This window comes from Labrus bergylta, chromosome 7, assembly GCF_963930695.1.
Source record: "Labrus bergylta chromosome 7, fLabBer1.1, whole genome shotgun sequence".
In the NCBI taxonomy this organism is placed as follows: domain Eukaryota; kingdom Metazoa; phylum Chordata; class Actinopteri; order Labriformes; family Labridae; genus Labrus; species Labrus bergylta.
The window spans coordinates 4678454-4966811 of NC_089201.1; the positions used below are offsets into that span (position 1 = coordinate 4678454).

Here is a 288358-nt window from a genome sequence, read left to right on the forward strand (position 1 = left end):
TGAGCACGTTTCTGCTCGTGGAGCTTATTAGAAACATGCAGAGGCTTTTTAGGTCGGGTACAATCACTTCTATCTGAACCACTTCTCTTGACCGCTTCCATCACTACAACACCTGTTGACCTGATAACTGCTCTCATATCTGACAAACTGAGGGGTGTCCAAAACAGCAATGTGGGGGTGTCTTAAAACCGCCTACCTTCTCTGGTCCAAACAAATCCAGAGCATTCAGGAGCAGAATCTAAAGTTAGAAGGAGGACATACTGGCTGCTGCATTGTTGTCAGAGAAGCCAGCACTTCAACATAGCATGTTTCCTTAATGTCTGATCATATAGTAAGGTCACTTTATCATTTAATACACTAGATATCTTACTGATTGGACCTGTGACCCAGTTGTGTATACCTTTACTTTATGTGTCAAATCGCAATCTGAAATGCATCACATTTAAGTACAGTTATAATTGTATTTCTCTACACATGTCTATAGTTACATAAATAACAGATGATTTTATACTCATTATCAAGGAAGCGATTGATCCATTTGGTGTCCATTAACTAAATTACATGAAGCTAGGTCTTTACCAGTCTCTAAATGGTAAATAGACTTGAGCTTGTATATTTCTTTTCTATTCTTCTGACTATTCAAATGATGATGGTAGAGGCTGCTGTGTAGTGAGACCATAGGAAGTAACTAATCCCATTTGAAGCAGCGGGAGCAATTCTGGGTTAAGTGTTTTGCCCAAGGACACATCGAACAAGTTGCTGCAGGAGCTGGGGATTGAACCCTCGACCTTCTGCTTGAGATATGACGACTCTACCAACTGAGACACAGCCGCCCCATTTACAAATGTCCGAATCTGTTAATCCAGACATGAATTTTCTGGACTTTACTACATGTGTAAAAGTGTAATGTCAAGACCTGACTCTCTGGAAATGTTCTGGAGATATGAAAAAAACATCTGAATCCTCGGTTAGCAGTAAAAGCTCAAAGCATCACATAAAGACCAGAGCCTAAAAAACATTTTAAAAGTCCTTTCTTCAAACGTTAACAAATGTGAAATCTAAAATACAGCAACACAAAAAGAGTAGTGTCTTCTTTTCACATTTTCTAACCAAAGAATAGATCAGGTGTCTGTAAATTGCTCTTGCTGTCAGGTTTTAACACTCCATTCATAAATGTTGGCTTGAACACACAATAATCTGCCACATTGGTATTGAAATCAGTTGACAGCACAGCGCTGTTTTGCTTTACAGTGACTATTTCATTTTGAAATGTTTGAATGCTCCAAGCACAGAACATAATTCTAGTTTAATTCAGGCAATCCAGCATCATTAGCGTGCATAAAACCACATTAGGTCTTCCATCGAGAAACACAGTTTAAGTTGTTCACCATTTATAAATAAATATTCCGGGACTTCATGGACATTTAAAGACCATTTAATCATCCGAGCATTAAATTAAAGTCCATAGAGAGACTGAAAGGAGCATCCTAGTTGATTACTGCCAAGAAATAGAAAAAATTTCCTTTTCTGATGGGTGCACACACACACACACACACACACACACACACACACACACACACACACACACACACACACACACACGCACACACACACTGGACGCTGTAACCCCCCCTCACCTCCATGGTCAGCAGGGTGATGGGTGCAGCAGAGAGGAGGTTATTACAGAGCAGCTGTAGAGGTGATGTACTTCATTTATGACAGGAGCTTCACAGCTATCTGCACTCAGGGGCTTATCACCCACAGATCCTCGACTGATGACACATGGTCAACACCAGCAGACTCTTACAGGAGTGTAACAAGGAGGCTGGTTATCTATTTGACGTGAATATGGGTGATAAGACTTGCTTATGTCTTATTTTAGAGCTTCAGTACATCATCATATATTCCACTTATTCAGGGTGTATCATTAAAGTCAGATATGTGAAGTACCGATCAAAAACCGGTGTTTGTTCCTGATGGAATTAAGTAGTATGTCGGAGCTGATGTAGTTTAATCACAGACTGTATAAAACATGGACATAGTCTTTGTGACAGGATTGGTTACTGGGGGTGAAATTTGAAGCCCAATAGTGGCAGTCGCCATATTGAAAAAGGTATTTCTTTCTTTTATTTATTTAAAAAAAGGCACAGTGCAAATGAATGAACATAAACATGTTGATATGCCAGATCGTAGCTATAGGCTTATATCTCAACCTACTGTAAAACCTGGAATATAAATCGCACTCTGTTTAGTTTGAAGGTTTGCCGCTCATAGACAGTGATTGTTCACTGTGCAGCATATGGCCTTTTTATGTCCGTACATCGATTTGTATACTTCTCACAGTATCATAGATCGCAGGGAAGAAAGGTTAACAAAAAATAACAAATAAACATGTTTTATAATTACCTTTAAGATCTATTTTCGCTGTCCAACTCCGTGGATTAAAGCCCAGATAGATTTCTGAATAGGCAGGTTAAGAGTCCACAAGACCTGGAGGCATCAAAAAGTGCAAAAAACTTTCAAATAAAACGTCCTGACCTGCGTTTATATAGTAGATTAAATAAGAGTCAGGCTGTCGTACAATTTTGCCAGAATAGAGACTTATTAAAAAAAATATTGATTTGAGTTGACATGTTACAGTTTAGATCCATGTTGGAAAACGACGACATGACAGAAAATGTTTTGAGCGGTTCAGGATCACCTCGCCGCTCACCTCTGTGTGAAGAGCACCAGAAAACTAAAGCAGCTAAATCAATTAAAATCCCATTAAAGTCAGCACCATTATTGAGGTCATTACCGAGGGGGCGAGACGCCTGATGATGACGGTGGATCAAACAAAATCTAATTAATTCATTTATTCATTAACACGCAGCTCTAATGCAGGCATGGTAAGAGAAATTCAGCAAATCCACAGAAACATCAAAACTTGACATGAGACGGAAACTATGAATATGAGACGTGAACATTACATCAAAGGCGAGTTATTGGCTGCTTTTCAAAGGACGCTGAAACACATGGACACTTCCTGGCTGCACAAAGGACTGCTGCTTTCCTCTAACATGCACACTAGGTGTCAGACTGGCTGCAGAGAAAGGCGAGGAGTGAAAATAAGCAGAACAAGAGGCTGAAAGAGGGTGAGAGAGGGTGAGCATCACAGTCTGTTTCTCTGCTCCATCTCCCACCAGTGGAGCCCCGATAAGAGAGCAGCAGACATTAATGTTTGGTATTGATCCCCTCTCGAATGGCTTGGGGACCAGAGGCCAAGGAAATGACAGAATCATGTGGCCTCCTCAGCCTGGAGATGTGAAGAGGTGTGTGAGTTTCAGTTTTTAGAGGGCAAAAGAGAGACAAAAGGGTTTTAAAAAATGAGGCAGAAAGAGTTGTGTCAGCTGTGTCGTTTGCTTATTTGCGTGCAGAAGACAAAAACTGAAAGAAATGTACACATCTCTAACCTCAAAGCACTTGCTGTATTCTCTTTTTATTCCACGTTTGAGCACTAAACTCTGCATGAATCCAAATATGATGGATGAAATGAAAGATGAGCTCTTTACATTGAGGGGAACATAATTATTATTATTTTTATTATTTCACGGGCTGCAGACGTGTCCCTAACAGGAGGACTCTTATCTCTCTTATTTGCTATTAAACAATTCCTTGACATCAAGCAGGATTTGATTTGAAGTTAGGCTGAGCTGTAGGGGTTTGGGTCACAGGCCGAGGCAGACAGAGACCCAGGTTAGATGAAGAAGAACAGGCGAACTGATTGGACGTGACAGGAGCAGTGTCTTCCTCCTCTGCAACACAGAGAGACTCCCAAATGAAAATTTATACGGCATGGCGCCAGAGGCAGACCTTCACAGGCTGGAGACGGCCGCTGGTCAGTCAGACTTTGGTGAGCCTCGGTGCACATGTGCACACATTAAGACACATAAGCATACACACAGATTAAAGGTAAATAGAATCCAGCCTCAGCTGTTGAAAAATTAAGCCAATACGGAGGTGCAAAAAGCTGCTGTTCCTCGATTGTCCACTTGAGGCAGGCTGAAAAAGTAAAAGAATTCACATCAGGTCGTATATAAAAACAAGAACAAAGAAATTAGCTATAAAGACCTTTTGTTTGTACAAGGCTGTAAACATGTTTATTTCAACTATTCATATATTTGCATGATTGGGGGCGGGGCTGAGTTGATTGACAGGTGTTTGCATTGTAGCTGTTTGCCAAAAGGTTTAAGTTCCACATCAACTCCACCCCTTAGCTGGTTCCTAGATTGAAAAAATACATTTTCCAATATGGGGGCCGCCATCGTTGGGCTTACTTATACTATATGTTGTAACTTCAATCCATCCATCCATCCTTTTTTTCTTACGCTTATCCAGGTACAGGTTGCTGTGGCAGCAGGCTAAGCGAGTTGCCCCAGACTTCCCTCTCCGCAGCATCATTTCCCAGCTCCTCCTGGAGGATCCCAAGGCGTTCCCAGGCCAGATGGGAAATGAAATCACTCCACTGAGCCCTGGGTCTACCTCTGGGTCTCCTCCCAGTTGGACGTGCCTGGAAAACCTCCAGGAGGCATCCTGATCAGCTGCCTGAACCCTCCCTCCAGATGTCCTATGCTCCTCAGCCTTTCTCTAATTTTTTAACTTTCAAAATGGTTTAACAACAAAAGAATGAACCTTTTAAAGCTGCCTTTTCGGTTTTTGTTGGCATGTAGAAGCCACATTATCACCTTACCATCAGTTTCTGCCGCTGCTGTTGCTAGGCAGAAAAGGCTTTACTTCCAACTCTGTGATTGGTGGTCCTGTAAAAAAAAGAAAACACAGGGCACGTTAATACTAATTAAAAAATGACCAATAACAACAACCCTTACAAAGTGGGCTTAAAGCAAACTGTGCTTGAGGTTAAACTAGCTAGCTTTTTCTCACAATGCCACGGGTAAAGTTACGGTTTATGTTATTGTTATGCCGTTAACAACCTGAACACTAGTGCTAGATTGCACTGGTGCTAATATACCCCACAGTAAATATTTTTGGTTAGATACCCTTACCACTTATTGTTCTTGAGGTGTTTAATGGGAGCTTATAGGTCCCCTCTCCTCTAAAACAAACAGATCTGGTAATTTAACAAACAGAAAAACACTGAACAAAGCAGCCTGATGGTGAAAGTCTGTGTCTCTCCCAAAGGAATGAAGCAAACACAGCAGAGAGAAAAAAGTCAAACAAATCTTCTCCATGTTCATGTATTTATTTATGATCTTTCTCAGTCTCTACACGACGTATGCATTTACAGCTTTTCTCATTCATCCTCTTAGTTTGTGATGGGATGGAATAAAAGATGAAACAGTCTTCTTTCTTTTGAGAGATGAACTTTGAATGTATACTGTCTCCTTTATGAGACAGGCGTTCATTTATTCAAACCTGCAGCAAGGACCTGCTAGTAAAAGGGACTCGGTTAAATTGTAATCGGCTCCTATTTGATGCTTCACAGTAACTGAAATTTGGACAGACTGTGGATCAGAGTTGTTACAAAAAGGCAGGCTTCATATTTCTGTTCAATTTTGCTTTTGTGGTAATTTTGTGGCTTGTGTGGTAATAATATAAATATATATTTTAATCGAGTCACAGCACAGAATATTTAGCTTTGGTCGTGTGGCGGGACACATAAAGCTAATATGTGTGTCAACACACTATGTTGTGTACAATGGAGCTGCAAACAGTCCGCACCACTGTCCGCTCCACAGCACACCACAAATACAGCAAGCAGGCATGACGCAGTAAACAGATCTGCACAAGCAGCGAACATATTGTCAGTCAAATATGTTTCTTTGGTCGGGTGGGTAAGCTCAATTCAAGCTGCTTTTTTATGATTTATTTTTAGGCTTTTTGGGGCCTTTAATGTAGAGATAGGACAGTAGAAAGAGTCAGAAATCAGGAAGAGAGAGAGTGGGGAAGGAAGCCACAGGTTAGATTCAAACCCTGGTCGCCCGCTTGGAGGACAACAGCCTCTGTACATGGGACGTGCGCTCGACACTACCAGTGCCCTAATTTTAACTGGCTTTTAAAAAGCTGCTGCAGATCGCTGCCAGTGAAATCCCTCTCCCATGTTGAAACTTGGACCAGTGTTATGTTTGCAGAGAAAGGCTCAGGGTGTGATGTCACTGGACAGGGTGTACAGTGAATGAAGATAATGCAATCCTGTTTACAGCATAGCAGTACCAGCCACACACACACACACACACACACACACACACACCACCGACCACTAACATCCTTCCCAGGAAAAAAACATGTTTATGCAAAGAGGAAATGTAATATCCCTAATGCAAATCTGAATCAGTAAATAGTGATTAACTGGTATTGAACCGACCACAGTCCTGGTGTTGTGCAGAGCTCCCAGCAGGCCTTGTTTTTCTTTATGGGTTATTTTTTGCCTGGCATGAATCACAGGTACATTTCTCAACCAAAACCACACACACACACACACACACACACACACACACACACACACACACACACACACACACACACACACACACACACACACGTACACACACGTACACACAGCTAAGTCCTGAATGTGGAAAATGGAAGAGTGTTTGGTTGATTTGTCGTAAACAGATTTGACGTAAAGTACACTCCATTCACCAAGTAGTGTTTGATTAACGACTGGCAAGAGAGAAGGAAGCAGCCAAGGAAAGAGTGCACACTGAGGAATAAGAAAAAAAATGGATGGTAGGAGGAGGAGAATGAGCTAAATGAGAGGAAATGGGTATGATGTTTGACGGGCGCTGCAGTGAGAGAGAGGACGTGGAGAGGGTGGAGGAGTATGCCAGAGAGACGAGTTTATGTGCTGGATGTTGAAAATTGACTTTGAGTGGCACTACTAGTGTTGGGGAAGCTACTTGTAAAATGTAGTGAGCTAAGCTTCCAGTTACTCTGAGCGTCACTACACTGAAGATACCTCCCGAGAAATATAGCAGGCTGAGCCACAGAAACAGGGACAATTAGCTTAAGCCATTTTACATTTAAATTGAGACACAGTTATTTATAATACACCTACATACATTTGAAGCCTTTTACAGAAATGTAACATTTAATCTAGAAACATGCTTTTATTTTGAAAGGGAAAATTAACTTTCAGCTGTTCAAACGTTATGACTGTGACTTTTTAGTGGAAAAAAGACATAACGGATTTGCAAGTGAAACATTTAAGAGTGGGTTGTGTCATTTGGACGACTTTGTAAAACACATTGCTGATAATTATTTCCTACAGAGCAATTTACAGATAACTGCACGGAGACTTGCAGACTGAGTGTGTGTGTGTCTGTGTGTGGAGAAGAGAACTAAATTAGGTTTACTCCCACCTTATCATCTCTACTCCAATCAGACTTTAAAACCAGAAACAGGCTCAGAAAGCTCCGCCCTGTTTATGACTCAGCACACACCAACCAGGAAACAGACTCAGTCTTTTTCTCCGTGGATCCAAACACAGTGGCACCCAAGGACAGAAGATAATCCGAGAAATAAACAATACAGCCTCCACAGACTGAGAGGACAGCTTCTGGAGGGAATACTGGGACTACTGGAATACTGAAACTTCACCTGTTACTGACGGCACACGGTACAAAGCTTTAGAAAACACAAGTGTCAAAGTGAAAGTAAGTTTCAGAAAGCTCGGAGAAGGAGGGAGTGAAACCTGAGCTGTCTGACCAGTTTGAGCCGGCTGCCTGTCCAGAGTTTTACTTCACTTAGAGGAAAATGGCGTCTTTTCCCGAGGAGGATCTGTGCTGTTCTGTCTGCCATGACGTCTTCAAAGAACCAGTGATTCTGTCATGCAGCCACAGCTTCTGTAAAGCCTGTCTGCAGAGCTGGTGGAGAGAGAAGCCGACCCAGCAGTGTCCAGTCTGTAAGAGAAGATCTTCAAAGATTGAACCACCTTGTAACTTGGTATTAAGGAACCTTTGTGAGGCCTTCTTAATAGAGAGAGATCAGAGAGCTTCATCAGACTCTGAGGCTCTCTGCAGTCTGCACTCTGAGAAACTCAGACTGTTCTGTCTGGATCATCAGCAGCCAGCGTGTCTTGTCTGCAGAGACTCTAAAAAACACACCAACCACACATTCAGACCCATCGATGAAGCTGCACAAGATCTCAGGGAAGAGCTCCAGGAATCACTGAGGCCCTTAAAAGACAAACTGGGGCATCTTTTGGATGCCAAGGAAAATTGGGATGAAACAGGTAAACACATCAAGGCTCAGGCTGCAAACACAGAGACGCAGATACAGAAGCAGTTTGAAAAGCTTCACCAGTTTCTAGAAGAGGAAGAGGAGGCCAGACTCTCTGCACTGAGGGAGGAAGAGAGGCAGAAGAGTCACTGGATAAAGGAGGATTTGAAGGCTCTGAGCAGAGAGATAGCAGCTCTGTCAGAAACGGTTAAAGCCACAGAGGACGAGCTGAGAGCTGAAGACGCCTCATTCCTGAAGAACTACAAGGCTACAGTGGAAAGAATTCAGCAGAGCCCCCTGCTGGAGGATCCACAGCTGCCCTCAGGAGCTCTGATAGATGTGGCCAAACACCTGGGCAACCTGAGCTTCAGAATCTGGAACAAGATGATGAACATGGTCTCCTACAGTCCTGTGATTCTGGACCCAAACACCGCTGGTGCAGACCTCAGTCTGTCTGAAGATCTGACCTGTGTGAGACGAGGAGAGAGGCAGAATGTTCCTGATAATCCAGAGAGGATTAAAAATTGGTCTGTCCTGAGCTCTGAGGGCCTCAATGCAGGGACTCACAGCTGGGATGTCGAGGTTGGACAGAACACATGGTGGGACGTGGCCGTGTGTGAGGAGCCTGCAAACAGAGTAGAAGACATAGACTCTGGATTATGGAGAATATCCTTTGATGGTGATCAGTACAGAGCATGCAACCCGTCACTTCATCGCGTAGATCTGTCAGTGAGAGGACGACCTCAGAGGATCAGAGTGTATCTGGACTGGGACAAAGGAAAGCTGTCGTTCTCTGATCCTGACACCAACACACACATACACACCTTCACACACACTTTCACTCAAAAGCTGTTTCCATACCTTTGGACTTTTGAATCACATCCTCTGGAGATATTACCAGTGAAGCTCTGTGTAACGCGCCAGAGGTAGGGGTGCTGCAGCGACCCCCAAAATCATGTTCCACTAATCCCATCAGCTTTAAAAACAATTAAAAAACTACAGTTTTTCATGATATGTCGACATATAGTAGTCGACACTGACTGGTGTGATCGCTTTTTTAGCAGTCTGTATGTTGTTTATAACGCCTCACACACCTCACACATTGAAGTGTTTAGAAGAGGTTTTAAATGCAGTCATAGCCATCAAATCAGTTTGATTATGCTGTCATACTAGGCAGATTAACTAGATGCTACCCTATATTTTAAAGTTAACTTGACTATTCTTTTAAAAGCTTTAGAACAACTTCTGATGTTGCCAAAATCCAATTTACCTAAAGATGCACCACTCAGCTCTGCTGCTCACTTTTGTCTTGAATTGAGGAGTTGCACTGCATAAGGTTTATTTACTAAACATGAGATATGTCTTGCATATAGAGAGTATGTACATGACGTCATGTTAGGCGACTGCACTTAGAGCCAGTCGGTGGCAGAAAGTTCGTACTGCTGTCAGGAATCAATAAGAAGAGAGCGAAAATGGATTTAATTCAGCTGAAAAGTTCAGTCTTTTCTGTAAATGAGTCTCTTGATGATCTTCTCTGTGGGCAATAAATCCTCAGCTGATGTAAAGTTTTTATAAAAAGGATTCACAAGGTTGCGTTGATGAAGTCACAGGAGGAAGCCATGCGGTTACAGGATCACATACTGTAAACAGTCCATGCATATACATCACATCATGGAGCTTGCATTCTAACCTACACATGATTGATTGATAATATAATCAGAACACCCCCTACTGATATCTTGTGTTGACGTTTTTATCAATCTGCCCTCTTCTCAAATCAATGAAGGTTAAGGACATTTTATTCTGCTAGCTGTATGATGTTTGATTTGCTTGTTGTGATCAGTTTCTTTGCTAAAGGGGACATATTATGAAAAAAACACTTTTACAGTGTTTTTGAACATAAATTTGGGTAACCTGAGTGTCTACAGACACACAAAATGTGAAATAAACCCATCCTGTCCTTTGTTTGTGGTCTGCTTAAGTCTTACAACACAGAGAAAAATGCTCCATTTCTAATTTGCTCTCCTTGTGACATCACAGTGGGATTCTGGTAAAAAATAATATCCCCTCTCCTGATATCTTCACCCATGGACTCCACCCCCAACCTAGAACAAAACTTTTGAGCAGGTCCACCATTTTTATTCTCGCTAGTGAAGGAGTGATGTCTACTGGGAAAACTCAGGGGGCTCATTGCATTTAAAGAGACACACACACCAAAACAGAGCGTTCTGAGAGAGCTGGTTTATACAGAGTCACAAACCTCCTCTGGTGCTTGATTCATGTTATAGCATCAAAGTTTCATTTAGACCACAGGGGACTGTTTGAAAAGCTGGAGAAGTGGAATAATATGTCCTCTTTAAATACCATGTAAACAGCTCGTGTGTGGTGAATTCATTGAATGGATTTTTTTAGCTGTGTGAAGAAACAGAACATTTCTGGCAATCATTGAAGTCACGATGACAACGTGTAATAAAAGGCAGAGATTATGTTGGTGTGTGTGTTATCTATTTAAAGGTGTTTTAGGGAAAAAGTGTTTTTTATGTAAGATACATTGACCTTATTGTATTTAAAAATTTATAATTTGTACAATTAATATAATATTATAAATGTGTAACCTTCATGCTGAGAATGTTTACCTTATGGTGACTTTTTAGAAACTCCATATTTGACATAATGTTGGGCCTCATTCAACAACCGTCCTGAAGAAATAATGTTTTCTTAAATCCTACTTACAAACTTTTATAAAAGGTTCTGGGATTCATCGTTTTCTTATGTGGAATTTCTTCTTAGGTAAGAACACAATTTATGAACACTCAAGATAAACTCTGACGCACATCTGAGTCCTGACCGGCTCGTGCTAAATGACCGATTATTGCATTTTAGTAAAATCAATAAAATACACATGACACTTCAATTCAAATTCACACACATTAATTATGTTTATTGCATCCCATGCATCTTTTTTTGTAACCATTCCTCACACTGCTGAATGTTTTGATTTTCTAGTTTGACCCATGTCCAATCTGTTAACATGGAGGCATGTGCTATACTGCAGCCTGGCAGTAAGTGGAGCTCCAAACGTTTTAGCTTCACTCTTAGGAAGCTCTCATGTCTTCCATTTTTTATACAGATCATGGACTTTGAAAAATACAAAGGTAAATCTACTGTTACTCTGATTTAGAAAACAGATGCACTACCAGCAAGCTACTGAAAATATATTCAAACTGCTAACTGAGTCATGCTGTTAACGCTCCACAGTACTGTGAGTCTCCTACTCTACTCCTACTTTGTTACACACACACACACGCACTCACTCACACACACACACACACACACACTTACAGAGACGCACTCACCCACACACACTCTCACTCTCCATTGGTCAGGCCGAGACCAAAGGTGGCTGAGGTTGCCATGGCGACATCCCACCAGAACGGTAATTACAATTAGCATCCCATCTAAATGACCACCTCTCCCTCCTCTCCTCCTGTGTCTCATGGGTAATTACAGACTTCAGCTCAGCTCAGGCGAGCACTGCAGTTGGCCTCTTTTTTTATTTCACAGCTAAATAATCCAGTCTGGAAACAATGGAGGTAAAAAAAGAAAGAAAGAATGATTTTCTTCAAGGCCAAGAGGCTCTTTGCTGTTTTACATCATGTTAATGTTCCCGTGTTTTCATCAGCTTTATAATCAATATGCGGCGCACATTTGTGCAGTGAACTGATCACCAAAACAACTTCCTTATTCATGCATTCACTACTCAGGCCCGCTGAAAGAATCATACATAGTGTTTTGATGATACATTTTATTAACATGAGCTCCTGCCGCATAGACGCTGTCTAGGAGGGACTCTGTGTGGTGGCTGCAAAATGAAAGAGCAGGTAGAATTCCAGGTTACAAAGGTGTGTGGTGTCTTTACTTGTCTGTTATCGCAGGAGAGGAGGAAGAGAAGAAGAGAGGAGGGAAGACTGAGACCCTCTCTGTATGTTCAGGCTGAAAAAGAGGATCATGTCGCAGCATGTGCAGCGGTCAAGGAGTCAGAGGAACTGAGAGTGATACAGTGATAAGGAGAGTGAGTGAGACACAGCAGAGTGGCAGAGGGGGTCAATGCATTTTGGTCGCAGGAATTAGAAAAATGAAGGAGGAGTGAGGATATGCAAAAATGGGAGGATGACTCCAAAGCATGTTTAACTCCTCTGAAGCTGACTGTTTCAATACGTCATGTTGGAGCTTGTTTCTGAAGAGAAGAGTTTCACTTGATCGATGACGTCTCAAGCTTCATTAAACAGTTAGACAGTTCAGAAAGTTTGGATGATTAGTAGAACTTAATCATATCTACTTGATTAGTAATCTCTATATACAGATTCTACATTTCAACTCTAGAATCTGAACTCAGGGGTCTGGACTTCAGTCAGGAAAGTGTTCTGGTTTCTGTTTATAGTTTGTAGTTCAAGTAGTATTGACCAATCACATATCAGTAGGATTTGGTGTATGCAAGTCAAAGAGTCCGTGGAGAGCAATAGCTGGCGTGTTGAATCCACCATAATGAAGTCCCGGCTCCCATTGGCAGGAAATGACGAGAATTTATTAATCTCTAACCAGATATCTGCATGAAAGTTCAGTTAACAGTTTGTGTTGGATCAGAAATTTTAAGTTGACTGAACAATCTGCTTGATGGTGTGTCAGTGTTTCCCAACTTCCTAGAATGCAACCTCCATTCAGCAGTCAATTTAAAACTAGCTTTCTTCTCCTCTTGAGGAAAGACCTGACAATGCATCATGATGTTTTAAATCAGCAAACTTAAGACCTGTTAGTAGCAAGTAACTCGCAGAAAATCCTGTTTCCTTTTGGGTTCATGCAGCTGCAGTAAACCGGTGAAAAAATATTCAAAGCTTTATGGCCACCATTATGCGAACACAGGGACATCTGATTTCTTGTAAAACTCACTGTGTAACTTACTATTTACAGTTAAACTGAGACTCACCAGAAACACATGAACGGGTGCTCCTCCAGGGAAACCAAGAAATGAATGCGTTTATTTATATATAAAGATATGAATTAGAACCCACCATAATTAACACCATTAAGCGTAAGCTGCGGTAAAACGGTGTCCTACATTTTTGTGTTAGCATGCTAATGTTAGCGCTCTTCAGTTAGCTCGTAGCTTCATATAGAACATAAAGTGCTATAAGACACTTAAGTGACATCCAAATAAGCAGTGTGTATGTTATTCTTCTTTTCTCCAGTCTTTGACGAAAACAGCTTCATACAAAAGGCCGTCCCGTCCAAGTAACCAAACCCATGACAACAACACATCCAGCGGGACTCGAGCTTCTCATTCACTGTAGACAGTCATGACTCAGATAGACATTTACAAGATGGATAGACTTGATTTCTGCTGTATTTGTGTGTAAAATATCGCACATTCTGCCTTTAAATATGCGTCTAAAACAATAACCATCAGTGAGCTGTGTTTGTGTGTCAGAGGGTCATGGAGGTCTGCTTTGAGTTTTACAAGAAATCAGATGTCCCTGTGTTCGCATAATGGTGGCCATAAAGCTTTGAATATTTTCCTGCACGAATAGAAAGAGAGCTTGGAAGGGCTTCAGTCACCCGTCAGTACAAAACATTTCATTTTGTGGCATTTTCACAACCTTTATATCTACTCTGCATACGTATTTTTACTTTTTCTTTTTTGACAGATTTACATCAAGAACGGAGTGTGCTGATACTCAGGTATTGGCTCCAAGATGGAGCATGTGTATCATCACACTAAAGGCCTGCCGGGAATATGTTATGAGAGATTGTTCCACCTGTTTGAAAAGCAGCAGCGATGCAGATCCAGAACCAGAGACCAGGGACAGAAGACTTGCAATGACCTCTGCACAGAAACACGTCTGAATTCAGAGTGAAGAAGCACATGGAATACAATCGACCCATGAAGGGTGCAGAGAAACAGTTGCTGAGGATGTAAATGGACATAAAAGATGAGCAAGTGAATGTGGACATGCATATAAGAATCACATTATTAAAATAAACACTGCGTGGATGAATATTTATGGGTGTCAGAGCCGGAGCAGATGAAAAGAAATGAATACAGAGGATTTAGTGGTGGCTGTCAGGAGAGTGAAGGAGATGAGACAAAGAGAAGGCAGGCAAGAAATAAAAGGTATGAGTGAGAGAGACGACATTAGGAGAAAGAACAGAAGGAGATGACGGGAAAGGTGATATTGGGGTGTAAAAAAAATACGAGCATCGGTAGGTGAGGAAGGCAGACGCCACTCTCCTCCTTTTCCCTGGATAACAGGACAAAGCTGCTCCAAGACACTCCTCCTCTTCCTTTTAGTGTCCACATAACACGAGGGAATCAGGTGCCTCAGAAATACCAAAAAACACCATCCTGTCTACACCTCCACCCACCAATCACACCTCTGCTGCCCCCTCCGTCACCCCAATCCTCCAGCTGTCATCCTTCAGGTCATTATTCCATTCAGCGGGCCCAGCACCCCAGACGGTCAAATCACCTCCACAAAAGACGGAGGAGTCGCAGAGTCTGTCCTGTTGTAATATTCCTGTCCAGTCCAGCGGGTTTGATCATGGCTAAGTCCTCAATCTCTCCATCCCGGGGCCTCTGGGACAGAAATACTTCAGGAGGTAGAGCTCTGGAGGAATACAAACTGAGCTGTTTAAAGCCTGACAGCCTTCACAAGCTGCTGATGTTTCCTCGAGACGCTGATCCATGGAATATGGTTAGTGTGTTAACATGCTCACTCAAATCCTGAGGCCTTCATTAAGAAATAACATCAATCTATCCAGATATCATTTTGTTATGTGGCATTATTAAGGCTTACAAACCAATATGCTCACACAGCTTTGTTTATCAGCTCTGTAAGTCAACCCAGGGTTCGCTGATATAGCCATGAGCGTGTCCACCTTAAAGGGGCGGAGTTTGCATCATGTAACCTTTTGCAAACATTGACTACTTTACTGTCAGCAGGTCAGGGTGTTTTTATAAATATATCCCAAACTATGGTATTATATACATTTTAAGATAATAATTATTAAGGATGTCAAGCAATTTCATTTTCTAAATTGTAATTTTCGCTGAATTTTAAAATTGAATCGCAATTTATCACATTTCTCATGAATAACCAAGCAGCAAGCCGATGAGGAAGTGCAAAATTCTGCAGTTCGTCGAGCGTCCACTTGAGGCTGGCTGCAGAAGCACAGGAAGTCACATACACAACCATTCAAAAAAGCTGGTTTTACAGCAGAAAATAACATGTTTACAGCCTGGTACAGTTATTGTTCTCATCGGCACACACTCTACGGGGGGTACATTTTTTAATAAAACATCCGTTTTGATTTTATGAACTATATGTGTTATCCATAGTTAGGTGCACAGCTGACCTGATTGACAGGTGGGTGTGATGTAACGGTTCGTTAAGAGGTTTAAAACCCGCCTCAGCTCTCGGCCTGTCGTTAGGTTGACTGAAAGTTAGACTGAGACAGGATTTCCAGCATGGAAACCTCCATCGATGGGACTCCATAGTCCCCTGCAGGAACAGATGGGTGATGCCACTCAGGCTTCATCCATGAACATTTACGGTCTGTGGCTGGACAGGAGTTGACAAAAAAAAACCTTTCGAAACAGCGTTGTTCTTTTTACATCATGTCCAGCCTCCTGAGGCCCCTCGCAGTCCGACGGGAAAAGTCTCCCACTGTTGGGGTCAGCCTGTTTGAAATTGTCTTAAAATTTTTCAGGAGTAAGTTTGTGAAAACGAGCAAAGTCTGCGATGCGTTACAGGCCTGAGGTTAAACAGATCACTGGCAGTCAGTGCGCCTGCTTTTTAATCGTGGCTGTCGGTTTATCTCACTTTCAATCAACATTATTATCCCTGCTCCTTTAAAGAGCCTGGTCAGTTATGATACTCCGGGATAAAAATAGATAATTACACATTCTAGCAGAATCCTTCGAAGTAAAACAGGAAACGTTTGACTTTCTATCTTCGTGTCTACACAGCAGTCATAATCAAAGGAGGCTCTGTAAGAACTTTTCTGAGAAACACAGATTTAACAGACAGGAGAGGCTGTCCTCTGCACGATATCAAATAAAACTGTGTCAGCTACATTCTCCAGCCATGTAGCTCAACTTCAATCTGACAGCTGCAGAAGTAAAGCACAGAACAGGCGCATTTTATTCCTACAGTATAAAGTGAATTCACTCACTTGACTTAACTAAATCAATGTTATTTGACTCAGAGTGCCCGTGTGCACAGCAGTCTGCTGGGAGTTGAACATTTTTGTAATTCAACAGACTCTTTATGGGTGTGTTAATGCTGCTGTCTGATTCAATCACTGCAGAGAGAAACTGCAACACACTACCGTAGCAATACTGGCTAAAAGCAACATCAACTGTACGATATATAAAACATGCAATCCAGCATGACACTTTAGTGAAGAGACGATCTTAAATCTTAAACGCCAAAGACGCCAAAGAGAGATTTTTTTGTGCACTTTATGAGGGAATGCAGGCAGATGCCTCCTGCAGACGTGGCTAGAAGCACAGCTCACACTGATTAATTTCAGGTAAAATGTCAAAACAGGTCTGCTTCATGCTTTTGTGTGTGTGTGTGTGTGTGTGTGTGTGTGTGTGTGTGTGTGTGTGTGTGTGTGTGTGTGTGTGTGTGTGTGTGTGTGTGTCTGAGCGTGTGTGTGCAAGCTGAAAACAAAGCGCAGCAGCAGAGCAGTGTTTCCAAAGAGCATTGATTTTTCCTCCAGCCAGCTTCCACCCTCTCTGACATTTCACATACACTGTATGACCCAAAGCCAATATACCAGATGATGAAAGCCAGGGACGCTGTGTGACCTTTGACCCCTGTCTGATGCATGTCTCAGCCTAGCATTAGCTGTGACTGCGGCATCCTGGGATACTGTTATATTCTGATAGATCCGGATCTCGTCTTTCCTTTTGCATGTTAGCAACAGCTGTATTCGTTCTGCTTCAACGTTTTCTTTTCAGTGTTTGCCTCTTTTTCTTTTTCTATTCTGTTCTGCTCCACTCACACTCTCCTTTTTCCTCCACCCTGCTCTCTCCTCCATCCCGCTTTGCTCCTTCACGCTCCGTTCCCTGCCCTCCGTACATCGCTCCCCTGTATCAGGTTCAGCTGTGGGATCTGAGGATGAGGACACCAAAGCCCCAAAGACTGTTCTGAAATCACAGAGCGTAAACTTGTGCAGAAAACACACATCATCCTTTCACAATACAGGGTCACACACAAACACATGCACACACACACAAACACAGGCCATCTCCCCAGGCTCTGATGGAATAAGTTGGAGAGGGTTTAATTTTGGATTGTAAGAGAAAATACGGCTGTGACTTTTTTCTTTTCAAGGCTTTTGGATAAAATTCATTAGTTACTGTGTAAAATAGGATATTTCTTTATGGTTCAAAAGTGGTTTTTGTTTGGAAATACTCCTCTTGTAGGTTTGTTTTAACCTCTGATTGTTTTAGTGCTTTAAATCGATTAGAGACTGTGATCATTCAGAGTCGATTACATTTTAGAAATTCTGTCAACAGAGCTCGGCTCACGTTCGTCGGTCCTTAATTTTTATTTTTAATTTGAAAAAAACATGATTCTGATAAATTTGGTTTCTGTTAAGGTCCAGACCTCGCTTGTACATGGTCAGATGGATCTCTGAAACCAAAGCACCTCCTGCACTTCAGAGAGCTTGTTCAGGGGGGGTTGTTGCAGAGGGAATTTTTGTAGATGTTTTTTCTGGGCCAGAAGGACTTTGTGGCGTCAGAGTAACTGGAAAGAGGGGTGGAGAGGTCCTCTGTAATCCGGGTGGAAGGGGTGAGAGGGGGTGAGAGGGGTCCTCTGTGATCAAGTATGAAAATGGAGGTTAAGATGAATACATGTCTGTCTTTACTCCGAGGGACCTTTTAAATGGGAATCAATTTCACAGTGCAGAGTAAGAAAACATGAAGTGTAATTTAAACCTTTGTATGGCTTAAGTGATAATTGGATATAAAATCCATTTGAGGTAAAAATTAACTCAGCCTGAAGGTGTTCAAACGCTTCATTTTCATAGCTGAGATGTGCAGCCCAGAAACCCTGATAACTGCTCAAGAGGTTCGAGGAAAATTATCAGAAATTATTTCATCACAAAATAAAAAATGCAACTTCTCGTGCAGAAATTACATCTATGTTTTAAGATGGAATTCCGCTTTTCTTGTAAATGGCCTTAAAGGTCATGAAACGGACCACCTTGTTCCTGCAGAGGTGCCAGTTCACTCCCTGAGAACTGCTGAGGTACCCTCGAGCAAGGCCCTGAACACCCAACAGCTCCTTCATCCTGGTTAAATTCACCCAGGATTGACCGGGCTTTTTAAGATTCCTGATTTTAAACACATAAAATCATTAAAGATGGCTCCTGCGATTTTGCAGCCAGTTTTTACAAAGCCCAGAAAACAAACCTGTTTCTGTTTTTTCTTAATAACACACCAGATGATTTTATTCCGAATTTGCACAATTTTAACAATCGACAACAACTACTTGCTTTCAACAATCGGTTGAAAGCGTCCCCATGTCTGGGGTCTCGATTTTTTTAAACATCGGTTAAGATGTGAAAATCGTCTAGTGTGTGTAGACAGCCTTAGCAGCATGACATTTTGGCACGGGTACAATAAAAGAGTCTTTCCACAGATGAGGAACCCTGAGAAGATGAAGAGAAATGTTAAACATTTGGCAAAAAAAAAAACCTCAGCTGTACAGCACATCTCAAGAACACGACCTCGAACAGCGCCAGAGCCTGGATGCTTCGAGGTCGTGTTTGTCTATTAATCTCAGAGATTAATAAGCATATCTTCTTCTAAAGCAATATGCCACCATTTTGCTTACAAGTATCATATCATATGAACCTTATTGCTTTATTGTGGTGGTACAGACATACACCTATGTAATGTAATTGCAGCGAGAAATCAGGGATCGAACCCCATTTTCAACTTTTGGACCTTTTTTTGGATAGGACAGTCGAAGAGAGAGGAAACGTTGAGTGGAGATAGGAGGGGGATGACATGCAGCAAAGGGACTGAGGTCGGATGTCAGGCTATCAGCACCCCGACATTTTCCACATTTAAGACCAACCTCAAACAATGGCTAAAGGCGGCAGTTTTGACTGAAAAAATGCACAGTGTATTTTTTTTAAATATCTGTATTCAGACAGAGTCTTTTTAATGCTCCTTGTGTCTGTTACCCGACTCATTACTTAAGATGTAAATTAGCATTCTTGCAAACACCGACATGTTTAGATCTTATTTTTCAAGTAAACAAACAAAGAAAAAGAGAGCTTTATCCCTGACTGACACAGCAGGCAACAACTGATGGTGTGAATATCAAATCCACTTCCTCCTCATCACTCTAAAAAGATGAATCCTTCAAAAAGGAAAAACAAACTTTTTAAAAAGAGTTGTTAAAACTCTGAATGCTTCTCGCTCATGACTGATACTGTGCACAGCAGAAGTTCAATAAAGACGCCACGAGCTCCTCTTCTCTCGCTGCGAGAAGAAAAAGAAACACTCAGTGAAGTGGTGGATTATGCTCACTCACTGAGAGCTGTAGTAATTTCTTTTGGCATATATCCCTGAATTCTGACTTAGTCCATCCGGTCTTGGCATCACATCCAGCCATGGCAAACTCAATTTGCTGCGCTTATTCCTCCAACCTTGCTTTCTTTCTTGTTTTCTGTCTTCAGCCTGCAGACGGAGGGAAGTGAGCCGGCCTGAACGCTTTGATGTCGTCTTAAGAAAGAAATCTGCCTTTCATAAGCGCCCCGTGTTTTTTTTCAACCCAAACTGATCAGGATAAGTATCGCAGAGTGTGCCGCTTTAATACTTCTGTCCCCGCAGGGAGGGTCTCATAGCAGGGTGCTACTCTCGATCCACTCTGATACCTGACATGTTTTTTAATGCAAACTAAAGAGGGCACGCATTCAACATTTAGAAGTAAATGTCCCCTGACATCACCAATGAAATCAAAGAACACAAGTCTTCTCCAGAGTGTTTGTTGAGTGAATCTTTATACTAACAGTTTCCTATGATTGCATACAGATTAACCTCATCCTAGGCCGTGAAAGAAGCAAAATCAATCTTTAATAAAACAACGTTTGGCAGGAGATCATCTGATTTGTAATGTGCAGAGATCTAATTAATATATGCACAAACACTTTGTCTAAACAACAGTATTCATAGGAATTGAAAAGACCTCTTTAATGCAGTCAGAAAAATAAAATTAAAAGCAGAAGATCAAACAGGAACAGAATGAGAACTGTGAGCCAGACTTTAAGTAAGAATGATGTAATTTCCTCAGAAGACAGATCCTGTTGTATGAATGTGAAATACAGAGCAGGAAATAAAGTGACAGGCGGATTTATCTGCATTAAAATGTCTTTGTAACTGCAGGACATTTAACTTGTTTCTATAGGAGCTGCATGTCACAGTCTGCAGACAGCAAAATATATCAAATCTGTACTGACACTCAAACTGTTAGCTCATATCAAACCTGAAAACACACAGAGGAAAGAAACCACTGGAAACTATAGTGGGCTCCTGATCGTTTAGTGACTTTTTGCACATCATTTGTTCGGCACATTTGGTTTCGGATAACAACATCATATTGTCACTTTGTTTGAGAATGTGCAATTCTATCACAACATAAACAGGATATCAGCCAGGGGGATGTATCAAGAAGTGACGGTATAGAGGGTAAGCCAGGTCTGTTGATCCTAAAGTCAGAGTTTCCTGACCTGAAGGTTTTCTGTGTCTCTTCTCTAAACTTATCTAAACTCATAAGCTGGGTATTTAAGCTGCTGTTACCATATCTGTTGGGGAATCTGTTTTTGGTTTCAGGAGCGTGTCACCAGCGCCACTACGCTACATGTTCTTTGCAAGAGTTTCTCTTAACTCCCGCGTGATCTTGTAGTTCTCATGTGATGTGTGTACAGTTGATCATATCTGTGCTAACGTTCCAGAAACAGATCCAGTGGGGTAGAGCAAAACCGTGGCGCTGACGGACCGCGGCGCGCACAGTGTGTGTGGGGATTGGGGGGCTACTACTTTCCCAGATTTTGTTGAACCTACATCTCCTGTCCTAAGTCCTAGTTTCCATCATATTCCTCCACAAAGGGAATCCCTGTTACGTGGGTCTTTAGCCCTATTCGGACTGCCGTTTCAAGCCGCGATATTCATGACGTTTCACCTTCAATCTGAAAGCTGTGGAGGCGTAAAGGGGGGACGAACTGTTCCCACCTCTGTACTGTCTTTGGCGGTAGTAACAGAGGCGTGACAGTGTCAGCAGGGGAACGCAGCACAGTGTGTGTGTGTGTGTGTGTGTGTGTGTGTGTGTGTGTGTGTGTGTGTGTGTGTGTGTGTGTGTGTGTGTGTGCTATCTGACTGTGTGTGTATGTGAAGCCCCTGCTGTGCCACTCTTCTGCAACACTGAACACAATGTGGACTCACAGACTGGGACACTAACTAAATATGAATGTACAAAGACGTTATTATGGCTGTTAGTTTCCCTCTGCTGTTTGTCCCTTCTCCCCTTCCTGAGCTCAGCTCTGCCCAGGTGAAACTACTGATTACCTAACGAGGTACACCTGCCCTCAGTGCTTAAAAGGCCAGTGCTGGTTTCAGGAGAGGAGAGGCTTTTTTGAGTTGGGACTGCCCAGTCAGGGAATGTCTGTTGTATTTTGTCATACGAGTTTCTCAGTTGATCTTTGTTAACATTAAGATTGTGTCATAGTAATAAATCCCTTCTTTTTGACTTTGTTAAGGTGTTTAGTGTGGTTTACTGCGTTAAGCTGTGGATTGTTGTTAGCCCCATAGGACCGCCTTATGGTGGGGCGTAACAACGTGATGACAGCTGAGCTTATGGCACTTTTTGTGAAAAAGGGGCTTTTGTTTTCTTCCACTTGGTTGTAACATAGGCAACAAGGATGGTGACGGGTTGTTGAGTTCTTGACCCAATGTGTCTGTTGATTGATTGACAGTTGACACAGGCAATGATGTGAGCCTGTTGTTACTTTCTACACAGTCATTGGCAGTGGTGTTTCTAGAGTCTGTTGGGACCCTTGGCAAAAATTCTCTGGGGGCCCCTCCAACCAGCTTTCATCACTATTATTTCTGCCAGTCAATGCTTACTCTTTACGTTATCCTTCAAAAACTTTCATTAGCAAACTTTGGTTTTCATGCAACACTTAGCAGGGCTGACAGATGGGGCCCCCTTAGGGAGGTTTCCTACTGTCATTGCAAAATTTGCACATATTGAGCCCTTGCCTGCTTACAAGTAGCGCCTCTGGTTATTTGATAAAATTCAGGTTTTTGCATTTTGTAAAACAATAGCCAATTAAATGCGGGACATCGTCTCAGGTTACAGGAAGCGGGACAAGTGAAGAAAATGCTGTACCATCCCAGACATAGCGGGACACCTGGTCACCCTATGTGCACCTTTTCAAATGTCTCTTGAGGGAGTACTTTTAACACTGCTTGCTTTTTGTTTTAGTCTCTAAATGCACGGAACAAATGTGTTGTTTCATTTTCGTATTACAGTTTCGCAGCAGCCTCCACAAGTGAAAGAAAAACTAAATGATAAAGATTTAGAAAAGCTGCTGAAGATAAAAGAAGATTTGATCTGCTCAGGGGACTCTCATTCTTTAGCTCGATGAAACAAACGGAACAATTACACCTTTCCAACGTGTTCATTAAAAAATAAATCAGCTTAATCTCACGGGTCACATGTCTCTAATTAATGCTTTAATCCACTGAGTAAATTGTTTTCTTCTGATTTCTCTGGAAGTAATGATTTAAATTGCACGATGGCAAACTGAAAACACTGAGTTAGTCAGCTAAAGAAAGGTCAATCAACATGTTTTCAATTAGTGAAAATATTTGTAAAAAAAAACGTCACAGGTCCCCTCACTGTAAGAAACGGTTCCAGCACAAGAGTTTTAATCAACTAGAATTCAAAGTTAAAATGCTGCAGCACAGTGCTACTCAGGCTGATAGAACATAAAGATCTTTTATCAGTGATTCTGGTGAGTGTAAGAACCTACAGAGCATTTATCTACGTGAGATCAATTTGGATAAAATCAGATATAATTGGACAAAAGCTGTTTGTCCATCTACAGATTGGACACGTGCAGCGCTCTGCAGGGCGATAAAGGCGTGTTGGCGATGGCAAACGCTTGTGAAGTGTTGGCTCTGTTACAGCAGAGCTGCCAGTGAATTGATGGCCTAATGAAATATACAGCAGAGAGACAGCCAGCCAGCCAGCCAGCCAATCAACTACCTGCAAATCAGCAGCTTATCAATCAGCCTCCCAGTCAATCAGTCACTGTAAAAAAGTAGGAAAACAGGCAGCCAGTCGTCCCTGTTGATACGCACGCAGTCAATAAGTCTGCAGACTGGCCAACCACCACAAAGCCGGTCCGTCATCATCGACGCCGCCAGCCAGCAACTCAAGGTCAGCCAGCCAGCAGCCTGGAGGAGCCAGCAGGTCCAAATTTAATAATCCCGCCTGCTCTCATCACAGATCACGGTGAGCTCTCTGCAGAATACATCAGGCCTGACCTCTGTACTGCTGCTCTGAGTGGTGTGTGTCTCTCTCTGTGTGTATTTGTGTGTGTGTGTGTGTGAGAGAGAGAGAGAGAGAGCTAGAGAGTGTGTGTGTGTGTGTGTGTGTGTGTGTGTGTGTGTGTGTGTGTGTGTGTGCACAGTGCATCACATAATCTCTCTTTACAGAACTGCAATGCATACATAAGACTTATCACGACAGATAATATTAATTTGTGTGCATTTTCATTCCACATTAATGATAGAAAAGCACGACTGTCCAGGCGGAGGATCTTAAATCACAAACTGAAGTCGCACTCCGCCATCAGCTTTACATCCCCCCATCAAAAAAAGGCTTCATTGTAAGTGATTAATTCTATCTCTGGCCACTAGAGGTCAGTGTGAAGTTGACTGTGTTAAAGACATACTTCAGCGCTTCTGCTTTGACCTTCTCACCGATAAGAGCAGATCTTTAACTGTGGCTGCAAACGCTCAGCATCTTGTTTAATCAGATTTTTGTCCTGATAACATTAAGAAATCTAATTACCTGTTGTGTGTTTTTTTTTTTTTTTAAGATTTGACAACCTGAAGCAGAAAGCTCAACACACATGAGCCAAGAGAATAATGTCAGGACAGGACTCTTAATTATGATTCTCTCCTGCATTTTCACAAAGAAAACAGACCGCTACAGCTCTCTTTTAGCGGACCAGAAGCATTTACGTGTGCAAAAACCTAGTACATGTCACAAGGAGGAGACGCAAGAGAGGAGCTCCTCGGGCTCCGGCGGCCCCAGCTGAATAGACTCCCCCGGCTCACAAAGGAGGGCTTGTCTGCTAAGGTGCTTAGAAAGTGTTCAGGTCGTTGATATGCAAGGCGACAGGGCAGCCCGCAGCTCGCCTGCTTTAGACTTAATTAAGCTGCAGACCCAGTTGGCAGGATGCCCCCCCTCACACACACACACACACACACACACACACACACACACTTATTCGCCCCCGGTGTCCTCCTGCTCTGCACTGCTGGGCTCTGACACCGAAATTCCTCCAGACTGAACCCCTCAAACATCTCAACCCTAATTCTTAAGGCTGAACCTTCTAACTAAAGTTGTTTTCACCCATACTCTTTTGAAAACTTCTGGAATTTTTTAGCTTGTTAACACAGCATGAAGTTTTCACTATCAAGGAAGGGGAAAATACTCGGGGCCTGGCAGGAAAAAGTTTGACAGTTTTGCATGCACACATGCAGCTCACCCAGAAAATATCTGGAAATTTCCACAAGTTTTCTGTATTTAAAAGAAGTGTTGGACGAAGCAAAAGAGTCTGCTATATGATGCTATGAAGAGAATATTTGCCTTTGTATCAATGCAATGTGTGATTCTCTGTTCTGGATAGAGTCTGAGTGTGAAAATGCACATATGTGGTTCACCCTGAAAAATTCAGGATTTTTTCTGGAATTTTGTGCAAGTGTGAACGAGGCTTAATGCTCACACAAAGCCTCATATTATAACGAAATAATTCTTTACATTTCTCCTCTGTAAATTTCTCTACCTTCTTCTCAAAGTCTTAGTCTTTTGCTGATTCCCAAGAGTCGTGCACCCAGCACCCAAACCCCTTCACACTTTGGCTCTACATCACCCACCAGGAATGTCTCCTTTCTCTCTCTCTCTCTTTGTTGTTCGACCTCGTCCTTGTCTGTAACGTCAGCGAGCATCTCTGCTATCTCTCGCCTCAATCTTCATTTATTCTTCTTTCTCTCCACACGAGAAGCAGCATCCTGTCTGCCACACACACACACACACACACACACACACACACACACACACACACACACACATGCAGCTCTGTGCGTCCTGCTTAATGCTTCATCCACATACTGTAGCTGTGAAGGCAAAGAGGGCAGGCTCAATCAAACAGAGGACAGACTCCCCCGCGGCCTGCCATGCCTCTAATTGTGGATTCATCACAGACAGAGCAGATCGATATGGCACTCTTGACTCCGCGCAACGCAGAATGATCTGAAGTTTGTCCTATTGGAATTTCTTTTACCGAGGGGGATTAGACACTTCCATCTGTGTTTGAGGACGGACGAGACCTCGCTTTCTGCCACATTTAGTTGAGAGAGAGAGAGATCGTGAGAGAGCTGCAGGGAGGAAACCTCACCCTTCTTTTGCTTTTTCCCTGCTAATGACTCTCCTCTGCCTTTGTAGTCGCACATGCACAAACAGAAACACACACAGAGGCTGTTGTGCCCTCTGTTTTATTGTGACCTTGGTGCTCCTGGAGAGAGCTGGCGATGGACCGGGCGAGGTGGTGGGAGAAGTCTGCCCCATTAAACCAGTGGGGGCTTGCTGTAACACTCAGGACTTGGAGCTGTGTAATAGTAGCTCTCTGGCTAATGTACTGCTGGGTATTGAGGGAACAGAGGGGGTGGTAGTGGGTTAGAGGCTGAGTGAACCCACACTACACAAAAAGTCCATCTTAACAAGTCATTTAGTCCTGTAATGAGTCTGAACGCCATTATTCTGCTTAATGTGGTTTCATGCTGTAAACTCTTGATCCTCATGTAGATTAGTCTAAAATGACATGAACAGTATCTCACTGTAGTGATCATGAATCCCACAGATCAGATCGTTTTTTTCAAACTGTGCATTTTAACTTTAAATCATCTCCATGAGTCTTTATAATGTATCACATCTTTACTATATTCAAATTCATAGACTCTAATCATTTTGCAAGCAGCTAAAGATAAACCTGAACTCCTTTTTATTCAGAAATTACTCATAAAATCTGAGAACAGACTGAAATAGAAAAAAATGGCATCATTTCAGGTTCTGTATTTTTTAACCCTGATAAAGTCGGTCAGCATCACAAACAGAACAAAGAAATCTTTCTGTGACTAACAAGGTTTCTGTAATTAGGAAAAACATTTTTTTAATCATGTGAGCGTTCGGGGACTATATCCCCTGTTCTTTTAGCGAACACAGCACTCTCTCTGTAACAGATACAGTTTGGCTCAGTTACAGCTACAGACTACTAAAGATAACCTAAGATAATTTTCTCGTTGATGTTCTACACAGCCACCGGCTGATGAAAAATATAGACAGGAGGAGATGAAACGGAGAAAAGTGGAGGCACCATTTGAAGCGGTATTCATACACACTGAAATATGAACACGTTCTGAACTGTTGCGTGCAAGTCCACAAAAATAATTCTCAAAATATATTTTAAAGGTCATATATTATGCAAAATACACTTTACAATGTTTTCCAAATGCTAAAATGTGGTCACTATCCTGTTTTAAAACCCCCAATCATAAGAAAAGTCCATCCTCTCCGTCTTCTGCCTGCTCCACTTTTCAGAAAATGTGTGCTCAAACAGGCCGTTTGGAGATTTTCTCTTTGTGACATCACAAAGGGCAGTAACCCCTCCCCCAGGTGGGTGACACTCCCACAGCTAGGTGTTTGTTCTGCCCTCTGAGTCTGCCTTCTCACCGTAAACAACAGGACATGGAGCGAGAAAGCCCATTTCAAACAAATGAAGGATCATCTGTGATCCGGTTCACCACTATCTCACTGTGCTTTAGAAAAATGAGAGTTTTCTGTCCTCTTATGATCTTATTTTGTTTGATTATTTTTTTATTGAGGAAGCCTGAGACAGTTCCTTCCTTTTAAAGCCCAGTTTAGACTTTATTTTTAAAGAGACTGGACACATTGAATCATCTTCCATAAAGGCCAGATGGATGGGTTATATTTTTTCTCTCCGAGTGATAGACTCAGAAATTGTGGAGGAGCCGCAGTAACACCTTCTCAGTCTGTCACAGCCACAGCTTTCCTCTGCCATCACGCACCGAGAGGGCTCCATTGCTGTTTCTGCCAACAGAACTCCTCCATTCATCGAGGCTTTCTTTTTTTTTTTACACGTTTGTTCTGTGCGCTCCCGGTCATCGCTTCTCATTCAGACTTTCTATTTGCATATGTCTGTGTAAGGGCATGTTGCAGAGACAAAAGCAAACAGCCTCCGTGTGAGTGCAGACACAGGGCTGTGATAGCGATGGAACCTGAATGGATATGAAGGAAACACTGAATCTCTTTATGTTGGGTTTATGCAACAGCTCATTAAAAGACATCAGGAAGACTAAAGGTTTTGTTTCGACAGAGTTTGACTTTTATGTGCGGCTTCATAAGCGATCATGCTGATGTTCATCCTAATTCTAACGTTCCTTTTCAAACACATAAAGACATAAACCCACAAGTACAAAGTGAGCAGACACATTATGAACTGGTTATCAAATCATAAAAAAACAAGTAAAAGAAAGAGGATGAAGAAATATTTAAATTGCATTAGGAAAGAGCGCTCTGGTGTCCTAAGGGTCAAAGAATGAGCCGCTACATCCTTGGTTCTAATGCTGAGTAAAATAGAGACATGAAAATACCTCGAAGTGCTCAAAAGAGAACGAGAAAATTATATTCATCAAGCAGAATGTGAAAGAGAAATGTGCACATATTGCTGTTTCACATCCACTAAAGTAGTGACACAGGATTGTGAAGGTTAAAGGTCAACTTTAGGAAGTTCAAGAGGCATTGAAGATTCAGTTGCAATGTCAGTAAATGTATTTGTGCATGAATTATTTTCTTTATTTACATCCCTCTCTTCGATCTCGTGAAAAAGGCCAAATTCTGAACTGACATGACACCCTGACAAATAAAAATGATCGGAGAATCTGCAGAAAGAAGGAAATGATTTCACTGAATATGAATGAAGACATGACATAAAGCAGCTCATTCATTTATATCATTTTCTTCTTTTTTTTTGTTCCTTTATTTAGAGATAGCACAGTGGCTAGAGTCAGAAATGAGAGAGATAGAGAGAGAGAGTTGGGAATGACATGAGGGAAATGAGCCAGAGGTTGGATTCAAACCCAAACCGCCCCACTTTGAGGACTTTAGCATCTGTACATTGGGCGTCTACGCTATCATATTGCCTTCTTGACAGTGCAGTAATCTACACCCGCTTAGTTTACAATAAGCATGCTAATATGCACTGAAACAGATGAATCTTCAGTGGAAATGTCAAATGGTTCTATACTATACCAAGCGGCAGCCTCTGATCTTGAAAAATGATGCCGGATAAGGAAGTGCAAAATCCTGCATTTCGGCGAGTGTCGGCTTGAGGCTGCAGGAACACCAGAAGTCACATACACATTGTGACAGGGTCCTCTTTCAAAACACCCAAAAATCATATAAACACAGGCATAGTCGAAGACTGCAACTGATGTGTTTTATTTTTAGCCGGCCTCCCAAGGTGCAGTGACAAATATTTACAAAAAAAAATGCAGGAAAACAGGAAAAAATTGTATTTAAACTATTTACAAAACAAAAGTCTCCCAAAAAAAAAATTCCACATGAGCGAGCAAACAAAACAGCACTTCAAAAAGAAGGTCTCCAACACGTTTCCTCCTCTGTAACCAGGACTAGACTGCCTGAAAGCAGCAAGCAGCCATCTTTTAAAGAAAGAAGCCCCTCCCACTGGGCGTTATGAATGACATAACATTTTAAACAAAACACACTTTCTCATGAATGAGCGATTTTTAACCTTTTACATTCATATGGCATACTCATCAATAAATTAAACATTTTAATCCATATTTTATTAACACCACAGCATTGTATTTGTGGTGATAGATTGTAAACAAACATTTAATTAAACAATCAATCACGTGATTACTATTGCGCGCCACATCCGCCTATTTAGAATGCAGAAATGGGCCGCCTCTGTTTGGCCCCAAACGGGACACAGCGGAGCACATATGCAACACCACAACGGTAAGAATGCTATAAATCAATATATATACATTTTTATATATATATATGTGTGTATATATGTATGAAAAACAAAAATAGAGCTGTCAAGTGTGCATCCTTTGTCCCGCTATGAAACGGAGAGGGAAAGGAAGATGATGGTGAGATTTTCTGTGAGATTATAGGCGCACTGGCAGAGGGACAAGTTTGGCGTATGTGTGTGTGTTGGTGTGTGTGCTGACTGCAGTCAATGGGAGCCGCTCTGTCACACACATGACTGACAAAGAAGCCTGTTTTTACAGCATAAATGAACATGTTTACAGCCTGGTACAAAAAACAAAATTATTATTTATTATCCTCATGGGCACACACTTTGATTTTGAAAACAATACGTGTTATCCATAGTTAGTCGTGTAGCTGACATGATTGAGAGGTGGGCATGATGTAACTGTTCGTCAAGAGGTTTAAAACCCGCCTCAGCTCCAGCTCTCAGCCTGTCGTTAGGTTGACTGAATGTTAGGCCAGGCTTTCCAGCTTCGCTGCTGCTGATGAGCCTCCGGGGCCCCCTGTAGGAACAGATGGCTGACGTCACTCAGGTTTCAGTCATTCATATTTACAGTTCTCAAAACTGAGAAACATTTTCTCTGTGTCCAGAAAAATACGTGAACTTTTTTTTCAGGGAGTTATGAACCAAGCAGCTCAGTTTGCACAATACTGCTGCAGGAAAAAAGAAAACAAGTGAATAAAATGAGAGTGAGGTGACAAATGAATGTGTGTCATCACCAAACAGGTAAAAAAAAGATCTGCAGGAAAGCTGCAAAACAACGTTAAAAACATATACAGAGATATATGTATAGGAGTGTAAATCCTTCATATCTGTTTATCTCGCTCTGATATTTCCTTCTTTCATGAGACGCCTGAATATTCATCAAGCAGAGACGTATATCTTCTGCACCCGAGCTGATAATCCTCGCTGTAAAATGCAGCGCTGAGATTGAAGCTGAAAAGAAATAAAACGTTATTAATTCAGCAGTATTAAACACGCCCACTCTCCTTTCCCACTTTTTACATATTCATCATAAAACTAATGCAATTATCAATACGGTAATCTATTCGTCGGTCACATGGTGCCAGAAAAAGTCATTACTTGTGAGCCTTCTTTAATGAACAAATCTAATGAAGTGCAGTAATATGTTTGAAGCAAGATTTCTCTCACCTTAGGGGGGTGATAGGCGTGTGTGTGTGTGTGTGTGTGTGTGTTTGAGTCAAGGACTTAAGTAGTTCTGACATGGGTGAGATGCTTTGCTAAAGACAAAGGGAAAGACAGCCAGAGGAAAGAGTCGAATGGAAATCTTGCAGCAGATTTGAGAGATTACATCAAACTTTCCGCGGTCTAATCCTTCCTGCTGAAACATGGATGTGCTGCAAAGGAAAAGGCGATGGATCTGGGTTATTTAATTCCATATGGAGGAGAGGAAGGCTGGAAACCTGTGAGGAAGAAGTGCAGAGGTGTCCTGATGAGTGATGCATAAAGGGAGAAGATAGTGCGTCTAATCTCCTGGATATACTACATAAGCATCTCCTCACATAAACACATAACAACGTGACACATGACGGATTTATTTGCTCAGGGGAATGTACCCCCCCAAGAAGACTCCTTAAACCTCCCCCATGCATTATTCATGTACATCGGCACACTTTCTGCTGACATGCAAGTCCTTGGGCGTGCACAGAGGACTTTGTGTGAGGGGCGATATGAGAGGTGGCAGGACAGGATTCAGTCATGTCCAACACCTCAATCTGCATCTATCTGATGATTCAACAGGGTTAAACACAAAACTAAAGGAACAAGAGAAGAGACAGAAAGTTAAAAAAAAAATGTAAAAGAAGTACGGGAGGAAAATTAGAGAAATAAAGGCAAGAGAAGTTTATAAAACGTTTCAGCTACAAGGCAATTCAAAGTGCTTCACACACAACGTCAAAAGCTTCCAGAGAGACAGAAAATAAATGTAAAAGTCTAAAACAAAACCAATCACAGAGAATAAATCTGAAAAAAAGTTACAAAATAAATACAGAAAATAAGATCCAAAAGAAATTCAGAATAAGCCCAACTCTCACTAATTACAACTCTGACTGCGGAGAATTAGTTATAGTCATTTATTAATATTAAATAAATTGAAATAAATGAATAAAAAGAGCAGATGAAGCAGAATCAAAAATATAAAAGAGTGATATACAAGTTACAGTGCAGAGTTATGGTTTAAAATCAAAATGGTTGAAAGACCGTTTTCTGAGAGCTTGTTCCAGATATAAGGAGCATAGAAACTGAACGCTGCTTCTTCTAAGTGTTTGGTTCTGACTCTGGACACAGAGAGCAGGTCAGTCCCAGACGACCTGAGTGGTCTCCTATCTTTCAAAGAAAAATAAGAGAGAAGAAGGAAAGGAAACTAAAAATAAATAAAGGAAAGCTTTCTCACATCAGTTCACTCGGACATTATGGGGACAAAATACTAGGGGAGAAAAGGATAAAGTCTGGGTGAAAATCCGAGTGAAAAATTTGGCTGTTTGTGTTCAAATATCTGGAGTTTTTCAGGAGTTTTCTGCAAGTGTGAAAGCCCTATCAGGGAAGACAAAAATAGAAAAACTATAGTGAAAGAAAGGAAGAAAGAGAAATAAAATAGACAAAATGATGGACACAAAGTAAAGAAAGAGACAGATGGAAAGAGAGAAAGAGAGAGTAAGAAGGCAGAGAGTGACAGAGACCGAAATAGAAAGAAAAGAGGATAGCAGACAGTTATTTTTATAGGTGGAGAGCAGCATTGATTGATGTCCTGACCGTTGAAAGGCCAGTTCCTGTCTGTGTTTCCTCTCCGTGTGCACAGATGACATTTACAGACAGCAAATAAAGCTGTTACACTGAAGATCACATAAAAGGCACTCCACACCCGATTATATTCATCAACAGGTCTTGTACAAGTGCACTTTCACATCTCACAGGTTACCAAAAAGCAGACGAAAAGAGAGAGACCAGCCCGCTGTGGAAATAAAACACTACATTAAATCTACTGCAGCATCAACCCCCCCCCCCCCCCCCGCCTCCTCTGAGCACTCTCTGATTCTCAAATCTAAAATAGCTTTTACTGTCACCACCAACCACTCCATCCCTTAATCTGCTCAAGGAGATCCATTACCATATTAATAATGAGACGTGAACCGGTCATAGATTAAACCCGGCAATAAAGACGCCTGCCAGCCACTCACACTGAGTCACTTTAATGACGGTGTGATAATTATAACTGCATGTGTCACAAGTGATGGACAGGGCTCCTGCATACATCAACACACACACACACACACACACACACACACACACACACACACACACACACACACGCTACTTCTTCAGCATGTTAAATTTAGGCTTTGGCCTCAAACAGCTTGTCTGCATTAAAAATGGACCTTAATGCGAACATATTGTGAAAAGTCTACTTCTACAGTGTTTTTGAACATATATTTGGGTAACCTGAGTGTCTACTGACCCATAAAAATGTGAAATAAACCCATCCAGTCCTGTGTTTGTGGTCTGCATAAGTCTTACAACACAGAGAAAAATGCTCCGTTTCAAATTTGCTCTCCTTGTGATGTCACAGTGGGATTCTGGTAAAAAAAATTCCCTCCCCTCCCCTGGTATCTCCACCCATAGACTCCACCCCGAGGCTAGAACAAAACTTTTGCGCAGGTCTGCCATTTTTATTCTCTCTACAGAGGAGTGATGTCTACTGGGAAAACTCAGGGGGCTCATTGCATTTAAAGAGACACACACACCAAAACGGAGCGTTCTGAGAGAGCTGGTTTATACAGGGTCACAAACCTCCTCTGGTGCTTGATTCATGTTATATTTTGACCAAAGCACAGCACAGATGTTTCATTTAGACCACAGGGGACTGTTTGAAAATGTGGAAAAGCAGGATAATATGTCCTATTTAATATGATACATTTGTATGATAAATGAAGGCCAAAACAAGTGGTGCTTTTCACAAAACTGGAAAGTTGAATGGACTATCTAAGTCGATATGCACCAATACATTTGATTTAACTCTGCCTCCCCCTGATTATGACTCAATTTCTGTTGTTTTGACTTATTTATCTCCTCACCTTGGGATTCCAACGCTAATTTTTCTTGAGGAAATTATTAATTTTCTTGAGATTTCGAGGAAATAAACTGAAATGATCTCTTTATTCCTGTAAAACAGAGTAAAATAAAATGCATTGATGCATGTCCACTGGGGGCTTCCATATGAATGCAAAGAAACAAAGAAACAGTTTCTAATAAAGCAACAACAGAAGAACTCTAAGTTTAAAAAATATTCATATCAACAAAAAGGGTAGTAACGGTAGCTGCTCATAGACTGTAGTTTGGTAACAGTTCTGGAACCAAGGTCTGCCGTCATTTTCGCCCTTGTACATTTCATCCTTCAAGGCGCAATATATCCCAGTGTGTGAATTCATATTGAGTATTGTGTTGCAGAACAATGAGAGGAGCGCGAGAGGCACTGTGTGCGAGCACAAAGCAAGAGCTCCACATGTTTGAACCCCACCGATTAATCAGCCGGCCGATATTAGCATATCTAGCAACCATCGGTATCGGCTAATTTTATCTCAGATATGCGAGATATTACTAGATTTATTTACCAGTGAAACCAGCTTTCCTTACAGCTCTAATTGGTGATCCTGCTATAAAATTATAGAGGGAAAATATCAGATACAGACATTCAAGACTCACGATTAACTTTATTGTCTAACAAAGTGAAAAATTTGTCTTGGTTCTTCACCCGTGACACGCATGAGGAATGTTCTTGCAGATGTTTTAGTTATTAGTTCAAGCAATTCAGGCCTTTTTTCTCACTTGTTATATCTTCAAATAAGATGTTTATCTGGGCTTGTCGGGTGAATGTGGCTCAAATGACGTGTAATGAGATATCTTGACTAGAAATTAGACAAACACAGTTGTTAAATCTGATCTTTTGCAGTGTCCAACTACCCTCCTCCTGTCTCTATATTTCAGCAACAGAGTAAACACATCCAAAGTGTGATATTTGTAATTCCTTCCTCACTTACATATACCCGAGATACCCGGAGTCGTAAATAACCCCAGAACCCAGGAGAGAGTAAACAAATGTAAAAAAGTAAATCAAGAGCAGAGAGTGGTGTTGATATAAACAGAATTCAGTGTGGGATCATCTCATCAGGAGGGCTCATTATTGAGCTGCATAAACACAGATGTAATATAACACACACACACACACACACACACACACAGCTGAATGCTGCTCTGTGTTCGACACTAAGCTGTTATTGTGTTCAATCGATTTTATTCTTCGGCTTCGAGTGACTCAGCATGATAGTGTGAGCGCCGCAGAACGGGTGAGAAATGACGTTTGTTGCACTTGTTGTCGTGGCAGAGCGGTCTTTGTGTGTGTGTGTGTGTGTGTGTGTGTGTGTGTGTGTGTGTGTGTGTGTGTGTGTGTGAGCAGAGACAGAGAAATTGCTGAGTGTATGTGTGTGTTATATAAGAGGGATGCTTTGTTTTCTTGATTTTCTGACTACTCAAAGCACTTTTAAACCACATGTCACACCTACACATTCGCACGCTGATGGTAGAGGCTGCTATGTAGTGAGACCATCAGTAATAACTAATCCATTCATACACATTCACACACAGCAGATGGAGCAGCGGGAGCAGTTTGGTGTCTTAAGTGTCTTACCCAAGGACACATCGGACATGTTGCTGCAGGAGCTGGGGATCAAACCCTCGACCTTCTGGTAAGAGACGACCGACTCCACAAACTGAGCCACAGCCGCCCCCACATGTAGGGACTTTGACTCTGCCATGTCCTCAATTTAAATGCACAAAAAAGCAAAACAAGAAACATGAAATCTTAAACTAACTAACTAACAGATATAATTATTTATCAAAAATATTTCTAATGGAGAGTTTTAATGTGTTCTCCCTCTCAGTTAAATATCCTTCAAAGAAGAGCATTCTTAAATGTTCTGAAAAATCTCAAAGTGGAATCAGCTTCCATGAGAGTAGAGTTCAATCAGGAGAGACCATTAAATGGTTCAAAATGAATGTGCTTTACAAAGATGTGATGTTGAAAATGGTCAGAGAATCTCTGGGGCTTGAACTCTACCAGGAGATATAGAGTGATTTTCGGATATCAGCCCCCCCGAGAGGCAGCTCAATCTCTCCCCCTGTGGAGCCCAGACTGTGGTGGTGGACGATGCTGTCTGAGGCGGATGAAAGGATGAAGCTGATGAAACTGCAAAGACAGGGCGGTGATGGGGAGGTGGCATGCACAATAAAACCAGCATTCAGAATATAGTCTTATCAACTTTATTGACAATACAGAATCTCACCTTGAAAATGGACATGGTTTGATCATGCAATTTATAATTCCTAAACGGCAATGGCTGCTGTTATTATTTCTAGGCTATTTACTTTTAAATGTGTTACATCATGAATTTTTGCAACTTGAATCATTTGCAGTTTTGCTGTATTAATGCACAAAGTTCGATCAGATTAAAGAGATACCTGTATCAGCTTGAATTCGCTTATTTTTACTCATTTGTGTATTGGAATTTTTTAATTTAACATGCATTTACTGACTATTTTAACATATTATACCCAACGATGTAGTCTAAGCATAATGATTTTAAATATATGTTTCTTGAATTCAATCTCTGCTGCTTATTTTTCCAGGAGAACATCAGCATAATTTGAATCTGAAAGTGGTAAAAAAATGAAAATAAAACTGATATAAACACAAATAAGAGTATTTAGTGATCAATTAGAGTGAGGACGCCTCATTTAATTGTAAAAGAGCAAAAGTATCATGTATCACCTCTACACTGAACAACATATGCAAAGACTAAATGGTGAAAATGTCCCGTTTGAACTTTAGAAATTAGAATTAGCTGCATCATTAACTTGTGTGTGCATGTGTTTGGTTTTGTGTGTGTGGAAGCGTGTGTTTATGCATCTGTACTTGAGCTTTTTATTTGGTTGAAATTTGTGAGTCATTGACAGACTCTGGGCTGTTTCTGTTGAACAGAGTCAGGAGGGAAGGTGAGGCTATCTGTGCTGCGTTCACATTCACCGCCTGTGGATGCACAGTGAGCGAGAGAAGGAAAGAGAGAGAGAGAGAGAGAGAGAGAGGGCAGGTGAAAGAAGAAATCTTGAGAATAAGAAAAGATGGTTTGTTTTCTTTGCGTTTGTGAGCCTGTGAGCGGAGGAACAACCTGTGAAGGAGCTCTGCAGGTTGATACATGTGTGTGTGCTTTTCTTACTGTGTGTACACTTTAAAATGTGTGTCAAAAACGTGCACAGTTCTGCAGTAATGTGTTTGTGTGTGAGAGTCCTATGTGCACGTTTACATCCCAGCCCATCTGCACATCTTTATGGAGGGGAGTAATTGAGTGGTGGAGGACAGGGCTCAGCACCGCAGGGAGCCCGCTGGAGTTATTGAGGGATGAGCAGTCGGCCTCTAAGGAGCCAGCATCTCTCGCTCTCTTTTTTTTTTCTCACTCTCTCTCTCTTTCTCTCTCCCTCAAAACAAGACAACAGGGATGGGGGGTGGAGAGAGAGGAAAATCAGGGTGGGGTGGGGGGGAGAGCGAGACAGACTATACTTTCCTGGTGAAGAGCGTGAGACAAGCAGCAAATCTCTCAGGAGGAAGCAGCGCCAGCACTCACAGAGGAGAGGAGAGAGGAGAGGAGAGGAGAGGAGAGGAGAGGAGAGGAGAGGAGAAGAAAGGAGAGGAGAGGAGAAGAGCACTCACACAGAGAGGAGAGGAGAGGAGAGGAGAGGAGAGGAGAGGAGAGGAGAGGAGAGAAGAGGAGAGGAGAGGAGAGAGTAAAGGGAGGGATGGATGGAGGAACAAGGTTGTGCTATACCCCTGGATGGGATGAGGAGGGGCGAGGTTAGTGGGATATCAGTGTATAAACTCAGGTTCAACACTATTTTTTTTACTCTAATTGTTGTTTTAATTATTTGAGAAATAACAATATTGAATATTTCACTTGAAAGTCCACACACACTCACATGCCCTGTTCATGCATCACAACAAGCTAAGCTAGCGTAGCTTCCTGCATGGCTGACGTTAAAAATGACCAGACACAAACACCACCAGCTTTGGAATCAACATGGTTAGATTTGATTGCTTGTTGTGGATCATCTGCACTCCCTTGGAGGAGGTTTGGCTTCAAATAGACGGATGTTGCTGTAAAGACCTGTAGGGACTTGGTTTGGGAACCGGAGGTAGGTTGGCCGTTTCAAGTACTGATGCGGACCAAAACATGGAAGTTGGTCTGGTAGCTGGAGAGGTGCCAGGACACTTCCTGAGTAATGCCTATGTGCTCTTGAGCAAGGTACCAAACCCCCAAAATTATGTGCGCAGGTAGCAGTGTGTAGCAGCCCCATTCTGAATGATGAATCCATCCATAGGTCCTGTTAGTGCACCTGTGTGTTTCAGGTATATGTGTGTGTGAGAAGCATGTCTCTCCCCAAAAAATCATAGTTTTCCATATTCACAGAGCTGTCACTTTTAATTTGAAATTAAATTCTACTTTGAGTGTGAAAAGAGATTAAAGTCCACTGAGTAATCAGGCTCCACCATTTGCGAGTCCTAATAACCAATTAGTAATCTGAGCTAATTAATGAAATGAAGGAGGACATGAAGAAACAGTAAAACAAGGCTGTAGTTCATTTCTTGTTTCCAACTCAAATATCTAAATTGACACATGTGGTCCTTTAATGTTCATGGTGTGGCCTATTTTTAAATGTATTTTCTGATAGCAGGACATCAAAGGAAATGATTAATTTCTGACAGACAGTTAATATCACGGCGTGATAAATACACAAAGATAGTGTGGAGGAGCAGACCAAGAATTGCCATAAAGGTGTAGCTTTAATAACAGAACCTAGAGGAGTTTAGAGGAATTTAGAAGTTTAAAGTCCACATAAGTGTTGAGTTGAACAAAATGTACTGAACATAAAGGTTACATGATTTAATTAAACCACTCCTGTCCTTTTTTTAAAAAGTACTACATCAGTGACAGGTGTAGGTGTGAGATGACACATAGGGAGTTGTGTGAAGTGATAAAAGGATCACGGAAGATTTTTTAGAGATACACGCATTATAAAGGAGAGGAGAGAAATAGGACAGATGTGTTAGAGGACAGCAGAGAGAGAGAGAGAGAGAGAGGAATGATGGAGTCAGCAGAGGAGGGAGAGAAAGATGAGGAGGTGTGGTTTCATGCTGAGTGAGAAGAGCCTGAGTGACGTCAATGGTTCATCCACCAGCGTCACACCTACACAAACGCACAACGAAACACACAAACATACGTCACAGATACTTAACGTCCCGCGTGGAATCAAGAACACTGTGTACAAACCATTCTTGGTTTATAAATGTCAAACTAAGAGTAAAGATAAAGAGACAGACGAGAGGAGTGATCTGGTCTCAGATCAGGTCTCAGATCAGGTCTCAGTTCAGGTCTCAGATCAGGTCTCAGATCAGTGCTCAGATCAGGTCTCAGATCAGGTCTCAGTCCAGGTCTCAGATCAGGTCTCAGTTCAGGTCTCAGATCAGGTCTCAGATCAGGTCTCAGTTCAGGTCTCAGATCAGTGCTCAGATCAGGTCTCAGTTCAGGTCTCAGATCAGGTCTCAGATCAGGTCTCAGTTCAGGTCTCAGTTCAGGTCTCAGTTCAGGTCTCAGTTCAGGTCTCAGATCAGGTCTCAGATCAGGTCTCAGTTCAGGTCTCAGATCAGGTCTCAGATCAGGTCTCAGTTCAGGTCTCAGATCAGGTCTCAGATCAGGTCTCAGTTCAGGTCTCAGTTCAGGTCTCAGATCAGGTCTCAGATCAGGTCTCAGTTCAGGTCTCAGATCAGGTCTCAGATCAGGTCTATAGGAAAATGTGAAAACATCCCAAAGTTCTTCCTAGACCTAAATAAGAGATTATTTTAATACTTTGCTCATGCACTTTCTGCTAACTTATTCAGCCTTTCGAAAGTTTTGGAGTAATTTGGAATTCTATAATCAAAAAGATTGTCATTGCATAAAGTGAGTCCTGTACAGAGCTAGTATATACAGTTTGATTTAGGAAGATGTGCATACATATCAGTAATCATGCAGTTGCTCTTTGAGGAGTGACTCTAGGATTCCAAGAGAACATTTGCACAGATGACTTAATTGTATTCTCGTTCATTTAAACAAGATATAGAAGACGGTAAAGAAGAGTTAATATTTTGTCAATAGATTTTCTTTATGTATATCTAGTCATATATACTATTATAGAAAAAGAAGAAAATGTTCTTTAATAAACCTTAAAAGTCACATATTATGTAAAATATACTAACATGTGTCCCTAATCTGTTTACAAACCCCCCAATGATGAGATAAGTCCATCCTCTCCGTCTTCTGCCTGCTCCAGTTTTCAGAAAATGTGTGCTCAAACAGGCCGTTTGGAGATTTTCCCTTCATGACATCACAAAGGGCAGTAACCCCTCCCCCAGGTGGGTAACACTCCCACAGCTAGGTGTTTGTCCTGCCCTCTGAGTCTGCCTTCTCACCGTAAACAATAGAACATGTAGCAAGAAAGCCTGAGCCACACCAAGCCCCTCCAGAGAGGGGGCGTGGTCAGACACAGCTCATTTACATATTTAAAGGTACTGACACAGAAACAGCCTGTTCTGAGCAGGGCTGAAATAGAGGGGTTTATAGACATGATCAAATACAGGATCAGAGTGGATTTAGAACAAGAAACTTCACAGATCTGTATAGGGGAGCTGTGAGACTTATTTAAACTGGTTGAAAAGGAAGAGAATATGTCACCTTTAAGGACAGATTTAGCTTTTAATTATTAGAATGTGCAACACACACAGGCTGAACGAATGGAGAAATGACAGAATGAGAAGGTAAGCGCCCTGAGCAGTTGGGGGTTCAGGGTCCTGCTCAAGGGCACCTCGGCTGTGCTCCGGGAGTGAACTGGCAAGTCTCCTGCAACCAGTCCTAATTTGGATACAATGGTTTTGTACCAGGAATTTAATCAGCATCCCTCTCAAGTCCCATACAGAGCCAGACTGAGCTACTGGTCCCCCAAATACTCATACTTTCGCTACAGATTTTACAAATTGCTACAGCTTTTACATATTTATCTTTACTCATGTATATCCTAGCACTCTTTATATTCATTTATATCACTTAGTCTCTGTTGTACAATTATGTCTTTGCAACCTCTTATTGCATATGCAATGTTGAGACAAAAAGCTGAGGATGACAAAAGCCACTGACACATTAGACTTCAATCATGTTCAGATAAATTGCCCCCAAAACAGAATCTGGGACTCAGTGATGAGGTTTTACACATTATTTCTAAATGTGAGCCCATAAATGAAATGTCATTCTTTGCAGGCCTCATTGAAGAAGTCCTCAGAGGTACTCTGCGTTGTTCCTTACAGACGACAAATTACATTGGATAACACAGGGTCCCTGGGGAGTGAGCTTCATCATCATTTAAACGTCCATGTTGTCAGAGGTTGGGTTTCTGACACACAAATACACTTGTCAGACACCAACTGTTTTCAAACAGAGTCGATGCTCACGCAGGTTGCCATGTAGTGGACACTGTAGCTTCAGTGTTTATCCAGCTCTGCATCGGTCTGTAAACCTTTCTGCGTTCTAACCTCTCTCCATTTTTCAAAAGCATCTCCAATATTGATCCTAGTTTGAATACGTTTCTGCTCGTGGAGCTTATTAGAAACATGCAGAGGCTTTTTAGGTCGGGTACAATCACTTCTATCTGAACCACTTCCTGAGCATTGGCGAGGTGCCCTTGAGCAAGGCGCTACACCCCCACAACAGCTCAAGAGCACTCGCTGTGGGTAGCCCCCTCACTCTGACATCTCTCCATTAGTGCATGTCCACAGGATCCTGTTTGTGCATGTGTGTTTGTTTCAGCCTGTGTGTAGCATGTTCAACAACAGACTGTAACACTGAATTTCCCCTCGGGGGATTAATAAAGTATATCCAAAAAAAGAAAGACAAATCTGTACCATATTTACATTTTTTGCTAAAACAAAAAAATGTGCAAATGCTTGATAAAAAACACACCTACACAATGTGTCAATCACAAAGTGAAGACTGGCAGCAAGCAGTGATGAAAACAGACGACCTCACAAACACAGTGGAAACAAAAGTTTGAATCAAACATGAAGTTTTGTTGACGACATGCGAGTATTGCATCTCAGTCGCCCACATAAGGCCGATCAGAGGTGTTGTATAATTACACTGAGTTCATGGTAATTCTCTGCAGTTTCACTTCATGAATAATCCGGCATTATGATCAGCGGGTAAGCAAGCTGTGGGAAAATCCACAAACAATATTATCAACCCACATGCAATCATGCAACCGCTGGGTTTTATAATATTAGAGCTGCTGTGATGGACTGTGAAGAGTGATATGTGACAATTTAGAAACACCTACACACCCATCGGCGTGCTGTAATGCACTCCAAGCTCCAGGGAGAAGCAAAGTCACTCTATTTATTAATGATATCACTTATCTCAATATCAGTTAAAAACCTGAAAAACGAGACGAGGTGACTCGGTACGAACGAGGAAAACTGTTCTATAAATCCTCCTCTCACTTCCTGGAAATGTTGTTGGTATCAAAGAGCTTTTTAAGACTGCAGGCGTGTCTGTAAATCACACAGAGAGGAGCAGGGCTGTTATAATTGCTTTGCAATGCCTGTGATGCCCCACCGCATTATCCATGTCATAGCTTATTGCTTTTTTATTGTTAAGTGCCTCATAAAAGCGGCATCGATACATGACCATTGATTTGTGCACGGACGGGTAAGCTCCCCCAGATGGTTCACATGCATGAAACGCAGGCACATACACATGCGCACACACACACACACACACACACACACACACACACACGAAAAGGAAATGTGCAGAGGGAGTCACATGGACAAGAGGATGCCAGCATCAGATCTCCCTGCCTCAGACCCCCACGCCGGCCTTCTGAGACACAGACTGAATAAATGGACGGGTCCAGATGGGCAGGAGAGGAGGAGAAGGACAGATTGAAAAAGGAGAATAGGAGGGGGTTGGAGGGAGAGAGGGACGAGCGACCATGCCGCTGGATGGAGCCGCCTGTGAAGGAAGAATATGTGTGTGTGTGTGTGCATGTGTTAGTGTTTGCACTGTAGAGCATTGTCTGTATTAGCTCAGCCCCAGCTCCCACATCCTGGCTGGTGGTCACACAGTTGCAGTGCCACACACAGACAGAAACGCACACAATATGCAGGCTTATCACAGAGAGCAGAACACTCGTCTGATTAATAAGCTATGGCACTGTGGAGTCACAAGCCAAAAGAATCTGCTCAGACCAAATCTGGTTAGCTCCGGGCTGCGATCCTTCTCACAAATGAACAAAAACGGAACAGAACATTGATCTCTTCTCCTCAGAAACCAGAGATGACTTTTGTCTTGGTAAGCTTTTTTTTTTTTTTGCAAAACCAAAACCAGATCAGAGGAGTTTTGGCCTATCCAGTCTGCAGACTTTTTCTCCCAAAATCAGCTCTCTATCTCTTATCAATGAATTCTACTGAGGCCTCAGCAAAATCTGAGCTCTTGTTCAATTTCCAGCCAAGTATTAATATTCATTATTTTGTCTCCAAGTCCCTCACCATAAAGGACTTAATGTTGTTCATAATGGTCACAGAGCTGTCTTTATTACAGAGACATGTTCTTACTGTTTGCTCAGATGCAGCAGTGTGTGTGTGTGTGTGTGTGTGTGTGTGTGTGTGTGTGTGTGTGTGCGCGTGCGTGCGTGCGTGCGTGTGTGTGTGTGTGTGTGTGTATGTGTGTGTGCGTGTGTGTGTGTGTGTGTGTGTGTGCTGGCTCAGTGGGGGTTTATTTCAGATGATAGCTCATACTGTAGTTCTACATGTCTGCCTCTCCTCTGTGTCACATCATTGGCCGTCTTGTGCAATCAATCAAGGGTGCCCATTGTGCCTCACAAAAAGCCAATGAGCTGCATCAATAACTGAGCCTGCACTCCCCACCCATGAATATTCCCCTAATGAAACAATCGCTTACCGCATCACAGGCCTGCAAGTCAGAGAACAAAAAAAAAGCCAAAGAGGCTGCACGGCGACAGGAATGCCTGCACTTTGTCTCCGTCCGTCTCTGAAATGTGTGCAATCACAGCGAAAGGAACAGAAGGAGAAAGAAAGGAGGATATTTGAAAAGGAGTACTTGTGCACAATAGTCAATGTGCTGCTTTTTGTCCTTTTGCATGTAAACTAACACTGTTAACAAAAGGGAACCGGATTACTGTAACCCATTCACTGTAATACCCCTCCCCCAAAGATGCAATGTGAGAAATAATGACCGCATTCACGTCTTCCAAACATCACACATTGGAAGAAACACAGTAATGTCCTCCCTCAAGCAGCCTTCATTTCCATTACGACAACATATCACTCCCCAGCCCCTATTAACCCAGGGACCCAGGCCATCCAGAGCCCGCACTGTAGCAGCAACACTTTGCACCGGAAAACAGTGTGTTCTCCCGCCACTGCCATTAACTCTTCTCTAAGACCATTATTTAAACACAGAAAGCAGAGCGGGTAATTTGGAGCAACGCGGTGCCAGCTCTGCTAACGTCTATTCTATAGCCGCAGCTGCAGTGTGTAGTCTGGAATCTGTCGAGGGGCCAGTAAGCGATGCTCCATTGAGCCTCCACAAACAACACAAGGCAGAAATGAACCACTGAGGCAGAGGAGAGAGAGGGAGTGTTTGTCCTCTGGAAGAAAAGAAGACTGATGACAAAGCATGGCGGAGAGGGAGGATGGGACAGAGAAAGAGACAACTGAAAAAAGAACGAGGGATAAATAAAAGATAGGTTGTTGTGCTTATGATCTTATCCCCTTATTCACAAGGCAGACATTTTTAATTTGACTAGCCTCAGGATGGGAAGCTCACATGTAACATTAGCTGTGTCCCTCGAAGCCTGTGTATACCACTCAGGCCCAACTGACGTGGGAGTGTTTGGTCTACAGAGGATTACTTGTTTGCGTCACCAGCTGTCCCCGCCCTTACCATTTCGTTTTTTCAGCGCAACCCCTGTCGCCTAGCAACCTAAACAGCTGCACCAAAACTAGCTTACCTAACAAACGTCATCACAAAAACTTTCTATTTTACAGATTATTGTGGCCCCTTTTAATTTTTTCTAACAATTGTATTGCTAGCTATTCGATTGAGTTGAAAACAGTTACTAACATTTATAAATGTAGTACTTCAGAGTCCACCTGATCGTTTTTAAATTCGGGGGAAAACAGGACACATTTGTCAGAAGTTGGCATGACTGTAAATATTATTGGATGAAGTCTGAGTGACGTCACCCGTCTGTTCCTGCAGGGGGCTTTGGAGTCCCATCGATGGCGGTCTCCATGCTGGAAATGCTGTCTCAGTCTAACTTTCAGTCAACCTACTGACAGGCTGAGAGCTGGAGCTGAGGCAGGTTTAAAGCCTCTTGACAAACCGTTACACCACGCTCGCCTGTCAATCAGGTCAGCTACACGCCTTATTGTAAGTAACTCTTATCCTTCATCAAATCAAAACGGATGAGTTTTAAAAAAAAGGGAAACAATTCACCCCCCGTACAGACTGTGTAACAATCAAGACATGAGCTACTCGGACCTATTTGGGTTTTTTTCTGCCTGGCTGTAAGCAACATAATCATTTGTAATGTAAGAACATGCTTTTTTAAAAAGCTTGTTAATATGTGACTTATGGTGCTTCTGCAGCCAGCCTCAAGCTGACCAAATCACACAATTCATTACCTTTTAAAGAGTGATTAACAGATTTTTTTCCCATATTTTTCTGTAATTAATTTAAAAAAAAAACTTTAAGAATTGGGATTGCAAATTATCCTGATCAGATACCCATACCTGGACCAGCTCAACTGGCTCCTTTCAATGCAAAAGGGTAGTGGCTCCACGCAGAGCTGCCTCTGGATGTCTTTGCTCCTCGTCCTATATTTAAGGTTGAGCCCAGACACCCCGCAAAGGAAACAAATTACAGCTGCTTCTATTCTGTCACTACTCAGAGCTAGTGACCATCAGCGAAGGGTTGAACGTAGATTGACACTTGATTGTAAAACTTCGCCGTATGGTTAAGCTACCTTTTTGCTGAGATGGTCTGGTACAATACTTGCATTACTGCTCATGGTGCACTGACCCATCTGTCATTCTCAGGATCTAATTTACCCTCACTGGTGAACAGGAACCTGGCAAACCTGAAACCCAGAGTTAGAAATAGAGAACCATGAATTCAGATGCAAATGATCATTTAGGTCATATATGTAATACATAAACAACATGGACACAAGTGAATCATACTGTAGGAAGACTCAAACAGAGAGACATACCTGCCTTTCTTCCCTCCTATAGAAACACAGAGCTGCATGTGACCCTTAATCCATAACCCCTCCGTGTGCTGTAAATCACGTGGATGCCCCCTACCTGAGCCATCTCTTATGCTCTTTCCCACAAGCACAACCAGTCACACACACACACACACACACACACACACCTAAGTATACCCAGTACTGTGCATGTCCTCCCCACAGAGCACATCATTCACAACAACAGCCCCCCCAGGTTTTGGCTCCTTGTCACAGAGCCGGCCCTCCCAGCACATATAGAACTGTAGGTGACTTCAACGATCGGAGAGGACAGCTATTCTGGACTCTGACAGGAAGCAGGACGCTGGTGTGAATCCCGCATCTGAGGCACTTGAATCCTGGGGAAACAATAATGGAGGCACTGGCCTTTGACGTCAGCGCGGTCATAAAGGCAGAGACGGGGGGAGAGATTAACGGGAGCTCTCAGAGGGGAGCAGACCTTCTTCCTGTTGCTAGGAGGCACTGAGTGTGTCATCTTTTGATGACTGAATGTCCTTAAAAAGAACAAATATTTAAGACGGTGGGAGAGAAGAAAGAAGAGTGTGAAGTGAAAATGGGATGTTCTCTGCCAGGTCAGATTGTTCTTTGCAGGTTCTCCTAACCCGGTTTGCTCGTCTAACATAACAGGATGTTGATGCTGAATAGAATCTATCAAAAGCTAAAGGTCTTAAATACTTGATGCATTTTTCTGACGAAAAGGAGTTAAGCTTTAGGATAAAGCCTTAAACATATAGCATCATTTTACAAAATTTACAGCATAAATTACTGACCTTAACACATTGGAAAGGGAACGCACAAGTGAAACAAATTCAACTGAAAACTGCTAAGAGTGCGGCGTTAGTGCTTTACGAGCTGTTATCCAATGCTTTTCCCTAGAAACACTTCACTTTTTAGGTTTATTAAGCAGTTGAGGAGAGGAGATATTATCTTTGAAACTCCACAAATGCCCTAAGTTAGCACTAATGAGTCAATGGGATGAACTTCATTAGTGGTATTTCACATTAATTGAAATGTAAAATTAGAATCCATGGCGATAGGCCACCAGCTATATGGCCCTTAGGAGCCAATTTTACAGGGCAGTCAGTGGATACAGACCAGCCAGGGCCCAACTAGATTCAAAAATACTCATCATGTAGAGTTTGATAAACATTTCTCCACAGTTTCTTGAGAAACTCTTCAGCCTGTTCGAAGTCCTCCTCACTCCCAACAGTTTGACACCTTAGGAGCTCTCTTAAAGGCTAAGGTGAATAACTTTCATCTTTACAAAGATCTAGTCTTAACTTTGAGGGGAAAGTCTTATATATGTCCTGATTCTAAGAATTTTCTTAGAATTTTGAATAGGGCCCCAGCAACTTAATCCTGATTTAAACTCTGCGTTGAATCTACAGCGTGCCCAGTAGGTTCTCGTAGCCCTGTATCTATGCAGAAGCGTATATACTTGGTCTGATGTGCATTTCCTCAAAAATTAAACTGTATCGCTTAGAAAAAAATCGCAGAACGCAAGCCCTATGATTGGTCCACTGGGTAGCAATTCCATAATTCCTGCATTTACAAAATTCGATGTCGATGTCTCCTCTCTTTTCTTCTTTGCAATAGTTGCAGTATAATCAACTGCTGCTCTATATTTATCACCTCCAATTCCAACATAATACACTTGGCTTCATTTGCCATGGTTTCCTGTACACAAACAAGTAGAAAATTCCGGTGGAACCGGAAAACGACGATATAGCTAGCAAAGAAAATTGCACTGCCAATTTGTGTTTCAGGCAACTAAGACTGGATAGTGAGCTGTACTTGTTTACAAATGTCCTTTAAAGAGATGTATGAAAGGCTGAATGCTGTCAGATGATTGTGTAATGACCAATATGTCCCGCCTTTTGCTTGCATACAGCCCAAGCTTCCTGTAACAATAGTAGGAAATCACGTCAGTGTAAAAATTGAATTTCCACTTGCGGGATTAATAAAGGATAAATTAAATTAAATCAAATACTACTCAGTCTCACAAACAGAAACCAGGACACTACCAACATCAAAAATATTTTTATTGAGACTAGCATTTCTGCGCATTTCTCCAACAGAGGCATAACTAAGAATAAGAAAAGAATCAGGTAGATGTAATGTTTACTGGAAATAATCTGTCTGAGGAGGCTCTACTCTTCTGATATTACACAGCAGTGTTAAATAGTTGATTCTGATTGGCCAATTACACACAGTATGGATGGCACACCGCTGTTAAGAAGGAACCATTGCTATGAAGAGCGGGCGGCCCCTATAGGAACATGGCTTTAATCACAGACTCTGGAGGACTAACTTTAATCACATCAATCTGTAGAAAGAAGTCTGGTTCATTTGACAATAGTCCGTTAACTGAGGGAAAAACTAACTGCTCATACTGCGGATTCCAACTGACTGTCTGTTCAGCGGGAGAAATAAAAGGCTACCATTTAACAAGTAGGAAAATGTGTAGTCAGCAGGTTGTTACAGTAAGATGAGACCCTTCTGCTACAGGCCAGAGTTCTGCTGACCCTGTCAGGGTTTCATTCCTTTATAATAACCTGCTTACACTGTCCCCTGTGTAGCTGATATTAGATGCACTGTTTAGTTTTAATATCTTACCACTTAAGATTTGTACATTGCTTATCATGGAAGTAGAAATGTGTGCGGTGACGTGATTACATAGGTAAGCCCTCCGATGGGCTCCAATTAACCAATAAGCACTCGGCAGGTTGTCCAATGACAGCACAAGTCATGCTGCATGTTGGGAGTGTAAGGTCAATGGGTCTGCAGTGTCAGCAAACCTGTCTGATGTCAACTATAGCAGTGATACACTTGAGCGTCTTTGTGTGTATGTGCATGTGTGTGTGTGTGTGTGTGTGTGTGTGTGTGTGTGTGTGTGTGTGTGTGTGTGTGTGTGTGTGTGTGTGTGTGTGTGTGTGTGTGTTGTGTGTGTGTGTGTGTGTGTGTGTGTGTGTGTGTGTGTGTGTGTGTGTGTAAAGAATAGAAGCAGCGGGTTGCTATATGATGCACAGTCTTTTGACACCTAAGCTGAAGCTGCTGACTGTCTTGTCAGAGCTTCACCCTTTGTGAGCAAAGAGAAATCCTGATTATCACAGAGGCTGTGAAGGCCTGCAGCTGCCCGTCTGGAGCACAACCACCAAACTAACAGATGCATGACTGGAATTGTATGTGCTCAGTGCACACAGGGGGGATGGTATTACTATTTTCCACATGCACTCATTGGACATGATGCAACTTTGGCAGTAGAAGAATGACCTCTCATTTTCAAACGTGTCTCAAAGCACTAAAAATTGACCTAATCAGCATAAAAAAACTAACATGTGAATCCCTGTGGATCTATTCCTGCTTGCCTGTAATTGCACCAGATAACAATATAATGAATTCAAAGTAAGGGGAATAATTCAAGGAAGAACTCGAGGTCTTTCCATTGAAATATGAATCATTGATTATCATAAAACTGCCTGTATGAAGCATGCATGTAGCTGTAGAAATCAGAATGTGCTGTTGCTGAGCTTTAGCCTCTCTTACAATGGGAGCTGTGCATTTTTGATTTATGTTGGTTGATACTCTTAGATAAAAAAAATGCAAACACCAGTATCTAACCCGATCTTATCAATGTAATGTGTCTGCACCTTAAAAAAGAAAGGAAAGACAATTACAAAGATGATTATTTTCATGTTTGCTGTAGTTAGGATGTTGGCTAATGAAACTCCAAAACTAGCACTACAGTAAAAGTGCATTTATATTTCTTAGAATATGAAGAGCTCGTTTTTGTTCCTGTAAGAAATCATATTTGAAGTGCATGATGATTTGAGACATAACTCAACAGGTTCTTGGTCTTATTGCCTGTACCCTAATATGCGTTCCATGCTTGACAACAAACTAACACACAAAGACAGAACGAGAGAGGGAGAGAGACTCAGTATGTTATATTGTAATAAATGTTTTATTGAACAATTATTTATAATAAGGTGAGTAGCTGACTTGATTGACAGGCTGGTGAAGTGTAACGGTTTGTCAAGAGGCTTTAAACCCGCCTCAGCTCCAGCTCTCAGCCTGCTGTTAGGTTGACTGAAAGTTAGACTGAGACAGGATTTCCAACATGGAGACCTCCATCAATAGGACTCCAAAACCTCCTGCAGTAAGAGATGGGTGACGTCACTCAGGCTTTGTCCATTACTAGTTAGAGTCACTGGTCAGCACACTAAAGTGAGGGGCGAGGGAGGAGGGGAAGCAGTGCACTGAAGAGACAGTTTTGTCTTGGTTTAAGAGACTGGTGCTAAAGTGCGACATCTACTGGACATCTGAAAGTACCATATTAAACCTTTAAACAAGTTATTTAGTATTCTTTGGTTTTCATGCAGGGAACCGCTACGGATTGTTGTTACTAAGTGTTTTGCATTGACTTTTGCAAGGCGTCTGATCCAGTGGTCACAACGGGGTCCTGAGACCATACTCCATTTGATCCGCCCTGACACCTTTAAGAAAAAGCTAAAAGTCCCAGCTCTTCATGAACACCTACGACCTTAATGATAATGATGACGATGGTTTATATTATTGATGATGATTGTGATGATGGTAATGATGATGGTTTTGTTTGATAACGACGATTTTAAGATGTTTTCTATACTGATTAGAACTGTCACATGTCACTGCGTCAACATTGTGCTTTGCCTCTGGTCACTTCCTGTCAGCACCTGTGTGTCCAATCGGACCTAAAGCTGTTCATTTGCACTTCCTGACGTTGTTTCCTCTTTTCTAGATCTTTGATTGTGTTGTACTTGCTCTCTGATGCGTCGCTTTGAATATAAATTCCTTTAGTAAATCCTATTTGAATTACATTACAGTATGCTAAAGACAGTTATTTATTTTTTTGCCTCGTCTGTACTCTAATGTCCATGCCATGCAACTCATAAAAGCAAACAAACATAGAGAGAGCGAGAGAGAGAGAGAGAGAAACATACAAACAATAAATGAACCACTCCTGCTTACCAGTAGACAGCTCAAATCCTGCAGCTCGTCACGTCAGCACTGAGTCGATTGGGATTTGCAGGAGAATATCTCCTCGCAATCCCACTGCTGATTTCAATAAGCAACTGGGCGGTGATTTATAGACTTTAATCCCCCACAGGCAGCATATACAGCCAGCTCTAAATGAAACACATTGGTTTGGATGTGATCTGAAGAGTCCAGATAGCTGTGCCATGTGGAAAAGAACATATGGATCTCTGAGCTCCTCTCTTACATTCCTGAACAATCTGGACAGGACATTGAGCGTTTTATCACCACCAAGGACCCAGCAGTTACTCTGCAGAGACGTCCAGCTGTCTGTTCCCAGCGGGATGCACATCCTATCTGTGCTCTGGAAAAACAAGAGAGAGAACTCCTGAACATTGCTAACATGGAATGGTGTTTTGTAACTACGTTCATCACAGTGGGAGAGTCTTTATCATATGGTTTGCAGTGGAGGAGAAAATGAAATCTCTCATCCTTTGCTCTGCCTAAACTTCATGTCAGCACTGAATCTTACTGCCACTTAATAACTGGTTACTAATGAAACTCTTTCTCCCGATAAAACACATCGGTGTCATCTTTGACTGTGTCTGAAATTAAGTGACCCTATATAGTGTGCTGCACCCAGGAACAGAGCAGGACTCTGTCTTCCGTTTGGCAACTTTATTCTCCCCCGGTGCTGTATTTTTTTTATGATTAGTTTTCTCAAGAAGCATCGGGTCCTCACAACAAAAACAGCATACATCTCTTGACTACGAGCCTGACTATTTACATCACCTCTGCACGCAGGCCGATGACATAACATATCAAATATAAATACATATAAACTAACATGAAATTAAAGGATGCTTTGTAAATGAACAAATTAAACAAATATGAAGTAATAGTTTATATTTTCTAACTTATAGTGTAGTATGCTTTCTTCTGTCCGATTGAATTTAATACAAATATTTATTTTATACAAGTGCACTCATTGTATCCCACAATGCATTGGGAAAAGAGATGTACAACCGATGGTCACTATCCACGCAATAAAAACCATCATGCATTGCAGTTCAAAGCTTTGTGCAAGCAGAAAGTGGCATTTGACTGCCATACCAAATTTCCCCCGGGGATTGATTGATTGATTGATTGATTGATTGATTGATTGATTGATAGTACTTTATGGTCCGACATGGTCTTAAATCTTGCATCACAGCGGCTCCATTTCGAACATTAAAATGAAGACAAGATAGAAACATTTGACACAACATTCAAACACCACACAGATATTCAGAGGCCTTAAACGTGCTTTGATCCTGGATTCAGCTCCGCCTTCAATTTTAGAATTGACTGGTGAACAAAAGGAGTGTTTCAGTCTGACCTTGTTAAAACGTGGGACCTGGTGTCTTGGGTTTGATGGTCATAGTTCATATTCTGTGTTCAGAGGGTGGTTAGGATCAGAGACGATGCTGTTAGCCAGCCTTAACCTGTTTTTTAACATAGGCTGATTCATAGAGTCTCTGCAGAGGTTGGCCTGCCATCTTTGAGCAGATGTTTAACTGTTGGAGCAGTTTAGACTTCATAGTAGTTGACAGACACACATACCATGAGGTGTTACAGTCCTGTAGGACACTTAGAATCAGAGAAGTAAAGAACAAAACTAGAATTTGTCCACTTGCCCCAAACGATCTCTGTCGGCAGAAGAAATAAATTCTTTGTTTTGTCTTTCTACAGATACATTTAATGTGATCTTTCCAGGACAACATATGGTCAGTCATTACACCCAAATTGATAAAGTATTTCTGATTCTGATTCTCAGACGAACAATACATGAGTTTTGTTGCAAAAATATGTTTCATTATTTATTTAAAAAAGCTGAAGTTGTGCGACAGTAATGACGTCATTGTAATTTGCCAGCGAGAGAGCGAGTAGTGTCCAAAATTATGATTTATTGTGCTGAATGAGTGTGATGTACTCTACTACAGAGACCTCCCTATATGTAGGGAACGAGTGTGTGATTTCAGACTCAACCTTTGTCAGTCTGACCCGTGACTCATTCTGCCCATTTGGATCAGCAGCCCCATTTTAAGGCTGATTCTTGTGAGATCATCTGAGAATAAGTCATCGATTCAACTTGTAACCCCTGGACTCTGGTTGGACTCTGCTTTAGTTACACAGCACACTGCTCAGCTTAAGTGATTAGCTGCCATTAGAGTGTTTTATTAGAGCAAACTGGAGAGGGGACAGATTACAGAGGAAGTCACCGTGCCATGGGGCATTATGTTACACCCAACATTCATCATGCAATCAGTTTCTATATGAGGAGTCGCTGTGGCCAAATCATGTCCTGTGTATTCATCTCCGTGTATTTTCAGAGCAACAAATGCCTTTCTCTGTGTGTAAAACAGGATGTGTGGTAGTATGTAAGGGTGTCAGGGGCACTGTGGTTGGCTAGTTCCCAGCAAGAACTGCAGGCAGAGCTTTGTGCCAGCTTTCTTTATGTATGTCCCAGCTGTCTCAGCGGGAGAAAAACTAGATTTGGAAGATTTACCTCCCTGTGTTTATCATTATTCAGCATTAAACACATGTCGTTCTGCTTCGGGATTCTTTTTTATTTATTTTTTATTATCCTGCTGGGGGTTTACTCAATCTTCTATTCTGCAGACTCCAGCAGGCGTCACTCTAACCTGTGATCTCCGATACAGACTGAAATGCAGCAGCCACCGCCAAACCTGGCTGGGACTGTCTGTGGCTGCAGGAAGTGGGGTCATTCAATCAGTCATTCAGTCACTGCTCTGCCTTCACCGCTCTGGAGTTCACCAGGGGTTCAGCGCTGCCAACAGAGGAGTGTGAAACCCAGTCTGCCTGCCACACTCTGGAACACACTTTGCTGAACTCACGGCCCGGGGGGGGGAGGGGGTAATGTTTTCTCATTGCTGTAGAAAAACGCCCCTCTCTCGGTGTTTGTGTGTGGGGAACTGAACTGCCTTAGCCATGCGTTTAAGCTCACTCTGAGATAACAATCATTAACGCTCTCTGATGCTTTGGTGTGCAGACCCTGGGAGCATTCATCACAAGGAAATAGAAGAGGAGAGACATTCTTTCAGTGGAACCGAGGGAAGCTTTTTGATTTCCCAGGGCATGCATGGCTTGTGTTGTTCAGTAAGTCAGACAGGAAAGAGACGGTGGTGCACAGGCCTACAGCACTTGAGAAACCAGTGACAGGCTGAGTTTCAAGGAAGCAACCCTTTAGTTTGTTTTTGTGGGGAGTACGTTTAAGTTGTGGGCATTATTCTCGATTTGTTCCTGGACTTTGGCCTCCCCTGATCATGTCGTTACTTAACTTAGAGTCGTAGCTGCTTTCATGCAGATTGAATTCATGCATTTCAATCTCATATGTGTAGCTTAAATGAATTGTTCTTTTGGATGTTAATCTGATAGCAGGTTACATAACTACCACAGAAGCTGCAGCGTCATGAACATACAGGAATTGACATGTTCTGGAAACAGTTTTCTCTTTCCATCTGTGTCTCTCTGGTCATGCATATGTATGTCTGTGCATGTGTAATCCTGTCAACCTGAAATATGCATATCCACACATAAGAATCGCACAAAGGGACATAAAAAAAAAAAAAATCAAATACGCAGTGTGTACAGCTTCCTGCTAACTGAAGGAAAGTACTATACTTTCAGTGGTTAATGTTCATGCCACAGAAGTGAGCCAGTGAAGTAAAAAACCTTAAAGAGACAGAGTAAGCAAAGTAGATATTTATTGTGCACTAAGACAGAAGCTTCTACTCATCACAGACGACATGTCAATAACGTGTGGCCTGCACTGTGAGCAGCTGTGATTGGACGGTCAGATTGCTTATTGTCACTTTTCTGGGTCTCATCTAACAGCTGACCCCTTTGTCTCATAATGATAGCGCTGCATCGTAATGCATTCATGTCCCATTTATTTGTTCTTTCTATGCACTTTTCTATCCTCAGGTGAGTTTGTGTACTATCTCAGGTTGGTTCTTAGCTGTGGGTTGTTGGTGCAGACCCCCTTCTGCTGTGAACCTGCTGAACTACTACTTCAACTTTTATTACTCGTCACACTGTTGCCATTACGAATACCAGATTAACATTGCAAAAAGAGTGTATTATCAGTTCCACTTTCATGGCTGTCTGTTTTTCACAAATGTGTTGTCTTGTTTCTATAGGAATGATAGGGAACATTAAGGTTCCCCTTTTTCTTTTCTTTCTGTTGTATAAACTTACTTCAGACTGGTTTTCATGGGAGAACTAAAGAACAGGATTAAGCTGTGTTGTAAAGTCACTGTGATGTCTGGTTAAAACGCATCATTACTAATGTGGCACAGAGCAGGCGTCTCCAAGACAGGATTCGACAGAATTCAATTAATTTCAATCTCAAGGAAATTCTTGAGCCAGGTTGCTCCAAATTTATCAGTACAAAAAGGAACAGCACCAAAGAGCATAAAGGTGATAGGTGGATTAAAAAAAAAAAAAAGTATGTAAAAAAGATTTGTTGTTAAGGGTTGAAATCAAATAAACTATGCCTAAAAATAGACAAATAGGTATAATAAGTTTAAAGTAATGGAATAAGCTGAGTAACATGATGTGGAATGATGCAGCTGAGAGAGAACCTGTGAAGACAACGACTATCAGGCATTGATTGTGTTTTCACAGCGTCCATTGAGATCCTTCTCCGGAGCCGCAACACTACGCTCTGCTCTGTTTCAAATACGCTGCAAGTCCATATTCGACGGATAACACTGCAGGCTCGTCAAGCTGGACAGAATACAACGACCCGGACAGGAAGTCAGACAAGGAAACGCACAGAGCGTCTGGTAAATTTTAAAATAAAACACAATACCATTGGGGGTAACGTATTTGACAGCAGACCGACACCCCTGAACTCGAATGAAACTTGTTCCTACTTTTTTTGTTGGGATCCAGCCAAACAACCGAAGCCTGGGCTCGTCACCCACCTCAACCCTCTTACAACGGTGCAGTTGCATGCAGAGACCTTCGGTAGGCGCCAAGGCGAACCAAACCTAATTCCTACATATTGTTGCTTTAAAACATTTAGATTTTTTTTGTTGTTGTTTGCACTCTCGTTAGTTATGTTCTGGTCATTTTGGTGACTCATCAAACCAATGACAAAACACTTATCATGCAAACAGCCACCATAAGCTTCATCTAATGCATGTTTTTGGCTGGTCTACCAGTTTCAGATGTGATTCACTGACTTACACTGACCATCATCTGACCAGCTGACATAGCAACAAACAGCTCGAGCTCCTTGCTGGTCCTATTCTGGGAGCTCAAGGCTGAAAACAGTAACTAACCAAAAGAAAGTGAGAGATGAGGAAGAGTTTGATTGACATGGACAACCCACTGGCCTCGACATCGAATACATTTAGAAATCAATTATAGACTGTGATGATGGAAGGAACACCCCTCGGTGGCACATTACCGGCTCTCAATCAGGGCTGTTGGAAAAGAGAAGTAGGAAAAAATGATTATTGTGATAAGGTTGCTTCACACACGTCAGTGACACAGCATGTAACTGCAGTTAGAAGACGAACTTGATGTGAAAGATGGCCACATGGTGTAAATCATTCATGTGACAGAAATAACAGAACCAGCTGCTTATCAATCAATCAATCAATCCAACTTTATTTGTAGAGCACTTTTCATAAAATGATGCAGCATAAAGTGCTTTACATAAAAATAAATCAAACAGCAACAAAATGACCCCACCCCTACCCCACAATCGATACGCTCAGAGCTACTGATGGACTGAGGACACATAGTGAAGACTGTAGTGGTTACGTGATGACTCTGCTTTTATATTTGAAGGATATTAGTCATAGTGTTTAGTGTGTCTTATAATAAGCATGCCCTTAGCACAGTGGAAACTGTACTTTCTTCTGTACGGGCTACATCTCTTTGGATTGTGCTACAAGGCCGACTTCTCTCTGTGATGGTTGCGGTCAATGAGGGGGACAAAAACTCCACATTTCATTAAACAGCCGACCTTGGTGCGAGGACTCTATTGGGTCTGCTCCATTTATTATTATTTCTTTCTGGTCCAAAGAAATTTGCATATTTGCGGGTGTCAACATGCCCGAAAACTCTAGAAGATGTGCACATGGGGTGCTGGTGGCGCAGTAGTGCAGTGGTTAGTGCGCGCGCCCCATGTATGGCGGTTGTAGTCCTCCAAGCGGGTGGTCCAGGTTTGAATCCAGCCTGTGGCTCCTTTCCCGCATGTCATTCCCTACTCTCTCTCCCTGATTTTCCAGCTCTATCCACTGTCCTGTCTCTCCATTAAAGACACAAAAAGCCCAAAAAAAAATCTTAAAAAAAGATTAGAAATGGTGGAAATGTATGTTTGATATGGGTCCCACACAATAATGTCACAAATTAACATGTTCAAAGACATGTCTGCATAGACCTTTCTTTCAGCTGTAAGTAAGACATTTGGTGGGCATATGTGTCTTGATGAGACCTCCAGTAAAGCGTCTTGGAGTTACAGTATGACCTAACTCCAACAGAAAATATGCCATTTTAAATAAGTTAGCAAAAATGTTAGTTTTTCTTTTCATCGTAGTCACCTCAAACCATCGATTAAAACGTTTACTTCATCTTACAGTGTTTAAATGGCTTGCACACATTTTTCTATTATCTCGTTTATCTGTTTGTTTGTTTGTTTTGAGTAACCATGGCTGTCGGTGATGTTGATGATTCATTGTCTATTACGAAGGACCAGCTGAAGACGGATGACTCTTTAATCTTAGAGCCAGGTTGTTGGAAAATACCACACCTGCCAAGACTCCCGTTTTTCCCAAGCAGCAAACTGGATAACTGTCGATTTGTGAAATCATGGACAAGCACTCGCCATGTTCATGATGTTCATGTTGAGGCTCAAAGCCTGACGCAGGAACTGTGGAGCACTCTTAGGATGCCGTTTGAGGCTGATTGAGGTGAATACATTTAGGAGTCAATCAACCTCCATATGCATTATTGTGGTGTGTGTTCGTCACACTTTGAGAAACTCAGTGTAATAAGATTTCAGTTGGACCTTCATGTATTTTAAATGTCCAGTTTTTGTTTTGTTGACCATATTTAGGCAATATATCTTTCATAGGCCTTGTTAGTTAACATTTTCTTTGTGGTAAAATGAAAAATCTACTTTTCTTTTCATCATCAAGCTCTTGTTTCCTCGTGCCTCACTGCTCGGTCCCCAACCGTCCCATGTAGATTAGCCAGTCAGTTTCCAGGCAACCTGTCAATTATTTGTCCCAGATGCTTTGTCCGACTCGGGGTAAAGATCTCAGCCTTCCCCTCCGCCCTGACCCAGGAGGCTATGTCTGTTCTGTCCTCAGTAACACTGAGTCAATGATAAACCTCCCAGGAACATCCAAGGACCGCCACCCAAAGGAGCAGAGATGCACACGAGACAGGACAACACATCCGAGAACAACGCTGCTGCTGAAGATTCAAAAATAAATAAATAAATGAAGTGAAAGAGAAGCTGTAAATAGTGCTCTCTGTTTTATAAGGCGTGTCAAATTGCTTGATTGTTCCATGTCATGCTCTGCTGCGTGTGAGGCATATGGGACGATCATTTACCACTCTGCGTTGTAATTTATGCGGCTTGTTTTGTTGTTAAGGAAATACCGTAGCTCAATCAAAAAAAGCAGTCAATGCCAAACTCACTGTCAGGCATGTCTAAATTCTTTATACTCTGTAGAGATGTCGGGTAAACCACCAGTTCTCACAGGCGGGACCAACATCACACTCGCACATGCCAACAAAAAAAAAACACACAACGGTGATTGCACGGTAGAAAACGCAGTAGCATTTGTGCAGGAGAACTGTCATTCATAACTTAAGCAGGTCTGTGTTTATTGTCATAGTTTAATGAAATAATTTTACTCATTAGAAGTTTACAAGACAGATAGAGGGTTTAATGAATATTCTGGCATGTAAGTGGGTACCTCCACTGAGTTAATTATTGAACTTAACCGTCACAGAGAGGAGAATCATCAAGGTAATCAAGTCTTGTTAAACTAAAGCTGAAAATGATTCATGGTCTCCACATCAAAGCGACTCATTCAGCAGCTTTAAGGAAACCATACGAGGAGAAACATGTTTAATAAGCTCTGACGTCAAGGCTCCAGGGCTTTATGACCTATACTGTATTTACATCTAAATGTTACCTTACTCATTTGTTTGTGCATGCTTTTTTTTACTGGATGTTACACCTGAAAACAGATTACTTAGTGCTCTGTGCTTTACATGAATTCACAAACAAATCCTTTAAAATAACAATCAAGCTGGTGAAGGAACGGTGAATGAAAATCATTGATGTCATCCATGACAATGAACCGATAAACAACCCTGATTGTAACACGTGTGAGGTAATAATTAGACCCCTCGGACTAAACACTGGAGGACAGAGGTTGGTGCTTTATGTGGGGTCAAGGTCAGGAGCATCTGAGCATGTTTACCACCGACATAAGAGGAGCAGAGGGGAAACACAAGAAACGTGTTTTAAAGGGGTAAACAAGAAGCTAAATGAACACAGTTAGAGATGGGAAGGGGTTGTTATTTATACAGGAACATTCAAATAACTCAGGTTTGCATTTAAGATACTAAAGTGTTGGAGAAGTGCAATGGGTAAGAAGATTCTCATCAGTAGAAACCGGCTGCCAATTTAGATGTGATGCATCTTAAAGGTCAGATATTGTCTTTTTTTAGACCTCCATTGCTGTCAAAAATATAGGCAAACAATGAATCAACCACCAACCATCAAATGAGGAGGAGTTGGATAAGGACTACGATAAAAAGCTTACCATGTACGCCTCTGAAAGGTAAACAAAGCTGTTTCGTCTGATATTATTGGAATCTGCCAATTCATGTGTTGTACGGGTGATATTTGCTTTGGAATTGTAAATTTCACGATCTATGGAAAATAGCTGTCTGTGTCATGCTGACCCTGGTCTACACAAGTCAGAACCAGGTTATTGAAGTTATAATGCAAAATGCATGGTGCAGCAAAATGCCTGCATGTTGACTCCTGCGAATGATAATAATTCATATAATTCAGCACACTTGTGTTGCACGAGGCAATTTGCTGTTTTTGTTGTCGGTATATTGTCGCTGTTTCTTGTATGTATTTTTAGAGAGCAGCATAATTGCTTATTACCTAGAGCGGCACAAGTGGTTGCACCGGTCCTTCCCACGGGGCATGGACAAATTCATCCCATAATTTCTTAATTTGCAGCCTGTTCATCCTGATGGATATTGTTCAGACTGTTTTGCAACATTTTTGTCATGTGGCCACCGTAATACTTAAGAAGCACATGGCATTTAAGTCAAAGAGTCAACAGTTTATGAAATACAGAAAGCGTCTGTTCATTAATATTGTAGCTCAGTCAGTAGGAACTTGGGTTAGAAAGCAAAGGGCTACTGGTCCAGTTCAAGTCCTGGTGCGGACCAAATCTGGAAATTGGAGAGGTGCCAGTTCACTTCCTGAGCACTGCTGTAGTGCCCTTGAGCAAGGCACCGAACCCACACCAGCTCAGGAGCCCCCCCCCCCCCCCCTCACTCTGACATCTCTCCATTAATGCATGTCCATAGAATCCTGTTTGTGCATGTATGTATTTCAGCTTATGTGTGTCTAGCAACAGGCTGTGTTTGACTCAGGCCATGTGGTCAAATGTGTGTGTGCTCTGACTCTGCAGGCTGCACTCTGTCCTGTGTCAACACAAACAGGAATAGTATTTCAAACAAGTGAGTATAAGATAGACACAAGTCACTATAATTACAACATTATATCAGCTATCCACCTGTTCCATATTTTTCCATCTTAATAACAGTTCATATCTTTTACCTGCACAGAGGTTGTGGTGTCGGGTGACACATGCTGAAAACAAATATTATCAGGGAGGCTGTTGATGCAGGTCGAGTAACGGTCGAGGACGTGTAATCAAAAATATGAACAACAATGGTAGAACAAAAACAGGTCATAACAAGGCACATATGTGATACTGTACAAAACGTAAAGGGTATATAATAAAAAGTTTAAATCATATCTAAAATTGGTCCAACAACAAAGAAATGCAATAAAGTAACACCTGCATTTATCTTTACAAATCACAAGATGTTGTTGAAAACATTTAAATGATAAAAGGTTTGATATATTTGTATTTGTTGATAATGACTCCTCGCAGCCCCCCTGTAGTACCTTTAGTGTCCACTGAGGGGACGTAGCTCACACTTTTTTATAAACTAAATTGTTTTTATGGATTGGTAAACTATGCAGATTTCCATCGCATCGTTTTGTATCGTATTCCATCCTATCATATGATGTCTCTCTGTCTGTCTGTCTCTCTGTCTCTCTGTCTGTCTATCTGTCTGTCTGTCTGTCTGTCTGTCTCTCTGTCTGTCTGTCTGTCTGTCTGTCTGTCTGTCTGTCTCTCTGTCTGTCTGTCTGTCTGTCTCTCTGTCTGTCTGTCTGTCTGTCCTCTGATCGTCTCTCACTTGTAAACTCTGCACCCCTGACTGCAGAGCTGCATCCACTTTAACTTTGGTTTAAAAGTTGAGTGAACACAGTTCCTCCAGAAGACATTTTGAGCGTGTTTATTTTAATAATGTTGAAATGTTTTTGATCACAAAGATTTGTCTCCTTGTCTTGAACCTCTAAAGTTCACCTACTGAGTAAAATCTTACTGAAAAATATCACTCTGATAAATAAAAGTAGAATTACAACACAGAAAATTATGTGGATAAGTGATTTTTGGAAACATATAGGAGAAGAGCGGAAGGATATGTCGTCCTGCTCTGGTTGGTCATCTTTATATTTGGTGCAAAATGTGTGAGTGAACAAGAACAGCTACATTATTAAACGAAGCTTCAGCGTAAGTTCAGTCTGGAAGACTATATAATTGCCTTCACGGTCGGGTCTTTCTCATTCATCCCCTTTTGCTGTCATTTTCTGGGGCTGTCCTTGATAATCAGTTGTCTCGTCAGCGGTACTCATCTAACCAATGGCACGGCGTTCCTCCTTCATTTTCAACATATCATCGTTCTGCTCCTGTTTTAAATATGTTTCTTTCTCTGCTTTAGTTAGTCTTCTTAGAATCATCACCCATCAAATCTTCACCCATCCTGTCCATGACTCAGATGTGTTTGGTTAGATCTGCAGGGAACGGCAGGATGATTTGAATTACTCAGATTTAATTGTTTAAAGGGGGGCACTGCAGTGTTTAATTGCCTTTCAACCACACACACTTGAAAGTTGACTGACACCTTTTCTTTCCCATCAGATAGATACGTTTGTATTTGACCTCTTTGCCTTTTCCACACTGCTCCACAACCTGGTGGTCTGTTTATGCTTCAGCCTTGATGCAAACAGAAAACTTAATAATTAAAAAAGGAAGCTATACAGAGCTTAGAAGATGAATAAACAATGCATTTCTGCATTACTTACATTCCCAGGTGTTCTGCAGACTCTGTGGGCTTTACAGAATAAGACCTTTTTTTAATGTCAGTCCTGCAGTTACATCACTGCTCTGATGCACAGTGGTCATATGGTGGTCTATATGATGTGTGCACGGAGGCTGCAGGCCCTGTGACATACTTCAACTCAGTGAGTAATTGCATAACACGTTGCAATGCTTCATGTCTCAGAACATGTACAGTGTGTGCCCAGGATTACAGAGGCCCTGAAGGTCAACTGCATAAATATTTCATGGTCGTGAAAAAAAAAAAAAAAATTTCACCAGACATTAAAAACATTTCACTAAATGCAAAAAAAATACAATTGCAATATGTAGAATTGCATGACAATGCAATATTTTTATAAATAAATAAATAAATAAAATATATATTTTTTAAATATCAAAAAATAGTAAAAATGGACTAAAACCATGTTATATTTTTGTTGCTGTAGCTGAGAGAACTCCCATGATTCCCCGCTAGCCTCAACGTCATCTTTTTCTATTGTTTTGATTGAAAGTCCCCTGGTGGGACTACATACTGTATCTTTAAGGAACAGCAAAGACATTTAAATTAAAAACTTAATAATATAACATGAAACATCAAAAACATTAAACTCTTTTAGTTTTCTTCCTCCCTGACAACTTCCTCCAACATGTGAGTTCAGTCCAATCACAAACGAGGACAGTCCTACCCTTTCTGGTTTTCTAAGATACGGTGAAGAAGGTGAATTATTGTTTGCAGAAGGCGAGACTTTTAGTAGAATCATTTTTGCAGAAGATGAATATGTTTTTCGTTGAAGTTAGTGAAATGTTTTTGATATTCACAAAATATTTTAAAGTTGTTTTTTTAATGTATTTGTGTTTCATTGAATATTTATGCATTAAGTGGGAAGTTTCTGTGTCTGGTGGGTTGGTTAAAGTAAAAAAAGTTCATCTTCATACTACAAGTGTTGCTGGAGCTTTTAGACCTCTTCAAGCTCTCTCTCCATGCACCCGGTAGTTGGTGATGAAGTTGTGCCAGAAAACCCTACTCTGTTTTTTCTGTCTGGTAAAACGTGTTTTTTTTTTGTTTTTTTTGCAATCATTAAATATTTCTGCAGCCACCGTGTAGGATAGTTCATGATTTTTTCACAGGCACTAAAAAATGTAACTTTGTGATTAAAACAAGATTACTTTGGACTCTGATATTTTTTCCTACAATGATGACATAAACCCTTTCTATAGAAACCTACAGAGGCCTATATTGCTTTCTCGTGTATGTTATTGTGAGTGTACTTAGATGCTATAGGGTGAAATTGCTCCGTCTCCGATGTACTGCCACATTAAACCCCGCCCACGTGTCACAATCGGCATGTTTAATTTAGAGGTCGCCTCGCGCTCTGCCGTGAGTGCATTTTAGGGTCGCTGCTAAATGACAGATTACTCACATTTGTGTGAGCCTATGTAATCCGATTCCGCTCCAGTTCATTCTGTGCAAATCTCATGTCGTCATAGTGAAGCTGCCTACTGTAGGAGCGCTTCACAGCCCCGCGCAGGCCCGACCAATCAACCGCAGAGTCATCCTACACACACACACACACACACGCACACGCACACGCACGCGCACACACACACACACACACACACACACACACACACACACACACACACACACACACACACACACACACGCACGCACTTTGCACGGCTGAGAATGATGTCAACAGCTGTTTGAACGGCAGCGTAACAGAGCCTTAACATTAACGTGTCATTTATTATTTATAAGTTATTTTTTTATGCACGTCATATTTAAATACGTCATCCTTATTAGTAGTGACTGAACTAAAATAAAATCACATCCTAGAATTTTAATATTAGTGTAAACTTTCAATAAAAATACAAAGAAAACGATGAACTCATGTAATCATGTAAAAAATGCACAGAAAGAAGGAAAATATTAGATTTTCTTCTCAATACTTATAAACAAATGACAATCATGTTGGCTAAAACAGTCTAACTTACAATGAATCTAATGAACTTTGAATCCATGGTCACCAGCCTCTTTAATACGTCTGTGTTAAAAAATGTGTCATTTTTGACTTATATGAGAGCTCCAGTATCAGCATGTCCACTTTTATTTATTCAGTAATGAACATTAACATGTAAATATGTCTTGTCAATATATTTCTATCTGTACTCCCTTGGCAGGTTGGTGGTACCCCCGTTAACATATAACCCCAATGACAAGCAAAAACCAAATAACATAAACTTTAAATTAATAGACAGAAACACATTTCTACAAACATCATCATCATCATCATCATCATCATCATCATCATAATCTTCTTCTTCTTCTTTATTGGCTGACTCAGGAGTCCATCAGAAAACATATAAAAAGCAAACATAATAAAAACACAGGGTAAAAAAACAAACAGACAAAACATCACCAATGCCATAAAAGACAGCTGTACCAGTGTACCAGCCACAAGGCTGACTGGTATCCCACAGAACTATGACTGGGATTTATCAACAGCATAGTAATGAAATTCAATCAGCAGATACATTTGTACATAAAGTTTCCCATAAGAACTCCTGTCCACCGAGGTTTTTGAAAAAGTATTCTCATGGAGTCATCACATGAAACTTTAAGCTTTTGTAATCAAAAGTGGCTTTGCCGTGTCGTTCAAAACAAACCAGGATGAAGTGACCTTCAGAGTTAGAGTGCTTAAAGTGCAGCTACGGGGTGCAAAGTGCCGCCACAATATTCAGGTAAAACGGGCCAAAAGTGACTTCATATAAAATCATTTTAATTTTTAACAGCAAATAAAAAAACTATTTTCTAGAATGTGCAAAAGTAACAAAACTGTACACACACTGTTTACATAACAAATATTTCAATTAAAAATAGATTTTAAAATGAACGGATCATGTTGTGCATGCTTCTCTGTGTTGGTGTCTTTGTTTCATGTGTGAACAATTGTCAAATACATTATTTAATTCAAAATCTTTGAGGAAAAACTCAAAACATCAAAATAAACAAAGCCAGCCACAATGTTGCTGATGCACCTTTGCAAAGGGGTCTTTGTAATATTCTAAGTCTTTGCTAAAAAGCAAACGTTTGATGTCAGCTCTCTCTTTATTATCTCTTATTGACATCACCTTCACTCTGTCCTTTCTCCACTGAATGTACTCTTCTGTGCTTTGTCTCTTTCACTCTCTGCTTTCTCTCTTTATTCCCTCCTTGGCCTGTCCTCATGCTAAACTGTCTTTTTTGTAAGGATTAACCTATTAACATTCTGCATGAATACACATTACATTGAGACTAATAAACTTATTCTGCAGCTATGAATCCTGTGTAAGAGTGTAGACTGAAGAAGCCCATTTTTTACTCAAATGCACCAGTGTCTATTACTTTTTCTTCTTCTGATTTTAAACTTTTTATTCAAAAGAGGCGGCTAAATATCTGATCATAAATGTTTTGTTTAGTTGGTAAACTTCCCATCTCTATCTGACTCATGAGGAGTAAATGATTTTTGGCTATAGGCTATGCAATGCTTACTTTCTGCACAATCTCCTTCCTTCACATCATGTTACACTTTGCCCCGCCCACCTCAGCATCCTCAGGCCAATAAAAAAAACAACTATTGTTTATTGTCATTTAGTTTTAAAGCAACCATTTATGATCGGTCATTTGCAGATTGGCAGACAGAGGCGCTGCTTGTGTAAAGGCAGGGTAAGCAAGCGCTTGGGGCCCCAGACCAGTAGGGGGCCCCTTAAAGGCTGACAAACTTAAAACAATGCAACGGCCCAAAGCGACCGTAGGAATCCTCCCTAAAGGGGCACCATCTGACAGCACTCAGTCTTGTTGCCCTGCTAAGCGTCACATTCATGATTGCTGTGAAGATGGTCAATGAAAGTCAACAAAGAAAGATGAGGAGGAATTATCCGTCTAGAGGAGAGAAAAAAGAAAGAGGAAGAAAGAGGAAGAGCGTCAGGACACTGGCAGACATGTTGGTCATGAACGCCGGATGGAGGGCCCCCCAAATGATTTTTGCCTATAGGGCCCCAACAGACCCTAGAATCACCACTGTTGGCAGAGAAATGATGCTCCAACCTTCTCCTGCACATCTTACCTGACGGCCAATTCAAGCTGACTTCACCCCCTGAGTAAAAAAAGGTTAGTAAAGCTGTTTTTAAAGACCTTAAAGTATCGTTGATGCACTTCCTCTCTCTGGTCTGTGTTTCATGTTTTAATGTTATTTTTTAATTGCCAAATCGTCGTTTTTTTTATCAGATACTTTTTGAATCTATCTCTCTTATCATCCTCTTAACCTTCTTCTAGTGTTTTACTCTTCTGTTGCTCTTCTATATTTACCAGCTTACTTTTATTAACACTTTTTATCTTCATTTTTGTTTTTTTATTACCTGTGTTGTGATGTTGTCTTTTTTATTTTCTATATTATTGTCATCATCATGTTAACTTTTATCTTGGATTTTCATTAATTGTATTGCTTTATAGCTCAAACTGCCTTGTGAGACCTGCTTCTTGTATCTTTTCTTGTTCTTGTTTTTTGCATTTATATTACAATGGTTGACTTCTCTCTGTTTGTTTAATGTGTTGTAGTCCTGACTTCCTGTCACCTAAAGGTGCTATATTAGGGCTGGGAATCTTTGGGTGTCTATACGATTCAATTCGATTGTGATTCTTGGGTCAGGATTCGATTCAGAATTCATTTTTGATTCAAAATGTTCCTGATTTCATGGATCCATGGATTCAAAGTTTATTTTTGTGGCATTTTACTTAGTTAAAGAGCTAGCCTTAGCACTTCGCAGGGAGTGCCCCCCCCCAAAAAAAATAAATAAATAAATTTAAAAAAATAAATAAATAATAATAATAATAATAAACTCAATTTTTGGAAGTTATGAATCGATTTTAAATCTTAGAAGACAATAATCTCGATTTTTACATGAATCGAGTTTTCCCCATCTCTATGCTATATAAATACAGTTATTATTATTATGATTAAATATGAAATATTCTTTCATTCTTGTCTTTTAAATGTTTTCCTGATGCTAAATTACTAAAATAACAACGTAGTGGTAATCCTCTTTTTATCCTTATCTTTATTTCTTCAGGTTATAATGTCGTTTCTTCACCTTTCTTTTTTCAACAGAGTCACTGAATGTAAATACTAAAGGCACTAATAGATTCTTATTCATATTTGAGTCATTGTTTTTGGAGACCACAGTGATGCATCTGCTCGGTGCCTGCATCGACTCTCTCGGCACTCGACTCTCTCACTGTACAACCAAACTCGCTGCGCTCTGACCACTGCAACTTTTGCACAGACTCCTCACTCCACAGACATGTCGCACAATAGCTGAAGTAAACCTGTCATCGCGGCTCGTCCTCCCGAGCCTCCAGAATAAAGAGAAAAGAGAAGGTCTCTCAGGGTCGGATCGGAGCTGCAGCCTCTCCTCGGTCGCTCCTCTCGCATCGGACTCTACGTTTTGCAAAACGCTTGGATATGAATTATGAGCATTTTCCTCACTAATGAACCGGGCCAGTAATGCAGGAGACCGCGGCGACTCTCTCATCACTGTTTCAAGATGGCAGATTTTCATTGAGTTTTGAGCAGAAATCTCGCTTCATTTTTTGCCATGAATAACAGAAATCCTTGCACCGATGGCCCCTGTATACGAAGGTAAGATGCTTTTAAATATCTGCTGTTTTCCCTTCTTCTTCTTCTTCTTCTTCTGCCGTGCACTGAGTCGACTGTATCACTGTGAAACCAGTGAACTGCGGCTGCTCCGGAGGCAGAGATGCGGTGCTCCCTCTGCTCTTTTGCTCTAAATCATTTAACACATATTTACATTATAATTCTTTTTTAAACCTAAAACAAGTGTGCTGTGAAATAACCTGCGGCTGTGTGCTTTCGAAGCTGCTAAACGCAGTTGGAGGATAATAGTAAATATCCTACTGAGTCAGATTGTGCTGCCAGTCTGAGCTGTGTCTGTTAAAACAGCGCTGATGAGGCTAATGAATAAGGTCAAAGACACGCATGCAAGTGTTCAACATACAGTAGTCCACATACAGACACGATATTTCTGTTCCTGGTATTCAAAAAATCTGGTTTTAAAAAAGGAGAGAGAATGTCGGTCACCGATCGGTCCGCCTTTATTTACTCTCATTCTTCCTTTATATCTCCATTTCTCCAACACACATCGTCAAACTCACAGACTCACAAATGTGTTATTGCTCTGAGAATTCACTCAAATGTTTTTCTTTTCCTTCCGGAGTCCAAAAGCGAGCTTAAAAGCTAACATATATTCGCTATGGCTGCAGCATTGTGGCTGTGACTAATCCAAATGCGAGGTTGCTACCCCGCGTGCTTCTCTGGATTGTTTTCTGTCATTCAGATTCTTGATAAAATAACAACAATCTAACATTTGAACAGTGTCTTTACACAAGGTAGGTTATAAAGCTGCAACATTAATACCGGTGATCATCAGTGGTTTGTATCTGGTCCCGCTGCAACCACACACACACACACACACACACACACACACACACACACACACACACACACACACACACACACACACACACACACACACACACACTCTGCCAACAGATTAAATACTCTGATCAAACAGGGACTTCAGTATTATGCATTTGCATGCAGTCTCATGATTAAATCCAGCTGTAGTAATGCAACATGCAGAGGCACTGCAGCCTGCTGAAAATGCTGCTTTGGCTGATAATCCCTAACAATATATTTGAAGAGATTATCAGGGGTTTACATGCTGATAAAAGAGCTCGTGTAAAGTTAATAGCTTAAAACAAATGTTGACCTGTGACGTTTAAAGTATTTATTTTTGAGAAACACCATATTTAACATCTTCTCGTGTACTCCATAGTCCCTCTGCTGGTGTCAAAGGGAACCCCCCTCGTTTCTACTCAGATCACTATTTACAAAAAGAACTATTGGAAAGTAAGACATTACATGTTTGAATGTGGCCAATGCAAATATGAGGAGAAAAAGTGGGAACATTCAGTTGGTTTAAAAGGCGTCTACATGCTGCATTCAGGGTGCTATAAACTCCTCGCTGTGCCTTCATGTCACTGGAGGAATATTGTAGTGATTTTTCATCAGGGGGTGTTGAAGCTTAGAGGCATAGCCCGAGACGACGTCGCTTCAACATGAAAAGAAAAGTTGAAATGAGACTCCTATGCAAAAGGTAATTAGTGTAAATTACATTCCCCGGCTTTTCCCTTCACCACCGAGAGATGGAGAGGGAAGAGAAAGAGGCGGCAGGGGGAATTAATTACCCCCGCCTGTCCTCCTCAGTGTTGGAGAGTGCTGTTATGTAGAGCAGTCATGGAAATGACCAAAGTCTCCAGTGGAAAATAGTTTTTTTTGGGAGGTGAGGGGGGGGTGGGGGGTAGGGGGTCTTTTACGTAGACTTAGACAGGCTATTATGGTGATTACTCACCCCTCGGCTACAGAGAAAGTAATAACTAAAATCTTTAAGATTAACTTCTTCCTTTGATCATTTCATGTTGAGCTGGTTGAGGGAAAACAGAAGACATTTGTTTTTTTTGTTTGCTGAACTTCATTAAACATCATAATCATTTAAGAGGAATTATTAGTTTAATCAGAGCTGATACTTTGAGGAATGCTTATAAAGCTCACATTGTTGTTGGCACTTGAGTGGATTTCTGTCCATGTTCCTGTCAGTTTTGCCTTTTTCCCTCTTTCTTTTTCTTTTTTTTATGTGTTTGCCTTTGGTCCGTCTTGGCTCAGACAGAAGGCCATCAGGCGGGCTTGCTGGCAGGCTGGGCAGCGCTCTGATCACCCTGGGAGCTCGGCCTCATAACGCAAACTGACACCTTGATGGATGTCTGATGATCGGAGCAGGTCCAGCAGCCTCCAGCTGTGGAAAAGCTAATATTCAGAAACGGCCAAAGCCTGCCCTGCTATACTGCTTTCTCCCCCCCAGCTGAGATGAACGTTGTTATGAGCTCATGCCTGCATGTGTGCATGTGTTCATGTGTCTCTATCTGTGTACGAGTTGCACACATGTGCCATCTCCCATTTGTAGAGCAGGCCTGTGAGAGGATTAGACAGCTGCAGAGCTGGGCACCAGGCAGGAGGGCGACTTCACTGTGGATCACAGGTCAACCAAATGATTCCAGAGAGGATTCATTCACTCCTGCCTGGAAATAAAAAAGGACAGAGTATGACTCAGAGGCTGCTGCTGCTGCTGCTGATGTTGGTGATAGGCGCAGCTGCATCAGAGGCAGATTAATGTTTTATCCGTCAGCACGGCCTTTATGCGTTAATGTGACTGAATTACCTCTGGGTCTGCAGGTACAGGTTATGCACCCTGCCGTTGGTCTCTGGGGACAGAGAGGGATCCAGACTTTCTCACAAACTGCCCTCTCTGACTCCCTCCGCTTCCCCCCACGCTTGTTTGGAGCTGCTTGATTGATATCTTCCTCACAGGCCACGGCCCAGGCTTAGAGTCCAAGGTTGCAGCCTTTAAAAAACTTGGATTAGAATTGCAGGAAGAACCCCGGGGGCCTTTAGGGGGCCACAGCGGGGGCCGCACCCTGTGGCAGAGTCAGGGGAACCGAGGAGGGTCTCTTTACTTCCTGACTGTTATGACAGGCAGAGTGGTGTGTTTAGCTCTTCACTGTCCATCCTGGAGACAGAGGAAGGCCCCGGCGAGGGAGGAGGGAGGAGGGAGGAGAGCTAACGGCTGATGGTTAAATAGCTCGCAGGGAAAAACAGTCATCACTCCACAAATCTGTGTAGGTGCCTCTCTGAATGTTTATCTCTTGTTTTTTTCACTTTCACTCAGCAGCCGTTTTTGATCTGTTTTGTTGACCTGATGCATAACCTCATGACTTGTTTGGAAGGCGCTTTGCTCAGAACGGGTTATGAAAATGGATAAGCTGTCTTTACAAGTATCGCTTTTGCATTATTCAAAGCTTCTCATCTGAAAAGGAAGTGAAATCCAGTGTTCGGGGGATTCTTTTGCTATTGATTTGTTGAAGCGTTTAGTTGAGGAAGCCGAGGCTTTGGAGGGAGATAGAATGTGAGTTTTATGTGAGGTGTGTGTGTGCAGCTCTGGGTTAAAGACTGGGGAATATGCGAGCTCTCTGATGTTCTGAAATAGTTCACAGGTGTGATCTGAGGGTTTTAGAAACAGATGGGGAGGGTAACGTCAGCCTGAACTGAAATGACAGGTTAGTGGAGGCCAGTCTGACGCAGGAGGCCCAGCCTTGAATATGAGCAGATACCTCTGGCTATTTCAACAGGCTTAACTTTTCATATACTCTCTTCAGCAAATTTCTCCTGAGTAAAACTGCCTTCAGCACCCCAGCACATCATTCTTCTGCCTGTTTTTTTTTTTTTTTTTAGGATGTTCAGTGGAGATGCAACGGGACTTTGCAATTCTCATTTTCTCTACTGTCAGCGAGCCTCCTGTTTTTAGTGCTTGTGCCATATGTTTCAGACCTCTGTGTGAAAGGACTCTGAGAGGTCCGGGTCTGAGGTCCTTGAAGCGGGAGACCACATCAGTTGCTGACATTAGTCGTTTTTTATCGAAGGGGAAAGGGGGGAAGGCAGGGGGGGGCTGCAATGGAGGGAGCCTCAGCCCTGCCGACTGCTTACACAAGGCATTTCCGTGTTGGTTGTCATGCATGTGTGAAGGCCTTCTTCCCTCCCTGCACTGTTGTTTCTCACTGTGTGTGGTGTCGGCCTGTGTGGAACAGCTGCCTGTGGCTCTGACTAGCAGTTAAACGACTCCAGGCTCTGCTGAAGAGGAAACTGGTGGAACAGGCATCAGTTATACTTACTCGCCTGTTACATAAAAGTTAAAAAGCTTTTTATTTATAGAAGTTAAAAAAAATCTGCCTGTAACAGCTTGAAAGATTATTTTATTTGGTGGAATAAAACACATGACAGTGCACCTGATTGCTGGTTTAAATAGTTTAAACTCACATAACATGTGGCTTTTTAATTATTTGGAGACTTACATGCACTCCTTAATATTCCCAGAATATTTCAGCACGGCCTGCCTCTGACATTTTTTAAAGTTGTTATTCACATACGTGCCTCACAGTGTTTTTTTTGCCTCTATATCAATGCTACTTATTATTTGACTTATCCACTGCATAAACCAAAAAAAGCGGAGAATAATAGACGGGCAAAAAAAGACTATGTGTAACATAATTATGTAAACAAAGATTGCACTGGTTGCATGAAAGCTGCAACCTCAAGCATGCTGGAGTGCAATAAACTGCAGTCCCTCAAAGTGTCCACTCGGGGCTCGCTGCAAAAGCCCAGGGAGCTTAATATATCCATTTAGACAGCAGTAACAAACGTATTTACAGTCTTGTACAAACAACGACTTTGGTCTGAATAGTACATGTCTTTATTGGCACACATTGTACAGGGGTTGAATTCTTTTACAACTCATCTGTTTTGGTTTTATTAAGGACAAATTGTGCATAAATGGGTGCATGAGCGATCTATCTACAAGCAGGTGACTTAAGGCTGTTTGTCAGGAGGCTTTAGGTTCACCGCCACTCCAGCTCTTTGCCCGTTTCAGGGTTGACTGAGAGTTCGTTTGAGACAGCATTTCCAATATGGTGACTGCCATCGTTGGGCTTCAAAATTCACCTTCAGTAACCATTCGGGTACGTCCATGAGACTACAGTACGTTCATGTTTCATACATTCTATGGTTTCATTATAAAAATGTCATCACCCCCGCTTGATTGATTCCATTTTCTTGACTTTTACTTCAGGCTAGAAGGAAAAAATCAGGGTGAAATATAAAGTTGTTTGGGTTTACATATGAAGCTGACTTAAACATGTTTTGGAGTTTCAAGAGTTTTGTGCGTGTGGGAATAAATATAAAACAGTTTTTTGTGCTCTAAAAGGAGCATTTGTCTTCCAGTGGGTTGCGTGTTACCTTATAACGTTCTCCAGTTTGTATTTGAGGATCAGCATGAGGGGAGAGAAGATGATCGTCCATCTGAAATGTAATAAATGCTTCTCGCTTAAAGACATGTAGTGAATGTTTTACAGCGAGGAGGAGACGGTATCTATTAAAAAGTACACTGCAGAGAGTCCTTGCACCTTTTGACACTTTTGCTTTGATCTGCTTTGAGAGCCACGGTTCAAACAAAGGTTCACATTTTACTGCTTTTCAATACGGCTCAGGGTGAATGAGGCCTTTTGTTAACTTGGGCCTGTTAAGCAATAATTACACCGACATTCCTGCAGCAGCGTAAAGAGCACTTTGTATGGTGTCACTTTTCTTACATGTTAATAATGTTGCACTGAGCGATTTGAGCATGATCTGCATTTTCCTCGCGTACCATAGATATCTCATACTCACTTTGCAATCATCGTCTGCCAGTGACCCCTCCACCTCCCACCCACACCCTCCTGCGTTCCCCCGCCCTGCCCCCACATCTCTTATCTGTCCTTCCATCCCGCTCTGTTTGTTGATAAGCCGAGAGGCCATTGGCCAGCACACATGGTGCCCATGTGACACTTCAGCAACAGCCTGATGGCCAGATTGGAAGCCCCCCTCGTATCTGTGTGTGTGTGTGTGTGTGTGTGTGTGTGTGTGTGTGTGTGTGTGTGTGTGTGTGTGTGTAATTGGAGGCCAGTCTGAGAAGAGGTGTAACTACTGTAGCTTTTTTGTTCTCTGTAATCATGACCCCCACCCAAAAAGCCCCCCATCGCTTCCCGCCTCGCTCCCCCCCCCCGCATGGCTCTTCTTATTTATTGCCATCACTAACCCCCCCAAATTGCACCACCAGCTTGTTTGTGGTGCACATTGTCACAGGTCTTAATCCTATTGTTTGTGATAATGTCCACCCGTACAAGTGCTTTTGACATCGCACACTCTGGAAAAGAGCCACCGCCACTGCTGCTGCCGCTGTGTTCATCAAGCTTGTTTTTGGCCTCTCAACCTGACACGGTACAAGCATAAAAAAACTTTCAAAAGATCTGAATGTGATGCAAAGACAGCAACTGGATGGTGAGGGCAACTTGTGCACTCACAGCCACTTCACTTAAACAAAAGATCCCAATTGTCTCTTCACATTACACGAGGCACGGTGTGAAAAATGGCTTGCAGTTTTTTAATCAAGCCTCTCACCTTCACATTTCCCCTCCTCTTCCCCGAGAACGAAACGAGGCATGGCAGGAGGGGTGATGTACAGAGGGATTAGGGGAGTGTTTACAGAGATATTAAAACTCAATGTACAGTAAATGAATAACACAAAGGTGGGTTTTTTTTTAAAGCCAGCTAATGTGGACTTAAGTGTCGCTGCCCCCTTCACCACTTCTGGCTCCGGACCCTCTCGGTCATGGAAGGGAAGTGAAGCGATGGGTGGCTGCTGGCGGCCCCTTCACAGATGGCTGCAGGTACAGCGCTCCGCTTGGCTGATAACCAAAGGACTTCAAAGCTCAGACGAGCGCTCGAGCCCATTTCTGTCCAGAGCCAGGAGGCGAAAAAGGCACAGAGCAGAGAGAGGAGGCAGCAACAGACAACGACTGTGGTAGTCAAAAGAGTCAACAGGCATGGAAATGAGCAGCTTTAGCCCTTTCCTTCTCCTCTGCTGCCTCTTCTTATTATGTCTCTCAATCATCCATTCCCTCCTATTCAAACTTTTTGTTTCTCTCTCTCTCTTTCTCTCTCTTCGTGCTGCTTTACATACTGCACGTTGGGAAAAAGAGAAAATGATTGTCATTACTCTTCTACTCTTGTTCTAATGCTCATTATTCTATCACTGTGCGAGCAGAGTAAATGCTTTCCAGAAATGGAAATACAATGTGACAGTTAGTGTCACAGAAAGGCCCCCCTTCCCTTTTTTCTTAACTTGATTTGGATTAGGGATTATTTTGGGGGGTGGGGGTCTTTGTTCCCTGTAAACTACACTAACAATTTTAAATCTTAAATTTTCAGGATGTGGCAACTAAAAAATCCTCTCAGAGGTTTTCAGAATCAGTCATGAAATGCAGCAAAACGGTCTCTACATCTATTTGATTTACACATAGAGAAATGATTTCTTTATTGCCACTGAAACCTGGAAGCTAATCTTTTATGAGCTTTTAAGGCATAATGTAGGAAGACAGAGATGTTTAAAAGTCTTTGGATTTAATCAGACGTTCCTGTGGCTCCTCTAACACGACCCCAGGACTCAGCTAAGACATGCTGAAAGTCCTAACTGTAAGAAATACTTCCTCTCATGTACATCTTTAAAGACTTAATGTAACACTCAGATACATTAATATCTATAGTCAAAGCATTATTTACTGTGCTCTGAAAAGCTTTGGTGCTCGTCACACTGAAAAACGTGTTCAGTTCAGAAATGTACCTGGCACACGCCTTGCTCAAGTATGGCCCATCATTAAAAAGTTAGGTATGCATCCGTGCTCAACAAGAAGAAGAGCGATAGAGCTACCTGTTTATGTCTCTGAGCTGGAGAGTGTGCAGCATAAAAAACAGGCTGTACTCCTTTTTAGATCCACTCCTCACTTCAAAGCCTGAGGCACATCAGCAGCTCTGCCTGGCAGCCTTTTGAACTGACCCCTCCATTCAGCCGGAGAGACAGAGAGCAGGGAGGAGAGTGACACAAAGACATGCAGTGACAGAGATTGAAAAAGTAAGGCAGAAAAGAGGAGGGGGGGGGCCTGCAGAGATGAATAACCTCTTCTCGGGGCCCATAGTCCTCGGAGGGCACTGCCTGAGGTCAGGGGCGCATGTGGGAGGGTAAGGCAGTTCAGAACTGGTGGGGGTCAGTGGTCTGAGAGGACGATCGTGGTGTAGGGGGAGTGCGGGGGGGGGTTCCATAGATGTCACCCCACTTCCCCTATAACCTGTCTCTCTCTTACATCTGGGATCAGAACTCGTCCGTCGAGGGGCCCGTCTCCTCGTCTCTCATGACGGAGCCGAGCAGCTGCTCACACACACACATACACACACACACACACACACACACACACACACACACACACACACACACACACACACACACACACACACACACACACACACACTCACTCACTCCCACCCCTTCACCGAGAAACTGGCCCAGAAAAAAGGCCAAAAGTTGACCTTTAGTTATGAGGACCTGTTCTCCTTCCTTCACTGCTCCGGAGCGGTCCAGGCCCGGGCGAGCTGTTTTTTTTCAGCTCATTAGGCCTCTGTGAGACGGAGACGGTGTGCGAGCCTCTAAGATCTGCATCGTGAGCATTCAACTTAAAGACGTTCGGACATAAACATGGCAGCACTAAGTGGCATTCATCTCAGTAACATGGATCTCATTCAGATCCTTTCAGCATGTTAATAGCCGGGACAAATAAAAATACCTCCGCTAGGCTAACGGACTAATAGCGCTTCTATCTTTATTCACAGAAAGCATCTTACAGTGAGATGAATCACTGTTGACTCGCTTCCCACGGCTCATCTTTTCCATCTGTTAAAATCCCCCTCAGCTACTTCTGAGCTAAAGGAAGTCAGAAAAGGCCCAGACCAGAGGAGAAAACCCCAAACAGGCAGCTCCTTACAGTGAAAGGAACTGATTTTGTTCACAACGTTCAACTTCTTGATTCTCCTTTTTGAGTGTTGTTTAACTTTTATGCAAGCCAATGCAAATGTGCACTTGTAACACTCAGCCTCTCCGTGTGTGGGTGTTAAACTGATGGTCAGAATAGACATTTCCTGCCCGGTTTTGGCTGCTATTTGTGACTGCGAGGACACTGAAAATATAATCTGCTAAAGCCATGATTTTCACGCTGAATCAGAAGGAGAGGGCTGAGTTGGCCGGCCATATTTATTTCCTCAGCTGTGTGGCCAGAAAGGCTCAACAGCCATGTTTACAGCATTATGTCAGCTGGATTAAGGACACATATGCCTTTCTAAATTGGTATGTGGGCACACGTTTGTGTCCCTCTTATAATCTTTAAAGAGCCGTTTGGATATACAGTGGAGCACGGTGGGCTCTCTTACTTTGTCGGACTGAATGAGAGGAGCAACAGAAGGAGAGAGAGGGTTAAAAAGAAGGAGATGAAAAGAGATGAAAAGAATTCACCATGCATGCTTATGGATGAGTCACCTGCGCTATGAGTGCATGTTGAGGCATTTTAGAGGGAGAAAAAGGCATCATGTAGTCTAAATTAGTCTGATGATCTGTGGCCTTAATAGGCCCCAAGCAGCAGCTTCACACACCCCGCTGAAATATCACACACTGCTGTCACCTAGGGAGGCATGTGCACCCTCCACTGTGTGTATTTGATAGTAGGGGGGGGGGGGGGGCACAGGGAGGATGAGATTTTGGGTGAGACAGGAGAGCAAACCACATCATATGGGGGTTATTAAGAGTTCTGACGTGTTATGTCAAGAAGCTGCATTGTTTCCTCCTCTGCTTGCCGTCTTTGAGGGACGTAAAAAATTTGTTTAGCGTACTGCCATTGGCATGTATCATTATCAAAAGCACTGACCAAGCCTGTGTGTCACAACTTATCATTCAAAAACTCCCTGCTGCATCCTGGTTTCAAGCTGATAACCTGCAAGAAATTGAGATATGAAAATAACAGCCAGCTTTTATGGTTTTTTTTTTTTTTTACGGGTGTGCATAAAACTGACTCAGAAAACGAGACATCAGCGATGCATTTTTATTCAAGGGCAGCTTTTCCAAGCAACTCCCTCCTTCTTTTCTTCAGTTACACATCTATCAGTTTGCTGTTTGAGTTGTTTTGGAAATACAAAAAGCTTCGTCTCTGCCTGCGTTTGATTGGTCCCCGCAGGTGCCTGGTCAGGTCAGACTGGTTTCTCTGTTGTCGGGGTTCATTGCCCGGTTTCAAAGGGGGTGGGGCATCAGATGAATCCCTCTGGGTGTGTGTGTGTGTGTGTGCGTGCGTGCGTGCGTGCGTGCGTGCGTGCGTGCGTGCGTGCGTGTGTGTGCTCTGGGGTGGTGGTGTGTTGCATGCTGTTGATACATAGCTCTGATGTTAAAGCCAGACAAATAGTGCAGGAAGCACTTTAAGTCCTACACAAACAGATAGACACACACACACACACACACACACACACACACACACACACACACACACACACACACACACACACACACACACACACACACACACACACACACACACACGTTGAGACTCAGATATGCAGAGATGCATGTCTGTGGGTTAATGCCTGCTGACACGTGCAGGCACACATTCTGCACACATGCAAAGAGCGGGTGCATCCTTGGTGCAGGAAGGCGTGGTGTGCAGGACGGGCATTATTGAAGCTCTCTCTGTTTGATATTAATACAGCACAGACTTTGACCCCTGAGTTAAAAAACACACCCAAAACCTATTTGTAATGGTCTGTTCCATGGGACAGGGCCGGGCGGCAGGGTGGGGCGGTTAGCTCTTTGCAGCTGACATACTAGCCTGTGGCTTCCTCCTCCTTTGCCTACAGGGTTTACTCTCCCCTGCAGTTTGCCGCTCTCCGTTTTAATTTGCAGAATTTAAATCAATATTTTCCCTCAACAAATAGTGTTTGCATTACTTTGTGTGTGATAAACATACTAATAAGGTTGAAATGGCTTGCCATGGTTGAAATGGCTTGGATGTTAATGAATTTAACATCCAACCAACGTGAACACCTGTTAAGGATCATTTTAGATTTTATAAGTTCAAGATATTTGTTAACGACTGTTTATATCTTGTATTATTTTATTTGTGTTTGTTTTCTACTGTCCCTTATGTATTTGTATTTTTAAAGGCCCATCTAGAGACAGCATAGCAAATTAGCTTAGCATATGAATACTTTTTAGTTTTCCCTGTTCAAATAAACATTGAATATTTGAAGTTACTTTCAGAGTCAGTTAAAAGATTTTGATTTTTGTGTAAGTGTGGTTCTCAACTGGTGGGTTGGGACCCAAAAGTGGGTCGTGGAGCCATTTTCAGTGGGTTGCAAATGTGTGCCTGGAAGAGCCATGCTGTCAAAAAGTCAATGAAACACTTTTATTTAACACGTTTGTACAGTGTTAAATAAACTGTAGAATTGTTCTTAAAATAAATCTGATTGATTGAAAAATACAAGAAATTTGGTTCGCTATTTTTCATGAAGGAGTAGTTGCTGAGGCTCGACCAGTTGAGAACAACTGGTTTAGACCATTTAGAATGAGAGTTGTCAAAAATCTACTCTGATACTTTTTCAATACCAAATGTTTTAATTGAAAGGTACTGAAACTACAAAACAACTACATTTATGTCATAAGACAGGTGTGTAGGAGAGGATTGGATCCTTCACTTCGCTTTGGTCTTAATTGCACAAAAACATTGTCAACATTTATGCACAGAAACACTGAAAATGTTTTTGTGCAATAAAGACTGTGCAGGAGTTTGCTTGCAATTATTGACAATTACAATTACAAAATCTACAGTACCTCATATTGGGTGCCTAGACTTCTATTATTGTTGCCATGGTATCAAAACAGGTATCGACAAAGTTTGATTTTTACTTGTATCATATCGACGTTTAAAATACTGATATCGTCTCAGCCATATTTAGAATTCAAATTCCGGTCTCAATCTGTGAAATGCTTCTTTACGTCTCTGATTCTAGTCGGGCCTTTTGTTTAATAAACAACAGGTTGAATGCTGACCTCTTTGTTTGGTTTGCTATCAGGGAACCTGGCTTTGTGTGTGTGTGTGTGTGTGTGTGTGTGTGTGTGTGTGTGTGTGTGTGTGTGTGTGTGTGTGTGTGTGTGTGTGTGCAGGCACGTGCGTCCCTGTGTGAGTACAATGTGGCATCATTTTGCATATCACGTTTTGCCTTTTATTCTTCCCTGAGTGAAGCCCCCTTTCTTTAAAAATCTCAGGTTATGACACATGGTAAGAACAGCGAACACTGTCTCCTTTGAAATGGACTCTTAGGAGTCTTACTTTGTGTGTGTGTGCATTTCAGCACAACACAGTCAGCACGCAACATAATCCATACTGCACTGCCCCCCCCCCCCCCCCGTAGATCAATTTGCCATTGTACAATGTTTGGTCCCTCATTGTACTCATCTGTGTGTCCTGTCCTCCCTCTTTGTTGTTTGTGCTGGGTTTCTGTTTCTTGCCTGCCGTTCTTCTCATATGTTGATCTCATTATAGAACATTGTGTCCAGCTGTCATTGTTGGTACTAATGACATAAGAGGAAGTGTGTTGTTAGTGGGGCGTTTCTTGCTGTGTGTAGATGCTAAGCATTGTGCAGAGTGGCTGCTTATCAGGTGTGTGTCCCTGCCTGGCCTTTCACTGTAACCGTAGTCAAATGTGCACAGCCTGATGCATACAGTGCATGTCAATGGTAGTGCAGTTTAGTCGTAAGTCAACAGGTGCTACTGGTTTATGGTTGGGCACGTTTCAGACCCCTCCTTCATTTTATGCTGCCACATACGAGACTTCAGCACAGAACAAACTGTTTCTTCTTATCTGTAGCACACTCAATGTCTTATCTGCTACTGCTGCAACTCTTTCTTTCTTTCTTTCACTCTCTTTCTGTCTTTCTTCAGTTTGGAGGAAGTTGGTTGCTGTGCTTGGTACACTTGCTACACTCGTGATTTGATTAATAAGAAATCCAGCTCAAGCAGAGCGACTCCGCTGCCACCCTTTCTTCCTCCTCCTCCTCCTCCTCCTCCTCCTCCCCCTGGCGTCCCTCCTCGTCTCCCGCTCCTCTCCTCCACCCTGCGCCTTGGTTCAGCGCCTGGTGTAGGCTGACCTGGCAGTATAAACAAGGCAAATGTTTTTCTCACACCAGCTGTTTTACGACCACCCTCACAGCGTGAATAGCAGTCTCCTTATCGGGACACTTTCTCTGTGAAACCAGGTCTTTCAGCTTTACTTTAGATTAGAAATGTTAATATTTTAACTTTAAGTACACAAGTTATCATTGCTCAAGTGGAGCCTAAAGTCGAAATATATTTAGAGTTGTGTTTTATATCAGTTAGTGTGAAGTTGTGCAGCTGTATGCACCTCTTTGTATTAGTTTTCCTACATGTGCACTTTAGTGTGATTGCTTGCGTGCTTCTGTTCTTGCTCATGTATTGATGCATGTGCATTTTTGCTGAGCGAACATGTTATCTCAAAGCTAACACAACATGCTGTTTGCTTCCGAGAAGGGGAGAGCTAAGGGAGTGTCACATGTACAGGCTAGCAGGCATGTGGCTGATTTATAGTCTAAGAGGTCCTGTGTGTGTCGGTGAGACAACATTCATTTCTGCCCCCGAGGCTTCAATTTGCTAGCTTTATATTTGTCTTATATTTCTGTGTTTTATAAGAGAGTGGAGAGAAATGCTGAGGCAGTTTCAACTGGTCAAATACTGAGGTCAGGATGAGCATAAAGCAGCCTGCGTGACAGACTCTCCCCGTGAGCTCGCCTGATGCATTATTCTATAAATAAGCAGAGATGAGAGAGAGCGAGGGGGAGCGAGAAAGAGAGAGAGATATATGCAGAGTCAAGCTCCAGCTCCCCCACTGAGGGCAGAACTCAGACAGGAGGCAGGAACACAAGGCCGGGCTGCTCTGTATGGACAATATGTTCCTCTTCAGTGGTGCGTTCACTGATGTGTTTAACCCCAGCGTTTCGGTCACTGTCCCCACAACAGGTTTCCCATCAGTGGGTCTTCTGTCTGCGAGGCCTGTGTTCATGTAGCATCACTCAAATTAAAGATGCATGTACAAAATGAAAGAACACCTGGATACAAGAGTTCAGGAATAGAGGCAGATGTGTAAATAGAGTAGAGTTGGAAATCGGGGGGGGGGAGGAGATGACGTAAAGGAAAACACAGGTCAGATTTGAACCTGGCCTGCTTGCTTTGAGGACCACAGCCTCTGTACATGGGAAACACAAACCAACCACAAGGCCAACGTCACCCCAAAACAGTAAATCTTATGCTCTCGACTAGTTGGCTCCAGAATTACTAGTCTGTTAAACAAATGATTAATATTTTTCCTTCAATATAGGTCGGATACTATTCTCAAACTGTAACTGTAGTTCTGGTTAAGGGCCCTGCTCTCCCCGCTCTACAACCCAGATGTAAACGAGCACAGTGGACAGATAACATCTCGTCGGAGCAGAGCGTCTTGGCAGTATTTTGATCTAGGAAGTGGAGATAAATTTGTTGGTAGGCTGTGTCGGGTTGAACTAGCATATTGAGCAATGAGAAACCACATCTAGCACAGGCATGTGCAAATTGAGCTGCAGGGAGGACCGAAGGCTGGCGGAGCTAGCGCAGGTACGTTAGCCACACTTAGCAAAACAAATCACGGCTTACCCACAGACTATTTTGTATGAATTGTTCTCACTTTTGAATGCTTTCTGAGTGTTTTCTTATCTTTAGACTGGTCGGTTAATCAGAATTTAACTTTCCGTTTAACTAACTTGATCGCTTTAACAAACAACATTGGTTATATAGATGATCAAATGCTTGAATAATCTATAACGGAGTAGATTGGGGTTGTTCTGGCCGTCCAATACCTGACTCAGACACATTACGTTATCTTGTGTGTTTGTGTCAGGTTGTTCGGAAAAGGAATGGAGGTGTGATAAGCTGAGATCCACATGCACCACTGAAGGTTTGAGATAATGCTTTGTCTAGACAGTCAGGTTGTTCCATTAACCAGCGATTTAGCCTGCCCCCCCCCAGACCTTCCAGTCCTCCAGACACTGGGATGCCAAGTAAAGACACTGGGTCATCAGTAGCCATAAGTCCTCAGGATGTAGTCCAAATATATCCAGACCAGGCGACTATGACGAGACAGACCTGACTGCTGGTCTTTCAAAGGTCTTCTGGGTTACAAGTGATTTTACATTTAAATGTCTCCCTTTATGCACTTTTGTAATCGCAGGGCAGATTACATTTTCACCTCAACCTTGAACAGTTTGAATTTTCTAAAGAGCGGGACTGGGTGAGTTGAGTTAAGAGCAACATTGTATTTAAAAAGTATTTGTAATTAAAAAGGAGTCGTTGGCAGGTTTTTCAACATGTCTAAAAGCGCCCTCATCAATACTCTCTGTCACATCGTCAGGGGAGTATAAATGATGGCTTTAATAAAGGAGGGCAAAACAGAAGCAGGTCACAGGCTAGAATGTGAGGGCCACTCATGGCCTATTCTCCTTCCGTTCCTCCTTTCAGCCCGTCTCTCGCCCTCGCATGGCATGCAGAACGGCCCTGATCCTCCCAAAAAGAAGATTAACAAACCCCTGACAGAGGAGTAATCTCCCTGAAAACATTGACTACCACCATTTCAACATGCTGCCTCTAAACAGAGGAAAATGCCTCTCTGGCATGCTTAATTGCAGTATGTGGGACACACAGCGTTCCTTTAGGTATGCTAAATGGAAAGCCTTGGCTACTGAAGGCATTCCAACATTGTAAATGCACAACAATGGACCTTTACAGTTTTGTGCTTGGCTTAGAGTTCAGAAATTCAAATAAACTTCAAGAGGACGTTTTCAAGGGAAGGGCTTTGGCTCTGTGTGTTTTTTTTCTTTTTCCTGACAACAGTTTAGAGGGTTTGGTTGTTCAGATACTAGATCATAAATATGTTTGAACTTCAGCTCTGGTGAAAAGTGATTCATGAGGACTGGAGCCGCCTTTCCAATGAAGTCTAATTGTTCACATTGTTGCCTGTGTATGTTGTCATGAGATAACATTCGAACCATTTGACCTCTTACTTTAAGTTCATTTAATTACTTATCTGCGTCCGCACATGGCTCCAAACTGGGGTCTGTCTTGTGCAGCTATTCGTTTTTTTTTGTGTAGAAAAACTAGCATTTCACAATTTTCTTACCAAGGCTGTGCGTGTAAAGATTTTTCTGGGTGATGTTTTTCCTGTTTTTGGTTAATGTTTGTGGCCTTCAGCTCATTGCCCAGTAAAGGCGGTGTCGAGTGAACTCTTTGACCGCGGGGTTAAAAACTGACAGAGAGTCAATGAGTGTCTAAGGGTTGAAGAGGGAATTCATGTGATGCTAATGCAAGAGCAGTTTTAGCCTCAATCCGGCCTTGTAAAACCCTGAGCTATCCATAATCACACTGGCAGATATGTATTGCTGGAATTTTCCATAAGAGGAACAGGCCCACTCTGTGTCCGCCCATCCATCTTTGCGTTCATCAGCCTGTGCCTGTGATTATCCTCACAGACTCTCGGTCACACTGTGTGGACGCCGCTCTGTGACGTAACCCATCATTCAAATTATTTTTAGCGTAAAGTCCAGGCACAGGAATTGGTAATCCAAGGAGTGACATCTGGCTTTCAGGGCTTATGTGATTAGCAGAGAGCCTTGCCCCTAATAGCCTAGCGGACGATCCTTATTACCTTTCTGGACTAGTCATATCTACATGAATGGTCATGCGAAAGAATATGTTTAACCACATGCAGATATATGGCAATACATTTAGTACTTCAGCATGCATGGAGGTGCTATGAAACCTGAGCTACTGTACAACACCCAGCAGGCTTACAGTGAGCCCTCTGATGTGCAGTTTCAATCCTGCAGCATTAGTGCTAAGACCAGATGACCGAACAGATAACTTAAGTCCAAGCAAGGCCGCAGAGAGACTGAATAGATTCTAAAAGGAGGAGGAAGAAAGGTGAGGATGCTTAAAAAAGACAAATGAAGCAAAGAGAAGTGGAGAACCGCCAACTTCCTCCTGAATTAATCCTCATCACCACTCAAAGGGCTAATAATGACAAAGTGACCAGCGTGTCCCCTCCCCTCTGCCTTCTGTTCACACAATAGAGCTCACAGTTAAAAAAAAAAACCTCTCGTCTTGGGGGAAATGTTTCTCTAATTATCTCTGAACATAAAACTTTTCCCAGCTTTCAAGGCGTCTATTAAACGCACAGCAGCAGCCTTTTCTGCAGCAGCAAACACAGTTTAATGACTATTTGCTTGCATGGATTTTGTTACTGTTTGTGTGCAAGCTGTGACCGTTAAATTCTTTGATTCATGCATCAGTTGTTCAACAAGCGAGGTCTAATTGTGTGGGTGTTGGTACGACCAGGTGGAAGCTCTTAGTTTGTTAGCAGTAAACTAATTTTGGTTTTACTGGAAACTGTTTAAACATAGCATTACTACAAGTCTCATATAATCTTCCTTGTGCTGTAATAATCATTTCAATGTTACAAACAAGCCTGTTTGCAAAGAGGGAGATAAAGAAAGGGACTATTTTTGGGCAGTTGTTTGCTTGGAGAAGCTTTTGCTTACTCTGAGGCAGCTTGTTCCCAGGAGTTCAGAGCACAGCCTCGCTGCAGTTTTGCTTTTGTTTTGTTGTCTTCGGGATCTTTAGCTGAGAGGGAGTTCAGTGCCCCTCTCCTGTTCTCATAGTTACTTCTTCCACCACCTTCCCTAAACTGAGTAATCGTGTACCAATAAATCCAAAGGCTGGGTTGTGTAGTGGGGAAAGGAAATTGCAATCATGCCATGAGATTTTTTTATTTGTTGGCCTTTTTTTTGTGTACGGTTTTGTGTTGCCCCGCTGTCTCTGTGGAGTGTCCCATGAAAGGATATTCTTTTAGTATTCACTCAGCCTATTTACTTTACTGCAGATGGGAACATTGGGGAAAAGGCATTTCCTCTGCATGAACCAGTGGTTTGCATAAGCACTACTCAATCTAAACCCGCTTATCTTTCTGCCAAACATTCTGCTTTTTTATTTATGTTGCATAACAATGTAAAAAAAAAAAACTCATGACATTGAATAAAAAAAAAACCATTTCCCACCAGTTTTAATGATGTGGAATCTGATGTTCTATAATACATGGCGTTGCTAAGGAATGACTTCATGCCAAAGCAACAAATGTCACATGACGTTTTTAGGGTTATTTAATGCTTTGTTCTTTACTTGGATGTTAAAAAGTTAAACAGGTTAACATGCTGCACATCGGCATATATGCTTGGTGTTTAATGACCCGCTCTGACCCAAGCTGTCTTTATTTAAAGCTTTGGCTTCTGCTCATGTTGCAGACACTCTCAATTTCCTAACTTCTCACTTTCATTCCCCTCCTGTCCTCTCTGCCCCCCCCCCCCCCCACCCCCTCCCCCTCTTCTCACAGGTATGGCCTCGCAAGTGCAAGTGTTCTCCCCTCACACTCTCCAATCAAGTGCCTTCTTTAGCGTGAAGAAACTGAAGGTGGAGCAGAGTTGCAACTGGGATATGACAGGGTACGGCACACACAGCAAAGTCTACAGCCACAATAGCAGCAAAAACTTGTCGGCCACCAGCGGCCCCCTCGGCATCAACAGCTCCCTGCAGGTCGCCAGCACCACCCTGCCCTACGAGCAGGCGCTCATCTTTCCAGCCAGCGCGGGCCACATCGTGGTCGCGTCAGCCAGCAGCACTTCGGGGGCCGTTGGGTCTCTGCTGGGCAGCGGGGGTGGAGGCAGCAGCAGCAACAGCAGTGGAGGTGGGGGCGGTGGTAGTTTGGGTGGTGGGATTGGTGTCCACAACCTGACACGCCGTAGCACGGTCAGTCTTCTGGACACCTACCAGAGATGCGGGCTTAAACGCAAGAGCGAGGAACTCGACAACAACAGCAGTGTGCAGATCATTGAGGAGCACGGCCCACCCATGATTCAGAACGGAGCAGCCAGTGGAGCCACGGTGGCCACAGTGGCCACCGCGACCTCCACGGCAACATCCAAGAACAGCGGCTCCAACAGCGAGGGGGACTACCAGCTGGTGCAGCATGAAGTGCTCTGCTCCATGACCAACACTTATGAAGTGCTCGAATTCTTGGGGAGAGGAACCTTTGGACAGGTCGTCAAGTGCTGGAAGAGGGGCACCAACGAGATCGTGGCTATCAAGATCTTGAAAAACCACCCGTCTTATGCACGGCAGGGTCAGATCGAGGTTAGCATCCTGGCGCGTCTCAGCACGGAGAGTGCGGATGACTACAACTTTGTGAGGGCCTACGAGTGCTTCCAGCACAAGAACCACACGTGCCTGGTGTTTGAGATGCTGGAGCAGAACCTGTACGACTTCCTCAAGCAGAACAAGTTCAGCCCTTTGCCGCTCAAATACATCAGACCCGTGCTACAGCAAGTGGCCACAGCGCTAATGAAGCTGAAGAGCCTGGGGCTGATCCATGCGGACCTAAAGCCGGAGAACATCATGCTCGTGGACCCGTCTCGACAACCCTACAGGGTCAAAGTGATTGACTTTGGATCTGCCAGCCACGTGTCCAAAGCAGTCTGCTCCACCTATCTACAGTCCAGATACTACAGGTAAGAGCAGACCGTTCTTATTCATTTGCTATTAATGGATATATATATAGAACTTTTTTGGATAAAAAAGAACAGAGCTGGCAAAAAGAACAGAGCTGTGTCCCGCTGTTTGTTCCTGTTCTTTCTGTCATAATCATCATGCTTCAATGAATCTTGTTTTGATCCATCCCTGCTTCTTAAGGAATATTTTCATACTAGAACTGATTATTTGGCCAACATTTAGATTTACTGCCAGCCTCACGAGCTGCTGCTGTAGCTCTCCCTTCATTCATTTTCTGCCTTTCCTGTTGGGTTCTTTACACCTGTAGTTAACCCCCTGTCCGGTGTGGGATACTTAGAGGCTTGATCAGTAGCCAGCTGCTTATTGCATTCATGTGAGGAAATGAATATGTTTTAGAATCACTCGGATGATTATCAGAGGACTGTTCTGACTGGATGAAGCTCTGATAAAGAGTCGGCAGACCAAAGGAAATATCTGAAGCAGAGACATTTTTTTCTGTTATGGAGAGGTTTGGGGATATGTGATGGTTTTTTTTTCTTGTTTTCATGTCAGGCTTTTGTTGATATTGTGATTATGTCGAACTACACATAGCATTGATATAAAGTCCAATATTCTCATTAGCTTTGTATCGCATTCTGTTGCTTCTTCTGTCACTTTCTCATCAGCCTCAGGAGACACTCGCCCCCCCTCCTGTCCAACCAGGATAGTCTCCCGCTGTGAGCTGCATGTGTGAACAACCAGGAGGATTTCATTGGAAGTCCTCCTGAAATTCTCTTGAAATTTCCAGGAGTGTATATGTGGAAACTGCATTAGAGACACTCCCTCATTGAAGAAGGGCACCAATCATGTGGGGTGGCAGGATGCCCAAGGGCTTCTATTCACCCCTCTTCTCCTCAGGCCCCCGGACCCTCAGCCCCCCATAACCGTGGCTGGCTACCATTTCCCCCCGGGATAGAGATGAGGGGTCAGCCTGAGTTCTCCTGTAATACATGCCTGTAATCCACACCAGCGGGCCCTGCATTAGAACCAGATGAGTCCCTAGGAAGGTCTTTCTTTCTTCTCCACAGAGCTTCTGAAACAGTCTTTTTTTTTCCGCCCATAGCAAACAGTGTGTTTAGGTTTCAGCAGAGGCAGCATGAAGGGGAACTGTGAGAGAAATCAAACAGTGTCCATGTCGGTACAGAGAGAAGCTTTGTTTGAGGCTCAGGCCTGGTGCCGGGGAAGAACAGGTGTGTGTCTATGGTACCACACACATAAACACACTTATACCCTCACACACACACACACATGCCAGGTGGCGGCTCTGCAACTGCTCCCAGTGTAGAGTCTCTCTTGAGACGTTTTTGGTTCCCTCTTAGTGGATTGTGTTGATTGAGGAGTTTGGTTTTGTTGTCTTTACAGTTTGCTTTTTAAATAGGCTACACTGAGGTACCATTGTGTCCTGATAAAACAGTGAGGCAGAAAGGCTGACAAGTATGAAGTAGGTGAAGTGAACTGTGATGGTATTCAAACTGCTCAGAAATCTGCAGATCCTGATCATCTTTTATCATGTCTGACAGGTGAATCATTAGATCCAAGCTCTCTTTCCCAAACTGTTTCCTGATACCCTCCTCTCAAACTGTCTCCTAAACACACTATAGTCCCTGTGTGGGACCTGGACTGTACATGTTGACAGGGCAGTGCTGTTTTATCAGTTTAAGTAGCTCATCCTGAAGCAAACACCAGCAGTAGCCTGTTTTAGTTGCTCCTGGGGCCGTAGGTCAATAAGCAGGCCATAAAATGTTCCTGTTTGTTTTCTCGGAGAGTGATGAGTAGAGGAGAGTGGAGAGATCATCCCTTCATTTCCTCTTGGCAGTGTAGGAATGGAAAAAAAGGCTGACATTGACTAGAAAATTACCCAACAGCAGTCACCAAAACTTAGACCAGGGACACCAAGTTTCCAGTTTGAGGCATTTTGATGAGTGTGTGTGCATAATGACTTCATAATGTCCTGAAGTACAGTGTGACATAACGAGAAGGTTTGATTTACTACCCCACCACTCACTGTGAGGCAGGAGACAAGCCTTGCATTTCAATTCAAAGAATGAGCTCATGGGAGAAGAGCACTACGGGCGTCTTAGCGTGGAGTTCAGTTTGGGCCACAAACAAACAAACTGCTGCTGCTGCGGGTGGAGTTGATGGTGAGTTCAAAAGCTTAGAGGGAACATCAAACCATCTTTGATGCTTTCAGATGTGAAGATAGCAGGATGCTTTCTGTTTCTGACCTTACAGACGCTACCTTTATAAGGTAGAGACATGCAGGTGGGAATTTTCCAGTTGCAACCTGCTGGCTGCTGTTTCTCCAAATCCTCCACAACAGAAAAAAACATCCCACTGGTGTCTGCTTTGATTCAAGGGAAGTCGGCATATCGTCTTAGTCCACTTGAATCCTTGTTTTTGTCTGATGAAGTAGTGACTGGGATGATTTTTTAAAAACCTTTTTATACAGTGTGGTAGACTTTAGAAAGAGTCAAATTAAGCCCGTTACAGAGGCTTTTGGATGCAAAGAGTTTCTTGATTAATTCTTGCCCTTTTCCATTTTGGAGATAATTACATTCCCCTCAAACATGGCTGTTTGCATCTTGGATGTCATAGCTGGTATTTGCTGGTGATGTGCTGTTAGAGCCTTGCAAATGACTTATGGATTTTCCACAAGGTTGACTCATGCAAATAAAAAAAACCCCAGTGTTCAAGGTAAACAAGTGATGTGAAGCTTGCAGGAGCAGATCTCGGGGTGCTTAGAATTTCAACTTTGTTCGCCTCAGTGCTTAGTGAGTACAGGCTCATGTAGCTGAGCTCATCTATCCTTGTCAAACAGGCTTGTCCGTCGCACTTCCACACTTGGTGCTGCTGTACTTGTACAGGACTTGTACTGGTCTCCCACCATTATTTAATTGTGTCATAGCCTCCAGCTCTTTGTGTTCTGCTATGCATTGTCTTCGGTTTCTTAATCACTGTGTGGTGTTTATGTCCTGATTACATCAACCCGACTGACCTCAGCTTGGTCCTACTTCTTTCATCCTCCCCTCCTTTCCTGCTTCCTTCTTGCCTATAGCTAATTATGTAACCAGTAAGCCGGCTAGTCAAGCTTACCCTGTGTCAGATAAAGGGATTATTGTCTTGTCCCAATTGGTCATGTTTGTCCTATTTATCTCACTGAGGCCGTGGAATGGTTGGAAGATATTATTTCAGTTTATTAAAAAAATGTCTGAAGGCAGTACGGCCGGTAGGAGCCTGTCTTGTGGTGGCTGCTGATGAGTGTAAGGAAGGTGTAACATGTAGACGGAGGAACTGGTGAAGCTTAAGGACCCGACACACCAAGGAGATCGTCGGTCGTCGGTCCTAGTTTTTGCGGTGTGTCCAGCTCCGTCGCCCCCTGTCTGCCTTTTTTTGGCCCGGTCGGTGGGAGGGATCTCTGTGATTGGCTGTTGGGAGGTTTTATTTCTCTCCAGCTCTCCACACAGGTTCAGTAAAGCCCCTTGAGCATGTCGCTGTAGTATTCATGCTTTCACCCATTAGTGCGGTTTCTCCTTATTTGTCTCCTCAGCCTCTTCTTTCTGACCAACAGCCGTTGTGAAAATGGTCTTCTCGTATCATAAGAATGGACTACCGCCGCCTGCTGGCATGGAGACTTATTTCCTCTCACGCATGCACAGATCGTACGTGGTGGTTGGCCGTCGGCTGTAGTCTTTGCGGTGTGTTCAAGTACAACTTTTTGGTTAAGATGGCAAAGAACTAGTGGCCTTCGTCACCACTAGTTCTTTGCCGTCTGCTTGGTGTGTCAGGGCCTTTACACACTCTCTAACCCTACATGACACACATCTGAACAATGTTTTGTATCATATTGTAGTTTAAAGTTATCCCCCATTTCACCTCTGTGGCATTTACACTGACGGTACGGAATAACAGAGGCATTAAAGTCCCATCTTAAACAGGCACCCACCTTCAGACATGGATTGACTAATGGATACATAGCTAACAAAAAGAGCAGAGTTATTTTTTCCTCAGGCTTTCTTTCAAGCTTAATTTTTTTTGTGTGAATAAACAGAATTAGAACATCCAACCTCCTTCTTTGAACCCCACCTAGATGTGTAGGCATCGGGAACAGCTGTAAAAAGTTGTTGCCCTCATTTCTGTATATAATCCCCAACATACCAGCACCTTTCTTTGCACATGCAGACGCTTTTCGCCCGGTGGCAGTGTTACAGCTCAATTTCTACATGTATAAGACAGGACCCTACAGAGATGGATCAATGTCCTCTCATAATTAAACATCTTGATATTAAACAGCCTTTAAAGCCTGAAGCAACAGTATAAGCACATGCTGCATACCTGTGAGCACCTGTCAGCTTGTACCTGTTACTTAACACACACACATACTTCATACCTTCACGTGCATGAGAAACGTGGAGCCTGTTATATATCGTGCATGAAAAGAGTGGGATTGTTTGAAAGGGAGTATTTTTGTTGATCTGTGATCTGAAGGGGTCAGTGTCTGTGTACTCTGATTGTTGAGGCCCGCGGCTGGAGATCTTTTTGCATCTGGATGGGAACTTCACAAAAGGCTCATATTAAGGATCCCTTTTGAATTTCTCATTCTACTTTTAGAGCCTGTATCTATATTCATTTAGGCAGGAAAGATGGGTGCAGTCGATGCCACAGTACGATTTCTGACACCACTGGGCTTATGTCTTAGCCTTAATAACTGATGAAATATGTATCTTATCTCCATCTGAGGCGGTGCATGGCTGCTCTGGCTGCTCTGGCTGAGTGTAAGACGAGCTGCTGCCCCACCTGTCTATCTGCCTCTCTATCTGTGTTGTTAGCGTTGCACGACCATACAGACAGGGCCGGCGTTCCAGCACATTTATCCTGGCTCCGTGCGAAACATCAAGGGGTGTTTTAATGAATGAGGTTGCCATTAGTTACTGTTCTGTGAAGCGTGTGTTTAAATGAGGGAGAGAAAAGGTGGGTAAACGCCAGGATCAGGTTGCTACAGAGGGAAGATGAATTAGGAAAGGACGGAAAGGCAGATTGGCTCAGTGGAAACGGCGCTGTTAATAGCGCAGGTGTTGTTTATGTGAAGGTTCTTGAGAAAGTATTCTGAACGGCGAGGAAAATGGGGGAGAAGAGGGTAAAGTGAGGGAGGTGCAGAAGGTCGTTGTTTTGCATTCCTAACCAGTACCTGGAACAGCTCTGTCTCTCCCCCCCACCCCCCGAGTGCAGTGTCAGATTATTACTAATGCAGATGAGCTTTCATTAGGCGCAGCCTTCCTAGGTGGCTGCTGTGGCTTGTTGTTACTTTTTCTGCTTAGTTTCTGCTTAGTTTGGGTTTTATTCAGCTTTTATATCTCCAGCTGGTGACCATTCAGAGCCGGAGCATTCTTGTTGTTGTTGACGGTATCATCTGCTATAATAGTCAGGAGCTGGATATAAAAGAGAGAGCCCTAAAAATGATAATTACTGCTCCCTGCATTCACTACTGTGCTTCACTTTATGACAGTCATAACACCTTAGTATGCATGACAGAATCCTAATAACCTGTTTCTCATTTATAATTTGCCTCTGGGCAGCTCTTCCATGTGTCTCCACAGAGCAGCCGGGAAGCAGCCGACATGTAGCAGCTAAGCTAATTAACTACCACACTCCAGCATATGCGTCAGATCGTATACAGAAGTCAGCCCCTACCAGTCATTTAGGCAAACAATGACGGGGAATGATTTCACTCTTAAGGTGGAAGTGAACTTAGCAATCCTGCTGAGGGATGCGCGTATCAATACGCTGTGGGTTGCTGTCCAATGAGTGTGTGTTTTGTGTGTGTCTGTGTGTGTTGGCGCACCCCTGCCGGAGTGGGACTTTGTGCTCCTACGATAAGATAGAGCTCTCTGAGTTTCACCACATCGTTTCATCCCGGCTACTTGTCTTTGTTCTCCCTCGCAGTTCAATTTCCATACATTCCCCAGGATATTAAGCTGACGGAAATTAAGCTGCCTTGATAAAACGCAGCGAGACGCCCACTTAAGCTCACTAAGGCTGCAATCTGTCTGCTCTATATTGATTGGCTTATTTGAATCATACAGTAGGATTTTTTTTTTTCCATCACCTTAGCTGTTGGCATGGTTAGCAAATGATGGCAAGCACACAAGAAGGAACTTGTTTAACCTTACAGGTGTTTGCAGGCAAGCTAAGTGAGAAAAAAAACATAATCTAGGATGTCATTAAATGCAGAGACTCCAGCGTCTGTAACGACCACGGAACAAAACATATTCCTCTCAGTTAAGTCTGAAAATCATTAACTGGACAGGTAAAACTCTCCCAGCAGTAGTCGTATATTAATTACCCTGCTTGCCATAGAACAGTCTTTCTTTTCTCGATTCTGGCACCAGTGGGATGGCAGGGTGATGGCTGCCATCAGCAGGCTGACTGGCACAGGTGCCCCCAGGTCTAAATAAATCATGAGGCTTCCTGCTGATCCCCTCCTTCCACCATTCCTGTATGCCCGCCATCCCTCCGCAGGGAGCTGGAGAGACGGGGGTAGCCCCCACCCGCTCGGCTCCTTTCCCGCCCTCCTTCCCTTTCTCTTCTTTCCCACCGCCCCTCACCTTCCCGTCGCCCGCACCCCCCCCCCCCCCCCCCCCCCCTCACCTCTTCCATCCACTCACATGAATATTTAAACGCCAACTCCGAGATGGAAAATATGCAGCAAGGGCAATGAAGACTTGCTAACAAAGAATTTGTTCACTTTGGGAGCCAGAATTTTCCTCATTTAAGGCAGGTCATGGGAGTGTGAATTCAGAGTGGTCGAATTACCGTTTAAGAGACGGAGACAAAACAGACGATCAACAACACAGTCGGGACAGACGCAGACAGAGGGCAGGAGAGACGCAGAGACAGACTGATCCGAGATGTGGCTGTCCAGCTGGGGAGAGGATTGGGGAGGATTGGGGAGGCCCGGCAGGGACCTGCAATTGGCTCCATGCAGGCTGTGTGTGTGTGTGTGTGTGTGTGTGTGTGTGTGTTTGAACTGACTGCCACTGTGACAGAGAATGCCTGGTGTGCAGAGGCCCATGCAGTCTCCCATGAAGTTTTCAGCAGAACAAAACAGATGCATTTGTTTTCTCAATTGAAGGAATTTGCTAATGTGCATATACAAGGGTAAATAGTTTGGCTAATTTGTGGCAGGCAAGTGGGCAGAGCTCCCTGCTGCACGGGCAGCCAGCTGGGGCCCCTGTACGGAGAGGAAAACAGACCGACCTCCTGTCCCTCTCTCTCTCTCACTTCATTAAGTGTTATTCCTGGACAAACACATTTATTTTATACATGTCAATATAAGATTTTAACCATTCCTATCTGCCTTCTGTTATATCCTGACTTTACCTTTTTGGATGTTTTCAGTGTGTTTGTTGGATGAAGCCCAGTTAAACAAACACTCGTTCTAACGGAGACAGTTGTCGCTCCATAAATGTTGCTTTTTTTTTTTTTTTTTATTGCAGATGTCAGAAACACATGCAGATCTGTTCCTGGCTTGTGGGATATTTTCCAGCAGAACTCATAAAGTCAGTGTGAATTGTGTGTGGCTTTTGGATTCCAGTGGTTACACCTTGATGACATTCATCATAGTTTAGAGTTGGTACATTTTAAATAGTTTGACACGTTGATGCTTTTGATGCTTTTATTGTAAAGACAGGACAGGGGACAGAGTCAGAAATCAGGGAGAGAGAGAGAGAGAGCGGGAAAGGAGCCACATTACGGATACAAACCTGGGATGCCTGCTTTGAGGACTATAGCCTCCGTAAATGGGGCGCGCACACTAACCACTAAGCTACCGGCGCCCCTACAATTTAATTAAAGAAACAAATTTTTAGTAATCTTTGAAATCCAAACCTACAGAGAGAGAGCGAGGGAGAACAGTGGTTTCAAATTCACTTAGATTTTGCCTGATATTTGTGGTAAAAATTATCCATTATTGGAGAATGTACTTGAGCTTGCTTAACACTTTGCTCGTCTTCTTAACTCAAAGCTGAGGTAGGAAACATAAAACACAGCTACAACAAACAGTGACCCTGGTTTGACGATGCAACATGAGACTCTTTGATTTTTCTATATCAGAAACCTGTGAGTCATCTAAAGGAGTAAGATACGTTTATGTAATGACATTAAGCATCACAAAGGATCTCATCTGCATGATTTCTAACTCAGCAGCAACTTTAGATGTCAAAAGATAAATTATTTTTCCGGTCTATTCTTCGTCAGCATCATCATTATTTCATGCACGTTGCGTCTCAGGGAGCTCCTGGCGTCTGTGGGGCGTTCTGAGGAAGAGGCCAGAGGAGCTTTTGACAACATTTCGGTCCAGAGGAATATAAAGGCAACATAAAGTGGAATGCTAGTCATAAACGGGTCTGAAGCAAATCCTATTTCACCCAAGCTTGATAAATAATTTACAATGACTAATAGCGCCTTGTGACAGAGAATGTATCGCTGTGGTGTATCAGATTGCGGTGGTTTGAGCCCGAGGCGTAATTTGTTTGGAAAAATAATTACTCCTGTATGGGATCCTGGTTAAATATTAAAAGGGTTAGCATTAGGAATGGGGAAGCATCCAAGGGGTGTTTTTACTCACTTCATGGCAAACACGTTCCTTCATACGTCACCGCTGCAGACTGGAGGCCACAGAGGGTGAAAAACTAATATTTTATTTCTGTTTTCAAACTGCTACACGGCTCGACCTACCTTAAAGAAAAGAGAGCACTGCAAACTAATGAACTTCTCCTGTGTGCCTGGCCACCGAGCTCTGAAGACTAATCCCAGTGTTTTATGAGCGAGGAGCGTCGGATTGTCTGTTGAGTTCAGCCGGTTATTGGGTGCACAAGCTGGGAGGCACCACAGAGCGTTTAAGACGCGATACATCAGCCCGGAGAGAGAGAGCGAAAGAGAGAGAGAGAGAGAGAGAGAGAGAGAAAATAAAAGATAAACATGTTTCCTGAAAGATTGAAGATAACAAAGAGAAGAAAGCGCAGAAAAAAGAAAGAACAAGAAGAGGCATATTAATCACTGTAAAGGTGCACAGTAGCATGCTCGATTGTGCAATCTGCCATGTGTTTGTGTGTGATCGGGGTTAGTGTGTGTGTGTGTGTGTGTGTGTGTGTGTGTGTGTGTGTGTGTGTGGCTTGCTGATTAAACACAGAGGTTATGTCCTTTCAAGCTAAACACAACCTGTTCAATGTTTGCCTCCTTTAACCAGCTAATGTTCCTGCAGGACTGACTGAGGAAGTGTCATATTCACACGTATGGTAAACATATGCAGTGTGTCCGACTATCTGAGCTGAGAGACTGTTTTTTGTTTTGTTTTTTATCAGCATAACTCACGTCAGCCCTTTAAACACTGCATGGAAAACACCTCCACACAGTCTTCCATTCCAGCCAGAATGTACAGTACAGCATATACCATCAAACAGATGACGTCCTGTTAAACAAAGGCAGCGTTGTTGTCTAAAGGTGAAGGAGGCTCTGTGCGTTCAGCCGGCTTACAGCTCCACAGATGAGACAACCCAAAGCACATTGCGTCTTATTAAAGCTCCACATCTCATCCTTACTGCCTCTGTTCTGTCCTTGTAGCCGGAGAAAGGGAATTTCATACACTCCCACCCATCTGTAGCTCTATACACGAAGGCATTTCAATACACACACGCACCAGCTTCAACATTCATGCAACGATGAAGCGGAGTTGCACAAACCATTTGCTTGCAGAGCACTTTCACATCTCACACAAGTGGAGAGTAAATAACGCTCACATGAAAGTCTATCACTCATTTCCTGTATGTTTTTCCATCACAGGCTTGAAACCCCCAACTAGAAAATCAAGGCTCAGCACACTGAGTACAGACATGTTACACAAATCCATTAACACGCAGCCCTGGCTCCTGCTCAAGCTGCTTTCAGCACACAAATAAACTACGCACAGAGTCTCCTCTTAGGCATTCAACATCAGTGACTACAATAAAACGTCCTTTCATCTTTAAAAGTGTTTACAAAATGTGTTCTTCCTCTGTGTTCGTGTTGTAATGAATGAAAGGACGTAAACATGCATCATTTCATGTTAAATCTAAATAGAGTCTCTGATATCGCCATAGCAACCAAGGCTCTCGTTCCTAAAATCGTCCGTTCGTCTCTGAAGGTGCAACACCTGAACTCGTGCGGGGCTGTTTTGATCTGCCTGCCTGCCTGCCTCGACCGACAGCTGTGCACTTTAGGGACAGGGAGGGCCCTTGAGCCATGCTCTCATCTCGCTGCTATTGTTTGCCCAGGTGGGCCAGGATGCCCTGTCTTTTCCCTCCCTCCCCCACCCCTCCCTCTCTCACTCTCTTCCTCTGTCTCCCTCGCTTCTCTCTCTGTCTTTGTTCCTCGGGGGACCTGTGGTCCAACTGAAGCTCTCGGTTACACAAAGAAACCAAATTGGCTTTCATCTGCAGCCTGTTAGCGGCTGTGTGCGTTGTGCACTCGTGCTCCCTTCTCAGTGCAGAAGAAAGTATAGATTTTTTACCCATGACACTGTTATTATTATTGGCTTTGAGTCATCGCTCTGACAACTCCACAGTAGGTTTCTCGTTTCTTATTAGAGTCTTTGGCATGACTTTGCTGTGAGGAGTTCTCTTTAAAGTTTGCTCCCGTCTTTACTGGCTGTGAAGCAGGTTGAAGATGCAGAAACAGGAGGCTGTTGAGAAACCTCTTAGGAGTCCGTTCGGTGCAAGGTGTTTGACAGAACACACTTACAGGCTGCAGGAGCACAACCCTCTCCCCCCGCCTCCCCCAAGTCATGTAACCCATTTTCCTGGTGTCCCAATAGTGACGATAAGGCTTAAAGTAAAACACAAAGATTCAGTGTTTAGGTGCATTCATTCACCACTAAGATTGCATGTGTTTGAAAAAGTGAGGAGAAGAAAGAGACGGCCCATTAGGCATACACAGAGTTTCTGGTCGTGTACTCAGCACTCTTCAGGGCACCGAGAGGAACAGCTGAGAAAACAGCAGGGAACTTTCATTAGTGCTCCCTGCCCCTTGTCCCTCGTTTCCCCTCTTTGCTTCTTTTTACATCTTTACATCCTCCGTCATCCTCCCTATAACCCCCCCCCCCCGCATTTATCCATCCCTCCTTTCCCCTCTCTCTGCTTCCTTTATCCCGACCTCTGCCCCCTTACACAAATCTTCCTAGCATTCAATCACCACTTCCAGAAGTGAGAGAGGATCACAAAGTCTGATCCCTCTCAGCTGTCCATGTGTCGCTACATTCAGCCGGATTCAGTCGGATGCATTGAAAGTCAAGGAGGGAAAGAAGATCAAGGTGATCTATTCTGATTTTTGAATATGTGCATTTTATTTTGTACACTGATGTTGAAAAAGTATTTAAAAAAATAGGCGCTGTTGATTCGGCAAAAAGGCGTTGAAGGGATACTTTTGGTTCCTGCAGGCGTGTGTGTAAAATGCTAACTGGTGTCCTGCAGTCATATAACTGAACCCATGAGCATCACACACCTTTACATGCACACTTAAGTCGAGCTACGGTTACAGCTCGATCAGACTTTTTTATTGGGACTAGTGTCCTTGTCCCAGTATAGAAGCACCAAGGGTGAATCGATTTATTTACGAGTGCGACCTTCTCCGCTATGGTAGGTGGCTATACGCCTCCTCTCAGCGAGCTACTATCGGACCTTCTTCTGGTTGACCTAGCTAACAAGTTAGCTCGTTAGGGGTTGTTAGTCTAACGGTGAAAACACGGATAACTTCACAGCTCTGTACATTTCCTACCTGAGCTATACTTTACTTTTAGTTCAAATGATCTGAAGCTAACAATATCACTTCTGCTATGCTACATATTCATGCTGTTCGACTTCCGGGTTAAAGTTTGGTGCAGGGACTTTGGACTTTCCAGTTTGAGTCAGGTTGGGCACGCTTTACTGCATGGAGAGTTTTAATGGACTGCTTGTACTCATGCACGCCTTTCTTCTCCAGTCTTCTCTTTGAATCGTCAATGCAAAATGCAGCTCAAATCAATCATAACTACAGCATCTGTTCTACAGAAAATGCCAGCGTCAGTTAAAAAAGGCCCTCTGTTTGTTTGTTTGTTTGTCCCTCCGTCTGTCTGTCTGTTTTGTTTGCCTTTTCTTCACGGCAGCCGAGGGGGAAAGGGAGGAGAATGGATGACTAAGTGCAGAGAATCATAAATGAGTTGAGGGGAGCGTTGGTGCATTGGAGAGGCTCAGTATGATAGCACCAGCTATACCTGTCACACTGTCTCCTCGTTGTTATCAGCCCCCCTGAAATAATGCTTTCTCTTTCTCCTTCACGAGCTCCACCGAGTCTTGATTTATGAAAAGAAGCCATTTTGTGGGGCTAATTGCATAAAGCCTACCGCTGCAGCATCGGAGGACAAATCACAACAGCTCTTTTAAGATATACTGCACAAAGCTGAAGCTAGGACTCTGGACCAGAGCAAATAATCAGTCACCAATGTGGAGCCTGTGCACAACAGATGATGACCGTCTGTCTGCTCTCACCACATGAGCCCCGCTTTTAGAGGCTTATTTTATATCAGACCAGTAAGAATATAGAGGATTTAAAGAGTATTTCTGCCTGAAACTAGAAGCAAACTGAATCTGTTGAAACTAACTCCAAGTGAGGAGAGCAGCATGCTCCAGCACACCTCCCTCCTCCCTCCTCGTTGTGAAGCTGGGAGTGAGGAGTGCTATTTGCATTACAAGGTTCCTGTGGAGCAGAATAAAACACAGGCAGAGCTGTGAGCAAAACGAAACACTCTCAGGGTGGCCCTGCGCTAATTGCGACCGGGGTACATTTACTGATTATAGTTAAGTGGACCAAAATGGTCCCCTGCACTCTGTTGCATTGACCCATCCCCTCCCTTGGTGGATGTGGTCAATAGAAGGCCTATTGAGATGCCTTTCCTCTGAGAGAAGAAAACAGGGTCCAATCATGCCCGCCTCCTTATTCCATCTCTGGAAACACTCGGGGGGGAAAGGAGAGCGCTGGTTTTAAATCAGGGTTTATAACAAGGTGCACAATAGAGCGGGGACAGCAGGAGTAGCAGGGTGCCGTATTTCATAACTGAGAAGCCATGGTGAAATAAATGTTGAATTAAAATACAAAAATACAAATTGGATCTGCAGAGGCGAAAGTGTTTCCCTCAAGTGTGAACAATGACAGAAAAAGATGCAACCTATTCTTGTTCTCGAGGCTGTGGGGCTTTTTGTGAGTGCACGTGCAGCTCGTGAATATTCATGTCGCCTGCAACAACATGCAAGTGTGGTCAAATGGAAATTAATGGAATGCAAAGTGAAATGTAAATGTAGATGCAAGAGGAGGGAAATTAAATCCTTTGCTAAAGAGAGCCATGAAGGTTGCTGATGTAGATGGGACCGGGTCAGTGTTTTTGTATTCCGTCTCTTCCTGGTTGTCTGCACCTCAAGGCCCTGCAGCAGGAGAGCGGGCCGGGCCGGGGGTGATATAACAAGACACTGGATCACACAGGCTTTGATCTCCCCTCTGGGTTTTTCAGAGTCTATGGGATAGAGTTTGGGCTCTACTGATGAGGAGGTGGAGATCTCACACCCCCTCTAGTGCCGGTTTGAAAGCAGGTCTCCCTCTTTTGTTAAAAATCTGTAGCATGTCTGTCTCATACGTATTTTCTTGGAAGTTCTGATGTTTCACAAGCAAATGCAAACATGCTCATTCTTCTTTTGGCAGCTGACCTGGACATCTCAAACACTGTATGTCCCCCTAATGAAGTCATTTCCTTTAAAGTGTTTTCCTCAGAGGGGGTTTGAGTCTTCCAGCAGGTCTAGTGTTTTACATAACCCCGACACAGTGATGTAATTCCCCCCCCCCCCCCCCCCCCGAATGCTGGTGTCAGACACACTGGGCCGTGTCCTTTTAGCCGTTCAGTCTGCCCTTGTGTCATAAGCTTTCTCCTGAATGGCTCAATCCCGCAACTATTTATGTAATTAACTGATGTCACTGCTCTGGATCGCTCGCAAACACAGTATCACTGCAGCCCTGATTTCCCTAAAAGTAACAAATCCTTGCGGGCCTGTGGTCTATTAAGGCTGTTATTCACATGGCTTTCGGTTATATGAGGGGGAATATTAAAAAAAAGTCAGAAAATAACAAGCCCCATTACATAAACATGGGGAAGTAATTGGGGTAGAAAAAAGTTTCTTTTATTATAGGAGCTAGTGAAATTACTACATGCCAATTAGAGAGTGGGTGTTTTATGAGTCTGGCTTGCTGACGTAGAGGGATCTTTATGTGTGTGTGTGTGCATGTGTGCAGAGAGCGAGAATGGGGTAAGCCTTGTGTGACTAATAAAACACAACGTGTGCTTTTTGAGCACAAACACTAACAAGAGCAAACAGGCTCTGCTTTATATAAAAAAAAATACTCCCATCAAAGCTGGGGTTGCTTTTTTGTTTGTGTACATGGCTGCCTGTTTGCACTTCTGTATGCACATCTGTGTGTACAAGCACAAACAAACATCCAACTGTGCTGGATGATTAGGTTTCCAGGGCATGGTCAGTGACTCGTAAGAGTTCATGCATCCATACAGTGAGAGGAGGCATTTCTGGCAAGCAAGCAGAGCTGACCTAATAACAGTCAGACAGACAGACAGACAGACAGACAGACTTGCAGAAAGACAGACTGGCAGTCTCACATTTTGCAGACAAATGGACTGTGCAGACAGATCGAGGGCAGGGTCTGGCTGTAGGGAGAGACTGGCCCTTTGAATGAGCATTTAGGTTAGACAGACTGGGTGAACGTGTCAGCCTCTGCCCCTGCCCTCGGACATAGATCACACACAGAACCAGCCATCCAGGACTCATCGCGTTGCTCAAGGCCCAGTGTCGGCCCTCCTGATGGGGGCAGGGACTCGTCCTCCCTCCCACTGAAGAAACAAGCTCCAAGGACGTCTCCTGAAGTTTCCATGGTTGCATATCTCATCTCCATCCAGCCTTGTTTGTTTCGCCTGCAACATGCTCGGCTGCACAGACCCACATTAACAAAGTGCTCCCAGACTTAACCCTTAGGTGGCCAGCCAGACGGCCTAACTAACACACATTTGCACGGCAGAGACGCGCCGCGCCATTTGTTTCCGCGCTCTCATTTCATCGCTGCCGTGACATTTAGGCACAACATGTGATGGGAAATGAGTTTGGTTTGCGTTTCCTGCATCCGTGTTCCACGCCTGATGATAATGAGGGGGAAAAGGGCCAGAGGAGGGGGGGTGGGGTCAGTATGCTAATGGTGGGTGTACATTTTGATGCCTCACTTCCAGCATGGAGAGGCTTTGGAGAGGCAGGCTATCATTCTCCTCCTCCCTTCCCCTCATTATCCCCCCGTGTGTCTCTCTCCGTCTCTGTCCTCCCCCATCCCCTGCTTTTTCTACTTTCATCCCTCCGCGTGCCCTTCACTATCGTCTCTCCTCCATCTCTCCCTCTGCTCCATCTCCCTCCTGGTGCTCCTCTCCACTCCCATCCACCCATCAACACCCCCCCCCCCCCCCCCCCCCCCCCCCCAAACGCCTCCTTCCCAGAATATGAGATACATTTGTTTTCCTCTGCCAGGCTGCGAGAGTGGGACGCGTGGCGTGCAAAGTGCTGATGTGTTGCTTTCTGGGTAATTATAACATCCCTCGGTCTCCAAGAAAACTCTAAACTAATGTTTAATTTGCCTCTGTGCTCAAAGGAAGCCCTCCTTTGTTATTGCTGTGGCAATTAGCTGCAGCCAAGGCCCAGGCATTTCCTGTGATTGTTGTGATTTGCATAGAGAGCGAATCAGAGAGACTATCTCGACCTCTCTTCTCTCACCGCCATTACAGCCACCCACTCCTCCCTTTCCTACCTCTATCGCTCTCTTTCCCCTCCCTCTATCTGATTGGCTGATTGACGGAAGAGGAATTGACTAACTGGAGGGCACAACACCATGAATATGTTTCTTTTATTTACCAAGGCGTAAGTGTCAGCGGGTTACATGTATCCTCTCTGCACAGTCCCCGATGGTCATCCTCCAGTTTCAGCCAATAACCTCTAATTAACCGCCTGTTCGTAACCTAGCTGCCGGCGTTCCACTGAGGCCGCCTCTAATGGAAGTTGTTAATTGAAGATATAAACATACTGTCTGCAGATGAAGATGTCACAGTGCTTATATGTGCATACCGGACACACACACTGCAGTGTTTGGTCTGTGTGTCGTTAATGAGATTATCAATCAATGAAGGTAACATCTAGATATGGGTGAACGTGTCCTGAGAGGAAACTATTAACCAGCATTTCTGCGCTTGCATCTTCATCTCCGACCAGATTTTAAAAACGGATATTAAATCTCATGTTTTATGTAAGCTCTGTTAACGTTCCTGATGAATCACAATGGGCACACTCTGCTTTATTAGCAGTCATGGCATATTTGTCATCACTGAGTACTTTTGAATCTCTGGACTTTAATGTGTCAAAACCTAATAAACACTTATACAGGAGCTGATTTCCACAGAGGCCTACCTTCGCAGCTTTAGTTTCATTAGAGTACCTGAATGAATTTGCATTGCCTTATCAGCACCTGCCTCCATTTCTACGCTCTCTATAATAGTACTACTGTGTGATATGATATCCACATTTCCTCTGCTGCTTCTCGCTTATGCTCTCATCAGATTATTAGAACTGGTATTTTCCCATTTGTGGGTTTTAGTGCTGAGAGCTATGGCTGTTTAGTTGAGGGAAATGGAGAACGAGAGAGCAGAGAGAGGAGGAATGGGGGAGGCAGAGAGCTAAGGGTGAGATAGAAGGTAAGCTGCAGGGTGCTGTTAAACCTGAGGAGGGGCTAATCCACGAGACGGCACTCTTTGCTCGTCTGCTCTGGACTGGTGTGGCATTGGACAGCGAGTGGCACATCCGCTGCCCCCGTGCAGCAGACAGATATAACCTCCTGATCTATATTTCAAAGCTGAGAGTAGAGAGGAATTCAGTAATGAGCTCCCATCTTCCTTTTTTTGGTAGAGGAAGACTCTCTTTGTGGAACTAATTGAAAGTGGCATGTGGAGCGCCGGGGAGCTCTTTGGGGGCTGCGCCTCGTTTCAAGGGATGTGGAGAGATAAGCCTGCATGCCGCCGTGGCTTTTGTGTCACAGGTCTGAAATAAACAGGTTTTTTTTTTAGAGCCGAGTGATGCACTTTAGGACTGCGATTGTGTGTGTGTGTGTGTGTGTGTGTGTGTGTGTGTGGGGGGGGGGGGGGGGGGGGTGTTTTTGTATACAGCAACTTGTGTCCGTTGCTGTAATTACACCCCCACACACACTTCACACTCTCCTCCTCTCCACCTCTTAATAAATCGAGTTTCTGTGTCAGCTCATCAGAGATAGGTTGTGTTGTGTTGTATGTGTGTGTGTGTGGGGGGGTTGCTCGTGTGTGTACAGGTTTATGCAGACACGTGTAAGTTACTTTGGCTCTCTGAGGCGCTGCTGGAGGAGCAGCTCTGATGGGAGATGTTTTTTTTCCTCTTACAGATATGGAAATGGCCCGAGACGCGAGCAGTTAGACTGATATACTGTCTGGCATTTACTGAAATGCTGAAATAGGGGCCTGGCCTTAACTATTTGCACACACACACACACACACACACACACACACACACACACACACACACACACACAGCAATGACCATTTAACACCCACATATGCATGCACACGCACACTCATATACACCTATCATCAGCTGGGGTTATTTCCTTTCTTTCAGTTGTGAGAACCTCTGGAACATGAAGGCTTCTTCCTGAGTTTTGTTTCTGCACATTCCTGACTTGTTAAAGCTGTGAGACTGTTCACACACGCTGGGCTGTAACACTTGCTAACTGTTGTACAAAAGTTTGTTCTTGCGCTGATATTTAATCAGACCTGACTCAGCTTTCAGTCAGCTCCTTTCTCACTTTTTGATTGATGGTTCGGTAAACGATAGCACCTCCCTCTTAATGTCACTGCTGAGGTGTTGGGATAAGACACTGATCGAGAGAAGCTTTGCATCCCTGCGTTAAAGTTTTGATGTTCCCCCTCTTACGATCCCACCGGGGTCTTGTTTCAGTCGGGCTCCCTCGACTTGTCTCATACCTTTTATTTATTGCATTACAAGCTCCGTGTCATATATCGACTGCTCTTGCTGTTTGCTGGCAACCAGATAGTGTCACAGTCACAGATTAGATATTCGATTGTGTAGCGTGTTTGCTGACATGCTTTTTCACCTCCGTCGACATGACACACCTTAAAAAGACACCGTTGCCACAAGAGGACTACACAGTATTCTATAACAGCAGAACTCAGAAAAACACACTTAGCATTCCCGCGGCTCAATCTCATCTAATTGCACTGTTGTCGCGGCCGCATCCATTTCTGTCTAACCTCATCATGTAAACTGTGAATGAGCCAATTTCTCCTCAAGAACAATTTGGGACAACGAAGCCGAGGTGACAGAAGGATGTGTTCTATTTTTAGAGGGTGTGTAGACGGTGAGTAGAAGAGGAAGAGACGGGGAGGATTGTGCTGGTAAAAGCAGAGCCGGGGATGCAGGGAACAGCCTCGCTCAGTGCCCAGCTGTGAAGCCGCCCCTGGGGGCTTTGGGGAGGCTGAGGAATGTGGGCTGATGTGAGTCTGGGTTTGGACTGGAGATAACAAAGGCCCCGGGCATGCAGCTGTGAGTGCTGATGTCTGAGAGAAGGGTGTGTGCACGTCCGTACCCATGTGTTGGAGAAAACGAAGAAGACACAAGGAGAGTTTTCTGTTTTTGCATGACAGCTTTTGGGCATGTTTGTGTTTATACAGGCGATGTTGTTGTTTGCAGCCCTCTAAAGGCCACAGCTGAGGCCCCCCGTCCCAGGGAGAGGAACGACATTCGGACTCATTTCCTGTTTGAGGGTTCGGGGCGCGCACTTTCTCGTCTCGCTCACCAGAGACGTCTGGAATGTGAGACGGAACCAGATTACAACGAGCTCGCTCCCTCAAGGATTGGTCGGTTCGCCCGTCAGCTGAGCGCAGCTTTTGTTCAGAGCGAGCCTGTCAGGGCGCAGATGACAGCTATCTTTTGTTCTGGAGATTTCCTGTCCTGTCCTGGGCAGAGGGTCGGTTAAAGTGCACAGAAGAGTCAGCGCACCACTCCCCTCCCCTCCTCTCCGCCTTCACCCCCCCTCCTCTTTTTTCCCGCCACTCCAATCCCCACTGGTCACATTTCCCACCCAACAACCAATTATATAGGGCCTTCTGTGTCAGGATGAAGTGATCTGATTGGCTGTGTCGGGGGTGTCTGGGAGGTCAGCGCTGTGTTCATTTCACACCGTGTCCTTTTGGACTCTCTCCAGCTGAACCCTTGGAGCGCTCGCACACACACAGCAGAAGAAGAACATTTGAAACACAGGAACAAACGGAGGAAAGAGGGAGACAAATAGACGAGAAAGAGAGAATATCTCCGTACACAGCCTTCAGTGTGATATGATTTTTTGCCTTGAAAAGCCGTAAATGTGTCATGTTTAGCACTGCTTTAAAATTCACATCGAGTCCAGCCTGTTTCCCCAGTGCTGCTGCTGCCCGGCACAGTTTCTGCTTGTACTGTAAAACAGTCACAACAAAAAGCAAAATGTTCAGAGCCAGAATGCCTTTGTAGTGTAATGTTTGTGTGTGTGTATGTGTGTGTGTGTTCAGTTAGAGAGGACGGTCTTCCCTCTGGGCAAGGTGCGCAGAGACGGGCAAACACCTGGCGGAGGAAGGCAACCATCAGTTACAGGGCTGTCACACGACATGCAGATCAGCCAGGAATGTGGTGTGTCTTCTCTTGGAGAGAAAAAAAAATCTCAGCGTCCATAAAAGATCCGAACGATCTCGTCTGTCATTAGAGGGAGACGAGCTCAGGTGGTGCTATCACTATCTCTTCACACTTTATCATTTGGCTTGTAAACATGACCTTTCTCCCCCTGTCTCTACCTCTTTTATAGGCTTTACACCTGAGGGGGGGGGGGGGGTGGACAGATCCTATAGGCGATCACGTTTTAGGGCAATCTGAACTGGCCAGTCACCACGGAGACACATGGCGCTCAGCTCCTTGTTCATTACGTCTCACGTGCAGGGTTTTCATTCATGTGTTAGGCCGGATGTGTTTCACTGGAGTGAGGTCAGCTAATACACAGATCATGTGTAAGCACAGCATGGCTCTTGTTGGGGATTGTTATGGGCACATTAGACTATTAAATTATATTTTACAGGCATAATGAGTAATTGGATTTTGACTGGAAAAAACAGACTACAGATTATTTGATCCTGAAAAAACAACATCAGCTCTGATTCTTTCAGAGACGCTTTGATTTCTGTTTTTCACTCCTTGACTGAATGACATATAAAGCAACTTCTGGGTTATAAAACCTTCCCTGTGGCTTGTTTTTACCCATTTTATAGTCCATGCTTCTTTGCACAGGGATTTTTTTAGGCGTTACCAAAAGTTAGAGTCATGAAGCAAAGTCAAACTACAGTCAAAATGTTTTTCATCCTCTTTATTTAAGCAGCTGTGTCCAATGTGGTGCCCCCTGTGGACAGAGCGGGACATCTTTTCTCTTCACTGATCCTGACCTGTGCTTGTCTGGGAAGAAGGGTTGAAACAAAACCAGAATTTAAGACTTCAATATGATACTAGTAGAAATCAAACGATATATCAGCACCTGTTTTCATACCACGGCATCAAAATTGGAAGTCTAAAGCACCCAATAAACGGTAATTTCTTGTTTTAAATGACCAGATTTGGCTGGCAAACTCATGCACACTGTGTTTATTGCACATTGCCAATGTCATTTTATGCAAATTAGACAGCGCTCAGTCTCTCTCTCGCTCTTTTGCTCGCAGTAGCTTTTGGTTACAAATTTGACTGAAGATGTTATTTCTTTTTAGGAAGCTTTAGTACTTTTGGATACTATTGATCATCAGAATAATAGAGATTGCATCATTTGAAAACATGTGATGTCATCCATGTTGACACCCTTATTAGATAGAAAGTGTGTGTCTGATAGTCCGGTCGGTCATATAGGAGTGTCAGGAGTACATTGAGATGCTTTTACAGCCAGTTAGAAACGTATGGTGTTTTCAATAGAACTCATAAATGAATGTAAGCGCCCCCCCTCTGTGCGTTGAGGGTGGACATCCAATGTGATAAATACATCAGCCTCATGTTGTTCAAATTACATTTAAGATAGAATCAAACCTGTCTGCCTCCTCCTCCAGTTAGGTCACAGCAGCAGGAATAACTGCGTCATTTTGTCCATTATAATTGAATCTTCAAGTATGGCTACAAGAAAGGGTAATGCTGTATTGATCGTTGCTCTATAGTAATTGTTTTCCCTCCGCATACAATGTACGGCATATGAAATGCTGAGCATGCCTTCATTGTTTGTGATGGCGGGGATGGGGGAAAATTATCACTCTGTTTATGAGTAAGGGGAGAAAAAAAAACAGTGCAGGGGTATTGTCATTGAGAGGTGATTAACTGTGACTATACTCACAAATGACTGCAGGCCACTGTTGCTCGGCCAAATTAATTACCTGTCACTGTGACTGATTGTTTTTGAAGACACCTCCTATTATTACTGCCTGCTCTGGAAAAAAGAGCTCTTTATGGAAAGCGCCATGTTGTGGAGCCATAAACACGTGAATTATACATGGGGTAAATTATATATGTGGAGGGGTTCTACTTCATACCTGGCCCAGATAGTTTCCTATCAGATTTACTTTTGATTCATTATTCAAATCAACTACTTGAAAACATTTTATTGTTACATTCTTATTTTGATTTCAAGTCTTCTTTTTTTCTTTTTTTTAAGATTTATTTTTGTTCCTTTAATGGAGAGATAGGACAGTGGATAGAGTCAGAAATCAGGGAGAGAGAGAGTAGGGATTGAAATGCGGGAAAGGAGCCACAGATCGGATTCAAACCCGGGCCGCCCGCTTGGAGGACAACAGCCTCCATACATGCGGCACACGCTCCAACCACTGCGCCACCAGCGCCCTGATTTCTTCTAATGTGACTTCAATATGAGGAAGGAAACACCTGCCCCCCTCTGACATCGCTTGTTACCGAAGACCGACCCTCACATGACAAATCACCATAAACTCACCGCACGCAACACTATCCGTCTCCCTTTCTCTGTCTGAGCAGGCTTCTTATGAGGCTATGAGAAGGGAATGGCCTATTTGTTCAAATTCCTCCCTAAAGCCTTAATAATCCTGCTGTTGTTTCTCTATGCGATGACATTTCTAATTCTTGTCAGGGAAGAATGCAGCGTGACAACAAGCTACGTTTAAGAGTGTCTGAAGGCACAGCGGGCAGGCGGCACGCTGCTGGCAGATGAAGGGACAGTGAGGGTGAGGAGGGAGACTCAGGATCGGCAGAGGCTTCACCTTTCCCTGAAGGATGAGGGAGTGTGTGTGTGTTTAGAAATGTGTGTGTTTTTTCTTGGATACATATGTGATCACTGTCATGCATGCATCATGTTAATGTGACTGAGGGTCTGTCATTGTGTTGGATTAAGATCTGACCACATCTGTGTGACAGTTCTGATCAGTCTCTGTCAGTCTGTCTGTAATTAACCATGAGCCTGCTGCACTCCAGGGACTCCCTGAAACACACACACATGCAGCACAAAGACGATTGTTGCACTGCGCACACAGACAGACACACACTGAGGCAAGCAGAAAGAGAGAAGGAGAAAGCCCCGGGAATGATATCCAGGAGAGTCTCCGCCTTGTGTTTAGTTTGAGGGAGAGATGGGGAGCTGCTCTATAGGACCTGTGTGAGCTGTAGTTACAGCTCTCCGTGGCCCTGTAGCTCGTCGGGGAGGCGGCGCAGCCTTGGGCACCGAGAATTCATGTCACATACAGCAGAATTTGATTAGGCAGGCGATGGTATTACTGCCCGACTGGGTGGGAGGAAGGAAGACGGTAGTCAAACAAGGGATACTGATAGATATAGAGAGAGGGAGGGATGATGGGGGGATGGGTGGAGGTTTGGAAATGTAGCGCATGTACTGTATGTCAGAGTATGCTGGGGTGGGGGGGGACAGGTAGAGGGGGGGGGGTTCAGTCTGCTTGCAAATGTCTCCCCCATGTGCTCTTTCACTTTCCCCAGAAATGAGGAACCAGTGAACCAGAGCAGCATTTAGGATTGAAACTGTGTATGTGTGTGTGTGTGTGTGTGTGTGTGTGTGTGTGTGTGTGTGTGTGTGTGTGTGTGTGTGTGTGTGTGTGTGTGTGTGTGTGTGTGTGTATTGAATGGCAGGGGGACCTATGTCATTAGAACGATAGGATGGCGCCCCCGTGGCTTCAAGCTATATGTTCTCAGGCGCCGCATTTTAAATGGATTTTTTTCAGCGTCTGTTGTTTTACCACATATATACAGTTTGTACACCTACTAGCAAACCGCATTGACCGTCCCCCCTTCCCCCCCCCCCCCCCCCCCCACACACACACACACACACATCACCTAAGCTCTGTCTTAGTCAACTTCAAATCAACAGAATGGGACATGTTGGTGCAGGGCAATGCAATTTCTGGCCCGAGACAATATTGGACTTAAAGCAACTGCTGGAGGAAAGTAGATAATGAAATGACAATAATGCCCATCAACCAGACAGCAGAAAATTCACACAAATTCAGAGAGATGGAGACGGACAGACACTCAGTCAAGCAAGCGGATGAGATAGTGATTGGTTTTGCCAGCAGTTAACATAACTGTCATGCAGGGCTTTTTCAACTGGAAGTTTCTAGAAAGTATGTTTTATATGATATTCAGTGTATTTTTGCAGCTCTGGATTACCCGGTTGTGGCTTGTGCTGTTCTGGACCGACTGGACCTAAGGATAAAGTTTGAAGTCTTGCTTCTTGAATCCCACATGAACTCTTAATTTGTTGAAGTGATCAGGGTTTTGTTTCAGACACAGTCTCGTGTTCCTGACTGCCCGCCTGCGCCCGTCTGCAGCGTGTGTCTCACTGCCCGTCGTGCTGCTCTCCTGTCTGTTCCAGTGAACGTCTCAGCCGCGGTGACGGGCTTGTGAGCTGGTTTAGCCGGTTGACTGAGTGACTATGTGTTTCAATGTGTTATCGTCTGTCTGCCTTTAGTTTAGGCTTTGCCCCCTTCCTAGCAGGCTGTGTGTGTGACCCACATCTTTCCTCCGGGTCTGTTGACTGAGGAGAGGAGTGACTAACGGGGGTATTAGGAAGTCAGGACATTTGAGTCTTTCTAAGGAACTCTCTAGTGTGTGATATTATTTTAAATAACCCATATTTATATTGATAATTAAAGAGTTCTATAAAATGAGATTTTTGTGGAGACTCCAGTCAGTCAGAGGAGAGCTGTGCATGCCCCGAGGGTTGGGTCAGTGTCTGGTCGCTTGCTGGTAGACTGGCCTAATACTGTCTGACTGTCGCTCCTCTTTCCTAATAGGGCTGAAGAGACATGAGGCTCCACGTCTGCGTCCCCTACATGTTCTCTCCAGGCTGTCTGCAGAGGGAGCGTCCCTGTATGACAGATTCCCATCACTTAGCCATCGCAAATCCATGACGGCACTATTGTCCCTTGACAACAGAGTCAGCCCCTAACCCAACATTTTGAAATGTTACCAATGTGTTTATGCAATTTAGACATTGTGCATGAGTTTGTTTGCAATTTTCCTAAATTAGAAACAAGAAATTACCTAACATAGGGTGCCTATGACTTCTATGTTTGTTGCCATGGTATCGAAACAGATATCATTAAAGTTTGATAACTAAGTTTACAAATCTGGTATCATGGCAACCTTTTTGTGTAGGTGGATGGATTTTAATCAGGCGGGTATACATCTCCCATTGTTGTACAGACCTCACCTTCTCCATCTTTCCCTGCCTCACCTCCTCTCTATCGTTTCTTCCTCACATCGACCTCCACCCAGTTGAACGCGCTCTGTCCCTTTGACCCCGCACCAGGTGGAGGGAGGGAGGGGGTTGGGAGTATAGAGGGCTGCTCAGGGAGCTGGGGAGCGCCCGCTGGTTTCAGGTGGAAATGAGATGTATTACTTATAAGATCAGCTGCATGCTGGAGAATAATAATAACCACCACAAGAGGTAATTACCAATCAGGAACTATGAAGCTCTGAGTAGTTGCTAAAGGAACAACTGAGCCGCCGCTGTAGCTGCGCTCATTGTTTGGCGTTTGTAGTTGTTAGCGTTGCTAATGGAAGCTGTGCGAGGAGAGGGAGAAGAAAGAGAGCGAGCGAGTAGAAAAAGGCACTCCACTTCTCTCCAAAGGGGGGGAGAACGTCTCCATAGCAGCTAATGTTTTGCCAGGCCACTAAAATATGTGTTCTATGTTGCCTAATAGGAAATCTGATATGTTATCTAACAGAGCCATTTGTGAAACAGCGTGTGTGTTAAGACACAGGGTCATGCCATGTGAGACAATGTGACACATCCTGTGTGCTAATATTGACCGTGCCATGCTGTGACGACAGATCTCCATTTGCCATTTGAGCCTTGATAACGGCAGTGGCTGACTGCGTGTCAAAAAAGAAAGGAGTAGTTAAATGTGCAGCGTCGAGACTTGGAAAGGGAACAGGGACAACCTTTGAAGTATTTATTTTTGTATGTTAACTCAGTGACAATTACCTCCTTTTTGACACCGCTGCGCTAACCTCTTCTGGAGGTGCTGAATAAAAGCACAGCTGACACCTAACGTTTTACATTATGATGCAATTGAGGCACTGTATTCACAACCTAGTGTTAAAGTAGGACTGATAATAAGCATCTGCAGGTTTTCCTGAGTCTTTTAGCCGTCCCGTGCTTTTTCACGCTAATTCTTCTGATTGTGATCCCTCTCTCTTTATGAAACATCCCCTCATCTCATTCCATCTGTATGCTGTCTTTGCCTCTCCAGAATCACAGGAATTGCTTTTACTTCCACAGTTAAAGCTGGCAGCTTCGTCAGCTCTTTCACTGTGCCCTTTTTTTCTGAGAGGCAGAGAGAGAGAGAGGGAGGCCTGTTTTCAGGACCTTGAACACCAGGAATGTCGTCCATACTTTGGGAGTTAGACAACATTTCTCAAGGACCCTGTGAAACAGTATGCCTTGTCCAGATACCCCCCCACTCCCTTCACAACCCTGACCCACCTGGAACACACAGTTTCTTCATTTGAATGCCATCTGCAGTCGCTGCTTACATAAATGTGCATTTACATGAGCACTGCTACGCCTCACTTGTGCACCATCCTGCAATTTTTGATTTGATGCGAGGTATATGCATGTGTGTGTGTGTGTGTGTGTGTGTGCTTGTTCCTGTGAGCCACAGGTGCGCGGTAGGGGATGTAACTCCTGCACATTGATTTCACAGTCAGCGACCACCGTGCAATATATCTAGAAAAGTGTTTCTCTATGGTGCATCTTCAAAGAGGCTGTGGAGGAACCTTTGAGGGCATGAATATGTAGATGAATACCCCCGGGGGGGAGGCAGGGAGTCATTCACCGCACCCACCCGAGCCTTTTACATTAAGGCGAGGGCAGAGCGTGGGATGGAGAGAAGGGAAGAGGCAAAGAGAGGAGGAAATGGAAAGAAGAGAAAGAGATATAGGGGAGAAAAGTTAATGGCACGCTCTTTTCTCTAGAAGTGCTTTTTCCTGTTAGCTCTGGACAGCCATCTCTCCCCCACCAAGCGCTATGTCACAGTTCCCAGTTTAAGATCTTTTTTAGCAGTATAGATGCTGGGTGTTACTTATAACTGCATGCATGTCTTTGAATAAAACATAGTCACACAGGCTATGATAAAGCCTTTGAGACGGAAAGAAAAGAGATCAAATCCATTACCACAGAGAGACTGACCAGTGTGTGTGTGTGTGTGTGTGTGTGTGTGTGTGTGTGTGTGTGTGTGTGTGTGTGTGAGAGCTGTGTGTGTGAGAGCTGTGTGTTATATGTGTGTAAATGCTGCAGGGTTCCAGGGATCCATCAGTCTCCCGTCTGGAGCCAAGCTAAGGGAAGGTCAGCCTGATGGATACATCCTGACATGCACACAGCCTGTGATGTCAGCTGTGTGTGTGTCGGTGCGAGTGTGCCTCGGTGTGTGTTTGTGTGTGTGTGTGTGTGTGTGTGTGTGTGTGTGTGTGTGTGTGTGTGTGTGTGTGTGTGTGTGTGTGTGTGTGTGTGTGTGGGCTGGCAGGCACGGTTCAACAGAGCAGAGGGCGGACAGGCAAGCGGGGAGGGAGCGCTAGCCTGGCCTCGGCGCCCTACTTTGAGGGGTTGGAAGGGGGTTTAGCTGGCAGCGGGGATGCAAGGAGGGGGGGTGGATGGTGAGGCAGGGTGAGGTGTAGGGGTTGGCTCGGCTGGCAGAGGGGGTGGGGGGGGGTGGTGTAGGGGCTGAGGTGAAGGGGTGTGCTGGGGTGGCAGAAGAAAGGCTCCATTCATGATTCGTGCCATCTCGGGCTCCCGAGGGGACTGGGGCTCATCAATGACCGGGCCAGCTGGGAGGATGTCAGCATGCAGACTCCCTCTCTCTCTCTCTCTCTCTCTCTCTCTCTCTCTCTCTCTCTCTCTCTCTCCCACCCGCTCCTTCTCTTTCTTTTGTCAGGGGCCAGTGCTGTCAGAGCCTCTAGCCTGAACACTGAGGCCTCTCATGCAGTTTTTCTCCCCTTTGAGATCCGCAGAAAGCCTCTGGGCTCGTCGGTGGTTCGCACACCGTCTGTACTGCATGTGACACCTACGGTTAGCAGCGAGAAGCCGTGCACCACCCTCCGAGAGGTTCTGACTGTGGTAGCCATGCCAACTGGAGATGAGCAAGGTGGGGTGCAGTTTAAAGGGCGCTCTGATGGTGTATCCAAGGACCTCTGTTCTGGAGACTGCCAGCTGACAAGAGTGAAGCTTTTTGTCACACTTGATAAAAGGATGTGGTCACCTGGATTTCCTCTAGCGCCATCATCAGGCTGACATGTGTATTTTAAATAACAACAATTGTAAACACTTCAGGATTAATGTTAAAACCTTTGGAAAGCCTTCAACTTTTCATAAACTTGTATCATTAGCTCAAATGTTTTTAAGTTCTGGGGAATCATGTTCATGCATCCTGTCAATATTAACATGCTAAATATCAAAAAGGTATCCTCACCATTTTGAACATATTAGCATGCTAGCATTGACAAGTTCTTACCTGTCTGAGATGCTTGCATGACTTTTTTCTAAGTCTTGTTCTGTGTCGGTGCAAAAACGTATATTCACACACATAAGGGTTGTGTATCCTATGATGTCATTCTCCTGGTGTCCCGTTTTGTTTTTTCTTAACGCCTTCCAGATTCTGTTAGAAAGGGCAAACCCACAAAAGTGACACTTGTAACCTGGCTGATTGTTGTGCTTACCTGCAACAGAGATACACTATGGTGTCCTGTTTAGCATCTGAAACTGAAGTTCTCCTGTTTTTTGCACAGGTTGTCGATCTCATTTGCTCTTCTACCTCAGGAAGGAAAAGAGCAAAGGTGTGTGTGCTGTGCAGATGCGTGTGCTGTTTATCACTGCCGGTGAAAGGCCTGCAGCTGCAGCAGCAGTGGGGCGCTTTGCATGTCATAGAAGTGGTGCATTGGCAGGGGCAGATTTGCATTTGTGGTTTTATATCATGAGCAACCTGCTTACTCTCCTCCTTCCTTGCTTCCGTCTCTCTCTCTCTCTCTCTCTCTCTCCCTCTCTCTCTCTCTCTCTCTCTCTCTCTCTCTCTCTCTCTCTCTCTCTCTCTCTCTCTCTCTCTCTCCCTCTCTCTCTCTCTCTCTCTCTCTCTCTCTCTCTCTCTCTCTCTCTCTCTCTCTCTCTCTCTCTCTCTCTCTCTGAGAGGCGGAGGCGCCATGAGAACAGGCTAAGTAGAGCACTGGAGCATAACCCAGGAAGGTTCAGGCTAAAATGGATCCAAGCATAACATCAACACCAGAAAATCTCTCCAACATGCACAGGGACAAAGTCCTGGAGGCACACATCTGTACACATCTGTACACATCTGTACACATCTGTACACATTTGCATATAAATTGTCCTAAACTTAAGACCCAGTGCTTCAAAGGCTTCAATTAAATCTTTTTTTGTTTAGCCACCATTCTTTAATAATATTGAATGCTGCTCTATTTTAGCCCCATCTGAGGTTGAAAACTGTTTTTTTGCATGTTTTAGCTGTACATTACAAACTGCAATGGCATGATTGGTGGTGATTGTTGCTGAGAGTCACTAAGTTCAGTTTGTGGTAAAAAAAAAAAAATGGGGGGAAAGTTGAAGGTCCTGCATGTGTCGGCTGCAGTCACAGTGATCTGAAGGACCTTCTGATGAAAGGGTTTCCTGCGGCTTTCATCTCCACAATGTGTTTTGATGGGGAGAATTTCCTCGCAGCTGAGTAAAAAAAACCCAGAAAAACAGCAACATGTGAGAACAGACTTCACTCATTGCAGCGTGCAGTGAGTGAGACAGACTTTTGGTTTCTCAAAGTCAAATACAGTGTTTAGGAGAACTCATACGCATGCAAATAAGACGGGTTCAAGTTCTGTGTTATTGTGCAGAGATGTGTGAGATGACAAACAAGTGACGGGCTGCGCTACAGTGTATTGGTTTCAGAAGTATTATCAGTGTTCGAGGATTCAAAATTGGTCTTGGTCTCCAGACCGCACTCGAGACCACTTTTTGAAGGTCTTGGTGTTATGGTCTTAGTGAGTGACGCCCCCTGCACACAAGATGATGATTTTTCAGTGATATTTATGGTCTTGGTTTTGTCTCTGCCTCGATCCCTACATGTCTTGGTCTTGTCTCGGTCTTGGAGCACTCTGGTCTCAGGTATGTCTTGGTCTCGGTTATTGTGGTCTTGACTACAACACTAGTTAATATCCTAGAAATGTCTAAGAGCAAATATTTCAGTAAGGACTACAGACATCTGCCTGCATGTATAGTTTGATAAAAAGAGCTGAAGGTACAAATGATTGTTTTTGAATACAACTCCATGTGCTAAGTGAATTGTGAAACTCCATTTTCTAAAAAGTTTGGACGGTTTGAAGGATTTAAATCAAAACAGAATGTGATTTACAAAACCCTGATGGCCCATACTTCATAGAAAAATAACTGAACAACATTTCAAATGTCCAACTAAGGAATGTTGTTGTTTTTGGATGTGCCCTTTTGGATTTTGATGCCAACTACATGTTTCAAATAAGCTAGGACAGGGTCCTTTGTACCTCTCTGTTGCATCACTTTTCTTTGAACAACACTTCACGAGTGTTTTGGAAAGCGAGCAGACCCATTTCTGTCATTTGATTGTGTAATGTTTCACCCTTCTTGCTTAATAAGGTTCTAGCTGTTCAACACTGTGTCATTCGTCTTATTTCACTGAAAAAGAAGTGGTCTACTCTCAGCATATGTTGCTCCTAAACCTGTAAATATGGTTCAGCATTACTGAATGTGCAGGTTAGCCAGGTGCACTAATGCACCGCTATACCATCATGAACCTCTCCCCATGTTGCCTTCAGCTCCTTGAGGATCCTCTTTTTATACCCACTTATGTCACTTACTTGTTGCCAGTTAACCTTGTTAACGGTGAGATGTTCCAGCAGGTGTTTTATTTAGGAATTTCATAATTTTTCCAGCCCTGTCACTACTTTGAAAAAGTGAGTTTTTAGGAGCTTTGTCTGGAAAGTGTAAAAGTGATTTCAATTCAGATTCTGCAAAAGTTCGAACTGACCTTGTCTCCAAAGAAATATTGGATGTTGTACCATGTCCAGATAGTGGTTTTGCATTGTCTCGCTGAAATAAGAAGGTCTTCCCTGAAAAAGAAGGGCTCTACTCTCTACCTGTAAATATGGTTCAGCTTTACTGGAGCCTTCACAAATGTGCACTAATGCACCTTCACACCATCACGAATGCTGGTTTTTGGACTGAGAGCTGATAACAAGCTGTATGGTCCCTCTCCTCTTTAGCCAAAAAAAACCTCTCCCTATGTTGACTTCGTCTCCTTTAGGATCCTCTTTTTAGACCCACTTATGTCACTATAAGCTGTTCCTTAAGTTCGATTGTTGCATTTTCTGATGAAGGTTAAAAAAGACACAAAATCGACCCAGCGCCCCTCCTTTTCGTTTTGACGGTAATGCTCAGTGCATGTTGGATGGTGCATGTATCTGTCCACATGTGTACACAGCTGTTTACGCTCCCTCTCTCTCTAATGTCCTCAGTGAAACTCTGCAGCTTTTCTAACAGGCTAACCATGCTGACCTGCGTCCTCATCATGTCCATCTCTTTCTCTCGCCTTCCTTCATCAGAGCTCGACGTTCCCTCTGCTATCGTCCCTCGCAGGCTCCTTTATGTCCCTGGCAGCCCCCTTGACAGACATCTTGGCTCATTGTGTGTGAAGGTGTCTTTGTATTGCTGTGTAATGGTGCCCTGAGATACTGTTGCCAGAGTGTTTGTCTGGGTGTCTGTTCCCCTGCTGCCCCTGAGACCCCAATATCCACCGCCTGTGAGCGGAGTTCTTCACTGAGCGATGATGTGCTTCTCCCACTCACTTGCTCTATTTGCATCTCTGCTATTTATCTTTTTCTGTAGTTTCTCATCATCTATGCTCCCGGCGCCTTACTATATTAGACATAGCTGATAATACAGTCAACCGCGTGTGCCCTCTTTTCACTTTGCATTTTCATCAGCGTGCTGTGAGTAGAGGGCAGGGGGCTACAGTGAGAATTATGCTTTTACTGTAAGTACGTGAGGTATGTTCAGTTCTCCTCTAAAACCCCTTAGCTGCCCCTTCAGCTCTCACCTATCACCCCACTGCAGGCCGATAAAGTCCTATAGTGCGCCCCCCCCCCCACATGCTGTTTTTCCACATTCTGTTTCCCTGGTTCCTACGGTTCCAGCAGGACCGATTCCAGACCCCCCCTCGTCTCCCTCTCTCTGCGACCAAAACCTTGCCAGAGCCCACTCAGGCTTAGAAGGGTGGGGGAGTCCTAGCCTAGTTACCATGGTTACGGCAATCAGCATTATGAACTCCATGCTTTGAATGAGAAACTTTCCAGCCCTTAAGCTCCTGCAACATGCTGTTAACATGTTATTAATAGATGTATGGAGAGGGGTTCAGTTGCTGTTCAAGAAGTTTATTTGGAGATTGTGTCGGACTTCTACGCATCAGAAACTGCAACTTGTTTTCTTGTTTTTCTACAGATGATAGATATTTCTTTAAACTACCTCTGATATGAACACTTTCCATATTAATATGTGCATTTGACATCAGGAAGAAGTATGTATGTATATGTATAGGCCTACTTAAAGCCTGGTTGGAGCTCAGTGCATGCTCTACAGAACATCTATGTTCTTCTTGTTTTTATGGGGTAACATGTCGGCCTGTGTGCTGGGAGACTCGGCATAGGTGGCACAGTGAAAAGTCATATTTGAAAAAAGGCTTTTTAAAGGCCACATTAAGTGGTCAGCCTGCAGACATTGCCCAATTATTGCATGGTCTGTCTTTGAATGGAGTTGTGGAAAATATGCTCCTCTGTGTGTTTTCTTATTTTATTGCATTGGCTTTGGGAAAGTTAAACAATATCAATACCTGTTTCGACACCACAGCAACAAAAATAGAATTCCTAAGCACCCCATATTGGGCTATTCCTTGTTCTTAATTACCAAAATTGCAGGAAAAATTCCTTCGCGCTGTAAAAGATGCACAAACATTTCACATTGCACAAACACATTTCAGTGCGAACATGTTTGTAGAATTGAAGAAAGTGTCTCCTCCTCTGCTCTCAACTTTTACATCTTTAAGAGACACCAGCAGGATTAGAGAAACATTAGTATTTGCAGACCTGTTAATTTAACGGACCACCGCTGCTGTCTCTCCGTTTGTGTTTAAAATATCTGTATCTTTTTTAAAGCTTTGGTACTTTTTAATACTATGGATCATTAAGAAATCACTTTAAAACTTGTTGTATCCCAAAGTATCAATGAATGGAACATTTAAACAGCCTTAGTGGACAGACTCCTGCTATAGTGAAGCTCTCTGTTAATGGGGGGTCGGTCAGTCCTCCCTGTCCCGTCTGAGCACGTGCAGAACGCTGCTGCAAGATTTTCTAACAGCTACCCAAAAACATATCTTCCCCGTTACCTGCCTCAGTCCTCTTGCTCCCTGTTGGTTTTGGAATGTATTTCCATTTTTTTTGTTCACTTGATGGATCAGCTACTTCATATTTATCAGACCTCTTCTGTACAACCAACAATATCACTCAGTTCCTCCGAGCGGTCAGCTCGTCGTCCCTCTGGCTCGACTCAGGGGGTTGGCCGTGGTGGTCTCTGTTTGTGGAACAACATTTCAAGAATTGCATAGATTTTTGCGTTATTTATTGTTTCTATCTTGATATTTATCTTTTATTATTATTATTATTTTTTACACTGTTTAATTTGCTTTTGTTGTGAAGCACTTTTTTTTTCTTTGCCCTGTTTTAAACGTGGTTTACAAATGAATTTCAGTTGACTTGACTTGACAGCTCCCTCCTACATGTGAAGCGTTGATCATTTCCTCCTCAGCCCTGTGTGCACTACACTGGGCTGCTCTCCATGAGCTCATTAAAAGAGTGAAAAGAGCCTCCTCTCTATTTTCACAAAGACATTTTTATTCATGGCACAGTTACGATACAAACTACGGTTTTATTAAAGCACCAGAATCGCTCAGTGTGGTATTATAGATTTAAATATTTAAAACATCTGATATCTTACCATACCATGCGTTTCTTCTTCCCACAGGGCTCCAGAGATCATCCTGGGCCTGCCGTTCTGTGAGGCCATAGACATGTGGTCCCTGGGCTGTGTGATAGCTGAGCTCTTCCTGGGATGGCCCCTCTACCCCGGAGCCTCAGAGTACGATCAGGTAACACATAATGACTGATTGGACCTTCAAACTGTCTCCTGACCCCCTGAGCTAGCTGCTGTGTGCTTGAATGATTGACCCATGCATCCAAGTTTATGTGCATGCATTTCTGTGTTTTCTCTCAATGAGTGTGTTGGTGCGTGCGTTTGGGAGGGCGGGATGCCTCTCATATCCCCCTGACATCCCCCTGATGATGCTTGCGCAGCCTCCCTGTTTATCGGAACAGATGCCACAGAGCCACTTGTCCAATTAGCGCAGCCCCTGTGCTCCAGAGCAAGACATTGCCGCACTCCCCTCTCTCTATCAGTCAGACGAGGCTCAGTGGGGAAACCTTGAGCGAGTTGTGCTCCATCACTGAACAAGCTCGCCTGATTTTTTCACAAGCCCAAAAACTTAGCAAAGTGTCTCATTTACAAGTCTCGAATCAATCTCAGACTCTTGAGCTGAGGTCATGTTTTGGTGCTTTGCATATTTCAACCAGATAAGTCTGGAGAAGTTAATGTCAGCGAAGATTTTAAAGTGCCAAAGGAGCATCCTTCCTAAAGTTTTAACCTTGTTTTTTTTTCTTCATCTGCAGGAAAGATTCACAGTGTTCCCCAATTAGATGAGACGTATGGTTCAATCATGCATGTGGTGTTTGAAAAATCTCACATGCTTTTCCCCATCTTCTGTCCTGCAGATCCGGTACATCTCACAGACACAGGGTCTGCCTGCAGAGTATCTGCTGAGTGCAGGGACAAAGACCACCAGGTTCTTCAACAGAGAGACAGACTCCACCTATCCTCTGTGGAGACTTAAGGTACAAATTCAGATGCACACAAACACACAAACTCCAAGCACCAAAAATAAACTTCCAGGAATGGGTGATATTTTTTGCAAGCAATATCTATTGTGGATATAAGGAACTGTGGCCACACCGTGTGAGCCATTAACAGCCCTGTTTGTGGAGGTGAACAAGGTGAAGGGGTAATGAGAGCTGATTTGAGAAGATTTGCAGGGGAAACCTAATTTCAGCAAGATTATTTGTCAAATTTCTTGTCAAAAATATCGCATTACAATTATTTTAAGCCACATGTAGCTGACAAGTCCAGCAAAACATCTTGAGATAATAACTGCAAAAAAAGCCAAGTCATGAAGCAAAATTTATAGCAATTTAAAGTAGGACCCGACCGATATGATATCTGGGGCCAATATCGATATTGGGGAGAGGGAAAATATCGGATACCGATATATATCGGCCGATATCTTTCTTGGATCTGTAGGAATAGATATAGATATGTATAGTCTCTCAACTGGAATGTAACTGCGCATGAACGTGCGTCACTGCTTGACAATCTGGAGAGTGACAATGCTTGTAGTAATCCATATAGCGCCCTCTGCTGGTGAAAGGTAACAGCTAGTGTTATACAATGAAACTCAAATTAAATGCTCTTTGACTGCTATATAAATCTAGTAATCTCTCCGCATATCAGCGATATAATCTGCCGATACCGATAGTCACTGGATAAGCTAAAATCGGACGATATTATCGGCCGGCTGATTAATCAGTCGGCTAATTTAAAGCAAATTTTACTTTAAGTGTCTCAAAATAACATGTACTAAATAATTTATATGTAGACTTTTTTTTTGCCCTTTCCATCTCTGAATGAGATTTCTGTCTGGACTTATCAGGTGTATCTAGATATGTTTGATAGGAAAAAGACAAATACACTTGATATAAGAGTTGAGTGTTTGTAGTGTTGCATGTTGAAGTCCAGCTTAATGAGCCCAGCTCAGAGTGTGTTTGCTCGTACCTCTACTCACTGTCTTTCAATGTCGGCCACTCCATGAGGAGGTCTGAGCTGCTCCTTTTATTTAACTTAACTTTAACTTTAACTTTAACATGTGAATGCACTCACTGAGTTCTTGACCCTATCGAGCTGCAAATAGCGATCCATCTCTGCAGGGTGTGGTATGTACTGTGCCATGTCTTTCAAAGAGCTGTATGCATTTGTTTTCTTTAAATCTCAGTAACATGCCTCACTGACAACAACTGATGATGACTCGTCTTATAAATGAGCTCATATGAAAACACAGAGTAGTACATAGTGTACATGCTGTCATGCATGCTGTCCATGGGCTTTTAGCAGCTGTCAGCAGAAGCTGCACGACTTCTCCTGTTTTTTCAGCTGAAACTGGAGAATTTTTCAGTCTCCTCTTAAAGGTGCATGACCTATTGAGTTATGAGGAATTAAAACACAACCCTGTTGGTTTAAACACGAGTGTATCCAAGTTCCTGAAGATAAGAGTGAACAAGAACATTCAAGGGAATGCTGGCCTTACACCATATGACAAAGTCACAGACAAATTTCCAAAGTGGGAATAAAATCGTGAGAGTTTTGCTAGAGTTGGGGCGAGCTCCTGTGATCTCGGTCGTTTGGTGTGAGCTCGTCTTAAAAATCAAGCCGAGCTGTTTGAAGGCAGTCTTTTACTTTGTTTTAGCGTTACAATAAAATCAAACAGGTTTAATATTATCGCAGGTCTTGAGTCTTGTCTTATGCTACTTGTGTTTTTCAAAGGGGTGACCTTAGTCAACAGCCAATAGGAGCAGTCTTATCAGCAACAAACAGGAAGCTGCAAACTCGTCAACATGGTGTAAAGTTTACATTACATTCAGGATCTAATGAACCTTTTTCATTCATCCTAAAAGTGGTACATGTGTTAATGTGTAGGGTCTTATATATTTTCATGGACTTGCAAAAACAGATCATCTTCAAATGCATCAAATTTAGACGACAAGATGTTAAAAGTAATGTCACCACATGTGTAGGGTTTTTTCCCCTCTTATTGTGGATTGATTTTAATGAGTTTATGCCTCGTGGTATTTATAGACAACTATGCATGATGGGAAGAAATCTCAAAAAGAAGCTAGTTGTAGTCTTGCAGGAGGTGACCCTGCGAGTTCCCCAAGTCTTTTGCAAAATCTTACTCAGTGTCACATTGTCTTTACATATGAGAGGGTGTCAGACATCAGACTTTTAAAACCTTAGTAAAAATCTTCTGGTGTATGTAAGGCATTAGGAGAAACAGAACGATATTAGCTTTTATTTTGAAAAGTGATACTCCTGTTGTTTTTCTAGAGCCTAAAGTTTACCACTGCAGACTAAACGGCACCCTAAAAACATTTTAAACCAAGTGGGAAGGTAGATTGATAAGCATTCATTTGACTTACTCATTTTGTGTTTACAGCTGCTGTAATTGGAAAGATAAACTATGATCTTTTAAGAGGTTTCTATACTCAACACAGATTCATTTTTGTTTTTTTAAATGTGCATCCTTTGTTCATGCTTCTCTGTGGATGATTCAGTTTTAGTAAATGTGTGCTTGTGTGAAACCAGAGTATGTGCAGTGCACTTTAAATTTTGTATATTGTCTCAGCATTGGAGTGTGTGCCTCCCCCCCCCCACCTTCCCTGGCTGTTAGATGAGTGTTTGTTTGCTACCCCAGGGTTGCTCAGAGGGCAAGCCGAGTCCTGCTGCACATCAACAACAAGAGGCTGTAATGAGCCAAATGTAAATAGTGCGTTTCCAGAGGGGAAGTGTGATGGGATATGAGAGGAACATCTGCTTCTTGTCTCCAACAGACTCCGGAGGACCACGAGGGTGAAACAGGGATCAAGTCCAAGGAGGCTCGCAAGTACATCTTCAACTGCCTGGATGACATGGCGCAGGTATGCTGTTCAGCTTTTTTCAAAGCACGTGTCCTCACTTCACCAAAACCTGGACATGAGATGTTAGTATTTGCTTTGTCTCCGTCTTTAACCTTCTCATATTTGAAGCTCCCGCCGACAGGTCTGCTCATGTCCCGGGACAGTTTGATCGATCACATCCTGAGAATTATCAATCAAATATGTGAAATCCTTTAAAATATTTACGCTGCCAAAGCCTGGTCTCCAGATCTATCGCCGCTGTGCATGCTACATTGAATTTTTACAGGGTGAAATGAAAGCAGCTGTTCAGAGAAAACCCCTCTCCTGCACTCTGCCTCTGCTCCTCATTCTACTTAACCGCTGTCTAATAAGTTACAGACTGACATTGGAGCTGAACATGTGGCAGGGCTGGTTAGCGTGTTTGATATGTGCAGTTTGCTTTCTTACTCAAGCTGGATGCGAGTGTTGTGGCTATGCCCCCCACTTTGTACATCTATAGAACATGTGATCATGTCGAGGGCGGGGCCACAAAAGGTTTGATTCCCTCTGCTCGTCTTTATAACTCAGTAACACGTTCCAGAAGTCCCCTCCCCATTTTTCACACCAGCTCAGCGGGTCGTGCATAGTGTTGTGTCTGCTAGCCTCTCTCCCTCTGCAGCCCGACATGTCACCTGTGGGAATCTGTTTGTTTAGATGGTTCTCGCATAACCCCAGGAAGTGACTTAAATAGAGGCTTTATAGATATATGGAAAAACACTGCAAACTGATCTTATGGCACTTTGACTCAGAGGGAGTTCATCTCTCTTCGTGGCGGGAAAGTTCACATGCAGCCATGACATCTTGATAGTACGTGCGTGACAGTGAGGCCATAGTGACTGTTGTTTTGTTCGCCCTCGCTCGGCCAAATACTGGTCCTGCTGGCACACATGGCAACGCTCATGGAAAATTACAATGTTCTTTCCAGGACCCTTTTCGAAGCTGTGACAGTACTCTCTTGTCATCATGCGCCTCGATCCTGCCTCTGATAGCCAAGAGAGATAAGAGCTAAGCAGGTGAATTGTTTGTGTTTGGAATATGGCCACAGACAGCCAGCAGCAGACTGTGCAAACTGTGCATGTGGGTACATCACACATACAGTGACTTAAGTGATGGAGACAATTATGGTTGTCCAGTAGCGCCTAGGGCCGATGTCAGGCCTGTCTGGAATAGCATGCAGTCAGCTGGGACAAGATAGTATCGTTGCCTGGGCTTGCTGAATTTACAGTTACACACACACACACACACACACACACACACACACACACACACACACACACACACACACACACACACACATGCAGCACTGGATTTTAATGAAACCAACCTGCACTGGTATGATATCCCCTGGGTCATCTCAGTCTCCTACGCTTCAAGCTCTGTGTCCCCGTCTTCAGCTCACCATGAAAACACAGAGGAGTCACAGCAGAGCTGCACAAGCCTAATGTGGGAGAAAACTGTTTATTTTGCCCCCATCTCACCATCCCGACCATATAAACAAGTCAGCATTGTGGACATCTGTGTCTGCGTGTATAATGGATGATATAGCTGAAGGCCCTGAAAGACAGAGGGGGCTGGGTGCCAGGGAGAGATAATGAACCTCCTTTGAGTCGTGGGAAATGTTGGGAGGCTTTAGTCACAAGTATATCTAATTTGAGTAAATCAGACACCAACTAACAGCCATTGCAGGACCTCGCTGGAGGCTGGGATGTAGACGGAAGGAAGGCCGGCGCCGCTCGGAAAAATTGGATTCACTTTGATCTGCAATCCTTCAATATCTGAGTTGATAGGAGTGAAGCCGAGGCAAGAGGCGCAGCATGGTCTTATTGTCATCTTTCTTTTATCACACGCACTCATAACTACACATCTCCTCTCCTCTCCTTCTCTCCTTCCACTGAGGAAATAAAGTTTACGGCTAAATCTGCACACGTTGTTGGTTTCTGCTGCTGCAAGAAGACAGGCCTGCTACCTCTGCATGCCGAGGCTCCACATCTCCCGAGGCGCAGCCCGATCTGTCTCACTGCTCGACATCTGCCATGGCTGCCCGCTCTCCAGAGCAGCATGTCAGAGCTCCGCGCTGCACAGATGTGGCTCCATAAACAGACGTTGACATGCAAGACACGCAAGGCTGACCGCGCTGGTTGAAACTCCTCGTCCTAACTGTTTCTGGGAGGCGATTTCTACTTTAGAAGTAGAAAATGTTCAATAATGCCGTTATCGATAAGCAATAAAACATGAGCATATTTTAAATCTAGTAATTCCAGTGGAAAGATGTGAGGTGAATTATTTTTGTGAACAATCTGGTCATTAGGGCGCAGCTCAGCAACCTCTCACCTGCTGTGGATGTTCAACCAAACCGTGTTTACTTCCCAAAGTCATCTCTCCTGCTTGCCAGAGGACAGTGTGATTATTTGTCACCCATTCTGCAGATTATTCCTTTATCAAAGCCAGTGGAGATGGCGAGCAGGAGAGGAATGGTTACAGAGCCTGAATAACCTGCATAGAGAAAAGAGAATTGAATCAGATTTGCGGTGTTGACTGGCAGCACATCTGATAGCCCCTGGAGCAGGCCTACAGATAAGCACCGCGTCTTTATTAAAAAAACAGGCCTGCTACCTCTGCATGGCAGCTACAATAAACAAGGCTGGCTGTCTGCTGCCACCTCGTCCCCCGCCTCTGTCCTCCACCGTCTGAAAAAATCAGCTTCTTCGCTAATGCTCAGAATTGCTATAACGTGACCTTGCCCCACTTTCTTCATTTATCACCCGACGTGACAAGTCTGTAAGTAAAGCCCAGTAGCTCTTCATGAAGCAAAAATCTGATCTGCCAAGAACTTATTCACGACATAAGCTGCAATGTTTAATACAGCTGAAGCAACACGATGTTCCAAAGCGGCTTCCCAGAATTGCTCCAGAACATATTTAGATATATGGGTTAAGTTGTCTCATGTCACCGTCCTCAGAGGTTCTCACAAAATGGTGTTCTTTGTGAAAAGGGGTTTCAGAACGACGTGCCAATGGCTGCATTTATCGGGTTCATGTTTTTTTGTTTGCTTTCACGTCTCAGGAATAGATAAAAATCTCAGTGAAGGCGCCAGGAAACATCTCAAGTGGTGCTAAAAATACAAGTGCAAATGTTTAAAATGTCACAAAGGTGCAAGGTTATCACACACACACACACACACACACACACACACACACACACACACACACACACACACACACACACACACACACACACACACACACTGAGGCACTAACTGATGAGGCCTTGTGAGTATTAATATGCCTCTGTATGTGAATATTCTCTAGGAGAGATTTTTCTTTCTGGCGCTGCAGAAACATTCTGGGGGCCTTGAATCCTCAGTAAGTCATTGAAAACGCTGAGACGTTTTGTGTGTTTGTTTGGCGTCTCCAGGTGAACATGACGTCAGACTTGGAGGGCAGCGAGATGCTGGCGGAGAAGGCCGACAGGAGGGAGTTCATCGACTTGTTGACTAAGATGTTGACCATCGACGCAGACAAGAGGATCACCCCCATCGAAACGCTCAACCACCCCTTTGTGACGATGACGCACCTCCTCGATTTCCCACACAGCACACAGTACGAGGCCAACAGACCATGTTGTTGTTGTTGTTTATATTAATAATTAGTCTGTTATACAGTAAGTGCTCATTCTGTCTCTCTGTGCAGCGTCAAGTCCTGCTTCCAAAACATGGAGATCTGCAAGCGCCGTGTCAACATGTACGACACAGTCAACCAGAGCAAGACACCCTTTATCGCCCACGTGGCCCCCAGCACCTCCACCAACCTCACCATGACCTTCAACAACCAGCTGAACACTGTGCACAGCCAGGTACATCACAAAACAAACAGTCTCTCACCCAGCATGACACGCAGCCCATTTGATGCAGGCACTCACCAGTATGTAAATCAGTTTAGCTTTGGTTTCCTGCATTTTCATGCTTTGCTCCAATAGAATTATCAATGAATAACATGCATAACATATGCTGCTGGAAGTCGATAAAAAGCACAGATTAAAGTGGAAGTCCACCCGACTTCTTAAGAGAAGGAGTCCTGCAGAGTGTATTCACGACAATTCTTGAGTGTTTTACACGTTTCAGTATATGTCTTCATAAACTCATGTGCATCATAATAGATGATTAGAGCCAGGCTGAAATCCTCCAGCAACAACATGACAGATGGATGTTCCTAACACTCCCCTCGCATGCTGTCTTTAGCAAATAATTGTGTTTTAAACACTCACTTGTCTGATGTTGAACAGCTTAGCAGAGCGTGAGCTGCTGTTTGTCTCTTTGTTCTATTTTTTTTCCTCCCCATTCTTCCCGTCTGTCTGCACGTTTCCATGCTTACCGGCCTGCCTTTCTGCCTTGCGTGGATGTATATCTGTCTGCCTGCATTTCGGTCTGTGCCTCAGGTCCTGTGGGATTGTCACAAAGTGCTGATTACACACATGACAAGCCCCCACTTCCTGCTTGCCTTGCATTCTGGGGCTTTCAGGCCTTAAGAATCCCTTTACCAGGCTTCCTCTCCTTTTCCCCCTCCTCTCGCTCCGGTCCTCCTCGGTCTCCTCTTCTCTTCTTTTCCTCCCTCACCGTTTCTCCGGGTTGAGCCTGTGGTGCTTTACCGCTTCGCTCCTGTACCGTCTGTGAATCGAAACTGCTGACATTCGGCTTATGCCGGAATCACCCTGCCTCGGTTTGCAAGGTTTTCCAGATTGGGCTTAGTTACCACTCCCCCCCCCCCCCCTTCCTCCAACCCCTTCTCTTTAGTAAACATAGTTCTTTATCACCAACTATATCGAGCCGGCTCACACTGTGGAGCATGCGACAAAAACCCCGTCTTGCTGTGATTTAAATGGATTAACACTCCCTCCGCTTGTCTTTTCTGCGCCGGGCTCTCAGGGCATATAGACAGACTTAAGTTAGTGATTTATCCAACTCCATTCATTTGCAAGGCTGGAATGCATCTTTGGCTTGTGTTTTTTGCTGCTTCGGTGCTTGTGTATGATGAATGCCACGGCGCCTTATTGATTATGTTCCCTCCCCTGGTGTTTATCGAACACGCTAAAGAGAGCAAATGAAAAATGAAAGCGCTGTCTCTGTGTTTCCCTCCGCCTCTCCGTACGCTTAATGAAAGGGCTAAAATTAGACGAGAGGAGCAAATAGTACTTACAAGCTGAGCAAACTGTGGCTCTTCAAAGCATTTGTTTGTATCTCTGAGAGTCACAGGCAGTCCTCGCATTCCTCGTGTCGTTTTAATGGTCAAGTCATGCTGGAGGTGCAGAAGCTTCTATAATTACACGACGGCCGTGAGCTGTGAAATAATACTCCTGTCAGCCGTATTGATTTGCAGGCCACATAGTAAAGCTGTAACATGAAATGTCACATTTTTGCTGCATGCTTATGATAGTAGCTCATATTGATTCTGGAGCATTTACATTTAAACAGACTCATAATTTGATCGTCATTTAAGTGTGATGACGTGGGAGAGCTCTATGCTGCTGTGTGCTTAATTGTTGCTGAATTGTGTGATGAGACATTTAAAGAATCATTGATCAGTCAGTATTCAGAGGATGCACTCACTCTCTACATTTGTTTACCAGGAAACGCCAGAGGTGGTAAAAGTTCACACATTCTTCTTGTGGTCGGCGGTAAATATAGAAGAGCTGAAGTTATAGCCCCAAAAAAAAGCCATTGTGTCTGAATGTAGTAAAGCAGAGTATGAAATAAAAAAAGGAGCTTAGAATGACTCTTATCTCTTTTCTGTTTATTTTTAATGCTTGTTTTTCAAAGTCTCCAAGCCTGTTATTCTCTGGCCCTTTGAGGTTAAAGTCGGTCTTTGTTTTTTGGAAGGAGGTAAATAATGCAAAATAAGAATAAAAATAATACAAAGAGTTCAAAAGAAGAGAATATGCAAGAGGTTAAAGTAAGAAGCAGTCAGAAAAATAAAGCTCAGATACCTGAGAACTGATGCACGATTATCAAAGTCTCGGTCTGAATGTGCTCTGGTGGCAATTTCTCTCCCTGATGGTTGATTATTCTTTGAATTGTTGCATTGATTGGATCCCTGCACACATTCTTTCTCTCCTAATTAATCAAATCAACGGTCTGCATATTTTAAGACGCGATCAAATCAGTTCTACTATTTCTTTATTCTTCAATCAGCTTCCATTAATGATGCACTGCCATCCATCCTCTCTTGATCTGGATGTTGTTTTTACTTCTTTTTTTGGTGTGCATTGTTTTGTGAGAATATTTTTACCTTTCTGTTTTATGCCATGCCTGCTTCCTTGGAGCACTTCCACTCCCCTGTCATTCCCATCAGAACCTCCATGCTCATGATTTTTATTTTGGTCCCATCATTCCTTTAGGCCACCAACCTGGCTCCCTCCTCCACCAACAATGCCACCCTTTCCTTTGCAAGTCCTGATGTCTCCATACTAAACTACCAATCTGCACTCTACCAGCCTTCCGCTGCCTCCATGGCAGCCGTGGCCCAGAGGAGCATGCCCCTGCAGCCGGGGGCTCCCCAGCTCTGCGCTGCCCGGCCTGACCCCTTCCAGCAAGCGCTCATCGTCTGCCCACCTGGCTTCCAAGGTAAGGAGGTCTCACCGGTCACTATGCATTAGTCTAAATGGATAGATATCTGGTCATCTGTGCAAAAACAGAAAGTGCCTCCTCTACAACAGACCATAATATGAAGAAAAAACAGATTTAACTGCTTTTATTTTGTTACCACACATACTGCACTGCTTTGTTTTCTTTATTATTCCATCTCAGTGCACAGACGTTTGTCCCTTTATGGTGACTGTTTGTTTTTCCGGTGCCAAAGGCAGTGTCAATCGTGCCATACAAACTGTGATTCAATGATAACTTAATGAGGCAATTAATCATTTGAAAGGATATTTGTATCTTTGTGTAACGCTTACTCAGCCCCGCTTTGTCTCCTCTGTGTTTGCTCTGGGAGGGCAGAAAAGCTCCGAGGCATCTTCTAGTTTTTTATTTATTCTTTCTGTGGGACTGGTGATAAAAAAATAATCTCCATTATTAGAAACAGCTTTTTTATACCATTGCCATGACTACTGTTTTTGTTTTCCTAAGTGGCGTCGCTATGTTTGAACACAGCAGAAGGATTTTGACATCTGTTGAATGCAGATTAATCAGCGTGCATATAGAACATGTTATCTTTTCTGTCACTGTATTTAACAGACGGCAGGCTGTTGGGTTTTTTTTAAATGACAGATGGGGGTGGATATTGCTATGTGTGTTTGTTTACATCCTCTGTTCATGTGCAGGGCTGCAGGCGTCCCCTTCCAAGCACACCGGTTATTCTGTGCGGATGGAGAATGCTGTTCCCATAGTGACCCAGGCCCCTGGTGCCCAGCCTCTTCAGATCCAACCGGGTCTGCTCACACAGGTAGGAAGAGATTTCAGCATCACAGAGAAAGACCTCATAGTTTCTTGGGGTCTTAACAATTCTCCCGCCTGTTAGACTTGGAACAGCAAGCATTATAAGCCTCCACTAAGAATAGCATCCGTCGATGGAAGCTGGAAATCACTCAATGTTCGTGACCCTGCCCCTGCTGGCAGCTGTTTTTTTTTTCCTGAGCGCATTCAGGCCAAGCTCTCCTGTGCATTGCTTCCTGCCTCTCTGTCTCTCGCTCCTCTTCCTCTGCCCCGCTCTCCTGGAGGCTGAGGCTGCTACGGTCTGATGCACACAAAAGGCAGGAGCCTTTCACACAGAGCAGGCCGTCACCGAGGCCTGCACAGTGGAGCCGGAGCTTTAGCTGCTAGTATACTGTTGTTAGACGTAACTGAGAGTGACTGAGCATCACTCTCTCTGCACTGACTAAAACACACACACACACACACACACACACACACACGCACACACACACACACACACACACACACACACACACACACACACACACACATACTCTCACACACACACACACACACACACACACACACACACACACACATGTTGTACATCTCTACCATCACCACACCATCTCTTTCCCTATGGAAATTTCCATGAAGGCTTTAAATATCCCTGAGAATCCGGGGAGTTTGAAGCACTCCCTTATCTCCAGTTAATCATGCAGTAGGCAGGCAGGGAGGCAGCAGCGCTCTGTGTGTCAGTGTGTGTACGCGCCTGTGTTTCTGTGGTGGGTTAATCTGTCAGATACCAAATGGTGATTAGCTCCAGGGCTGTTTCCAAGTCAGGCGCTCCAAATTACAGGCCTCAGAGGATCCTGGGAGGTCAGGGGAAGCTTGAACGAGGCTCTGCATGACCATAATATTCACAACATCACGGATCCATGGAGATGATGGATTAATGAAAATTAGATATCGTACATAAATGAACATCAAGTGTAGCTCACACATTGCTAGCATGCTCTGCAGGTATCCACCCCTGTCTGCACACATGTTAAACAAAGACAGGCAATAGTTAATGTAAGCAGATGGTTTATATAGGCCAGCAGGCAGCACACCTAATAACTGGGTGTGTTGCGTGTGTGTGTGTTTATTCCTTTACTGTGGGAGGTCTTGCAGTCTTGGCAGACTCCTTGTTTTCTTCTTAGTTGCATGCTCCCCACCTGTGCCTGCACCCACCCACTGCTCACTGTTGCCCATGCAACCCCTTTGCCCACATTGGACCCATGCAAGTTTGGCCTTGAGCTCCCCGGGGTGTGCAGAGCAAGGGAGGCTCCGTGGAGGGAAGCAGGGGAAACCAGCAGGACCTTTATCTGGAGCAGGAATGCAGAAAATGTGGAAACAATTGGGGAGTGAGAGCTGGGGCTCTCAAAGCCCTGAGGTGACAAAGGGTTTTCACCCGGGGAGTGTAGGTCGAGGTGGGAGGCAAGCGGGGCCTGCTGATAGTGATGGTGGGCTATGAGAAGAAAGAAAACGGCTTCTTAACTGGGTTACCATTTCAGGGCAGACAGGCTGGTTACACAATGCAGACGCAGAGCGAGAGAGGCATGTAGAGTGCCAGGAATGGAGATAGAGCGAGCGGGAGGCGGAGGAGCAGGAGATGGATGGATGTATTAGAGTGTCTTAATGGCATGTTGATAAAAGGCCGTGGATGTGGTCTTGGATGTAAAGACCATCACCAGCTCCAGAATGTTCCATTAGAGATGTCAGTCATCGGAACACAGACGAGGCAGCTCTGCTGGCCTGCAGATGCCCCCCCGCTGCACTCAGACAACAGGCTGCGAGGTTCTGACTCAACGTGCCTGAGACAAAAAAACAATCCAACTTCCACAAGCCAGAAACCAGAATACAGAGTGAGCAGCTACTTTGTGTCAGAATAGAATCGAAAGAGACAGAGCAGAGCCTGCACGTAAATACAGAAATAAAGGTGGAGATAAAGTTAAACGACAAGGGTAAAATAAAGCTACTGTAGCACATGCAGCGATTATCTGCTTTGCATTTTGTGTGCTGCTGCTCTCTCTCCTCTCTCTCTTCCTTTTTTTTATCGTCCTTCTCTCTTTCTATTTAAACCTGTGTGTGCTGCAGCACATACTGATGCTGTTGTAAATAGATGTGCAAATGGTATTAAAGGAACAATTCATTAGCCCTGACATTAAAGTGCTAATCAATAGAGCTGCATTAAACTATTAGGGTTACACACACAGTAATACACCAACACGCTTAGGCATGCATGCACGCACACTCATCTTGGCACATCTTGGGGCGTAATATGCCTGTTTCTCCTCCTCTTGTGCATCAGAAATACAAAGTAGCTGCTCTCCCAGCAGCTTGAGCAGAACTACACATTTAATTAGAACATAGGCTGATTTGACACGAGTCAAACACATAATCACACTAACACTCATGCACTCACTCTTACACATGCACACACAGAGAGGAGCTGCTGTACTTCTTTATTAAGTCCTGGTCTTATCTCTTTTTGTTGATGGATGTCTCCTTGAAGCCGGTGGAGTTCATTTTGCATGCCCAGCAGCGAGTTTAACCAGCTGTTACTCACTTTTGAAAAACGTATTGAGATTTATCACAACACTCCAAAACGTATCAGCCAAGTTCAATGGGTTCCTTTTTATTCATGCATGTATTAAGTTTAAAGTAAGACAAGCTAAATTAATTGGTCAAGTGAATCATGCATGACTTTGCAGCCCCATGTCAGCTTTTTTAAAAATAAAATCAATAAGTGTCACAGCTTGGATTTTGTGTTACATGGCAGCTGACTGTTCTTTCTTTCTCTCCATTTGTGTCTCCCCCATTTTCTCCTTGTTTTCGTTTCTCCCCCCTCTCCGTGTGTTCTCTCCCCCCCTCAGCAGGCCTGGCCCAGCGGCACCCAGCAGATCCTGTTGCCTCCAGCGTGGCAGCAGCTCACCCACACCTCAGTCCAGCATGCCACTGTCATCCCCGACTCCATGAGCAGCACGCAGCCACTCGGCAACTGGAGGTGAACTACACTGCTTCCTTACTTTAAAACCGCTCCAAGCCAGACTTAACCTTTACTGATTTGTGGATCTGGAGAGCATTCATTGATGTCTGAATATTTGTGGCCTCCAGTTTTTATTCTACTTCACAAAAGGATTTCGCTGGATAAATCAGTCCAATAGGTTGACATGTCATTTAAAGCTCTGAAAACAAAGCACTTTGTGAAATCACCTTTCTACACAGAACATCAGGCACAAGTCTGTAGCACAGGTCACATAAATTGATTCCAAAGGCCTGCAGTGGTTTTATGGCTTTTATAGGTCAAAATGTTTCCATTGGAAGATGGTTTTGTATTAGACTGATTGACCGAGGAGCCTGTACCTCCGTGACAGCCTGTCCTCTATCTTCAGTGAATCACAGTCCCCATGTGAACACTGGTGCTTGTATAAGAGCAGATTTACCTCGGGGAGATGGGATATATGTACACGTAGAGGCATCACGCTGAGTACAGCCTGTCACTGCGATGACTCGATAAAAGGATGGATAGATGGGAGAAGGCGATCTGCAGGGAGATAAGGCAAGGATGCAGGTATATAATGTGTATGTTCACCACAGCCGGGGCCATCAGTGCTCAAAAAAACATTCAGAGCTGTCCATCTGTGACCAGACACCCTGTCTCCACCCGCCCTCCCCCCTCCTGTCCAGTGGCAGCTCTGTTGTCCTCAGAGAAACGATTGGGAAAGTGTCGCACTTCCTCTGCAGAGCTATCGCTCCACAGCTGCTGGTGTCAGCTCCTCTGCCCTCCATCTCTGCTCCCTCCCTCCCTCACTCCCTCTCTTACTTCTCTCAGCTTCTTTTAAAGTTAGCTGCTGCCACCTGCTGGATTCTGAAGGAAATACCCCTCTTCTCTTCCATCCATTTATATCTTGCAGTAGTTTGTACTTTACCACCTCCCATGCAGGTTTATTGTTATTTTAGTAACATGAGATTGTGTTCTGTTTGCAGGAATCCCCATCCTCATGGCAGCCATTATAATCCCATCATGCAGCAGCCAGCATTGTTAGCCGGCCACGTCACTCTCCCATCAAACCAGACGCTAAACGTTGGAGTGGCACATGTAATGAGGCAGCCCCCAGCCAATAACAACTCCTCTTCCAAAAAGAGCAAACAGCACCAGATGTCTGCCAGGTACGCTCAGATGACTGTAGACTTACTGTAAATCATCATACTGACAGCTGAACATCACCACAAAGAGATTCTTCACATCTCATGGCTTTTGATATGGAGGTCTTTGATCTTCAGCATCTGTGTAATTTCTCCTCTCCATCAGGAACATGTCAGCCTATGAGGTGTCGTCCTCTCAGGCGGTGCTGTCCCCGCAGCGCTCCAAGCGGGTGAAGGAGAACACGCCTCCCCGCTGCGCTGTGCTACAGAACGGCTCAACCTCCAACTGCCCGCCCCAGCAGGGCTGTGGGGGCAGCAGTTGGGGGGTTAACGAAGCGGAGCAAGCTTCCAGCACCACCCACGACCATCAGCACCAGCATCACGTCCCCAGACAGACCATAATCATCCCCGACACGCCCAGCCCTGCAGTCAGCATCATCACCATCAGCAGTGACACGGACGAGGAAGACGATCACAAACAGAAAAACAGGTCAGTTCTGTTTTTTGAGGCATCACAAAGGGGATAATCATGTTACTGTAAATTGCTGCTGAAGCTTCTCAGGCTTGTGAAAGCCACGTGACTTTTCAAAACAAAGCACATTACAGAGGATTGAAGTCACAGACAAGAGCTGAGACATGTTTTAAAACACGGCATGTGTCAGCTGACTTACACCTATTTAGGGTTGCCATGGTACCAGAGTTTTGTTTCCAAAAGCAGTAAAAATGAGTCATAATTAATACCTGTTTTTCGTTACTATGGTAAAAAAAAGTAGAGGCCCACTCACCTTATTTTGGAGAATTTTTTTGCCACTCCTGCACACTGAAATGTTGCCAATGTATTTGCAGGTTAAGACAGTGTCACCTTCTCTGCTCTCCGTGTATGCTAAAGAGACGCCAAAATAAAGTCAGTCATTTCCAACCGGGTCTCTGAGTGGACCTTCGTTGCTCTCGCTCTCTCAAAATATGTCTTTTCAAAAGCATCTGTACTTTTATTCTAGATACTATCAATCATTAAAATAACAGAGATTGTTTTGTTTTAAAGTATAAAAGTATCAAACATTTGAACAGCCTTGAATGTTAAGGCGATCAGGGTTTTCAAGAGGCCTCCTGCAGAGGCATCATGGCTCCATAATCTATCCAGTGTCAGGTAGAAAAAAGAAATTACCAAGATACCAAAGTGCTGGTATTTCCGCGTGTGAGAGACAATTCATGCAATGGGTGGCTGGGAAATGTTGCCATTGAACCCTTTAGGATTAGAGAGCCGATCTTGTCTGTTGAAAAAGAGAAATCAAGCACAGGTAGACCTAAAGGATAGTAAATATCTAATAATGAATTAATGTTGATGTAACTCAAATAAGAAGTAAGATAAATGTTTGAAATTCCATTATTTCACTTTTAAAATAAAAGTTGTTAGGCTTTTATTTTGAAATTTTGTACTGTCTTAAGCTGAGAGTACTTTACTTGCTGCTTGACTTCAACCCTGCTTTTATTTTGAAATAAAGTAAGGCCCTTCTGGTAGAGTGAAGGTTAGGACATGAAGTTAAGCACTGAAACAGGAAGTGGTTAGGGATCCCAAACTGAGGTCAAACAGCTCAAAGGAACGGTAACAAAGGTCAATGTGTGATGTCATGAGGTCAGTGTGTGATGTCATAAGGTGGATATTACTTTGGACTCGTCAGCTGAGCTGTCTGAGAGTTTGTTAAAGTGAAATGAGACATTCAAAGATGCAGCAGTGTCCATCTTTTACATCACTGAGACTACAGGGAAACACTGAGGACGACTATCTACAGTGAGCCTAAAGGGACAAAATAGCACAAGATTAATCGTGATTAAAAAGAATTAATAGATTATTAGACTGAATTAGACTTAAATTAATCACGATTAAGTAGTTAATGTTGACAGCCCAAATTATAAGACATGTTTGGTAACATATGTCAGTGTCACTGATATCAGATGACCATTAAAGACTTTGACTTTTATAAAATGCTAACAGGTTCCACCCAAAGTCAGAAATGACACACCAATGAATTATTTTTCATCCCCTTAGAACGAAGCAAAATGGAAGAAGACAGCAGTAAGATATTTTGAATAAGCCAGCATGTGTTATATTACTGTGCTGATGGCTTTGAGTCACTCGAGTTGATTTCTCACAAACGTTTCTCTTTGTCCTCCTCTTTTCTCCAGATCGTCGACGAAGCAGCGGAAGAATGTCATCAGCTGTGTGACGGTCCACGATTCACCCGACTCTGACTGTTCCAGCAACAACAGCCCATACACTGTGGAGTCCAGACCCCCCAACAACAACAGCTACGACACAAAGACCACCATCCTGGACAACTACAACAACGGAAACCCCCGCACCATCATCATCCCCCCTCTCAAAACCCAGAACGGTGAGGTCCCCAATGAGTGTGAGCGGCTCATGCCAGGTAAAGGCCTGTCAGAGTTTCTTTCTTGAACTAAAAACTGAGATTATTCAAGCTTCTTCTTCTAAATTAATCACATGTATCCTCTCTTACAGAAGCAATGAACCATCTGAATTCAGCGTACAAGTTCAAATCCACTGGCATGGTGTCTGGCAATAATCACATACCAGGAGGCTTGGCAGGAGGTGGGTCCTACCGCCAGCGCTCAGGGCCCCACCACCTCCAGCAGCAGCCTCTCAATCTCAGCCAGGTAAATCCAGACGTACATTTTTTACTGTACATGTGAAAATCTGTGAGCAAATGAATATGCCAGCTTTGTGACACATTAGTACAAATAATGTAAAAAGGAAAAGAGTCCGATGGTGACCTCATGTACCAACCAACACCTTTAAATCTTATTAAGTGGATCAGGGTTCAATTCAAAGAAACTGTGCCATTAAAGGCATCAATGGAGGTATGATCAGTTAAATAGCAGAGTTAGGCCTCGTGTCCACCTAGCTGAGAAGATAATCGTTGCACGTCCTTCCTGTCTCCATGACAACAGTTTGTTGACAACGGCCGCTGTATGACCGACACGGCTCTGTTACTTTTTACTGAATGTTTTATATTTGAGGTAGTTTTTTACCCGACACGAAGCAAAGAGGATGTGAGTACAATAGACGATCTGTAGTACAGGGAATATCATACATTTTGAAAAGAGCGCCCGTGACGTCAACAGCGGCTTTCTAAAAAGTTGAAAGATTTTCAACTTGAGCACTCAGAGCGGCCGTGAAAAAGACACTGGGCGCTTCTCTTTTCATCCAGACGGCTGCTGGCTGCTGGCTGCTGCGAACGCTCTCATTGAAAACAAAAAAGACGCTGGCGTTGCGAAAAAAGACGCTAGGTGGACCCGGGGTCTAAGATAAATAATCAGTAAGAGTGTAAAGTACAACAACGATAATATCTATAACGCACCGCCATATTGTACAATTTAAAAGGTAATCGTGCATGAGAATAAGGAAAGGTGAAATTCAGCATCATGAAGTCTTTCTCTCTTCTCCTCCTTCAGGCCCAGCAGCACATGGTAGCCGAGCGAAATGGAGGTCATCGGCGCCAGCAGGCCTACATCACCCCAACCATCGCCGCTCAGGCCCCGTACTCCTTCCATCACAACAGCCCTTCCCACACAGGCAACGTCCACCCGCACCTGACCGCCGCACACCTGCCCAGCCAGCCCCACCTGTACGCCTACACCACCCCTGCCGCCCTGGGCTCCACCGGCACTGTGGCTCACCTGGTAGCGACGCAGGGTTCGGCACGCCATGCCGTTCAGCACGGAAGCTACCCACCCAGCATCGTCCACCAGGTCCCGGTGAGCATGGGCCACCGCGTGCTGCCCTCCCCCACCCTGCACCACAGTCAGTACCAGGCCCAGTTCGCCCACCAGGCCTACATCAGCGCCTCGCCCGCCTCCACTGTCTACACTGGATACCCGCTGAGCCCCACCAAGGTCAACCAGTACCCTTACCTCTAGAGAAGACACTGACTGACACTGGAGAGCCTGACCCAGCTCTGCTGCTTCCCCCCGAACCCCCACCCCCCCCCCCCCCCCCCCGCCCTGAGCCCCGTCTACCCCTAAACATCCTCTCCTCAACCTCAGACATAAACAGAGACAGAGGAACATGCAATCCTCATGAAACTGTCACGTATAACTTGAAGATATAACGACAGAGAGAGAGAGAAAGAAAAAAGATTGAAGTCTATCCAGAAGGGAATGAAGGGGTAGATTTTCAGAGGGGGACTGTTTAGTTTTCCTTTATATTCTGTTTCTGGAATGGGCCAGTTTTGCTTTGATTTGATTTTTCTTTGCTTTACTTTATGAGGAAAATGACATCTCACCAGTTTTCCAGGGAGAGTTTGAAACAGGCCCTTTTGGGGACATTGGAAGATTTCTGGTTTCTTTACTTTAATTTCCCCCTCTTAAACTGGAGAAGACGTGACTGTTGAACAGGGGTTACTGACTGGAAGTTCGGAATCCCAAGAGACTTGGGAGAAGGTGAAATACGGAAACCTGCTGCTCTTCAAAGAAAAAAATATTGATGGCCTTGAACTGTCTTAATATTTCCAAATCATTCGCGGTGTGGGGAGAACAGAGAGGAGAACCTCCTCCCCCCCCCCCCCCCCCCCCCCCCCCAACCACCGCCCGCTCCACCTTCTCCGAGCCGAGGAGGCTTCTGGAAATATAACCAACAGAAGACAACAAACTTTTTAGCGTATTTATAGATCTTTTTTTTTTCTCCTTTATGTTTCACCTTTATGACAATTCTTCAGTTTTAGCTAGGTGTCTTAGCTGGGCCCCGTTCTTAGAATGTAGCAGTCTGCACCCGTTTGTTTAAGAACAAAACCTTTTTCCTTATACCAATAGATTTATTTGTTCCTCTTTTTTCAATGTGATTGCACAAAGTGGTTATAATAACATAGGCATGTACAACGTGATTGTCTGTGTGTGCTACTGTCAGCCATGCGTGTGTAGTCCACCTCTTCAAAATTCTCTTCAGTCTTTAGGTTTTTTGACATTGTTCCCTCGTAGTGCCTTACAGATAAACCGACACAGTTTACTCGGCTTGGATCCCGAAAGCCACAAGAGACTAAAGCTATACTTAGAGAGACGTGTTTCCCTGGTTTGACATCCCAGTCGGGGCAGTTGTAGCTCTCTTCCAGGTGTAGGCTCAGCCCTCGCTGTTCCTTTCCCTTAATGACAGCAAACTATAAGTGATGAAGATTAATGTCAGAGTTGATATCACGCTGTGTTTTTTTTTTTTTTTATTACGCGTGCATGAGATAACTTGCCTGGAGTACTTACCAAAGTCATAGATAAACTCTTGTTACAGTTGCTCTGAATTGATGTAAATATGGAAATGTACAGTAATGCTGTAGCTGTAAACCTCAATCACAGTGACACCCAAAAGGTGGCTTTAGTTTGAAATATTTGGGTTTTTTTTTTTTTAAATGTTTTTAATCCCACAGTGGGGAATTCATGCAATGTGATCACAGAGCAGAGATGTTAGCCTGGTTTTCATGCAAAGGGGATGAGTTACAGTACAATGTTTGAGACACAGTAGAGGTTGTGTTTTTTTTAAAGGCTAAAAGCTAGTCCGAGAGAAGGGCCTGACAGAAAGTGATTGTTGCCACGAGAGTGATGCTGTGAGGCTAGAGATAGTCATGCTGCAGAGACGAGACAGAGTATCGAGGGTTGTTTGAGAGAGATACTGTGTAGGCACGAGTGAGGGGTCTGGTTGAAAGCGTAGGGTTAGTTTAGGTAGAGAGCACGGAGGTTTCGGGGGGCGACACTCTCTACCTTAAACGGGACTAAAATGGTAGCAAGTTGGCACTGAGCAGGTTGATAGTAACACTGAGCCCGGTTTGGTCGGTAGGCGCCGCAGGGGCACCACCTCACCTGAATGCACACTTTAATGGATCCTTTTGTTGATGTCATTTCTTGCAGTTTGTTTCTTCGTTTCTCCAGCAAAGGTAATTGGATGTTATTCGTTGAGGTTTTGGGTAGCAGCTGCAGGAACAGAACAGGAGGGAAAATGCCACAGCGTACACCTGGAAGGGCACCTTGTGGACGATTAGTTGTCACTGTCCATTTGTCTTCGAAAGCAGGTACACCGCAGACATCACCACGCCAGCTGAACGGGATACCTGAACACTTAGAGAACCAATAGGGCTGTCGCTTTGTGTGTCTGCTGCTTGATTAAACAAACATCTTTTTTTTTTTGTAGCCAATGATTCAAATAATCTCCTCTGTTCATCTGTCCCCACATCAGAACTGCTGATGGTTTAGTGAACCCCCCCCCCTCCCTTCATGGTATGCCATAGTACTTGCATTTGAAGTGATTATTTCTTTTCTTTTTTTTTTACTTAACATTATCTTGGACTTTTTTGACATGGCTGTAGTACAAGTTTTGTGTTTATTTTTTAGAGATTGTTGCAATAATTCTTGTGGATGTTTTATCTGAGTGTGTGTGTGTGTGTGTTTTTATTATATGTCAGGCTCATTTCTCTTTTGTAACCTGGGGGGGGGGGGGCTGATGTACAGTAATGTTAAGTATTCCTTGGAGATGGGTGCACCTGTGTAATCGTAAGAGTTAAGTTTGGTGGTAATCCACGGGGCCCGTGTAGAGGGGGATGCTCTGACTTTAGGAGTGCCACATCTGGGTTTGAAATCCAATGATTTCCCTTTTTTGGGGGGGCCCCAGAAAAGGTTTGTCATCCTGGTACTTGTTTCCCAAAAAACTCTCCACTCCCCTTCAGGTCCAGCATGCAAGCCTCGGGTGCAGGCAGTGTAAAGATGTGATTACATAGTACATTGCTGGTTACATCATACTTCTCTGTTTTTGTTTTTGTGTTTGTTATTTTATTGTATCTACTTGTTTTCCTCTGGGCCTCTAGGGGTCTAAGCACACAGGCATAAGGGAGATGATTTTCCATTGAAATCTTTTGGGTCTTCTGTTATGAGACAGACTACTGAAACATTCCACTGTTGGAGGTGTTACCCACGCTACACTGCTGTCTGTCCCCTCGCTGGTCTACACTTTGGGGCACCATCACCATCATTCTAGGACTTTTTTCTCGCTCCTCTCCACCAAAGAATTCAACAGATTGATCATGTACAGCACAGTGCGAGTAATCCACCACAGTGTTGCTGTAGAGCAGACATGCAATAACTTCTGGTGTCATCGTTAAATCGCTTTAAAGTGCTTTTTTGAGGACATTTTCTTTAACATACAATTCAATGCATTTGTGCAAGTACACCGGGAGGATTTAACATACTTAATGCATACAGCACAGTTATTATGTTGTGTTCGTTTTGGACGGAGCTGCAGTCTGTGTTTAAGCTTTTTTTTCTTCTGTTCATTACTCCTCACACTTTGCCCCCTGTTGACACTGAATGATCAGCAATTCTCTAACCTCTCTCCAAATTACGAAGCCGGTTCTTTTTTCTTTCTTTTTTTTATGTTGTTGATGTTGTTGTAACTTTATTGGTGTTATATGAAAAAGAGTTTGTAAAAGAAAAAAGAAGAAAAACAACCTTGTTTTACATTAGCGTGCCATTGAATAGAATGATCTGTGAAAACTATTAATCAAAAATGTACCAACTATACCTTTAAAATAAGGTCACCTGCACAAAATGAATGTAATATGTGACCTGCTACATCTGAAATGGCTTTAGATCTTTCTCAGTGGGTGACCGTTTCATTTCTACACCATTTGTGGCCATGCATGATGCAATAATTATACATCCGATCTCCAGCAAAAATCCCATATGAGAGGCATAATGTAAATGACCACTCCCCCCCCCCCCCCCCCCCCCCCACACACACACACACTTTATATTGGGATATCAAATGATTACTATTTTCTCAAATCAAACACCTAATTAAGAGAAGCCCTGTGTGTGCAACATTGTGGAAAATGACTTGATGTGTTTATGATTCCTTTTGTCTCTTACTCTGTTTCACATAACCAATGTTTTTTGTGTTTTTTTTTAAGAAAGCGGAATCAGACATGTGAGCGTAACGTAGATCGAGTGACCTTACAATTACCAAAACGTGCTTAAGTAGAGTGTCAAAATGTTTTGTGTTGTTGAAATGAGCATAGCCTTCCCAGCTGACAACCCCACTGTTAAGAGTACTGCCTTCCAAATAACCATCAGTACCTCCAAATTAAATGGTGACATTTTGAATTAGACAAGAGTAAATAAGGCCGTATTTAGTAAATAAAAATTGTCTCCCGCAGAAGCATGCGAAACACTGAGAAACATTCCTGAGAGCATGAGGGGACACTGTGCTGCATCACAAACTCAAGTCCACTTCAAGCTCTGCAAGACGTGAACACACACACACACCAACCTGCAACACTCTCACTGTTAAAAATCCTGGGACAACGTCGCTAGCCACTTCCCAAAGTACAATAGGGTTAGGGGACAGGTGTTAGGTGGATTAATCATGAGCTGACCTACTCGCTGTCACAAGGAAATCCATAATCCTGCTACGCAAGCATTCTTAAAGCCCTTTTCGGATGAGAGTGTGTGGTGTGTTTATTTTAATGTAACATTGTTTCAGGAGGCCTGCGCCTTCTTTTGCTGGCTTTTCCTTTGGGGGAATTCAGGGTGAGGAGGTCAAGGTTTGATGCCTTCGTTTGTAGCGGGCGTCAGATGATTAGTTTGAATCTCTCTATTTATTCTAATTTGAAGGTCAGGCGTAGATATGAAAATATGTCTCCTGCCTTTAACCCCCAAAATTGCTCTTTGATTGTGTGTTTACATAACTGAAAATTGAAGCTTACTCTTGGAGAGATGTCTGGCTGACGATAATTGTTTTTGCGGTGTCAGTGAACGTAACCTAGAAGTAGTACTGTAGACCAAAGCTCACAATCAAAGACAGATTTACACTGCAGAAATATTCATCTCATGCCAGAGGTCACGTTAAAGTCACAATCCCCTCTGCTACAATTCGACGAGTGAATCCCTGCTTGAAGAGCTTCCTCGCACAAAATATATTCATGCAAGTGAGAGAGGAGTTGATGACCATGTTCTGGAGACCTGAGAGTGCATCAAACCCTGACCCCCGTGTTGCGTCCATTGCTGTATGCTTTCTCAACGGTGTAAAATCTCATTCTTTTGTCGATGAAGCTAAATGTGTGCTGCAGTCTTTTTCCTATAGTATGCTTCTCCGTTAATCGTCTTTTTCTTATTTACTTTTGTTTATCGGGGTGTGATGTCTCATTATTTCAATCTGTTGACGTAGCGTTCTATGTATCCCCCGTTCCTTAGCTTAATATTCTTAAGTATGTTATGAGAATGGATATTTTACTGGCTTTATAGAATGTTTTAAATAAATATAATAACGACAATAAGAAGAAGGATTAATTAAACCTCTTAACGAGATGAGTACTTGCTAACTAAGCGCTTGTGTTATACCATTACGATGTCGTGTGCTTCTCTTAATCATTTTCGTTGTAGAAAAATGGAGTGGATTTATATTTAGGCTTTTGAAAAAAAAATGGAATGATAGCATTGTACATTTAAGGGGAGGATTTGAACAGACGAGCAGCTTGGTCAAATAGAAGAATAGAGTTATTTTAATTGTCCTCTTTACTAACTGTAGGCTGAGAAGGGGCTCGCGTTGTGGTGAACTATGTTATAGCTTGTTATTCACTGTTACTTTTGATCATTTTTTCGGTCTCCGAGGTGAATCGAGTTATTAATGAGAATTTGTATGCTCACATATGCATATTGTATATGTGTAGAAATGTAATCACACTTTGTCTTGGATTTACATTAAACTGTTAAGTCACGGCTACAGTCTCCTGTTTTCCTCTACTGTATTCTCTGTGTGTGTGTGTGTGTGCGTGTGTGTGTGTGTGTGTGTGTGTGTGTGTGTGTGTGTGTGTGTGTGTGTGTGTGTGTGCGTGCGTGCGCGTGCGTGTGTGTGTTGAAGCAGGAAGCAGGAAGACTGTTTATTCTCTCACATATTTATTCCATTTCTTAATTCAACTTAGCCCCTCCCTCTCTACCACCTCCACCTTCTCCCTGCTCTGGTGATCAGCTGATTTGTGGCGTTTACTTTTTAAGTAATAAACCAACCAGATGAAGTGATTAACAGCACGGTTTGGGAAAGAATGGACCTCATGCTCGATGAGTGAAACATTTGATTGTTAAAAACACTACTTCAACATGTAAACAAGTGCTGAGTACGTACTTTAATACCGTAGGGTGTGTGAATGTGAGTGTGCGTGTTTGGGGGGGTGTTTAGAAGTAATATATGACCACTCCTTCATTTGCAGTGCTCCACCTCCCACCTGAAGATCCCATCTTGGTGAGCACACACTTTGACCCTAGTTGTTATGTCAGATTGAAAGTGAAGACCACTTTACAGGAAAATAATATGTGGGTCAATAGAGTAACAATGGAACAAAAGTACACAAAGAACAACACAAAACTAATGAATGAAAACAAGTCCCAACAAGAAGCTTGGGTGGTACATTGCTGGGGGTGGCAACCGCCTCAGCGCCTGATGCCCACCCCACCCCTTGTGTCCAACTTAAAGTGGCTGAGTCCTACAGCATGTCCAGTCTGAGACTTCAAATAAGCTCTTTGAGTTTTCTACCTCTTCCTGCACAGATTGTATTACAGTATTTGAGTATAAATATAATCAAGTCAAGTTGATTTCTACAACACATTTAAAACAGCCTCAGCTGACGTAGGTAGGTATATATTTATATTTAACAAATAAATCAAATGAAAACAAGTTTAGAAATATTTTTAATGAAATACATAAAAATACTTAAAAGAAATCATGGAATAGCAATTTACACAGAAATAAAATGGTAAATAGACTTGAGCTTGTATAGCGCTTTTCTAGTCTTCTGACTACTCAAATCGGTTTTACACCTCAGCTCACACCTGCACATTCACACACTGATGGTAGAGACTGCTGTGTAAAGAGACCATCAGAAGTAACTAATCCCATTCATATGCCGCCGATGAAGCAGCTGGAGCAATTTGGGGTTAAGTGTCTTGCCCAAAGACACATCAGACATGTGACTGAAGGAGCCAGGGTTCGAACCCTCAGCCTACCGGTTGAGTGATGACTCTACCAACTGAGCCACAGCTGCCCCCTCTCTGCTGCATGTAGCTGAGTAAAAATGACTTACATTTACTTACAGTGGTTCAGACTAGCAAACACAAGTTATACTCAATTAAAGTAGAATTACAAACTGTGTTGAGTCAAGAAGTTAATTCATTGTACTTTTTTATATTCTACTGCGGTCTGAACCCCTAGTAACACACACACATACACACACACACACACATATTTATTTACATTCTGTTATCTGGCAAGACACTTTTTGATACTACCTCATGTAAATACTTCTACACATACATTACCCATCTTACCTAAATGACAGTTTTTGTTGTTTTGGATGACTGTATGTATGTGCACTTTAAGGTGAAGCTTAATAATTTAGTTTTACAATTGTAAAATGACAATGAAGACATTATATTGTATTCTAATATGACAACATTAAAAAGGGACATAAGACTGTTTTAAAGGTTTAGTTTGGACTATTATCCCTTTATTTAAAAAGAGGACAGTGGATAGAATCAGAAATCAGGGAGCAAGAGAGAGTGGGGGAGAGATATGCTGCAGACGAGCCACAGGTCGGATTCGAGCCAAAAACTGAACTAGTCAAACTGCACAGCCACTAGGTGGCGATGTGCACCAAAATGTTGACTCATGTTCACTGGCACTGAAGTGATTAGGTAATGTTGATCATCTCTTTATTTCAACTACGAAAGCTTGCTAAGCAGATTTTTATTTTATTTTTTACATGTACAGCATCTGTAAGGCATATCTCCATTTTTGTGCATAACAGTCGGAAACAAGCCGTGCATCATTGATGTGTCTTGTCAGATGTGAAGTGTTAACACTGGATTTATTCAATAAGCTATAGTCAGTGATAATGTTTTACATAAAAAAGAAAAGGACAGGTGGCAGACTTTGCAGAAATGGACGGTGTCAGTCTGATACTCTCTCAAGGTTACAGGTTGATAAAGTAGGCTACATCCCAGCCGGTAAGAGGCTGCCTGACTGTGATATGTCCATCCATGATGTCTCTACCTTTCAAAGTGCATCATCGTACGAGGCAACGTTGCCGTGGAAGCCGCAGACGCCAGTCGAGGCAGATCAACCTAATTTTTAAACCCCCACTTGGACGGAAAAGAGCTGCAGCCAATCGGAGCGGCATTTGATAAATTAGAAACTAATCAGATCAGCCAGGGGGCGGGACTAACCCAATCCTCAGGACGGGAGAAGGTAACTGTGTAACCAAAAGAGTGTCAGATGAAAGCCAGCCGCGACGTGTACGGCCAGATAACTTCCCAGGCAGGCAGGTGGTTACCGGGAGGTTCATGACGGAGCTTTGAACAGCATTTTAAAGCACGGAAGGATATTTTTTCCAGACAAAGGAATTGACAGAGTTGGAGCTCTCTATTTTTTGGGGGGTAAGTCTGAATGCGCAGCTATGAGCAGGCTCACAGGAAGGGCTGAGGGAAAAAGGAGGAAAAATTGCGTGTTATCCTTGCACTCAAAACCAGCTTTCTGTTATATTACTGAGTGTTTAAGCTAGCCTGGGTTTAACATTGTATGTGACTCCTTTATGAGGGATGTAACCTGCTTTATGGAGCTGTATGGAAAGCCACATGACCGTAAAACTTGCAAGTAACGGGACGGGATGAAGGACAAGAGACTGCACTGTGTCATGATGAGAGGGAGCCACACATGCAGTCTGTGAGCACCGGCGTTTATTTCAGGTTGTTTGGGTTAAATGATTTGGGTTATAATCTCTCATTTGCGTTCATTTGACTAATGTTTTTTTAGCGTTTCCTTATAATGCCATGGGTTTCCCTTTTGCATAAACATGTGTGAGGTTTCTTTCCATCCAAAAGCCTTACATTTGCACTTCCCGAATGAAGATATCTTTCACAATAGGGTCTGCTTTCGTTCTGTCTTGGTGGAGAAAAATTTAGTTTGAGTCTGTGATAAAACGAGTAAGAGGGACTGCAATGCATTATATATTTAAAAACCATTTGAAACCAAAGTCCAAGTGTCAAGATAAAACCCAATAAGAACAGTCCTACCTCCTCAGAGCAATAATTGCCAATCCATGCAGAAGTTTATTGTCATATCAGACCCCTCATCTGTTTATTGGGTCACCTTCTTTGACTTGTTACAGGTGGTACAAGAGTGGCCATTATTGTTGAGTGAGCAGTGGCTGTTTAACGGTAAAGTAGTGAGAGTATGTTTTGCTCAGTTTTAATGTCATACTTTTGCTCTTTTCTTTTCAACAGCCATCCTTCACTTTCTAGTCCCGGGTTATGGAAGAAGGACTCGTACACTGAAGGAGCACACAGCCTGGAATAACCCCAAACCCCAAACATTCATCTCTTTGAAATGAATCTTCTCTCCATAACCGAGTGAAATGCCGTGACCTCGCCCCGCGTCGCACCATGGCAGGTTTAGTCTCCTGTGTGGGTTTGGTGGTGATGCTGGAGGCTCTCGTGCATGCACGCAGCCAGCGTGCAGTGTTTCTTGGGATTACGGCGTTGGTATCAGTGATCACAGCTGACTCACCTGTTGCAGGTAAGAGAACACCTCACAACGTTTACCATTGGTCACATGACATAAGGACACAGATCAGTATCTGTTACAATGTTGTGACAAGGCATAGACACCATGTTCAGTCCTATAGGGACTCTAAGGTTAAATGAAAACAAAGAATAATTAATTATTTATTATTAATTTCTGTTTTTTAGTGTAAGAAGTATTATAGACCCGCTTTAATAATAGATTACATTTATATAGCACCTTTCAAGGGACCCAAGGGCGCTTTACACGGTGAAGGGACGTCTATTATTATCGTATTGTACGACACTTGTTTCTTCAATTCAACTTTTATTTAAATCTTGAGAACTTTTTGAGGGCATGCCCTTGTTTTTAATAATGTTGACAGTAAATGCACCACAGAATAAACAAAAATATGTGAATAAATAACTAGATGATTACAGCTAAATTATTATCAATAACAGGAATACAAAACAGTATCTAACAGTTACACTCCTGGACAGAGTAGTTTGTAATCATTGTTTGAAACTGACCTGTGGGAACATTTATGTCTACTTTTAGTGTATGTCCTAATATTTTTCTTTTCATTTCAAACCTTCATTTGTTCTCGAAAGGATGTAGAGGTTTCCCTAATTTCCAATGCCGACGTGATTACAAGCACATTAATAAAAAACAAACAAACACATCATCAGCCACCGAAACAATACAACAATAGAAATCAAGTAAAGTAGTTACGATCTGAAACACTAGAAGTCAAAGTTCCTAAACTGCAAGAGAGGGAAGAATTTTAATCTTAAAGGTAACATATTCTCCTCCTTTTCAACCAGTGTAAATAACTCTCAGAGCTCCTCAAAACATGTCTGTGAAGTTTCTTGTTCTAAATCCGCTCTGATCCTGTATTTGATCATGTCTATAAACCCCTCTATTTCAGCCCTGCTCAGAACAGGCTGTTTCTGTGTCTGTACCTTTAAATATGTAAATGAGCTGTGTCTGACCACGCCCCCTCTCTGGAAGGGCTTGGGTGTCTTGGTCTTTCTCGCTCCATGTCCTATTGTTTACGGTGAGAAGGCAGACTCAGAGGGCAGAACAAACACCTAGCTGTGGGAGTGTCACCCACCTGGGGGAGGGGTTACTGCCCTTTGTGATGTCATGAAGGGAAAATCTCCAAACGGCCTGTTTGAGCACACATTTTCTGAGAAGTGGAGCAGGCAGAAGACGGAGAGGATGGACTTTTCTCATCATTGGGGGGTTTGAAGACTGAATAGGGACACATATTAGTGTTTCAAAAACATGGTGAAGTGTATTTTGCATAATATGTGATATGTGAGATTGTGTTTGAGGGCGTTTCATTGAGTTTGGGGCATCACAGGAAAATGCAGTTTGCAGTGTTTAGTACAAGCGCTGAAGCTGCAGCATGGCTGTAAATGAGTAATTATTAATTTAGTCAAATTTAAAGTAAACATCACAGTGTGTGCATGATGGCATCTGAGGTAGAACCTACCAGAAGATGAAATCGATGAATCACTTTATCTTCATTGTTATCTCCTCCACCAAAGATCGAAATAATACTTGTTCTACCTTCCAGTTCTGAAGCTAAAAAAATGACCTACAAATATGATCATCCTTTTAACAACTTGGACAAGGTTTGTTGTGGAGAAGTGCACGTTTTCAGCAGCCCTTGGCCCAGTGACCCACTTTGAAACGTAGGAGACGTTTGCTAAGCACAACTATAGTCTTGTTTGTGGGCGAGCAGCAGCTGCACTGGAGCACTCAGGGTTCTTATGTTCCTCACTCCAGGCAATCGTAACCAGCGAGCTCTCAGTCACATTCTGCTGGGCTAACCTTTAGGCCGCAGTTTTTTGTCAACTGTTCTACATCTAGTTTGTCAAAAACTCTGCATTTAGCAGTGCAGCTTCTGTTATTTGTTTTAGCTTGGTTTATCTTCAGCCGTGTAATGTCTTGTTCCTGATGTGACAGTGTCAGAGCAGCTGTTTGACCTTGGATATTTGTGACGTTCACAACCTAACATTCTCTGACTCTATTCTGGCTCATCCATGAAGTGAAGTGTCTCTATTGTTACAGCGCAAACACTGGACACAGTTGAAGACATTGCAGCAATTAGAGAAAGAGAATGCGTCCACTTGATGTGTTTTTTTTTGTGTCCTTAGGCTTACTTTGATACGTAGTGACATGATCCCACAAACAGCCCCTCCCCGACACACACACACACACACACACACACACACACACACACACACACACACACACACACACACACACACACACACACACATTGTCCGGTGAAATGTTTTAAATGTTTTAATAGCAGCCAAAACCTCCTGATATTGTGTCGTAATAGGATTATGTAGTAAATGCCAGGGTGAAGTAGTGTGCAGGAAATCTGGAATTAGTACATTAAAAGTAATATTTGATCTGATGGTCAGACTGGTGACCTCATCTGGTGTCAATGAAAAATAGATTAAAAATAGCCACCATCTTTTTCCTTAAAATTGTAAATATAAACTTATTCTAAAGAAAAGCTGCTCAATCATCATCATCAGACTTAAGGGCCTCCACATGTGTGTGTTCTGGTTGACTCGGGACGTTACTGGGCGGGTAGCTGGTGTGTTTCCTCCAGCCAACGACAGTGCACAAGTTAGTTCAGGAGTGTACAATTCAGCGATTCAAAGCAGTGAATAAGACGGACATGGACGTAGCAGCTAAGAAGAGAAAATATAATAATAATAATAATAATAATAAACGCCTCAGGACAAAGCTTGTTATAAAACGAGGCTGAACCTTCAGTTGACTCTGACCTGCAAACTGGGAGTTGGTCTGCTTACTGTTGGACAGGCAGGTGACAAACACTGATGGTTAGCTTGTGCTAGCGTGCTAAATTATCGGCTTTTCCATTACATTTACAAATGTTATATAGGGCTATTCTGAGGTAGCTTGCAGTTCAGCTACAGGTAGTAAACGTTGACGCTGAAGTCATGCAGTGGGCGTGTGCTTCTGGTGGTGACGAGCCCAGTTTGAATTTTGTTGTGTTTAAAAGCTGCAACGAACATAGTGTGCATCTCTATGCTCGTGCCATTTTGTATTTTCTCATGATTATTTTTTTTACTTCCTCTCCCAGGTTTTGTCTTAATATTCATGAGAGTTTTACGATAGCTTTCTGATTATTTGATTGAATTTCCATGTGATGTGGGAACTATTGTTTTTGGTCCTTCTGATGTTTGCTTGGTGTCAAGAAGTGGGCTGGTGTCACATGCTGTACACAGATAATTTTTTTATTCACATAAAAGTGGCTCAATGGGTTGGCCACATGTTGGCACACAAGTTTTTTGCAGCGTGTCACAGCTTTTCATGTTCTGTTTCTTAATAGGAATCATAAATTGGCTCATGGTCTTTGTCTGGCTGGTTTTGGTTGATATTTGGGCAATGGTTTTGATGATCTCACTGAGCTGAATGCAGCTCTTTGAGGAGCTGTTGTCCAGATTTCCAACCCTGCATCACATGAGTTAATTTATCAGCCATGTTTTGGACAGATTTCACACAACTTCATGCTATCCTGATTTAGCCGGTTTCTTCTGAGCCAATCTATGTTTGGAAGAGGGTTAGGGATGGGCTTTGGTTATTAACAGATCATAATAGTGAAAATAAAAACACTGCACTAATTTTAGGTTGTTTGTAAAGTCTTATTACAACACATATACAGGACATTCATAGACTACTACAACTGTTTGATTACAGACATCATTCCTTACCAGTATGAAGAGCAATACTGTACACTTCACTGTGGGTGTAAGGAGTTCAGTAAGAAAACTAAGTTTAAACAGGAAACATGTGGCTTCAAATATCTCAATTGCATCAAAGATCCGTCCTACTGAAGGCCTAATCATGATCTCTATCCTGATGGATTATTACGGGCTGTAATTATCTGGCACAGCAGTAGCTCAGTCTGTAAGGACTGTGGGCTGGGATCGTAGGGTCGCCGGTTCAAGTCCCAGTGCGGAGGAAGTCTGGTAGCTGGTGAGGTGCCAGGTCACTTCAGAGGTGCCCTTGAGCACGGCATCCCCCCGCCCCTCACTCTGACAACTCTCCATTAGTGCATGTCCATAGGATGCTTTTTGTGCATGTGTGTGTATTTCACTCTGTGTGAGCACGTCTCAATAATAGTGTCAAAGTAATTCACCATAATAAGAATAATAAAGGATATCTTCTTCTTCTTTTTCTGAGAGCTCCTTTAACCTTCCCTAACTTTAATGTGACAGATATGTTTAGTTTATAGTTTTTAGTTTATGTCACTACAGATATTATCAGCTCTGTTTAAAATAGATTCTTGTCTATTTTCTTTTAAAATAGATTAAATTATCTGTATACCTGCTCTGGTTTTAATTCAGTCTCATCCTTCATCATACCTAAAACAGTCATTAAGCTTTAAACGCACAGTATGTAAAATTCGCCGCCAGGGGGCTCTCATTTAATTTAATTTAATTTTACCTTTATTTATTCTCGAGAAATCATTGAGGGCAAGCCCTCATTTACAATGATGTCGAGAGTACAATTAAAACGAATAAGAGACAAAAAAATATATTGTTATTGTCTCAATCAAAACAATAACAGAAGATGACGTTGAGGCTAGCGGGGAATCATGGGAGTTTTCTCTGCTACTCCCTCCCAGGTCAAAAGGTCCATTTGAATAATCGACAGTACCAAAGCTTTAAAAAAAAAAAAAATCTATTTCATAAGATGAGTGCGTAGGAAATAAATCAATAAATGAAATACATGTGACGCAACAAATTAACAGAACAAAACAAACATGTTGAAAAAGTGCTTCACTGACTCTTTGACTATCGTTTTTCCAGGCACACATTCACGACCCGCTGAAAACTGCTCTGCGACTTACTTTTGAGTCCCGACCCACCATTTGAGAACCACTGGTGTAAGAGATCCTTGTTACTAGTACTGAACATCATTGCTCAAGTTCTAATTAGTCATCAAGGCAAAATTTACCCACAAACCTCTAAACATCAGGTTTGAATTACCGCCCCCTCAGAAAATGGTGATCTGTCAGAGTACTTCTAGATCCTGTGTTGGAGGCGTCCTTCAGTTCACTCTCGTCATTCAAAGGTTTTTTAAACTTTGTTTCCACGTTCTGTTTCCACGGTGACATCACCAGTCACATGGCTTTCCTCTCACTGACTCAGAAAAGAACACTTTATAGTTTCTAGGTCAAATAGAGCAGGATGTATAATTGTTTCTCCAGACACGACTTCTTTCAGTCATTTCCTCTTCTTTTTTTTTTTTTGCTTCTCTGCTTCTTTTATTTATTCTGCTCAACTTCTGCTTAAGAAATTACCTCACATCCCTAGATGTCACATTAATGATCTTTACAAATATATTGGATGTATCTTTAAGCTTCAAAGTGACAAAGTCTCCTAGCTTCACTTTCACTCTGCACTGTAGTGGCTGGCAAAGTTCAGGACAGCGAGCGAGCTGTGGGCCAGCAATGTCCTGGCTAATTACCAGAGCGCTCCGTTGCCATGTGAAATGTGATCTGTGCAGGATGACAATATGGCCATTCATTATTCATTAGAGCTTGGGAGCCGGTTGCAGATCAATGGGAAGAGCCTATCAAAAGCCAAACAGTGGGTACCTCTGCTCTCTGCGGGCCTGCAGTTTGACCAGAAAGATCTATGGGAGAGAACAGTCGATCCCAGTATCATCTGACCGCATGGAGAGCAGTGAAAGCCGCCCTGCTGGTCAAGGACGGGTCACTGAAAGCAGACGGGACACATTTAGGACAAAGATGTATCATTTCCTATACCCCACACCATCACATGTCAGAGTTATAATTCAGTTGGCTCTTCTAAGTATGACTACAGCCTCACACACACATAATGCTTTCCAGTTGTCCGTTATTACCTGCGTTAAACTGGTAGGTTGTGATGTGAGCGTACCTTGGTGGGGGCCGGTGTGTGTGTGTGTGTGTGTGTGTGTGTGTGTGTGTGTGTGTGTGTGTGTGTGTGTGTGTGTGTGTGTGTGTGTGTGTGTGTGTGTGTGTGTGTGTGTGTGTGTGTGTGTGTGTGTGTGTGTGTGTGTGTGTGTGTGTGTGCATCTGTTAGTGATTTTGAGTACCCTGCGGAGGGCAATTTTCCAGTGCAGTCTCAGCATCCTACAAGTGTCCAAACATGAACCTGGATACTGTGTGGAACAACAACCGTATTAAATCATAAAATGAACTAATCGGTGTTCATTTGTGTTTGTTTTTTTGTAACACTTACTGTCTATTTAAGAGAAGTGTGCGGTAATGTTACTTTCTTTTTTTAGATATTTATTCTTTTAGATATATATTTTAGTTTTTTATTGGATAGGCCAGAGAGGGAAACAAAGGAGAGAGTAGGGAATGACATGCGGGAAGGGAGCCACTGGCCGGATTTGAACCCGGGGCCGTCCCCTTCTGAGGACGATAGCCTCTGTTCTGGGGTGCGACCTAACCGCTTAAAGGCCATCAGTGCCCCTGATAACGTTACTTTTGACAGGAACTTGTTTGTTTGAGATAACTGCCAGTAAAAAGTAACTTGTTACAAAACTGCTTTACTAATGAGTCTTTTTGTGACTCGTTTCACATGTCGTCCAAACGGTACAGGCCTACTGTACGTCTACCTTTGAACGTACTGACTCTACTGTCAGCCCATGATCTGGAACTCAGGTGCCTAAAAATGCGAATAACAGATGCCATAACCTTTACAGATCTTTATTATGCTGACGATGTGATAGTAAATGATGCCGTGTCATAGAGTATTAGGCACAGCTGTTTCAATAAAAACACTGCAACACTGGCTCTTGAACATTTCCACCTTGATGTTGTTCTTGCACCTTTCATCCAAAAATTAAACAGACATCCACAAAGTCTTCTCTGCCATCTCACTATTTTAATTACTAGCTAGTAGCTACACATTGATACTGACACACCTAGATGTTAACCTTCTGCTGGTGAACAGCAACCCGCCCAGAAGTAGGAGGGAAACAGAAACAGTTTGGGGATGAGAGAATTTCAGGAGGACTTTCCATTAAATCCTACTTATCTGGTTGTTCACACATGCACAACACAGCCAGAGACCATCCTGGTCAGACAAGAGGGGGAGGGGCGGGATGTCTCCGGAGGCAAGACGTGATACAATGACGCAGAAGTGACAGACGAAGCAACAGACTCCGCTATACGATGCTACAATGAGATTATTCACCCTCATACCAATTCTATGTGTAGTTCAACAGACTCAGAGAGTTGAGAAGAATGTACAGGAGAACAGAAAACATAATTCAGAAGTTAAATAACGTGCACAGAGATCACATGACCGATCGCAGGGAATAAATGCAACCACCCCTGTCAGGGTTTGCTCACCGGGAATTCTCCTGATTACACTCTGCTGCGTTCTCACATCGTCAGAGTTTTTCTGGAGTGTGAAAGCACTCAAAAAAATCAAGAGAAAAATATATACATTTAACGCAGGGCACTGATGGCCTAGCAGGTTGCTCCCCATGTATTGAGGCTTTTGTCCTCAAAGCAGGCCGCCCGGGGTTCAAATCCGACCCGTGGCTGCTTTCCTGGATGTCATTCCCCACTCTCAAATTGTCTACTCTTTTCACTGTCCAAAAAAAAGGCCAAAGTGCATCTTTATGTACTGTATTATATCCACGTATTATATCCACGGTAAGTTATTTGGTTCATTGCAAGGCATTTAAAGTATAAATAATGATATTCCTCTAGCTCTTTATTGTAAAGGCTCTTAGAGAACCTCAGAATTTGTTATTGTTTTTAAGAGACTCACTAAAGCAGAATAATCTTGTTAACATCATTCTGTCTGAGTCACTGGTTTAAAAATAAGCACTCAGATATTTCTCCGACTGTGATCTGACGAGAAACAGTTCTCTTGGCAGAAGTTTTTTTGTGTGTTTTTTGTACCCGAGCCTGCAGTGAACTTTTGTTTACGACTGAAGAAGATCGCCCGGAGTGTCTGAACGTGCTTGTTGTTTGCTTCACTAACGTCCTGTCAGTGTTTGGAGCTTAAAATGTGCAACACACAGTTCATGATTTTGACAGACGGCAACACTGAGGCCATATTGTGCTCCATGCTCTGATGGACTGCAGCTGATTATTTATATATTTATCAGAGCAGATGGTGCCGCTCGGCCCGGCCTCTTTCAGGCCACTTCAGGCTAAATCGTTTGTTTTTGGACCTTTTTACATTTCAGCAACTACTTACAAATATTACAGTCAGTATGCAGTTCTATTTTCTGCTCCCATATTGTCTTTCAAAGCAGCTTCTATCCAGGAGAGCTCAACCTAACGCAGTGCTGTTTGTTCTCTCAGGACCTAAAGCCTGAGAGCGGCCTGTGTGAGGAGGACTGAGGAGTAGAGGAGGGTGCTGAGTGACACAGTCCTCTGGGCCTCTCTGGTTACAAGCCTTTGCCTTCCTGTCTTTGGAAGGAAATCAGGACTGCAGAAAGAGTCGGAGTGCACCCTGTGTGTGTGTGTGAGAGAGAAAGTGTGTGTGTGAGACTGTGTGCATAGCAGAACCAGGCTTTTCCTGCAGAGTCACACATTGGCATTGCACGATTGTAATCCACTCTTTGAAACTGCTCATCATACCATCATGAATTCAGGGGAGACTGACTTTGTTGTGTGAGCTTTTATAAACTTAAAGGGATATTTCACTTGTTGAAACATGAATCTGTATTGACATTGGGTCATATATGTAGTAGAAAATGTGAAATAAATTCAGAAGTTGGTGCCTTCTTGACCGAGAGAAGGTAAAAAGTGTATTTTTGGCTCATGTGGATGAAAGACACCAACTCCCAGAATGCACAGCAGCCGCCTCCTGTTCCTCCATCAGCCTCAACTGCTCTTCGCTATATTGCAGCTTGTAGAGATAGCCACAAAGATCCGATTCGAGCACAACACCTTCAAAATCCCCTTCATCCATATCAGTTTGAAGTTGAAACATACTTTCTACCATTGTCTGTTCTTCTCAACTTTCTCCATAGAGCCTGTTAGAATAGATACCAAGCAATATTGCGGACGTTGTTTTTAGATTTTGGGAGTGAGGTCCCACCTACTGATCTGTGATAGGTCTGTAGCTTCAGTGGGTCCCCCCTCCTCCTCCCCCCCACCATGGGCAGGTTGAAAACACAAAATATGAGGAACTAGCGATACGCCCCCTCTAACCAAAGGAGCCTCCGATGACGCAAAATGAAGATTTTTGCGTCATCGGAGTCTCCTTTTCAGACAAGAAATGTGGAGATTTCCCGTCTCAGGGTAAAATGAGGGCGGGATGCACAACCATTCAAAAATACTACCAGGTTTCTAATGATACAAAGCTCAATAGAAATGGGTGAAGTATCCCTTTAAGTCTTTAAATCTGTTATTCTGAAGCCTGGCTTGCTACGAATCCCTAAAGACTCCATAAAAATGTTTAGGTAAAGTCCTCTCTCCCTGAAGCGAACAGTTCCTTTCACCCTCGTCCCCCACCTCTGTTACATCTCTTCCTCCCTCTCGTTCAAACTCTTTTTACACTCCCCCTCCTCCTCCCTCATCCTGCTCCCACTCTTTTTGCACTCCCCTGTCTTTTATCTTGAAAAGTATTCCCTCAGGAAAACAAAACAAGGGTCACATAAATATTTGATGAAGTGCAGGCATGACCTCAGTCAGGTCCATTCTCAGGCTCCATTATGGACCAATCAGACCCCTGAATTATGTTACAGAAGACGCTGGAAACCTCTACAACTTCAAAATGTTGAAGATTTGAATAAGCGATCAAACTTAGATTCTATTTTTAACATTTGCTTTATTGATTTATATCTGTTTTATTTTTTTTACTGTTTGATGGAAGCTAAATTAAGCACAAGTAAATGCACTGTTGGTTTTTTAATAAATGCCCCCAGATGAAGTCAAACTGTTTATTTCTATGGGGGGGGGGGGGTAGATCTAATTGTTCTCCACCGATCAAAACATTGGGATCTTTCCCATCTTAAAAGCTTCCCCGATAAACCATACGTCAACACAGCCGTATCTTGATTGTCCGACTGCACTCGGCATACACGGCTCCTGCCAACTGAAAAGAGTCAGTCACGCAAGGGGCTCAGCTGAAAACAGAACCATGTGTGGGCTCGTAGTTAGCTGGCCTTAATACCAAAGACCCTTTCTTCTCCCTCTCAAAGTTTTTTTCCAAATTACACAACCATTAAATAATTTTTTTTTGCAATAAGGAGTCTGGCAAACATAGGAAATGATATCATTAGAGGACTCTGTAATTGGTATCTCAGGTTTCTAGACACACACAAGCACACGTCTGAGTGTTTGTCTGCTGCAAAATAAACCTTATCCTCATAACTCAAGGTTGCTGGGTTGTTATGAAAAGCACAAATATTCAGTACAGTGTTTGAGTCCGACCTCACATCTTTCCTGTGCCTATGTGTCTCCTCTGTTTGGACTCACACAGCTTGCTTTTTAGCTGCAAAGCGTTGTGTCTTGCACTTAAAAAAATGAGTGTACTCATCTTTTCACCTGGCAGCAGATGGGAAGAGCACAAACACATTTGTTTTCGGTTTCATTTTCTGTAAATGCTGCCGGCAACGCTGTTGTTTTGTCTGTGAAACCCTCACATGCCCTTGTAAAGGACACAGATTCTGTGTGAAGAAGAATTATTTTCTCCCCTTCTGTTATATTTAATGAGTGAATGGTTTGTATGAGTAAAGGGGAGCAGAAGGAGGGATGTTTAATTCAAGACATCAACAAAGTGCCTTTCTTTATACAGAAAAGAGCCCGACCGATTAATCAGCCAGCCGATGACATCGGTCGATATTAGCTTATCCAAGTGACTATCGGTATCGGTTGATTATATCGCAGATATGCACAGATATTACTCGATTTATTTTTATCATTTAATCATTTAATCTGAGTTATCTTAAACTAGCAGTCCTCTTTCACCAGCAGTGGGCGTTATATGGATTATAACAAGAATCATCACTCTCCAGAGTGTCAAGCGCTGATGCACGTACATGCTCATTTACTCTAGTTACTCTCTTACAATTTTACATCCTTAACATGCAATTTGGAAAACAAAACTTTACTTGCCCTTCCATTAGATGTTTCAAACCTGACCACACACACACACACACACACACACACACACACACACACACACACACACACACACACACACACACACACACACACTGAGGTTGTCCAGACAGTGAGAAAACGCTGTAAAGGTTAAATAAACCAAAAACAGAGTAAAAGGAAGAAAGCAGAACAGAAATCTGCTTCTTACTTTATCTAAACATCAGATAGAAGTAGAATAAGACGTGTTCTCTGCAGTCATTGTTTACATGCATATTAACCAGTTAATTCAGATAAACTGGGTCTCCATGGAGCAGGTCTAAATATTCACACCCGCTGTAATGATCCAGTGTATGATGTCTTTTAGATTTTGCCATTACCCCCTCCTGGTTAAATGTCTTAGTCCTGTCTCAGATGCCTGACGTTGTGACCGAGCCGCAGCGCAACATCTCAACCCTGCTCATGTTGTTTCATTCACTCATGAGGATTTTATAAAGGAACATCAGATCAGCCGACATCAACAGTGATAATCCCTCTCTTGTCAGAAACCTTTTTACATGATTACTGGCAGTGATCCAATCCTGCAACTGGATGTAAAGTGGAGCAAAACCAACCAGGCCACAGACGGGGATGGGGCTTTAACGTGCATCATTATCTGCTTGGATATGGAAAAAATGGGATTTCATAGAATTGTTATAGATTATGTATGAATACATTCACCTTACAGAAACTTGTAGAAAACAGCAGACGTATTCAGTGCTGTGTTCATTGAATGTTTTAGATTATTTCGATAATAACACCAATAAAAGAGTACCTGTTTGTTATCAACACGGAGGAGAAAGCAAAGACAGAAAGAGAGACTTGTTGGATTTGTTGTCAGTGTGGTCCAATGCAGATGTAGCTCAGCTCATGTGAAAGGCGGCTATTCATTAGACCAAGTCTCTCTGTTAACGACACATCGAGGCGCAATGAATAGAAATAGAATCTCATTAGCCTGAGACTTTTCATGTAATGAATAAATGAACACCTCACAGCATTCATTCTTCAGTTATGTCAGATTAATGAGACTGAGCCACTTTTTTTTTCATTCATGAGGATAGTATTCAAGGTATTGTCACTTCCTCGTTAGGGTGAATGATATATTTATATATGCATCAGGGCTGTCAGCGTTAACGCTTTAATCTCGATTAATTAAGTCCCCGCATTAATGCATTAATGTTCATTTTTGATAAAATGACCTTACTATATGATCAGACATTAAAGAAACATGCTATGTTGAAGTGCTGGGACGGGGGGAGACAGCTCTCTACAACGTTTTGAATTTGGACTGCAGTACCCATTTTAAACACTAGTTGTCAGACTTACATATTGCTCCTTTAAGCTTTCGATAAGTATCGAGTTTGTTTTTCCGTAATTAAGTTAATGTCCTCACCTTCGATTTACTGGAAGTTCCTTATTTTATTTCAAAATAAAAGCAGGTTTGGAGTCAATCAGGAAGTAAAGTATGTGAGAAACAGATAAATACCTTTCTCAATTGCACTAATACGTATTAAAATGCTCTGTCTTGAGGTGACCGTGTAGCTTAAAACAAAGACGAGGGAAGGACTTTTACCAAAGACAGATGAAATTGGTTGAATGACAAAATTGTTGTGTCATGAGAATGAGTTACTGAGTGTTTAAGGAGCCATAGAGAACCCAAACCAGAACAAAATGTAATGGTATAATGGTACACTGAGGCGAACATGTCAGTGTCGATGAGGTAGCATCATAAAGTCTTAAAGTGTTTCTTTTCTCGCCGGGTAAAAGGGAGTTTTATCTCACCACTGCTGCAAAAATGCCTGAATACTTCTGATGCAACAGTGGCCGGACCCTGTAACTTTAGGGAGTTTTTATTGGCAGTAAAATGAAGATCTGTCTTAAAAATGATTTCGACAAAGAGAGACGGTGACAGACTGGAAGAGGGAGATAAAACTGTACCAGGATGCAGTTCTGTACGTGAGTTGAACAATTGCAATTTATGCTCTTGTGACCTGATATTTAAAGGTCTCCCTCTGCATGGGTCTCAGTGCTTTGTTTCACAGGCTGATACCAACAATGGCCGTCCAGCCGAGCGTGACTTACTCATGTTTCGGGGGAGACAGGTGGCAGCGCTGCTTAGCCTTGAAGGCCTTTGTCAGTTTCTGCCAACTGTAATGTCAACCCCAGCTCCGTCCAGTCTCGCTTACTGCGAGCATGGCTGCTGTCTGTCATCCTGAGCTCTGACTGTCATTACCTGAGACGAGACATCAGGGATTAAGAACCTGCCTTCATCATTAGCTTCAGCTTTGCACAATTTTATTTTACAGGAGATTTTTTGTATTAGATTATTCTTATAAAAACAAAGCGCCATAATGCTCAACTTGTCTTATCTTTTTTTTTTATTATTATTATGGATTAAGACAAAACAGTGCATGGAGCAGGGAAATCAGAGAGAGAGAGCGAGAGAGAGAGAGAGAGAGAGAGAGAGAGAGAGAGAGTGGGGAAGGACATGTGGGTAAGGAGTCACAGGCTGGATTCAAACCCGAGCTGCATGCTTCGAGGACGACAGCCTCTGAACATGGGGCGAGCAAACTAACCACTATAGGCCACCAGCGCGCCCAACTTGCATCGGTAGCTTTAATTTCTGTGGTCTTATGATCATATAACAGCCTCATGAAGGCTCACTCCATCATTTGTCTCTAAAACGCTGATGAAAGCCTAGAGATGTAATGTGTTCGTTTTCTTTAGATGCTTTTTCTCGACTCCTGACGCTTTTCTGCTGTATTTTCTATCGTTCTGAAAATAACATTCAGTTTTAACCTGGTAAAGAAGAGTTCAGGCTTCAGCAGACACCTTGTGAAAAGAGAGAATTGATTTGGCTTTCACATGTATTTGCACATCACAACCTTACTTTACATCCATGTTTATTATGTTAATTTGTGCTTAATTAAATCTTTTCTTACATGAATTAAACATGCAGGTAGTTTTTATTATTTTCTTCGCTGGTATTATTTTGGAAACGGGGTTAGTTTCTTGTTTAACTGTTTATCCTTCTATCCATTTATCTAACCCATACCCCATCATTCTCATCAGTATTAAAATGAGCTCACAGATAACAGTCTCTCTGTCAATTAGCTGGATGTTTTGTCGTCCATTCACGCGTGTTTATCCGTCCTAAATGTGACTACAAAGGAATTAGGGTGTCGCTGTCGGGGGTGTGCTGAGACGAGATGACATTTTGGGGTCACTTGCCACAGAAAGACCTCAAACATCAGCGATTTTTTTTGGGGGACAATCACAACCTCCTAGAGAGTGCGTCTGCTTATTCTTTGTCTACTCTTTATATATCTTTTGCATGTTTGTTTTTAGCAGAATGCAAACTCAAGTGCAGATCAGTAATCAGCTGCAGTAAATGGACATTCACATCAACCACTCACTAGTTGTTCCAAACCTCTCTTGGACTGAGAGAGCAGAGATTTTGATTCCAGTTCTCACATTGAGCTTTACGAGAATACAATTCTGTGGCTTCTCCTTTCCATGCTCAACTCCTGTGAGTATTTATATCTCCTTTTGCTAAACTATGAAATCAGGCCATCAATAAACTGCCTGTAAAGAGCTGGAAGAGTGGGGGGGAAGTTGTTTTGTCTGTAGAGACTGCGCTGTGTGTGTGTGTGTGTGTGTGTGTGTGTGTGTGTGTGTGTGTGTGTGTGTGTGTGTGTGTGTGTGTGTGTGTGTGTGTGTGTGTGTGTGTGTGTGTGTGTGTGTGTGCATCTGCCCAGCTGTGATACATCCCTGTGGGTTCAAACACTTGGCACAGCAGACAAAAATCTGTGTGGCAGTTTGGTGAATGTGCAGCACAGACGAGCCTTCAGAGAGACTTGGCTTTTCCTTTTCAAGTCCTTTCTGTTGGCTCTGTTATAATAGCATGTTGACTGAATTAAGGTACCAGTGTAGGCTGTAATTAAGTTGGGAGTTTTCTCCTGGGCCAACCAGAGGCAGTCTCCTCGTGTGAAGTGATGCAGTAAATTGAAGATGACACTCCAGAAGTATATTCTCTTTTATTCATGCTTTTTATAACTGATCTGTTCTGTGCTCCCACTGTTAAATATAGTCTTCTCCCTCAGCTGATTCTGCAGCTGTTTTCATGTGTGTGTGACTCTGCAGAGTCTTGGTACACTACAAAGAGCTGCAGCAGCACCAGCAGCTGCTGAGTCACTATAAGCTTCTCCTGGCTTGCTCCTGGCAATGGCAATAATGGGCCTTTTGAAGTTCTGCTCTGATTAAGACCGACTGTCATCAACTAATTCAAGACATTCTGTCTGTGCTGAGATCTTTTAACTAGATTAATTCCTATTTTGCCCTTGATGTGTCTTTTTTTATATGCGTAAACTCTCTATGCAGGCATTATGATTTATTTTGTTTATTTGCAATACCAGGAATTGTAGCATCTCCTGCAATGTTAGCAGACACCTGAACCCATCTCCCTTGATTTGCCTTTTTTTTATTGTCAAGGCCACGGAGCCCCTGAAGTCCCATAAAGAAAAAAAACCTTTCTACACACAAGATAATTACATTGTGCACACAATATATTAACATGTATGTGCGCACAACTTAATATCTTTTGCACACATACTTTTTGGGACTTTAGAGGCTCCGTAGAAGGCAACCATGTATCAAGGTCTGTCTTAGCAGGGCGGTGAAACTTCCTTTGCAGTTCTGAATATTCTTACAGAAAATGTATCAATGCATTTGAGCATAAAAGAGATGTGGGCTCATACCATTATAAAGAACTGTTAAAAGGACCATTACCATGAAATATTCACGAGGGATTCTGTTCCTTTCCATTCAGCTCATGATGCCTTTTTCATGCAAAGTAAGACCCTCACCATGTAGTGTAATCAACGCACTCCCCAAATTAAATCATGCATGATACACTGCGTTATGCAATATGGAGAAAAAGGCCTTTGGCATTCAAGCTAAGTTGGAAAGATGTTGCATAAGCCACATTTGCCATTTCTACATTTTGGCTGGTCTAATATCACCCTTGAGGACTTTACTGTTGAGGGTAAGAGGTAGAGTGGCTTCCTGATGAGCTGAAAATTGCACCATCCATCACTGGAAGGCCAGGCTTCATGAAAATCTATCAAGAGATATTCTCCCAAGGGTGCCAAAGCAAAAAGCCTAGGCCATCGCAAACAACCACTCCTTCATTTTGGACGTATGGTCAGTTTATGCAGTCAGCAGTTTATGCATGCCAGCATATTACTGTGGTCCAAAACTGGAAGTGAAGAGAAAACTGTTTCAGCTTTAAATATGATTCCACATTCTAGACTAGCATTTCTATTCTGCGATGGTTTCCTTACTCCCTCTAAAGGTCATTTTCCTCAGGGATTAATGGTTCCACTTTGAGCATTTATCAGAATTTTGATCAGGTCTGAGGATTTCTTCTCAGAAGTCAAAAACAGTAAATGTCAGATGAATACATTTCACGGGTTTCTTGTATGTGGGATACACAGTGAAACATGCTGGCTTGGTAATTTGTGTTTTCAGGTAAAGCAGCCTCAGTTTCATGGGTCTCAAATTTCCTCGTGTCTGTACTTAAAGGTCATATCATCTGTCCATATAGTATTGATTTTTTTTCTAAATAAAGACCAAGGTTAAATTTAATATCCTAAAGCAGCCACAGCTCTTCCTACAGATTCAGTCAAGTATCTTAAAGTGCTGTATGGTCTATTTATGATGTGACCTCTGCTCCAGAGGAGACCAGTGCTACAATGACGCATTTGCTGATGAATGGGTCAACAATAAAACGACCTTGTGAGCGGATTGAATATTTTTTTATTTCCTCACAGATCAATTTCTATTTTAGCCATTCAGGGCACATGAAGTCCAACACAGTTAAAAAAAAGTAATTCCATTGATGTAATGCCAATGTTAAAGTACAGTTCTTAAATATGGCTGCATGTGTGCAGCAAAGTCATGTTTGGTTTCTTCTTCTCTCTTTCTGCTGCTACTCAGTCAAACTTGGCAATACTTTGATACTCTACAATACTGAGTGTTTTAAAGTGATCCAATCTCTGTTATTTTAATGATCAATGGTGTTGAAATGTACCAAAGCCTTTTGAAAAGATACATATTTTCAATCATATTTAAAAGCAAAAACTGTCGTGAGTGAGATACTGTTGCGTACTGAGATGTTGCCAACATAATTGTCCAATTTAGCTTGCATGCAATTTTTGGTAATTAAGAAAATATGCACTATTGGGGTTAGGGTTGTTTTTATTGTATCGAATCAGGTATAGTAATAGCTAAATCCTAGCCACCAGACTATATTCAAAGTGATGATGATAAAAGATTGACAGGAGACCATGTGAATCAAAACAGCATCTCTTAAACTTTTTTTATTCTGAAGTTGTGGATAAGCATGAACATTTAAACTCACTCATAAATCAGATTGAGTTTGTGTATGACAGCAGATTTATTTTAATCCCGCTCCAGTGCCCACTCCTTGTAATTTTTCTCTTGTTTCAAGTCCATAAATCTTTCTGTCAGTCAATCACTAACTTTAGTGTTTCCTCCACTGCAGGTCAGTCTCTGTTGAACTCCACACACCATCCAATGAGATTTCTTGGAGATGTATCAAGTACAACCGGGTCACCACCATCAGCCTTACCAGCCTCACATCACACTGCCTTTGAGAGCCCAGACTCACCCGGTGCCCTGCCATCCACTCCTGAACCTAACCGTGAAGTCAGGACTGCTGACATTGAGCATTTTCAGTGGGAACCTGTTGCTTCTGAAAACTCCAAATCCGTCATGGCAAGTGACCTTGTTGCAGAAGAACCACATCCTCTTTCCACTCCATCATTAAACCCCTCTGAACCTGTGTTTAAGTCGAGTTCACAATTTGATGCAGCAGCTAATCTCTCTGCAGACTGGAAGCCGGCCAGGACAAATTCTGCCAAGCAATCTTCCCTTCTCTCCCCAACTCCTACAAGAGCCCACATTCAGCCTCAGTCAAATACATCAACATCGTCTTTAAGCCCTTCTGCTACCATAAGGTCCACAACAACTCAGCCTAGTCTGCATTCTCAGCAGGAAGCAACTTTTAGTGAGCAGCAGGATGTTGCATCAAATCAAGCACTGACGGCCTCCGAACCTGGTCAGCCTCTTGAGACCCCTGAACTGACTTTGGATGATTCTCTAGCTGATGAACCTTACCAGATAAGCCCCAGTATTGCCCCCTCTGAGGAGAACAAACAAGCTTATGACACCAACATGCAATACAACCCAGAAGAGTTTCTGGCCCCTGGCTACAATGTGCCTTTCATCGCCCCCCACACTAAATCGCCAACTGAGGTCCCTCCAGAGGACTTCTACCCATCCAACACCATGGAGCTGGACTGGGGGTCTGGAGACTACTTGGAGACAATGTCATTCCTAAATCCAGATGGTGAGGACTACTCTATGGTCACCAAGTTGCCCTCTGACTCGTACGATACTGAGGACTATACAGAAAGTTATGATACATCCTTTCCGTCCAGAGTGGGAATATCTCCATCGTCCTTGAATCATCTTCATGTCTCAACTTCTCTCAGCGTCATGACAGCATACAGCACCATCAATCCTACTAAATCCCTCAGTCCTTCTTATTTTTCATCTTCAATTCACTTTACACTCGAACCAACTCCCAGGATTAACAGTGATATACCTGAAGCATCGGACATAGATTGGCCTGATCCGTTCACGATTCAGCCGACGGATGTCCTCCTACCTGACATGAACAGCTTGGAGTATTACACCATTCAGTCGAACAAAGACGACAACGATTCAGATGCTAAAGCTGAACAAAGAGGGAACGTAACTGTGGTGTCCATCAGTGCTACTGATATGACACCCACAAATAGCCTCAACAATAACACCACACCGCCTGAGGATGAGTCCTCCAGTGATTCTTCTGGGTTCGAGCCTCATGACGAATCAACCACCGAGGAGAGTCCTCAGCTGGTCAATGTCTCTGAGGCCTCTGAGCCTTTTCTGGATCCTTCGATTGTCCCAAGCCACTTTTTTGATCCCACCTCCTCCACCTGGGGAAGTCAGATGTCCCCAACGTATCAGTCAGCCCCAACACTGACTGTTGGCCTTGATAGCATTGTATCAACAGAAGCTATGCTACCCACTGCCACGCCTTTGCTACCAGCCGATGTAATGTCATCTTCCTCTTTGACAGACGTCCATTGGTTTGTTACAGAATCATTCCTACAAAGTACTATACACACCACTCCTGTCTTAAGTGCAACCATAGCCTTCTCCCCTCTTCCCATTGAACCTGCTGCCAACACCACTGATACAACAACAAAAGACTCAACTCTTACGACTGAAGAAACTCTAAATATCACTGTGGTTTCAACTGAGCCCACATCTAATGTTTCTGTGGTCCCCCCGGTCGTTTTGAGCGATCAGGGGGTGACTGAAGATGGATTTGACATCTCAGCCACAATGACCTTTATCCCAACAAGCAGTGGAGCTAATACAGTTTCTGCTGTGCCCACAACTAAATCTGCCACCACTACTTCTCATCAAGACACAACTACAGTTCCTCCCACCACTGAGGCCTCAAGTAGTGTCAACATCATCTCTACCACCAGTGAAAAGACCACAACAATTACAGCTACAACATCGAGACAATACCTCTGCAGCCCGGAGAGGCCTTCTTATTTAGTCAAAATCGGTAAGTTTAACTTGCTTTTTGTATTATAAAATGTGACCTCAACTTTGATTTATATTTGAAATAATTAGCAAAAATCAGAATAATCAAAGAATGTGATAAGACCAACTGTTCTGATGCTTTCCTCTGAAGGGTTTCCTTCTGCGGCCACTATTGGATATGCCAAATCTCAAGTGAGAGACATACTGAAAGTGGAATTCAACAAGTCAGTGGAGCTGCAGGTAAATATATCTCAGCAGGGTCAAACTTTTTATTAATTTACCTTACAAAAAGGAAGCACATGCAATGGCAGCGTAGACGCTCTGTGATGTAAAATACGCTCTCTGTCTATGTTGGTGTGTGTTGTTGTGTTGTGTATGTACTATATTTGTGAATGTGTGTGTACATTACAGTTGTGCATTTGAACCATGGAGGCCAGACCACTTCCTGTGTTTCATATCAGTAGTTCAGATGTAAACACTCCACAAGAGTGGTCACATCAAGATCCACAAGACTGAGTTGACCTTTAAAAACCATCAGCTGCTTACTCAACACAAACCACTGAGCTTAAAGAATAAAACCAATAAGTGATTGGTACCACAAGTGATTCATCTGTCTTCTTTCCCTGTGAAGGTTGTGGATCCCCCACCAAAGTTTGTGTTTCGGGTGGTATCTGGTCCGGTTGTATACACAGCCGTATCTGTCATCAATGCTCTGCGAAGGTCTGGGCGCCGCTTCCTGTCTGTGTCTCCAAACTGGACAACACCAGATCGTAAATATCAGATCCACACAGGTAAATTACCTTTCAGTAAACTGTCTAGATAGATCAAGTTTAAATACTCAGGTTAATCACAAACTAATCTAAAACGGTGACTAGCTAAGACTATAATTGTCTTCGCTCCGCCCAGTGCTGCAGTTTGTTCCCAGTCACATTGATGTGCGCCACTGCAACTTCAGTGAGAGCGTAGAGAAAGGTTTGACCATGGCCTTCGCAGAAGTACGCCGGCGCTCAAAGGAATCAACCAACTTCACAGTGCAGGTGAGTGGGACCAGGATCCAGGGAAGACTGATTAGCCTCAAACTTGCATTCAACCTGATGAGGATATTTTCATAAAATTGCTAATTACATGTTGACCTGAAGCCCAAAGCTCAATAACGTATGGGTAAATAGCTGCAAACCAAAATTATCATATTACCCTTCTGTTGAAAATGGTAAAGCTGATCAGTTCTTTACCGTTTGTGAAAGACTGAATTTTGTTTGCTAACTAATCTGACCTCAGAGCTCCTCCAGTCACTTCACCAGTTGATGCCAGCTGAAGGGGGTTGAGAAGGCTTACTATGATTATGATATACGTAAGCAAATAGGAGCTGTCATGTTCAGTCACGTTGAGTATTTTGTATTTAAGTGAACGAGTGGTGACAGAAAAGGTTGCCTTTGGAGTCAACAGAAAGCTATTTTTTCCAAATAATTAATCGCTGAACAACCTAAATAACTCGAAATCGCCGATTTTCTTAATCGCCTATCCTTCTCCATTGCTGCTCCCACCCACTGGAACTCACTCCCAAAAAACATTAGAGACTCCCCCACACTCACTTCCTTCAAGAAATCCCTAAAAACTATCCTCTTCAACATCGCCTACAACTCCCATCCTCCTCCCTCTACATTATTTCTTCGTTGTACTGTCCTTGTCATCTTTGTTTTGTTTTTGTTATAATTACTTGTCAGAGCGTCTTTGAGTATCTAGAAAAGCGCTGTATAAGACTCATTTATTATTATTATTATTATGGTTACATCATCATAGGAGGCATCATAGCCAAAACACCACTTAACCCCATTTATATTCCTCAGTTCTCACTGTTGGATAACATCCTGACAAAATGCCCCGAGCACCTCAATCGGCTCTTTTCAACCAAGAGAAGTACATGCTACACTCATTCAAACTAGCTTTTTATGTTTGAGCACAGACAGTGAGCAAAAGAAGCTGATCTCAATGTTTCAGTCACTGCACAGAGGATATGACCGTACAGATAGTCCATGTACCTTCATCTTCATCTATGATGTCACTGCTACGTGATCTCTTCTGGTGTATGACCGATACAGCACCAGTCATCCTGTCTACCACACTCTTAGTCTTACTATCACTCCCCAGGTTCATGCTCTAGTTGTTGAGTATTAAATGAGCTTTCACTTTGTTAGTAGAAAGCTTATTCGATATTTGTTTTAGTTGGCTTCTATAGAGTTGTGTGTAAACCTGTTACACTGCTGCCCGTATTATAGGCTTAAAGTTTGAATACATTTAGCACAGAAATGTTTTATGGAGGACTGGCAAACTGCCCTCGGCCACACTTTGCGTTCTACTTTCAAATCGTTGAAGCCAATAACAATCTGATTTTTTAATTGTAACTCTTTTAGAGGCTAAACAAGCTTTCCCAGAAACATCCAAAAAGAAGAAGTTTTGTAAATTGAGCTGTGTAACCTGAATCTGATGAACACAACATCTCTGTCCGATTCTTCTTTAGATCGTAAACATCACCTCGGCTGCTCCTAAGTATCAGGATCGACGGCTGGTGAGGCAGCCGGTGGACATCACCTTCACTGTGCGCGGGTCAAAAGGTTACCTGATGGGCTCAGAGGTCAGTAACGCTCTGATGAAGCTCACGATGGTGGAATTCAGCTATTACATGGCCTTTCCCGTCCTGCAGATAGCAGAGCGTGAGTACCACTCTGCTGTTCCTGCTTGCCTGTTATCGATGTTGCTTTCTGAGTGTTTTCTGATACTTATTTGCTGTCAACTAAAGGCCAAACAACTTCCTAATTCTTTCCTACAGCTTTTCATTATCCAGAGTTGAACACCAGCCATCTTCTCCGCTCTTCCTGGATTAAAACAGGTATCACACTTATTACGTTATTGGTGAAAAGCTGCTCCTTATAGCCCAGTGAGAGTTGTGCTGATGAAAAATATGACCATAAATGTCTGTCATTGATCTTTTCTTTCATGCCGAGGATGAGGCATTGACAAGCTAACTAGACTAGGAGAGACTTAAATTTTGGTGGTGGGCTGACTGACATTCAGTATCATTGAATGTGTGTGTGTGTGTGTGTGTGTGTGTGTGTGTGTGTGTGTGTGTGTGTGTGTGTGTGTGTGTGTGTGTGTGTGTGTGTGTGTGTGTGTGTGTGTGTGTGTGTGTGTGTGTGTGTGTGTGTGTGTGTGTGTGTGTGTGTGTGTGTGCGTGTGCATGTGCGAGTAAGTAAAGCAGAGTGACAGACAGAGCACGTGATGACATGATAACGAGCGTTACCGAGCTAATGGTGGCGAGTGGCTATGGTCTGCATGGTATCATGATATTAGTACAAAAACAACAAAAAAAGGAGCACACTCGACAGTAAACACAGTATCAGGTGCACGACTGCAACAAGACTAAAAAGAGACAGAAAAGTCAGCACACTAAATGTCTTTTAAGTTTCCTTTATCTGGGTGAGAGAAGCAAAACAACAACTGACGAGTTTCAGCACTAAGCCTTCATCAGCGAAACTTAAAGGACATTAAGTCTGCTGACTTTTCCGTCTCTTTTTAGTCATGATATTAGTAACTTTAGTAAGTAAGGCTACGGCTTCTTTTTATAAAGATGTACAAATAGTTGTTTGAAAGTTTACATCTGTTGCTCTTTTGTGCTCAAATGTCTCCAGGGATAAACATAAAATACTCCTACCACACTGTCAAAGTATCCCACTAAATTTAGTCCAGGATTCAGAGTTTGTCAGGATGTTTAATACTTAACATATTTATAGTGCAGTCATGAGTTTCCTTTTGAGTGTTTTCTCAGCATAATAATTTTACAGTTTGGCTTCCTGAATTAGTTTAGGAGAGAATACACATTGACTGAAATGTTCTGACTGTTTATTGACTAAATCTGAACTAAAATAGAAGGTTAAAAATGACACATATTTGACTTGAACTTGTCAAATGGTTAAGACTAAATCTAAACCGAGCTGACATTAGAACACTGCTTCTCTCTAAACCTGAGACCATTTGTGTTGATTCCTGTTTATTTTCTGTCGTCTGTGTACAAAGTGCTCCTGGGTGTGATGGACGAGAAAGTGGGTGAGAGGACCTTCCAGGCCAGCATGGAGCGCAGGGTGGCCATGTTGCTCGGGGAGGCAATGGGATTAGTCAGACGTGTAAAGAGAGCCACCACCGTAGGAAACAGCAGTGTTCAGGTAAGTTAACCAAATAATGGATTTATTCATGACTTAAATCTGTGAGTTTATTAACATCAAGGAGAGCCTATGGAGCAGTAACAAAATATATGTTGTTGTGCTACATTCTTCAGCCCTATTTCCACCCAGCGGTCAGGTACAATTTGATTCAGTTTGGTACAAACCCTGATCTTGCTTGCGTTTCCACAGCTAACCGTACCTTAACACATCACTAAATCACAACGGCACGACACAGTGTGAATAAATCCAACAAAGAAGAAGAACGTGACACATTAAACATAGATCACTGATTCTTAGGAAGGTCAGCTTCTCTGAGGCAAAAAACAAAAACACCCTTGAAATTTCTCTCTCCAAATCCAGAGAATATTTCAACATGGTGCGTTGCACAGGCAGTGAGGATTCTTTCGACCAATCAACGAGCTGCTGTGTCTAGCTCCGCCTTTTAGGGTCGGGTCGGTACGCTTGGCAGCCCAACAGAAGGGGAGTAAAAAAGTAGGACGGTGCGGATCAGTTTTTTTGACAGTGCCAATGAATATGTACCGTCCTGAACCAAACTGAACCGGACCGCCTGGTGGAAACAGGTTACATCAGGGCTTTTTATGACCACAGATTGCTCAACGCTTCATACAGTCATAGGTGCGCTGCCTCTTTTCTTCTTTGTGGATACATGCAGTATAACATGAATAATATAATCAGAGGTTTCATTTCTTCTGCTTTATGCAACAAAACTTACAGAAGTCTTAAACAGGCGAATTACCAAAGGATTACTCTCTCAATCTTCAAAGAGCTTCCTTTCTTTTCCCGTTTACATCATTATTCTCTGATGCAAGCTCTCTCTCTCTAACTACCCTGGCCGAGTACTGAGGACTCATTATGTTTGTAACCACTGAAAGCCTTACTGCTTTACTAATCAGGCTCTAGCTTTTGTGGGTTTCGCTCGACACCTGCTCTGCTCAGCTCGGCTCCTCTCAAAAGGGGACAGGATAGGGCTCTGTCTCCATGGCAACAGCATCCTATTCATCCCAGGGAACAGCCCACCTAGAAGACCACAACCTCACGAGTCCTCGTTCGTTCCCCTCTTCCTCGTCTCTCCAGTCCTGTTGCTCGATGTGCGCTCCTGTGAGTCGCAGAGCTGCTAAGAGCCGATCAATTATTAATTGTTTCTCTTTTCTCCGCCTGTATCCTGCAGTTGGATGATTAAGACTGTGTCCCTGTTGTTGAGAAGGAAGACAGTATCGAGGAAGAGGTATAGAGACGGCAGAACGGATCCACAAATCAAAAGAACAGGAAGAGCGAAACACTGAGATAAAAGAGAATTGTTTGGAGAGATGAGAGATGCATGCTTGATGTGAACTCAGGAAGTCCGACTGCTTAAAAGAGGTCTCTAAACGGGGCGGTAGTCAGAGTAATAGATATCTTTTAGAAGAGTAGCACACTCATTTTCTCTGTCCTTCCTGCATCATTTTCTCCATAAAACCCACGCTGCAAATTCAGAAATCATCACATTTGTGATGAACCTTCAGTGGTCTCTTTCTTTGCTATAATTAACTCTCTAATTTTAGACTCTGGCATCCTTCCTACCTTCCTAAATAACACCTTTTCACGGTCATATATATGTGATAAAGAAGCCTCATTATGTTGTGTATGTTGTTATTATGTTGTGTAAGTTGCCTTACAGCCATGAAAGGAAATCGTCAGTACGATAGCTAATTTAGATTTCTCTTACATTTCAAAGACTCATCTTTGAGTGTCTGTTGGATAGAATGAGAAAAAGCGTCTGAACTTCAGAGGGAGTCTTTGTCTTGCTCTTTTGCACACACAGACAATTATAAGACTCTTATATAAGACAGGCGCCCTTAACCGTCAAAACAGCATCAGTGTGTTGTTGTCACCTGAGAGCGTACCTTATGAGTCTGCCCAGACACATGAAAGCGGAGGTGGAAATGGGGTCGTGCAGTAACACAGACATTGACGCTCCCGTCTTTCCACTCTAATAACCATGCATGGACTGGATTAGACCCTGGATGAGGGAGTCTGCCCAGCCGTTTTTCTGTGTCAAACCATGCATGACCCACACTTTACTCTTTCCAGTAATGCAGCCAGCAGACTGCTGCGCCTCAGGGCACCCACAGGGAGACTGCACTCACACACACAGACATACTAGAGATCATGGAGAAATATTTAAACAATGAAAACGCTATACTGGGAAAACACATTATGATACATCATATGATGAGTGTGCTATTTCTTTCTCTATATTTAAAGTTTTCATAAAGATATTGAAGGGTAGAGTCAGTAGAAATGTTTTTTGCAGCTTGTAAACACAACATTTAAATGTGGCCCCTCCTCCTTCACCAGAAGCTCACACTCCCTGTAGGATGTAGCGTGTAATGTTTACTGCTTGTACCTACTCTGCAAGCTACCGCACGCTAGCACAAGCTAACCGCTGGGGTTTGGAATCTGCCTGTCCAACAGGAAGCAGACCAATTCCACGTCCACAGGTTAAAGCCAACACAAGGTTCACCATCGTTTTGGAACGACATTTATCTGCTTGCCGTTTCGCCTCACTGTGATTATATTTTCTCTTCTTTGCCGCTACGATCACAGTCGACAGCGTCCAATTTCTGAATTATATCCACTCCTAAACTCACCTGCTGCGCTGTCATTGGCTGGAGGAAACACACCAGCTCCACCCAGAAACGTCCCAAGTCAACAAGAACAAAGCAGAACAGTAAAATCCAGTCAGAGGACAGAGTCTCTGCAGACACAGTCACCACCACACATGTATGGAGGCCTAGAAGAGATGATGGAGCGACACTTGTACTTTTGAATAAGTCTATATTTCATTTTTTAGGAAAAGCCTACCGACTCTATCTTTTAGTGAATTTTCAGTTTGAAAATCATCTGATCGAAGCGAGAAACCTTCAGTCTGTATTCTCACTGCAACATTTAACCAAGAGGTTGTTTAAAAAAACTCAAGTGAAAAAAGGAAACTATAGGCTGGCAGAGGAGTTTCTTCCTGAAGCAAACTCCAAAATGACTGAAATAGAAAATGCAGTATCACGCTCCATTTACAAGTCATTCTCCAACAAAACAAACAAATGGCAACAACCAACCAAAGAAAAGACGGACAATGGTCTGTAGGAAATAGAGCAATCAGACAGAGAACAGATAAATAAAGACATTAAGACTTTTATCAAGTTAGAAACCGTACAACTTGGGAGTCTCAGCCTGGATGCTTGAGCAGTTCAAAGGAGTGGAAAGGTGTTTTGAGTGTCTTCCTAAATCGTGAAATTTTCATGATTGAAAAAAGAAAAAAAGTTGCTGTTATGTCTGCTGACGATGAAGAGAGTGTTTGGCAGTACAGTAGCTCTGGTGATTGCTCTGTGTTATTCATTGACAGCCCAGAAATGTAAGGCCCATGCATTCTTTTCACTTACAAGTCAATGTGTGTCCAGTGAAAAATGAAATGTGTCCATCACACTTTAAACCCCAGACACAAACTGAGGACTTACTTTCCTTCATGTTTAGGATGCTGTGAATCTCTCACTTGGTTGCAGAAATTGCTAGATTCAATCTTCTGAGGAAACAGATTTTTCTAAATCTTTGTCAGAAAAGGTCATGCTCCAGTTGCTCTAGAAAAATGCATCAGCAGGATGTAAATTATAGTATGAAGACATAAAGTGTAATGACAAAGGATGGCTTTGATATTTCTCCAGAAACCTGCTTCCTTAAGTTGTGTTCCTCTCTGTGACTATCACTCCATCTAATTTTTTAAGAGTATAACTCTTGATATGTGCATCAGTGTTTGGTTAAATATTACAAAGTATCTTTTTGTTTTTTTTACTTCTAAGGTTGTGAGCGCGAGTCGGCTGGTGGGTGCAGACAATCCGCTGGAGGTTGTGTATTTTGTGGAGAGTCCTAGTGGTCAGAGGATGCCTGCAGATCAGGCAGCAGACCTTCTGAACAGTCTGGACGTTCAACGGGCTGCCATTGTCTTGGGATATCGCGTCCAGGGCATTTTGGCACAGCGTGAGTACCCCTTGTATTGTATCAGTGACACTTCAGGGTTCAAGTGATGTGGTGCTTCTAATGATGGTCCTTTTAAACACGCAGACCTAACTAGTCAAAGATACTTGTCCCCTTTTACTCACACTTTCAGGACATTGAAGTCCCCAAATGATCAGGACTTGTCCATGGATCTCACCGCAGCAGATTGACTTTATCCGACTTTCCTCACAATGCAAAAATATTCTGAGTTTACTTTAAGCGAGGGGGGACATGGGGGTAGAGCGTACAATGTTTAAGGACATTTCACACAATTCAAGAAAAAATAACATTCAAACGGCTGATGGAGAAGTCGAGTATGAAGCAGACAAACTCTGCTTAACATGAACAACATCTTCTCCCTACCAATCCCTTGAATGTTCCAGGACTTCCCCCTTCTGTCCCTGCAGTTTCCTGGTTGTTTGGGAATGGAGCTGAAGACATTTTCTTCACTTGTTGTTAAAAGACCAGGGAAACCTTATTACTGTGAATAACTATTATTTTCTGTTTGTGGTAATTTCACCCTGCAAAGTTACTTTTCATGGTCTGCTTGCACTTCCCCGCTCTGTGCTAATAGATGTTGCAACAAAGGAAAAAAACACTCTTTACTTGTACAACTTTTTATGGGCTTCATATAAGAGCTCCTTGTGTATGTTTATGGTAACATTTGAGCTAATTACCTCCCTCTGTACAGGCTGGATTTAAAAGCCTGTCTTCCTCATTAAGAATCTAAACAAGGGATGAAGGACTAATGAGAGCCCCTCGAGGGACTATGTCTGTGCGCTGACTGTGTTCTCCCACAGTCCTTTTCTCTGGGGATGAAATGAGAGTTAATTAAATCTAATGAAGGTCTGCATTGACGATTACAGCAGTGAGACAAGAGCACTTTAAAGAATGAGTTTGTGAGGAAGATGGAAAAAAAGGGAATGAAAGACAAAATCAAATGACACATTATGGGTGCCGACATTTTATCTCAAGCTCAACCTGAAACATAAGAAGTCACTGTCTTTGTGTGCAGCTGTGGAGAAGGTTGCATCGTCACCCACCGACACTGAGAACACCAACGTGTGGATCGTCATCGGGGTGGTAATTCCCCTCATCGTGGTCCTCGTCATCATTTCCATCCTGTACTGGAAACTGTGTCGGACAGATAAGCTGGAGTTCCAGCCAGACGCCATGACCTCCATCCAGCAGCGACAGAAGGTAGAGTTGAGTCAGTGTTACTCAGTGTGTGTCATTTCAGATCTACAGTTCAGCCTTAAAATGACACACTTTAACTCCAGGTATGTAAGTTGTGAGAAATAACACCTTCAGTCAAAGAAAACATCACTTCTGTGCATAAAACAAACAAACAAAAAAAAAAAAAAAAAAAGTTTTATGTCATGGTAACGTTGCTGTTTTCCTTCCACACCATAAGTTTGAGGAAAGAGGAAAGATGATCTCACTTTTAAATCCAAATGAGCTGATGATGATTCATTTCGGTGTATCCGTCATGGTAATGAATGAGCTGCTCCGTCTGGACTTCATTATTTCTTATATTTAGAAACAGTTTGTAAAAGTTTAATGATCCCAGCAGGGACGTTAGTTGGAATAGAAGAGCTGATAACTCATGAATGGGCCTCTGTTGCTCTTTTATTTTAGAGATACCTTTTTGGACTCGCCTTAAATGCTCTTTCAGGTAACGTTTGTCCAATTAGATTTTAAGTCTGTGTCAATTGAAGAGCTTCAGACTGCATTTCTGCAGGACTATAACTAAGCTCAGCCGTCATGACGTCTTTGTACATTCATATTGATTCTGCAATGGCGTAATGTCGGTGTCCCAGTCTGTGAATTCATATTGCTTTTCAGTGGAAGTGCCTCTGCGACATTCAGATGGAAGGCGGAAAGTCACAGGTGTGTAAATACCGTGACTTGAAACGGCGGTCTGAATAAAGCTTCTGACTTCACTTAAAACGGGACTTCTTCTCTTCGTGTCTCTTTTGTCTGAACTTAATGGACATCAGACATAATTATTTTGCCATGTTTTTGATAACCTCTATGGGCCTGCCTCATGCGGCTGGATACCCAGAAATCTTTCCCCTTTATCCCGCCTTGCCTGGGGCCAAAAAAAACAAACATCTGTAAAAAGGAACAACCATCATAGCAAAATGTTTTCAAACCCTGAGTATTCATACTTGTACGGCAAAACTTCTTACAAACAGAATATTAATTGAAGTCAAAGTTGAAGTGCATCCTGTGCAAAACAGAATTGTGCAAAACATTCTTGGACATCTGTGTGCTGCTGGTTCTGTGCCCGTCTCCATAAAATCTCTAACAGAGTACCCGCCGATCTTAATAATGTGCTGCTATTTGTTAAATAAGGGACCAATGTCGACTGTTAACTTGTGAAATAATTTTAAGAATATCTCTCAAAAAATGTGTACATATGAATTAGGTGGTTTTGAGAGGGAACCCCAATGCATTAAACAGAAACTAATAAGGAATTAATTTAATGCCAAATTGGAACGATGGAGTAAAACGTCTGTGAGATATGACAATAATTAAACATCTGAGGTAAGTGTGTTCCCCGTTTAGTGAGATTAGGGTTTATCTTAAAGAGGACATATTATCCCCCTTTTCCACCTTTTTAAACGACTTGTCTTTTTTTAGTCAGGGTGACACTTTGGTTTCTCTTCATGTCCAAAGCTGCTGGTTCATGGGAAGAGTATGTTTTTCATCTCCCTGACTTTCTGTTGAAACGTAACGTGCAGAAATAATAATTACCAATCAGTCTGCCCTCTCTGCTTAACACGATCATCTGTCACTTAACACCATCCCCCTCTCTCAGTCTACCACCTCCTTTAGAGAATCAAGCACCTCTCAGCACCACACACTCCCCCCGACTAAAAAGGATGTGGAGTCAAGTGAGGGGGAGTATGAGGAAGAAGAAGAGGAGTATGAAGAAGAAGAAGAGGAGGAGGAGGAGGAGGAGGATGAGGTTAAAGGCGGGAAGGTACAGAGCAGTGTCTGGTGTAGAGCAGAGATGTAGTTAGTGTGTGTTTGCAGTCTGAAGTAGGTAGGCTAGTCGTCGTGTTCAAACAGCACAAAAACTATTCAATAGTTTATAGTCCAGAGACAACAGCATCATCACCTGAAGTATTTATGCCAACAATTGCTTCTGCTCAGACACCAGCAGCTCCTCCAAAGAGCAAACAAAGTATGAGCAGTGAGGAGGAGGAAGAGGAGGAGGAAGAGGAAGAAGAAGAAGAAGAAGAGGAGGAGGAGGAGGAGGAGGAAGAAGAAGAAGAAGACGAGGACACAGATGAGGAGAAGGAGAAGTTTAAAGAGAAAGGAATGAAACAAGCAGAGCAGAGAAAACAAGAGAGCAGAGGGATGATAATAAAATCAGGAGAGAAGAAGAAAGAAGACAAAAAGAGAGTGATAAATAAAGGAAGGCGAGCCGCGGAGGAGGTATAATGTTCAATAGTCATAGAGTGTCCTACGTTTTTGTGATAGACATTAGGATCTGACGCTTTTCCGGTCATAGTCATGAAGATTTTGTCATCTTTAGAGCCCTGAATTGTGACGTGGTAGATCTATAGACGTCATCTTCATGTTTATACAGCGTGTTGGTGTTCCTAAGTTTCCCATTAGACCCGGCTAAGTAGTAATTAGTGAGCATAATGTGTGGGAGATATCTGTCTCTCTCCCTCAGCCTCAGTCTTAATTCTTATGAAACACTTTTGACTATTTCAGCTGTGGCTTTTTGAATCCTTCCCCTTTCATAACTGTCCATGTTTGTATGCCGCTGAGAGCCGTCTGCACAAACATATACACACACCTTCTCTCCGCCTCATCGGATTAGCACTTTTATGCATGTTGGCAAGCATCATACTGGATTAGCAGTATTATAGCAGCAAGCCTCTTCTAAGCACCGCATTTTGCATCAATGAACCTCAGTGTGAGTGTACGTTTAACTTGGAGAATTAGAACAGCAGCTTGTCTCCTCTTGTACTCCCATTTCAGCGTCACAGTGGTAGAGTTCAGGTTGAGATCTGACACTCCATGTTTACTCCTCTTCTGTGGGGAACTCCCGACGGCTTTACGTTCAGATACTCTCACTGCCTCTATCCCACACTGACTCAGAGGAGACGAGCAGCTCAATGTTTCCCCTTACGTGTCCCCCCCCCCCCTCCATCCAGTTCTTTATTCATTAATGTCTGTCTGTCTCAGTCTCTCTCATGGGCACTCAATCGCTCCTCTTCAGCCTACAAACAAAATCCAAGCTCATTCTTCAATCTGAATATGCTGCATATTCAAATGTTTTCTTACTTATGATACAACACTGTATTTCGATTAGTTGGCAAGAATTAGTCAAATAATCTTATCTAATAGTCTTAAACTAGAGTGTGCACATCCAAGCAAAATGCATACAGGCGCAGGATAAACATCTGTTTTACCTGCAGAAATAAGAGAAAGGTCTGCACACTGTTCGACTTTAATTAAAACTTTGCAACCAAAGGATCTTTCTCTGGCAAAAAGATGAAGATCCTTTGGATCCAAACGAACCCTGTTTAAAACATCCCATGTTTTTGTTGTTGTTGCTATTTTGTCCCTTTAGGCTCACCGTAGATAGTCGTCCTTGGTGTCTCCCTGTAGTGTCAGTGATGTAAAAGATGGACACTGCTGCATCTTTAAATGTCTCATTTCACTTTAACAAACTCTCTGACAGCTCAGCTGACGAGTCCAAAGTAATATCCAACTTATGACATCACACATTGACCTTATGACATCACACATTGACCTTTGTTACCGTTCCTTTGAGCTGTTTGACCTCAGTTTGGGATCCCTAACCACTTCCTGTTTCTGTGTTCTGTACTTCATGTCCTAACCTTCACTCTACCAGAAGGGTCTTACTTTATTTCAAAATAAAAGCAAGTCAAAGTCAAACAGCAGTAATGACATCTCAGCTAAAGACAGTACAACATTTCAAAATAAAAGCCTAACCATTTATATTTTTCAATGTGAAATAATGGAATTTCAAACGTGATTAAACATTGGAATTTAGCAATTAATCACAATTACATATATTTAACCTTTTGACAGCCCTAATGTACAGTATAGTTTAGTCTATATGTCCTCATCCTCTCCCTGACGCTTTTCCTTTTCTACCTTTCTTCACTTTCATTATTTTTTTCTCTTCTGTCCCTGTCCTCAGTTGCAGGCCCCGAGCGTGAAAGGTTTCGACTTTGCCAAGCTGCACCTTGGCCAGCAGAGTAAGGATGATGTCATGGTGATTCAGGAGCCAGTCCCGCCAGGGCTGGGCTCTGGACCGCTGCCCGTGTCCATTAAAGACGGCCTCAGCCAGTCTGAGAACGGGGAGATTCCCACTCCGCAGTCCAAAACTTCAGTCTCCTCCACGAAGGCGTCACGCAGCAGCCGAAGGAGAGAACGGTAAATTAATCTGTCCTCCAGGTCCTCTTTAGTCCAGCACCTCGTTAGAACCTTTAGCTTTTTACTCACAGCTGTTTTTAATCGCTCCTCCATTAAAAAACATCCAGCATTCAGATATTTTTAGACACTTAACAGAGCTGGTTTTGTTTTTCCAAAGAGGCTTCATTTTACGCTCACCCCAATTTAAGACGCTCAGTCAACCAGAACAAAACCTTCGGACAGATTTTGAATCAATATTTAATGTGACAGACGATGTTTTTCTTTGCTTTCTTTCTCAGTGTGCCTCTATACATTATACTCAGTTATGACAACATGCACATACAGTACTGTATTTACTCGTTTCTATTTAAACGTTTTAATAGCTTGGGTTAATTGAGGTTTTAGCTTTTTTTTTTATAGAATAGAAGAGAATTGAAAGTTAATTTATAAAGCACAATTCATTACAGGTACAGTAAGCTCAATGTGCTTTTGGGATAAAAACACATCAGCAATCGTGAATAAGACACAGAAATGAAATCATCAAAACACGCGTCATGTTCATCAGAGACGTCACATAGCAACCAAACACCAAAAAGCCTCAAATCAAATAAATAAGTAGCTAACTGTACACCTGAGTTAATCAGGCCTCGTCCTCTTTAAGGCCTCGTCAATATGTTTGAAATTGAGGTTTCCCTCCTCTGTTTAAAAAAAGAATCCCGTCCACACACGCTCAGTTCTCAAAAACATCTTCATCCACATGAAAACACAAAAACAAGCTAGAACGGTTGCCATGAGCACGCCAAGTCAACAAACAGTGGTTCCATAGAAATGACCGTTTCGTTCTTAATGTTGTCCCACCATCCCAAAGTCTGACCGGGTCTCTTCCCAAACTGCTGACGTCGGTGGTGGGGTTTGGTTGGTGGGAGTGTGGTATGAAGCAGCAGTGACCTCCCGTTGTCCACTCAGGCGTCTCTGCTCGTCAACATAGTGGGAGAGAGTAACTGTGTGTGTAAAAAGTCCAGTTAGCAACGTTAGCACCAGCGCTAGTTTGGTGACGTCTGTGATCGCACTGACCTCATGTAGACAAAAGTGACAGCGTCGCACAATGACGTCAAACGGAGAAGAAAGCGGCACATATTATCAAGATGAAGTTTATTGTTTACTTACCGCTGAATGAGACATGAGACAACGTAGTTTCTACACAATGCAAGCGATGAGCTGAGGTCAACTTCTGGAGCAACGCCACTCGTGCATGTAATTGAGGGGGCGTGGCTTTAGAGGGAGAACAGGGGGGAGGGGGTGGGTGCAGACGGAGCACTGAGGGAATGCTACTCTTCCCCAGTGCTCTGAAAATGACCAGCCTTTAAGGTGAGTGAGTGATTTGGCTGCAGATTAAGATTAAGATACTTCTCTAATTTCCAACCACAACAGCAGATTGTTCTGGTGTGGACGAGATATCAGTTTCTCATATGACAGCTGACAGGACACTTTTCTTAGGATTTAAATCTTTTAAGTGAGACTACTTTGAGAAGGCTACCCCAGCTTTTACCTTATTCTGAAAAATCATGACTTTCATTTATGCATGGCATTTCAGGATGTTAGTGCCTTCTTCTCTTCTATTATTTATCTCCGCCTGTGTGTGTTTTTTGTGTGTTTTTTTCGGTAGGATCTCGCCGTCAGACGGTGACTCTGTGGTTAGTGACCATTCGAGTGAGCGGGAATCAAACGAGGAGAACCTGAGAGGCCACGGCACGCCCAACGACAGCAAGCAGACCCGCAAGGTCCCCATCAATGTTTTAAATGGTAAGTCGCCTTGGTAACGCACACGTCAGTCCTCCAAACACAGAGAGCAAATACCAGGCGGGGGAGGGGACGGAGGAAAGTAAAAGGAAGGGGCAGATAAAGAGAGAGAGAGCAGTTCAAGCTAGTGTTATTTGATTGACAGGAAAGCCAGCCTGAGGGCAGGGGAGACTGTGAAAAAAAACAAAAAAGCAGGGAAGGGCCGAGGACGGAAAAGAGCAGCAGTGACATAAAGATTATAGAGGGGGGGACAGAGCCTTATTTAAACTCTATTCATTGGTCCAAAGAAGTCCAGAGAGAGGAAAGAGAGAGAGACAAAAAAAGCTGAAGTTACTCTATCGGACAGCTTGTTGATAGATTCAAGCCTGCGTAGCGATACGTGCCAGAGCCAGAGGCAGTCAGGCACGCAGACTGCAGGCTGACTCTCTCACAGAAGAATGGTCTCTGTTTTGTTATTGATAAGTCTCTGCCTGGAACTGCTCCGCTCTGCGACACTGTTTGGAAATAGGATGTAAAGGAGACACAGACATTTTTAATGTGCTGCTTTTTTTTCCCCTGCCCCTCTCATTAATTTCTCTGAGTAATGAACTGCACACGAGCAGAAGAGAAGCTTTTATCAGCTGTGGATTATTTATCTGACTTTCCTCCCTCTTCTCTTAAAGACTAAAAAAACAGTCTGGGCTTTTTTTTTTTTTCAGTGTAAGCATCATTGTAAGTCTTCTTCTTTCTCTGCTGCTCTTATTTGATCTCCTTCACCTCAATAAAACTCTTTGTTCTCTCTGTTGCGGTCTCCAGGCAAGAATAGAATTGGTAAGAGTTTGTCTTCTCTCTGTCTGTGTCTCCATAGACCTCAGGTTTGACCCCCAGCAGCTGTGTCTCTGTGCTGTCTGTTTGTTTGTTTCTGCTAGTTTTCTGTTCTCCCCATCCATCACTGTCTGCTGAGCTGTCGGTCACAGTGAAGAAACAATCAAACAAAGGGAACGCCGTTGTTTGAAATCACATTTGGCTTTTAGAAATAGAATCAGAGTTCATTTCATGTTCACACCGGATGTTTTAACCCCACATGTTTTATGCAAATCAAGTTTTAGATGAAGTTAAAGTGCTTGGTAGAGATCTTTAAAACATGATCAGTCTTTGCTCCATCCCCTAGTTTACGCCCACAGTAGCGCTTAACGATGTAATGACCACATTTTGCTGACAGAGTTATGACTAATGTTTTTTTTTCCCCATTCCTTCTTCAGGTCCTCCGCCTATGAATGGCACAAACAAGCAGCTGTCCTCGGCATCCATCTTTGAACATGTGGATCGAATGTCTCGGGCCGCCGATGCCAGCAGGAGACTCCCGAACAAAATCCAGCTCATCGCCATGCAGCCCATGCCTGTGCCACCTCTCCACAGCCCCCCCATCAACGGCAAACTGTCCAACACCAACCAAATCAACAAAGAGGTCGACTTTTCTGACTCACTATGCTCACAAAAAAATATATTTTTCAATTCATGAAATGAATTTTTGAGCAGGCTGCATGACATCCTGACCAACCACACAGACAGCATGACTGTCCAGTATATCGTCTGAGAGACATTTACAGAAGATATACTGGATATCTGCTTTATTTATGTGTAAAATGTTGGACATTCTGCCTTTAAAGAGATCCAGAGGCTTTTATCTAACAGTGTCTCTTTTCTGCAGATCCAGGTAGCACTGAGGCACAAGTCAGAGATTGAACACCATCGAAACAAGATCCGTCTGCGCGCCAAGAGAAAGGGCCACTACGACTTCCCCGCTATGGAGGAGGTCACAGGCGGGCTGGGAGACACTAAGGACCAGGATTGCATCTATCAGAAAGCACAGACACAGATCGATAAGATCCTGGACCCTGACACTCAGATGCCTGCCATCTTCATGCAGTCCAAAAAAAGGTGAATGTTCATGTCTTCTGTCATTGTACCTGAGTTGATAAGTGTCTGACAAAATAAAAAGACTCATTAACCTTTGATCTTAGTGTTCGTGGAAGGCGCTCCCCCAAAATGAGGATGAAGGAGCAGTTGAATGGCGGCATGATGGAGGCAGACAAAGACCACCTCATCACTGAAGACAATGATGCTGCGTACAGGAAGTGTCCTGGAGTCAACAACGTGGCCTACGTTGTGAGTAGTACATGAATCTAATCCGACTCATCTCAACAATTTTCCAGGTCTAAAGCTGCAGCTAATGCCAGGAAAGGATTCCTTTACTGTACAGAGTTTCCATGTTTTTCTTGGTGATATCTATTTGAATAGAAGCAAGTGTTAAGCATACGGACCACATTTAAACAGCCCTAAAGGTCACTACGAGGGAAGCAGAGATTCATTAAGCTAAACCTTTGTAACCTAGCAACAGTGATGCAGTGAGAATCGGCAGAGAAGTCTTTGGCTCTGCCAGAGCAAAAAAGCCATTGGTGCACTACTTATTTAGCACCTCTGTCTTTTTTAAAAGCATCGATTAATTGTGCTGAATCATTCTGTTGTGGTTCCATTCTCAACATTCTGCTCCCTGTATAATATTTCTTACTTATACTCCTCAACTTGAATCTCTATATCCTGTCTATACACTCTTTAAGCATGTTCATAATGTGTTGTGTTGTTCCAGTCTGATCCTGACCAAGGCCCAGGATCCCCTCACAGGAGCCCCTCCCCCACCGATGATGTCTTCCTCGGCCCTGCATCCTCTCCTCCAGGCCATGCCCCTCCCCCACCCCCCTACATGCCCCCACAGCCCTCCATCGAGGAGGCGCGGCAGCAGATGCACTCTCTGCTGGACGATGCCTTCGCCCTCGTGTCCCCCACCTCTCAGGGCAGCACGGCAGGGATCACTCTGCCAGGGGTCAACAACAACAACCCGCCCGCCTCCAGCCCTCCTGGACGTAGTCCCCGACCTTGGGGTCCTTCTTACCAAAGTCTCGGCCCCTACACTGGTGTAAGTAGCCACTCCTGGTGCTTTCATCTACAGAATAAATCCCCCCTCTGTGTAATTTCTGAATGCATATGCAGAATATTTAAATCGGTTAATCTCTTATTAGTATTTTTGTTGCCTTTGATCCTTCTGCTCTCGTGGCAATGAAGTAGATATAAAAAAATGGTCCCATATAGCTCATCAGGTAGTCAAGACCACACTAACCAAGACTAAGACCAGGATGCTCCGAGACAAGACCAAGACCAAGACCAAGGCAGGATGAGACCATGGCAAGACCAAGACCATAAATAACACTGAAAAATCATTTTGTGTGCAAAACTAAGACCTTAACACTATGAAGGTTGCGACTTTACCCGGGGGATAAAAATCAAACTACAAATGAATTAAAGTTATTCTTTCTTTTAGAAATGGTTGTTTTTCTTCTAATGACTTTAAAAATAGCCAATCAGTGGTGGTCTTGACTGGTCTTAATTTAATATCCCGAGTCCGCCCAGTCTGAGACCAAGACAAGTCAGAGTAAAAATGCTTTTGATTCCAAAAAAACGGTCTTGAGACCCAGACCGATTTCGAGTCCTACAACACTATCATCAGGATTTAAGATGTTTAATGTCTCTCTGAATGTTGAAACAAACGTGGGAAAAGTCTTCTGTGGGTTGGCTGCTTTTAAGAGAGTGAGTAAATATGAAATACTTTAAAATAAAATAAACAAGTGACAGAGTAAGCAGTAATAAAAAAGCATTTATTTTGTGATTATAAGGTTTATTTAGTCTAATTGTCTGATGAAAAAACCTGTTTCTCATATAGTTTTAAGATAAGCATGTTTTACCTTTCTACAGATAAACAGAAATAAGCTCCCTGTTAGATAAGAACTAACATAACAGAAAATAAGCACTGGTGAAATCCCTCATGTTCACTATCTCCTCCCTTTCTCAAGTTTTCTTTTTCAGCTCATTAACAGCACGAAGCCGGTAGCATCAAGTTTAATCGTGTCCACTTAGCCACCTAATCAGTTAAGTATTCCTCCATCTGTCACCCCCCATGGAGCTGCGACCTTTCAACTCTCGTCAGCCACCTACAGTCCTAAGACTCGACAGCTACAGAGATACCCTTGACCTGCATTGGCTCTTGTCAGCGTAGACTAGTTTCAAAGGAGGCGCGGTCACTGAAATGCTGAAATAATAAGCTCAGTGTTTCTTTGTATTTAGTCTGTTCATTGAAAGAGGTCGGGGCAAAGCTGCGACACTACACAAAGGCTTGTTTATGTAGCACTGCAGCAGAGGTCCATAGTGCTGTGCATGTGTGACACAGTGTCTGTAGTGTTTCATGTTGTGGAGTGAACTGCAAAGAGACGATACTTAGCTTATACTACGTGTAGCTTTACTACTCCTATACAGTGCCCATGGGTTTTATATATGCCAAATACTCTAAGATGCTTAGAGATGGCAGAGATTATATACTGTAAGCATTACAGTAAGCTACAGAGATTTTCTGCACATTGAATCACGTGGATTTGATGAACAGTGAGTCCTATTCTGTCAGTAAGAAATAACACTGCTGAAAACCTGCAGGGAAAAAGTGTGCAAAACTCCCTCTGAATGGAAACATATCAGTATAGTATTTTTATGATTCTAAAGCTGAACATATTTCCATCTTGACTGCAGCTTAAAGGAGCAATATGTAAGATACACTGTGACTGAAATTATTAAAGTGACCTTACAATATGATCAGACATTAAGGAAACATGCTATGTTGAAGTGCTGGCTTCTCTGACAACAATGCAGCAGCCAGTATGTCCTCCTTCTAACTTTAGATTCTGCTCCTGAATGCTCTGGATTTGTCTGGACCAGAGAAGGTAGGCGGTTTTAAGGCACGGCCGTTTTGGACGCCCCTCAGTTTACCAGATATGAGAGCAGTTATCAGGTCAACAGGTGTTGCAGTGATGGAAGCGGTCAAGAGAAGTGGTTCAGATAGAAGTGATTGTACCCGACCTAAAAAGCCTCTGCATGTTTCTAATAAGCTCCACGAGCAGAAACGTGCTCAAACTAGGATCAATATTGGAGATGCTTTTGAAAAATGGAGAGAGGTTAGAACACAGTAAGGTTTACAGACCGATGCAGAGCTGGATAAACACTGAAGCTTCAGTGTCCACCACATGGTGACCTGTGTGAGCATCGACTCTAGAGAGGAGGGGGCGGGGGGAGAAAACTCTCTGCAATGTTTTAAATTTGGACTGCAGTACCCATTTTAAACACCAAGTGTCAGAGTTACATATTGCTCCTTTAAATATCACTGGAGTAACTAAAGTTCTTTATAATCTTATTAAGAAAAATACTTTAGATGAATGTACGTATATAGCTGTGAAATGGACTTGAGTCTATCCATTATAGGCTAACACAGGTGTTGATCCCAGGTGAAATAAATAAAGGGAGACTTAACAGGGAGCAGTGCAGCCATAAAAAGCTATTTACTGGTTCTGCTTTTGTAGGTTCAGTGCTTTAATGTGCTGTGAAAGGTCAGCTGTAAAAATGAAGGAAGTCCAACTAACTCTACTTGAGAAAAGCAAGACTCTCTGAGAGCCCGATCACAGGGGGACGCGTCACGTTAAGTGCGGCCGCTCCAAAAAACACCTGACTGCATCTGGGGAAGAAAACAGCTGGGACGGCCTGTGGAGCGGGGCTGTGTGTGCATACTTAATTAAGTGGGGAAAAAATTAATTGGAGCAAACGCAGAGTTCTCCCTGTTGTTTTGCTCCTAGATGAGGAGGGGGAAAAAATGTTCATAAAAAGAGGAGGTAAATCCTCTTACTTGATTTGATTGGCTGCTTTGCCCATGGGTGAAATTGACAAGCGCTGGGACTTCGCATCTTGAGCTGAAAAGGTTTTAACTTTTATGCACGCCTAAAACACAGCCAGAAAAACGCTACACGCAGAAGTAGATTAGAGCGCCCGGCAAGCGCGTTGGACCATAGGAAAACAATGGTGTTGCTGGCGACGCCTTTCTTGAGATGCTGATTAGATCAAAGAAAAAAGAAAAAGTCCTCAAATAACCTGCACAAACTCGGGACGCCAGAAAAGAAAAAAGGAGAAAAGGAGGGAGCTGGCTCGGGCATTTGATCCCAAAAAGAACTTGTTAACAAACTTATTTCAGACCGCTCCAAAGGCTGATGGGAGCCGAGCAAAGGGCGCTAATGTTAGCCAGGAGGCCAGCGCTAACACTACTGGTCGAATGTGCATACGTTGATACATTTAAATCCTATCTTGGGAGGGCCCATTCACTCAACCTTTCAGGGGCCATTTCATTTCTGCATGTGAACCTTCGATGTTGTATAAGAATTGACAAAGAAAGGTTTAAAATGGTCGTAAACAGGAAGTGCACTTGAGCATTTCTGAAGTTTAATGTGACCTTTTTTTGACATTATGAGACATATTGCTGATATAAAGATCCGCCTGCTGTTGTTCTCTGTCCTTAACCCCGGGTGTCTTCTTTGTTTTCTCTCCCCAGAGGTTCCCTGAGCTCAGCCTGCCCCCACCGTCTGTCCAAGGCCTGACACCGAGGTTGGTCAAAATTGAAAATCCATGTATAAATTAAAAAATAATACACCTCTGTGACGTTGACGTCTTCCTACACCAGAATGATTTCTTATTGATCAGCCGAGTTTGAGTTTCAGCACTTCACCGGGGGGAATGTTGTCCTTCGAAAGCATCCTGTGAGTTGGCCTCGTGAATAATGAAACCAGAGTCATCTTTATTTTATCAGTTTAATGGATCGGGTCCAAGCAGTGGTCCCCTCACTGTCTCCAAAGGACCGAGGCACCCATACACACTCACATATTCATGTGAAAGCACACAAACACACACTGTGCACCATTTTCATGAGGTTCATTTATTTCGTAGAGAGCAGAGCAGCAAGAAGGAAACCCCACAGATTTATTTATGATCAAACACCTTCTGACCTCAGGTTAAAAGTCCTGTTTTTTATTTTAATTCAATCTTTTTATATTCTTGTCTTTCATCTCTTTAGAAATATGTTGAATTCCCTACATTTAACCTCATCTGCATTATCATTTATCTGCTTTGAACCTGATGATGATATGACCCGTCTGTTCTGTTTTGATGCCTTTGTGGAGAACTTCAGTACTTGAATTTATAAAATTTATAAAAGAGTAAAGGTTCCTCTACACTTAAAGGGAGGGGGAGGACTGAGGACGGGGGGAGAAATAGGCCTGACCACAACACAATCTAACTGCTTGCATTATTTATTGTTATTTACTAGACACAGGATAAATAGAAACACATCACAACTACTGCTACCTACATTTATTGCTGCTGCTTTTTGATATAAACCTGTACATATATTTTTAAACGTTTAATATCCATTGCTGCTGCTGTGTAAGGTCAATTTTTCTATAACTTGTAAATGACATCAGCAGCTGTCAAATACTACAAATGTTGCAGACGTCGTATACTGTATTAGATGAGGTCCATGTGATGAACTTCACCACAAACAGGAGAAGACTCTGAGGGATCAGAGAGATCTCCCAGTGGGTTTGAGCATGTTCATGAGTGCAAACATCCACACAGATACACAGAACATGCACTGAATTATACAGTAGGTCTACATATAACATTATATGTATCCCTGTACAATGTCAGTGAAGACTTATCATCAACACTCTTAAGTAGCTGATTGGTCTTTTTACTGAAAACTTCTCGTGTTGTCACATCATCTGGACATATATCCCACATTTCAAAATCTCCATTGATATGTCAGCGTAAAGATCACAGCTGAGAAGACGATCAGTAGATGTGTCCCCCTATGTTTTTCATGAAATCTCAGGTAAATGAAAAAGCCTCTCTTTGTGTTTCAGGCAGGGCCTTGGCTCCAGCTACCTGCCACCCGGAGAACCAGCAGGCACATGTGAGCAGATCCAGCCGGACAGCCTGTACTCCAGCAGGGGGCTCTACTCTGACGAGCTCTCCTCGTCTGCCAGACCCAGGCCTGTCGGGGGGACTACAGGTATGACATGCAGACACATACTAACATCCACAAACTGACGCCCACTAATCCAGTTTAAGTCAGTGCTCTTGATCTTATTTCCACTTTTGAGAGCTTCATTGAAGTCACCCTGTTTTTTTACCTGCAGCACTCGACATAAACTGCTGAAGTTCAGGTCAACTGCACAACATGTGTGATATTAATTTCATTCAACAGATCTATAAACAGCATATGATAATAAACAGTGATCAGCCGAAACAGATTATTTTATCTCTCAGATTTTAAAGTCGATTTCAAGCAGCACTTCAACATTTCATGCTCTCTTCTTCAGGTTAGTTTTGGGCCTTTTTGCCTTTATTAGATAGGACAGCTAAGGAGAGACAGGAAATGTTGGAATGGTCAAGTGGGGGGATGACATGCAGCAAAGGTCGCCGGATTCAAACCCCAGGCTGCTGCGATGGAGCCTCTGTACATGGAGTTCACAACATAAACTGCTCGGCTATCGGCGTCCGACATGTCCTGCAATCTTGATACTTTGTGTTTGTGTACACAGCACAATTTAAAGTCTAATTCAAATGTTATTTTCTGAAATATTTCGATCTCTGTGGTGCAATGTTTTGTTAGAATCTAGGCAACAAATGCTAATTATTTAAAATGAATTGACTTTAGGCTGGAGCTGAATCATACAGATAGTCCAATCAAATTACTTAATCAGAATTAACTTGTTGTATATTTGTGAGCAAAAATGATTTTAAGACACAATAAAGCATCTTTTTAAGTACATCTTGAAGCTTTATTGACCTTTTTATTGGATGTTGGCCTCTGTGCTGTTCTGCTACACAGACGCACACCTCCAGCCCATAAACCTGTCGGACCGAGGCAGTCCGTCTGTCTTTTAAGTTATTGAAGCAGCTGAAGTGATGCTGCTGCCATCATGCGACTCACACTAATAGAAATGGATTCTGGCATTTAGCGTAAAGAGTGCAGCTCAGCAGATGCAGAGTGCTCCTCAGACGCAGAGTGATCGCATCAAAGTGTATGACAGGAGCTGCTGAGGATTGAGTGTCAGGTTCTGTAGCTCTGATGTGATGAGTGTGTGTGTGTGTGTATGTGTGTGTGTGTGTGTGTGTGTGTGTGTGTGTGTGTGTGTGTGTGTGTGTGTGTGTGTGTGTCTGTGTGTGTGTGTGTGTGTGTGTGTGTGCGCAGGTGCCCAGCTCCATCATCTTGCACAGGTGGGATTGTCCAGTCGGATGAACGGTTACCCAGCAGGGCTCCGGGCTGCTCCAGGCCAGAACGGAGGGATCGGCTGGAACCACTACCACGATGAACATTTCTCCAGGATAGAGCCTGAAAAAGAGGGAGTGAGTGCATCACACATTTTATTTCCACCAGATTACGATCTTCTCTGTAACAACATTTAAACCTAGTGTGTTATGCATAATCATCGATCACACAATCAATCAATATGAACTAAGTGTGTTTGCATGTCAAGTAATGCCACAGAAAAACACAAAACAACAATGACCTGATCCTATAAATAAGTATTTTCAGTTTATTTATTCCTCTTACACCATCTTAATCTAAATCATGAAGCACCATGGATGTCCAAAACCATTCAGACAACAATGGAGCCACCCTGGACATGCACAATGTAGTTTTTATTCAGTGGACCTCAAACACCCTGCTGTTTTAAATTACTCATTAAAGCAATGTGCTTACAGCTTCAGTGGCATCACTTTTCAGAAATTAAGTACATTCATAAAAACCGTAAATATAGATTTTTGACCTGACTTAAAATTAAATTCAGCAGAAAAAAAGGGCCTTGACCTGAAAATAAAGACACAGATTTTAAACCAACAAGGTCCTTCACATTTTCAGTAATAAACCTTGACGCCACTTTACGCTTCTTCCCCTTTTTACACACAGTTTTCTTTTACTTTCTATGCTGCTCTGAGAATCTCTACTACTTCTTTAATCTCACACTCTTCAGTTCTGTCACTTCATATTTCTGCTTTCTCCTCCTCATCTCTCTCCTCTTTTTTTTCTCCTCCTTCCTGCCTTCAGTTCCTGGGCTGTCCTGACTACTCGTCCCCCTCTATCTTCCAGACGCCAAGAAGTGTCATCAGGGAGCCTTCGGCACCTCCTGCCCACCTGGACACCTCGAGTGTGAGCTATCTGTCTGCCCCGCCGCCTTTGGATACATCTCCTCCCACGCACTCCTCCGCCTCGCTCATCAAGGCCATCAGGGAGGAGCTGCTGCGTCTCTCGCAGAAACAGGCAGCTGTGTCCAGCTACCACGGCTGAGAGCTTCAGCCTCCAGTCTGTAACCAGTCGTACCACTGACCCTGCCTGCCTGCTTCACCCACCTGAGCTCACAATACTTCCCATGGAAGTCTCTGAGGCGGTACAGCAGAGAGAGAGAGAGAGAGAGAGAGAGAGTCCTGCTGAAGTGAAGTGAAGTGAAGAGGCGGCTAACAAAGATTTCTACCTGCAGGGGGCGCCCTTGTTAAAAACTGGACAGCTCGTGTTCAGAGAACAGAATCACATTACACAGTTAAATCAAATCATAGACAATGCAATGGAAAGGAAGACAATATGAACAGTAGATGATGGACCTTTTAATGAGACGACGTGATGTGGCATGTCTGGACTCATTGTGGACCTGGGAGGCCGAGTTCTGGCCACATTCTGGACTTCTTTGAGATGCTACCGACTCCATCAGACTGAGTCTCTGCGTCATACTTTCGTTCTCATGCTGCCTTCCCTAAAATGAAATCCCCTCTAAGTCATATAGATAATCTCCTCTGTTTTTTTTTAACGCTACTGACACTACCACACAGGTATTTGTTTATTTTCATTGCAGACTCTTAACCTCATTATCACCATCAGGTGCTACTTCCTGTTCTCTGCCATGATGAGCCATGCTATGCCTTGACACTGTGATGTAGTTCACCTGACTGTGTCTAATGTACGAGCCCACAGTGAGCTCATAGGTCAGACGGTAGGCACAGAGGAGCACTTCTAGAGACTAATAACACTCATAAACACTACCTATTCCTTACTGCAGTAGCACAGAGTTAGTCTGAGTTTAAATCTTTTGACCTCTTTTCCTACAGTATCGTTTACTTGTTGTTATTTGTGGACAGCTTGCATTCACTGTCTTTGTTTTTTATTATGCTAAGAAGCTGACAGACTACTAGCAAGCTTGGGAAAATGGCCTTGAAATCAAGTCAATCGTCAACAGCAGGAAGTGTTACACCTACAGGCAGAAATGTGTTACTTGACATTATGGAGTGTGTTCTGCTGTACGTTGATGCACTGTTTGCAGACGACTTTGTACAGCTCAGTTCAATCAATAAGAGATTTCTAACGGACAAATCAGTGTTAAGATAAGTCATGTCAAAGTACTGTTAATGAAGGAACATTACAGAAGCCTTAAGCAGATAAGCATCAATACATTTTATTTAAAGGAGTAATATGTAACTCTGACACCTAGTGTTTAAAATGGGTACTGCAGTCCAAATTGCTGTCTCCCCCCGCCCCCTCCTCTCTAGAGTCCATGCTCACACAGGTTGCCATGTGGTGGACCCTGAAGCTTCAGTGTTTATCCAGCTCTGCATCGGTCTGTAAACCTTTCTGTGTTCTAACCTCTCTCCATTTTTCAAAAGCATCTCCAATATTGATCCTAGTTTGAGCACGTTTCTGCTCGTGGAGCTTATTAGAAACATGCAGAGGCTTTTTAGGTCGGGTACAATCACTTCTATCTGAACCACTTCTCTTGCCCGCTTCCATCACTACAACACCTGTTGGTTTGACCTGATAACTGCTCTCATATCTGGCAACCTGAGGGGCGTCTAAAACGGCCATGTGGGGGTGCCTTAAAACCGCCTACCTTCTCTGGTCCAAACAAATCCAGAGCATTCAGGAGCAGAATCTAAAGTTAGAAGGAGGACATACTGACTGCTGCATTGTTGTCAGAGAAGCCAGCACTTCAACACAGCATGTTTCCTTAATGTCTGATCATATAGTAAGATACCTTTATCATTTACTTAACTACACACCTTATGCTGATTGCGCCTTTAACTCTGATGTACTGTAAAAATTACTACATTTCTGTTGCCAATCAACCAATCAATCTTAATTTGTGTAGCATTGATTCATAACAAATGTTAACTCTAGACGCTTTATGAAAGAGTAGGTAAAATACCTTACTCATTGTTATGGTACAATAACAGTTGTTTGCTCAATATCTCAATGTATTTATCTTGTTCTTGGGATAACAACGCTGGTTTTCACCAAGCTGCAACCTCCAGTGTTGAAAAGAAACCGATTCGGAAGTGCAAAATCCTGAAGTTCTTTGAGTGTCCACTTGAGGCTGCCTGCAGGAACACCAGGAGTCACATACACACCACAGCCAAAAAGGCCAGTAATTCAGTACTTACCATGTGGCAAGTTTTATATTTGTATACGTTGCATCACAGCAATAATTTAAATAATGTTTGTTTTAATTTGAGATTTGTTGTGAAAAAAAGAAATGGTCATGTTATAATTACAGCCTGGTACACAAAAAACAAATAGATCTGATTAGTTATTGTCATCACTGGCAACCTGAGTGAGCGTCGACTCTGGAGAGGAGGGCGCGGGGGGGAGACAGCTCTCTACAATGTTTTAAATTTGACCTGCAGTACCCATTTTAAACAAACATGTGAATTTTGAAAAAATTGCTCCGTTTTGATTTTATGATATGTGTTATCAATAGTTAGGCGTGTAGCTGTCATGATTGACAGGTGGGCGGGATATAACGGTTCGTCAAGAGGCTTAAAACACGCCTCAGCTCCAGCTCTCAGCCTGTCGTTAGGTTGACTGAAAGTTACACTGAGACAGGATTTCCAGCATGGCGAATGCTGTAGATGAGCCTCTGGAGTCCCCTGCAGGAACAGATGGCTTCGTCTATTAATATTTACAGGCTACGGTTTTCTCATGATGATCGGTCGTTTTATTTTTAGATTTCCAGAAATTAACTTATCTCAGTGAAACAAGTTTTGATATTACGAGACAATTAGAGTCAATTGAGATGTTGAGAAAACAACCATTACTTCTGATAAGGATGAGTAAATTAATATTGATGTTTGTCTGCTTAAGGCTCCCGTAGAAAGTCCTACAGATCAGTATTCTGTTTAGCATTGACCTGTATTAATAACTAACACCATCTCTGTCTCATGCAGTATTCAAACATGTTGTTTGCCTTTTTATCAGCACAGGAGGGGTTAAAAGAAAAGTGTACTGTATTGTAATTTATGGTTTACTACAGCCATCTTGTTTCTGTGCTCTGGACCTTTTTCTGATCTACCTTACCTCATGTGATTTTGTTCCCCTTCAAACGTCTCTTAGTCATCGTGCTTTTAGGTTCCCCCTCTCCTCCTTCCATATGTTGTGATGTTTCGGGGCCTGAAGTTATATTTTATCTAACTGAAATAAAAGATGGAAATTATGGATTTCAAAAGCAGGGACTGAAAACATGCGTCTGCAGTGTGTCTGCCAGTCTGATGTGGCAGCTTATACATCATCACTACACATCTACATTTGTTTTAATTTGTTTGGCAGCGTCATGTGCCTTTCAGTAGTGTTGTAGACTGGTCTCGAGACCACTTTTTGAAGGTCTTGTCTCGGAACCGAAGTCTGTCTCAGACTGGGCGGACTGGATTTTAAATCGAGACCGATCAAGACCACCTCTGATTTCTATTTTTCCACATCATAATTTTGATTCAGAGGAAAACGACCCCTTCTCAAAGAATACAGAAACTTTAATTCATTCATGAAGCAAGTGACACGCCCACTGCTCACTAGATGATGATTTTTCAGTGATGTTTATGCTCTTGCTCTTGTCTCGGTCTCGCCCTGCCTTGGTCTTGACTCGGCCTCGATCCCTAAATGTCTTGGTCTAGTCTTGGTTTCAGGGCACTCTGGTCTTTGGCATATCTCGTTTGGTCTCACTACAGCACTTCCTTTCACAGTAACCTTGAACATTTGAATTACTTCTAGTAGTTTTCCGTGTGTCCTGTTTCTCATCTCCATCACTGAGGATCAAATATTGTGATTCCTGGTCTGAATAACAACAATAAGCAGTCATTTTTTTAAATTTACATACTTTTGTTGCTTTAGGAGCTAAAATGAAACAGTGATCACACATGGTTATTGTATGAAGCTGTGTTTGAATAGTCCATGTTTACACTCTCACACTGTATGCCTCCATCTGCTGGTCATGTACTGTAACAACCACCAACCCCACGTTTGTTCATCCCAAACTTCCTTTTGTTCCTTTTGAATGTGTTTTTTTGTGTTGTGAGCAATGATTTTATATGTTTTGCATTTGGTGAAAATTATTTGTTGGCTGGCCCAACTTTCTGTTTCATTGATGTCGCATGTTTAATTATTGTATTTCTTTATGTTTTATGTTTTGTTGGTTTTTTGCGCATGCTGTTCAAAGAAAATCCTTGAAAATACAAAAGAAGTTGTCTCTACATTTGTAACCGGATTCTTAGTTTATTAACATAAGCTCTGGTACAAACTGATGTGTTCAATGACACTTTTTTGAGGGTTGCACGGGGTTGCAGTGGTTAGCGCTGCCTCACCGCAAAAAGGTTTCTAGTTTGAATCCCCCGTCAGACAGAGCCTTTCTGTGGGGAGTTCTCACCATTCATGTGCGGGTTTCCCCCCAGATACTCCAGCTTCCTCCCACAGTCTAGCGACAAGTCCGGGGAGTAACCCGCCTCTCTTCCAGTGTCCAATGTCAGCTGGGATAGGCTCCAGCCCGCATAACCCTGGACAAGCAATATAGATAATGGATGGAGCAAATGCCATTTTTTAGTCCCTGCACAGCGCTGTCGCCTCACAGCAAAAAGGTTCCTGGTCCAAATCCCACCAGCAAGAACCTCTCTGTGTGGAGTTTGCATGTTCTCCCCGTGCATGCGTGGGTTCCCTGCCGTTATTCCGGCTCCTTCCCACAGTCCAAAGACATTCTTGTTAGGTAGATTGTTGACCTGATTGGAATTTCGTTATTTCTTTATTAGGATCCCCATTAGCACCAGCATACGCATCGGCTATTCTTCCTGGGGTCCAATACATCCATTCATACACACAACAATATAACAAATAAACAAAGACAAACAGCAAGTCCATCTCCTCTAGTAGAGTTAGAGTTCATACAGAAGAGGAAAAAATAAATGGCAATCCACTAAACAGACAATCTGCAAAAGAACACAAAATCATCGTCCTCACATTTTCTTTCATACATATACAAATGATACAACATACAAGTTCACCTTCTGTATATTTATACATTTTGATAAACATGAATCATTGTCTGGATAACCTTTATAACTAAATCTCTAACCATCCTTTTTACAGACATTAATTCCAAGAAAAAGAGAAACTTAATACATTTCACATCAAACGGGCCTACATGTCAGCCCTGTGACTGACTAGCGACAAGTCCAGGATGTACCCTCACTCTTGTCCAATGTCAGCTGAGTTAGGACCCAGCCACCATAACTCTGGACAAGTGGTATAGATAATGAATGGCGTGGATGCCATTTTTAGTCCCTGCATATCACCTTTCCATCAGTAGACCAAACAGCAGCAGCTTCTACCTTTATTCAACTCCATCCTGAATGTGAGACTGGAGTTTAAAAGCTATAAAGGTTATAATCTGCTGTCATTTATTTAATTTGAAAAGCAGTGCAGGTGTTGTACTTACTACAGACAACCACAAGGGGTCAGTATACTAAAAGCAAACTAAATCCTCCGCCTAAACCATAAAGTCTGCAGATGATGTAATCAGTTCCCACGGGTGTTCTGGGACAGTCTGAAAAGGAGTTGTTAAAATAACTCTCTCCTTTAATGGAGGACTTGTGAACAGGTCACAAACAATAACAAGGAGAGTTTGTTTTCTGTGCAGGACAACAACAACATGAAAAATCAGCGCCTCTTTTGAAGTAATCTGAGACAGATTTGTTCCTTTTCACATGAACTAAAAAGTAAGATGAAATATTTATTAACCGAGTGGAAAGCAGCATTTCTTCCACTCTGAATTGGATTGGCTGTCGCTCAGCATGGTGTCACTTTGCCTTCAGGTGAAGAAGTACTTGCTGCTCTTGTATTGAGTTCAGTCTCATCCCATCAGACGCTTCTCCCCCTCTAATCCCATCACAGGATCTAAAGCCACCGAGGGAAGCAGCTGAACAGTCAGCAAATCTCCTCAACTGACTCTGCAGGGGTCGGACTGCGCACAGTATCAGACAGTTCACACACTCTAATTGTCACTGCAGGAAGTGATGTTTTCACAACCTGCTGGTATTGGTGTAGCACTTGAGTAAAACATCTGGTTTGTTTCCATGCACTAAATAAAATTAACTTTAAAGTGAGCTGTCAACTTTCAGCGACCATCTTCCATTTCTGTTAAATATATATCAATATTTTTTCTTCTTTTTCTGTCACTGATTGTCACACTCTGGAGTCCAGAGATACCTCTTGACCTCCCACCATGTATCTGTCCTTGTAGTTGTAGATCTGTGTCATAATATTCATGCTGTGTTTGCTCAGTATTTCATTCTGTCTTCTTCTCGTCCCCTAAAGGCTTAAGAGTGTCCCATCCTGTCCCTGTCTGTCTGCCCCTGGCCCTCCTTGTAGGGTCTATAAACCCTCCTCACACACACACACACATGAACACACACACACTGACATAGTAATCCTGTCTGTGTGTCGTCCCGTCCCGGCTCAGAGTCCAGCTCGGCGCAGCACTACAAGAGCACACCCAGGAGTTAATCTGGATCATGACGGTAATTACTACCCAGCCTGTAGGAGGGTATCTGGGGGGGGGGGGGGGGGGGGGGTGATTGTCCACTAAGGGAGGAGTCAAATGGGAAGTTCTACCCACTGACCTTGGAGAAAACTCTGAGGGAGGGAGGAGAGAAACAGAGCAGATCCAGACATTAGCATACTGACAGAGTTCCAGCACTGCAGATTCTCTCTCTCTGTCTTCATCCACGCAGAGTGTTGTTTATCAGTGTGCTGCTGAGAAACGAGCATGAGAGGAGGACGAGTGTGAAACAAAACCCCTCTGACAGAAGAGCAAAGAGGAATTTTTTTTCTGCCTTTTTTCTTTTTAACTGATCTCAGCACAGAAACCAGAAGCCCTATGTGAGTAGACTGCTATCAGCTTGACTATCACCACGATTGTTTGTAGCTGTGTGTGTGTGTGTGTGTGTGTGTGTGTGTGTGTGTGTGTGTGTGTGTGTGCGCGTGTGTGTGTGTGTGTCAGGTGTCTGTGTAGTTTGTGTGGCAGTAAGTCTGCCAAGAGTCACATCTCAGGAATGTATGGATGCAGTAGAAGTTTCTCAACAGGGACGGACAAGATGTCTCTCCTCACTGTTTGTTTTGTTAACAGAGCTCTATTTGTGCTGACTTTGCTTGTGACACTCAGTTGTTGACGTGTGTGTGTGTGTGTGTGTGTGTGTGTGTGTTTGTGTGTGTGCTGTATGTTTAGTATGTGCTGTGGGTGTGTACACTTGGTCATGGCAGCACATGTTGTTCCTCCAGCTGCCTGTCAGTCACAAACATTCCTGCAGTTTGATGATGACAATTAGTGAGCAAGTGCTTCAGCGGCGTCCTACGCCGGCGTCTCTTACGGCTGTAAATCTGGGAGGAAGTGGGAGGAAGTGGTCCTCCTCATCCTCCTTGTTTACCAGCATTGTTTTTTTAAAATATATATATCATGCAAGGCTCTGTAGCATCACAGCTGCTTCCTGTGAAACGACTGCAGCAGTGTTGGTTGGCAAACAGAAACACTGCAGCAGCCGTGCAGACATCTCCTGCAGCACGCAGCTGAGTGCCAAGTGATGTCACTGTCACCGAGAGATGTCACTGTTTTCACTCTCAGTGTCACATGTACAGTGGGAATGTTTGCAGGGTAAAGGAGAAGCATCGGTTTAAAGACACACAAACACATTTCTCAACATATTGCATCTCTTGATTTGGTCGATGTCAATGCAGCTTCTTTTGCTGTCTAACTGCAGCATAATCCTCATTTTCTCCCACCCCCCCCCCACCCTCTTTCCCTCTCCACTTGCCCCCTCGGTGCAGGTTATCTTTACTCTGTAATTGGGTCATTTTCTCATTTCTCTGTCTGACATTGGCGTCAGGAAACACAGCAAGAGGAGGAGGCAGGGCTGTGGGAGGCAAGAGGTGCAGAGATGAAAGGCTGTGGGGTAAAGGTTTGATTGCATGCACATGTGTGTGTCACAAGCAGATGCAGCTGACGTAGCAGAGAGGAGGCATGGAGGAGGCATCCTCTGATTTCACAACAGATGATCAGGCAGCTATAGAAGGACGGAGTGAAGGTTAAGAGAACATTAAAGAATAATGTGTTTTTTGCCAGTGGCTGGTGCTGCCCTACTTGCTGCTGCTGCTGCATGACACAAAAATATATTTTCTTTGCGGGCAGAACCAAAAGTGGCTCGTTGCACTGCAGCATCACAGTGCAGAGTGTCAGCTCAGGTAACTCGCGCGTGAACAAACTCTTTGCCAGTGTAACGATTTGTGTTGTCAAGGTCATCGCGCAGGTTATCCCCTCCCTCTCCCTCTGCTCCCCACCAGGCTCTACTGTATCAGACGACACACACAATGTGGTACTGTGCTGCATTGTGCTGAGTAGGAGGCAGGGCTCGTGATGTTCAGGAGAGGGTGGGTGTTGGGGGGGGGGTGAATAGCTGTCATTCATAAGAGAGAGCCTGTTCGCTCGTCAGCTGCCCCCCTGCTCCGACTTCAGATGTTGATCCTGCTGTCAGCTGCTGCCTGGATCCTTCCACAGCCGCTCTGCTGTCCACTTTGAACATGATTGTTGTGTTTGAGGAGAGGTGAGGGGGAGCGTTACATGGATTTGAATCTATTAGACAAAGGTATGATCCAATCCCAATTTAAGCAAAACAACTCAGAATCGGCTTTATCAGACAGGTATGCTTACACACACCAGTAATTTGACTTTGTTGAACTGTTTTCTCTATGTACAAAAGTATAACACAGCGCAGTACCGCAGCGCCTTCTTGACACATAATAATAATTTATATTTTCTGTTTTTTCTAAGCTTGTTTTTCTGCAAAAATCATTGTTGATATCTGACATGATCAACAGTGACGAAGAGTGCACATTTCTCACATAAACATGTGAAAATGACAGATTATTGCCACATAGGCTGTTTTTTATCTGTAGTCCACTTGGTCTGACACTCTGCATTGTGACGGTGCAGAACAAGAAGCTCCTTTTGGTTCAAACATCAAAGAAAATAGAGTTTTGTGTCATGGAGCAGCAGCAGCAAGTAGGGCAGCACCAGCCCCACCTGGTTACACATGAATACTGATGTACATAAAACACAGGTAGCACAACAACAAGCAGAAATCAAACAGCAACATAGAGTGTACACCAGATGACAAAGACACATTTAACAATAAAAGTTGCTGTCAGAGTTAAAGTGCATGAAGAGCTCAGGAGACGGGAGGTCAAGTGCAGAAATGCAGGCGTCATTGCAAATAGCCCTATTGCACAAAATGTGTATATACAGGTGTGTGCAAGCTCGTTCTTGAGCACATGCTTAGCATATATGACCAGTGGTGTAACGGTCATTAAATTACTTTTCAATCACAAGAACCATTTTGCATTTTATGTTTAGATTCAGTGTTAAATGTCACTTATTTGATCAAACTGAAACTAATAATCGTGCTGTATGCTTTACTTCATAATAATGTTATTTATATCTTTCAGCTATGTTGCATCAATGTGCAAAATTTCTACAAAAAATGTGTTTGTAATTGTGTCAGCTGATTTTAACTTTGAATCATTCTGGATAACTAAACAATAACCCTCTTGGGAATGAACTTTCTTGTGAAGTATGATCGAATATTTATAGAGTATCTTACCATCACTAAAGGTACTTCTTGTGTAGTTTAGTGAATTTGTTGTACTCTCTGTAGATCTACTCGGTCTGACACAGCTGAAGTCTGACAGCGTTAATCTCTGCTGGCAGACTCTGATGTCTCTGCACTGCTGCTGCAGACGCTGCACGCTTTCAGATCAGTCAGCGAAATGCAGCTCTGACCGGACCGGCCGCTGTGAACAGGGAAGAGAGGACTCGTGAAGCCTGTGCAGTCAAACAAATCATCCGCTGCATTTACAGTTTCCTGCCCCACAATGCAACACTTTGAAATAATTTCCTCTCGTAGGTATCTCTTACAGTGATTTAGAGGAGGTAGAAAAGTGTGTCAACATAGTAAAATGGAGTGATTGAGAAAAACGCCATAAAGCCACAGAGGAAGAGTGGGAGTGTGCATGTGCAACCATCATTAAAATGGCATTATACTTTCCTGTTAATCTCCAGGAAAGACAGTCTTTGCACGTGTTTTATGCTTCATAGAGCTTCAGATTTGGTGTTTTGTTGGAGATCTGTCAGGACAATAATCAGCAGATAATCCTGTTAAGCTATTTCCCTTGAAAAGCTTTGTTTTGCTCAGCAGATGGACTCTGCAGGGTGTTTTTATCTGGTCTGACTGGTGTTTATGTACACCACTTTTTAATTATTTGTCTTCTAGCCTCTTAGCTAGGAAAATGTTGTATGGACGGTGTTTTAAACAGCTGGAGCACAGAGTATGATTAATATGATCCCTGCAGAACTGATGTGGAAAGGCTGCAGTGACTAAACGAACACTGTTCTATAAATAATCTGAGAACGTGTGTCTGTTTCTGCTGTCGTCCATGGAACAACCACAGGATCCAAAGCACCTATAGAAACACCTGGCCCAATCTTTTTATGGAGCAAAGACAAAGTAGAAAAAAATATAGACTAAACATTTAGTTTTTTATTAGGACTAGGTGATACAATCCCTTGTAACCATTAAACCTAAGATTACGAGTGGGGATGATCATGCCTGCTGAGGGTTTTCAGGGGGGTCATCAGGTGGGCACCCTCCTTCCTAGGTGTTTCGATGACAGGCCCTCAACACCTCCAGAGGGCTCATCTGCAACACATCTGGCATCCCAGGTGCGCCCCCCTCCTCACCCTGCTGTTTTGATGCCCAGGTAGTATCTCTCCTCTTAAGCCAGAGCCAACGACTTGCCTGTTCAGCGACACTGGAGAGAGCTTTGCTAGCTTGCCCATGAACCCCCATGTCCTTCAGAAATTAAGATTAAATACAGAATAGATAAAGTAGACTAATGATATAAGTGGACAGTGATTGGACCAACTGAAGGAGACAAATATAAACAGAGCTTTATTCAAGTAGATGAATACTGAGTGGGTAAAGTGATAAAAGTGCAATAGGGGACAAAGATACAAGAGGAAATAAAATGTATAAAATAAAATAAAAAACTGATATAAAATGAATAAAAGTGATCATGGTGCATGAAGACCAAATATTAAGCAGAAGGTGGTTATGCTGCAAGGGGCGTCTGTGGCAATCGGAAGGTCTGGGGTTCGATCCCCAGCTCCTGCAGCAACATGTCCGATGTGACCTCGGGAAAGACACTTAACCCCAAGGGAGGCGTATGAATGTGTATGAATGGATTAGTTTCTTCTGATGGTCACTTTACACTTTCACATGCTGTAGCAGCCTCTACCATCAGTGTGTGAATGTGGAGGTGTGACCTGTGGTGTAAAAATGGTAAAGCTGGATTGATTTTTGACTGGGACAGGTGTACAGTGAGTCGCAGTAGTCGTGTCATGAAGATGAAGACCCCTATCAAATTTTTTTCAAGATTTATTTTTGGGCATTTGTGCCTTTAATGCAGAGAGAGGACAGTGGATAGAGTCGGAAACCAGGGAGAGAGAGCGGGGAATGACATGCGGAAAGAGGCCATGGGTGGAAGTGAACCCAGGCCTCCCGCTTGAGACGACAGCCTCAATACATGGGGCACGTGCCCTAACCATTGCGCCACCAGCGCGCCCCAAGACCCCTATCAAATTTAACAGAAAACAAAATAGCTCTTCAAAAGATATTTCGTGTACTTTTTTTTAAACATGTAAACAACTGACAATGATCTGAGTCTCTCATAAACATGCTTCTATTTGGATCTAATACCGTCCTGATGTTTGATTATGAGCTGTATGCTCACTGGGAACATGTGGGCACCAGATCACTCCGGACTAAATACACACACACACACACACACACACACACACACACACACACACACACACACACACACACACCATCAAGACGTTTTTAGACTTACAAACATTTCTAGATTAAGCAGGAAAACCATGACTGTGACCTTACACGACGCCTCGTTTAAAAGCGATTGAGCGTGCGGTAAACAAAGTGAAACAGAGAAACAGAAACATACCCAGGCAGAGAGAGTTTTCCTTTTGAGGGGCTGTGCTGTTTCTCATACACAGAGAGTATTCTGCTGTGTGTTAGCTCACACCTGGGACTGATATAAAGACACAGTTATCATAGCTTTCTGTCTTGTCAGACGTATAGTCTGCTGTCCTCATGTCATCTGTTTACACCTGTTTCAAATGTGGGTAAGAAAGAGGTCAGAGGATTACATGCTTTAAGACCTTTTTTATGGACAACTTAAAGGTCACATATTATACAAAATATACTTCACGTGTCTCTAGTCTGTCTACAAACCCCCCAATGATGACAAAGTCCATCCTCTCTGTCTTTTGTCTGCTCCACTTTTCAGAAAATGTGTGCTCAAACAGGCAGTTTGGAGAGTTTCCCTTCATGACATCACAAAGGGCTGTAACCCCTCCTCCACAGCTCTTTTTCATTTAAAGCTACAGACACAGAAACAAGAAATAGATGGGTTTATAGGCATGATCAAATACAGGCTCTGAGAGGATTTAGAACAAGAAACTTCACACACATGTTTTGGGGGGCTCTGAGACTTATTTAAACTGGTTGCAGTGATGGAAGCGGGCAAGAGAAGTGGTTCAGATAGAAGTGATTGTACCCGACCTAAAAAGCCTCTGCATGTTTCTAATAAGTTCCACGAGCAGAAACGTGCTCAAACTAGGATCAATATTGGAGATGCTTTTGAAAAATGGAGAGAGGTTAGAACACAGAAAGGTTTACAGACCCATGCAGAGCTGGATAAACACTGAAGCTTCAGTGTCCACTACATGGCAACTTGTGTGAACATCGACTCTACAGAGGAGGGGGGAGACAGCTCTCTACAATGTTTAGAATTTGGACTGCAGTACCCATTTTAAACACTAGGTTGCTCCTTTAGGTTCTTGTATTGAAAATCAATTTATGATATTTCAGTCTGATTTGTGTCATTATGAAAGTATACTTAATGTGTGTCCAGTTGAATATGTTATAGTGTTTGATCTCGTATGTGACGTGGGTCAGCAGGGAGTAAAGATCAAAGGCTTTCTGAGCACAGAGGCAGAAAACAGGATACAGCAGCACTGAACTCTGAGAGGAGCGAGAAGGAGCCAGTTACACGCTTCATCACACACACAGGCCAGGGGGTGTGTGGGCATGAGGTCACACACGGGGTCAAACCTTCATAAATAGATTCCACACACATTCGGACACATGATTCATGTCAACACACACATGCTCAGAGAGGGGAGGGACTCCAAACCTGACTCAAGACTTCAGAGCAGCTGTCTCCTCGGTTCTTCTTCTCGATCCCACCGGGATCAACTTTCAGACAGTCGGAGTGTCAGTCACACAACAAACACAAGATATCAAATAAAGATTTCAGCACTAATAGTGATCGCTACAGTTAGATTTATACTTATTTTATACTCCATCTGAAGCAATAAAGTACATGTATTTAAGGTTTTTATACACCAGAACACTTTTTTTAATCATCAGGCCGATTTTCAAAATGAAAAAGTTTCAGGTATTTATGAAAAATGTAGCAGTGATCTGTGCTCTGAGATGCTGTGGGCATGCCTGTTGGATGTGGAAAAAACCACGCCCACTCGTGGGAAAGACATGCCTCTCTCAACTGTCAAAAACATTCAATTCAGATTACTACGACCCAGGGAAGATGGACTTGCAGAATGAAGGCATAGCTAGCAAAACTGCAGACTGTACTGTTGTAACTCTCAATCAAGCAGGAGAGCCGAGGATGCTAAAGCGCTCATTGTTTTTTATCATTGTAGAGATAGGAGGGCGGGATTATGTTTAGGATCACCAGTGTGTCATCAAGCCCCCAATTTGACCCCACCCTAAAAAACGTAAAAGTGATGACAAACAGTCTCAACAAAGTTCACATGACGACTGCAACTTTTTAAAACATACAAAGTGTGTTAAGAAACTAAGATTTTGCTTTCAACAGACTTTAAATCTATGTTTGGACATTTTTTCCTTTATAAGACAGCTGAAGAGAGACAGTAAATCTTGAGAGGAGAGAGTGGGAGATGACATGCAAAGGTCAGAGGTCAGATTTGAACCCACAGCCACTGTGAGGGGGGCTATAGTCTCTGTACTTGGCGGCTGTGTCTCAGTTGGTTGGTCGTCTCTCAACCTGAAGGTCGGGGGTTTGATCCCCAGCTCCTGCAGCAACATGTTTGATGTGTCCATGGGCAAGACACTTAACCCTCGATTTACTCCCACCACTTTGTCCACAGTGTATGAATGTGTATGAAGGGGATGAGTTTCTTCTGATGGTTACTTCTACTTCTGCCATCAGTGTGTGAATGTGTAGGTGTGACCTGCGGTGTAAAAGTGCTTTGAGTAGTCAGAAGACTAGAAAAGAAATATACAACTATACAAGTCCATTTACCATTTATGAACACTAGGCTAACGGCGCCCCAGACTTGAATGTTTTTGAGAAAACTGTGAAAGAGCCACTTAGTGTCAATAAAAAAATAATAATGTGAGAACTGAACACACTGAGGAAACATTTGAAAATGTATAACTTTAAACAATGTTTGGATTTTAACGACTTAATGAGCATCCAGTTTACAAAAAATGGATTTTCCTTTGTTCTTATTCAAGGAACTATAATACATTTGTATTACATATTATACTGTTTTATATTAAGAAGAATCATGAATACACACTACAATGAGACATCTACAACAATAAAGTAAACATGTATTATATGAAAAAAGTCTCTGTACTTGTAAATTCAGAAATAAGATAGACATGAGCCCATTTATACGGACAATAACGTGATAAATAAGGTGACCTTGTAGCTTTATTACATTACATAAAAGTAAAGTTCATATTAGCAGATTGTCAAGCGGTGCTCCTACAGCCACACGACCCGCTCGTTTGTATCCTTTGATGTAATTCCTTTCAGATATGCATCACTATAAAAACTATTTTATTCGGTCGATGTTTATTTTAACCATCCAAGGGTCTTTTTTCTTCTCATCTTGGACTTGGTTTCTTTATCACAACAGAACGAAAACAAACAGTGATGTAACCTAGCAACCAAAGGAAATGACACAATGCAACTGGTTGACTCATACGTAACCATCGCAGGGGACGGTGCTGCTGTGAAAGAGTCGACTGTAGTGATGAAGAAAGCCTGTGTGACGGCGTGTTGTAGATTCCAGCGGGGCACTCATGCAGGTTGAACTCCAGAGGGACAGACAGTGTGTGTGTGTGTGTGTGTGTGTGTGTGTGTGTGTGTGTGTGTGTGTGTGTGTGTGTGTGTGTGTGTGTGTGTGAGAGAGAGAGACCAGAACTCTGTGGGATTGTGCAGACTGTAAAGTTCCTGCCGTTTTTATATAATCCATCGTCTCTGTCCTTGAAGCGGTTGGGCTGTGGCCAACGTGCCACATGGATTGTGGGAATCTTCCCCTTTTGGATGTATTCTGTGTACAGTCCTGCTCAGTGTGGCTGCTCACTCTGGGTGTGGTCGGACTCTGGTTTTTATTCTCAGCTTCAGTGGATTCTTTCCTCTGCAGAGGGAGTGAGGGTTCATTTCAGGCTACAGCTCTCAGCTGTCTGCTCCTCTTTGTTTGATCGGCGTCTGCGCTTCCTGTAATGCTTCTGAAGTTTTAACCCCTCATTAAAAAATGTCTGACCGAGCTGTTGATCTTTGTGTGGGACTCATCGTAACATGAAGCACTTTAATGAACACAGTTGAGCTCATAAGAGAGACTCCCATCCTCATGTTTAATTTCAAAATGCTTTATTATAATGTGATGAACAAAAAAGTGCAATATTTTAGTGTCTTCATTTAATAATAATCATACATTTTATTTAAAGGCGCCTTTCAAAGCACTCAAGGGCACCTTACAAAGCAGAGATAAAAAAAACAAACTACCAATACACTGATAAAAAATTTCATTAAAAAGACAAATTTACAGGATGTATGAAATCGTTGTGTAGAGGATTCATGATTATGAATGAATCTTGATCAGACTGAATATGAAAGTTTAAAAAGATGTGTTTTGAGATGAGATTTAAAAATGGAGAGAGACGATATTACGGATGTGTGGGATGAGAGGGCGTTCCAGAGGTGGGGGGGCAGAGCAACTGAAGGCCCTGGACCATATGGTGGACAGGTGGGAGGGTGGTGCTGTGAGTTGAATGAAAGAAGAAGACCTGAGAGTGCAGGTGGGTGTGTTGATGTGCAGGAGTTCAGAGAGGTACAGAGGATTTGTGGTTAGAAAGAGTAAAGCTCAGACAAGCACTCCTCCAGCCTAAGGTGACAATATGTAACCTTTACAGTTTAAAATCATACTTTCAGAGGTCGATTTAAAAGCAGAATAACTTTTCAACAGGGAGAACGGCGTCTCTCTTATGTCCACAGCACTTTGTAACTTTGGGAGCAGGCTGAGGTCATCTCGCGACAAGTGCGTGCGGCTTTACGGCTCTAGTTCACACAGCAGCCTTCAGTTTGAAAAGAAACCAGTTAGCCCGTCCTGAAACGGTTTAATACAATGAAGAGGAAGAGAGAGAGAGTGACAGAGCAAGAAGCAGAGGGTCAGGGTACCCTGCAGATATTATTCAGAACCTATTTCAACATAAGGTTAGTCTGTGTGTTGCACACAAAGGAATTTCCAAGCGTGCATGGCTTTTATAATTATTATTTTACTTTGTTCTCTGAAATACAGAAACACAAGCACATCAATTCAGCTTGGCTGCACATTACAGGACATCTGGGTCACCTGAATTACACACGGCATTAAAGACCTCTATGCTGCCCCAAAGCTGCCCCAAAAGTGACACAGGGTCAGACTCAATTTTACCCACAAATAAACCTACTAAAATATTAGTATAATAGACACTCTCCAAGGAAGCTATTTAGCCACAGCGTGACATCATGGTAACGGTTGAATACACATACCCATGCAAACAGTTTGCAAACAACAGGCACTAGCAGAGTCATAATTGTGCAAACTCCTGTACAATTACTTTTCCTTGTCAGTGGACTGAGTTCTTTAGCTTCTTACAACATCTTCTCTGGCTCTGCACCTTCTGATTGTCAACAGATGTGCTTGGTCCAGAGGAGGAGGCATAGCAGCACTGTCTCACACCACTGCAGTTGCATTCAGAGACCTTCGGTGGGCGCCAAAGTGAACCAAACCAAATTCCTCCAGATGGGACTTCAGGATACAAACTAGTCATTCAGTAAACTGAGGTGTCAAGCAATATGTAGCCATACATACTGACTTGCTTGGGTCTCTGCAATTCCAGAAATGGAGTGTTTTTATAAACCCATGCATGTCTAGAATAGCTTGTGTTAAGTGTTGAAGTGTGCAGACATGCTATTAAACAGTATATATTCAGCCCTGTGCTGTCACAGCTCCTGTAAAAACAGCCACATGGAGACAAGCTGCTGACAGGCACACTGTACCAGAGTGCTATGTTACCACAGCAACCCGTTAAATCACACCACAGTGAGGCTGACTGCAGGATTTAGAGATACCCGACTTTCTGCCCCACGCCCTCATTAGATGACTAAATTATGGGATGCCTGCTCAGGCTGGGATGAGTGTTTTGGGTGACATCCAGCGTGTAGGACATATACACTGTCATTATGACGTCTTGTGTTCAATCCAGATGCATGCCAGAGGAGACTTAAAACTCCTTATCTGTCTCCTTATCTGTCTCCTCCGCCTCTTCTTTTCTTTATCCACGAAAAGACCAAGGGCTGACAACACCAGCGCCATTTTTTATCAGACATTATTCACCATTAGAAGTACCTATATTATGAGAAAAATGGTCTTCTCCTGTCATTATGAGTTTAAAACAATCAGTGTTATGAGGTAAACAATCAAACTCATTTAAAACACTTTTCTTATTCAGGCATTTTTTTTTTAAGATAATAGCAACCTTAATTTTTTTTTTTTCTCATTATGAAAAGTTCTGTTGTTACTGCGAGGACAGAGGCGCTGCTTGACAACAGGTAAGGCAGGCAACTGCTGCGGGCCCCAGACCAGTAGGGGGCCCCTGAGGGCTGAAAAACTTAAACCAAACCAGTAGCCCAAAATGTGCTAATTTTGCAATGACAGTAGGAATCCTCCCTAAGGATTGTGACAGCACTCACTCTCATTGCCCTGCTACGCATTACATGCATTATTGCTGTGAAAACCAACGTTTGTCAATGAAAGTCCACTTTTATGGGTTAGGGTCTAAAGCAGAGAAAAAATGCAATAGGAAAAACAAGTGTTTGTGTCCCTGCAGGACACTGATGGGCGATGTTCCGCCACACGTTGGCAGACATGGCCGGTCTCTTAGATGGAGGCTCCTTAAGCTCGGGCAGTCAACCAGTTCTCTCTCTCATTCACTCTCATCTCATCATCACCACACAGCGCCTCGTTGCACCATGCTTTTGTTGTAGTTTGTTTATGTTAGTTTAGTTTTACACCTTACAGTACCACAACACACACTCACCGGCCAGCCGACACACTGACTCACTGACTAACACACCTCACTCGCTTTGTAATCTGATATTTAAATGGTATCTTGATTAAAGAACTTTTACATCGTTTACGTAAAAGTTAATAAACTTTTAAATCATTTATAATAAATGGTGGCTGCTGTGTAGTGAGACCATCAGAAGTAACTAATCCATCCATATGCATTCATATGCCGCCGACAAAGCAGCGGGAGCAATTTGGGGTTCAGTGTCTTGCCCAAGGACACATCAGACATGTTGCTGCAGGAGCTGGGAACCCTTGACCTTCCGGTTGGGAGACGACCGACCAACTGAGCCACAGCTGCACATATATTTCCCTGTCAGGTCTTAAGAGCCGGGTCATGACAATATCGTACTAGATACAGTGTAATGACTGTCAGATCAGTTTTGGATACGTCTCTTCCTTCTTTGCATGTTGTTTGTGTAAGTCCTTGTGTTTCCTGCTCTTAACTCAAATGTTACAGGGATGTATCCCAACAAATCTTTACTGAGAGAGTTATTTGGGAAGATGCTAAACATGAGCCCTACATGTATTTCTCTATGAGGTGTTATAGACCATTTACAATACACGACTAACATGCTCATTTTGCCTCACGCAGCTTGCTAAGTATTTATGTAACCAGGCATGCTGCAGCACTGAACTGAACTGAACTGATCTGTCCCAGAGAGGCCTCTCAGATCAAAGAATTATCATACCTTCATGTCCCATGAGAATCCAAGTCTGCGGAGCCTCATCATGCTGAGAAGAAAAGCGGACGTGACACACGGCGTACGAGGCGGCCTCAGTGAGGTCATGCCTCCGCTCTGGGATCATCAGAATAGCTGCACTCTGACGTGATTCTCTCTTCTCTTCGGCTGTGACTGAAAAGCTTTCTCTGCTGGTCTGTTTTTCATTACACCGTTAGATAACGTACATTAGGGTGTGATGATGTTTGCAATGTGTGCGCTCAACACATAAAGCTCCACGAAGAACAGTTTCAGGTTTTTCTCTTGATGATGGTTGATGTTGCATAAAAAACATGTTGAGAAATTCTGTCTGTGGACACAGACCCTTCACAGATCTCTGTAGCATCCAGGATGTTTCCTCTTGACTTAAATAGGACATATTATCCCCCCCTTCTCCACCTTTTCAAACAGTCCCCTGTGGTCTAAATGAAACATCTGTGCTGTGCTTTGGTCAAAATATAACATGAATCAAGCACCAGAGGAGGTTTGTGACCCTGTATAAACCAGCTCTCTCAGAACGCTCTGTTTTGATGTGTGTGTCTCTTTAAATTCAATGAGACACCCCCCCCCCCCCCCCCCCCCCCCCCAGTTTTCCAGGTAGACATCACTACCGAGAGCGAGAATAAAAATGGCAGACCTGTGCAAAAGTTTTGTTCTAGGCTGGTGGAGGAGTCCATGGGTGGAGATACCAGGAGAGGGGAGGGGAATTTTTTCACCAGGATCCCACTGTGACATCACAACGAGAGCAAATTTGAAACGGAGCATTTTTCTCTGTGTTGTAAGACTTATGCAGACCACAAAGAAAGGACTGGATGGATTTATTTCACATTTGTGGGTCTACAGACACTCAGGTTACCCAAACACACTGTGCAAGTGGATTTCTTTCATCACATGTCCCCTTTAAATGCTGCTGAGCACTCTGAAATCAGAAGAGAAACTTTTGAACTGAAGGCCTGGGAGAAGCAGCTGAAGAGAACTTGAATGCAGGTTTAGCATTGATTAGACCTTTGCCTCCCAGAGGTCAAGTCTGTCTTGTTGTTACAAGTAGATGTTTTTTTTTCTCATGACGTTGACTTTCTGTCGGGGCTTTTTCAAGGTCTCTTCAGCCCTAAAACCTTCACTGCTATTCAGACTATCTTTCTCTCAGTGATGAGTTAAATGCTTCTATCCTTGCAGACCTCGGTGGTATCATTTGCAGGGGATGAGAGGAAAGTCTGACTATTAAAAAAGTGTCTGTGGGCATCGAGACTGAGGCTTTGTTCGTTTGATCCTGTCTTTGGTGGAGACTGAAGCTACAAAGTGCACTGATCACAACGTTTGGCGGTGGGATGAGTGAACATCCTGTAAAGGAGAATCAAAGGAGGACCATCAGTAGAACAAAAGCAGTTTTGTTCTTTCAGAAGATAAGACATTCAACTGTTTGGCCTTTCTTCGATAAGATTTATGTTTAAAACCACCTCTCAGTGTCATGGTTTATGGAGATAATGGTTCCCCGCTGACTCCCTGATTGCCATGTTTGCTTTTCATGATTGCGAGCCGTAAAGACGCGTCAGAGACACTGAGCGTGTGCAGAGTTTCTGTATGTGTGACTGCCGACTGCTGTGCAGGATATACAGCAGAAAACACAATAATTACAACACCGAGTATTTTGGTGGAGAGGTGGGGGCCATGGCTGCAGAGACGAGCTCCCAGTTCTCCCCGTCTTTGTGTCCCAGTCGCTCATTACAAGCGCTCTTTGTGCCAGCCACAGATCACATGTCACAATATTTGAACAGCTGCAGTCGATAGATGTCTGTTTGCTCTTTTCTGTCGACACGGAGGGCAGAGATCTGGTTTGATAAGAAGGAGTATGAGAATTTAGAGAGTGGAGCAGTGGGAAAAAGAGGAGGATGGTTTGGGGCAGGAGTCTTTCTTTTCATCCTTTCTTTTGATATGTTGCTGCCTGAGAAGTTATTATTCATTATGATCTATACTTTACATCTGGATACACCTTTACCTTGTACTATGAAGGACTACTACTGCACACAGAGGCAGCGTATGGTCAACACTATTTAGGTGACATGTTGTGCAAAATCCACTTCACCATGTTTCTTTAACACTAATATGTGTCTCTAGTCTGTCTACAAACCCCCAAATGATGAGAAAAGTCCATCCTCTCTGTCTTCTGCCTGCTCCACTTTTCAGAAAATATGTGCTAAAACAGGCCGTTTGGAGATTTTCCCTTCATGACATCACAAAGGGCAATAACCCCTCCCCCAGGTGGGTGACACTCCCACAGCTAGGTGTTTGTTCTGCCATCTGAGTCTGCCTTCTCACCATAAACAATAGGACATGGAGTGAGAAAGCCAGAGCCACCCAAGCCCTTCCACAGAGGGGGCGTGGTCAGACACAGTTCATTTACATTTAAAGGTACAGACACAGAAACAGCCTGTTCTGAGCAGGGCTGAAATAGAGGGGTTTATAGACAGGATCAAATACAGGATCAGAGTGAAACTTCACACACATGTATTTATTTATACTGGTTGAAAAGGAGGAGAATATGTGATCTTTAACATAATGCCATCAGTTTTTAACTCTTTTTTCAAAATGAAATATTAATGCTAGTCAAAAGTAAACCAGCTTGCTTTGATCTGATTTGTTTGTTTGGCTGTTCACATTGTTTTTTAAAAGTGGGAATCCACATATGAAAGTGACTTAAATCTGAGTTGAAGAGATCACATTCTACTTGACTCGTGCTGTTCACACTGTCTAAAAAAAATCAGATCTGAATCACAGAGGAGCAAAAAAGACAAGATTCATGTCACTTTTGGCTGAAGTGTGAGAGTAGCCTAAGCCTCAGCCATTACGCCCACAATACCGCAAACTATCGCCGTAAAGCTGTATGCCTTTCTCATGAGACGACATCGGTCTGCTGCCAAAGTTAGTGCTGAATGGTCGGGCGTAAGTGTACTATTATATAGACTTTGAAACAACTATTTTGAGGTGTAAAAGTTACAAATTGTTGTTTTAATGCCACTGGGTTGAAATCTGACAAAAACAGTTTACAGCATGCAGACTGACGAGCCTTTGTTTCCATTATTCTCTGCATGTTTCTCAGAGAAAGTTTGTTAGAGAGAACACAACAATATATAATTGAACTCTTTGTTGAACATGCGTAGGACAGGTTCAACAAAGACATAGGACGCATCACTTTGTCCACAGTTGCCATCAGAATCGACAGACAGAGGCTTTAATATTGATCATAATTCTGAACCATCAAAAAGAGTGACATGTGAGAATCGGCCCCAGCTGATCAATATGTCCACACGACTAATGGATGGTGTTTGAAACCTTGTTCGGAGAGTCATTGACAGCTCCATTCATTCTGTCACTTCTCCGTTGCTGCGTTAACGCAAACCTGTCAATAATTCAACAGGGAGTAAAACATCGGCACTCCTGCTGCATGTTCTTACTGTGTCAAGCGTATCTTTCAAGACAGTAAGCCCTGAGTCTTTTGATTGTAGCTTATTGGACACGTTCAGTATTATGGCTAAAAACTACCAAAGGCTCCACATGAACTTTAAATAAGTGAACCTTCTGGCTGCCTCCGTCTACAGAAACGTCCTGTTGTGTTATTAACTCCAAGAAAGTGAGTCAGAGCCGGAGGGCTGCCAGCAGGAGGCTGATCTGCAGACATGCAGCACAGAGGGATCTGAGGAAGGAGGAATCATCATAACAGCAACTATTTCAGCTGTTCTAGCAACTGATCGTGTCTGATGTAGGTCACAGTGATTGAAAAAGTGAAAGAAGACACACACAGTAAGAACAATGGTTTAAACTGTGTTGATGTTTCTTCTCAGTTTCTCTTTAAAGCTACAAAACAGGAGATTTTTTCTTTGTTGTGATAATCAGCCTCGAGCATTGAGATGGATAGTTAAATATTGTGGCTCCAAGCATGGAAATGTGTCTGTGTGTTGACATGTTGAGATATCAGAGGTACTATAACATAGCCAGGTTATCTTTTGGTTATCTGGCTTCACTTACCCTGACAAATGAGATCTTGCAAAGCGTTCACATGAAGCTGGTTATCAACTTGATGAATCATGAATGAGGTAGTGTTAGCAGTATCTGACCAATCACAGACATGATCAAATCTGCCATCAGAACATGGTCATACAGTATATCACAAGCAAACTGTGATGGGCTATTAGAAATCTATGAAGAAGTTAAGCATACACTATGATCAACACAGTTCATTTTCAAATGCAGGAAGAACTGGAAGGAAATGAAAACTGCTAATGGTGAATTTGCAAATGAAGACTAACTGGATTTAGACTTCCTAAATAAGCGTCGAGACTATTTACGACAGTGTCCACTGTAAGCATGCAACAAGCTGAACAGACTAGAACGACCCAGAAGTCAGACATTGAAACACACAGAACATCTGGTCCATTTCTTTATTCCCTTTAATTAATTTGTTGCACAAATATATTCTTGCAGTGAGTTCTGATCGTCAAAAACGTTATATTTTAGTAACAACCTACAAGGCTCCGGTGTTTTTTTGCTTTGTTTTTTTGTCTCTGTTGTTGGCTGATATCAATAAAGCACTAAAACTTGGATTAATATGTGAAATCCTTCGAGAAGGACAAATGTGTTTGCTGGTATCGCCCTCCTCCCCTCTCAAGATCAGCTTCTCCATCAAGACATGATCGATTAGTAGGCTTTCCTATTACAAACTGATCTCTTGTCCCGAACATAACCTGCCCCAGAGCAGGTTTTGTAGTCAGTACAAGTTACCATGGCGATCTACCCTGGTAATAAGTGAACCAATAGCGGAAAACCTGCTTTTCAGTACAGGCCTCAGCTGTGTGTGAATGCATGAGTGTTGCATGCTTGTGTCCATGTGTGTCTGTCTACAGTCTCCAGGTAAACACAGAGAGGTGTTTGGTTTCTGTGCACAGAGCTGTTGTGAAAGCTGCAGAACATCATGGCCGCTTCGTATTGCGTTCACTGAAACCATGACCTCAGCCTGTGGTGGAATGACTGAGTCAACATCTGTCCAAATGAGCTGCAATTAAAAATGCAGAAGTTAGAGAAAGAAAAAGCTCAAGGTTGATGTAGGATAAACAGCACAGTCTGGATCCGTTTCACATTAAAAGTCAAGGTCAAGACGGGGTCAACTCATTTCAGCTCGGATGCAGAATTAGAAAAAAAGGACGTCAGCTCAGATTATGTTTCTTTATGAAGCTCAAGTGTTTGATTGCAGAGGGACACAATCCTCCTGCAGAGCTGCTAGTCTGTGCTGTGTAGGCACAGTGGTCTGTACTGAGCTCTGAGGTCACCGTGTAAACTGCAGCTGAGCTCTGCATTGTCTCTGACTGCACTGAAAGCTTCACTGAGGGCTGTGTTTACTGACTACAGATTACAGTCAGCGCCTGCTGCTGGAGGAACAGACTGATGAGACTACAGCAAGCTTTGCATTCATTTTGGGAATAGAGGGGAGGGTGGCAGAAGAGAGAGAGAGCTAAACAGGGCACCTTTACAGTGCAGAGCCAAAATGTTGGTGCACTGTGTTTGGAGTCAGTATTCAGTATGATAAGGGGACTTCTTTGTTTAAGGTTCATTTACAGATAGGACAGTGGATAGAGTCAGAAATCAGGAAGAGAGAGAGAGAGTGGGGAATTACACTTGGGAAAGGAGCCACAGGCCTGATAAGGTCTTGTAAGCTTTAAAAGTAATTTCATATATTTGAGATCATCATCATCAAGTAAAGAAATCATGCTGGGTTAAGTAATACCTTGTGATACGATGTAATTTAATTTATTAAACTACCTAATTCTTCGGATTTAAATGCAATATCCATGCTGTGCTGTGTATGCCTCACTTCACTCTCACAGAGTTATTACCTGCACCACGGGAAGCTTCATGGTTGATCCCTTTAGATTAAGATGAAGGAATATTGAGATTACTGTCATGTGGACGGGGGCAGAAAGCTATGAACAGGATCCAGAATATAAAGAGAATGTAAAGTGTGTTAAACTCTGAGAAGGACTCTGATAAGCAAGTGTTAACACCTTCACTAGCTGCCTTTCTCCTGTTCATGTGTGAGGACAAACTGTGTGTAGCTTTTAGGCCTCAGTATCCATGATTTCACCCATTAGTGTGGTTTCTCCTTATTTGTGTCCTCCGCCTCTTCTTTTCTTTTTCCACTAAAAGACCAAGGACTGACAATGCCAGCGCCATTTTCAACATTTTATCAGACATTATTCTCCATTAGAAGTACCTATATTACGAGACGAGTGGTGCACTACAGCGGTGTGAAAATGGTCTTCTCCTGTCATTACGAGCTACCGCCGTCCCTCATACATGCGCAGAACGTACGTGGTGGTTGACCGTTGGCTGTAGTCTTTGCGGTGTGTTCTAGTGCAACTTTTTGGACAAGACGTAAGGCGATGTGAGGCGTCTGTTTGGTGTGTCAGGGCCTTTACAGTCCTGTAGGACACTGAGAATCACAGAAGTAACAAAAAACAACAAGAATCTGTCTACAGTACTCGATTTGTTTTGCCTTCCTGCAGATATATTCAGTGTGGTCTTTCCAAGACAACTAATGTTCGATCATTAATCCCAAATATTTCTAAAATGACACTTGCTCAATGTTTTCATTATGTATAACAACAGGGGCTTCATGAGCATCAGATGTTGAACCAAACACAATTCCCTTTGTTTTCTTTGTATTGATCTCTAGCATGTTAGTATCACTGCACGTCAGAGTTACATGATAAAGATATCAGAGCTGCAGGTAAGTGCTGAGAGTCAGGGATTGGTTAAATTCGTGGATTACATTTTCATAAAGACAAAGTCCAAGACAAACAAAGACACAAACCCAACTCATTTTGAAATGGAAACTAGAGTGCCTTGTACTCGGTTTTTGTCTGAGCAGCAATAAACTACTGTTTATTCTCATGCTACTTGCGAGCACAGGTAACGAGAGAGTGCATCAGAAATCTCCTTAAAAGCCCACTTATGGCTGTCCTAATCTCACTGTGTCACTGTAGGACAGAGATTTGATTAGGATTCTGTTTGTTTTCCTGCTGAGCTGTGCTGAGATGAGCTCACTGTAGTGACCGTGAGGGATGAAACACTGTTTGTTTTTTACAGGACTATGGTTGTAAGGGAAATATTAATCCTGTAAAATGACATAAGAAATGTAAAATAATAATATTAATAACAGTTCAGCAGAAACACATTTCAGATTTACCTCAGTTTGATTTGTTCCTGTTTGAATCTATGAACATCTCAACAAAACCAACAGAAAACTCAATTCATTGACCCCGGAAGGTAATTAGCTGTGTAATGTTGATTTCCCGGCTCTGTTTTTTCCTCTACACCAGACTGCTGATATGACCAACAGAGGTGGCTTTAATTACTGACAATTGAGGACTGCATTCATATCAATCCACAGATAGAAGTCTGGTTAATTATTATTAAAAAATGATGAGAAAAGCCCATCCTCTCCTTCTTTGGCCTCCTCCACTTGTCAGAAAATGTGTGCTCAAACAGATCATTTGGAGATTTTCCCTTGATGACATCACAAAGGGCAGTAACCCCTCCCCCAGGTGGGTGACACTCCCACAGCTACCTAGCACCTGTTTGTTCTGCCCTCTGAGTCTGCATTCTCTTCCTCCTTCCAAAGATGGCCATAGCGGTTAGGTCACACCTCATTGTTGTGTGATATTTGTGCATAATAAATGATTAAGTCTTACATTCTACCCGACTCTTATATGATCGTACAGTGTACGCCAAGCTTTACTGTTGTAGTCAAATAACTGGTGATCACCATCTTTACTTTCTCTAAAAGAATGTACCGTGGAAATAAAAGAAATAGAGAATATTTGACTTCATACACAGCATCGGAAGTATTAAAAACCCATCTAGTTGAGCAGTTTACCTTACCCTACCCTAAAGCCTTAAACGGCCGGAGTCATTAGAGTCCCGGCCACACTTAGACCTCAGTGTTCTGGATCAGGAAGAGGTCGGGGACACTGGGTCACACAGCCGTGACTTTTGACCCATTTAACTTCTAGGAAAGGTTGGATTTATAACCCACCGTGCCAGCAGTTCATGGACGCAGTAAACGCCCAGCAGGGTGAGAAATGCATCCAGTGTGAGCGCTCTCTGACCACTGCTGCTGTTTCAGTCCTCACAGCCCTGAACTGAGGTCTCCTAAACACATACAGTTAAATTTAGACGAGCTCAGACTGACCACAGAAAGACAGACAGACCTGCTGAAAATTCACCTCAGACTTTTTTCTACCCTGCCTCTGTTGGCGTCTTTATCTTTTCTTCACTGTCTGCGAGTCCTCAGTTAGTACCCTGACCTCCTCGCACGCACACACAGGTCTCTGTGTCTTCATGTCTCCCTCTACCCATCATGCTCAGGGGCTGCAGACTGGAGCAGATTTATGTCGTGTTTGCACAGGGTTAGAGCTCATCATTCTGGAGGAAATTAAATGTTCGAATTACAGCACGGGCTGGAGTCATGAGGCCTGAAATACTATGTGGTTCTGGGAAGAACTTTTCAATATAGACTGTTTGGACTGAGGACTGTTGTTCATGTGTGGAATTAACCAATTACCGTCTTTATGAACGCTGTGCATGCTTTCCTTCTCTCATGTGAGCTGTCTTCACTGTGCGCTTACAGTAAATTCAAGAATCACATTTATACATTTGTGATGTGGTTCAGTTGGAGCTACACTGCTCAAACAAAAAGTGCAGAATTACATCTTGTATAGACAATCTAACCTTTTTTTTTTACCTGATTACTTTAAAGACTAGGCAGCAAGAAATCCGGGTAATCATACATTTTTTTTGTTGCTGTAAGTTAAGCAGATTTATTGGTGCATTCAATTTACCTCGAAACTCGGATGTTGGAGCTAAGAATAGAGTCACAATTGAGGTTAACTGCGTTCCAGTTGCAAGTTGGCAAAAAAGTTGGACAAGTGTGGACGAAAGGATGGAGGGATGAAGGTTAGGGTCGAGGGATGAATGTACTGTTTAAAAGTTCAGGGACGAAGAGATGGAGATAAAGGTCAAGAGAAGAAGGGAGGAAGGTAAGGGTTAAGAGATGTGGGATGAGGGTAAAGGACGAGGGATGAATGGATGAATGTAAGGGTCAGGAGGTGAATGGAAGAAGGAGGATGGACTTCTGTCAGCTGATGTAGGTACAACATGAGGAAACTAGAGGGGTCGAGACTCTGGGTGGGGGAGCCGTCTCCTCATTGCTGTCTTTATGGAGCCCCCGTAGTTCATGTATTTAGACAAAGAGAGAAGTGAAGAATCACTGAGGGGTTTGGGGAGGAGGGATGTGAAATCAGCGTCAGAGGGACAGGAGTGATTAATACGAATGAAAGGGAAATGGGTTATGTTTGAGGCGTGGTTTATGTTCCTGAACCAACAATATTGAATGAATCCTGAGCTATGAACAAGCTTTCTGCAGCTTTGCTTGCAGGCCCAAATAATTCCATGTGTCCAACACAGCACAGCTCTAGGGTAACTCATGCTATGTTCACTTCAACAACCTCAATTGTTTTTGCAAACAGGTTGGGGTAATTAATAAAAAATGACTTCCTGAACTATTATTTCATATAACAGGTGCATCAACATTTTGGGATGTATAAAGCTTGCAAGTAGTTGCCATGTGCTCTAACACTTCTCTACAGTCACTCCTCCTCCTCCTCCTCGTCTGCAGTGTGATGCTCAGTGGCCCATAACGGGCTCCTGATGACAGGCCATGAACATGATGAGATGGCCTATTAGGATGACTCCTCTCATCATGGCCTTCACCTATTCATGCTCACAGGAGGAGAGAGAGAGAGAGGGCAGAGACAGTGTGTACTGTATATGAGACTTGAAGGGATTGTGGAAAATAGCCAGTGACAGTCTTAATATTGACTGACATAACTTTAAATGTGGCTGGGAGTCATTAACTGAGGCCTGTGTGCTGCCATGTTGTGTTTGTGTCAGAAGCTGTGCTTCAAAGAATCTGTTTGTTTGAAAACTGATATTCAGCATTTAGATTTGCAAATCTTGTTTTACAGTCATCAACATATTTTCCTACATTGACAATGACTTGTCCTGTGATTTAAGCGTGGATGAATGAAGCACTGCGTCCTCAGATAGTCTTGCATTAGAAGAAATGTACTACAGAAAGGTAATAACACCTTAATGTGAGCAGTGTCTGCTTGGTGTGGAATAACAGACGGCCCTGGAGACAGCGGTGCATGTTTAATTCATAAAGCTCACTGCCCAGTTATAGCATTAGAAGAAAAATGGCTGCATAATGCAAAACCCTCCAGAGCTCCGTGTTAGAGCTACATTTAGGAATGACTCTGGACGGCCTCTGTTCTACGTCAGAACTTCAGAAGAATCAAGAATTAAGAAAATAAATCATGTCAAATAAACAGCAAAAAATAGCGTCTTAGTTTAAACACACAGTGCAAATGGATGTCCTGCAGCAGGGGGGCAATTATGTGTATGATTAGTGTGCGTGAAAAGGACACGCCCAAAGATGGCAGGTGTCTAAATTCTTGTCCATGTCCAACTGTCGGCTTCTATTTCTGTCCCTCAGGAATGAAGCGACCCCACAAAACGACCCACGACACTTGCACTGTAAAAGTAAAGAACCGATATATTTTAAAAAATTAACTCTATATATGCCAGAGTTGAGTTGCTTAAATTCAACACATGACATCAGCGCTGAAAAAAACATTCAACCAAAACAAGAAACATTTCTCATCTCAGGCTCAACTGGATCAATCTCGGAGCGTTACGCAACAGCCTTGACAACGAGCCTGGACCAAGATTTCTCATGTCATCACGGGGAATGAACGTGAAATTGACAGAGACATACTTTCCCTCAAACGGCCCGTAAAACACACAGACTCTTTTTCTGAAATCTTTTACTGCCTAAATGAACATGGAAAGTTACTTTTTTTTCCTCGTTCCCTCTGCAGCTAAACGGTGCTTTAACTGCTGCTGCTACGTGCCAAGTTTTTTTCTCAACTTTCAAGTCTGTAAAACGCCTGTAAACTGTGTGACAGCAGGACGCTTATCATTATGCAATTATAGCTCACATAGGCTGTTCAGCACATGCCTCAGGCATTGTTTGTTTTTGTGTTTTTTATAACTCTTGTAGCTGCATTTAAAACTGAGGGTGCAATTAAACAAAATCACTTAATCCATGAAATACACTAAGGTCATTTTTTGTTACCAGCAGGAGCTGAAACCACACTCTGCCTCTAAAATATATATCACAACGATCTAAAGTTCTTTTGTTCTACTGATTGTACGTGTGCCTTTGTATGCAGTATGAATAATATCTTGTGAAAACGTGCATGAAGGCCTCTGTCTGGTTTCTGCAGTGCTATATATACCTCCCTGCAGTCCCAGTAGGAAGGGTTAAAAGGCCAGCAGGTCGAGTTGCACTCATGGCTACACTTTGTGTTATTTCTGCATCCAGGCCCCTGAAGCAGCAGCAGCATCACAGCTCTATCCCTCACATCAGAAGTCTTTTCATTCATTCAATAAAAAAGAAATCCTTTTTGACTGTCTGGAATCTCCACTCCAGCTTAACCCCACCTTAAAAAGACTCCCATTGTGTCTGTTTGTGCTCGCAGGCGGCCTGAGTGAGGATCCCTCCCATTTGGGAACCGGTGGGCATGTGACATCACCAACCCCCACCCCCTCCCTCCTCACTTTCATGTGTACGGCCAATCAGCTCTCACAGAGAGACGGTCACGTGAGAATCCCCCCCAGTCTTGGTTACCATGGCAGCGAGCACTGGTCCAGGCAGCATCTTGCTGTGGTGAGAAGAGAGGGGGAGAAGGCGGGAGGAGAGGAAGAGAGAGAAAGAGAGACGGGGGAAAGAGAGGGAGGAAAATATAAAGAGAATAAATCTGAGGCAGAGGAATACCTTTTGGACCTCCGGCTTGTCTTCCCTCACAACAGTAAGTACTTTTTTTTATCCTCTTTTAACCGCTTCTGCATCACAGCTGAATGAATGGAGATCTGATGTGGCCCATTGTCATCTGTATTTTATAATGTGATAGGCAGATGCCTTTGGAGATTTCCAGGATGACATCACGTGTAATTCCTTTGTTATGTTTGTAATGTGTGCACCTTGCCTCACCTTAGGTAGACAACCCCTTTGTTTGCATGCTTCCTCTGATCCTCAGCGAACTGCTGATGACAAACCTCAAAGGCGTGGTGGGAACTAAGGAGCTCCGTGCCATGAGGGGAGGTTTCATAATGTGCCGAAACTCCGTGTGATGTATTGTTAACATGCACATCGACGTCCTGCTCCTGACTTCTGCTCTCAGTCTTCCGAGTCTTTTTGCTCTGTCTTTCATTTTTGCACAAGCAGTCCTGGTTGACATCCTGCGTCCCCCTGTGGTTTGTTTAATTAGCTAATCAGTGCGATTCATCTAGGGCAGCTTGTTCTGATTTGAGACCTCATATAGTGGAGTAACCTTGTGGTGGTGCAGACAGCCATCTTTTCCTCTCCTCCTACAGTCAAAATGTTGCTGTTTTTAATTAGCGTAGCTCTGTGCCTCATTTGAGCATTGCGATAACATGACAGAGATGTGATGCAGCCTTTATATATTCAGTTGCATAAGACAGAGCGACATTTTTAGTGCGCTCACAACCTAAATTTGCAGGGATGTTTTTTTTTTTTTATCTTACCAGCTCAGTGAATGTGTCTTTAATAATAAAGTTAAGAAATCCTTGTTTTGAGCGATTATCCACTTGCAGGTATGCAGACGTAAAGGGCCCAATTCACAGTACGCTATAGGAGGAAGTGAGAGGTGAAATGTTTGTTGTTACCGCTGTTGAACAAAGCATTACGTAACCTTCATAATAAGCGAGTCTGGAGCTACACTAATGATTGTTCCATTTGCTACAAGGCATCCTCTGAACAAACAGAACAAATAAAACTTCACTGCAGCCGACAGTCTTTTATGACCTAATGATTATGACCTGGGTAGTGTCCGACATTAGTGTGTGTCTATAAACACATATCCCTGTGTTTTCTATCTCATCCATATTTCCAATGAATTCCCCCTCCCTGAACCTTTTCCTCCTCAACAGAAGTTTGCAGTAAATACTTTTTAAATCACTTGTCAAGTCGCATGCTTTTCTGTTGAACGAACCAAAACAAAGTCGTAACACTCATCCCTCCACGTGTCCTTATTGAAGCTGAGGTTTACACTTTGTGTTTGTCAGGGATTACTAATGTCGTGTGTGTGTCTGAGCATTCTCAGAAACCAGCCACACCTGTCTATCTGTCCTCTGACAGCAGGTGAGGGATGTGTTGGCCTCGCTCTGAAATGTGCACAGAGCTGATATTATAGCAGAGGAGTTCCTTCTTCCTGCAAAGCAGAGCGCCCAACATAGTCACTTGGATAACAAAGACGAACCTTAACTTGATGAAAAAACATGAACTTTATCTTAGAAAGTCACATTTTCAGATTGCTCAGTTTTTTTTTCTATCCTGTGATTCAGCTGTTAGCTTTGGCATATTCAAAGCACAGCAGCGACTGTGACATTTGTGTGGGTTTTTTAGAAAGCTGGCATTTGGTTGGCCTTTTCTTTGAGTCGACCAAGAGATTGGATAATCAGTGCAGCTTCCAGGAGTTCCTTTGGATGTGCAGGCGGGATTGCGGGGAGTGTTTACATTTACAATATGCTTCTGTAGCACGAGTATAAGTCTTGGATTGTGTCGTGATTAAGACAGAACAAAGCAAGAGATCAGCGATGCATATTTCTGTCTGTGGGAAGCAGCCAAAGACTCTCCATACTGTTTTCCATGTGATGTCGTGCCATTTCAAAGTGATTGTTTGAAAGTTGTAATTTTCCCAAAGTTGTAATCTTGAGTGGTTTTCCACTAAGGAAGACTTCAGCCCCTCTGAAGCCACGGCACAATCCACGTCTGTGCTTTGTTGGAAAATAAACAAACGGGTTTTTAGAATTCAATGGGAATTATATTTTTTCATCATCCATATCGTGGAAAAGACAGCAGACAGACACAACAACATGACTGAGAGGAATGTCACCCGACATAATGCAAGAAGACTTAACCCTGCTTTAGAAGCTTCATGCAAAACTGTACGCTGTGCTAACTGCATTACACTGATAACTTAATTGAGCTAATCAGCAACAATGTAAACTCTCAGTGGTTCTCAACTGGTGGGTCAGGACCCAAAAGTGGGTCATGGAGCCGTTTTCAGTGGGTCGCTAACGTGTGTATGGGGGGAAAAGTCTATGAAGTGCTTTTTATTCACGTTTGTTGTGTTCAGTTTCTTTCTTCTGTCTCGTGTCATGTGTCCTCTGAGGTCCAAACTACAGTTTTTTATAAAATAAATTTGTCTGGTTGAAAAAGTTCCGAAATTTTGGGTCGGGATTTTCCGTAAAGGTGTTGGTGGTGGGTCCTGAGGCAGGTAGACCAGATGAGAACCTCTGCTCTAAAGCATCAGACCATGCCATGGTTTTATGTGCAATCCTTACAAGACTCAAGTAAAATTATGAATAACTTTGAGCATTTGACTTTACTGAAATTAAATTGATGGTTGTCCGATGAATATCATTTTTACTATTGGCCTTTCTTTAGGGTCACCGCTTCTTGTTATTAACCTGTCCTAATGTTTTATGTCAAGAAAAGTGAATATATCTTTAGATTTATAAATCACATACAAGGTATCGAGGAATGGTTTCTTAAAAATCTTTATTGTAAACATCAACAATATTACAATGTTAGACTACATTCACAAACACACAAACACACATGTCAGGGGTCGACAAACTGTAAGACAAAGTAAAACATTTAAGTTAAGACAGTCAAGACAGTCTGCACACGGCCCTGTTCACATGGACCAGTGTCTCTTCTGAAATCAGGGGTCTGCACTTTCTTACACCTGGTTGAAGAACTAGATAAGAAACATGTTTGTCATTCAATGTTAATGAACATGGGGGAAACAGAAGCTTATTAATCACTAAACCTTTGGGAGGTGCAACCATTACAATAGAGGGGGCTTTTAGTGGGGTGGCAGGTCGAGGAAGGATTCGCAGTAAAAAAAGGTTTATTCATCATTTCTCAGATATGGCCATTATAAAAACTCCCGCCCGCTTCCTGCTGTTGTGTAAAGCAGTGCTAATGTTTCTGACACCATGTGAAGGCAGCAGTTGTGCTGCGTCACGTTGGAAGAGACCAATAGGATTAAACTGAGTTAAAACACGCAGGCTCCCTCCAAGACGCAGAAAGGGGGGGGAGGTCTCACTCAACATTTTCAAGGATTTAATAAAAAACTCAGACATGACATTATTTTATCAAACTACACATCTGTATGTTCTGCTTAGTATGATTCAGAGGGATCTTTTCCGACATTAACTCGCTTGTAGTGTGTTGTAATTAATAGACTTGCCTGCTCACCCCCCCCTTCTTCGTCGTAATGGTTTGGCCCGATCCCTCTCTGTCAGTTTCAAGTTGCGCCTCTTCTCCTCTGCGGTGTGGCTCCCTGCTCTGGCCTGAACAAGCATTACCCCCCCTCCCTCCCCTTTAGATAACAGGTCCAAACTGTGGGGATTTTACCTTGAAGTGTGGATTTACCCACGGACATGGATTCACTCACGGATTACGTGATTGGATTATGAAGACACACGGTATCAGACGGTAAGAGAAACACGGCGTTTTCTTGGATCCGCTGACTGCACCTCTGCATGCTCTGCACACGTTTGGGAATGTCACGGTCCGGTGGCTTTTTAACAGAGCTACTAACGATTTAACGACGAGCTCCTGTAATAAATCAGACATGCGTTCATGTGCTGAGCTCGTTGACATTTCATAATAGTGTATGATCTGCGAGCCTCGCTTTGAATACGGTGAAGCTCCTCAGTCACAGACCGGGAGGAGGGACAGCCTGTGGAGTCTGGAGAGATTCAGCACATCTCTCTCATAATGATACGTCCGGGGTTTTTCTGCTCTCTTTAGTATCGAGGGGGAAATCCGCAGTTGGATGTTGTTTATGAATTGAATAAGGCTGATGATAGTAACAGCTTGAAATGTGTGAAGTGTGGGATGGTTGTAATGTAAACTATATGCACGTCACAGATCAACGAAGACTGTGCAGATCCAGTGCTGTTACATGTACCTGGGCACATCATTGACAAGAACTAGATCAGGGATGGGCGACTTTGGTAACAGCAAGGGCCACATTCATTTAATTCTCACTGCCAGAGGGCCAAATTGTAGTATATAAAACCGATTACAGTAAATTATGTCTCAAATTTAACTCAACATATACCAGTGATCAAATATTATTATGGACATATTTCTGGTTTTCATGATTTCATGGCAGATTTTGTCATATTTTCTTCATGTTTCCAATTAATTGCTATTTAAAAATTGACCTGAGGGCCACGTTGAGGGTTAATGGGGGCCGCATGTGGCCCCCGGGCCGCCAGTTGCCCACCTCTGAACTAGATCCTGACTATAACACATGCAATCTGATAAAAGGGCCTGCAGAGACTCTTCTTTCTTTTCAACCTTTTGTTTTATCTCATGGTATGGTAACCTTTCAGTGCACAACACGTCTGTCCAGTATCATTACAACAGCCAGTGAAACTATCTGTTCTTGTCAGATATGTGGAACAGACAAATTGTGAGGAAAGCAAAGTCAGTCCAGCTCTGTCCCTCCTCTCTCAGAGGAATGTGTTCTTCTCCCTCTGGTCGGAGGGCTAAGACCAACAGAAACAGATATGTTTCTATAGGACAATTAATGCACTTAATCTTCTTTAAACCATGATTGTTCTTTCCAACAACACTACAGCACTTTATTTATATTGATACTGTTCCAGTGGAAACTTCTACCAACAGATAGATTTTCTTTTTCTTGGTTGTGTTGCTCTGTCCTTTGTCATTTTATTTGCTGTGTTCTTGTCCACTGCTGTAAATCAAATGTCCCATACAGGGACAATAAAGGTCTCAATAATGAGACCACACAGAAAAAAAAGACAGACAAACAAAAGCCACACTGAAGAAGACGAGCACAAGCTTAACTCCAGTATTTTTAACATCAGTATCAGCCGATATCGGCCCTGCTGACAGACATTAATAATGTGGCATGAACCGATGTAGCAGATGTTTATTTGTTGTGCTAAATCAATTTAATGCCGACATCTAGTACCCCTAACTACTGATTCATAGAAGATGAAGTCACCTCTTGAATGGACTTGATAAAAAGTCAAAAAAGGGCCACACATCCCTCAGTGGGTGCTGGGTCCAAAAATAGAAAAAAGAATCAAAAGGCAAAAAAGATCTGCACCCCAAGGAGCTCCTGTTTTTATCAACCAGTGACGCTTCCAGCCAACACGCTCTTGGTTAATAAATCCTTTAAATCTGAGCTCTTTGGTGTGCAGATATTTTTTGCCTCTTTGTACACATTTGTTTTCATCATCAAACCTGAGAGAAAATGTCGGCATGGGTAGGGCGTCTGACCTCAAAAGAAGTCATGAAACAAACATCAGAATCGGCTAAATTGATATTTCAAACATCATCATCCCTGATTTTCCCTATCGATGCGTCTCTATTATTTCATAATTCATCATTATATCGAAAAAGGTTTTTGCGTATATGCTCATAAAGCAACTCATATGTTGGTCCACTCCATTGACTGCACCTCATTTTGCCTTCACCAACTTAAAAGCAACTTTTCCAGCAGAAGAAACCGTGTGACCTTGACGGCGTCTTCTCTCTCTGGTGTGTTTGTGGGGAAACGAGGTACTGGGTGATTTTGGCAGCTTTTTTTTTTTTTTAATCACTTATAGAATAATGTAAAACGTTAAACACAAAGGAGGCAACATAATGAGATAATGTTGCTGCTTTAAGAGTCTGGAAGATGTCGCTGGATGCAGACAAACACCTGATTTGTGCCCAGAGGTTGACGTCATGCAGGGTTCACTGATGCACGCTTTCATTTGATGCCTCTGTTCTCGGTCAGTTGACTGTCTGCACCTTGACCTCCATAACAACAACAATACAGCACTACTGCAGCTGACCCAGATTGGACCATACATCACAGAGCAACAAGAGTCAGAGTGTGGTTAAATGGAGCAGTGAGGTCCTGACCTGACTGGCGTCTCCCCCCCCACCAAAGACTCTTATTCTGTCTCCGAGGAGTGATGGAGCGTTTGTTCTATTGATCACTTTTTAAGGCTGCAGCAGAATCCCTGTCAGACTTTGGACGTCTCTTCTGAGGTCACAGAGTGTAACACGGGGCCGGCAGATGTGAAATGGGATGTGCCACCTCTGTGAAACTGCACGTGTTATCATAGCTCTCTGTTCAGATGAGGATGCGGAGCAGAGTAGGAGGAGGATGTTTGTTTTGACGCTGACTCAGCACAAGAAGGAGCAGGAGAAGTCTGTAGTCTGACTTCCAAGAGAGGGGCAGCAGGGTCAGACGAGTAGAAGGAAGCTCAGGTGTGCCCGCCGCAGCCACTGAAACATTGTTTGTGAACAGCAGGGCTCAGACTTCAGGTGATTTTAAAGCCTTACAGATTAAGAAATCTGTGTAAACAAAGCGTCATGCAAATAAGAGCCTTCAGAGAAACTCCTCTCATGAATCTCAGACTTCAACAAACCACAAGATAGGGAAATAACAGCCAGGCGCTCTCTACAGGATGTTATTAAGATTAAATTGTGTGCTGGAGTGAGCACGTGTATACCTCACATGGTCTCACAGAGGCTGAGACTAGATACAACCCGCAGCAGTGACTCTGCAGTGAGAGAAGCACAAGACTTACAGCTCTGGATATGAAAATATTCTGCTCAAGTCGAACACATGATTGTCTATTTTTCCAGGAAGAACTGAAGGTCAGGTTGTTTCCATTTGTTTTCTGTTCTTTCACAAGTCTGACGGCGAGTATGTTTACTGTTGCTTGGCAACACCATCAAAGCCTCAGTCTTCTTTTCTCTCATTGGCTGTTGAAGGCAGATTTGACGTCAGGGTATGTTTAACAATATATTTCAGCTGCATCTGTTGAAGGATGTATAGAAAGTGAAGCTGAGTCACTCTGACCCCCCCCCCGCCGATGGTCTCTCAGAGGGTGAGTGACTTCCTGTCTACCCCTGACCCCCCTTCCACCACTTTATGGTGGAAGGGGGGTCCTTTCCTGATCTAGGAAAGAAAGGAAGGAAGGAAGGAAGTCTTCTGAACCCTCTTGCTGTGTCATAAGCAGATGGATGTGTACCAACCGTCAGGTGTGTCCCAGAGGTTTATTACTGTGTTGACTCATCAGATGCTCGCTGGCCCTTGATGATTTCAGACCAACATGCATACAGCATCAAGTTTAGTCTGCAGTCAGTCCTTTAAAGGAGTTGTTTGCTACTCCATGCTAATGACAGATTACGGTAACTGTGTGATGGTGATGCTCTGCAGCAAGCACTAATCATAAAGCAATGAGGACAATTACCACGTCCACCATTCCACTTAGAGATGTTCTGATACCATTTTCTCCTTCCTCATGGGAAATGTGGCATTAGGTCTAAAAAATCTGATTTGGAGGACCAACAGTAAATCCACCGGTTGAAGTTGTGCTTACAACAAGTTAGTATGGCCCCAGTCCAGTTTCTGTGGTCGCTGCTCAGAGCTCCAGATTAAATACTTACTTCTTGGCGATTTCTTCTCCCTCCCAGGTCAGAAGTAGGCCAGTGTGACAAATGCATTCCTGAGGCCAGCACACTGAGACTGTTTACGTTGCTGCTGACCCTTGTACGCTATAGCAGAGCTGCACAATCAGACTGCTCCCTCTGTGTGTGATAAATGGGAGGAATTGTCTGAAGACTACACAGTGAATTTAAAATGCACCCGTACAGAGGGCTCATATAAAAATTATTATTTCAAGTGTAGCAACTTCTTCTCGTGTTGCTGTAAACCGTGTTGTAAAAGCTGACAGGTTGTCGTGCTATGGTGACTCATGAATTGCAACGTGTACGTGAAGTCATTTCTCAAGTCATTCCCATCAAACTCAATCAATATTTTTGATTGATTTATAACCTAGTGGGAAAAGGTTGTGGTAAAGAACACAGATATCATCAGCTATAATGAGTGATTTTTCTCCTGTTTAGCTCATTATATTCTCATTAAGATGCCAACATCTACATGTCCATTAACAAGCAGAAGACAAATAGTGCTTTCACACTTTCACAAGACTGCATGTGTGAACGCAAAAAGTCAGATTTGTCTCTCGGACTTCATCCAGTCTTTCTCCTGACTGACTCGTCGTAAAGTGTCCACATGGAAGTCCAGGTGAGCTGATGTGAGAATGCATCTGCTAAAATGAACTAAAATTCTCAGCAAACAAGCAGGAGGTGTTGTTTATATGTATGTTCTTCTCCCCTCCTTTTGTTGATTTTGTGAAAGTGTGGAACTACACATTAGCATTGGCATCCAGGCAGAAATGCATCATAGCATTGTATAGCAGACTCTGTTACTTCATTTGCAACTTCTCTTTTGTTCTTTTTACGTCCCGCTTTGCCTCCTGAGACCCCCCTTCATCCCCACCACTCCTGTCCGACAGAGATAGTCTCCAGCTGTGAGGTGCATGTGTGAACAAACCCGATCATGAGGATTTCAGGGGCAGTCCGCCTGGAAATAACTAGGAAACTTCAGGAGCGCAAAAGTGAAACCAGCGCAAAGTAATGACGAACTTGGAAACAAAAGCTGAAGAACACGGACCCTTTAGTACGAGGATCTTCTTTTCAAATGTCTCAAAGGGTCTCATAGCCCATAAAGGTGTATGTTTCTAACGAGGTCTAAAAATCCTGTCAAGATAAGGTAATTTAGGTTACATGAAAAAGCCACAACTGTTCTCGACTCATCAGAAATATGCTGCAATGGCCAGCACTAAGTTCATGTACCATAGGAAAGTTCTACACCAAGAACCGGGACCTTTAAGGGGGCAAAAATCAAGTTCCCTGAATTTCATTTAAACCCTGATCCCTGTTGGTTAAAAATGCAATGAATTGCTCCAAAGTCTCTAGTCTCTAAAAGTAGTTCCTCTGGTGATAATGAATACTGGCTAAGCTGTTCCCGTATAGAAAATACCTTGTCTTGCCCATAGTGGCTGATTAGTGATGGAGGCACCTGGAGCTCACCTGTTTAGATCTAAACTCTGGCATCCATACAATAATAAGCCATGTCTCCATTCTCCAACAGATGAGAGAGCGCCCACAGGTGTTAGCAGGTATCAGGGTAGTGTCACCTGCTAGATTCAGGGCTGAATGTAACTGTCAAGGTCTTTATACAAATCTTTCTATGCTAAAGCCGACATCACAGCGTGTCGTGTTCAGGTATCAGGCTTCAACAGCTGCTCAGCCTGAAACCGTTAACCTTCCTCTACAGTCAGGTCCTTTCACTCCAGTAAACCGTTCATCCCTCCAGAGACCACATCATATTTCACACTCACTCTCCTCCTGTGTGTGTGTGTGTAGAGGAGCCGTGAGGCCTTGTTATCTGCAAAACTAGACAAGAGACGAATTCTTCTCTGGCATGTCTGATGGAGATACAAGCCCAAGAAGAGTTCTTCCCAAGAGAAAGTGAACTGACCTGAGCAGGTTCAGTGCTCTGTGCTGGTCATCTCTCTGTCTGTGGGCTGACAGACAGATGTCTGCAGCTCTACCTTCTCACCACTCTCACTGGAACAACCTGCAAATCTCATTGAAGCACATGAAAGCGATCTTCCAAATGGACTGCACTTCCAAGAAACTCGTGCTTTGATAAACTGAAAAAGAGTCTTATTGGTTTAAAATGGGAATATAATTGGTGTTTTCAGCTCCCATGAGACTTCAAGGTCGTATTTCAGGAAGGATGCTTAAATCACAGTCTGCTTTAGGGACTTGGATTGGTTAAAGGAGCATTCGGTAAGATTGATATCTACTGACGGCAAGACACTTAACCCCGCATTGCTCCTGCTGCTTCTGTGGTGGTGTATGAATGGATTAGTGTTGTACTTACTCTCTGATGTCGCTTTGGAGAAAAGCGTCTGCTAAGTGAATTGTAACATTTTAACATCGTAACATCAGACAGTAAGGAACTTTAGATTCTGGTCCTGAATGCTCTGGATTTGTTTGGACCAGAGAAGGTAGGCGCTTTTAAGGCACCCCTAAACGGCCGTTTTGGACGCCCCTCATTTTACCAGGCAAACCAACAGGTGTTGCAGTGATGGAAGCGGTCAAGAGAAGTGGTTCAGATAGAAGTGATTGTACCCGACCTAAAAAGCCTCTGCATGTTTCTAATAAGCTCCACGAGCAGAAACGTGCTCAAACTAGGATCAATATTGGAGATGTTTTTGAAAAATGGAGAGAGGTTAGAACACAGAAAGGTTTACAGACTGATGCAGAGCTGGATAAACACTGAAGCTTCAGTGTCCTCAACATGGCAACCTGTGTGAGCATCGACTCTACAGAGGAGGGAGGGGGGGAGACAGCTCTGTTCATTGTTTTGAATTTGGACTGCAGTACCCATTTTAAACACTAGGTGTTGCTCCTTTAAAGAAGTTTCTTATGGAACAGTATTTAAAATAATTCAGTAAAAAAAAGGCGTATTTGTTTTCTCAGTAAGAGTGATATTAGAGCACTGATGTCAGTCTCATTTACAGAACTGTGTATTATGGCTGTCGTGCTTAGCTTAGCATAGGTTAGCACCTCTAGAGCTCGGTTATTTTCACATTGTGCCTTATCTTTGTTGAAGCTGTACATAGCCGGAGAGAAAACAAACAACAACGGTCCGTCCTCCTGCCCAGTACTTGTCTGTTGTTGCTCTTGATACAGTTTGCAGCTGACGGACATGTGCGGTGATCACAGCTGTTGGTTTTGGGATCCGTGCAGACGGGATCAAACCAAACCTGGTGAGGTTCTTGTTATTACATTATAGATATTGCATGTTTTTACACGTCAGTTCCTAAGCCCTTTAAATATCAGTGATTCTGTCATAGGTAAGACACGGCTGAAGAAATAATCTCAGCGTGCTCTAAGTCTTTCTGCAGCTCAACTGTAAGTTGATATTGTTTTTATGGAAAAGTTCTACAAGCGGTGTATTGCTGTAAAAGGTAATAAACAACCAAATACTGTTATTGTGAACATCTGAGGTGAAGGGAAACAGAGTGAAAAGTCACAGTGATGTTGTACTCTGTTGGTCTTTTCTTACATGACGCTCCTGAAAACTTGAAAAACAATACAAATACAAACCGTGAAGTATTTCACCCCGACTTGTCCTGCTCCTTGCCAGCCTTCTAGAAAAAAATATCTTTCATTCCGAGCGCAGACACTTAATGCAAGCTTTTCCAAGCACACAGCTATCACTTTTTTTTACCTGTAAAACACACCATGTGGTCACGGGGCCTTGTATAACCTTTGGTATGTTTCCGGTGTTCCTGGTTGATATTTAATAAAATTTAAAGGAGCTACAAAATAATACTGAAGGCATGAATGATGTGTCTGTAATGTCTTGAAGGTAAATGTGTGAATATTTGTTTTGTTGTTTATAGACTTCATGTGATGAATCAGCCTCAGCCCCCCCCCCCCCCCATCTGTGCTGCACCTGTCAAAAATTTATGAGTTTTCCACATGCATATTTTTATTTGTAACAGGGATTAAAATGTAATTTGTGAGGAATCTGTTTTCATGCTCTCCTATCGCTGTGTGTGTGTCGCTGGTGTTTGGTTACTGGAGGATCAGCCTGCAGCTTCACACCAACGGGCCGACCTTCCTCCTGTCCTGGCTGATCTGAACTATGGAGAGAAACTGGCACGAGGGGGAAGACGTGATCGGGAAGAAAGCCACTCTCACATGCTTCTGTTTGATGTTCACGTCTCTGATTTGGCCTTTTCACTTTGAAGCTTATTCTCAGATTTGTTTTGGCAGTGTTGACGTGCAGATGTGGAACCTTTGGAGATTAGTCAGGTTATCACAGCTGAAGATACAGGTGTGGTTAAATTCAGGCTGAAATATCTAACCCTGTTTGACCTTTAAAGCACAAACTCAATGTTTAAATCGAAATACTCATAACATGCTTTCCTTCCTAAATACCTGAATTTAATCTATAAAATACCACGGGAGCTTGAAACAACATTTGGGGGCTGAATATGATGCTCTGATTGTTGGACTTCTTTAGGTGAAACTCTTTCTTATCATGAACACATCTAAAAAATCAAGATCAATCAAATCAAAATCAAGCACCCTAGAGCTCCCTGTTATTATGGAGTTTTACAATCAATCGACCAATCAGAGTAGATTAATAATCGCATCTAGGAAAAAAGAAGGTTCTGTAAGGAGAAGATTGGTTTAAACACACGGTATGTAAATTTGGCCACCAGGGGGCTCTCAATCGAAACAATAACAAAAGATGACGTTGAGGCTGGCGGGGAACCATGAGGGTGATTCTCTACTATTCAAATATTCATACTTGGCACCAGCGATTTGATTATTGTGCCACATGAGTCAGGGCGATGATATACTGTGGTATTGATATATTGGCACACCACTAGTGTTCAGTATGTTCCCCAGTTTAAACGAACACATTGTTCTGTTTTGGAAAAACCTCTGCAGATAGTTGTACTCTGTACTTAAAACCTTAGAAACAATTAAAGAATCCTCAAAACAAACGGGCCTCCTAAAAAAAGCTAAGCTAACGTTAGCTGCAGCTTGCAGCTCTTGCAGCTTCTCTGTTCCTTTGCATTGTTGGTTTTTGTTTGCTTCTCTTAATCTGTGCTTCTGAAGCCGTGATAAACCTATTGTGGTAGTTCAGCAGAGCTTTTTGTGCAGGCTATTGATACAACATCTCTTCGAGGCTTTTCTGATGCTGTAAGGGAACAACTCTTTGCTATACGAATAGTAAACAAATCCCTGCTAAATTATGCAGCTGAGCAGTGGGGTGACTGAATTTGAGAGGACCCCAGCTGAAACTTGTTTACCTGCTCTTCACAGTCGTTGCTATAAGGTCAGCAGAATATGGATCCTTGTCTTTACTCTAAGTAGATTTTTTTTAATGCATGTGGGCCAATGATTGCTCACTATGCTTCATCTCGACTGCTCTCTGACTGACTGTCACAAATCTAAATCTGAGGCTGTTTGAGCAGAAAGGTGGAGGAGGCCTCAGCAGGTGGAGGTGTTACAGAGACGACCGTCAGAAGCTCATTGTGCTGATTCCCTCGTTTCTGAATCCCTTACACATCCTGCAACTTGTTTACCATCGGAGGCGCTCACAACCACGCCCACGCACTGAGATTAGAGAAAGCAAGTGTGGCTCTGACAGGATTACCGTGTGCGCTGGCTGCATGTCCCATCAAGGATTTACACGACAGCCATTGGTTTCTTTTCTCCCGTCAGAGGATGTTGATCATAAAAACATTTCACATGCGGCTGTAGATGAATATTGATGGAAGAATAATCTACATGCTTACCTCAGTATAATTTTTTTATCTTGCCCGTTCTTTGCTTGAATGAATGTTAAACTCCTAAAGCGGCCTGTTTCGCTGTTTCTCTTCTATGTATGTTGACATCAAGTAACACCTTGTGTGTGGTTCAGTTGGTCGTCTCTCAACGGGGGTTCAATCCCCAGCTCCCGCAGCAACATGTCCAACGTGTCCTTGGGCAAGACACTTAACCCTGAATTGCTCCTGAACACTTTAAGGTGGTATGTGCACGAAAAACTAAAATACATGGGACAAAAATGGCTGATTTATATACTTCTATGTTGAATGTACACTGTAGTTTAAAGTTAAATAAGGGTCAGCTAGTTCAGAAACAAAAGTGTCATTTTTAGTTACAGTCCTGTCCAGTTTTGGCACAATAAGTCTTTCTGTCATTCCTTTCTTTGCTTCCTTCCAGCCTGTCTGGTGGTTAAACTTTTAGCAGCGGTCCACTCTGAGAGGTTTTGTCTGTGTTCTCTGAGCCTGTACGAAGTTTAACTGTTATCTTTGTAATTAATACGGGGAAGAGATGAGAGCTGCAGAGATGTACTGTAGTTTCCCATGGCCTGCTAGAATAAGAAACACATGGGGTGGGCCTTTGTGTTTTATAAATGTGTGATGTGTCTATGAGGCCTGTAGGGTCCGTTATTTTTTTTTTTACTGCTCTGCCCAGCTGTTTATACTCCTGTCCGCCATCCTTCATGTAAAAACACACAGAGTGAGACAAAAGAATCAAATGGAGATGTTTGAGTAGAACTACTCTGATTGCTGTGTTGGATGTCGTTGGCTCTACTTCAGGCCTAATTCCTGCACAGCTTTTGATAGTATTGACTTTTAACTTTACATGTTTCCACTCTTACATAAGTAGTTGTTCAGGTCCTGTATCCAGTTCTGTTGATCCCCCTCTTCTCTCCTGCATGTCTCCAAACCACATCGGTCATGACTAAGCCCTGGAGACCGGTCTGTGTGGACCGTGTTCACTGATACGTCTCCGATTACATTTCCTGGTTTGCTTGGGAAGCTTGGAGCTGACAGTGTGAGGAACCAGATACATGCCTCACTCTCACCGAGCCACTCTGCTGTGAAATATGCAAATGAACAACGGTGATAACCGAATGTAAAAGATTTGTTTTATGAGCAGGTCTGTAGATACTTGTGCTCTACAGTCTCTGGTGGGTCACCGTGTGGCTGCTCAGCTGCGGTGCTGGCTCTGCTCTCGTTGTGAAGGTGGCAGAAATGGCATTTCAGGAAGGATTTGAGAGGTTTACTAAATCAAATAGCTGCTGTGAGTGTTGGCAGGCAGCTCTAACAGACCGTGTTTGACAGCCATCTGAAAGTCTGGGCTCAGACTCACACTCCCTCTAAGCCGTCACTAATATGAATTTCATGAGAGACACCCTTTGTCGCCGGAGAATATTAAACTTTTTCTGTGACAGTGCTACTTTGCACCTTTTTTAAACGAAATCCATTTAAAATCCTTCGTCATGGTCTGAATCTGTCTAAAGCAGGGTGCATACTACGAGATCATCGGGACAGTTTTGGGTCAGATTCCCTGCCTACAACAAACTCAGAAAAGCCAGGAGCTTCCCAAAAAAAGTGAGATTGGTTTTAGTTCTGGTTAATTGGTCTGCTCTCCGTGCTCTACAACCACGATGTAAACAAGTCACAGTGAACAGAGAGCATCCAGTAGGTGCAGGGCGGTGTGCTCGTATTTAGGTCAAGGAAATGAGGATAGAGTTGTATGTTGGCTCCGTCTGGTCGGACTGGCATACTGATGGGAGCAACGAGGTATCACATTTAGAACGTTCATGTTGACGTTAAGTTGCAGAGAGGACAAGAGGGTAGGCGGTGTTAGCAATGCTAACGTTAGCCAAACTTGACAGACCGATTACATTCACCTTACATGTTCACCTGCAGACATTTCGGAATAAATGATGCTCAATTTTTTACTAGACAAATTGGTTTAACAGAATTTACATTTTTCTTTTTTTTTATCCGTCTAGGAAATGAGTCTGCTGGGAACAGTGTGTATCAGTTGTGAGAGTAGATATGAAGTGCTCAGCTGCATGGACTCGTGTCACAAAGAGGAGTGATTGAAAAGCCAGATGGTTTGGAGACAGTCTGCCAGAAGCAAAATGAGTTTCAGTCAACAAACATTATTGTACACTGAGCTCTGAGGCTTTGTATGCTCATGTGAAAAAAGACACACAACTGTCTGCACACACCTGCACACCCTTCCTGTATGTGTGCTTGTAGCAGGACTTGGCCGTGGTGGAGCTTAGTGAGTTCAACCTGAGGCTCAGGATTACAGCTACAGTTTAAAGGGAGACACAGGAAAGATGACTAATGAATATAAAGCTTTTGAAATATGTATAAAGGCAGAAATGATGGACTGCTGTCGGGAAAACTCCCTGATTTTATGACACACACACACACACACACCTTCAGTACTGCTTTGGTGAGGTCAGACTACCCTAAATGTCCCGTTGTAGTTCAGACTGTATAAAGTATTTGAATGCTCTTAGTTTGAGAGGTTATTCATTTGCAGTTTTCCATCAGCGACAAAAAACTGTAGTGTTTAGAGTGAACTAGGGCAAGTAAAAAAAAATGTTGTACACAAGATGTGCACTGTGGTCTGTTGTCCGGTGTTCTGTCAAGATGTGCTACCATGTTGCAGAACGATAGCGGAGGATATCAGTGTCCCCTAACAGTAAATAACTTAATTATTAATTCACTACTCACTCCATATGCAGGATCACAGTAGGAGAGAGGCAGCGAGTTTTGGCACTCAATAATGTAAGATTGTAGGGGAGGTGAATCTGGGCGGACGATAATCTATCAGGGACGGAATCACTCTAAAACACCACTACTCGCTGCGTTTGCACAGTAAGGAAACAGGAAGCGTGTTTTCATACTCTATAATTAAAACCTTTCCAAAAGATTTTAGAGTGAGCATTTCTCGACAGATGACAATCCCCTATCATCAAATAATGCTCCCTTTACTTTTTAGAGCTGCATGGTAGCACTATTTCACAGAACACCGGCTTCCTCTACTCGCCGCACGAATACAAGTGTGTTGTGGAGGGGGAGAAGGGCGAGCTGGTGTGCAAGTGATCAGACTGAAGCAGCTTCTCCGGCTGGTCTGTGTGCAGGCTACACAATGGTGCAGGCATTTGCTGCCCGTCATGCGGTTGCATTGTAAACATTGTTGTAAATTTGTGCGTGGTTTCCCTCGTATTATAAATGCCGGACTTGTAATTCTAATCGGTCAAAATGTTGTACAGCCTTTAGATGTATAATTCAAAAATGTTGTCAACGACGGAAAATATTTGGTTAACATGATCTCTGCCTGAGAGCTGGTGGAATCAGCTCTTTCAGAAAAAAAAATCTAAAACTCACTAATAACCAAATTGAATCATACTTTTTTTAATCTGAATAAAAAATGTGTTCTGGCTGTAGCTTCATATTTGATGGACTACTCATCTTACTAAAAAGTGAAATACGTTTTTAATCAGCCTCGCATTTCTTTTGTTTTCATGACAAGATGATTAAAGTGCACTTTCCCTCTATAACTCATCAGTGACCGCCCACTTTTTCAGTGGTTCTGGTTCTGGAAGTAAAACATTTCCCTGTTCAAATCCTCCTTTGACATGTCACAAATTCCTTACATCAAGAGACTGAAGCCTTAAACCAAGACAACCAGCAACCCACATACTGTTGACTATAAAAAAGTTGATTTGGTGCCAAAACGGCCTTGAAAAACTGGGGAAAAAAAGTCAAATTACAAGACTGTGTACGTAATTGTTTGACGGAGTCCAGGAACTACCCATCCCAGAATCTATTGCAAGTCATCGTTATTGTGTTTATGCTGTTAATACACGTGTTGTAAGATGTTATAGTTTGTGTTGCAGAATAATAAGACTATTAGGTTCTTTTGTGTTAACTTGCTAGCCTGCTAAATTGTCCGTTCACATTCGGCGCTGACGGGCGGGAAACATTGCCATGGTAACAGGAAACTCCACCAATCAGCGACGTCGCTGTGACATCGCTCCATGGTCGTGGGGAGTGTAGTTCTTGTCCCCAATATCGCGAACAAACCGTATTGTTTCTTAAAATGAGGTTGATATCATACGAGCTCGTGTCTCCTACAGGATCATGATAATAATCATTTCGGCTATGGAGAAAAAGATTGGGATTTTTACTTCGTGAACCACACTGTTGAGCTTTACTGTTGTCCTAACTATTGCACACACACACAGCGACCTACGATTATGAGGAAAGAGAGTTCACTACTTGTCAGTATGATGTGTTTCCAGCCTGCAGGCAGCCCCTGAATAGACCACACCTGCTGCTGTGTTTCTCTGTAATTATGCTTTAAACCCACACTGTAATACAGCGACTATAATAGTGAGAACAAGAGGGACGTCGAGGTGATCATTAAGCTTGAAGACAAAACAGCAGTTGTCTTAAGGCAAACCGGATGAAAAAAGCAGAGACATAAGACAGTCAAACCAGCGTTTATCACAGGTTCTGTAAAGCTGCTAAATCAGTCTGTTTGCTGGATTCAATGTTGTGTTTTTGTACCCATTATCATGAAGATGTCCAGTGTTGAGAGGGGAAACACTCCTCCTCTCTGCTGATGGATGAGAGGAGGAGAAAAACTCCAGGGTGTCCTGTGAGCGTCAGTCATCATCGGTCACGAGCTGCAGGAGTGAAAGCTATTTCAGGACACGCACACAAGCCTTTAGAGCCATCCCAGTTATTCTGCTCCGCTCTGGTGGGTTACTGTTTACTTTGGTTGTTTACCTCAAAGCGTCTTGGTTGGGGTTTTTTTATTGACCATGTCTGCAGCGAGTTACCACACACACAACAACCCTCTAAAATCCTCTGGATTCTGTTCTTCCTTTAGTCCACAGGAAATCACATGTTTTGGACACCATAGTAAGATTTAGCCACTGCTTTTTTTAAGAGTCTGGGTTTTTTAATCTTGGAATGAAAATGATATTCGCTGCACGTTATAATGTGGCACACCAGATTGTATTTCAGCTGTGACACAACCTGCAAAAATCAATAAACCTATAAAGCTTTTGTTTCAAATCCAGACAGAATAAAAAAAAAAGTCACATTTATAGTTTGTGTTACTCCAGTAGTCGTGACAGGAACGGCAGATAAAAGCAATGCTGCTGTCGATCGTGTAGCCCAGTGGCCTAATCTCTGGATCTATTTTTAGATTAGAGGATGACGCAATGCAACCAGCAAAAACAAAGGCGTGTGTGTGTGTGTGTGTGTGTGTGTGTGTGTGTGTGTGTGTGTGTGTGTGTGTGTGTGTGTGTGTGTGTGTGTGTGTGTGTGTGTGTGTGTGTGTGTGTGTGTGTGTGTGTGTGTGTGTGTGTGTGTGTGTGTGTGTGTGTGTGTGTGTGTGTGTGTGTGTGTGTGTGTGTGTGTGTGTGTGTGTGTGTGTGTGTGTGTGTGTGTGTGTGTGTGTGAGAGACAGAGAGTGTACATTCTGTGAGTGTGTGAAATCCTGCAGCTCATTCTGATGTACAGGGATTTGTAGCGCTTGATGTCCTAATACTGTTTTTATTTCTCTCTCTGTTTTTAATGCCACTGGGATTATTTAGTCCTGCTGAAGACATTTTTTTATATTTGCCCTCAGGGTTCCTTTGGATCCTTAAAAAGTCTTGGAATTACATTTTCTTTCTTTTTTTTTTAAAGAGAAGGTCTTAAAAAATGCAGGACATGTTGCATTTTAGATCACACTTTGACTGATTCCTTTATGAAATCTATACTTTCTAGTAAACATTTAAAGATCTTTTTTAAATTCCTTTTGTTCAGGTGTTCAGGCAACGTACGGCAGTGTATTAAGTAAGCATGGCTTTAAAAAACTTGTAACTGAAGAAAGAATGAAATGCAAGTTTAAGAACCTGTCAGTAAGATGTGTAGTGAATGAAATGATAAAGTGACCTTACTATATGATCAGAGATTGAAGGGATACTTCACCTGTTGAAACATGAATCTGTATTGACATTGGGTCATATATGTAGAAATGTGAAATACATTTTGAAGTTGGTGCCTTCTTGGCCGAGAAAAGGTAGAAAGTGTCTTTTTGGCCCATGTGGATGAAAGACACCAAATCCCACAATGCACAGCACTGCAGGCCACTCCCACTAAGTTCAGGTTTACAGACATATTTACTACAACACATGTGGCCATTTCCTCAACTGATTCAGAGACTTCTTCCAGAAGGAATTGACATCTTGTAAATTCCTGTCAGAAAACAGACTCTGTGTCTGTGTCCATAGGCAAACAGTGAGAGCACCAACACTACCAGTCCGCCCCAGCTTGAGCCGGCCTGGGCTCCTCGTCCTTACTGCCGTGGCGGCCAGCAATATAGCAATATATCTGTTTAGTGCCAAATGAAATCCATTACGTACAAAGCATAAATGTTGTTTTATTTCCCTTTTTGGGTCTTAAAAAGTCTCAAACGTGATGTTAAAAAGTTTGCAGGTACTCTGATCCCATGTGTTTTGATGCTCATTATGTCGTGTTGTCTCTCTGGGTTACCGTAATTCTTAGCTCCTATAGCAGAAAGTAACACACGGTGCATCATGTCTTGTTTGAGTGCACATATGTGTCTCCTGAGGAGTCCACTTTTATTCAGACTGTAGACCAGGTTTATGGATGTCGTTACATGTGTAGGTGTAGCATGTCACAGGAGACCTGAGCAGTTCTATCACCCTCAGACTGTGACACAGCATGACAGTCAGGACCTTCAAAGACCTCAGAGAGTGTCGATGTTTGCTGTGAGCTTTCTCACATGCGTGTCATAAAGCTTAGACTGTCTGCTTGTCTTTTTGATGCTCCTCCATATTCTCTGAGTCTTTACAGTAAAAAAGAGAAAAAACCCACAGAGGATCAGCCCACACAGAAGATTAGCTTTCAGCATAAAGTGATTAATAACCCTCTGAGATCATCCTCCAAACTTTCTGTTTTTGATGTCTCTTTTTAACTTTGGTTTCATGAGACGTTTGAGCTGACCTGCTTTCTACTACTCTTATAAAACCGTCTCAGTGCTGATGGATGCTGTTTCGTCTGCTGTTATCATCGGCCCCAAAACCTCATATCAGTCGGCCTAGTTTAAACTATGCTCAAGCATTAAAGATTACCTGGTTCAGTTTCACCTCTTTTTAAAGCACTGATGAATTAAAAGAGTCGATTAATGTTCCTCAGCTGAGTGGACCGTCCACACGCTACGAGCATGTCTATTGAGAAGCTTACACTGACACAGCGGCCCATTTCTGTGCAGTTATAAAAACCTTGACGGTGTCTTTTGTCCTCTGTTTGTTTGTGTAATGTTATCTCGGGCCTCCAGCACTTTAGCTCCCTTCTTAAGAAAGTGTAAGCTTGAGTGGAGCTCAGTGTGCAGCTGCAGTCAGCCGCCGTGCAAACACAAACAGGCTCCAGATGCCTGATAACGGCTGAGTGACATTTATGCATTTTTCATCCCACGGTTATTATTATTGACAAATGAGCTAAGGACCATTGATCAAGTCTCTGAAATCGACTGTGACTGTTTCCTATGACACTCAGTTAGGGTTGTCACAAGACCAGAATTCTAAACTTTGACACAATTCTAGTTAAAATATTAATACCTGCTTAAAGGCACCTGATGTTAAAGATCCCATATTCTCCTCATGTTCACCTTTCATGTCGTCAGTCTGTGAAACCTTCAGAGCAGCTTGGCATGATATGTAGCTCAAAAAACTCTTTATTCACCTGAAACTGGTGTCACTAAAAATCTCTCATTTCAGTTTGAAACGGTTTGCTTCAGCTGCTGTCTCTTTAAGGCCCCCCTCCCCACATGCTCACTTTCTGCTGATTGGCCAGCTCTCTGGAAGCCTGCCAGGGGGCAGAACGCTGCAGGGCTGCCAGGCTGCCAGGAGAGGGCTGCTGTCCAGTGCTGGGAGAAGAGAGTCTGATGTAAGAGGTTTCACCGACTTACATAGACTCTAGAGGCTTCTCGTGAAATCCTTGGTTTCTTATCGGGGAACAATCGCGTGATTTGCAGAACAAGCCGTTTAGCGCCCCCTGCAGACTTATCCTGGGATTAGTCCAACGTACGTTTACCTCATGATCTGACACCTTGCCCATGTATAGTATGAGAATCCAGCTTTGTAACAGTATAGGTGAGTTTTAAAGATGTGCATCAGTATAGTAGGTCATTTCTGCTTTTTGATGAACAACTAAAGCTTTCAAACTCCTGCACACTGTTCGTAGCGATTCCACTACAATGTTGGCAACACATTGGTGTATTAGACAGCACTCTCTCTCTCTCTCTTCCTCGTGACAGCTTTGGGTTAAAAATATGACCTGAAGAAAGCTTTGATGCTTTGGATGTAATGCATCATTCAAATCTCAAAGATTATAAACACATGGTATTGAAGTCAGAGGATGTGTTTTGTTGGTTTTGATATTGTTTGTGTGAGTTAATAGTGACTGTTACAGAGGGAGTTGTGTAGGGGATAGTGAAGCCATGCATTTTAAATACACAGAAAAAGATGAAGCAGGTTGTTTAAATGCTCCGGGTTAGACGAGCTCCTCTCGGTGGTTGCTGACTTTTCACCCTCCAGCCTGATCTGGACTGACTGAGGCAGAGCCAAACACAGTCTGCTGTTTTCACTGCAGTGAGGAGTTGGCAGGGTGTGAAAAGGAGGCCAGCTGACCTGTGTTACCTGCCTCCCTTTCATCAAGTGTTACCACTGGGACTGGGACTACTTTGGTTTCCATGAAGTAGCTCACATCCTGTGGAACTGAGGAGTACTAGGCTAAAGCTTTAACAGAGGAAGTGGCTGAGAGGGAAAATCTTTTTTACTTTTCTAACAATCTGGTCCCAAACACAACTCTTCTAATCATTCACACTGAAATGGCACCTTTCTGTTCCCTAAAATTATGATGATGTCCAATAATTTGTACTTAATAATTTAAGAAAATATACCAGTTCAATAAAGAGGAGACTGACAGAATAAGCCAGTTAGCCTAGCTCACTAGGAGTTTCTTTTTTTCTCAGCTAATTCAAGACAAACAATAAAGGGAGAGAGTTAGCCTTGCTTTATCAAAAAGGATCCACTTTTCGACAACTGTAAATCTCAGTTTTCTGCAATTTGGTGTCCGTTTCACCTCTTCTACAATTCTACAATTTCAGGATCAATCCACCACAAAGTGCAAGAAAACACTTTAGATCTTCAGTTTAAAGAACAAAGAGTCATATCTGAATTTCACAAGTACGTTTGCAATATTACATAATCACAACAATGCCGATGTAGTTCTTCAATTTAGTTTGCAGGAGCTAATTTGATTTTTTTTGGTGATTAAAAAAAGAAGAAAAATACATAATGGTATACAAAGAGTTGTTATTTGTTATTTCTAAGTATCGTATCTTAATTTAAAATTCTGGTATCCTGACGACCTTATTGTGAACCTCGAATGAGTCTGTTTTGAAACTGTTGGCCCTGGTAGTTACCGTAAAGCTGAGCCACCGCTTGTCTGAAAAATGTTCAATTCAACTCATTCAACTCGTTTCCACTTTGGTCATTTTGCTTGGCTGGATTCCTTTCAGGCTCTCCTGCTCCATTATCGTCTCTTTGTTCTTGCATTGATATTGAGTAATGCTCACCTTTTAGAGACTGCTCATGCTGCTTAATGCAGTCAAAGACGGAGAGAGAGAGAGTGTGAAGACATTCCAGTCGTGACAGCTGAGCTCCCGTTGGGAAAAAAAAAAACATGATTGATCTGGTTTCCCTCGGGGTGAAAAATGTCAAACATGTAAAGCTGTACTGCTTCATGTCATTGCTGGTAAAATAAAAACAAACAAACAAACAGTCAAGTCTTTCTCAAACATGGTGGGATGTCGGGTCTATAAAGTGGAGTCTGTATGGAGTGATGACACATACAGTAGACATGACTGCATACTTTTACCCTTTGTGTTTCCTGTTTGTGTTTCTGCCGGTTCAGTGCCCTTCCTGTGTCCTGCAGCCTCATTCCTGGACAGATAAGAGGTTGTTTTAGGTCGTGTCACTGCTGCAGAATGACTCGGGGACCTTAAATGACTCGCCTTTATCCCTTTTGCTGCTTTAATTGCTTGGCTGACCGGCGGCCAAACGTATGTTTGTCTTGTTAGAGAAGATCAGGGCCTGCGGCATTAAGAGGATGCATTAAGAAGAATGTAGACAATCTGTACTTGGTCTGATTAAAGTTTGTGATTGTGTAGGATTGGACAGCGTTGATATCATTGGAGCATTTAAAGGCTGTCCTCTTCTGTCCAGTTGTAACATGTAGGAGGTTGAACTATGTTCGGGGATTCACTGAGCTTGATTTCTCTCCTCTCATTGACAGAATGAAGATGTCTGAAGCCGGGAGTTAAGAGCCTCCGCAGGAGAGAGAGCGTCTTCCAGGGCTGGGGCTGGACCCAGAGACCCCTTACCTGGGGTGACCCCTTCACTGGGGTGAGCCTGGACCATGGGGGATGGAGCCGCCGGTGCCACTGGAGGAAATGGGGTGAACAAGTCCCACGTCCTCTTTGACAACTTCGTCCAGGCGTCCACGTTCAAGGGCACGCTCAAGGCCTTCCAGGAGCTGTGTGAGCACCTGGAGGTGAAGCCCACCGAGTCCAGAATCTTCTATCACAAGCTCAAATCTAAACTCAACTACTGGAAGGCCAAGGCTCTGTGGGCGAAGTTAGACAAGAGGGCGGGCCAGAAGGAGTACAAGAAGGGCCGTGCCTGTGCCAACTCAAAGGTAAGATCCAGGAAGCTGCTTTTTTTATCCTCAATGTCGTGGTATCAAGTTATGTAATGCTTAGCTTTACCAGACAGACCAGTGTGTGACAGCTTTATATGAATAGACAAAGCAGAGACACTTTTATGTCTCTGAACAAGGCAGGTCATCCTCTATATGGTCTTTGAATTCAACCTGACCCCTCCTCACGAGCTTATCTTATATCAGTTCTGAGGAAGTCCTCGAGAAAAGTCTCAGACAGATTCATCAAGCTGCTCTATAAACTGCTGATTTGTTTGCACCTCTGCTCTTAAACTGAAGATGCCATGTCCTCCTAAGCTGGACGCTCGTGCATGTTGTTCCTAATTCGAAAAGAAAACAACTCTTTAATGCTTGCTTAATAAGGACAGGAGACGGCAGGGCTGTGTGCACACACAGAAGTCACACAGCTGAGAGACTCCAGGAATGCCCACATGAAAATATAAATATGGAAGTTCACTGCAAATGTCAGACGACTGTAAACGTTCTGATATGAAGGAAAATGCTGCTGGACTTAAAACAATAACAGGCTGATGAATTGGAATATTTGGTATAGAGTCAATTTGTCATTATATAAAATGTTGAGTGCAAAGTCCTGCAGTGCGTCGAGTGTCCACTTGAGGCTGACTGCAGAAACACAGGAAGTCACATACACACAACAGGCAAAAAAGCAGTTCATACAGCATAAGTTAACATGTTTACAGCCTGGTACAAAAAACAGAATAGGTCTGATTAGTTATTGTCATCACTGGCACACACTGATTAACCGGTGAATTTTTTTTAAACGGCTCTGTTTTGATTTTATGAACGATACGTGTTACTTGTAGTTAGGGGCGTAGCTGACATGATTGACAGGTGGGCGCGATGTAACGGTTCATCGAGAGGCTTAAAACCCGCCTCAGCTCCAGCTCTCAGTCTGTCATTAGGTTGACTGAAAGTTACACTGAGACAGCATTTCCAGCATGATGGCTGCTGCCGATGATTCTCCTGAGCCCCCTGCAGGAACAGATGTCTGACGTCACTCAGGTTTCATCCATTAATATTTACAGTCTCTGGTGTCCTCTAGCAGTGCTACTTTAACAAAGCTTGACCTTCACTTGTTTGAGCTTGCTTGTTATGTCACATTACATTATTCACCATATATTGTTTGGCAGATTCTTTTGTTGCAAACAGCTCGTAATAAAGTTATGAACTCAAAAGGATTATAAAAAATAATTTGAAGTGATACCCCCATAATAAACACATGAGAGCATGTTAGAAAGTTTGATTGCAGGTGATCATTTCTAAGAGAGAGGTGAGATTGTCAGCATGGGATGACAAAGTTGCAGTCAGAAAAACCTTGTTGTTTTCAGCTTGCTGCGAGTGACGGGCAGTCATCATAAAAGCCATAGCTCTCTCTCTTAAAGCCGGTCGATAACGTCTGCATCCCTCCGTCTGTAGTGTCTGATCATTGGTGCGGGACCATGTGGCTTACGCACAGCCATCGAGCTGGCCTTCCTGGGGGCCAAAGTGGTGCTGTTGGAGAAGAGAGACGCCTTCTCCCGGAACAATGTGCTGCACCTTTGGCCCTTCACCATCCAGGACCTCAGGGGCCTCGGGGCAAAGAAGTTCTACGGGAAGTTCTGTGCTGGTGCTATCGATCATATCAGTGAGTACACGAGTGCACGTTTTATCTCCTCTGCTTAAACCACGTCTATACTGTGTTTGACACATTTGAGGGGTTTTGTAGTTCACATGGCAGTCAGATTTCATCCTCCTTTTCTGTGTTGTTTTGAAGGTATTCGTCAGCTTCAGCTCATGCTGCTAAAAGTGTCTCTCCTGTTGGGCATTGAGATCCACGTCAACGCCGAGTTCAAGGGTCTCATCGAGCCCCCGGAAGATCAAGAAGGTGAAGGTAAGCGAGTCAAACTGCTGCCAGACGAGCTGAGGAGAAATGAACGCAGACTGAATATGTGTGATGTCAGAGATGTGTCTGTCAATGCCTCTAAGCTGGCTCTGTTGAGACATATTTTCCTGATTACATACTCTGTGTTTTTGTTAGGGATAGGTTGGAGAGCTGAGGTCCACCCCAGGACACACCCTGTCAATGAGCTGGAGTTTGATGTCATCATCGGAGCAGATGGAAGGAGAAACACGCTACCAGGCAAGGCTGCATGCTCTGACTCGGAGGAATGCTGGAGTTTAGTTTTTCAAAAGGCCAAACACACACACACAGCACTTTTTGTTTGGGAAAAAAAGATTGTGATCTCACTTGTGCACAGCCGTGATCCAGTACCTGACCTCACTCCCTTTCTCATAAATGAATGAGCACTTGTGCACATTCTGTGTGTGTGTGTGTGTGTGTGTTTGTTTGTGTGCGGCTGCTACGTTCAAAGTGTGAGTCTGATGGCTCTCCCTGCAGAGTAGGAATTGTTGAATTGTCAGTCTGTTTTCCTCACACACACACACACACACACACACACACACACACACACACACACACACACACACACACACACACACACACACACACATACACACACACAGACAGCCGCACTGGCAAAAGGAACCCCCTGTGGAGTGAAGTACCATGACCCCTCTCTGTTCAGCTGACTGCTGCATCAGTGAAGGGAAGCAGCCGGCTCCCTCTGGGATAACCACGAGCTCCAGTCTCACAGCGTGAAACAGTAGATCGCTGTTTACATTGTCATGAAGCAGAACATCTGGTACAGTGTGTCGTCATGAGCTGCTAAACCTCGCTCAGTGATTTGAGGTTTGGCTCTCTTGTTTTTTCACAGAACAGATCTTGACCTTGAGGCCTGCTTCCTCGTTCTCTTGTGACTTTCCGCAGGGTTTCGACGTAAGGAGTTCAGGGGCAAACTCGCCATCGCCATCACTGCTAACTTCATCAACAGGAACACAACGGCTGAGGCCAAGGTCGAGGAGATCAGCGGGGTGGCCTTCATCTTCAACCAGAAGTTCTTTCAGGACCTCAGAGAAGCAACAGGTCGGTCTCAGAAAAAACACTGACGTTCTTTTCTTTCCTCGAGTGCTCGAGTTTTGGGATAAAGCTTTAAAAAAACAAATGAACAAATAAAAAAATGAACAGATAAAAAAACAAATGAGCACCGGTTTAGCTCAACCGGTGGAGCAGGTGCCAAATATACAGAGGTTTTAGTACTTAAAGCATTCTTGCTTTAATACATTTCTATTGTACTCGGTCCTCTCATATTTCAGGCCTCTCTTCAGCTGCCCCAAAAATTGCAAAAAAAAAAAAAAAAAGATAAAAAATGTCTGAAATGTAGGATCTCGAAGTGCTTTTATAAAGCCTCCGATCCTAAGGCCTGTGTTGGTGAAATGAAGGTAAACAGGACAACAGTCTGTCCCTGACTCGCTGTTCCAAATTTGTCAGCTCATCTGATTAAAATGCTTCACAATCAGATGAGCTGACCAACAGTTTAATGCTGACGTGACAATGTCCCAGGGGGCTTTGCTTCTGTGCTCTGAGTCGCGTAATTTCTCCTCTAACGACGACACAAACGGCCAGCCGGAGCAATAAGGAAAGCGATTCTGTTTGTTGCTTGACAATGCATCTCTCTGCCGCTCTCTGTAGGTATTGACCTGGAAAACATCGTCTACTACAAGGACGACACGCACTACTTTGTGATGACTGCCAAAAAACAGAGCCTGCTGGAGAAAGGAGTCATTCTGCATGTGAGTCATCAAAGACCAGAGCCTGGCGCCCACCGTGTGTTGTGTTGGTTTCAGACATGATTGTGATTCTCTGTCCGGCTCTCTGCTGCAGACATGAAGTCCATCCGCACGCACACAGAGAGAAAAACAGTCAGTATGTTTACATGGTGTTGAAGTTGATTTATTGTGTCAGACTGGACTTTTAAAATACATTTAAACACCTTAGTGTGACTGAAAATGTACCACATTTTGACTGCAACATCTAGACATCGTCTGTGGAAGTTCTGAGTCAGCCAGGTCATGGTACATTTAAAGCTTGATTCAAAGGCTAGCTCCAATGACCCCAAAGACCCACAGAAGACCGGTGGTGTTAATGACTCTAGGTGAATCTAGGTCAACGACTCAGCTAACGACTCTCATGTGAGTCATCCTTGATCATTAGCATGCTAATGATCCATGGAGGCTAACATTTCCAACTAAGTCCACCAGTTATTTTAGAAACTGAAGAAACCTTTCGGAGCATGGGGGGAAGTCAACCAATAAATTGCGACCCAAATTTCTGATATTTTTTCAAGCAATTAGATTGATTTATTTTTAAAAAAGTGGAGGTTTGGACCAAGACGGTACAAACAACAAAAATACTTTGCTGCACCGGGCTTTGACCCAGAAGTCCCAACAGCATATATGCGTTGAAGAAAGTAAGACAAAAGTATGAGCATGTCGAGTGCGAGGGCGAGAACCACGCATTTATGGACGGACGAGGAGACACAGTTTATGTTGAAGGAGTTTGTTCACATGCGACCAGTTTGCTGCTTGGTGACTTGTTTTTTCTTTTTTTTAATTGTTTGGTATATGATGCAATAGGTCAACCAGAAGGAGCTCCAAAAGTGACTAGCTGTAAGGTGAATACCGCCACCTACTGTAGTGGAGTCGTGCATGCTGTCATTAATAAATCGATTCTCTCGCGGTGCTTGTAAACTGAGACACGGACATGAGTCAAGTTAAATCACATCACCGATCTATGACCTTCACTTTACCGTGCAGGTAAACAGGCTGACTTTCATTTAATCTGTTAATACAAACTGTTACACGATTAGTCTAACAAAGACAGCCTTCAAGGACAAGCGGCCGACTCAAGCACACTAACTCCTCACACTTGTTTCCTCTTTGCTCGACCACTTTCCACAGGAAACAGGAAAGACCTTTTTTACAGTCTTTGTCATGTACACAAGTAGTTAGAGCGATTTTTTTGTATTTAATAGCCTTTTATTTTAATTTGTTCTAAATCTAGATACAGTCTTGACTCTTATTCAGATCACTTGAGCTCTTCCCTGAGCATGTGTATGCAGGTCTGTGTTTGTTTTCACTGTGAGCTGATGGTATTCATATAGAGGTTTCTGTATGAGCTGAAGTCTGAAGCCAGAGGGGATGTAAGGGTATGCAGCCACACATAAATGAGAAGTCATAATTTACTGGAATAATTACCTCTGGAAGTTCCCCTTTAATAAAACGTCCTAGACATATCCTTTTATAGCAGTCATGTTGACTCAGCCCTGCCCCTCGGAGAGGGTGAGAGGAAGGATGGGGGGGAGGCACGGCAGAAATGTGACGAGTCGTCACAGTTCAAGGCAACACCACAAGTCAGAAAACCAAACCACCCCTCATTCATATGTTCCACTGCCCTGCCTTTCCCCTCACCCACCCTCAGCACCATCAACAACCAGGGAATTTAAAGTTGGAAGACTGTGCTTCTCACCGCCCTCTGTGAAAACATGTCGTGATGAAAGTATGCAGCGATTTGATGCTACATGTTGGAGAGACTTGTGAACTGAACGGTTTATTCCATTACAAGTGTTTGGGCCTCTTAGTAGAGCTGTTATGAAGTCTAACAGGGGCTTCAGCATATAAAGCCTGTCCAAATTCTATTCTGAATCTATTTAGAGGAGAGTCCAATGCCTGAATTGCACAAATACCTTTGTAATGTTTTGGTACCAAAAGACTTCCCCTCCCCCTCCAGGCCTGAGCATAGTTACCTCTTGTACATAACGTCGTCATGAAGCACATACGTAGTCTTGAAGCATGCTCAGCTTACAAGACAGGTGGACAATCATAAAAAAATACAAAAGGGACTTATTTGTGGCTTATTTTGAGTGGTTTTGGTCAGATACCACCGTAACACTCCGGGATTTCTCGGTAATGGAGAGCAGTGATCGATTATACTTCATGTCCACGTTGCGGACCTGTACTTGTACTTATGCATGTACTGCACCTTGTCAAAAAACACTACTTCTAACCGTGCCAGGGCCAAGGGAGTGTACTGTACTTGAGCACGGATCTGAGCACTCACACTCGTCAAACGAGTTGGACATTGGGGGTCAAATGTGCTGGGGCATGGTACAGATTATGTAGTGTGAGAGAGCGCTCTCAGACATTGTAACCTTGTTTCAGTGTCTTATATTTTCACAAGATCTAATCCTTCATCTTTATCTAGATCGTTCTGAATAATTACATTTCATATTGGACTGCAGTACCCATTTTAAACACTAGGGGTCAGAGTTACATATTGCTCCTTTAAAGTCTGGGTAAGTTAGGTAGGATTAGTTTGAGGACCTAAGTTGTGTCTCATTAAATGTTTTAGTTTTTACCTAAATGGTTCCTCTAACCTTCTCTCTCTCTCTCTCTCTCTCTCGTCTCTCCCGCAGGACTACGCAGACACAGAGATGCTGCTGTCCAGGGCGAACGTGGACCAGGCCGCGCTGCTCTCTTATGCCCGCGAGGCTGCAGACTTCTCCACCAACCAACAGCTGCCCAAGCTGGACTTCGCCATCAACCATTACGGCCAGCCCGACGTAGCCATGTTCGACTTTACCTGCATGTACGCCTCAGAGAACGCCGCCATGGTGCGCCAGCGCAACGGCCACAAGTTGCTGGTGGCGCTTGTAGGTGACAGCCTGCTAGAGGTGAGGGGTTTATCGTTTCATCACAGCTCCATGGGTTTGTTCTTTTAAATGCTCGAGTCCTCTGTGGCCATATTTGGTTGTTGAATGTGGTCTTGGCTGTTTCCCCCCCTCAGCCCTTCTGGCCCATGGGCACTGGCATCGCGCGAGGATTCCTGGCAGCCATGGACTCCGGCTGGATGGTGAAGAGCTGGGCTCAGGGAAAAACTCACCTCGAGGTTCTGGCTGAGAGGTGAGGATGAGGAGACACTGATGCACACACACCAGACTCCCCCTGCTGTTGCACACACACACAAATCCATGTTCTCTCTCTTCAAACACGCCCTTTTATCTCTAAGTGCTTTACCAGGAAATGTGCCTGTGTGTGATTTGGAGCATCAGTCCCACCTCTGCTAGCACTAATGCAGTAAGAGGTTCTGTTAAGAGCTAAATGGAATGTGACTCCTCCACTGTGCAGTCTCTCTCTGCTTCATAACAATGTTCATGTTTTCTTCTCCTCTAACACTTTCTCTTTCTGCGTTCCTCCCAACAATAACACCCTAAATACTTTTCTTGATTTTTTTCCCCCCTCTTTGCTTCAGGGAGAGTATTTATCGTCTGCTGCCCCAGACCACGACAGAAAACATCAGTAAGAACTTCAGTCACTACAGCGTGGATCCCACCACACGTTACCCCAACATTAGCCTTAACTTCCTCAAGCCCAGCCAGGTGAGTGTCCAATATTTGAGTCCTCAGTACTTAACATGATGCGATATATATGAATTTGGGATGTGTAGTCATTCTGTGTGTGCGTTGCAGGTGAGGCATCTGTGCGACACGGGAGAAACCGGGGAAATGCGCATCGAAATAGAGAACGTGATCAACTCCTCAACCCCCAAGCTGGCCAGGAATGGTTTGTATCTTTCTGCTTGTTCATAAAGATTAAAAAACAGTTCGATGAGAGTAGGTTGTTTTCTGCAATCACTGATGCTCAATTGTAATCATGAACTATTTTCACTCTAGACAATTTTCTGCTTGACAAGCAGCTGCAAGGTAACACAAAGCCCAAATGCATGGTGTTGCTTTTTCAGGGATTCCTGATAGTTCTAACAGGTTTAATGTTTACCTGCCGTGCACTAAAAGGACCAGTGGAATGATGGAACATGTTGATGGACCTATTGCAGCCCCTGAATTTATTAATGCCCATACTAACCCAATCTTAGACACATTCAAGCTTCCTGGTTCAATTCAACATATATTGTCCATTAAAGATCTAAGCTTGATCCAAAGACAACTGTACCAGAAGCCGGGTACACTCTAACCATTTTGGACCCGATTCCCCCCCTTCTGACTAAAGTCAGCAAAGGTCCAACTTTAAGATGCTTCCAAAGATGATCTGTCCAGATTCTCCCGTGGTGTGAGGTGTGTTAAGAGTAATTTCAACCTCCCCGATCTGCTCGGAAGAAGGTCGGGGCCGCCCCGATTTGAGATCGTAGAAATGTGACAATTCACAGAGTCCATGCTCGGCTGTCCTCAGTGTTCTCCCCACACTACAGGACAATAGCCAATAGGAAAGCAAGCTGACTGAAGCAGGAAGCACAACAAACATAACCATGGCGACGACAGCAAACGCGAAGCATAAAGTTAGATGGATGTCATAAATTCAACGTGTCTGTAGAACAAACCACAAGCCAACTGAGGAGGAAACTTGTTGCAAAATGTTTACCGTAATGGATGTACTGGCTAACAGCTAGCCACATGTAGCTTGACTCTCTTGTTTGTTTACTCATTATATGCGTTTGACCGTGCGAGATTACGAGTTTTGAAAATCGAGACTGTGGTTGTTGGTGAAAGAATAGGTTGGTGTGTGATGTGCTGAGTTAGTCATCTCGTTGCTCTCCACACACTATGAGATCTGAAATGTTAAATCTGTGTGGACTCTCTCACATTTTCAAAATCGTCAGAGACTTTAAAAATCTTCTTGTGTGGCCAGGCCTACATTGAAGAGCTTAAAGATGTTTCACCCCTCCTCCTAAATGTCCACCAGTTATTTTAGAACTGAAGAAGCCTTTCAGAGGAGAGGTGAAACATCTTCAACTACAGGTAAGTCCAGTTGCCTTTGGATCAGGCTTTGATTTCACCATGACCTGGATGCCTGAGTGCCTACATTAAAGACTTCTGCATCCTCTCCTAACATCTCACTTGCATCCTTTTTCCTCCCTTACACCCGTCATTTTCTCACAGTTGGTAATGTGTCCTTGCTGGCTGTTTGAAACCCCTACTAACATGAATTATAGATGAAAAACTTTGCAATCCTTCGCTCAGCTGTGCCCTGAACATGGCCATGAGATTGCCCAAGCGAGAGATGTGTAGTGCTGCCCAGAAACACAGTTTACATCCAGATCCTGTTTAATCTGCTGCCTTTAACCCAAACCTTTCATTTTCTCTCTCTGCCATGCTCAGAATCCATAGCTCGATCCAGTAAGCTGCTGAACTGGTGCCAGAGACAGACGGAGGGCTACAGGAATGTGAAAGTAACAGACCTCACCATGTCTTGGAAGAGCGGCCTGGCCTTGTGTGCGCTCATACACCAATACAGACCTGATCTCATGTGAGTTTCTGGAAGTCAAACGCGTTGGTAAATGTGTCAACTGTGCAAGTAAACATCCGCTACTCTGCAAAGTGAAAGGGTTAAATCTGCGGCTGAGTTTGGAACGACCGGCCGGGCTCGGTTTATTGTTTGAGAATGATGTTTATTGTCTGGTTGGGACCTTGGTTATTCGGTTGTTTATCACTGTAAACGAGGTGACAGCTACCAGTCAGAATAGCCTCTCGGGCCCCTTAAGGGAGCGCTTCTTATGTTCCTGCGTTCTCTCCCACACACACACACACACACACACACACACACACACACACACATAACGACACACACATAGACACTGTACTTACCGTCACACACTGGATAAACAACACAGTCTCCATCCGCATGTCTAATGTAGTTTGTTTCCCTCTGGAGACAAGGTGGCAATTAACATCATAAGCTATTAGTGTGTGTGTGTGTGTGTGTGTGTGTGTGTGTGTGTGTGTGTGTGTGTGTGCGCTGTCTGACCTTTACAAGGCCGTGTAGCAGTTGTGCTCTGCTGCCTTTGATGGCCACATGATGGGAGGAGGTGGGGGGGTGATGAGTGGAGGAGGTACCATGGGGATAACTGATCCCGTGTGCACGTTGAGGAGACTGATGGTTGCGAGTGTTTGACTGAATGTTTTCATGCTAATGCTTCAGAGTGGGCTTTACGTGCAGCTGAGATGTATCGATGATCACTGTTAATGGTCTTTTCAGCCGCAGTGTAATGACATTTACAGTAATGCTTTCCACAACATGCTCAGCAGCAGAGATGCTTCATGATTAGTGCTAAATGCATCCTCAGTAACGGGTCAGTTCCATTATCTCCAATAGGGCTGTGTGATAAATCCAAATGTCGTTGTGATCGCAATGTGAGCATTCACAACGAACACATAGCAAATAAAAAGTAAGATGACAATCCAGTTTGATTAGAATCATCTGAAAAGTGTTCAGTAGTGAATGTGTCGCCTTTTATTTAGTAAAAAACCCTGTCCTTTATCTGCCCTGTCTCATCCTCACTTTGTCTCTCTCTCTCTCCTGCACTCAGTGACTTTGATTCCCTGGACGAGCGAGACCAGGAGAAGAACAACCAGTTGGGTTTCGACGTGGCGGAGCGGGAATTTGGCATCTCGCCCTGCATGACTGGCAAAGAGATGTCCTCTGTGGTGGAGCCCGACAAGCTCTCTATGGTCATGTACCTCAGCCAGTTCTACGAGATGTTTAAGGACACAGTGCCACCCGGAGGTGAGAGCGGGTGCTACAGTCGGGCTGCTTCCACTGTGATCTGGTTTTTCAGAGTGTACAGATGTTGTCTTCTGACAGATGTAGTTATAACATAATTATCTATTACCCTGAGAGGATTTGAAGTGCTTTGTCATGCTCTTAATCCTTCTTTTTTTTCTTCTGCTCAGATAACCAGAACTTGAGTCCAGAGGAGAAGGCAGCACTGATATCCAGCACCAAGTCTCCCATCTCCTTCTTCAGCAAACTTGGTCAGAGCATAGCAATTTCCAGGAAACGAAATCCCAAGGTCAGAGTCTCAGAAATGTCTGTAAACCCCCCCCCCCCTTGTTTGAGCCTTAACATTTAATGCTTGTAGCAGGAGAAAGAAATAACTTGTGATGTGTCACCAACAGGATAAAAAGGAGAAGGATGTTGACGGTTTGGGGAAGAGAAGAAAAACGAGCCAGACTGAAGAGGTGAGTCGTTTCTGACAGCAAAGCGTCTCCGATGTTGAGCTGGAGATGAATGTTCGAGCGGTCAATCGAATCACTCCCTCCAGACAGCAGCAGGCTAACAAATGCCACTGTTTTTCTTCTTTGTCACAGGAGGAGGTATCCAGGAGCGGCCGTGAAGACAGGTCAGCCGTCCTGTCGGAGAGAAAGATGGACTCCTGCGCCGGGGGGAACCACAACAAAGTCAAGGTCATGGCCACTCAGCTGCTCGCCAAGTTTGAGGAGAACGCCCCGCAGCCTTCAGGACTAAAGAGACAGGTACGGAGGAAGGGATGTGGTTCCTTTGAGAAAGGGAAAAAAGCTTCAATTGATGGAGCAGTTTTGGTACTTTTCTTTCATGTGGTGTGTTTTTCCTCCCTTTCAAAGCCTGATGATAATGTGGATTTCATGCTGTGCAGAAGAAGCCACGGCCTCTAGTCTCATGATTGCCAAGCCGTAGGCCGCTGCTTTAATGAGCCCAGGTCCAGAATGCTAATAATGGGCAGGCTGGGTATTGTTCTGGGTCTCGTAGGCAGCCTCACAGTGCTGACTGAGCTCTGAAGGCTCGGGGTGAATCGGTTGACAGAGCTTTGGTTTGCTCGCTGGGTGCAGAGTGGGAGGGAGGAGTGGGCTACAGGACACTAGACAGTATTGTTGTCCAGCTTCTGCTGTTTGAGAAAATGTTTCTTTTACTGGGTTTCGTCTACGAGCTCATTCGGCTTGGACTGATTCTTAAAATCAGTGATGATTATCAAGTTAGTAAAAAACAAGTGAGCAAAGGTTGTCTGGATTTTTGTTATTTTTATCTCGTAAGTACCAAAGAGAACCAAAGTTATGAAAGAAGAAACAGATAAACAGTCATATTTTCAACCTAAAGCTGCAGCGAGAAGAGAGAGAGAGAGAGAAAGAGAGAGCGATAGTACAGTGTTGGGTGATCAGGTAGAGAGAGTGAGCGCAAATAGTTACAAACAAAGTGGTGAAAGAAGAAGAAACAGAGAAAGAAGATGTGATTTTCTGATTGTTTCACAGCGCTTCCATCTAAAGATCGTAGAAACACATCAACACCTTCACACAATCATGCTGGATTTTGTTTGATTGCTCCTGAAGTCACTCTCCTTTGATTCACTGGTGGGAAAAACGTTTAGTCCCCTTAGCATCTCACCAAAATGCCCACGTTAGCGCAAGTGTCTGTTGCAAACAGATAGAGAGCGCAGGACTGAGACAGCGATGTCACCTGGTACCTAAATGTTTGTGGACTGTTGACTGTAAGCTTTAAACCCTGACACAGATTCAGTGTCCTAAATGAGAAAACACAGATAGAGAGCAGAATTAGTGTACATTATTTTAAGTTCAGGAAAATCTTTTTTTATTTTAAATTAAGATTTCGGCCGATATCAGCTTATCCAGTGACTACTGGTATCGGCTAATTTGATCTCAGATATGCGCAGTTATTACTTGATTTATTCACCAGTCAAAAATAGCATTTCATTTGAGTATCATTGTATTACACGAGCAGTTCTCTTTCACCAGCAGGGGGCGCTGTATGGATTACATCAAGCATCATCTCTCTCTAGAATGTCAAGCGTTGATGCATGTACATGTTCAGTTACTTACCAGCTGAGTGACCATCTTGAATTTGTTATAAATCTTTTCCACAAGTGTTTGATAACTGCATTTGAGGGATCAAATGTGTATATCTCTATTTCTATCTCTACTGTAGATCTAAGAAAGATAAATCGGCCCAATATCGGTATCAGCCCCAGGAATCCCATTTGGGTCAGGCTCTAATTAGCAATGTGTCAAATGTTAGTTCATATTCAGTGACTCTTTCTAATGTGCAGGTCGGAAATCAAACATAACTTTATGAACCAGTTATTTGTGCAAGGAGGTCATTTTTTGTTTCCATGGTATTTGCATCAATATTGTTTGATTTTTTTTACCGTCATTGTATCGAAAGTCAGACTTCTTGTATCATGACAAACCTGCAGAGTAAAATGAAGGTCTGTGTGAATTTGAAGGATAAATACTGCAGCAGCTGCTTTGCTAAAGACGCTTTGGGAAGCTTAATGTGTGTCCTCTATTTCAATGTTTTTATTGATGTTCATTCTGCTTGACATTTGTTGAGTTCCACCTCCAGTGTTGTTCTAAACTCTCAGCATGATCTTCTGAATCTGTCATTTCCTCATGACTTCTGAACACATACTTTCCAGCCACCGTGACCCGGTCCATCATTCACTTCCTTCTCTCTTGTTTTTCCTCCTCATTTTCCCCCCTCCCATCGTGGACTCTTGCATGACGCCTTGCATGGTCACTCTGGCCTCTTTACCGGCCTCTGCTCGCTGTCATTCATCTGACCACAAAGGGGGACTCTCTGCCTAATCTGGACCGCCTTTTGCCCCCGTCCCCGCCCCAAACCCCCATGAAAGAGCCAGTGCGCCTGGCACCTGTCCCCGCCTGGAGAAAGGTAAAGAGAGGAACCGGCCCACCTCAACCCCCCTTTAGAGACTAACAGCTAGTCTAACCATCTAACCAGACCACCTCGTAGTTCGTCATAGTCCTGGAAGAAACTTTGTGTACTAGTCTGAGATCACCTTCTTTGTAGAAGTCATTAGCTGCTGTTGTGTGGTTAACAACTTTGTGAGTGATTTGAACGTCTCAGGCAAACAGCTTACAGTGTGTGTGCAGTGTTTGCAGTGAGTGTGTGTGTGTGTGTGTGTGTGTGTGTGTGTGTTTGTTTGTGTGAGACACATAAGATTGCACAACCATCATGGTTTCTCCCGCTTGCTTCTCCCCTACCTGGTTCAGAGACGCACACAGCAGCAGGAGCAGCTGAGCCTCCGCTACAAAGAAATGGTCAAGTGTCAGACCCTGCCAAACAGAGGGGAGCAGGTACGCTTAAACACCCCGGCCTGGTAGTCCAACAACTCCTTCCACATCCCGTTAGGTTCAGATCCCCCCCCGCCCCCCTCTCCCTTACAGGTGGAAATGGATTAGCCTTCAAATCTAGAAGAAAGATGGGGAGGGAAGGTAGCTTCACTGAGCCAGGCCACATCTTAAAAAAGAACTGCATGTGCCGCGAGCAGTCAAATCAATCAGCCAAAACATCGGGGGAGTTCAAATGATTCATGACTCTAAAACCTTTCCAACAACCATGTGTTAGAAACATATCGAATAAAACATGGAGCCTAGTGTGCAGTGTAACAGATCCACCCTAAAAAGCAATGACAGCACATCAGGTGGAGAGTTTCTTAGTCTTAGTTTAGTAAAAAAAATGTAGACACCTTAAGTTTCAGACATGAAATGTTCATGTGGAAGAGTCATGTATAACACAGAAACAAAAATATTGTACAGGCACCTTTTTGTAGCTGTAGTGTTCCAGCTAAAGCTACTAGGAATGTGCACGGCTACACAATTAAACATTATAAATCGTTTGTTGCCAACAGAATAATAAGTCGGTTATACAACTTATTCATATTTTTTTTTAACAATTGTGGCCGCCTGCCACTAGGTGGGGCTGTAGCTCAGGTTAATGTGTACTGCCATACTGCCTTAACGTGTTACAACCTGGGTATAAACCAGCGCCGAGAATGAATTGTAGCGCGTAGCATGGAGCAGTTTGCCAACATTATTACCTGGAGAGGGTTGCAGCTGCTCGTCTTTTTTTAAGTTGTCCGTGCATCTTTTTAAAGGAACCTTTAAAAACAAGAAAAACGTAAACAGAAGCAGAGATTTTTCCTTCCATGATGTCTACCTTCCCCGTCTTTCTTGGTGCCTGTAATCATGACCTCAGAGCGTTTCTCTGCTGTCCTCCTGAACTCACTGTCGGAGTAGATAAAGTAGAAGTAGATGAAGTCAACTGGCCATTTGTTAGGCACCAACTTAACTTGTAGGTATGATGCTTCCTGATTAAATAGATCCAGTGCACCCCCGTCTGCAGCCTCATTAGGAGATCAGTCATAAGCAGCTGGTTGTCATCCTGCCTCTCTGTTCTCTCCTGTTAATACCAACATCAGCACATTCAAGTGTCAGATCCAGATAACTCCTGCTGATGCTGAGAAAGATGTCTGTTGTTTGGATTTTCAGTAGATAAAACACTTTTAATGAAAACCTCAAACTCTCCTGTTTAATGACTTTTAATTTAACTGCACACTCCCTGTCGGTTAGGGTTCCTCAGTGGGTTAGGAAATACAATAAGAGTCAGTGTGATGCAACTATACAGTTTATTACAGTTTATGAGTATAAATCCATACAAATACCGATGGTACAAATCCATTTAATGAAAATAAATAATGCAATACCTTTTTAAACCAGTAGAGGCCTTTTTTGGAAAATTATTATCAGGGTCACTTTTTAGAACAACCTCAAAGTGAAAAAGTATTACATTAATAAAGTTAAATAAGGTAAAGGAATGTTCTGAATTTTTAAAGGAAGATCGTACAGCTTTTTGATCCAGTAGATGTCGCTCTTGAGCTCCAGCATGAAACCAAAACAAACTGCTGTTTGGCCACACCTCCTCCATACTGAAGCCTCCGCTCTCCTCTCCCCTCCACTCGCATTGGCACGAAGGACTTCAGTGCAAGTAGCGTCCAACACTGTCCTCTGCTTGAGCTGCAATAACCTGTGTCCTGCATTGTTGTGTTAGCAGGCTAAAGTTAGCGCTCGTTTGATCCGCCTGATTTTTCTAAACTTTGATTAGTTTGCTCATGACAGTATAAGAGAAAGTTTAATAGCAGGAGAGGCGTCCACTAATATTCACAGTCTGTGTTTCTGACACACTAATACTATTAACCACTCAGCTTGTGATCAAATGATTTCAGCCCTCAGCCAATCAAAATGAATCATGCTTCTGTGAGCTACAACAAGTAGGAAGCGTGTTGACTTTCATGAAACAGCTCATCATTTTCTCCTTCACTCCTTCATCATCTTCTGCTGGATCTCATGTTCCTGTTCCTTCATCTCTCAAGGCCAGAAGCTGTGCGGACCAACTGTCCAGCTCGGGCTCTCGGAGCTGCCCAAAGAAAACCATTCTGCTCCCTTCCTCCTCCTCCACCTCCTCGCTCTGTCTCCACTCAGAGGTGACGCATAGTCTGCTGTGTCGTCTGTTTGTCTTCCTCTTTTTTGTCTCTCCAAGAGCATCTTTTTTGTTGTTGTTGTTGTTTGCTGTAAGTCAGATTGACCCGTGTAGTGAGTAGTGTAGCTGAAAGAAACAAAACACAGCATTTCCCCAATGAACTTCCTGGAGAGGAAACAGTCCTGTTTACTTCTCTGTGAGTAGGTAGTGTGTGTCATTATCAGAGGAGAGGCTTGTTTTCATGCTGAAGGGTGTGTCGTCGAGATGTGAAGGCTTGTGAGTAAATGCAGTCTCGGGGGGGATGCTGGGTAGTTTTTACTTATTGTCAGGCGCTGTCAGAGAATCGGCAAAACAAGCTGTTCTAAAACAAGAGCTTCAACAACTCCTTTTGTTAGAATCTGTTTTGCATCCAGAAAAAAACAAAAAAAAAAAACAAAGTGCTGATACGGTGTGTGTGTGTTTCTGCCTTCAAGCATTTGTGCAGAAGTCCAGAGGAAGAGGAACTTGAATACTACGAGATGCCTGTGAAACACGGGGTAGAGTAAATGCATGTGTGTGTGTGTGTGTGTATGTGTGCACAAATCTTTCTCTCTGTTGTTTCTGGTTATTTATTTTTTAAATAAAATGACTGTTGGAGTAGCTGTAAGCGGGGAGTCTTAAAAGCCAAATAAGGATTCTTTTGTGTATTCACTGCATCCAAAATCATCATCAAGTCTCAACTAGAGCTCCCTCAGCAGGGGTGGACTCCGCTTCACCTGACAGACCCGGGACCCGTTCACATACCGGGCATACAGGAGAGGGCTGACCGCCTAATCTCTAAGTTTAAGGGCAAACCTGACAGGCTGCCAAAGGTGAACACCCTGCATGTTTTTTTTGTTTTTGTTTGGTACATTCTTTGAGCCAACACTGTAAGTTAAGAGCACATCTATGGTTACTTGGTGTCTAATTCCTCCTTTCCGACGATTCCTCCTCTCTCCCTGGAGCCTAAGAAAAAGCCGACCCGTTTCTTTTTAGAGCAGTGGAAGTTATCCCGTGGGATGAGTGAGAGTCCAGCCTCACCACTTTCCTCTCCTGACTCCTCCAGAAAGGTCAGGTTTGGTGCTCTGTGGACGGAGACTCCCTCTGTTCTACATAGTCATGACCTCTATCGATTGTTCATCCTGAGTGGATTTAAGTGAAGCCTGTCGTTTCCTAGATATTTCTGTTGAAAGCGTCTCTAACTGAAGGGCGGGCGTTCATAGTTTACTCACCCACACGTACATATCTGCATAATTTAAAGGCTGTCTGCCTGAACTATGAAAATAATAGCTAACAAAACATCTAGGTCCTCCACCACAAGCACAAGCGTTTCTGGGAAGGACATTTTGTTTTTGAAAGGAGCAGATCATGACGTCATTTTCCCCTCTTTGCACATCTCTTCTGTGATTGAATCATCCATTTCTCTGCAGGAGCCGGCAGGGCCTCTGCACTCTGACAATCAAATGCCCTTATATGTGCTTAGTATTCAGGAGAGGGCTGAGCAGCTTGCCTCTCAGCTGGAGGGCAAAAAAGCCGGACCACAGGTGAAACACAGAAAGACCGTCTCTCTCATTTATACATGTTCAAAAAGGGAACACACAGCTACAGCAGGGTTTCTCTTTTGTTCTGTTTGACCAGGAGAACACAGACTGGTCATCTGTGTATCGCATATATGTAATATGAGGTACATTTTAGTGTGTCAACATTTAGCTACATGAAGCTAGTGACAACTGGAACCTGGAATAACTTTGAAATTATAATGAAGGAAAAAGTGAATATAAACACGATTAAAGGTCACATATTATGCAAAATACTCTTCTTCATGTGACACTAATATGTGTCTCTAGTCTGTCTACAAACCCCCCAATGATGAGAAAAGTCCATCCTCTCTGTCTTTTGTCTGCTCCACTTTTCAGAAAATGTGTGCTCAAACAGGCCGTTTGGAAATTTTCCCTTCATGACATCACAAAGGGCAGTAACCCCTCCCCCAGGTGGGTGACACTCCCACAGCTAGATGTTTGTTCTGCCCTCTGAGTCTGTCTTCTCACTGTAAACAATAGGGCATAGAGCGAGAAAGACCGAGACACCAAGCCCTTCCAGAGAGGGGGCGTGGTCAGACACAGCACATTTACATATTTAAAGGTACAGACAGAGAAACAGCCTGTTCTGAGCAGGGCTGAAATAGAGGGGTTTATAGACATGATCAAATATTTACAACAAGAAACTTCACACACATGTTTTGAGGAGCTCTGAGAGTTATTTACACTGGTTGAAAAGAAACATAATATGTGACCTTTAATTGAATATGAGAGGTAAAAAATAAAACATTACAGTCTCTCTGTTCAAGCGAGACCTGTGGCTGAACTACACTGTAGAGACAAAGCAGAGAAAAGAGATTTAAACTGTTTAAAATTTATGAGATTAAATCTTTAAGCTGTTAAAAGCTGGCTACACAGTAGACAAAGTTCCTTTTTCCGTGGTTAAGTTAATGAACTCTACTGGAAGTTACTTATTTTTTTTGAGAAATTAAAGTAGGGTCATATAGAAACAGGAAGTTAAGTACCCTTAAACCAGTACGAAAATTAAAAATAAAAGCATAACAAAAAATACTTGAATTGCAAAATAATGGAATTTCAAAAATGAAATTACTCAAGATTAACTATTTGAATTAAAATAATCATTTAACAGACTTAGTTTATTGTGATTGCTCATATTGTGATAATGATGAAAGTGCTGTTTATTGCACAGCAGTAGAAAAGTTTATCTTTTAACTGCTCCATCATCTTCTGCAGCTCATGCTCATGTGAACAACAGAAGAAATGAACGAACAGAAAACACACGACTCGTTCTTTTATATGAGTTAAGGTGATCCTTTGACCTTTGAACTGGAGTTATGAAAATTAAGTTTTAGGAGAGACATAAAGAACATGCATGTTACATAAACTAAGGTTAATGAAGAAAAGTGAGTAGTACAATATAACTTACATGCTGGTGTTTAACATGGAGGGAAAGAGGAAGAGAGTGTAGTCGTGTGATTTATAGAAAACAGTGTGCAATAAGTATTTAACTTGTCTCCTTTTTCCTCCATCCTGTGGAGCCTAAGAAAAAACCCTCACGTTTTTTTATGGAACAATGGCACCTGTCCCGAGCTCAGTCTCCCCCTGACTCTCCCCGCTCCACCTCCTCCTCCTCCTCTGACACCTTCAGACAGGTAGACCTTTCACGCCTGAAAGGAATGGACTGTGGTGACGCTAACACACCTGCACTGTTTCTAAACATGACCTAATCATCACAGAGTCTTGATTTTGAAGTTGTCTGATTGTTGTGAAATGTTAACAAACTGAATTTGCACCCCATAAATGTTTGAGTTTTTTGTTTTGTAATGAGTCATCAGCTGAGGGATGTGTCGTCCTTGACTGTGACTTTACCTGATCACATCAAAATATTCTGATCTGGGCGAGCTGTTATTTTCCCAAAGCAGTCTCTGTTGTTTGATTTGGATTGGAAGAGCAGCCTGGCAGCAGAAAAACCTTCATCTAGTGTAACTCCTATGTTGACAAGCACAGCTCCAACTGTGTCGTAGTAACAACTTACATAATTCAGCATGCCTGCAGCTCTGCAAGATCTGCAGTCTGCTCCAAGCTCATCCACTGTAACAGTTTGCATGAGTGAGGGGTCGCCTCATTTAACATGTGACCTCCATTCTTCTCATATACAGGATTTTAAAAAAGCTTTATATTAAAGACCAAAACACTAATCCTGTTGGGGGTTAATTCAGGATTCAAAGTCATGCTTGACAGCCTGTTGAATACAAATGTCACAAAAAACAATTTGAATCATCTCTTCCAGCAGATTCCTGAGTTTGATTTGAATACACAGAGCGCGTGCGTGCGTGTGTGCGTGTGTGTGTGTGCGCGTGTGTGCGTGCGTGTGTGCGTGCGTGTGTGCGTGCCGATTGTGTAACATGAACGCTGCTGCTACAGAAGCTCAGCTCCACTTAGCAGCTGTTATCTTCCAAAATGACGAGACATTTGATGTCTTCCTCTGAAATCCAGTCGTGCTCTTCGGTTGTGAGTCGTTGCACAGTGGAACCCTTTCCAATAATAATAATATAATGCCTGCACAGCTGAAACGCTCGATCGACCAAGCATGAAAACATTGCTATGTGACGTCTAAACATCCTGTCAGACACTATTGTTTCTCTTCTCGTGTCTCTGCTCGTATTGGTATGCTCAGTGATCCCCTCACACACCCCTCCTCACACTGTTTTCATGTTTTCTCTCTTCCTCATCCATCACTTTCTAACGTCTGTCCACCTTTTCTTTTCACCCCACTTCATGCTGTTGATAGCGCTATGTGAGGATGTACACAGGTGGAGTTAGCTCATTGGCTGAGCAGTTAGCCAATCAGCTTCAGTCTCAGGAAGACCCTAAACCCCTACCTGAAAAGAGGGATTCGGTAAGCCTGCTGTCCCAGAGGTAGAAGGCATGTGGCTGCACAGACAGAAGCCAGAGGGCGCTGTTTTCTCACATTTCATCAACACAATGACATGTTGTGGATACAGTGATGTGCTAGTTGTTCTGTCACAGTTTAACCCTTTATCCACCTCCCATTAGCTGTAGAAGTGTGTTTTTTTTTCTCAACAAGTACCTAACGTTGGGATAGTGATGTGTTGTTGTCAATGACTACTGATCAATAACATTGATTTGCTCTGTTGTGGTTTTTTTAATCGGTTATTAGTTAGTCCAATACCCAGACAGTGGCCTGGAGTGTGAGCTTTTTTCCCCTTCTCTCCTCTCCTCTTCCTCTCCTCTTCCTCTCCTCTCCTCTCCCCTCCTCTCCTCTCCTCTTCCTCTCCTCTTCCTCTCCTCTCCTCTCCTCTCCTCTCCTCTCCTCTCCTCTCCTCTCCTCTCCTCTTCCTCTCCTCTTCCTCTCCTCTCCTCTCCTGTTTCCCAAAACTCATCACTCCTGTATCCTTCCACAGGGCTCCCTCAGAAAAGAGTTCCCAGTCAACCTTGGTGGCAGCGACGTTTGCTTCTTCTGTCGTAAGCGTGTGTACGTGATGGAGCGGCTGAGTGCGGAGGGGAAGTTCTTCCATCGCAGCTGCTTCAAATGCGACTACTGTGGCACCACGCTACGACTGTCCTCCTACGCCTTCGATGTGGAGGACGGTGAGACTTACATTAAAATAGATGCTCTTTCTTTATTCTGTGTCTGCTATCCTTTAATAAAGTTTCGAGACTTCAGAGGCAGCTAAATTGATTTTTTTTTTTGGAACAACACCAGAGCACATTTTCAGTTTAAAATCAGAAATAGCTGTGCAATAACAGAGTTCGTAAAAGCTCTAAAGGGATTCATAGGGATATACGGAGGCTGTAGTGCTCCAAGCAGAGGACCCGGGTTTGAGTCTGACCTGTGGCATCTTTCCCACATGTCAGTCCCTAATCCTCTCTTTCCCCAATTTGCGACTCTATCCTCTGTCTGTCAAATAAAAGCGAAAAAAGCCCCAAAATAAATCTAACAAAAACGTGGATATATTGGAAATGTGCCACAATGAAATACAAAGGAAGTTATAAACAGCCTGCTGCAACACAGCCTAAATAGTTGGTCTAGAATTTTGGGGTGACTCCTGGGGTGGACAATCAGATTTAAATTGTGGCCCAGGCCACGCACGCCACACCCTAGCTCCGCCCCTCCCGCCCAGCCAAAGTGACCTGATACCATCCAGCTCATAGCACTTCTCACTACGCATTTCCTCACAGTACTTCCATTTAAATGACCCCAGAGGCGAGCTCATTCACATGATCCCATATCTTTCGTCTCTGGAACTCGTCCATTGTGCTCAGGGACAGGCGACAGATTGTTCATCGAGACAGAGAAGCTGTTTCTCAGTGTTAACCGTGGGACTAAAACCCACCGCTGGTCCGAGCCGAGACAGACAAGAGACGTTTTTATGAATCTAAACGACAAACACACAGTTTACTTCTAGGGATAAAGACAAAGTCTACGGACTCCTTGAGGTGTCATTTGCTGCAAATTCTATCCATAATTTGGATGTATTCATGCATTGCATTCATTTTCTCATGTGCTGTGTGTCTCTTTGTCCTGCAGGGAAATTCTACTGCAAACCTCACTACTGTTACCGTCTGTCTGGTTATGCTCAGAGGAAGAGGCCTGCTCCCTCGCCGGCTCCCATCACTGCTAAGGTACCTGGTCTGGTTTAGTAGATGAAATTCTGATGGAAGTCAAGAATGAGAATTCAGTCGTGAAGTTGATGTTCAAAGTGCAGTTAACATGGGAATAAGGTCTTTTCATGTTCTTGTGCTCTGACCTTCAAAGAGCACTTTGCTGCAAGGTGCTCAGAACCTGTCTTTCTTCCTTTTGCAGGACCACCAGGAACCCAGATCTCCCACAGCGACCGTAGATGCTCCCGGCAGGGCGATGGCAGCAGCAGCCCCCTCGGCCGACCTCCAGCCTTCAGGTACCCCACTTTCCTCTCTTGCTGTGGCGGCTGTTCCCAGCCGTCTGGCCAAGGGCGTTGGAGTCCCGCTGCGCACCCTCCGCCGCACGCTCTCCTGGACCTGCCACCAGGTGGCGCACAACCCCCTAGACTCTCCCTTCCTGTGCACCTACTGCATCTACCTCTTCTGCTGTTTCTCCATCAATGTCCTGCTCAACCTCCTCTAGCATGACTCTCTAGTCCCTCCTCTTTTCCCTCCTTCCTTACCTCCTTTGAATCTTGGCTTACTAATGTGAGTGGGACAGATAGCTGATTGTGTTGACTCACTGAGCCTGCAGAGTGTTCATGTACATCTTGTGATTCTTTGTCTCGGTGATTGATTGATTTTCCTGAAGATGCAGCATTCTTTCTCTTTCGGTCAGCAGCCTCTTTATGACCTGTGATTGGCAGACGCAGGTTGCTCTGGCAGCAGAATGAAGGGTGCATCTTAAACTTAATTAATTTTCTTGGCTTTGTGATTAAAAAAAAGAGTTGAGCAGAGTTCTTTCTGGTCAGCTCTCCAGGCTGCAGTATTTACTCTCTTGTAAAGCTTCCTATCATAGTTTTGAGATTGCAGCTTTATTTGACAAACAATATTGGTGAAAAAATTAGCATTTATCAATGAAGTCATATATATTAAGCTAACTGTGCAGCTGCTGCCTGTGTTTTTAATGAAAAGCCAAGCTTTCCTCTTCAGTGATTGTAACCTCTAGTGGCCTGTGACTGCTCTCTTTAAGCTCCTCCTCCTCTGTGACGTGTTTCTTTTAGAGCCTGCTTTGTGATGTGTTTCTTTCTCTCTGTAAGCTGTTTTGCACCCTCAGCCCCCCCCCTCCCCTTACTGAAACCCACCTTACTGTGATGAAGTGCCTGTATAAGTGCTTTTGTAAGCTTTACCTTTCCCCCTCCTATCAGAGCAGCTTAAATCTGAGAGCTCGACTAGCGCTTGAATCAGTGCCTGTGATTGGTTCTCGTGTGATTTTCACTCCTCTGTCTGACATCCTCGGTTCCCCCGTCTTCCTGCATCCCTCTCCCTCACACCTCGACAGACTGCTGCTAAGAACCACTTGTGTTTGCTCAGAACAGAGCATCTTTTCTGCATCTACTGCTTTGCATATTGTAGTCAGATATAAAAAACGTGACAGAACGGGGCAAAGAAAAGAATAATATCAGTATTTAAAATAGGTAAGGTATTTAACTCAGTAAAGTGTAGGCCTGCTGCGTTTGTGGCATGTTTAGTTTTGTTAGAACTTCAGTGTCTCCTTATAAATAAGTTAATGTTGTAAACAGAGGTACGCTTGATTTAAGATATTAGATTATAAGATATTCTCCTTACTTAATATATAGGTTATAGGGAACAATGGTCGTCAAATATTCACATCATTACGTTCAGAAATAAACTGCCATCTTACACCTAAAGATATGAACTAAAGACTTGCAAAAAGTCAAAGTTAAAATAAGATTTTTATATCTTTTTTGAATCATTACTTTGTAACTTTGAGCGATTTCAGTGACAGAACGATAAAAGGTTAGTTAGTGGTAAGTCTATAAAAATCTGAAGAAAAAAGGCAACAGGTTGCTCAAGCGGACGACCTCCGGTGTTGAGAAATGATGCTGAAGTGTAAAATCCTGCAGTTCATTGAATGTCCACTAGAAACTGGCTGCAGACGCACAGGAAGTCACATACACACCCATTCAAAAAAGCAGTTTTTAACAGCATAAATAAAGATGTTTACAGCCTGGTACAAAAAAAGAAATTAAGTCTGATTAGTTATTTTCATCACGGGCACACACTGCACGGGGGTGAATTTTTGATAACGCATCCATTTTGATTTTATGAACGTTACAAGTTCTCCATAGTTAGGCCCCGTGTCCACCTAGCGTTTTGTTCTGAGCGCCAGAGTCTCTTTTCAGAGTTGTTTTCAATGAGTAGAGAGCGCTTGCAGCAGAAAGCAGCCGCATGGAGAAAAAGCTCAGCAAGCGCAAGCGCTCTGCCGTCTTTGTGCGGCTGCTCCGAGCGTTCAAGTTGAAAATCTTTAAACTTTTCAGAAAGGCGCTGTTGACGTCACCGGTGCTCTTTTCAAAATGTATGATATTTCCTGCTACAGATCGTGATCTTGTACCCACATCCTCCTCGCTCCGTGTCTCATACGTAAGATTTACAGTAAAAAGTAACAGTGTTGGTCACACAGCGGCCGTTGTCAACAGACTGTTGTCATAGAGACGGGGCAGACGAGCAGCGCTATTTTGCCAGGAAAAAACGCTAGGTGGACCTTAGGCGTAGCTGACATGATTGACAGGTGGGCGTGGTATAACTGTTTATCATAAGGTTTAAAACCCTCCTCAGCTCCAGCTCTCAGCCTGTCGTTAGGTTGACTGAAAGTTGGGTTGAGACATTTCCAGCATGGTGTCTGCTGATGAGCCTCCAGCGCCCCCTACAGGAACAGATGGCTGACGTCACTCAGGCTTCATCCATTAATATTTACAGTCTATGGCGTCTCTTCAGCCGTTCAATTAGTTATGTTAAACAAAAAATATCATGAGAAAATGAGATTTTCATGAACATAATAAAAAGTTCAGGGCTTCTTTCCTCGCTGAGAGAAAGAAAGGAAACTAATGAACCCATTTGACCCGTTTTGTCATCTTCACATCATCACTTATTCTGAAGTATCAAATATCACACATTCATTGTCTCATCGATTATTTGTACACAAGGTTAGATTTCCTAATTTGATGATTGGAGTAGGATCTCTTAAGTTAAAAAACGATTTGATCCATTCCACAAATAAAAACTCAAGACGTTAAAGACAAATAAGAAAAAAAGCAGCTTTGAGATTTGCTTGTTAGGATGGGAAAAAGGCAAGGCACTCCCATATTACTGTAGTATGACAGAATAATCGACTACCAGTGTTAAACTTATCTGTGTTTGTTGATACCTTCTGCTGTAGGAGTTTAACATTAATGCAATAAATTCAGTTGTAGATCTTCAATCGGTGTGTCCTTGTCAGTTTGTCCTCAACTATACAAACTTGTTTGGGTCTGTTTGGAAAATATGGATGGATAAAGTTAATATAACTATTAAAGAAAATGGTCTCATGTCATAGTTGGATGTGTGATGGATTTGATGCTACTGGATGTGCATGCTAACACGTTACTAAGTTTTCAAAAACAGCGATTTGTTTGTTTCCTGTTCATCTCCAACGACACAAGAATCAACATTTAGCCCTGCATGCTTCCTGCACTGCAGAGGCTTATCTTACTCCTCTGCTCCCCTCTTTTCTATTCCTGCTCCTGCCTCATTCTCTGGTTTTTGTGTTTCCCTCTCCCCCCCCCCCCGCATCCTGCTGCCACCTCTGATGTCATCACGTCACCTGTGCTCACCTGTCCGCCTCAGTACCGGAGGTCAACGGCCTGCAGGAGCCCAGCCTGGCAAAACGTCTGCGGGGAACTCCGGAGCGCATCGAGCTGGAGAACTACCGTCTGTCCCTGCAGAGGGAGGAGGAGCTGGAGGAGGTGCCCGAGGAGACGCTGGCAGAACACAACCTCAGCAGCGTGCTGGACAAGGGCACAGACGCTGACGACCTGGGCTCCAGGTAAAGACACAAAAAATAACCCGGATAAGCAAAGAAAAGGGGGATTTGATTTAGCAAAGTGCTTCTCACATATTTACTTTTTCCTGCCGGTCGGTGGAGTAGGAAATAGGGGAGGGATAAGGGGAATGACAGGCGGGATAGGAGTCACAGGTCGGACTCAAACCCAGCCGCCGTATTGGAGGACTATAGCTTCTGTACATACAACCTGACCTTACCATGAGACCATCTGTGTCCCTAATGGATCAATTTGAATATTTAAACCTCCACTTGAGCCTGTTATAATTCACATTGTTCTGCAGCACACTTCCTTTTTTTCTATGCATCATTGTTTCAGACTGACGGTATAAGGTCAAAAGAAGGTCACTTCTGTCTGCCATAAATGGGGACAGTCCAATAAATGAATTATTTAAAAAAAAGTCAATTAAGGCTCATCATCTTATGTGAGAACATTTTGCATTCAAGCCCCCCAAGTGAAAGTAAATTCCTTGTTACATTTGTTCTGCTTTTATTATTTGTTCTGACTCCTCCTCTGTCCTCCAACAGCAGCTCCGAGTCAGACATGGAGGAGGAGGACGAGCAGGAGGATCAGGATCAAGACCATTACCATGATCAGGATCACTATCACTATCAGGATCAGGATCAGGTGGAGTTGGAGCACCATCCCGGCAGCCCCTCGGACCTCGGCGGTGTTCCCTGGAAGGAGGCAGTGGAGCTCCACGCCAAACTGCGGGGCGAGGAGGGGGAGGGCGATGCTCTCGGTGATGCTGTCAGCCGAGACGGGGAGGTAGACGAGGAAGAGGAAGAAGAAGAAGAAGAAGAGGAGGAGGAGGAAGAAGAGTCAAGTGATGGTAAATTTGTTTTTAAACTCTTGTTCCCGTGAAGACTGAGGATGTATTTGTCTTTTGTCAACCCCGTGTCCAGACGCCATTACCTGTTAAAATCTCCACCTGCTTTAAGTCATAAATCTGTTTCCTGTGAAGTGTGAGTCTCAAACGTTGTTATCCTCATCCTCTGCTTCTTTCCTCCTCTTTCGTCCCCTCCTCTTCATTACCTCCCTGGTCTGACTGTGTTTGTGTTTGTGTGTGTCTATGTGGATCTGTTTTTTTTTTTTTTGTTGGGTCTTTGTCTCCCCCTGCTGGCAGAGGGGGATTACTGCCCCTGGGATAAAGAGCTCCAGTCAGGCCTTTGGCTGGAGAAGTACCTCACAGATGAAGAGGATGTTGGTACATTCAAAGGTAGCAGCAGAACTGCCTGTGGATGTGTTTGCTGTCACTTTGAGCGTGGAGTTTTAATCCTGGCTGGTTTTGGAGTTTGACAAAAAAAAGTCTTTCTTTTACTTGGTTTTTTTTCCCGTTTGTGTTTTTTTTTCTTAGTATTTGTGTTTCTTTGAGTCTCATCCAAATCTAACCTCCTGTTCACTCCTCTGTTTTTGGTTTTTCGCTTTAACACACTAATCAGATAAATGTGTGAGATTTTGTTGTGTTTCCCCTTCAGGTGTTGCAGTTATTGTTTGATAATAAGTGGCAAGAAATATTCTGCTCAACAAATGGATATTATTTCTTTCTTTAATCTTCTATCTTTTTGCAGTGTAGTGCATGCAGCCTCCCTCCGCCTCGCCGATCTGATTAGATTTGATTGCATCTGTAATCTAATTCTCTCTCTGCCTTTTCTTTTCCATGTTTCCTGTTGTTCCATCCTCTCCTCTTCCTTTACTCGATGTCTCTATCTGTCCTCCACATCTTTCTTCCCTTTATCTTTCTCTGATATCCACAATCACACACACAACTCCTCCACCACCCCAAACACACACACACACACACGCTGCATCATACGGTGACACTGTCATACAGCCAGGAACCTTCAGCTCCAACAAGTCCTGCAGCCTGTGGATCCCCAGAACATCCCAGGTTTGGTGAGAACACACCGGGACTCTGAGGGAGAAAAGGACGGCCAGCCGGCCTCGGCCTCCCAACTCTCCCAACCCTCCCACCCCTCTGAGCTCACGCAGCCCTCCTCCACAGGTAACCCCCGCCCCCTCGCCCCCCAGAGGAGCTGAACACCTGGCAAACACCTTTTGATTGGCAGCTGTAGGCCCCGCAGAGTGAAGGATCAGAGTGTTGGTTTCACCAGTTTGGCTGCTGCTGTTCTGTTTGTCCGTCTGTGTCTGCGACAGGAGGAGACCCTCCCCAACTAACCCCCCCCCCCCCTGTTGTTAATAATCATCTCTGATTTTGTACATTTGTCACGTTGCTTTATTTTGGAATGTCTCATTTTGTGTTCAGTCTTTTAATTTGTCGTTCAGAGTCGCTGTTGGTCCTCTGGGGTCAATTTAAAGCTCTTCAGCGACTCTCCCAGTGCACCATATAACCCCTTTGTCAGTCCTTTTTGATTTTGTTCTGCTTTGTTCTTTTGTGTTCTGCTGTTTTCTTTCCCATGTGTCTAATTACTTTACCGTTATTTCCCTGCCATCTATCCCTCGTTGTTGTGTACCCTCTGGTTTGAACGTAGCCCCCGCCCACACATCCGCCCGACACGAGGCAGTGAGAGTCTGGTTGGAGTCCTTGTCTGGAGGTAGCACAGACTTTAAAGGGATCACGACATCCCATCTTAGACTCGTTTCTCTATCTGTCTTATCGGCTGGCATTTTCCTGGAGCATGCAGTAAACACGGAAAAAACTCACAAGCATGCATTCTGCAACAGCGACACTCTGAAGAACACCTGTGTTTCACCTTTAACTCCCACAACTCTCATCCTTCTCTTCTAACTTTCAGAACATGTATGTCCTCCTAACTCACACAGTACCTGCTCTGATATGTGATGTATTTCAGGGAATGATTCAGAGACTTAAAAATCACTTAACAGCACACTTGCTGCCCTGATGGGTAACGAGTGACGTCTTCCACTTGAAAATCTGCTCTGACTGCTTACATGCTGCTCTAACACCACTTGTTCCTGCTTTAAGTTCAGATAATGAGGCTGTGGAGACACTTCAGAGTCACTATTTATGAACTGTTCTAACTTGAATGAAGGGAATGAGAGCGCTTCACATTTTTTCATTTCATAGACAGCACTTTATTTCTGGCGCTAAAAGCAAAGTGAAGATCTCTCAAATGTTCTTTTTAGTACGTAGCTGTGCACCCTCTGCACACCGGCCAATTTAGAGCATTTAGCAGAAGTGACGCCTCCACGGTTTTGACATTCTTTCAAAATTGCACGAGTTAACCGTGAGGGTCATCCTGGTAGAAGCTTTGTAAAAGACATCCTCCCTTGAGGGACTGCTGCTCGTCTCATTAACATTTTGGTTGCTCTGCTGCTTTGGTTCAAATGTCATCCATTTGAGAATAAAAAAACAAAAAATGGATAGCTGCATGTTTCTTTCACTGCTGCTCCTCTGTGTCTACTCTTTGTTGTTTTACTGTAAAGGTTTTCACTGGTCTGAAAAATGAATGGAAAAAACCTCTGGCAGGAAAAATTGATTTTTGGTTTTGATACCTTAACATCATTTTTTTTTGTTTCCTATAACTGCACTCAGTCTCTCAGATTCAGTCCAAATAGTATGCTCATTAAGTGATGTAGAGAATGAGGTGCTCTTTGTTTAATGCCGAGAAGTTCAGTGCAGCTTAGGTTTGTAGTTCTTGCTCTGTTGTTGAATACGGAGAGAGAACATGTAACCGGATGACTCATGTCTTGCCATTTCTTTGTCAGACCCCGGTGAGGATGAAGATTTGGAAGATTTGGAGGCAGAAGCAGACAGTCCGGATTTGGAGCCCGGCACCGAGATGGATCAGGGTGAGCTCGCAGAATCATAATGAATCTCTCCATTCTTCCATGACTTGTTGGCTTACAACAACAGGAAATCAATACTGAGATGTAGGAGGATGAGGAGTTACACATCTGTGTCAACTTTCTTTTATTTTGATCATGTTGTGTGTAAATTCCAGATGACATCCCTTCAGATGCAGAAGCTGAGGCTCGTTTGCATCAGTCGGAGCGTGCTGAAGTCCTTCCTGAGGAAGATAAGAAATCTGACAGTCTGAGAATGACCTCCAGTATCGGTACATGCTTCTAATTATTACTTAAACTCAGGGCGCGCTCACACTAGGCAAACTTGTCCTGTACCTACTTAAGCATGATTGTCCCCCCTCCCCATTCCTCCGCTGGCCTGCACTCACACTGCTCCAGGACTAACCGGGCCTGAGCATGGTTAGCTCTCGTACATAATGTCATAATACAACACATGCATGTCTTTACGTAATAAGAAGCGTGTTTAGCTTACAAGACAGACGGGCTCAAAAATAAAAAAGGGACGCGTTATCCTTGTCTGCACATCTGAGAACAAGACAGAGTTTTTACTGAGTTTGAGGCTTATTTTGAGTCATGTTAGTCAGATACAGACAGAACACTCTGGGATTTCTCAATAATGAAGGCTGTCCTCGTTGTTTACCCGTGCTTGTGCTTGTGTATGAACTGTACCGTGCCAAAGCACACCTCTTCAAACCCTGCCAGGGTTAAGTGTAGCGTGCTCGAGCATAGATCTGAACACTCTCACCTGTCAAACAAAGTGGACTTTAGGGGTGAAGCGCGTGCTTAGGCAGGGTACGGATTGCCTTATGTGAGTGCGCCCTTACAGTGAAATACAGTATATGAGAGATGATTTTCTTTTGTATTCAGTTCACAACGTGCAGCTGTGTCTCTCTTTTGGTAGCATTTGTTCTGACCATGGGGAGTTTGTACCCGTGCAAGCTATCACTACTGTAGCTAAGCTCTCAGCTGAGCCTACGGTGACAGCACAGACCAACATCCTGGGAGACATGAGATGAGATGAGATTCAACTTTATTGTCATTACACATATACAAGTATAGAGTAACAAAATGAGGTTTGGCATCTCACTAGAATTGCAGTAAGCAGAAAGTGCATGAGTCTGTGCTATGTACAGTAATTACAAAATTTACAGATGTAGACTAAAAAAAGTGAATTATTAGGTATGTATGGATGGCTGGATTAATGGGATGCTATAAATATAAATAAATGCTATAAATATAAGTATATTTTTAGGATTATAATATACAGATTAAGGTGCAGTGAGCATGCTATACTAGTTTACAGATAATATACAGAATATGGACATGTACATGTACAGGTCGATAACTTATTGAGGTGATATGAACATACTATAATACAATAATACAGGTGGATGAGAGATGTGTGTGTGTGACCAGGAAGAGTGGTGGGGAGATGATGGGTGTGAGGTGATGTGTAGGGGAAGGGGGGTCAGCGGGGGGCGGAGTTCGGGAGGGAGACAGAGTTCAGAGTTTGGGGGGCAGAGTTCAGTAGAGAGACAGAGACATGCTGCACCACCATCACTTGTTGGAGTTTTTTTTTCAATCAAACCATCACTCCACTGAGGTTTATTTACTCTAAGGTATACCAATGCTTTCTAATGAAGGGAGAGAAGCTGCCTGGTCCACGTCGAGATGTTCTTTATGTTAGCTCACTTGGAGATAAAGGGGGGGCGAATCTTCAATCACATCAGGTCGCTTACAGTGAGTGATGGTGGCAGCTGCACTTGCGGTCATGGCGGCACGGCTCATATAGGTTTAGGCCTAGTGTGATATTGGGCGCGTCAGTATAATGGACGCAGCCCTCTCTTTAGATGGAAAAATAATAGGTATTAAAATTGTGTCTCATACACCGAATTTTATGGATTAATTTATTTCAGGAATATAAATCAACATTTTTTTGTTTGTGCATTCAGAGCCGTCCAGCGTCAGCCCCACGCAGAACGAGGATATTGTTCTGTCTCCACTCAAACCATCTCCAGAGCCAGAATTACCGGTGAGATAAATACACAGTCGTCCAGGAGGATGTTTGTGATGTTAGTGTGGAATTCATCTTAAACTTATCTCTGTTTCTCCTCCAGACAACACTAGTGAAGTCTCCTGGCGCATGCTTCTTCCCAGAACCATTCATGCCCGAGGAACCGAAGCCTGAGAGGACGACCCCAGCTCATTCTCCTGCTGCCAACAGCCCGCTGTGCCCCTCACCTCTCCCAGTCCAGGATCCTTCCTCTCCATCTTCACCTGTCCCACCTCAGGTTCTGTCCCATGTCCCGTCTTCTCCTGCTACTCCTGCTGCCTCGCCTCCACCCAGTTCGGTCGCCAAATCACCCGTCGGCTCTCCAGTCCAGCCAGCGGTCGAATCCCCTTTAAGTTCTCCTGTGAAGTCGCCCGTCTGCTCCCCAATTCGCTCTCAGCCCACCCCCTTACCAGAGACTCGCACACCTAAATCTCCCGTCTACCCTCACCGCTCTATTTGTCCTCTCACAGGAAACCCCCTCTCCCCCATCTGTTCTCAGCCTCTGCCCTGTCAGGAGCCAGCGTCCCCCCTCGCCTCAGACTCCCCCGTCAGAACCCAACCCGTCCCCGCTGTCACTTCGACGCCCATGAACAAAACAGAAAGGGGCACATCCGAGTCCTCCACGTCCACAGATACCTCAACAGAGGACACTCCTTCTAAAAAGACAGATATCATCGAGGAGTTTTGGTTGAAGAGCGCTGAGATCAGGAAGAGCCTGGGCCTTACTCCTCTGGACCGCAGCAGTAAAATCCTAGAGAGGAGTGTTGAGGACACCCCCCTGCAGGACGTCACGCCTGCTAAGACGCAGCCTGCAGAGGTGCCTGAGGAGCAGAAACCTCCCTCCAGCGGCCGCGCTGTCATTCGCAGACTCAACATCACTCTGGAGGGTCAGGTTATCACCCCCATCGCCTCCGTCGAGCCCAAGAGTAACGGCTCCGATAAGAGGGACCTCAGCAGCAGCTCTGGCCTGGGGTTAAACGGGAGCATGGTCACGAGTCAAACAGCAAACAGTGACAGCTACATCACGTCTGACTCGGCCATGCTCACCCCGCCCTCCAGCCCACCGCCTCCTGTGCCAGCTAATCAGTCTCCAGCTGTGTTCAGGCAGCAGAGGCACCAGGTGTCGTGGAGGAACGGAACAGAAAAACCTCCGCCTGAGCCCGCCAAAGAGCCGGCAAAAACCAAGAGTCCCATCCCTGCACCGAGGACGCAGCCGAGCCCCGTGTCGCCACCCAAACCTGCGCCCAGGAAAGTCCCGTCGCCTCAGGCCGAACCCGAACCAGCTCCGGTGGTCGTCATGAGGGAGAAGAAGAAGCCTCGGCCGCAGGAGTTGAGGAAGTCGTTTGTGGAGACGGTGGAGGAGATTCCGTTCGCTGACGACGTGGAGGAGACGTACGACGAGCGGACACCAGACACAAGCATGAACAAGTATTACACTCCACCCACCAGCAAGCCGAGCAAAGCGAGACCTCCCCTGCATTTGGCCCTAGCGATGGAAAATGGTAAACCCAACATCCCCGCCAACATGGCCTCCAAGAACCAGAGGGCGACTCAGTTCTCCCCAGAGGCCAAAGAGATCGCCGAGGAGAGAATGAGGGCCAGAGAGAAGTCCATCAAGAGCCAGGCTCTGAAGGACGCCATGGCCAAGCAGCTAAACAAAATGAAAGAATCGGACACGGACAAGGGGGCGTCTCCGAAGGTGGCCTGGTCAGTCACACCGGACGCCTCTAAAAAAAGTAAAAAGGCAGCCGTGTCTCCAAAGACGTCGGCGGTGAAAGCTCTGGAGTCGAAGAAGGCGGAGACTCTACCGGAGCGCTTCTTCAGCAGCAACAAGAGTCTGGACAGCTCGGTGGCTTCTTCGGACGGCGGCTCGTCTTCCAGCAAGAGCAAGAAACGGAGTTCGCTGTTCTCGCCTCGCAAAAACAAGAAGGAGAAGAAGGCCAAGAACGACAGCGGCAGGGTCTCCGGCGCGGACGAGACGCCGCCGAAACACAAGTCGCTGTGGAAGGCCGTCTTCTCGGGGTACAAGAAGGACAAAAAGAAGAAGGACGATAAGTCATGTCCGAGCACGCCATCGTCCACCTCCACCACTCAGGACTCTGGGAAGAAGAGAGCGTCACCTCTTGGGAAATCATCAGGTAAGATTGTTAAACCAGTACATCTGTCTTAAAGGGGACATATTCTGAAATATCCACTCTTACAGTGTTGTTGAACATATAGTTGTGTAACCTGAGTGTCTACTGACCCACAAAATGTGAAATAAACCCATCCAGTCCTTTCTTTGTGGCCTGCATAAGTCTTACAACACAGAGAAAAATGCTCTGTTTCAAATTTGCTCTCCTTGTGACATCACAGTGGGATTCTGGTTAAAAAAAAAAAAAAAAAAAAAACTCCCCTCCCCTGGTATCTCCACCCATGGACTCCACCCCCAGCCTAGAACAAAACTGCCATTTTTATTCTCTCTACAGAGGAGTGATGTCTGCTGGGAAAACTCAGGGGGGGGGGTCATTGCATTTAAAGAGACACACACACCAAAACGGAGCGTTCTGAGAGAGCTGGTTTATACAGGGTCACAAACCTCCTCTGGTGCTTGATTCATGTTATATTTTGACCAAAGCACAGCACAGATGTTTCATTTCGACCACAGGGGACTGTTTGAAAAGGTGGAAAAGCAGGATAATATGTCCTCTTTAATAAGTTATTTGTTTTAATTCATGAAAAAAAAAAAATGAATGTCTCACTTTGCTTTTTTGTTTCCACAGACTTGAAAACGCGCAGAAACTTGAGTTTCTCTGAGGACTCGGACCTGTCATGTGACGACGTTCTGGAGCGATCCTCCCAGAAGTCAAAGGCAGATGTGAGTAACTATGGAAGCATAAAGTCTTAAACATCTTTCTATCTATCTCCTGCAGGTGTGCCTGTTTAGTGTTTCCCGTTAGGAGTGAGTGAAACGATGTTTGCAGAGCGGCTGAGCGATTCTATACGAGTCCCCATCACATCTGTGTCTTGTCTCTTTTTTTTTTTGTTAAATCACTTTTCATTAAATTAATTTCCTCCACTCTCAGCGACATACGGACATCTTTGACCTAGTGTCAGGGATTCAGAAGGAGGCGATAAAGGAGGAGAAACTGGATAAGGAGAAAAGGAGGGAGCTAAAGGAAAGAAAGAGGTTGAAAGAGAGGCAGAAAGAGAAAGTGCGGGAGAAGGAGGATGAGGAGGTATTGTGCAGAACGGGGTTACATTATTGTGAATTTCACCTCAACATTACTTTGCAAAAATGATTGTTTTCATGTAAATCAAAAGGCTTTTGTAACTGACCTCAAAAGAATCCTTTAATCTTAACTTGTTTATTTTATTTATTTAATTGCTCTGACAATTAAAGAAGTTTACTTTATTCCCTCAAGTGATCGCAGAGCAAATCATGCAACCATTTCATAACCATAAAAACACGTTTTTCAAGCTCTGACATGCTTCATGCACGTCATAATGACATCAAGGAAACACAATTACTCAACAGTGAATTCTTCTAGAAGCTGAATTCATAAAACATGCAGGACGATCAGATCTTATTAAGATGCAAAACCAAACCGTCCAATCACACCCGTTCTTTTCTGTGAATCCATCTGCATTCATTATGTTGGGCTGAAATTCAAAATGATTGTATCCACTGCTGCTGTGTGTGTGTGTGTGTGTGTGTGTGTGTGTGTGTGTGTGTGTGTGTGTGTGTGTGTGTGTGTGTGTGTGTGTGTGTGTGTGTGTGTGTGTGTGTGTGTGTGTGTGTGTGTGTGTGTGTGTGTGTGTGTGTGTCCGTGTGTGTATCCGTATGCGTGTGTGTGTTTGTACATATGTGTGAGTGTGTGTGTGTGTGTGTGTGTCTGTGTCTGTGTGTGCTCTAGTCGAGTTCACGGCCAGCAGCATGAATTATTTAAACACATTTTAGAAACTCAGACACGCTCTCCTTTAGTTTTTCTTCATTTCTGAAAACCAACAGTATAAGAAGAATGAACTGACATATTGTTAACCTTTCATACTATGGATTAAAAACCTTAGAGAAGCAGAAGGTTGAAGCTGCATCATGCCTGCCAGGCCGTGTGTAGTTCAATGACAGAGACTCTAGTGTTTGTGATCTGTAGATGTGTTAGCTTCACTCTCCTGTAGATCCTTGTAGAGTTCATATCTCACGTCCTCTGGCTCAGATTGGTCTTTGTAGTCTTTGTAATTTCCACAATGTGATTGGTAATAATTGTTCAGACTAATTCCTGATTAACA

The 288358-nt window shown here is 43.2% G+C and overlaps 4 protein-coding genes across 28 annotated transcripts in view; all 4 read left to right on the top strand.

The window, feature by feature from the left end:
• The first annotated feature begins 7428 nt into the window (after nucleotides 1-7428).
• On the top strand, nucleotides 7429-10703 carry trim35-40 (tripartite motif containing 35-40). The gene has a single exon (XM_020651102.3). The coding sequence runs from the start codon at nucleotides 7753-7755 to the stop codon at nucleotides 9145-9147; it is 1395 nt and encodes a 464-aa protein (XP_020506758.2). The 5' UTR covers nucleotides 7429-7752; the 3' UTR covers nucleotides 9148-10703.
• A 56866-nt stretch (nucleotides 10704-67569) lies between these two features.
• hipk2 (homeodomain interacting protein kinase 2) lies at nucleotides 67570-147077 on the top strand. Of its 6 annotated transcripts, none has more exons than XM_020651094.2 (15): nucleotides 67570-68383; nucleotides 86819-87989; nucleotides 121861-121984; nucleotides 122664-122783; nucleotides 125607-125693; nucleotides 129126-129310; nucleotides 129401-129563; nucleotides 132102-132327; nucleotides 133026-133147; nucleotides 136035-136165; nucleotides 137149-137331; nucleotides 137474-137797; nucleotides 139492-139736; nucleotides 139832-139983; nucleotides 140782-147077. In XM_020651094.2, the coding sequence occupies exons 1-15, from the start codon at nucleotides 68365-68367 to the stop codon at nucleotides 141244-141246; spliced, it is 3717 nt and encodes a 1238-aa protein (XP_020506750.1). In that variant the 5' UTR covers nucleotides 67570-68364; the 3' UTR covers nucleotides 141247-147077. The 6 variants fall into 6 exon arrangements, with proteins under 6 accessions (XP_020506750.1, XP_065812602.1, XP_020506752.1 ...); XM_065956530.1 differs by having other exon boundaries at nucleotides 136038-136165; nucleotides 139829-139983; XM_020651096.2 differs by having other exon boundaries at nucleotides 132198-132327; nucleotides 139829-139983.
• A 2533-nt stretch (nucleotides 147078-149610) lies between these two features.
• On the top strand, nucleotides 149611-200703 carry si:ch211-1e14.1 (UPF0606 protein KIAA1549). 3 transcript variants are annotated; one of them, XM_065956681.1, is made up of 22 exons: nucleotides 149611-149784; nucleotides 150631-150922; nucleotides 168634-170778; nucleotides 170908-170996; nucleotides 171388-171547; nucleotides 171663-171793; nucleotides 173275-173467; nucleotides 173584-173643; nucleotides 174828-174973; nucleotides 178828-179005; nucleotides 180039-180223; nucleotides 184218-184453; nucleotides 186099-186235; nucleotides 187028-187042; nucleotides 187474-187679; nucleotides 187923-188152; nucleotides 188236-188380; nucleotides 188862-189188; nucleotides 192687-192739; nucleotides 194053-194201; nucleotides 195387-195541; nucleotides 196287-200703. In XM_065956681.1, the coding sequence occupies exons 2-22, from the start codon at nucleotides 150790-150792 to the stop codon at nucleotides 196482-196484; spliced, it is 5271 nt and encodes a 1756-aa protein (XP_065812753.1). In that variant the 5' UTR covers nucleotides 149611-149784; nucleotides 150631-150789; the 3' UTR covers nucleotides 196485-200703. The 3 variants fall into 3 exon arrangements, with proteins under 3 accessions (XP_065812753.1, XP_020506753.2, XP_065812752.1); XM_020651097.2 differs by having other exon boundaries at nucleotides 149612-149784; nucleotides 196245-200703; XM_065956680.1 differs by lacking the exon at nucleotides 187028-187042 and having other exon boundaries at nucleotides 149612-149784; nucleotides 196245-200703.
• A 2466-nt stretch (nucleotides 200704-203169) lies between these two features.
• Nucleotides 203170-288358, top strand: part of mical3a (microtubule associated monooxygenase, calponin and LIM domain containing 3a) — a 101428-nt gene continuing 16239 nt past the window's right edge. For 4 of the 18 annotated variants that reach the window (XM_065956533.1, XM_065956538.1, XM_065956536.1 and 1 more), the window contains exons 1-40: nucleotides 203170-203378; nucleotides 227453-227782; nucleotides 251688-252089; nucleotides 253548-253755; nucleotides 253885-254001; nucleotides 254149-254250; nucleotides 254938-255093; nucleotides 255700-255800; nucleotides 258482-258739; nucleotides 258853-258968; nucleotides 259318-259444; nucleotides 259535-259628; nucleotides 259739-259768; nucleotides 261179-261326; nucleotides 262387-262583; nucleotides 262751-262869; nucleotides 262976-263038; nucleotides 263168-263332; nucleotides 265416-265517; nucleotides 268018-268128; nucleotides 268598-268660; nucleotides 268862-268975; nucleotides 269108-269212; nucleotides 269573-269686; nucleotides 271240-271353; nucleotides 272493-272600; nucleotides 273127-273313; nucleotides 274254-274348; nucleotides 274530-274623; nucleotides 278033-278231; nucleotides 278775-279079; nucleotides 279374-279466; nucleotides 280082-280252; nucleotides 280740-280802; nucleotides 281938-282021; nucleotides 282174-282287; nucleotides 283989-284068; nucleotides 284154-286227; nucleotides 286852-286946; nucleotides 287155-287307. In XM_065956533.1, the coding sequence (XP_065812605.1) occupies nucleotides 251811-252089; nucleotides 253548-253755; nucleotides 253885-254001; nucleotides 254149-254250; nucleotides 254938-255093; nucleotides 255700-255800; nucleotides 258482-258739; nucleotides 258853-258968; nucleotides 259318-259444; nucleotides 259535-259628; nucleotides 259739-259768; nucleotides 261179-261326; nucleotides 262387-262583; nucleotides 262751-262869; nucleotides 262976-263038; nucleotides 263168-263332; nucleotides 265416-265517; nucleotides 268018-268128; nucleotides 268598-268660; nucleotides 268862-268975; nucleotides 269108-269212; nucleotides 269573-269686; nucleotides 271240-271353; nucleotides 272493-272600; nucleotides 273127-273313; nucleotides 274254-274348; nucleotides 274530-274623; nucleotides 278033-278231; nucleotides 278775-279079; nucleotides 279374-279466; nucleotides 280082-280252; nucleotides 280740-280802; nucleotides 281938-282021; nucleotides 282174-282287; nucleotides 283989-284068; nucleotides 284154-286227; nucleotides 286852-286946; nucleotides 287155-287307 (6918 nt within the window). In that variant the 5' untranslated portion in view covers nucleotides 203170-203378; nucleotides 227453-227782; nucleotides 251688-251810. Of the gene's footprint in view, nucleotides 203379-227452; nucleotides 227783-231344; nucleotides 231502-251687; nucleotides 252090-253547; nucleotides 253756-253884; nucleotides 254002-254148; nucleotides 254251-254937; nucleotides 255094-255699; nucleotides 255801-258481; nucleotides 258740-258852; nucleotides 258969-259317; nucleotides 259445-259534; nucleotides 259629-259738; nucleotides 259769-261178; nucleotides 261327-262386; nucleotides 262584-262750; nucleotides 262870-262975; nucleotides 263039-263167; nucleotides 263333-265415; nucleotides 265518-268017; nucleotides 268129-268597; nucleotides 268661-268861; nucleotides 268976-269107; nucleotides 269213-269572; nucleotides 269687-271239; nucleotides 271354-272492; nucleotides 272601-273126; nucleotides 273314-274253; nucleotides 274349-274529; nucleotides 274624-278032; nucleotides 278232-278774; nucleotides 279080-279373; nucleotides 279467-280081; nucleotides 280253-280739; nucleotides 280803-281937; nucleotides 282022-282173; nucleotides 282288-283988; nucleotides 284069-284153; nucleotides 286228-286851; nucleotides 286947-287154; nucleotides 287308-288358 lie in introns of those variants that run through there. The other 14 variants (XM_065956541.1, XM_065956543.1, XM_065956545.1 and 11 more) reach the window with 12 other exon arrangements.

Bases quoted from the DNA above. Each gene is read 5' to 3' on its own strand.
- hipk2 (XM_020651092.2), top strand. The intron at 133,148-136,034 runs GTAGGAAGAGAT...TCCCCCCCTCAG, and splicing joins AACCGGGTCTGCTCACACAG to CAGGCCTGGCCCAGCGGCAC. The intron at 137,332-137,473 runs GTACGCTCAGAT...CCTCTCCATCAG, and splicing joins CAGCACCAGATGTCTGCCAG to GAACATGTCAGCCTATGAGG.
- si:ch211-1e14.1 (XM_020651097.2), top strand. From the start codon at position 150,790: ATGGCAGGTTTAGTCTCCTGTGTGGGTTTGGTGGTGATGCTGGAGGCT. The intron at 170,779-170,907 runs GTAAGTTTAACT...TTTCCTCTGAAG, and splicing joins TTCTTATTTAGTCAAAATCG to GGTTTCCTTCTGCGGCCACT. The intron at 195,542-196,244 runs GTGAGTGCATCA...TCCTGCCTTCAG, and splicing joins TAGAGCCTGAAAAAGAGGGA to TTCCTGGGCTGTCCTGACTA.
- trim35-40 (XM_020651102.3), top strand. From the start codon at position 7,753: ATGGCGTCTTTTCCCGAGGAGGATCTGTGCTGTTCTGTCTGCCATGAC.